The sequence below is a fragment of the Hakea prostrata genome, chromosome 7 (genome assembly GCF_041222555.1).
Source record: "Hakea prostrata isolate BN-2017 chromosome 7, UWA_Hpros_2, whole genome shotgun sequence".
NCBI classification, from domain to species: Eukaryota; Viridiplantae; Streptophyta; class Magnoliopsida; order Proteales; family Proteaceae; genus Hakea; species Hakea prostrata.
The window spans coordinates 11,090,184-11,376,315 of NC_142606.1; the positions used below are offsets into that span (position 1 = coordinate 11,090,184).

The window sequence follows — 286,132 nt, forward strand, 5'->3', positions numbered from 1 at the left end:
CTACAATTGATGATTCTATTTAGAAACCACTTATTGAAGTGGCTCCCACGGAATCCGAATTTTACACTAAAACATGGAACCAATCTATTGTCACGAATCATCTGGATTCGAAATCATGTTGCAAGCAAACGATAATTTTTGGGTGGAATCATGATTTATTGGAAACCGATGCCAGAGAATTACGAAACCAAATGTCACCTAAAAAGTATTTTGATGTGAGCCCACTTCCAGACTTCCAGTGTGTGGTTCATAGGCATCAGGAAAACATATTGTTGTCGGCAGACGTGGAGCTGATCTAGACCTTAAACCCTCATCCTCTCCATCTCCGATCGGTGATTTTCCGAGTGTCAGTTGATGTCATCGTTTCTTCCCATCTATGTCTGCGGCGCGGCATTTCTTTATCTGTCCGTCTTCTTGTTGGGAGAAGAATCGAACGGGGCTAACTCGGCCAGAATGACAAGCCGAGACTTCGTGATCAAGACCAGAATGGCGAAACCAGACTTTACCCCACAGTGTCTTGGTGACTCTGTTGATTTCCAACTCTAAAACTATCGACCAATTCCATCCCTTCAAAGGTGACTGAATCAATTGCTGATTCTGTTAACGTTGCTCTGCACTTTTAAATATTCAATTAGGGATTCAAAGGTGACTGAACCTATCGAATAGTGAATCATTGGAACAGCAGTTGCTCTTATTTCAATTTTTGTCTATTTCTGATTCATCTGGTTGCAGTTTTTACCACTAATTGTGAACCTAACAATTGTCTGGGGAATTTTTTTATTATTTTTTTAATTTGATTGTAACTGGAAGAAAGATTTGGAAGAGCTACGAGGGGAAATTCCGAATCAACTTCTCGAATCACTGAAACAGGTCTGAAGTTCCAGTTTTCTGTTCTAGCTTTACATCCTTTATGTTAAATTCATTTATCTGATTTTCTCACGCTGTCGTTGTTATGTTACTTGTGCATCTGCCATGACTTTCTGGTGTAAATAATTATAAAAAGGGATGAGAAGTAGACATTTGTTTGTAGTGGCTTCTAAGTACTTAAACTCTGTTTTTGAAAATTACTTAGGTTTCCTGTCACATATTTGTATCACTTTATGTAACAATTGTTTGTCATTATCAGTGCATTCCACATTGTTCAAGGAAACCTGATATTTGTCTTCAAATATTAATGATTTTTTCATGTCAAAGTAATACTGGACTGATGGTTCTTGCTACTGGATGTTTTCTTGATTTAGCTTACCTTTTGGTGTAATTGCACTGGTTTTTGTTAATTCATTCTTAGTTTTGGTTCCAAAATAGTTCATCTTCCATTGGAAGGAGAATAAAATTGGCCCGGGGGGGGGGGGGCCCCCCCCCCCCCCCCCTGGGAGAGGGGCCCCCCCCCCCCCCCCCCCCCCCCCCCGCCCCCCCCCCCCCCCCCCCCCCCCCCGGCCGAGGGGGGGGTGAAAATCCCCCCCCCCCCCCCTAATTTGATTAGTTTCGGATCTAATTACTTGATCCCACAAGCTCTCTGTTTTTTCGTTTTTCTTCATTCTGCTGAAGTGCGTGCGAACATTTCTTTGTTTATTTTCCCCTCTCATAATCATAGATTAATCGTTCTTTTTTTATTTTCCCCTCTAATATAAAAGAGTAACGATTCTTGCCTCGAACATTAATTGTGCAGCAGTCAAACAAAAAGCCCCTAAGAGTTCAACCAGTTAATAAATCATAAGACAACACAAGATTTACAGACTGAATTCAGAAAGAGATTCACACACATTCCAGAGCAATCAAACTTCGAAGCATCAAGATTCAAAATAACATGAATAAGGAGTAATTCGAGGAGAGAATAGACGAAAACTGAATTCAACAATAAAAAACTAACACTTCGCAAAACCAGAGCCTCCAAAACTACACCGTCCAAATTTTGATAAAGTAACTCTCAGAAAAAGTAAAACAGGTTTGTTCATAAACCAGAAAGTCACCAGAAGGAAGCAGTACAAACAAATTCAGATATCAACGAAGATTTCAAGGAAAATTTAAACTAAAAAGAAACCATATAGAGTAATTAAGGGATTGGGGGAAAATAGCTAAACGGAACATGTACGAAATAACGAAATGCAATTGAAACAAATCTGACTTCAAGAAATCAATAAAAGCAAGTACGATGAGATCGTAGAGGTTTCAGTAACTCAGAAACCAGAATCTTCTCTTTTCTTCTCGGGCGAGAGAGATTTTGAAGTATTTTAAAATATATATATATATATATATATATATATATACTGTTACTCATAAAAGATATTAATTTCTGCCCCAGAAAATTTATTTTTATATTTCAAATAATAAATGTAAATTTAATTTACCGACCAGAAAGCTGAGGAAACTAAAAACCCTAAAATTGTTGTTCGAATCTCGGCTTCGACTTCATTCGTGTTCCTATCTTCTGAATGAGCTATTTGTATTTTTCTTCTTTACGCTTCTCAATCGGTTAGAAAGACTGTTAGGGATAATAGAAAGCATTGGATTGTACATTACTTTATTAATTGATTCTGTATGAATATGATAATCTCGAATTCCTTTTTTATTTTTCTTTTCTTTCATCGCTAGTAAGATTACAACGGTGCAGAATGCACATTTGGTGCTATAGGATTTTGTTCCTTTTTTTTTCTTTCTTCACTGTAAGATTCATGTGTAGCACTTGTAGGACCACTTAAATCGTATCTTATTTTTCTTATAATTGTAATTATGAGATTAGTTTTTGATGGGTTAAGGATTATGAGACCAATGATTACTCTGAAGAGGATTATGAGATGGAGAAGGCTGTTTCAAGTGCACTCAAAACTTCGTGAGCGGGCTTACTAACTCATCAAGTCGCAATTGTATTGTGATTGATTCTAGAAAACCAAAGATACATCATTTTGTATCTATTCCCTCAGTCAATAAATATCTCAAATATACAAAAAAAAAAAAAAATTGTATGTCTGTTTCTAGAAATACATATCATGTTTTTTATTTGTCAAACTTAATATAGTTAAAATTATTATGTAATTTAAACGAAAAATAATCTAAAGGTCTATGATCAATATAATTTTATGGTTTGGAAATGAACATATACTTACTATTTTAGTTTTCTCTAATATCTCAGTCTTTGCACTAGAAAGTATATCATTGGGATTCTTTTTCGTATCATTCTCAAATTTATATTTAGAACAAAAATTTGAAGCAAATAAACGAAGAAAAAATGTGTAAGGAATATTAAACTCACTTTGTATAATAATATTCTAATCAATAATGCATGATACATGATAGTTATTCATAATTAAAATGCCTTACAATTGTTGCTTTAACGTAGACACCTAGCTTGCATTTCATGAATCATAGTAGTTACTATTTTTCATGAAAAAACTGTGAGAAATTATGAGTTTTTGGTATAGTGGATTAAGATAGAATTCTTATTTTATTAATCAGTAAAATAAAATTAATAAAAGGAATTAGTTAATAATTTATCATTAATATATACACAGGTTAGTTGTCTTTATAGATCGTGAATATCATTTATTTATATCTTCAATTCATTTGAGATTTTTCCATTTCCTATTTATTTTCCAATACGTAATAGACTCACTCAAGAGCATGTAATGATTTGTCATATTTTTGTTTTTTCTCAAAAGTTGGTGATTAATATGAAATTTTATTTTTCTTAATTTTTGTGATGGTTGTGCATAAATATTATTAGATCTTGGTATTTGTGAGTAGTAATTGTAAATAGTTTAATAAAATTAATTTCAATTTACTTCACCTTATATCTATTTGATTGTATTAAGAGGTGGGTCCTACCTCTATTATGTGGGTGACAAGCGTCGGCGGAACAAAATGAGAAGGTGATCCAAACTCTCTTAAACTCTTATCCTCTCCATCTCCCACCGCTCGATGTCTTCGTTTCTTTCAATCTATGTCTCCGCTATTTCTTTCTCTGTCCATCTTTTTGTTGGGCAAAGAACTGAAGGGGCTAACTCAGCCAGAGTGGTTAGCCAATATTTCATGTTCAAGACCAGAATGGTGAAAGCAAACTTTAGTCTTCAGTGTCTTGATGACTCAATCTATTTCCAACTCTCGAACTATTCCATCCCTTTAAAGGTGATTAAATCAATTGTCAATTTTGTTAATGTGGAACAACAGTTGGTCTCATTTCAAATTTTGACTGTTTTGACCATCACTAGTAATTAAAATGTATTTCTAATTGTTCTTAATCAATTAGGGATTCAAAGATTAGACTAAATTCATACCTAAAAAAAATCACACACTTAATGATCTAACAATTTTTATTAATTTCATTACTTTTATTATTTGTTTTTTTCTTTTGGGTTGTTTTCAACCCAGTCACAAGGACTGGAAATCTCAGGCACAAGGTATCTGAAGTGATATTAATTTGTGGTTTTCAGGTAAACTTCACTGCTTCTTGCCCCTGTGTTGTCCAAACTTGATTTAATTTGGTCTTTCAATACAAGCTTGCTTTGCAACAACATGAATAACCATTGAAGTATGAGCGCCTCTTGATGACCCTAGTCAGTTTCCGATCCCTTTCCCGTTGCTTGGAGATCCTACAAAAACATAAAAATTTCTTCAAACAGTTTATAATTTAGTATGAATTGATTCAAATGTGTGTGGAGATTTTACCTATTTAGTTTTCATCAAAATTTGAAGATGAATTAGTACTTGTGTAGTGATAATAACTTGTGAAATAAAATGACCAACACGAAATAAGGAAAGTGAAATTCATGCTAACCTAAATTGGGTACAAATTTAAGATTATCTATGGTTGCTTTACCACCTTTTTTCAATTTGTGTGTAAGCAGAGATGCCTTGTTAATCATATGTTCTATTGAATCACATAAAGAACATAATGATTTATAAAACTTTTATGATTTAAATATGAAAAATATAAGGACTTATGATTAACCTAGTTTTAGGTCTTGAAAATAGAAGGTAATCTAAAGGTTTTATGTTCAACATATACTTACCAAATTAGTTTTTTCCAATGTTTCAGTATTTGCATAAGAAAGTTAATAATTAATAATTGAAGTTTATTTTCATCTTATTCTCTAATTTACATTTAGAATGAAAGGGTGAATCGATGAAAGAAAAAAAAATGTATAAGAAAGACAATAGTATACTTAATTTATACTTATAATAATATTTCATGCCAATAATACATGCAAATTTACATGACCATTGTTCATAATTAAAATGTCTTCTTATTGTTGTTTTAAAAACACTTATGTTGCATTTCAAAAAAGCAAAATAACTATTATTTTTATTAAAAAAATTGTAAAAAATTATGATCTTTTTGATATATTGGATTATAATAAGTTGTTTTGTTAGTAAATAGAGTAAAATTAATAAAATAAATTATTTTATAAAATATTATTAATATCTACACTATTCAATTCTCTCCATTCTCCTTTCATTGGAGATTTTAAGTGCTACATCATATTTTACTTGAAAATGTCCAATGCAATAAATAAATCTAGATTTGGTTTTTTTTTTTTTTTTTTTTTTTTTTGTCAAGGGTGAATATGATTCTGCTGTCTTGTTTTTTTGCTTTTTTTTTCCTTCTCATTTTGTAACAAGGAGGCGTAAATTTTTGTCGGGTGGACCCTCCATTTGAAATCCCACCCCCAATATCAACAGTTTAGCGTATTGCTTGGTTTTGCCATAAATGGACTATATAGGCCAATTATCAAAAGTACAAAAAAAAAAGAAAAAATTTATTAAATAAGTTAATATAAATTTTTAAATTTATATTAATTTTAAAAATCAAATAACTTGATAAAATTAATTTTACTTTAATTCACAGTCTCCACTTATAACCAACAACATAAAAGGGAAAAAGAAATCCCTTCCCTTTGCTTCTATATCTTATTCTCGTTGCAATCAAACATATTTATCAGGTTTTTATTTTTTTTAAAAAGAAGATTTATATTAATTTACTAGAAATGGGAGAGGTGACGACTTTATATACCATTGGTAGGACCAAACCTGATTAGAGAGACTTCAAGTTCAGCTCACAAATGTCAGCCCATTAGAGCAGTTTTTACTTTTATCAATCATTAGGGTCTGTTGACAAAAAAAAAATCATTAGGGTCTGTTTGGTTATATGAATTTAAAGATTTGAAATTCCTGGATTCACTTTTTTATATTTAAAAACATGAATATATATATTTATGGGTAATGAGGTGAAATTTAGATATTTCACCCCTAATATAAAAGTGCTAAACATTTGAACTATGATTCCATAGATGTTTTTTCAGGATGAATTTACTGATTTCATTCCAAAGATATAAGCTAACCAAACAGTTAATTTTATAAACCATGACTCCTTATATTTTAAATCTACAGACACAATTAACCAAACAAACCCTAGAGCAATTTCTTGAATACAAGTCAATATTAATGAAAATATTAAGCGTTTGGTGGATCCAGGGCCACCTTTTTTCTTTCCCCTTTCGTTTAGAACACTTCTTTTTGTTTTTTTATTTGGCTGCTACTGTTGAAATTTTGTCACGTAATCAAAATAAAATCAAACAGGACATAATCAAGTAAGCAGGGGTTTATTCATAAATATAATTTTTTATTTTTAAATTATTAAGATTTAATAGTTTACTAATTTTACAAAATAAAACGCCTCTATTTATCCGACTCACTCTCCTCTTCCCCGCCTTCTCATATATTGAGAAGTCGTATAAGTCTACCAAAAAGAAAAATCGAACTCAACGAGGCTTATAATAACTTTTTAATTGTTGAGCAAATTTATGATAGGTTAACACTATTAAAAAAATATAAGATGGAGAACAATGTGTTCTCACACTGTTTTTAACCACATAATAAGGGTCAACACGGGTCTATTAATTTTGAGCCTCACATCCTTGTACATGGTTCAAAAAATCTATCAGGGGAGAACAATGTGCTCCGTTAATAGGGAAATCATCTAGAGATTAGAGTAGTCACAATATGAGTGAGACTGTATGACTCATTAAGCTCCCAATTTTGATCTGTTTAACCATTTGAAAAAGTAGGTCCCACCTCTATTTGATAGAACAAAATTTTTTTTTTTTAATTAATGAAGAGAACAATGCATTTTCATGGCCAATGCAGGGTTGGTTGAATGGTAAAGATCCATACTTTTCAATGGGAGGTCTTGGGTTCGATATGACATTACATTTCCAGTATTAAAAAAGCACTAGTAGCACAACAATGCAATTTCATGACACTTTTTCATCACTAATTTTATGTGGGCCCACTTCCAATTGTGGTTCATAGGGGAGGCTGATCTATGACACCCTTAAACCCTCATCCTCTCCAAACCCGATCCCATCTGCATGCAGCATTTCTTTCTATGTCGATCTTCTTGTTAGTTGTTGGGAGAAGAACGAAAGGGGCTAACTCAGCCAGGTTGACAAGCCAAGACTTCACGATCAAGACCGGAATGGCGAAAGCAAACTTCACCCCACTGTGTCTTGGTGACTGTGTCGATTTCCAACTCTCAAACTGTCGACCAATTCCATCGCTTTAAAGGTGACTGAATCAATTGCTGATTCGGTTCATGTTCCTCTGCTCTTTTAAATATTCAACTAGGGATTCAAAGGTGACTGAACCTATTGAATAGTGAATCATTGGAACAGCAGTTAAATCTTATTTCTGTTTTTGTCTGATTTGTCTATTTCTGATTCATCTGGTTGCAGTTTTTACCACTAATTCTGGACCTAACAATTGACTGGGGAATTTTTATTTATTTATTTATTTTTAATTTGATTGTAGCTGGAAGGAAGATTTGGAAGAGCTACGGAGGAAATTCCGAAGCAACTTCTCGAATCACTGAAACAGGTCTGAAGTTCCAGTTTTCTGTTCTAGCTTTACATCCTTTATGTTAAATTCATTTATCTGATTTTCTCACGCTGTTGTTGTTATGTTACTTGTGCATCTGCCTATGACTTTCTGGTGTAAAGAATTATAAAAAGGGGTGAGAAGTAGACATTTGTTTGTAGTGCTTCTTCTAGTACTAAAACTCTGTTTTTTAAAGTTACTTATGTTTCCTGTCACATATTTGTTTCACTTTATGTACTAATTGTTTGTCATTATCAGTGCATTCCACATTGTTCAGGGAAACCTGATTTTTGTCTCCAATATTACTGATTTTTTTTTCATGTCAAAGTAATACTGGACTGATGGTTATTGCTACCGGATGTTTTCTTGATTTGGCTTTCCTTTCTGTGTAACTGCACTGGTTTTTGTTAATTCATTATTACTTCTTACCCTTCTCCTGGCTCTCCTGGCTCTCCTAGTTTCTGGTATATAAATTTTTATGTTCAATCTCTTGGCTTCTTTGTTTTCTTTTATTTCTTGCTTAATTCTTTTATCAACTCCTCCTTACAACTCACTCAGTTCAGTTCTATGAGTTTGAATTGTTCCCAAGGAGTTCTTATTTGTTAATCATGAATTATGGTCATATGTTGGATTTGTAGGTACAGACCAAGCCACATTCATATTCAAAAACAATTGGAACTACCCAGTTTGACCAGGGACATTAACAGGAGCTGGCTCAACTCCACTATCAACAACAGGATTCAAGCTTGACTCTGGAGAATCATCATCAATAGTTGCACAACCCCCATGGTCTGGCCGATTCTGGGGTCGAACACTTTGCAACACAACTGACAATATCTTCAAGTGTACAACTGGATACTGTGCTTCAGGTGACATTGCCTGTAATGGTGCAGGTGCAATTCCACCAGCCACCTTAGTAGAGTTCTCTCTGGCAACCAATGGCGGCCTTGATTTCTATGATGTTAGCCTTGTCGACGGCTTTAACTTGCCTATGTCGGTAAAAAATAATAAAACATAAAAATAATATTTAACAATATTTTGGTTAATTTTGTTGATTTGCATAAAAAAAATCACGTGGATTTGTGAATTTAGTCCAAAAATTTTAATTATTTAGATATGTTTACTACTATACCTTCAATTTGTATATGGATTTTAAGCGGTTAGCATAAAAATTAATTGAATGAATTTTTGACCCAAAATTCATAACAATTTTTTTTGTCTATTATAGATTTTGAAAGATGACTGAATCTTGTTAGGAAGACCCACCTTTCAAAAAAGATAGACACAAGGAATGCGAGGAAGAGGGTGACACGAAAAGGAAAATCGCCTTCATGAAAGACAACCAACGCCACGTACGGATTTGACAATTTCAACATACAAGGACCTAGGCTGAGACCATATGGACAGATCACAAATCTCTTTGAACACGTTATATGATTTAAAGTTGACACAATACACTTCGGAAAAAAAAACAGATTAAAAAAAAAACATAAATATAACTGAACAACTAAGTAAATAAATCATACTACTAAATCTATTCAATAAAATTTGAACTTTTTATGATGGATGATCTAGATTTTTAGTCTTACCAAATTTAATGGTAAAATTTTTAGGACCATTCAGCCACCACCTTCCCTTTAAAAAATATTAAAAAATAAGAATGAAAATTGATACCAAAAAAAGCTCTTAATAAAATATGCTTCAATGAGTTATAATTCCATCCTTTTTGAGTCCTTTAGCATTAAAGTCAATTCAAACGTCAAAGTAATTAAGTAACCAAACGCACTCTACTAATTCAATGCATGATTCATTTATTTATTTGAAAATTTTATTCTGCAACATATTACATCAAACATGGATAAGTGCATGTACACTTTGCTGCAGATGAACATTGTCCAGTTGCCTTTGGGCCATAAATGGTTGAACATACGGTATTGCATTTCACCTCAAAGCAGTCTTTCATTGGGCGTTCATCACTGCAAGAAGCAGCTTCCACTGATGCCACTCCATCACCTACAATTAACCAAGAAAATAATAACCAAACTCATCAATTCCTTCAATTTATATTTCAAAATAAAACCCCTTTGTATCATAAAAAAAAATAATATAAGAATTGAAAAGAAATAGAACTTACCACTTGCAACAAAAAGAAGAACGAAAAAGACAGCGATGACACTAGCTTTCGTCATGTTGGTGTTTTCTTTGATGCACTTGAAAAGCTGGATGAGAATTGAACTGGAAGTCTATCCTTTTTATAGGCGGGCAAGGGGAAGAAATTGAAAGAGATTCAAGATATCCTAGATTTTATGAATTTGAATGTTATACTAAATATATTAAATGCTTGATATAATTAAGATCAAATCTCGATTCTGTAATTGTTAGAGTAGAGGTTTATGCTCCCCTCAGATCCCTTAATCACATATTATGAAGAGTCCCACTTTTAATTCATCTTATTAGAGATGTTAGGTGGGTCCCTTCCTAATATGAGGTGTGAGGGGAGCATAGGACCTCTACCCTAACAGATTGAGGATCCAGATTCATTAAGATTATAGAAACTTGAATGATATATTAATTAATCAATTAATTTAACCATAACTTAACATAAATTCAGGGAATTTGTCAAAAAGTGTGGACACCCCAAAAATTCCTCAAATTCCATTAAGTCATGGTTAAATTAATTGATTAATGAATATATGATTCAAGTTTCTATAATCTTAATGAATCTAAGTCATCTTCCTATTAGGGTAGAGGTCTATGTTTTCTTCACACCTCCATACCACATATTTGGAAGGAGCCCACCTCTGACTTCTGATAAGATGAATCAAAAATGGGACCCCCCTAATATGTGACGAAAAAATGTGAGGGGAGCATAAGCCTCGTCTCTAGAATTTAGAGGATCAAGACTTGATTTTAATTATATAATTCATTAATATACTTTCACATCAATTAAATGATTAATTAATATGGCATTCAATTTCTTTAAATCTAAATATCTTGAATCTCTTTTAATTTCATCCGTTTGCGAGTTTATACCCAAAAAAAAACGAAGGGGGTTAGAAGGATAGATAGGTCCAATTTTCATTAAACTATTCAAGTGTATCAAATAAATTAATATGGTAAATATTAGTGTTTTTGCCGTCTATTTCATTATTCTTTTGTTACTAATGGTAAATTTTATTTCCTCTTAATTCTTATATTCACTATGTTTTTTTATTACAATCATTTAACAATAAGCGTTTTTTTTGGTAAGAATAATAAGCGTTTGAGATCCATAAACTTTTATTATTATTATTATTTTGGAATATGAATTTAAAGTATTGATGAGTTTAGTTATTATTTTCTTCGATAATCGTTGGTGATTGACATTTAAAAAGGGAGGGGGGGGTGTTAAAATAAAAAAAAAAAAAAATAAAAAAAGAGGGTAGGGGAAGTTAAAGAGGGATTATATTTTATTTTTTTTTTTTTTAAAAAGGGTTTTAATTTGTTTTTTGTGGTTTTTTTGTTTGTTATATGTTTTATATTTTGCCGTTTCTTGCACTTGTAAGATTATCTTGATTATATGTTTCATTTTCCCTCTTTGTTTAACTTTTAATGGGTTTCAATCTATTATTCTATATGTGATTACAGATAACCAAAAACAATGGAAACTTGGATCGGACGGGCTTCAACGTTTCAGGCGATTCACCAATATTTCAGACGATATATCGCTAGTTCAGCGATAAAATGACAAGATGTTGTCGAAATCTCAGAGATGTATAGCCGGTTCAAGGTTTGCTATAAGTTTTGATTCGCCATGAACCAAAACTATTGAATTTCGACAATATTGCTACCTTGTTCCAAATGTCATCAAGAGGCACTCATACTAAAGGTAATCTGCAGGATTTATGTTCAACATATACTTACCAAATTAGCTTTCTCCAATATCTCAGTCATTTCATAAAAAAACTTATCATTAAAGTTTATTTTTATATCATTCTCTTAATTCACATTTAGAATGAAAGAAGGTGAAGGCGTGAAGCAATTAAACAAAAAATGCACAGGAATACAATATTACACTTAATTTATACTTATAACAATATTTCCTACCAATAATACATCCAAATTTACATGACCATTGCTCATAATTAAAATGCCTCTTATTCTTGTTTTAACAACACTTATGTTGTCGTGCCAAAAAAAAACAACACTTATGTTGCATTTCAATAAAGCAAGCAAAATAGATATTATTTTTTATTAAAAATTTGTAAAAATTATGAAGCTTTTTTAGATTGGATTAGGATAAGTTACTTTGTTAATAAATAGACTAAAATTATTTTAAAAAATCATTATTAATATTTACACTGATTCTACAGTTTTCATGTGGTCCCACTTCCAAATGTTTGGTCATAACTCATAAGTCGGTAAAACACATTGGCGACGGTAGAAAACCCTCATCCTCACCATACCCAATCGACTAATTTCAGATTGTCTGTCGATGTCATCGTTTCTTCCCATCTATGCCTGTGGCGGCATTTCTTTCTCTGTCCGTCTTCTTGTTGGGAGAAGAACGAAAGGGGTTAACTCGGCCAGAGTGACAAGTCGAGACTTCATGATCAGGACCAGAATGGCTAAACCAGACTTTACCCCACGGTGTCTTGGTGACTCTGTCGATTTCCAACTCTCAAGCTATCGACCAATTCCATCGCTTCAAAGGTGACTGAATCAATTGCTGATTCTGTTCATGTTGTTCTGCTCTTTTAAATATTCAATTTGGGATTGAATAGTGAATCATTGGAACACCAGTTGCTCTTATTTCAATTTTTGTCTGATGTGTCTATTTGTGATTCATCTGGTTGCAGTTTTTACCACTAATTCTCAGACCTAACAATTTACTGAGGGTTTTTTTCTTCTTTATTTTCTTTTCTAATTTGATTGTAGCTGGAAGGAAGATTTGGAAGAGCTACGAGGGGAAATTCCGAAGCAACTTCTCGAATCACTGAAACAGGTCTGAAGTTCCAGTTTTCTGTTCTAGCTTTACATCCTTTATGTTAAATTCATTTATCTGATTTTCTCACGCTGTTGTTGTTATGTTACTTGTGCATCTGCCCATGACTTTCTGGTGTAAAGAATTATAAAAAGGGATGAGAAGTAGACATTTGTTTGTAGTGCTTCTAGTACTAAAACTCTGTTTTTTAAAGTTACTTATGTTTCCTGTCACATATTTGTTTCACTTTATGTACCAATTGTTTGTCATTAACAGTCATTCCACATTGTTCAGGGAAACCTGATATTTGTATCCAATATTACTGATTTTTTTTTTATGTCAAAGTAATACTGGACTGATGGTTATTGCTACCGGATGTTTTCTTGATTTGGCTTGCCTTTCTGTGTAATTGCACTGGTTTTTGTTAATTCATTATTACTTTTGGTCCCAAAACAGTTCATCTTCTATTGGAAGCAGAATAAAATTGCCTTTTGGAATGATCATTCTGTAGATCTTGCCTCATTCATACGGCTATTGGGTAGAGAAGAAGTCCCTCACATAGCCCAGAAAATCTTTCTTGAGATGAAATCTGAAGGTTTTCAACCTGACCTTGCTACCCTATCAGCCCTGATGCTATGCTATGCAGAGAATGGCCTTTTCTCCCATGCCAAGTCTGTATGGGAAGAGATAATAGCTAGCTCACTCGTTCCTAATATTGGGTTAGTTTCAGATCTAATGGATGCATATGGGAAGATGGGTAGTTTTAATGAAGTAAGCAGAATTCTAGAGGAAGTCACTTCAAGGGATTTTGATTTGTCTCCTGAAGTTTACTCTGTGGCTATCTCTTGTTTTGGAAGGGGAGGGCAGCTTGAAATGATGGAAGCAACCATGAAGAAGATGGTTAACAGTGGTTTCTGTGTGGATTCTGCCACTGCGAATGCCTTTGTTGGGTACTATGCTGCATTTGGTTCTCTAACTGAGATGGAAATAGCCTATTGTCGCCTCAAAAGATCTAGAATTCTCATAGAAGAAGCTGCAATTAGGCCTGTGGCACTTGCCTATATCAAGGGAAAGAAATTTTACAAGTTAGGTGAGTTCTTGAGGGATGTTGGTCTTGGTAGGAGGAATATGGGAAATCTTATGTGGAACCTTCTTCTGCTATCCTATGCTGGTAGGTTTAAAATGAAAAGTCTGCAAAGAGAATTTTTAAAAATGGTGGAAGCAGGATTTTCACCAGATCTTAATACATTTAACATTCGATCTTTGGCTTTTTCAAGGATGTCATTGTTTTGGGATCTACATGTAAGCCTTGAACATATGAGACATGAAAAGGTCGTTCCTGATCTTGTGACATATGGATGTGTGGTTGATGCATACCTAGACAGAAAACTTGGAAGGAACATGAGCTTTGCTTTAAACAAAATGAACGTTGATGCTACCCCAGTTGTCTCAACAGATCCTTTAGTGTTTGAAGTTTTTGGAAAAGGAGATTTTCATTCAAGCTCAGAAGCTTTCATAGAGTACCAGAAACAGAAGAAGTGGACATACAGGGAGCTAATTGCAATGTATCTGAAGAAGGAACATCGGAGGAACCAAATCTTTTGGAATTACTGAGAAGTAAGTGCTTATCCTAACAATTTTATGTATCATTTTCTTTCCATTAATTCAATAAATTAATTTCATGGTGCTATTTGTAGTCTTCAATGTGGTGAAGTTTGAAGTCGTGACCTTCCTATGATAGTCCCTCTGCTTATTTCTTAAACACTTTTAAGATAGGGATACAGAAGAGGTCTTGAAACCATCGAGTGAACAGCTTTTTTTGTTTGGGGTAAAATTGAACTGAACAGTTTGATGGTTTGATAACCAATGATTTGGAACTGTTTATAAGCTGATTTAACTGTATAACCAAACAGTTTTGGAACCTTCCCTTTCACTTCATTCAAGATTGCAGTTCCTTAACTGGTCAACCATTTCATGAGCTTTTTGGAAATTGCACAGAGAGAAGTATTTTTCTGTAACTGACACCAGATGAGAGGTGTTTTTCCAATTCAAATTTAGTAGTCAAATAAAGAATTTAGTTTTGAATTGTTTTTTTCTGAATGTGTTGCAACCATAGATACACTCATCATCACTGGTTAAATCCATATAAAGTGGCCAGGACATTGCTTGACTACCAAAGTTCAATGGACAGAAGCTTAGGAACACAGAATTGCATTAAAAAGACATGAAGCATCTTTGGCTGTTAGGATACTCCTTTTTCACTGACAGATTGTTGTCAATTCATGCCCAACTGCTCAAAAGTACATATGGAAATCCCTGCCTTACTATTCTGGATACAGGTAATACATAAGCAACTAAAAGGTTTCAATTTCTAAATCATCTACCATAAACAGACTAAAGAAACTATTATTGATGCATGTGTCCTCTGAAGATCCATTTCAACATGGAATTAAGAGATTAATTAACTTTAGTTGAAGAAAATTACTAAATTTTGCCAATGGTGGGTTAGTAAAGTGGCTAAACGCCCAACCTCCCACGGGGAGGTCCTGGGTTTGCAGATTTGCACCCATTCGGCAGCACTAATATTCCCATGCCCGAATATAGAAAGCTCGTATTCCACCAGAATGGAAGAAAAAAAATCCCTGAATAAGTAATTCGAGGGATATTTATGATGTGGAGAAATAAATCTCACTGAATTGGAAAGTAGAAATCTTTTTTTTTTTGTAAGAAGGAAATAGAAATCTAATAAACCAAATTTAGAGAGAGAAAAAAAATCCCTGAATAGGTATTTATGATGTGGAGAAATAAATCTCATTGAATTGGAAAGTATAAATCTCTTTTTTGGTAAGAAGGAAAATAGAAATCTAATGAACCAAATGTAGAGAGAAACAAAACAAAAATAAATCCCTGAATAGGTAATTCAAGGGATATTTATGATGTGGAGAAATAAATCTCATTGAATTGGAAAGTAGAAATCTTTTTTTTGGTAAAAAGGAAAATAAAAATCTAATAAACCAAATTTTGATAACTGTATAATTAAGGAATCAAAATGTAAAAGAGGAAGGATTGCACCTATTCCCTTCAATTCTTTAACGGTTATCTGTCTCTTCTTTCTCCTCGATGAAGACCTATATGTAGTTCTCCACTTCTGCTGTTGTTTTCGTTAGGTCAGTAGGTAAATCTTTCACTTTCAAGCATAATTTTGATACGACCATGGCTTCAGGAGCAATACTTCTTACCCTTCTCCTGGTTCTCCTTGTTTCAGGTATATAAATTTTTATGTTCTCTTGGCTTCTGTTTTTTTTTCTTTTAATTTCTTGCTTCCTTAATTCTTTTATCAATTCCTCCTTACAACTCACTCAGTTCAGTTCTATAAGTTTGAATTGTTCCCAAGGAGTTCTTATTTGTTAATCATGAATGATGATCATATGTTGGATTTGTAGGTACAGAGCAAGCCACATTCATATTCAAAAACAATTGCAACTACCCAGTTTGGCCAGGGACATTAACAGGAGCTGGCTCAACTCCACTATCAACAACAGGATTCAAGCTTGACTCTGGAGAATCATTATCAATAGTTGCACAACCCCCATGGTCTGGCCGATTCTGGGGTCGAACACTATGCAACACAACTGACAATATCTTCAAGTGTACAACTGGAGACTGTGCTTCAGGTGAAATTGCTTGTAATGGTGCAGGTGCAATTCCACCAGCCACCTTAGTAGAGTTCTCTCTGGCAACCAATGGCGGCCTTGATTTCTATGATGTTAGCCTCGTCGATGGCTTTAACTTGCCTATGTCAGTGACACCGCAGGGCAGAAACAGCAGTTGCAATTCAACCGGTTGTGCAAGCAATGTGAATCTTGTTTGCCCACCAGAGTTGTCTGTTAAGGGACAGAATGGAGAAACAGTGGCATGTAAAAGTGCTTGCGATGCTCTTCATGAACCTCAGTATTGTTGCACTGGCCCTTACGGATCTCCAGATACCTGCAAACCAACTAATTATTCAATGATCTTCAAGAAAGCATGCCCTCAAGCTTACAGTTATGCTTATGATGATAAGACAAGCACATTTACTTGTACTGGTGCTGACTACCTCATTACTTTCTGTCCATGATTTTGGAACCCTAGAATGAAGATAAGTGAAAATTTAGGGCCAATGGAACAAAATGGCTGTTGTATTTAGAAAAAGGAGAAATAAAAACGTAGAATTAAGATTTTATGGTTTAATTTGTTGGAAAATGGTAAGCTAAATAAATTTTATGAAGCTTGTCTGTTAAGTGTTTCCTTTCCCTTCCGTAGTGATGAATAATTTTAAGGTAAAAGCATGTCATTATATCATACACGATTTTTTTTTGCTATATGAAATTTAATTTGATGAATACATTTCCAACAAACTTCACCTAAACAAACCCTTTACCAAGTTATGTGCTAAATTGCCAACTTCACGAAGAAGATATAGTTATATCTATATATACATTGAATGAGAAAAAAATCTTCAAATTAATGAGGAAAATATTTCTTAAGAAAATATAAAAATTTTGGGGTGTATTTTTTGCCCTGGTGACCCTTGCTCATCTTGATTCACCCTAAACATAAATGGGGTTTGGTCTTAAGATTGTCCTTAGGAACAAAATATTATGGCCCTGAATTAGAGCCAACGGTTGACCTGGGATTAGTTTTTGTCATGTTCGATACATCTTTAATTGTTTAGTTTTTATTTTAGATCTGATCCTAACCTTGATTTTAATCGTAGATGTAAAACTAATTTTAATCCTAAGCCATTTCAACCCCATGACACCAAAAAAATTTCCCCTTAATTTTTTATATCAAGTTTAGTAGCAACTTTGAAGTATAAATGCTTCTTTCAACTTTTTTATATCAAATTATTTATATTTAATATTATGTTAAATTATGAAAGTTTGATTTATTATGTTTTGACATATAACTGAAATATTATTTAAATCAAATTTAACCAAAAAAAAAATGTAGATTGTAATGTAGCTCGGAAGTTTTATTCTTTATTTATTTTACTTATAGCAAATGACTTGGATTTAACGAGTCAAATTACGGAAATGAAGTTTAACTCAATGTTAATCCAATGAAGTTTAACTCAGTGCTGATGGGGAAGGTTCTGCGGTTAGGGAAGGTATAGATTATCTCTCGATTGAAGTTGACTCGCTCGAACTAGTATCCATTCTTGAAGATCGAAAAGCTACACTGTTAGTTGTTTATGATGTGGTGGAAGATATGCAACACTTCCAAGTCATGTTCTTTGCCGTATAAGATTTCTTATGTTCCTAGATGTGTAAACAGTTTGGTTGACCATCTGGCCAGGAGGGCTCCGTCACACGTGTTGGTCTATATCTATTCCTTGGTTGAGAGATCTTTTTATCGCCCTCCATTGTGTAATGCAGTTGCTTTTCAATGAAAGTCATGTTATCGGAAGAAGAAAAAAATAGCTTAATTAAAATACCATTTAACTTCTTGTAACTTTTAGTGAAAAATTTTACGGACACTGCAAAATAATTAGCGAAAAGCATCGATACCCCAAAACTATGCCAAATTGGCAGTCACCCCTTTTTCATTATATCCGTTTAAGGCATTAATAAGTTAGATGTAATGACAAATATACCCTTAGTTATATTATTCTATAGTTTATAATATAAATGATGAATTGAGAAAGAAATAATATGAAATTTAAGATTCCATTTTACCAGATGTAATGACAAATATACTCTTATTTGTATTATTCTATATTTTATAATATAAATGATGAACGGAGAGAGAAAGAAAATGAAATTTAAGATTCCATTTTACTAGAGGTAACGTTGTAAAGTCACAAGAGATTAATAGTAATATATGAACTATGAAATTATCTAAGCATAAATTAACGGAATTTGCAAACGGAGTGTATTTGATTCCATAGATTAATCTATTGAATCATAAATATGATTTTTTAACGACAGTTTGGTTACTTTTATTGATTCGAATAATAAACAAAAATAATGTGGAATTATGAATTTTGCCTAATTATTGAAGTTATTGGATTTCATGATTTAAGGTTAAATCCATGGATTCCTCCGTATTGGTGGATCTCCTTAGTGCAATATATTACGTGTGAGTCATACTAAACTAACTTCATCAGCCGATATTAAGTATATTCAAATTTCAAACTTGAAATGAACAAAATATCCCTCTAGTTATTTAATACATTATGTTATTATTGAAATGCCCTTTAGTTATTCACAATAGATAACCAATATATATAACACAATATATTAAATAATCTGAATGGTATTTTGGTCTCTCCAGGTTTGAAATTTGAATATACTTAATGACGGCTAACAACATTAGTGTAATATATTGTACTAAGGAGACCCAACATTAGTTTATGGTCCACTAAGGGGAACCACACGTAAAAAAAAAACTCTTTAAAAATAATAGTTAAAAAAAATCGTTGATTCACATAATTACAATAATTTCCAAGATGAATCGGTTTATAGGGTTAAAGTAACTAAACAATTTCTTTTTTAGAACTAAGGTTCGCCCGGGCTAGCTTATACACAACTTGACTATACCTTAGGGAGGCAACTGTTACATATAGAATTTAAACGTAAAGAGGGCATTGACCTCGACCTCGACCCCGAGGGGATTCAAACTCTGACATCCTACATGGAAGTTGGTCTTTTTCCAACTGAGCCACCCCTTGGGGGTTAGGTAACTAAACAATTAACTTATAAGACAATCCTATGAACTATGATCCTATAGATTTGATATCAACATCAACGCAAACATTGAGGAATTAAGTAGCCAAACACACTTATCTAAGTAAAATTAGCACTGATACTTATCACTCCATTTCTTTATTTATTAAAAAGCTTGCTTTGTAACATACTAATCAACATGGATAAGTGCATGTACACCTTATTACAAATGAACATTGTCCAGTAGCATTTGCTCCATGAAGGGTTGTACATAAGGTTTTGCACAGTTCATCAATACACATTCCAATTTTCACATCAGTGCAAGTAGCAGCATTTGCTGGTATGAGCCAATCACCTACAATTATTGAAGAAAATAATAATTAAACTCATTGATACTTTAAATTTATAATCTAAAATGTAAAAAAGAATATGAAAGCTTTTTTTTTTTTTTTGTTTTTTGGTTTAAAGGGGCTTTTATTAAGTCGGGTGATGGAATATTAATATGCCTCAACGAGAGTCAAACCCACGACCTCTTCACTAAGAGGTGTTGGTTTCAACCACAATCTGAAAGCTTATCATGCAATGACTGTAACTAGGTATTTTAGAGAATAAAAGAATTGAAAGGCAATAGAACTTACCAATAGTAACAAAAAGAAGAACAAAAAAGACAACAAAAGTATTAATCTTCACCATATGGATATTTTCTTTGATACACTTGAATACTTCGATGAGAATTGGACCAGAAGTCTATTCTTTTTATAGGCTCACAATAGGAGAAAATCAAAAGAGATTCAAGATATCTAAGATTTTGGAAATTTAAATGGAGTATTAATTGATGTGGAAATATATTAAATTCACAAGATAATTAAGATTGAGTTTGGATCCTCTATCCATTCAGGTACAGGCTTGTGCTCCCCTTGCACCACTTCATCATAGATTATGAAGGGGTTTCACTTCTGATTCATCTTGTCAAAAATCAGAGGTGGACCCCGCCTAATATGTGGTATTGAGGTGTAAAAGGAGCATAGAATTGTACCCTGAAACGTAGAGGACCTGGATTCATTAAGGGCTTGTTTAGTTACATGAATCCAGAGATTTCAAATCTCTAGATTCATGAATCTGAGAATTATACCCGTTTGGTTGTAAAAATCTCTAGATTCATGAAATCTAGAGATTCACCTTTTTACACTAAAAACATGAATCTGTATATTTATGGGTAAGGGGTGAAATCCAAAGATTTCAAAAAAACTATACATTTGCACATTCACAAAAATCACGTCGATCAAAAATTTTTTTAGGATGAATCCATAGATTTCATTCCACAACCAAACATTTAATTTTATAAATTATGACTCCATAGATTTGAAATCTATAAATTTGAAATCTCTAGATATTTGAAATCTCTAGACTCATGTAACCAAATAGGCCCTAAGATTATAGGAACTTGAATGGTACATTAACTATGAATTAATCTAACTACGACTTATTTAGAGATTTCAAATCTATAGAGTCATAACTCATAAAATTGACTGTTTCAAATTGACTGTTTGGTTGTGGAATGAAATCTGTGGATTAATCCTAAAATAATATATTTCCACATCAATTATGGCCCTGAATATTTGGTCGAATGAAATCTGTGGATTAACTCATTAGTGTTTGTCTTCTCCAACCTTTGATTTTAGATATGATTCTATCCTTTATTTTAGCCTTGATTTTAATCATGAACGGAACCTAATTTGACCGTAAGCCATTTCAGCCTCATGACTCCACCTTTTTAGTTCTTTCTTAATTTATTATATCAAGCATAATAGCATTTTTGAAGTCTGAATACTTCTTTCATTTTCTTTATATCAAATTCATTTAATATAAGGTTAGAAATGAAAATTTTATTATTACCAAAAAAAAATGAAAATTTTATTTATTATTTTCTCACATCTAATTGAAATATCATTTATATTATTTTACAACAAAAACAGAAGGTAATTGTAACTTGGAACTTGGAAGTCTTATTGTCCAAAAGTGCGAAACCCCAAAAATTCCCCAACTTTTGCTAAGTCATTAAGGGCCTGCTTGGTTACATGAGTCTGGAGATTTCAAATATCTAGAGATTTCAAATATCTAGAGATTTCAAATCTATGGAGTTATAATTTATAAAATTAAGTGTTTGGTTGTGGAATGAAATCTGTGAATTCATCCTAAAAATTTATTTGATCGACATGATTTTTGTGAATGTACAATTGTATAGCTTTTTTGAAATCTCTGGATTTCACCCCTTACCCATAAATCTACAGATTCACCTTTTTACACTAAAAACGTGAATCTGTAGATTTCATGAATCTAGAGATTTTTACAACCAAACGGGTATAATTCTCACATTCATGAATCCAGAGATTTGAAATCTCTAAATTCATGTAACCAAACAGGCCCTAAATTAATTGATTAATGAATTCACCATTTAATTCAGTTTTTATAATCTAATGAATCTGAATCCTCTTCCTATTAGGGTAGAGGTCTATGCTCCACTCACACCTTTGGACCACATATTATGAAGGGGTCCACCTTTGACTTCTGACAAGATGAATCAAAAGTGGGACCCCTCCTAATATGTGACAAAGAGATGTGAGAGGAGCACAAGCCTCATCTCTAACAGTTAGAGGATCAATACTCAATCTTAATTATACAATGCATTTAACATACTTCTACATCAATTGACTGGTTAATTAATATGGCATTCAATTTCTTTAAAATTGATTAATTAATATGGCATTTAATTTCTTTAAATTTAATAATTAATTAATTAAATCAATTTCTTTAAATCTAGATATCTCAAATCTCTTTTGATTTCTTCCAAAAGGCGGGGGAGGGATAGGTGGGTCAAATTATCATTAACAATTCATGTACGAAAGGCTATTGGACAATGTTCATGATTTAAGTTATTGGATTTCATGATTTAAGGTTAAATCCATTTATTCTTTCATATTGATCCTAAGTTTTAAAAAGAGTTTTTTTATGTGTGAGTCTTCTTAGTGCAATATATTACGTGTAAGTCCTAACCAGATTCATTAACACAATTAACCGTTAATAATTAAGTATATTCCAAGTTCAAACTTGAAAGGACCAAAATACCCCTCAAATTATCTGATACATTATGTTATGACTGAAATGCCCTTTAGCTGTTAAAAATAGGTAATCAATATATAATACAATGTATTAAATAATCTGAAAGGTATTTTGGTCTCTCCAGGTTTGAAATTTGAATATACTTAACGGCGGCTAACAGCATTAGTGTGGTTGAAACCCACACATAATATATTGTACTAAGGACACCCAACATTAGTTTATGGTACAGTAAGGGGACCAGACTTGAAAATTTCTTTTAAAAAAATCATTGACTCACATAATCACAATAATTTCCAAAATGGATCAGTTCATAGGGTTAAAGTAACCAACCAATTATTTTTTGGAGCTGTGGTTCGCTCGGGCTAGCTTATACACAGCTTGACAACTCTTGAAAGGCAACCAGCGCCTCGTACGAACTTGAGCGTACAAGGACACGGGCTGAGACCATATAGATAGATCACCATAAGTCTCTTCATTTGATCACGTTATATGATTTAAAGTCGATACAAAACCCTTCAAAAAAAAATATAGATTAAAAGAAAAAGGCATAAATATAGCTGAACGGCCATGTAAATAAATCGTACGACTAAATCTATTCAATTAAATTTGAACCGTTTATGATAGAAAATCTATATTTAATCTTACCAAATTTAATGGTAAAATTTTTAGGACCATTCAGCCACCGCCTTCCCTTAAAAAAATGGGAAAAAAAAGAATAAAAACTGATACCAAAAGGGCCGTTAATAAAATTTGTTTCTTTGAGTCCTAATTCCATCGTTTTTGAGTCCTTTAGCATTAGAGTCTATGCAAACATCAAAGTAATTAAGTAACCAAACGCACTCTACTAATTCATTTATTTATTTGAAAATTTTATTTTGCAACATATATATATTACATCAACATGGAAAAGTGCAATTACACGTTGTTGCAGATGAACATTGTCCAGTAGCCTTTGGGCCATAAATGGCTGAACATACGGTATTGCATTTCACCTCAAAGCAGTCTTTCATTGGGCGTTCGTAAGTGCATGAACCAGCTTCCACTGATGCCACTCCATCACCTACAATTATCAAACAAAATAATAACCAAAACTCATCAATTCCTTTAATTTATATATCAAAATAAAACCCCTTTGAACAACCCAAAAAAAAAATAATAATAATATAAGAATTGAAACTAAATAAACTTACCAGTTGCAACAAAAAGAAGAACGAAAAAGACAGTGATGACACTAGTTTTCATCATGTCGATGTTTTCTTTGATGCACTTGAAAAGCTGGATGAGAATTGGACTAGAAGTCTATCATTTTTATAGGCGGGCAAGGAGAAGAAACCGAAAGAGATTCAAGATATCCTAGATTTTATGAACTTGAATGCTATACTAAATATATTAAATGCATGATATAATTAAGATTGAGTCTTGATCCTCTAACTGCCAAAGTAGAGGCTTATGCTCCCCTCAAATCTCTTCATCACATATTATGAAGGGTCCCACTTTTAATTCATCTTATTAGAGATATTATGTGGGCCCCTTTCTAATATGTGGTCTAGAGGTGTGAGGGGAGCATAGACCTCTACCCTAACAGGTAGAAAATTCAGATTCATTAAGATTATATAAACTTGAATGATATATTAGGTAATCAATTAATTTAATCGTAACTTAACGGAATTTCAGGAAATCTATCAAAAAGAGCAGAGCGGACACCCTAAAAATTCCCCAAATTCGTGGTTAAATTAATTGATTAATGAATACACCATTAAAGTTTCTATAATCTTTAATGAATATGGATCATCTTCCTGTTAGGGTAGAGGTCTATGTTCTCCTCACATCTCCATACCACATATTTGGAAGGGGCCCACCTCTGACTTCTAATAAGATGAATCAAAAATAGGACCACCTCTTAATATTTGAGGGAGAGATGTGAGGATAGCACAAGCCTCGTCTCTAACAATTAGAGAATCAAGACTTGGTCTTAATTATATAGTTCATTAATAAATTTCCACATCATTTAACTGATTAATTAATATGGCATTCAATTTCTTTAAATCTTGATATCTTGAATCTCTTTTGATTTCTTCCGTTTGTGAACCTATACCCAAAAACAAAAAACAAAATACCAAAAAAAAAAAGGAAAAGAGAAGAAAAGGTGGGGGGGAGATGGGTCCAATTCTCATTAAACTGTTCAAGTGTATAAGCTTTTGCGGTCTGTTTCATTATTGTTTTTGTTACTAAAGGTAAATTCTATTTCCTCTTAATTTTTATATTGTCTATGGTTTTTTATTACAGTCATTTAATAATACGCCTTTGAGATCTCTAAGCTTTTATTATTATTATTATTATTTTAGAATATGAATTTAAAGTATTGATGAGTTTGGCTATTATTTTATTTGATAATTGTTACCTATACCCAAAAACAAAAAACAAAATACCAAAAAAAAAGGAAAGAGAAGAAAAGGGGGGGGGGGGGGAAGGGATAGATAGGTCCAATTCTCATTAAACTATTCAAGTGTATCAAGCTTTTGCGGTCTGTTTCATTATTGTTTTTGTTACTAAAGGTAAATTCTATTTCCTCTTAATTTTTATATTGTCTATGGTTTTTTATTACAGTCATTTAATAATACGCCTTTGAGATCTCTAAGCTTTTATTATTATTATTATTATTTTAGAATATGAATTTAAAGTATTGATGAGTTTGGCTATTATTTTATTTGATAATTGTTGGTGATTGACTAGTATCATACATTAATCCATGTTAATGTAATATGTTGTAAAATAGGTTTTTCAATTGTCGATTTTACTAAGTGTGTTTAGTCACTTACAGGGGGTGGAACCAGGATTTAATTTTGGGGGAGCCAAAGAATGGAAATCCAAATTGGGGAAGCACTAATGTTTTTTTGCCACAAATATTGTGTGGGCCCTTATTAATACCTATTAGGGGTCCATGAATTATTTTATTATATTAATGAATAGGCCCACATATATCTTGTGGGAATCACACGTATTTGACAAAAAATAGGTAAATTATTGATAATGATATCTTTTTCCGACAAGATATAGGTAATTAAAGCATCAGTAAAAAAAACAAAAAAAACACACGACTTCAACCCAAAGAATTCAAATGCAAACCAAAATTTTCTGTGGTAAGAGATGCAAACCAATGGTAATTAGTTATTTTACTAACTATAGACATTTTATTCACAATGTTAAATCAAATAACAAAATTTTATAAATAAAAAATTATAAATAAATAAAAAATATATAAAATTAAATAAATAATAAATATTGATTGAGAAGTTAGATTCTAATTAAAAATGAAATTTTGAATATCTAATAAGATTTTTTTTCAAAAATTTCATTTAACCAACGATTTATAGAAAGAGAAGATAATAAATATGAAGAAAAGATGTGAGAGAGAGAGAGGAGAGAATAAATAGGGATTGAAGGGTTAGTTTTTGATTAGCTATAATATTTATACATATTATTTTATCTTTAAAAATTATTCTCGATATTGAATGGGGGCAAATATGATGTTTACATGTGAGAAGATAAAAAATTGAAAAAAAATGAAGGAAATTAATACATATTTTTTTTAAGGGATTATAGAATATTTTAAAAATTCAGGGGTGACCTTGGCCCCATTGTAGTTCTGCCCTTGGTCACTCAAAGTCCGGATCTGTGACTCGATGACGCTTCCTGACCACAAAAACATGTGGGGCCCACGGTGAAAAATACTTTTTGGAAGAAAAAAAAAAAACTTTTTCACTAGTGGGGCCCGCTGGTTTTTGTGGTCAGGAAGGCCGTCAGGGAGATGATCCGGATTCGGTCACTTAATTGTTTTTAGCATGATTTCAATGTCAAATCCATGGAATTAAAATTAACAGGATCATAATTTATTAAAGGCGTCTTTTGTATCAATTCTCAAATCTGATTTTTTTTATGCGCTTAGTATTAATTTGAAGGGATAATTACTATTGCCCCCTATACTATTGTTTAATTACTACTTTATCCTCTATACATTTTTAATTACTAATCCAATCTTAGACTTTTCTTGTAATTACTTGTTCCATTGGTTAAGTGATGATGTGACACTTTTTTTTATTTAAAATTAAGAAAAAAGTCTTAAAATTTATTTACTTACCGCTTAAATTAAATCATATTACTATTCTTAGTAATTACGAAAAAAATACTATAATTAAATAATCTTATTCTCTAATCAAAATAAATAGGACTTAGAAATAAAATAAAGACCTAGTTTTCAAAATATAAATAAAAAATATTAAATTTTACTTTTTATTTATTTACTTTTAATTTGACATTATCAAATCTTAGAAAATTCTTACTTCCAATGGGTTTTTATTTATTTATTTTTAATGTGACATCATCACATTTATAAAGTTCTTATTATTGATAGAATTTTTTTTGTGTCTGAATTCAAAATGATAAGAATACGAGTGTAAAATTGGTATTTCATAGTTTTTTTTTTTTTTTTTTTTTTTGATCTGAGGTTCATCGGGCTAGCTTGTGCTAGTCACGATAAAATTATTTTTTTGTTTTTTTAAATTTAGAAGGGCAAAATATATATCAAACAATTAAATATAACTGTTTATTAACACCGTTAGAATTTAGGGGGACAACAATATTTCATGATGATTATGGTCATTTTAGTAATTAAACAATAGTACAGGGGCAATAGTAATTATTCCTAATTTTAAATCTTAATTTTGTTTATTATGGATTATGGGTCACAAACTCATTCTATATATTCATTTTGATACAAGTTACTTAAAATTCAAATACCAATTGAAGGTATAATGGTAAACATACATTAATTCTATGAAGACCCTATTGTTTTTTATTTCTCTTAGGTCCAAACCCCAATGTGTTCTTAATCTTCATTATAATTTTTTATTTTGATATACAAAAATTTATTTTTCATTTCATAATCTATTATGAACTAAAATTATCAAAATATTTTGGGTAAATATCACTTATCTGGACAAATAGCACTTACACCCCTTCCTAGTTGGATGATATCACTTACCTCCCCTCTTACCTAGAAAATATATCAAACACTTCCCTCTGTTAATTTTTTCGGTTAAATTTAACTTTTACCATTAAATATATTTCTAAAATCCCAAACTACCCTTGGCTAAATTTTTTTATATATTTATTTTAAACCCTAAATTGTCGTATTATCTAACAGTTAAAATACTAAATTACCCTCAATTAAAATAATTATTAAAAACCAAAACTAAAAATTCAAATTATTTTTAATTATTAAAAGCCCAACATACCCTTTTTTTTTTCTTTTCTTTGGGCTTTTAATAACTAAAGATAATTTGAATTTTAGTTTTGGTTTTTAATAATTATTTTAATTGAGGGTAATTTAGTATTTTAGCTGTTAGGGTGATTACAACAATTTAGGATTAAAAAAAAAAAAAAAGCCAACAATAGTTCGGGATTTTAGAAAAAAATTTAATGGTAAAAGTTAAATTTAATCGAAAAACAGAGGGGAGGTGTTTGATATATTTGCTAGGTAAGAGGGGAGGTAAGTGATATTATCCAACTAAGAGGAGGTGTAAGTGCTATTTGTTCAAGTAAGATCGGAGGTAAGTGATATTTAACCAAATTTTTTTCATTTTCGATAAAAAAAATTCTTATATAAATAACCGGAGAATGAGAAAAGGGCCGTAAATGCAATTTTGAATGATTTGAATCGTTCAAAAAATTGGATTTGTTTAGCGACCGATCCGCTGCCGATTCAGGGATAAGAAGTTCCTTATAAATCCAACCGCTGATGCCACATTTGAAACTGAATCGCCACATTACATTGGCGGGAAAATGGCGTCGACCTTCTCCTTTCCACTTCTCTCTGCCAAAGAAATGGTCACGTTTCTCTCTGAGTGTCAGATCGCAAGCATCAGAGAAGAAGATCTCAGCAATCCAAACTCTGAACTCATTTGCGCTATTTACACGAACCTTCTTATCTGTCTCGATCCACTCCAGTACGTCCTAAAACCCTAAACTTCTAACCTATCTGAGTGATTTAGCGCTTCTGAACTTGTTCTAGTTTCTGATTTTGCAGGGATGATCATGGCCAAGCTGATTTCGGTGCTTTGGGGCAACTGGAGAATCCAGACCTTCATACCGATGCCGTCAAAACCATTAACTTGTACCATAAGATGAAGGAGATAGTTGCTGCAGTCAATTGCCCCATAGGGTTCACTTTGAAAGATATGGGGAAGCCAGAGGTCAAAAGGACGGGTATTATTCTCAGTGCGATACTCAATTTCTGCCTTCACCGGTAAGGATTTACGACCATTTTGTCTTTGCGTTGTGAAATTTGTGGTTTCCTGTTTAGCAAACAAATAAGTTGGGCTCTCGTTGGTTCGTACCATAATGTAACGTTTTGCGAGAACATCTGAATACCCTAGTGTACACCTAAAGTCGTACTTACTTCCATTTATTACCAAGTTTTGAATGATAAAATAAACTATCATTTCATGCAATCCAGTATAAACCTTACTTCTGGGTTTATTTTGAAGCATCAATCTGGTTAATAATCGTTGCAGGACTTCAAATCCGAGCAAATATCTTGTTGAGTGGCAACGAACGGCCTTAGTTAATGTTTTGCTTATTTTTTCTAACGCTCTAAAGTACTTAAAAATCGTGGCATGTTATGCCCTTTTGGGATGAGGGGCAACTTGCATTCTGATCAAGTTCGATTGTAATGAATCTCACTGCACCAAAAATAGGACGAAGACTTACCAATTTATCTGATTTAACTGTTGACTTATCATAATGGCAACAATTACAGGTTAGGCCCTGCACTTTGCTTTTGCAGTCAAATTTACCAATTTGAAACCAACACGAAGATAGAGTGGGGAATGGGAGTTATGCTGAGCACAGTTAATTTTTAAAAACTCCCAAAATCAGTTTGTTTATGATTTGCTGTCTTTTATGCTTACTACACAACCTAAAACTGTATCACTTTGATTTACTTGACTGGAGAAATAGTTTTTCCATATCTCTTTGATTCCAATATATTTCAACTTTTCATTTTACTCATTTAGCTAATCTAGGGATAACTCTTCCCCTTCCTTTATGCCCAAATTGTTATAGAGATTCTATTGGCAGTATATAAGGTTTTCTCAGATTACTCATTTCTTTCACTTTTTCATTTTTGCCACTTGAGCATCGCAGGGAAACAAAACTGAATTTACTACAACCAATTGTTGATGAGATGAATTTCCAAGAACAGAAAAGCTTAGAATTGGAGACAACGATTTCTCAGGTACTTTTATATGAAGAAGTACTGCAACTGAAGTTGGATACTTTCTTTGTCCCCTCTGCTTTGTGATAGCATCTTCATGTCTTTTTTGCAGATGAATGCTGAAATTTCGGAGCATAGAGAAGCAAGGGAAAGGGAGCAACCATTAGTTCAAAAGTTAGATGCTGAAGTCAATGAGCTACGCCAGACCATTCAGGGACTTAATAACCGCCAGATGTCTTTGAAGGGATCCTTTAGAACTTTAAGGGAGAAGAGTAAAGAAATGGACGAGAAGGTCGGTGCTTGATCTTTAAGCATTGTGTATGTTTAATTTTTTGGTTGAAAGGGAGTAACTTTTCCTTCCTCTTTACTTGTGTTGTCTTGGTTTTGATTGAGTTTTTGGCTCCTGGCTCTAAATATATTCTTTTCTTCTAACAATCAAATCACTATTTATCAGTAAGTATATTAGCGTTGCTGATAACCATGCTCCAGAGTATCTAAAAAGGGATAATAGCTGCAATATCTCTTGCATTTTATACTTGAAGATGCCCAGGACAGTCCTTTTATAACTTTTTGTCATTGTCAAGTGTCTGTTTGAATCGTATAAAAATGATTTTCTCCACATTTTTTTAATCCATATTTCTTTTTGTATTTGGGGTTATTACATCCCTTTTCCATGTGGAAGATTAAGCAATAGAGTACTCAGCTATACTTTTTAGATTTGGGGATATTAGAACTTGGAGAGTTCCTTAGATATGTGTGTTTTCCAATTGTATTTTTTGTTTTCCTAGTTGATCACACCTGTCATTTGTTTATTGCATATTAAAGTTCTGCTGCAGGGAATTCCTGTCCATAGCATTTATGTTTGAGGTTCCTGTCATACAGTGCTTGTTACAGGTTTCTGAATTACTGTGGTAGTATTGTAAAGCTGATTTTTCTTGTTTGTCTAAGATTGTTTCACTCAGATTATACGTATTCTCTAAATAAATCAGAGGGTTGTCCTTTTAGGAGTTTTTTTTTTTATCAGATCAATTGGCATATATATACATGTTGACCCTATATTTTTTTTTGAATAAATTAAAAAAAGGGAGGCAGAAAAACAGACACGATACAATTTGATTAACTGCTAAGCTTTTAGTTTAATGCCAGTCCTCTTTTTTTTTTTGCTCTATGCAGATTTCAAATGCTGATTTTTTATTGGTGCAAAGTGCGCAAGAAAACGCCAAGCTACGATCTAAAATTGTCCAATCACCTGACAAGCTGCAGGTATTTATGCAACTTAATTGAAAACCGTGTTTGAAGTTGTATAATCTTCTCCTTCTACTGGTTCAGCTCTTACTACTTACATGCATGGTTAAGTTAACCCCTATGAAGTCAAGTTTGTGTTATGATTGGGTAATGTAGTACAATGGTTTGACCACATAAAGAACTGCTGTTTTCCGGTCATGACGCTGCTTGAATTTATAGGATTCGCTCCACTTTCTTTTAGTCCTTTGAGCTATCAAGGCCGTGGTTGTAATTGGGAAGGATGTATCTCGGGAACACTAAGGTTGGGTAGTAGTGCTCCATGCATAGTGTTGTACTTTTGTGTTCTACTTGGCCTTCCAAGAAAACCTCTTTTTTATTTTTTCCTGAATCACCATGTACTCTTTTTGAGGATTTTATTATGGACTGCTCAATTAATATCAGAAGAACCTTACCAATCATCATGTAAATAGTGGTGGTTGACTTGCTCACAGGTTCAAACCTGGAAACAGCCTTTATGGTGTTAGGGTAAAACTGCATACATTTGACCCTTCCCGGAGCCTCTAAAAACAGGAGCTATCCACTGGCTGTGACATTTTTATTGTTCATACACTAGACCAAATCTTTTTCCTTTAGGTTTGAACCGATTGTTCTTAGTTGACGCTGTAAAGTATTGATTTCATATCTTAAATGTCCTACTATGCTGCTTTTGTGACATGTAATTTATTGTCTTTCTCGGTATTCAACACACCTAGAGGCTATTCAGCTCTGAATTCCAATGACCATTGATTTTAAAGTACAACCAAATCTTTGGATGTTAATTGGATTGCTCTTTTGTGCTGCCAGATGATCTTGATGTAATGCTCATCTAGGAATGATACCTATTAATAGCTATTTTATGCGGTGGTTCATGGTCAATGACTTTTCTGTTTGTATTCCTATCTCAGCTTTGTAATGAACCTTGCTTTGCTACCTGCCATATATATATATATATTTTTTTGCATGCCTTTCTAGTATCATGGGAAGATGCTGCAATTTTCCTTCCCTTTGTCACTTATAAATTTCCTTTCTTCGTCTGTTTTGAGTCGTTTTACATTAGCCATTTGACTGTGCTTTAACTTTGTTTTTCATATTTCATGTATTAATTCATTCCAATTCCTTGCTTTCCAAACATCCACATGCTTACTATTTCTCTATAAAGGCGGCTTTGGAGGAGAAGAGATCAATTCGGGTTGACACAAAGAATGCTGAAAGATCAGCCATGGAGTTGTTTCAGGAGAAGACTGCAGCGATTGAGGTGTATTCTAAGGTATAGTTTAAGTACTTGATTTTGACATACGTAATTTCATGGAAAGCCCTTGTCTGTATTGATCTAGGATTTGAATGTGTTCCCATTTTTGTTCTTAATCCTTCTGTGGTCATTTTATTTTGGGGGTGGGGGATGTACGGGGTCGTTCTCAATAATAGAAAACTGGGCAAGTTGACCAAGAGCATATATTGTTTAATCATGAGAAGCAAGGAAAAGAATAGAAAGAGAAAAACAAAAGAAGGAATGATCCCATGTATGAACTCTACTTTAGCCATTAAGTAGTTGTTGAATAAGATTCTAGCCTGTAAAAGCAACCCTCTCTCCTTGAATTATTTTTACTCTCAAGAGTGTGTTTCATAGCTAAAAATGGTGTGTACTTTGAACTCCACGGTTTTTCACTGGGTTTTTGGACTCCCAATGCCGCATAAGTTGACAGGAGAAAATGTCAGAAAACAGCTGTTTTCTGTGCAGAATGTTGAGGTTGCCATTCAGATAATCGAGACAGCATTCAGAAACCTTTGTTCTTTCACCATCCCTGTATTGTTCAGGATGGCAATGCCATAGCACTAAGATCTTTCCTGGTGCAGTCAAGTCCTACAAGTCGTCAATTCAAATTCTGGGTCGTTAGGTGAAGGTTGTCATATGTGGTAGTCCATGCAATAATGTCATTAAAAATTAGATTTTGAAATTTCTCACTTTGTTGCACAAAACTAGGTGGGCTTCATCATTTGAATATCATCTTTTACTTAAGTTTCAAGGTCGGCATTACTTGTGGCACTGAATTGCTAAGGCTGAAAAGAATCTCTGATATTAGGCAAGTTTGTTTCCTCCACGACAACTTCAAGGCCAACGGAGTAAATTAGTTTGTAAGTGCAGGGGTCGATTCAGATGTTAGGTAAACCCTTAGAATACTGACAATTCTTGAATAGCATATCAGCATTGTTACTATCAACTGTTTGAAATGGAGAGCTGTATATGAATCTGTACCTCTTCAGCCATGATGAGATCCTTGTTGTACAAATGAAGATCCACATGGCTTTAGTTTTACCATGCCAATGTGTGCCTTCATGAAATAGTAATTGTCTGCATTGTCTGTACTGACTAATACCTCTTCCTTTCCAGGCTGGCAAGAAGATGACCAAGCACTTCAAGCAGATGCAAGGAATACAAGAACAGGTCCAGTTTTAACTAAAGCAGGATTACTTATTTTTCCAGCCACACCCCCCATCCCCTTCTCTTCTTACTATTACTTGCATCCTGTAGCATGATTTTGATAGTCTGTGTTGGTGAATAAATGAATGTGGCTGCTGAGTACTAAGAAAGAAACTTGGTGAATTTATTTCCTCTGCTCATACAAGAGCTCTGTTTCTGTATAGAAGAAAAATGAATGTCTAAAGCCAGAAGGCTAGTTCACCATACACATGGTGCATTATTAGGATGAGACCTACCATTCAGCGGTTGCCATATGAAATGTCCTAGGCTTAAAGCATACCTTTTCCTAACATCTCAATGGTGCTTTTGAGAGATGAACTAACTTGGACTTGTAATGTTTATACTCGTTGATCAAAAAATGTTTGTAATTATTTGTATATGCACTATCAGGTCAACAAATCCAAGAGCATTGATAAAGATATCAAGATTCTGAAGGTTAAGCTGACAGAGGATGAAGTGCTAGATAAGTCCCTTGAGGCAAAATTAGTTGAACGGCAAGGAAAAGGTAGGGCCTTTTACCAAATTGACATGGTTCATTTCGCTTCATTGTTTTGGTTATGTAAAATATTTTCACCTTCTGCCCCTCCAGCGGAACAGGTGGAAGAATCAAGGAAGGCACTAGAGAAAGAAAAAAATCTGAAAAATGAGGAGATAACCAAAGAACTAAATAACATCACATTGGAGACAGAAGCAAAAAATTCTGATCTACAAGCAAGAAAAATAAAGGTTGAAGAAGTTGTAGCGGAGGTAATATCAGTGTTGGTTAGGGAACCTAACCCTATTGTTCCTGAAGGTGTATAGTTTCCAGTCTAATTTATTGTTCATATCTTTTGATGTCAGGCAGAAGACATAGCTCTGAAGATTAACTCAGTTAAAGAAGCTGCTGCAGATAAACAGCAACAACTATTTCACATTTGTCAAGAAGCCGTGAATGAGGTTTGTATGAATCTGTGTCTAAAAAGTTATTTATATTCAATATAGCTAGCAGACTCGTGAATAATTCCACAGATTTTCAAGCTGAATTCTTCTGTTTGAAAATTTCTTTTGTTGTTTCCTTGAGTTTGCAAATAATTAGGAAATAGAATAATTCAGCCTAAAGAATTCAGAAACATTATTTTGTTGTTTCCTTGAGTTTGCAAATAATTAGGAAATAGAATAATTCAGCCTAAAGAATTCAGAAACATTATTGAACTTTAAAATTTAGAACTTAGATCAATTTGTACATGAACTGATCTACTTCGAACTTGCTCCGTTGCATTCTCTTGACTGAATTTTAAACATCTTTTCCCAGATTTGCTAATCGAACTTAGCAGTAATTTTGCATTTTGAATAAAAGAACAATTCCTTTGACCTGATTGCTTATATGTACCTCATGTGATGTGAAATAACTGGGAGTTCTCTTGAGCTTAAAAAAATAAGTCTTATTTTTTGTGCGCGCATGAATGTGCATGTATGTTGGCTGTTTCATCTGAGGATTTAATGGTTTTTGGTTGCTGCAGTTTCACAATTATACAAGCGAGATGGAAACCATTCGGCAGAGCAGGTCTCACCCAAGCTAGAAAGGTCGACCCCATAAGCCACATCAAACATAGCTGCATCTTAAGTTTTAAACCATTTTCGTGCTCCAGTTGTCATACGAAAAATCACCTCCTCTTATGAAGCGGAAGAAACGTCATGGATCCTCTTTCTCTGTTAGTGGAGGCATTGCTGTGTTCGGATGTAATTCTGTGATTTCTTTCAGAATTATTATTATCTTAATGTCTTGTCTCTCAGGAAAGACATAGTTATGGTATATCATTGCCAGTTCCCTTGTAGTTTTTAAACGACTTGCAAATTGGCAATGCCTTCATTGACCATTTGGTAGATGGTGAGAATTTACACGACAATGGCATGACAAACCCTCAAATTTACTATGACAGTTAATCACTGTTGACAGATTCCATTCAACCTGGAGCAAATAGCTTTTTATATATGCATTTCAAGATCTTGAAGAAAACAAAACAGAATAGACTTTCTATGAAACGAAAAAACATGTATCATGGTGGCATGGGAATAATTATACTCTAGTTTCTCTATCAATTTCAACATTATTTTGAACCCAAAAAGAAAACGATGGGCTGGCACAGCAGACCCCTCTCTAGCTCGGCAATCTACCTCTCACAAATCCGGTAAAAACAATAATACAGTTGACCTTGAAAAAAATATTGTGAAGCCCAAATCTTGCCAAGAGCCACCATCACCCAAATTATTGATTCTCTGAGGTCCCTGGGAAGGAAAATGAGGGACGCCAAACTGTGGCCTTAGGCTGCAGACTCCTTTGCAATCTTCTCGGCCTTGGCAATTACCTCATCGATTCCTCCAACCATGTAGAAAGATTGCTCAGAAAGATCATCAAATTTCCCATCTAGGACTCCCTGCCAGAATCCAGGATAGCACAGTAAAAACTGATATGAGCATCAACCATAAGCAACATAAACTAAGAACGAAAAGATGACAAATGTTATGGCAATGGGATTCAAGATTGACAGGAAAATAAAAAACCAGAGACATTCATACAAATATATGTAAGCTATAACAATTAGATAGACTTGAATATAAAGTCCGCCTCAAAAAAATGCATCAAGCACAACAACTAACTGCATACACAGATATGAAACAGTAACTAAAATGCTGTTATGACATCAACAAACAAGCAAAAGCTTTCACCAAATGCAAAGAAGCAAAGCTAGGAAAAACAGATCACATATAGCAAAACGCAGTAGCTTGCAAATGAATGTCAACTACTGTAGTCAGACTATTTACTTAGCGGGGGGGGGACTACAACAGTCAGACTCTCAAAAGGCAAAACCCTGAAATGAGAAACATTAATAGCAAAGATGTTTTCTTACTTGGAAACTGGCAATACTCTCCTTCAATTCTACATACTTTCCGGGGGCACCAGTGAAGACTTCTGCAACATGGAATGGCTGACTCAAGAACCTCTGAATCTTACGAGCACGAGCTACAGTCAATTTGTCATCTTCACTCAGTTCATCCATTCCCAATATGGCAATAATATCTTGAAGATTCTTGTAGTTCTGCAGAACCTTCTGTACACCACGGGCAGTATTGTAGTGGTCTTCTCCCAGAATGTGTGGAGAAAGCATACGGGATGTAGAATCAAGGGGGTCGACAGCAGGGTAGATTCCAAGCTCAGAGATCTGTTTAGAAAAGGATGTGTTTAAAAAAGTAAGGTCTTAGCAACAAAGGACATTATAGTGATTAATATGGAATAACTTCATTTCAAGAAGGACATTTACCTGTCGGGACAACACAGTTGTGGCATCCAGATGGGCAAAGGTGGTTGCAGGAGCTGGATCAGTCAAGTCATCAGCAGGCACGTAAATAGCTTGAACTGATGTGATTGAACCTTTCTTTGTTGTAGTAATACGCTCTTGAAGGCCACCAAGATCCGTGGCTAAAGTTGGTTGGTATCCAACAGCAGATGGTATGCGACCAAGCAAGGCAGACACTTCTGAGTTTGCCTGCAGGACAGGAGGTAAATTAGTTAGAAATAGTTCTCTTAAGAGGAGAGGAGAGGAAAAAATGAGTGATTCTTCGAACTCCTTTTCTTCTGGTTGGGAGAGGGGGGGGGGATTAGTGGAAATAGAAGGTGCATGTTTAAGACAAGCAAGCTTACTTGTGTAAAACGGAAAATGTTGTCAATAAAAAGAAGCACATCTTGCCCCTCAGCATCTCGGAAGTGCTCAGCAACAGTAAGCCCAGTGAGCCCCACACGAGCACGAGCACCAGGAGGTTCATTCATTTGACCGTACACAAGAGCACATTTGCTTTCACTCTTAAGGGAACAAAAAAATCAATGTTCAATTACAAGAAAACACGGAAAATTGTGAAACAAATACAATGATGAACAAATATAAGAGCCACAAAATAAGAGAACCTGCTTTTCTCCTAGTTTAATAACACCACTTTCCATCATTTCCCGGTAGAGATCATTTCCCTCACGGGTACGCTCACCAACACCAGCAAAGACAGAGAAACCACCTGAAAAAAATAGTAAAATATAATATTCAACATACAAGACATCAATGAATAATACTAGGAACATTTTCAGATGCACTTCTGTGTAAGCCTACCATGAGCTTTGGCAACATTGTTAATCAGTTCCATGATAAGCACTGTCTTCCCTACACCAGCACCACCAAACAAACCAATCTTTCCTCCTCTCTGATATGGTGCAAGAAGGTCCACAACCTATATATACCCAAAATACAAGTTGGATACTTAATAGTTCAGAATTAAGAAATGCAAATACTTTCATTGAAAGCAGAAGTTAAAAAGAAATAATGTAGGAAAGAAACAGCAAAAAGTTATACCATATACATTGAAAAAGAACCAAGAAAAAACAATATTATAGGGGAAAACGTATCTACCTTAATTCCCGTGACTAGGATCTGTTGCTCAGTTGCTTGATCAACAAAAGCTGGGGCTTCACGATGGATGGGTAGGAAGTGGTCCGTTTCTATTGAAATTGGAAAGGCGGGGGAAGAGGGGAGTTCAGAAATAGAAAGGAAAAAAAAAATTACACTCAAAATTGAATACATATTAGAAATCTAAAGGGGAAGTCATAAATGGGATAAGAGTAAAATTCCTTACGTATTTCACCCCTATGATCAATAGGCTCTCCAATCACATTCATTATACGGCCCAAGGTCGCTCTCCCAACGGGCACCTAAAGGAAATTCACAAACTAGTCCCAATGAATAATGATCAACAAAAGAATAATTTCTGTTGGGAAAAAGCACTAAATCACTGATGGCATACCCAAGACAGAAAATGAAATACTTATAAAAAATTTGAGCTGATCTACAGGACAACAGAAAAAAAAGAAGGTCGACAGTTTTCTAATGAACATTAAGATTAAAAATATTCAACAAAGTTTGACATGAAAAAAGAAAAAGGAGGGAAAAGAAAAAGAAAAACTAAGATGATTGCATGGTGAACCCTGAGTCTAACTAGTAAAACCATTTGATAATCAGAGGATATGCCACACAGGTTTAGGATTTTAAAATAAAAAGACTCTTCTTTATTCAGGTTTTAAAATTATAGTTCTGAGGGGCTACCCCCTTACTGTGCATCAGGACATAACTCTTGCTGAATACCATCCCCTCCCCCCAAGAAAAAAAGAAAAGAAAAGAAAAGAAAAGCTGTTAAGACATTTAAAACATAATAAAGTCAATTCTGAATAATCGCTAATCACAACTTGATCAATCAACTTGATAAAAATTTTTATGACAAACCTTGAAATTAAAAAATCCAACCAATCACCTCATCTGCAAATTTTAGGTCAAAATTGACGGCCAAAAAAAGAGAGGTTCAAACACTAATTCAGTTAAAAAACACAAAAATCTTATCTCTCTCAGAAAACTCTCATGTGTACAGTGGAGGATACCATCACCAATCCTTAGGCCTATCCATTATAAAGAAGGGGGAAAAGCATTAGAAATTCTTCAGTTCCCAGGTAAGCTAGGTATAAAGAATGGAATCAGTAGCACAATCAGCTAGTCAGAAAATTTTAAACATTTATAAGTCTATGATCAACAACCATCAAAAGTTTTTGTTGTCCCCATTCCCTACTGATATCAACACCTACAGTGAGGTTCCAATGATAAATAAAAAAAAACCCTTCAGAGATATCCGCCCCTTACCCCAACCAACCACACACAACCCCCCCCCACCACCACCAAAAAAAAAAAGAAAAAAGAAGAAGACGAAAGAGGAGTAAAAAGTTAACCAAATGATCATTCCGGCCAGCACTACTACCTCACTATTCTTGCGTCTTGGCCTATGTCTAGCAATAACATCTCTGCCTAGCTATTACCACCTATCCATATCTCTACTGGCAAGGACCTGTAGTGCGATGAGGCAACACAAATCAATAATATTTTGCTATCATAATCCCAATCGACGCGCAACTGAAAGATGATTTTTCATATGCATCTTAAAAATAAATCATTTATAATCAAAATCCAAGAGCATATGATCTAAATAATTACCCACTAAATAATGTATGAATGCAAAGAAAAAAACGTAACGAGTAACAAAAGAAACCCTGAGCTTAAAACCAACCAACCACCATATTTGAAACATTGAGTTCAAGATCGACATGCAAAACCAAATCAATAGATTATTGGAGAAATGAATATTTTAAAAAGCAAGGAAGAAAAACAACAACAATGGAACCTTCGCAATCAGCTAAGTCAACGAAATAAAAGATTTATAAGCCGATGATCATAAAAAATCAAAACCTTTTTTTCCCCAACATCATAATTTCTGTCAACACCTGCATTGCGATGATAAATCGAAAGACTTTAAGAGATCCCAAAATAAAAAAATTGAACCAGACAACCATCATTTCAAGGTGAAAAAACTGCAATTAAAAAAAAAAATCAAAAACAACAAATACTCACAGTAATCGGGGAACCAGTGTTAAGAACCTTCTGTCCACGAACAAGCCCCTCAGTTCCGTCCATGGCAATGGTCCTCACCATGTTCTCACCCAAATGTTGAGCAACTTCAAGAACCAAACGGATCGAATTGTCCAAGACTTCAAGGGCAGTCAAGATCGGAGGCAATCCGTCCTCGAATCTGACATCAACAACGGCACCGATCACCTGGCAGACTTTTCCGATCGAGCCGGCACCGGTGAACTCATCGGTGATCTTACCACTGGTATTAGCCCCCGATGTTGGAGGAGTAGAAGGCGAAGGCGCAGTAGCTGCAGCAGAAGTAGCGTAATCTACAGCACGATTCAATAGATAACCCTTGGGAGACGCACGAGATGCAGAAGAATGTGAAGGAGTTCTAGGGTGGACAATCGATGACGATGGCTTCGACGCAGATCGTCGAACCGACGATCGGAAAAGAGACGATAACACCTTGCGAGAAGCCATGGCTATGTCTAGGTTTTGGCTTCCGCTTCTTCCTCCGAACGTTTTCTGATTTACAACGAAGAAAGCTCTGAGTTTTCACTCTGCTCTACTTGTAATGAGAGAATCGTACATTGTGAATTGTGATTGGGCAGTATGTGAAATTACTGCCTTGCCCGTCTAGTTAAGGGTACGACTTGGCAGAACTCGAAATCTGGTTTGTTGTTGGGTAGGACCGTAGGAGAAAGTAGGAGCGGTTAACGCCTTAACCTTTGTAACAACGAAGAGGGACACGTGTCACTGGTCCCACCAGAGAATTTCTCGTGGCTCGAAACTAGCAATGTGTGAAGCTTTAAGAAGTCAAATCGCTCAAAAAAAAAAAAAAAAAAGAGAAGTCAAACCCAATTTTAAGCTTTTTGTGTTAAGGCAGTTAGGATTGAAAACCTGAATTTTGAATAGAATTAGGGTTAAGAAAAAGACAGGATCGGAATCAATGGGGATACATGAGGGATAGATTAGTCAAAATAGGCTAAAAGTTATCCTAACCATAGATATAGAATCTTACACTAGGAGATACATTTATTTTGTGTATGATCATAAGGTAATACACAATGATGTTCCTACATTCGTTAAGGATATTGGGCTCTTATTTGTCGCGTGTGTGCCGTTCCCCCCCCCCGGGGCCGTTTCGGTTTCCAGTTTTGAAACTCTCTATGGTGAGCAAGACCACCACCTTCTATTATTAATCGTGCTTTCTTCTCTAGCAAAATATTTCTGATTCTTTCAATAATATTTTGTATAATATGCTCTCCATTACCCAAAAAATATCTACATACCATACTAATATAATTTATATGCTTTATAATGTTATAGTAGAGAGGGGTACTCCTGTTATAATATTTCATAAGTTATTTTCGATTTTTAGTGTTCAAACTGTCATACTATATATATATATATATATATATTTTCCGTTTGTTGTATGATAATGATTGTATTTTTGTCCATTTTTATGATACCTTATCAATGGTTTCGAAGATATCAACCAATAAACTTTTTTATTGACCATAGGAAAAAGAATACTCTTTTTTATTATTATTAATACTTTAAGTAAATGTCACTTTGAGAGACAAAGGTGCCCTGCTGCCTTTGTCTCATTTTGCCCTCTTACGTGCCTTTATCTCTCGTTGCCCTCTTATATGGTGCATTGATTACCTATCCTATGCATGTTTCACATTGTTACACCCATTAATCTAAAGGGCTGACTATTATATATTATAATTACATATGGACGTTGATATTTTATGCCCTTCAAATATTATGAATTTCTTTTTTCTTATGATCAATGTTGAACTATTATAAGTGTGCCCAATAACTAAAAGTTAAGAACAATTTGATAACTCGCAAAGTGTTTTTAAAGTTGAAAAACACTTGGAACAATTTTGAGTGCTCTTGGAAGCAAAAACATTCTTTTAGGCTTTGATAAAACTTGTTTATGGAAGTAAAAATAATACTCATAGGGGTTTGATAAAATCTATTTCCTAAGACAAAATTGAAAATTTTAATAATAATTATAAAATGTATCAATGTTATATTTAAAGAGTCAAATTACATAATTAATCATTCTAAAATTAGGTCGCTTAAACCCAATCAGTCACTTAATTTTGGCTGTAAGAAACAAACGCAATAGCAAATAATAGTTAAGCCAAAGGTGTTTATGGAAGCAAAAAAATTCGTAAATTTCAATTTACGTTGCAAAGATTCATGCGAAACAAAGCAATTTTCAACCAAATTTTTTGCTTTTTTCAAAGCAAGAAACACTTTAAATTCTTATTCGATGTGTTATCAAACGGGTCCTTAGTATAAGCTTAGTTGAGTTGTATTTGTATTAAAATGTATATAAAAGTAAAACAAATGAAATTTCTACTCCAATGACAAAAACCAAAAAAAAAAAAAAAAAAAAAAAGTGAAGTAAAAAGAGTGGGCTTGGATCCACCAATCCTGAATTTGATTATTGCTGTTGGGCTGTCTTAAGAATTTGCTCAATAGGGTTTTAACCAGCATTTGTGTCCAGCATCACATTAGAAGCCCAATTGTAACGATCTATATAAACAGCATGAGCAACAAAAATAATCTCAATTGGGTTGCAAAATTGGAAAAAATAGTCTATTGTGCATAGCTTTCGCTGCACTCACTTGTAATATACTAAATAGAGGGTATAAATTAAAAGCTGATGCTAGTGAAAACCCCGACTTTCATGATTCGTTTAGTCTATCAACCCATTTAATATTTTTGCTTCCTTCTTCTCAGTTGAGTTATTCTGTAACTTGGGTGAGTTGCTGTCTATGTTATCGGACAAATTGTTATGGACAACAGCAGAGCCTTGTACCCCATAGAAGTAATAATCAATCACCAAATAAATAGAGGGGTGAGCGAAATAATAGACCTTACCAGCCGGAGAGAAGACGATTAATGCAACCTCAGCTCCGGACAAGATACTAAGCTCGGTTGCCTCGTTGAACAACCCATTATGTATTTTTGGATAATGTAACCTGTCGGTAACCTTCTTGTTGAATCCGCTTGATGTTAATTTTCTACTTTTCCTTTCATTTTCCTTTACTCTTCTTCCTTACCATAATAATCGTACAGAATTACACAATGATACTTGAATGGAAACTCGAACGAGCACTCTCAAATAGGGAATTTTGGAAATCCTAACGCGATACTTGATTGCTTGATTCACTTACCTCAAAACTCTTCAGCTATAAACCTTTGAGTTTCAACTCGAAACCCAGTTGAAGGACTTTCCATTAAAAGGAAGAGGGTAATTTTTTGGGTTGGTTGATTTCATTTGAGACCCAGTTATAAAACGGGTGGTTAAAATATTAAAACTTTCCATGATGAGGAAGAAGGGTTTAATTTTTTTGAGGCATTGAAGTCTTTGAACGGGCTTTTAGCATCAAACATCTATAGACTAAATGGGTCCAGAAAGTGGGTTTTTTTCATTTATAAATCAAATTTAATCTGTATCTCTTATTTAATATGGTGTCATGCGTGGGGCATTGATGTGCTTAATAGACGATTTGTTGTTTTTGTAAAGCTTAATAGACGATTTTTTTCTTGTAAAATTGCGCAAAAAAAAAAAAGAAAAAGAATAGGGTTTCCAAAAGTAAAACTAAAATCATGATGGATCGTAAGAGAGGACGAATTAAATTCATAAGATACCTGTAATTCCATTTGTAGCCTTATATATTTGTATTTATGGGTCGTGTAGTATCATTTATAACCCAGAGAGTAGGGGCAGAGCTGTCATTTTACATGCTCGTAGAGTGTTCAGAGTTGATGTTCTTTAGCCTCAACGTATCAATCGGACCGCTATAAATACATTAAATTGCAAGTACAAAAACCTGTGCACCGTTTCCAAAGCGATATAAAAGGATTCTCTAAAATCTCTCCCGCCTGGCAAGAAAAGGGGAGAACTAGCTGTGACCAGAGAAGACTCTGGTTTCTGATTTACTTAAGCTAACTTCTGCGATCTCTAATCTTGTTCGATCTTCGAAATGACGAACTTGAAGACGGACTCTCCCATTTCTCGTCGCATCGTGCTTGCTTTTCTCGATTTCTTGAAGTCAGGTTTGTTTCTATTGCATTTCGTTATTTTGTGTATTTTCCGTTTTGCTATTTCCCCCAGTTGCTTTTATTGTGAACTGATCACTATATGTGGTTGTAATTCTGATTTCCTTGGGATCTCGGTCTGTATCTGAATTTGTTTGTAATGCTTCTGGTGTCTTTCTGGTTTATGAAACTGTTCAACTTTTCCGAGAGTTACTTTATCAAAATTTGGACGGTGTCGTGATTTTTGAGGTTCTTTTCACTCAGGGAATAGCTTGGTAATTTTTTGGCGATGTTGAATTCAGTTGTCGTCTGTTCTCCCTCAAATTTTAAATGAGATTATCACTTCGTATTCATACCATTTTGATGCTTTGAGTTTGATTGATCTGTCGGAATGTTGTAATACTCTCCGAATTCAGTTTGTAAAGCTTCTGGTTTATCACTTTGTTGAACACTTCAGGTTTTTTCTTTATCAAACTTCGAATCATGCTTTCGTCTTAAACTTTCTAGTGATCGGCAGCAACCCTGAATTTGGGGCTGGGGACTTTATTATTATTTATATATTTCTATTTGTGTTAGGTTTTGGTTGAATTCAAGTACTGTTCCTTTTTTCTGTCCTCCTTATGTGCAGATCACGACTTTTGAGCTTGAATTCTCTAGGGTCTCCATGTGTCGTTCAATTAAATTTTTGGTTGAGACTTGAGACAAGGTTGAGTGTTAAGCTTAATGTTCAGTTCTGTTTACAAAATGCTAGTTTGTCAAAAGGTTAGATGATATACCTTTGCTAGCTTTTCACGTTACAATGACAATATAATTTCCAAGGAGAGATGCTAATTGGGGGTCTGAGAGTTGGGATCGTGGTTCTGCCGAGAACTTGCTCTCCCTCATATAGAAATAAAGTTTTAGGTGCAGAAAAATTAAATTATTCTGTAATTGTCCTAAAAACCTATTGGAGAAATCATTTTGCATGTTGTCTTTTTTATGAATGTCCCTTAATGCTCCTTTTATCCTTTGTAAGTAGAAAGTGATTTGCTCATAGATAGTTTTTGAATGTCACTGAACTGAACTATTTTTATTTTTCATTTACTTATATTGTTTGTTGAACAAATGTGAGGGGGACTACTAATTAAGACTTCTGTAAAACAGCATTATATATCTTTATCAATTGACATTTCTCTTGGTTAAAAGGGAGCACCAATAAATAAGGCCTCTATAAATTGGCACCATTTATCTTTTGTTTGTAGATGGTGCTGCCTGTATCTGTGCATTTTGGTATGTAAGACCATATTCGTTTATCCCATCTATGTATTCCATATTAAAATTGTTAATGATTCTTCTTTTTGGTATTGGCTGCTTCCTTTTGAGCAGTTGAACCAACAGCTGGTGTTGATGTTGAAGCCCTTGAGGTTGCTAGAGAGTGTTTGGAGGAAGTTTTTAAGCCGAGTCACTCTTCTGTTGATGATCAGATAGAACCTGGTTTCTTGGTTACTTTGTTCCACTCATCGGATAAAAAGAAACGTGTAACCAACTCAGATCTGGGTCATGGAGGAATCTCACTAGACACGGACAAACCAAGCACATCGTCATCACAAAATGCTGTTGATGGAAGTACTGAAGAGGCAACGAAACCACTAGTTATTTCTTCCTGGTCCAATTTCATATGGTTTTTGTTGCCTTTAGTTTAAGATATTGGCAGGCTTTGGTATTGTTGCAATTTATTTCTGCATCATTGCTGCATTATGTGTCTTTCTGATTTTGTACCTTCTTTGGATTTAGATAATCTAGTTTAAGCTAATAGGCTGCATGATGCTATGGAACATATTATTGTTGCGACTATTGCCAATGGAGCCTGTAAGCTTTCTCTTATAACTAAAATTAAAACAAGAATAGAAGGTAAAGTAGAAGATGGTATGACTCTTCTCCATCGGGGTTACCATTTTCCTCTCATTATGTTTGAGAGTGGTCCATGACAGCTATTTTTGATACATTAGGGTTTTTGTTTTTGTTAAAAAACAATAACTGCCAGATATGTGGCTGTTGGGTGAAGAAGAACCACTTCAATTGGACATAATATTTCATGTTTTATATTTTCTTATTTTTTGAGATTTGGATCTGAATAAAAAATATAACGAAAATTAAATGGAAAAATGTGATCTCTTTGGAACTGTTCAGATCTGATACTGCAGTTGGCAAGTTCATTGTCTATATACCAGTTTCAGCTTACTGAGTGCAATCTTGTTGTAGAATTAATGAAGTATTTTTGACGATCACAAACTATATATCTACTTCTTTTTGTTGTCTTTGTTGATCTTATTATTGCTTTGAATTAGATGTTTTTGTCTTTAAACATTTTGTGATTATTTTTTTGATATGCTTGAATAACAAAAGAAAGGATTCCCTCAGTCAGTTACCAGTCTATCTTGTAGTTGCTGAGAACGTCTCGAAGCATAAGGAGTTGTTCTTCAAAACCAAGAAGCACAGGTTCCCACAACCCTGATGCCAGAAGAGCTGCAAGACGTGGTCAAACAAATTACAACCAAGCTGACCTTTACAGAAGAGGACATACCAAAGTTGTCTCAGTTTTGATAAGGTGTCAGTCTGGATTCCCTGCCCCACAGAAATAGTCCTGGGGTTAAAAGGAAAAAGTGAATACATCTTATATAGACCTTATGCTCCAAACACTGTCGATATGAAATGAGCTGCTTTATATGTAACCATAGGATATAACAGCTTCCATCAATGTTCTGCTTCAACTTAGTTTGGTCATATAAGTTTCTAACTTTCTATGGTTCTAACTTTCTATGGTTCATGGTTCTTAATTTCTCAAAGAAGTTTTAAATTTTGAGTTCTCCGCATGCCTGCTTTGGCAACTTCGACATCTTTATCTGCCACATGGCATATTTATTGAGTTTATGGGTATTTTCTTGATTAAGTCTGTAGGCTTCTAGTTCACGTGGTAAAGTTTCAATTCATGGCTTGCTTGAGCTTAACTACAAGATTTAACCGATGGCTAATCGACATGGTCTGCTAGTGGCCTTTCCCACTGTTTCATTAGTCATTACTGAAGATACGAGAAGAAAATTTATAAAATTGGTGGGCCCTATGTTTTGATGGCCCACAAAATTGGATGCATGGGTAAATCAAAGGATACTTTAGTTATCTGATAGTGGGATTGGTGTGGTAGTCTTGGACTGAGGGTTCAAGCAATGAAGCAAAGGTCAAATGCTGCAGTATCTTAATAAAACCAAAACCAAACACCTGGGAATTTGTTTCTCAAAGTAGTGGCCGTTTCAGGGTTTTGAAAGCTCAGACAGGGAAGATGCATAGGGTAATGATGTGCAGTCCCTAGGGATGGATTGATGTAAGTTTCAAGTAATTCTGGGCATTCCTAAATTTTAGGGTTGGTCGAGTTAAAAAAGGTTCCTAGGTAGGTCAAAGGGGCTAGAAGGGAATTCTAGGGTTGTAACTTGGATTGAATGGTAATGGAGACTTGAAAGCTGTTAATTTAGCCGTAGCACGGATCTTGGCTTGATTTCACCTATGCTCTTATGGAATACTTAACTCTTGGACCACGTCCAACCAAAATTGACATAAACTAGTGGATGCAGGCGCAGACACTCATAAAAGCCTTCAAGGCTTGATGTAAACCCAGGTTTTGGGTTAATCTTCAGGATCTTCTAATTTGGAGGCAGCACACAATTAGGGTTTCTAGGGGTTTTGGTTAGGGTTTTTATAGGTTCTAACACTGCCCAGGTATGCTGAATTCAGACTTGAAAATCAAATCCCATCTCAGGTAGGACTGGGATTAGGATTGTGGCCAGAGTAGAAAGGAGGGCTAGAGCTGTGGTTCTGCAGGGCAGAGAGGCAGTGATGAGTGTTTAGGATCCAGAACTGGTTCAGATAAGAAGGGATGAGGTTTAAGATGTTTCAGAAAATTTCTGGAATTCCTGAAAATTCTGCAACTTGCACTTGAAGAAGATGAAGTGCAGAAAAATTCAAAAATCTAGAAACAGGTCTGCTTTGGGTAAAATAATGTTAGGACTCTGTTCTAGGCTTTAGGGCGAGCAAAAGGAAAGGGTAAAGGGTTCAATTGGGGCTGAGAATGTGAATTTCCTATTAGGGCTAGGATGGAGGACGTGGTGAAGAAGAAGAGAGTGGGAGATGGCTTCCAGGGCTTGGGGAAGGGCTGGAAATTTCAGAGATCGAAGGGGAAGAGTGATAGGGTATTTGGCAATGGGGTTAGGGTTGCTCCTAAGGTTTGAAACTAAAAGGAATGCAGACAGAAGGAGAAGTAGGCTGGGGTTGGGGATGGGGTTTAACTTACTTGTATATTGAAGGGACTATAGAAAACTCTTTGTTGGATGCTTGACTAGGTGATTGAAGATCTTGAGATTGAAGAACAATGCACAAATCCAGCTGCAGGTCACCCTCCCAGGGATCTCATGACTTCCCAAGTCTATTTTCTCAAACTCAATTCATTCGATTCATCTAACTTGAAAATAACTTACACTAGAAAGGCTATTTATAGCCTGAAACAAAGGACTTGTACTCAAATAAGGAACTTGGTTGCTAAGCAACCCGAACTTATTAGACTTGCACCTAACAATTAGGACTCCTTATTAGGAAATAACTATTTCCTAATTTACAACTCAAAGACTCTTAATAAAGGAAACAATAATTACTTAATCACTAAGACTCCACTTTAGAAAATAAAACCGAAATAAAAAATTCAGAAATAATACTAAATAGACTCGATTTTAGGGGTTGAAAATGACCATTTTGCCCCTTGGTCAGTTTTGGCCCCCCTTTGTTTGGGCCCTGTTTCAGATGGGCTTGGGCCCCTTCTAGGCTCTTTTGGGGCTGCTTGGGGGCTGGATACATCAAGGCTTGAGACAAAATATAATCTGAATTGCAGTCTATTCCATAAATTGGGGGCTTTATATAGCCTTACATATGAAGTCCTACTAGACTTAGGGCTTAGTGTCAGACTCTAACTAAGAATTAGAAAGAGAAGCTAGGCTCAATTCGTGGGCTGCTTGACTGAATTAAAATGCTATTAATAGACTGACTTAAATCTAATGGTTGGGCAGAGTTAATAACTGGCACTGAAGTTATCAACACTGGAAAAAAAATATTTATTACTTACACTGGAAAAAAGAACTTAGGAAACTATTACTACTAATCACTTGAAATGCTGGTTGGCAGCAAGCCTAGGGACTTCATCTGGGCTTTTAGGGGCTGCATGGCTAACACCATTCACATAGCAGTAACCTAGAAGTAACCTACCTTTGCCCATGGATGATTGATCATGTTCTAGTTGATGATGGTGCCTTGTGATTGCAAGAATTTGGTTTTTCTTGATGGTTCTAAAGTTGTTTTTTCCTGTGTCTTAACTCTTATTTCTGACATGCTGTATGTTGGCCTTCTTAATTCAGACGGAGAGTAGGAACGGAGAACAATCTTCAGGTAGGATTTTATTCTTTTGTACCATCTTCTTCTAGCTTGTGCTATTTGGATTCATCTTTTATTGTTATTGTATCATGCACATTGGTTGGTATTTTTCTTGATATACAAACATTCTTGGACCCTGCCACTTAGGGGGGGGGGGGGGGAAGAAGAAAAGAAAAAGGAGGGGAAAAAAAAAGGAGAAGAAGAAGAAGAATAGAAAGGTAACTTTATGTCATGCATGAACAAAATGACTAAAGCTTGTTATGCATTTGGTAAAGTCTACCCTTGGCATAGAATTAGAACACTGTCTCCAAAGTGGAAACTTCCTTTTTCTGTATTTTCTCATTTTCAAGCTCAATAATTACATTCTCTACTTATTGCTGTTCAAGGTAATTTTTTTACTTCCCCCCCCCCTCTCCCACCTCTTTGAAGGATAAAAGTAGTATAGGTTAATATATTGGGTTGAAATAAATTGGACACGCCATTACTGGCCATGATCTAGTCGACCATCAACTGAAGTTGTAGACCCCCAAATAGTCCCAGACAATCATCTTCCTAATCGCTGCATAAAGTTACCTTCGATTATTTTATATATATATATATATATATATATATATATATATATATATATATATATATATATATATATATATATATTATATATTTGGGGGGGGGGTGATAAATGAAGGATTAGAATGTGTCATGAAGGAACTGAATAGGAGACTTCTAGAAAGGGAGAATTCTAAAGGTCAAATCCTTCTTTTGTCCTTCCATTGTTATTAAATTGGAAATTCTTCTTAACTCTTTGACATGCCCGTCTTTCTTTTTTCCTCCAAAAACTTGTACAGCAGGAAGAGTAGGGTTTCTTCCAATTAGAGGTTTGCAGAGAATCTGATGCAATCCCAGTTGGGTTACCTCTTATTGTTTAGGTAACTCAATTTATAAGCACAAGTGTTTTATTTTATTAGCATGTAATGTAATAGGACTTTAAGTTGTTTTGTGATGTAGGAGAAACCCTAGAAACTAGGGGACCTACAAAGTGGGCTACTAGACTCTTAGAATTAAACACCTATTATTGACAGATATTAAATAAAGGAATTTGCAACACTTGAAATCTGATTAATCATGCATATAAGACAGCTAAAGTAGAGAAATAAACACAATAAGTCTTATTGGTAAGCACAACTAAACAAGAATCAATAGTGAAACAAGGGGATGGGGATCTTGGCACCATAACACTAAATTGAATGCAAGAGTATTTAGAAACTTAAAGAAAAATAGAGCTGTTCTAATCAATATCAGATTTCTAACAAGGAATTCAACAATTAACAATGTAAAGGAGTCTTGGGAAGTTTTTGTTTTAAACAAAACTACTGCCAAAAAATAAATAAGAAATATTTTGGGAGAGATAATGTTACCTGCTGATCCTGGCTGCAAAACAGGGGTTGGAAAGCATCTAGGAACAGAAATAAGAGAAAATAAAAAAATATTTTGAAGTAGTGGTGAATCCTAGGAAAGGAGAAAAAAATATTTTGAAGTAATGGTGTATCTGAGGAAAGAGAGTAGGTGATGAGATAGAGGGAGGGAAAGAAAAGAAACAAAGAGAAGGGAAGGGAGACTAACAAAAGAAAACTAAACTGCCGTATAAGGGAAAGAGGGAAGAAAAAAAACAAAGGTTTTTTTCTGCAAGAAAATTATAACAACCGTGGGGTTTGGGGAAGAAGAAGAAGATTTCCAGGGAAAGAAACTAGGTCTTTTTTTGAAAAAAAAAAGAGAGTAGATCTTTGTAGAAAAGAGCAAGGGGAATTTTTCTAGTGGGAAATAAGGGTGAAAGGAGGAAAGAGAGCTTACCTGGAGAGAGGGGGAAGAACTAGTACCGCCAAGAGAGAGAGAGAGAGAGAGAGAGAGAGAGAGAGAGAGAGAGAGAGAGAGAGAGAGAGAGAGAGAGAGAGAGAGAGAGAGAGAGAGAGAGAGATAAACGAATTCCATACAAGGTTTAGATAAAAAAGTTGATCCCTCACAACCCTACATGTTTAATTCCCAAAATAACCCCAACTTAAGTTGTATATGTAACCCAAACTCAAAATAATTCAAAATTAGGCCAAAATAGACTCTAGGCCCAGCCCATAAAGACTCAAACATGAAATTAACGTATTTCAATAGTACACTACTACCCAACCAACAAAGACTAAGGAAAATAACATGACAAACTGCCTATGAGCAGTGTTTCTCATTGAACCATAGGATCTTAGCAATCCGATAACCTCTGATCTCATCATCCATCCACATAGATGCTGTCGTGGGATGATCTTTAAGTCGGCGTCGCCGGTAAACTCGGAACTGCTCACTGATGTCCTCATCATTTTGAGTTGGTTTAGTAGGTTTCTTAAAAGCTAGTAAGTTGTTAAATTGCTTGGTTCAGCTACTTAATTAGCTATTAGCTACTTAATAGACGAAGCCTAGCTTGGTTCAGCTACTTAGTTAGCTATTAGCTACTTATTAGACGAAGCCTATCTTGTAATTTGTAATCAAGAAAGACAGATGTGAAGAATGGATTGGTGGGCCTTTGTGGCTGTATTGCGCGCACTCTTCTCTATACTTCTTATGAAACAATTGCCCCTCTCCTCTACTGGCCTTCCACCAGTTAGTTCTTTTTCTGATTGGTTCAATTGAGTAGCAGTACCATCCTTGAAATCCTTTATTTATGTGAATACTTGGTTGGAGCACGTAACGAGCTACACAACCAAGAGTTTAGAAACACTTCTCCTTTTCCAAGAGTTGTTCTGTTGGTCAACTCTAATTAGCTGAATGAAGTTGATAGGAGCACGTGTTAGCCCAATAAGAAGCTGATATGCAGGTCCACTATGAATCTTAAAAAGAAAAGTTCAGGTCTATATGGCAGATCAATGTGCTGATCTCCTGTGTCTGATGTCCTAGCAATGCTAAGACCGGGATAAAAGTCAGAAAATGTAAAAGGAAAAAAGAATCACTGCACAGGTTTCTTATCATTCAGAATCCCTATGAGCTGTATGCATTTATGATCGCCTTGGGAGTAATCTATGATTGGTTTTGATTTCTATTATCATACGTTGCATATTAAATATCATCATTACCACTGTTACTGGTATTTCTTCGTATCTCGTATATTGGCAGTGTGGTACTTAACCAAAAGCAACCCACCAAAAAAATTCAAATTGCAGGGGTATCAAAAGATAATCTGTTTGGCCAATTCATTAGTGCGCTTGAGGATTTTGGCTTTTTTAAGACCAGATCTGATGGGAAGGAAGACCACGCCTGCCTGGATAAAGCATCAAATTTGTTTAATCTTGCAATTCAGGTATTATTTGTTCTGTTCTCAGTTTATTTGTCTGGTAACCCCATGTTCATATCATTGAGAAAAAAACTACATTCTTTCTTGGGGGAAAAATTGTATACACTTCCAAGTGTGTAAAATATTTGCATAGAAGGTTTGTGCTTTTCATTGAAATCACTAGAGTATTTTGTTGGTCCAGGCGCCAATATCGTGATGAATAATCAGAAAAGAGGTCATGTATGTCCTTTGACCCATCATTGATACCAAATTGATGGTAAAGCCTATCAGTGCATATCGATGAGATCTCAATGGAAGTACCTGTAGAAAGGGCTTCTCGCCTGAAACAGATAGTATAGTGAAGACTGAATTTGGGGCCTCTGATGTTGTTGCGAATGCACCTGTCTATTGCAGTGTTTTTGGGGATGGCAATGTCCTAGGACATTAGTGAGCATTTCCAGGATTCAACCTGATGAACTATAGAAGGAGAAAGGTTTATAGGGGATTCGGGAGTTAACAGAGGTTACTCAGGCAGAGATCAAAGGGCGTAGACCAGCTCGTTAATTTATGAGTCCAGTTTGCTTTCTGTTGGTCCTCTTTCAGGTTTTGTGTTTCCCTTTGATGTAGGTTTTACTTTCTTTTCAAATTTCCAGAAGATTGTTGATGCTGATCATCATATAATTGTGGTTGTGCTTTGTGTCACTATGTTGGATGTTGAGGCAGGCAAGGGATTTGGTCTGTCTTTATTGGAATGGACAGAGGTAATAGTACTATTCTGGTTGGATGGTACTTGTGGTTTTTATTATGGGGCTTTGGCATGTGGTGAAGGATTCCTCTTCTTTTTCTGTTTGCTGCTCAGTTTGAGATGCCAATTCTTTTATTTCTCTCTCTCTTTCTCTCTCTTTCTTTTTCTTTAAGAAAAGTGGCTGTATTCATGCTCAAGGCTCCCATGGTTAGCATGGTTTGGGGAGGGGAATATACACGGCCGTACCCTTGTTTCCAGGACTTGAACTCATAACCAAGTGATTAGTAAGTAAGCACTTGACCGACACCCCAAGCATAAGCTTTAATCTCTTGTGCTTCTACTCTTGCTGATTTTTTTTTGTTTTTTTAAAAAGTTTAATACGATGCTCTTATGAGTATAATATCCAATTATTGCATCTAATTTTTGTTGATCAGCTTTACTGGAGAACCTAATGTTGAGTAAACTAAATAGATTCTCTGTCTGTAATCTGGAATTTGTAATTTTTTTAAAACTTGTCCTGGAGCACCCATGCCTACCTTTCTACCAAACATCACAAATTTGATGGCTTATTGTCTGGCCCTATTTCCTTGAAGTTCTACAAAATGCAATTTTTCTAGAACTTTTTCTGTGAAGTTGATTCCTATTTGTGGGATCTATCACTTTGAATGGAGACCACAGGCTGTTTGTGTAGTTAAGGTGCTAAAAGCAAAGTTTCATCTAATCTTGACATGATATAAAGCTCTCTTAAGTCTTAATATTCTGATGCATCCTTGAAAGATTAAACTCTACTTTTCATTTTCTTACCAATGTCACTAGTTTAAACCCTATCACTGGTCATATTCCTTATCCAAGCTGAAAGCCTAATAAACAAAAGCATGAGCATTTGTCTTTGCCATATTAAAGTCAGGAAAATAACTTGTAGGTTCAGAATCACCATTTGCTTTCAGAGACTGCTTTTGCATAATTGGTACTTAAGATTATCCTTTGTTTCTGAAGAATCCAGATGTTCAAATATCATGCACTAAATACCAGTCATTAATATCAAAATCTCAACCTTCTTGTTTCTTTTTCCCATTCTTTCTATGCATCACCTACTAGCCACTGCTTCACAAGTGTCTGTTATATCCTACCAGGAAATTGAAAGCTCTGGATGCCAAACAATAAATCAGAATAACCTGGCAGAGATGCTCAAATCGCAAGGTAAATCTTATGTGTAGAACTGTAGATTATAGTAATGAGTTTTGAAGGACCTGCTTTTGTTATTTTTAAGTTTTATTTTTGGCTATCTTTACTTTCTTGGATAGAGTATATTAGTTGTTGTCCATGATTATTGACTTGGTGCTTAATATTAGTGTCACCATGTTAGAACTCTTTTTCTTTGGATCCTCTGGAATGGATCAAATGTCAGAACCATGTTTGATTTTTCCTGTTGAAACCAGAAAGGAACTAAGCTCTAGATTGAGATCTCGACGAGGCTGGTTTGTTTATTTATTTATTTTTTTAACCACTTAGGCCCTTAAGATATTGAAATATCAAAATAGGACTGGAATTTCAAGATTTCATAATATCAGTCAAAATTTTGTACGAAAATATTTCAAACTCCCACCTTGTTTTGCTGGAGGTGGAAGGGGGTGGGGAAGGAAGAGGGTTCCAAATATCTGAAATTTGTGTGTGATTCCATTCCGCGATAACAACATAAATTTTAATGATGGTTACAAAACCTGTAACCCAGGACTATGTGTAAATGTTTGCAAAATTCTGGGGGTGTATCTCCCTAAATCTCTCTTAAATAGAGTAGGGTGGGTAAACACTGTTGTCTAAAGAGTCTCAGCTGGCTCTATTTTGGAGCAACCTGCTAACGCTATTGGAAATAGCCATTGGATTTGCCCTCTTTGTATTACATGCCTGTTGGGAGCAACCAGTTGACTAATACATCAAACCACTGACAGACAGTGGGCTTTGTAGAGTCCACCAGCCTGACAGCCTGTTCTTATCACTGCTCGGTAAAGTGGACGTAACTCACTCTCTAGATCTTGGATTGACCCATTTCTTTTTCCGTATGAAACTAGACATGGAGAGATGCAACTTCCTTGTTTTAAGCTAAGTTTAGTTCCTACTACAATGCCATAAAATTTTTCTTGTGGTGGTGGAATGTATAGGAACAGCTTGCTGAACAGCACTGATCTTAGAAAGCTTCAACCAGTTGAGAAATTTGAGTATTTTTATACCTTTGACTCCCTCACATATGACCTCCTAAAGGTGTTAGAGCAATAAAAAAAGGTAACCAGTGCATCAGGCTTCCACATTGGGGTTTGGGCAAGAGTAATAATGTGTGCAGCCATACCTCTGCTTCTTAGAGAGGATGGCTGTTTTCAGACTTGAACTATAGTAAATATACTTAACATAATTGAACAATTTAAGTCCAAAATGTTCCCTATAGTCATAGGTGCATTCAGCCACATGGTGAAACCCATAGCTCATATTTGGGCTCTTTAAGTGGCTATCTCCATGGGTGTAAAACCAATGACAATCACTTACCTTAGTCTTCAATGCTGATGATAGCCACTTTTTCTAGCCACTTAAGCTATCACACTTTCCATTTGGTATTACTGAAGTGAAGCCTGGTCTTTAGGTAGTCTTCACTTCTACTTGCCCCATTGTTGTGCAAGCTTGATTTTGGTCTTCCAATATGAAGCTTGCTTTGCAACAGCATCCACTTTCTATGGCTCTTCTTCATGCAAATCTTGATGTTTGAGAGCGTACTAATTGACCTCTTGTACTTCAAACTTTTTCTTCATTAATGTAATCACCGAAACATAGTAAATACAGTGTCTCAACAGCATGATGTTCGAAAAGTACTTTTCTATGTATTTCTATTAAAGGTTTTACTGTGTAACTGTTTTTCCCCTTCAGGTAATAGGGCTATGCAGTCCAAGCTGTATTCAGATGCCATTGAGTTGTATACTTGTGCCATTGCACTTTGTCAGAATAATGCTGTGTATTATTGTAACAGGTATGCTCTTTGACTGATTCACTCTATTTTGATAGAAAAATATATTGTTCTGTTCTGATAGATTGGTAGTTTTAGACTTTAATTAAAAGATCATGAAGGACAGTAGTTGGCATGTCAGCACTTCTGATACTTGACAGGTAGTTCTTTGCCTTTTCTTCCAACTTGTTTCTAGATGCAATTTAATTCTTTAGATCAAGTTAATAAATAATAATCACTGTATATTGCTGTTATGGTATATCGAATGATTTAGTGCAAAATAATGAAAATGACCAAAGCAGTACAGTTTCTAGTTGTTTTTATATAGAATCTTTTGCAATATATGGGAATTTTAGATTTTTAGAATGAGATTTTGTTTTTGAAGCCTGTAGGCGTAGTCAACCTTCTCTACCTAATACAAACAACAACAACAATAAGCCTTGTCCCAACTAAATGGGGTCGGCTACATGGATTCTTGCCCTCCAATCAGTTCTGTTCGAGGCCATGCTAGATACAAGGCCTAAGCTATACATATCCTTTCTCACCACTTCTCCTAAGGTTATCTTAGGTCTACCCCTAGCTCTTCTAGTTCCTTCAATATGGATTATATCACTTCTCCGTACAGGAGCATTTATAGGTCTCCGTTGAACGGGGCCGTGCCACCTTAAACGACTTTCTCTAAGCTTATCACTTATGGGAGCAACTCCCAGACCAACTCTAATATGATCGTTTCTTATCTTATCCATCCTAGTTTTGCCACTCATCCATCTTAGCATCCTAATTTCTGCTACACTAAGTTTATCTATATGATTCTTTTTAACAGCCCAACACTCTGCACCGTACATCATAGCTGGTCGAACAACGATCCTATAAAATTTTCCTTTAAGCCTTAATGGAATATGCCGATCACATAAGACCCCGGACGCACCTCTCCACTTCATCCACCCTATTTTAATTCTTTGGGAAACCTCATCTTCAAAATCACCTCTTTTACTTATGATTGAACCTAGGTACCTAAAACAACCGCTCTGAGGAATCTCTTTATCGTCAAGTATCACCACCTCATCATCTGCCCGATCATGACTAAAGTTACAAACTAAATATTCTGTCTTCGATCTACTAAGTTTAAAGCCTTTTGATTCCAAAGCTAATCTCCATGATTCTAATTTGGTATTAATCCCCACTTGGGTCTCATCAATCAACACAATATCATCCGCAAAAAGCATACACCAGGGGACCTAATCTTGAATGTCTTTGGTTAATTCATCCATTACTAGTGCAAATAGATATGAGCTTAAAGTTGACCTTTGATGTAGCCCAACTGTTATCGGGAATTCATTACTTTGTCCCCCCACTGTTCTAACACTAGTCACCGAACCATCATACATATCCTTAACTATATCTATATATTTACTTGCAACACTTCTTTTCTCTAGTACTTGCCAAATTAACGCTCTAGGGACTCTATCATAAGCTTTTTCTAGGTCAATAAATACCATATGAAGATCTTTCCTACATTCTCTATACCTTTCCATAAGTCTCCTAATTAAGTAAATAGCCTCCGTTGTAGATCTTCCCGGCATAAACCCAAATTGGTTCTCCGTGAATCGTAGTTAAGTGTCTCAAACGGGTTTCAATTATTCTCTCCCATAATTTCATCGTATGGCTCATCAATTTAATGCCCCTATAGTTATTACAACTTTGAATATCTCCTTTATTTTTGTAAATTGGAACCACAACACTTCTCCTCCAATCATCTGGCATTTTCCTTGTGCTCATAATCTTATTAAACAACTTAGTCAACCAAACTAGTCCATGGGTTCCTAAGCTCTTCCATACTTCAATTGGGATTTCATCAAGACCTTGTGTCTTGCTGAGTTTCATCTTCCTTAAAGCTTCTTTTACTTCGAACATCGAAATTCTACATATATAAGTTCGGACATTGGTGCCTTGGTGAAAAGTGTAATCGTCAGAAACATAAGTGCTTGAAGAATGCTCATTTAGTAAACTAGAGAAATATGTTTCCCATCTTTTCTTAATATCCTCCTCACAAACTAATACTTTACCATCTCCATTTTTAATACATCTAACATGGTCAAGATCTCTACTCTTCCTATCCCTCATCTTACCTATCTTATAAATAGATTTTCCCCCTTCCTTTGTGCCCAACTTATTATATACCTCTTCATACTTCCTTTCCCTTGCTTTTCCTGCAATTTTCTTAGCTTCATTTCTATCCAACCTATACTTATGAAGATCCTCAACATCCTCAGTTCTTTGCCATGCCTTAAAACTAGCTTTTTTATTCCTAATGGCAGCTTGAACCTCACTATCCCACCACCACGTCTCTCTATAAGAATGGATCTTTCCTTTTGATTCACCTAGAACATCTTTAGCCACCTTCTTAATACACATAGCCATCTCATTCCACATTGCATTAGTATCCCCTTTAAAATCCCACTTTCCTTGTTTGACTACTTCATTAACGAAGGATTTAGAGTACTCTCCTTTCAAATTCCACCATCTTATTCTGGGATAGTTTACCTTGGACCTTTTATGTGTTCTTGGGACTAAGCACATATCCAAGACCACAAGTCTATCTTTGTGCGATTAAGCTTTCCCCCGGTATCACCTTGCAATCCTTGCACAACAATCTATCAGTCCTTCTAGTTAAGAAGAAATCTATTTGGCTTCTATGCTGTCCACTTTTGAAAGTAATTAAATGCCCATCTCTCTTTTTGAAGTAAGTATTTAATATAGATAGATCAAAAGCAGTAGCAAAATCCAAAATTAAAATCCCCTCCTCATTCCTTTCTCCAAAACCATATCCTCCATGAACACTCTCATATCCTCTTTGATCTTTTCCAATATGTCCATTTAAATCACCTCCTATGATAATCTTTTCTCCTTGACAAATTCCTTGCATTAATCCATCCATATTTTCCCAAAATTCTAGCTTTAGACTTTCATCTAATCCTACTTGAGGTGCATATGCACAAATTATATTTATGCATTCTTTCTCCATTACAAGCTTGATAGCAATAATCCTATCACCCACTCTTTTAACATCCACCACATCATTTTTTAAATCTTTATCCACTATTATATCCATTCCATTTTTATTTGTTTTATCCCCAGTATACCAAAGTTTAAAGTCATCCAACTCTTTGGCTTTTTTACCCCTCCATCTAGTCTCTTGGATGCAAGCTACATTAATCCTTCTTCTCCTCATAACATCTATCAATTCTAAGCTCTTACCAGTTAAAGATCCTATGTTCCAAGATGCCAATCTAATCCTATGCTTATGGACTAGCTTCTTTACCCGCACTCGTCCACGGCGCGGGAACCCTTGCCTACTTATCACCGCATCCGGGCGCCGATGCGACGCGTCGCTTACAGGGGACGCCCTAGCTAACTCTTGCCCACTTATCACTACACCCGGGCCATAGTGTAGCGCGTCGCTTCTTTTGTCGGGGAACGCCCTAGCATAGCTTTTATCATATAAGGTCGAATCCATGAAAAAATGTTTGGCTAGATTTTTTCCGGTGCTGGCTGCCGACCTGATGCACCAACCCTCCTCCTTTACCCAGGCTTGGGACCGGCAGCAAAATGCTGGCGGAGTTCTTCTCTACCTAATACATGGAGTCATATTTATGTATTATTTCAGCTGAAATCTGATAAGACACAGTCACGCTAACCTAGACACACATAAGGCAGACATGGAGGGAGAGAGATGGAAAAATCTTGAGAGTCCAAAAAGGGATTTATTAGTCGGTTGTTTCTCGAAATTAGCTCTGGAGATAAAAAGCCTTAGGGTCCTGACTCAAAAATGAACAAGGGAGGGAAAATTATGCATACCTCTCCTATAGTCTGCCTGAAACTTTGCAAACTTTAGTTGTATACCCCTTGCAATAAGGGATTTTGGGGATATATGTAGAAATTTTTATAAATAAACATTATGTGAGAATTATATTTTTATAACTTCTAAGGCTCTTTTTGGTATCAATTCTCATTGTCTATTATGACTATTTAAAAAAAATAAGTATAAGAATTCATTATTGATCAAGAATGACAAATGGTTTGGTGACATTTGTTGACAATAAATTATAGATTGAAAAACAAGTTTGGTATGTTAAAATGAAAATTTTCTAAAAATTAATAATGAAAATTAATACTCAAAAAATCCTATTAATCTTAATATTAACAAATAACTAATTACCAAAAATGTTGGCTAACTTGCATAACTGTGGGCACTCATTGGGATTCTCAAATCCAATCTGTCTAGCTACACCCACGATATGCAAATTCTTAAAATCATACACAAAAATGAGGATCGGAACCTGATATGACGATCTGATGAGATTCAGAATTTATACAATATATAAAAAAATTATTTTTACCTACAAAATCTGAGAAACGTTCGATCCTATCAAAGTGACTGGAACCTGATTTCTGCAACAGTGGAATGATCTTTTGATCGCTTGTCTGGCGCTTCCGGTGGTGGCGATAACGCACATTTGCTGCAGCTACCACGGCGAATCCGATCAATGTGGCAGAGGCGATCCGTGCCAGCAGAACCAAAGCATGGCCTCCACTATTCCCACCTGAAAGACATAAAATAAACACAAAAACACAAGTTCCTTTCCTTTCTTTCCGCTTCATCTCCGCTAACAATCCTTACGCCATGAAGTAGCAGTAGCGAGAAGCTTTGAAGGAGAGTGAATTTGAGCAGCAGCTGTTCAAACTTCAGAGCTTTGTGAAGAAGTGAGAGCTCGGGTTAGGGTTTGAGAGGGTTTGGGAGCAACTTTTATAAAATAATGCGTTTTTACCATTATACCCTCATCTTGATTTTAAAATTTCAAGTGTGCCACCGCATAAATGAAGATAATGAATTGTCCCTTATAATCCACAATGGACTTTTAGTCCATTATGGATTTTGAAGATTTTTCTATTATTTTAAATAAAAATCAAAATGATAATAGATGCCAAATCATTTAGAACAATGAAAAAATCTCATAATAGACAATGAGAATTGATACCAAAAAGAGCCTAAGTACTAATTACTAACAATTTAAGCTAGTAATCAGGTTTTTTCCCATTCAAACTAGGAAGAGGGCTTTTTTTTGGTTGATATAGTATATATGTGGGAGAATGGATTCAGATTAGAATATAGTGAATTTGTTTGAGCAAGCTGCTGCTGTCTCTTCCCCTGATCTGACTGTGGAAGCAGTTGTATGCGTGAAGAATCTTCATCTTTACAAACTGCTTCACATCAATAGTGAGGTGAACTTGCATTTTTACAAAATAAAATAAGAATAGTAAATAAATAAATAAAATTGCATTTTTACTCCTCACTACCCTTTCTTTCCCCCTACTTTTGTTTTCTTGGTCATCCAAGGACCCGCTCTAACCGACTTGCAGATCAGATTTATTAATCCATCCCTGTTAACTGTTAACTAGAAATTCCCCTTTTCTTGATTTTTCAAATTCCCCCAATGAACCCTATAGCTACCCGCCTGACACCAGTAACAGCCCTATCGAACAACTACAACCCTGTTCTTTGGTACCTCAACTTTGAACCCCCGACACCATGGTTCGTAGCCACGTGCTCTAATTCTCTGAGCTACAGACCCCACCTCGTCTCCACTGGATTTGTTCCCGTGAGTATCCTAAAAAAGGAACCTTTCCTCTCCTCAGCCATTTCGGGTTAAGAAGATGTGAACACACCATTCTTAAACTACCCTAAATCATAGCGTAGCTTTTTCAAGAAATCAGCTTTTGACCATCAATTTGTTTGACTTGCAAGAACCCAGTGTTGTCCCATTCCCTAGAGATCCTCTATTTTGAGACCAATTTTTCTTTCCTAATCCCTTCTAGAGACATGGCAGGGAAAATACCTGATCCAGAGGTCAAATTGTAGGGTAATACCTTGCCTTCCAGAGATCAAGTTTCATAAACGTACAATTTTCTACCCATTTTGCATTCATTCATTGGCAGATATTGGCTATTGGCCCTCGATAGGCATGCCACCCAACTGTAAATTATTAGGTAATCTAAACTCACTAGGATTGAGTAAAGAAAGAAACTAGCTAATCCCCTATGCAACCTAACTATCCATATTTTAGGCCACAAAGATGGTCTATTTCATAGAAAATCCTTGGGGTCAGAGGCCCTACCTGTATAGAGCCCTACTCTGGACTTATTCCTGATAAAACAAACCTATTTGGTGATGAATCTGCATCACATGAAGTAGGATAGAGAGCGTCTCAGACTCTGCTGCATAAACATTGTCAAATGTTAATGGTTGCACATACCAGATTATAGTCATGATTGCTTTACAGTAACAGTAAGTGGAAACTTTTCAATTTATGAAACCCTTACCTGTCCATTTATGCTAACATTTTATCACGTGTCGTACTCTATTGTTTGTCCACTCAATGGGCATACTATAGGGTGGAAGTTCATATGGCTAACTCCTAGATGGGAATCACCTTTTTGAGTTTGTCCATTGAGCTAGCAATTCAACTTGGTGTTTGGTAGGTCTAGATCATTACTTGTTTGTGTCAAGGCTGTTGTATTCTTTTTCAAAAATTTTACGTGTATGAGATTGAATCTATTGTTCAATTTATGAGTAAGTTTCCATGTTAGAGTTCATGAATCCTTGTATTTAATTTTCTTAAAGTTATGGCCCTTCAGTGACTCAATCATAGCACATTGTTAACAGGGCAGCTGCTTACACACAGATTAAAAAATGTGATGAAGCAATCAGAGATTGTCTGAAATCCATTGAAATTGACCCAGCTTACGTCAAGGCATACAGTCGCCTGGGCCTGGCTTACTATGCACAAGGGAACTACAATGATGCTATCAACAAAGGATTTAAGAAAGGTTAGTCTGAAATCAACAACATTGGTTGTTTTCACGTTAAATGGTGTTGATGTTTGGGTTCCAAGCTTTGGTTGTGGAAGTTGATTCTAAAATCCAGGCCAGCTCTGCATCTGCATCCAACACGCTGGTAACATAATTACATTGTCAAAGCTGGACTTCAAATTTAGTATCATGTTTGGGATAGTTTTTATGTTGACATGGATGTATGTTTGATGGGTCTCTGATCAAAGAAGAAAAAAATGAACAATTTAGAAGCCCCTTTTTTTTTTTGGAAAGAAATTGGCAAACATGAAAATGACTAAATTTGTTGATCTTGCAAGTACTTAGAAGTTAGAAGATACGGTGAAGGACAAAAACTAGTCCTGTTAGAGTGAGTGATGGGACTTAAAAACCACTGGTTGTTAGTGCTGAAATTTAAACGACGGTGAAGAGCAGAGATCGACACAAATAGGATATTTTGGTATCATATTGAATAACAAAGTTTTTGGTCCTTTGAATATTACTTTCAGCAGTGGCAGGTGAAGTAGATGCATTTTGTTTCTGTCAGGTGTTAACGCTTAAAAAAGTATATCATACATTTATATGAAAATTTTCCTTGTTTTTACGATTTCTCGTCTTTTAGTTCTAAATTGAATGTTTATCCGTGTGTATGTCTTTTAAGATTTATTTACCTGTTAACTCCATGATAGTGATGCATAAATCCTGGGAACTGATAGCTGTTTCCATGTAGTTCTATTATAATATGGTGCATCTTCCCACAAAAAGAAAAAGGTTGAATTCATTTCAATCCTATATTGAAAACTTTTAAACCAATAGCAAAGTTCTAGCATTCTCTTTGTAAAATATATTTGTTCATTGTTGCGTGAAGGGAGAGACACTTAAAGAAAAGTAAAGATGATACAACAACAACAACAACAACAACAACAACAACAATAAGCCTTGTCCCAACTAAATGGGGTCGGCTACATGGATTCTTGCCCTCCAATCAGTTCTGTTCGAGGCCATGCTAGATACAAGGCCTAAGCTATACATATCCTTTCTCACCACTTCTCCTAAGGTTATCTTAGGTCTACCCCTAGCTCTTCTAGTTCCTTCAATATGGATTATATCACTTCTCCGTACAGGAGCATTTATAGGTCTCCGTTGAACGTGGCCGTGCCACCTCAAACGACTTTCTCTAAGCTTATCACTTATGGGAGCAACTCCCAGCCCAACTCTAATATGATCGTTTCTTATCTTATCCATCCTAGTTTTGCCACTCATCCATCTTAGCATCCTCATTTCTGCTACACTGAGTTTATCTATATGATTCTTTTTAACAGCCCAACACTCTGCACCGTACATCATAGCTGGTCGAACAACGATCCTATAAAATTTTCCTTTAAGCTTTAATGGAATACGCCGATCACATAAGACCCCGGACGCACCTCTCCACTTCATCCACCCTATTTTAATTCTTTGGGAAACCTCATCTTCCAAAATCACCTCTTTTACTTATGATTGAACCTAGGTACCTAAAACAACCGCTCTGAGGAATCTCTTTATCGTCAAGTATCACCACCTCATCATCTGGCCGATCCTGACTAAAGTTACAAACTAAATATTCTGTCTTCGATCTACTAAGTTTAAAGCCTTTTGATTCCAAAGCTAATCTCCATGATTCTAATTTGGTATTAATCCCCACTTGGGTCTCATCAATCAACACAATATCATCCGCAAAAAGCATACACCAGGGGACCTAATCTTGAATGTCTTTGGTTAATTCATCCATTACTAGTGCAAATAGATATGGGCTTAAAGTTGACCCTTGATGTAGCCCAATTGTTATCGGGAATTCATTACTTTGTCCCCCCACTGTTCTAACACTAGTCAACGAACCATCATAAATATCCTTAACTATATCTATATATTTACTTGCAACACTTCTTTTCTCTAGTACTTGCCAAATTAACGCTCTAGAGACTCTATCATAAGCTTTTTCTAGGTCAATAAATACCATATGAAGATCTTTCCTACATTCTCTATACCTTTCTATAAGTCTCCTAATTAAGTAAATAGCCTCCGTTGTAGATCTTCCCGGCATAAACCCAAATTGGTTCTCCGTAACTGTAGTTAAGTGTCTCAAACGGGTTTCAATTATTCTCTCCCATAATTTCATCGTATGGCTCATCAATTTAATGCCCCTATAGTTATTACAACTTTGAATATCTCCTTTATTTTTGTAAATTGGAACCACAACACTTCTCCTCCAATCATCTGGCATTTTCCTTGTGCTCATAATCTTATTAAACAACTTAGTCAACCAAACTAGTCCATGGGTTCCTAAGCTCTTCCATACTTCAATTGGGATTTCATCAGGACCTTGTGTCTTGCTGAGTTTCATCCTCCTTAAAGCTTCTTTTACTTCGGACATCGAAATTCTAAGTATATAAGTTCGAACCTTGGTGCCTTGGTGAAAAGTGTAATCGTCCGAAACATAAGTGCTTGAAAAATGCTCATTTAGTAAACTAGAGAAATAGGGTTCCCATCTTTTCTTAATATCCTCCTCACAAACTAATACTTTACCATCTCCATTTTTAATACATCTAACATGGTCAAGATCTCTACTCTTTCCTATCCCTCATCTTAGCTATCTTATAAATAGATTTTTCCCCTTCCTTTGTGCCCAACTTATTATACAACTCTTCATACTTCCTTTCCCTTGCTTTTCCTGCAATTTTCTTAGCTTCATTTCTATCCAACCTATACTTATGAAGATCCTCAACATCTTTAGTTCTTTGCCATGCCTTAAAACAAGCTTTTTTATTCCTAATGGCAGCTTGAACCTCACTATCCCACCACCACGTCTCTCTATAAGAATGGGTCTTTCCTTTTGATTCACCTAGAACATCTTTAGCCACCTTCTTAATACACATAGCCATCTCATTCCACATTGCATTGGTATCCCCTTTAAAATCCCATTTTCCTTGTTTGACTACTTCATTAATGAAGGATTTAGAGTACTCTCCTTTCAAATTCCACCATCTTATTTTGGGATAGATGAGGAAACCAAAAATGTGTAGGCAAGCATCAGCCAATAAATTGTCTATTTAAATGTGACCTGCATCTCCAATGTGGGGTTAACCTTGTGAATCTGAAGGCTAGTCTATTTACTTAACCAACTAGAATATCATCAAACACATTAAGATAAGCCTAGTCTAATATACTAGGCAATGGATTGGTCCTTGTTCAGAGAGATGCTTTTGTGTTGATGGGTCAATTACTATACTTCTTCACGATTATCTCATAGAAAGGACATTGCGACGACCACCTTATTCCTGTTATCTATTGAGTGTGAGAGGTATGCATGGCATTTTCTCCCATACCATGTTAAACTTTGATTCCCATTAATGCTTTGTAACCAATCCACACCCCCCCCGGGGGGCGCCCAAAAAAAAAAAAAAAACAGAAAGGGGAAGAAGAGAAAGGGGGTGGTGGTGGTGTTAAATTTAACAGCTATTAAATCATTTGTCACTGGGGCTGTAACTTGTATTAGGAGGTTGAAGACCCTAGGATTCCTGACTAAATCAGCATTTCTTATGTCCTTGATTCTTTGAACATTTAGTAGTAACACAATGAAGAAAGTAATGTAAGTTAGACATGTTCAATTGTTGATGAAGTTGTATAGGTTGCATAGTGATTGTTTTCCAAGTGAAATAGTACATTACTGAGGGGAAGTGTGAAATCCAGATATCATTATGTGGTGGAATTTTTTTTTCATCATTTCCCACAACATCTGAATAGAGGTTATCTTTTGTTTGATTGGTAATTGAGAATTGCTGATTGAACAGTTGCTAATTTAAGATCTGTTTCTGCAGCCTTAGAACTGGATCCAAATAGTGATTCCATCAAAGAAAATATCCAGGTTTTGTTCTTGCCTATCAATTTACTATCATCATACCCGTGATTTATGTTTTATTACAAATACTACTCAGTTATTTGTGTTTCCAGCATCTTTCACTTCAGGGTATTACAAAAGTTGGTCTTCATTTTTGCAATTTCTTATGACAGGTGGCTGAACAAAAATTAAATGAAGAGATGCGAAGGACACATGAGCAGGTATTAGTTTTCCAATTACTTATATCCTTTTAACTTGTGGTTATCTTGTTTGATGTTATGGACAACCGCTTAATAAGAATTAGAAGGCATGGTAGATTGCTGGCCTTCCTTGTGGGTAGTCGGTAGATGCTATACCACCATACCATAGACCTGGAAGTGAATCTAATCTCAAAACTCTCCCATGTTCCCTCTGGTCTGGTGATCCCTGTAGCTTGAGAACTGGGCCCAACCACTAAACTAAGAAGAGATATCTGTTACAAGTCTTGCAGTGCTTTGCATACATTCAGTTTATCTTGTCGACAGAGGAAACCAAGTTGTTGAAATCTCCAAGTAGCATACCTGTTTACTACTGTAAATCAGATATTTTTAAACTGGGATGGAAGTCATGTCTTCTTACTATGCCATTGTACCTAATGCTCCTGTGGTTAACTGGAGGACGTACCCATGTTCCTTAGGTCCATTAAGAACTGCTGTAGATGATCAGAAGTTGCCATCTGGACTAAAGAATATTTTATTTTATGTCTAGTGCTCTACAGGATAAATATAGCTGGGAATTGTAAATTCTATCTTGTTAAGACCGCACATTAATAGCTTGGTATGATATGTCAGTCCACTTTACAATTACCAAATGTCCTTTGAAGGTGTCTTAATGCAGACCTAGGAATGGCCCACTATAGTGGGCTTTCACACAAGGAGAACTAGAAAGATAAGGAAGAATAGGAAGAAAGGAAATGGGAAATTGCATTAGAAAGGGAAAATGGAGAAGCAAGGCGCACACACAACACAGACACCAGGCTCTTGGAAAAACCTAAAGCCTCTGTTTATATTTCAAATCTGTCTCTTGTCATAGGGGATTACATCATATGCATTGAAAATCAAAGGAGTTCTAAATTAAAATTCTTTGACTGGGACACTAACTCAAATAAGGGAACTTAAGAATTAGAAACCAAATACCCTACTAACTTCTAGAATAAACTGAATAAAATGAATTGCTAAATTTGTACTAGACTGTTTTAACTAAAATGGGATCTGGCTCATCTTTGTCTGGAATTCGGGTTGGGTTTGGGTCAACCCAAGGTTGTGTTTCTACATCATGTCTTTTCCGTTCTCATTGTTTGATTATCTGGGCAATTAAACATCTTTGACAAGCTGCATTGGACCAACCATATTCTCTTCATTGCTTATGCAGGCAAATGGATCCACATGGCATTATCAACAGACTTCATGGAACCATGGCCCCTCTGGTCAACAAGAACCAATGAACCATGGGCCACCTCCAACATTTACAGCTCCTGGTATGAATCCCGCTAATTTGGCTAGCGTGCTTATGAACTTAGCTGCAAATGCATACCAGGAGCAGAACCAGCAGACTCGAAACGATCCGCATAATGCAACTGCCAGAGAGAATGAGGAAAGCACAGACGAACCAGGAATAAGAATAGACGGGAACATTACTCTGAATTTTCAAGACGAGTTACCTGAGGAGTTATCAGGGGCCTGGATGAACGTCATGGATGCATTTTCAGGAGCAACAAGGCATAATCCTACGCAAGGCAATACGAATGATGGATCTGCACCAAACTGATACATGAGAACACACGGTATTGCACTGTGCAGAACATGATAGACGATAAGTTCTACCTTCCATTTGTTGATATCCCCATCCTCTGTTCAATATTCATAACGTCAATCTTTCAGGAGGTGGACATCAAACACTCTCAGGTAGTCCATGGTTGGTGATCGACATGTTAAGTGTTGGGACGTCTGGTAGGCACTGCCACCTGAGTTATCAGTTGGCTAGCAAAATTCAGAAATGAAAATGGCATCAAGTGATTATTAACTGATACCCATCTTAATGCTTTTTCCCCAAAAAAAAAAAAAAAAATTAAAATTTAGAATCACCCATCATAATGCCAGAGTATTCCGATGGTATATTGTTGCTTTTGCATGGTTGAGTTAGGTTGATTCGAACAGAGCAGTGGGACGCGTGAGGAGAGTGTTGGGTCTTAGCCGTAAGTCTGTGACTAAAATTTGGGTCCCTTTTAAATGATGGTTGTGGTAAAGTTGCTCCATTGCAATTTTATGGTTAATTGTGGATTAGAATGTGTGGGTTCGGCGCTCATTTAAGGTTAGTATAAAACCTTTATTTATTTCCCTATTTGAAATCTATAGGGCCACAACACTGTAAAAACCGAGTGTCTGCCCTAACTGTTTTACTTTCAAGTTTTCCTTCCTGTTTTACATCGCTTGCTGGCTTTTTCCCTTTGTCTTCATCATTGCGGTACTTTTTTTATTTCCTTGGAGTGGCTGCACCTGCAGGCTCTTGAGCCCTAAGAGTAAGACGGACAGGATGGGATTTTATCAGATTTGAAGGAGTTTTTCCAGGTTTCATGGAAGATGTGTTTTAGTTACTGTTAGAAATGTGTCCTTTAGGATAACTATTAGATTGCATCTTTCACGTGACAGGATACTGTAGATTAGCATCTTTCACGTGAATGAATACCCTAAATTACTGGGTATCCATGCCTATATACCTAGGAGTTTTAATGTAATCGCAGATTTCTTAGCTAGGATGACTCTTTCAGTTTTGGGCCCAAAAGAATGGCCGATTTTCACTGTGTGGTTGGTGGAGCTATGTTCCCCCACCCCTTGCCCACTTTGAATGAGATTGTTGCTTACCAAAAAAAAAACAAATTGAAAATAATATTGGGTATTTTTCTGAAGATTTTCCAAGGAAGGAAAGGACCTGGACCCATTTTCTTGGTTTAAGGATTAATAATATTAGAGCAAATTGCATTGATACTCTAAAATAGAGGCTTTAAAACACTGACTCTCCACTTTATGTTTGAGAAATAAACACTCTAAAATTAAATTTTCATTAGACACATTAGTCCAATTTTTCATTGAAACTTGTTAAAACATTGCTTTTTTTTTCTATATTTTGATAGGGATATTTTTATAATTGAAAGAAAATAAACAATGATTTCATAGTTTTTTTGTGACAAATTAAAATAATGTGTCCAATAAAAAATCAATTTTGGGGGTATGTGTTTTTTAAATATAAAGTGGGGTGTTAATGCTTTGAGGCCTCCATTTTGGAGTGCAGGTGCAATGTGCTCATAATATTATGATTTTCTTCATATCCAACACGTGATAAGACTATAAGAGCCTCAAATAATGCAGATAAACAAATGATACTTGAGAGAAAGGTAATTTGATAAGAGTTCAAATCAACGACCCTGACGGGGAATGCTTACTGACCATGAATATAACGGAGGCCACAGGATACCCTGTGGGTCCTACATTTCTTAATTTTTTTTATTTATCAGCTTTACTTCATTTTGTGGTTTAAAAGTGTAAGGAAAGCACTGGAAATGGTCCGGACTTAAGGGGGTGTTTCTACATCCCAGATATTACCTGAGTATGCAAATTAGGTCCATGAAGGCACCGGATTGTCACGGCCTTAGTTATGACTAGCCACCGTCCACTAGCACTTTCTCCTAGTCCCTAAACCCCTAGAGAGGTAAAATGCTTAGCTCAAAACCTTGAAACTTTTTCTCCTTGTTTGATGCCTTGTCATGATCCCTCCCCTTTTTGGTGGGTTGTGGTTTGTTTGTTGTTGATTATTTGATTTTTGGTTTTTTTGGTTTTGGTCTTTTGTGTGTTTCGATCTCCCTCCCTTCTGTGGCTGTGTGCCCTCGTGTTTTTTGTTGGGCTCCCTGTGTCCCTGTTTTCTTGGGCCTTGTTTCTTTCTTTCCCCCCTTTTCCGTCTCGTTTTTTCTCTGGCCTCCTTTTGTTCTTGGGCCTCGTTCTTCCCTTGCTTCCTCTTCCCTTCCCTTCCCTCTCTCCTCCCCCGTTTGCGTTTCTCGGTCCCCTTTTTCCCTCCTTGTTGGTGTCTTCGCTCGTGTCCCTTGTGGTCCCCGCTGGTCCTCGCTCTTCTTGGTGCTTCCTCTTGTGGGCTGTGTCTTGGCTTTGGTGGGGGTCTGTTGGTGCCTTCCCTCTTCTTTGTCTTGGGCCTTCTCCGCCGGTCCTTTGTGCCCTTTCGGGCTTGTTTTGGGGTGTCTTCCCTGCCTTCCCGTTCGTTTGTGGGTCGTCTTCCTTGTCGGCCCCTTCTTCATCTTCTTTGTGGCTTTGTCTGTTGCTTGCCGTCCCCTTTTGCCTTGGTTGTGGCTTTTGGGCCTCGGGCTCCGTCCTTGCTCCTCTGTTCTCTTGCCTCCTTCGTCTGGCGCCTTGGGGCTCCTCCTTGTCTTCCGGTGCTGCCTGTGTGCTTGCCCCTCTTGGCTCCTTCTTGGTTGCTGGCCGGGCTCGGCCCTCCTTGTCCCTTGTTCGTTGGGCCTCGGTGCTCCTTCCTCCTTGCCCTTGTTTGTGGCTGGGTCCCTTGCCCGTGTCGTTCCTGCGCCGTCTCGTCCTTGTCCGCCGCGTCCCGTGCCTTTCCGCCTTGTCTCTGCTCCCTTGGCCTCCTGTGGCTGCCTTGGTTGTGCTTGCTCCCTCTTTCCTTGCTCGTTTTGGCCCGCTTGCCTCCTCCTTGGCGTTGTGTGTTGCCCGTTCCCTGGCCCTTGCCCCTTGCCGTTGTCGCGCCTCTCCGTCTCCCCCTTTGTTGTGTGGGGCTTTGTCTTCCTTGGCTTGTCCCCGCTGCTGTCCCTGTGCCCTCCTCTTCCCGTGTCTTCGGGTGCCTTGGGCCTTCCGTTTGGGCTCCCTGCCCTGTGGTCCTCCGGGCCTTGTCTTTGGGTTGGTTTCTTCTTCTTTTCTTGCTTGCCCCCTCCTTGTTCGTGGCTTGTTTGTGCCTTCCCTTGTGTGGTGGTCTTTGCCCTTCTCTCCCCCCCTTTGCTTTTGCTCTTCTTGGCCTTGCTCGTCCCTTCGCTCTTTGGCTCGCCCGCTTCGTGCGTCTTGTCCCTCGCGTTGTGCTCTTGCGGCCCTTTTGGGCCCTCCTGGTCGGTTCCTCTTCGGTCTCTCTCCTGGTGTTGAGCTCCTTCCGTGTCTCGTGCCCGTGTGCTTTGCCTCTTGTGTTCTTTCGGCCGTGCGCTTCTCCGTTTGTTTCTTGCTCTTTCTTGGTCTTCCCTGTGTCTATGGTGCACGTACCTTTTGCATGTCATTGTACCTTCGTCTCCACCATGGCTGCGGTTTCGGTGAGGTAGGTTGCACGGTCTTGATCTTGGTAGACTCGTCCTCCATCGGCGTAGCCTATACCGCTCCATGTGCCATGGAAGTTGTCAACCTCCCGAGCATCTCTCGTTCCCTCGATGCCTTAGGCTTTGGCACCTCCACCCTTGGTGCTTCACGCCACACACTCCCACCGGTGGTTCTCCTGCCGTTGCTACCTCTCTACTCAATTCCGACCGGCCCGCCGTGGCGATCCTTTCCACTGGAGGGGCGGGGCCTCAAAGTTGTTGTTGTTTGTGCTCCATGGTGTTGAGGCACCCAATAGGAACTCCTTGAGCTCGTCCATCCGCCATCGAGCTCATCGGTCCTTTGCTCCCCACGTCGGCGTTCCCTTGCCTCGGCCATCGCCAACTCCACCCGCGTTAGGCGTGGCTCCTAGTTGCACTAACTTCACGACTTCTCCTTGCCCTTGCGCCTATCCTTGGTGGTGTGGGTCTCCCTCCCCGATTTAGCTCCTCTTGTGCACCATTGAACGTCTCGGACTCGCTCGTCTCGTGTTTTCCCCACGCTGCCCCCACCGCTCGATCCCAATGTCACGGCCTTGTTATTGACGCCACCGTGGCCTAGCACTTTCTTGCACAGTCGCCTAAACCCGCAGAGGAGTGGCCAAAGAGAACCTTGGGAGACTTGTGGATGCCTGTACAATGAATCCCTCCCATTTATGGTGAGGTAGGGATGAATGGTTGTGATTTGTCAGGGTCCATGGTTAGGAATATTGGCGGCAGATATTTCGGGATATTTCAGACAAGATCTTTATGTGTGTTCCTCTCTCCCTCCCTTCAGAATGTGGGCGTGTGGCCATGAATATTACCGGGCCATGATATGGGCCGGATGCTGGCCAAAGGGAAATCTGCATTCACTAAATATCCTGAAGAAAAAAAATCCGTAAAATCCGTAAAATCCACGAAAGTTGGTCTTAGGCCCTTAGCGCATAATACGCCTTCTGAACCATTAGTACGGAATCTTCTAAAGTGACTAGATTACCCTCGGCAAGGAGACGGCAGTTGAACCACTCATTCTTCTGCAAGAGCTAACGGTCACACAGTCACTGAACTCAACACACGCGCACTCTCCCTTGCTCCATGATCACCTGCAAGGCTTCCAGCATCGCCTACTCTTCGAGCTTCCTTCAACCCAGTTGCAAGAGAAACCCCAGAACGCTATCGTTACTCTTTTCAGTTTATCCTAATCTGCGCGATGAGTTCAAAGTAAAGTATTCAGTAGATAGAGAGAGGAGGAATTGTACAATCAATGCGGGGTGGTGTGCTATACGAAGTGGAGGTGATAATGGTAAAGAAGATCAATCAGAAGAACCTGGAAAAGTGCATTGTGAAGTGGATGTAATCTCTTGGAGGGAACGGAGAATTAAGGGGACGATTTTGGTTTATGCTGAAATCGAGTCGGTTTGGAATGCCCTCACTGATTATGAAAGGCTTGCTGATTTCATTCCTAATCTTATTTGCAGGTATATTTTTCCTCTAAATTAGATAGTTCTGTAGTGTTTGGGTAGTTAAGTACCTCAACTGACGTCTCCCTTTTTCACCTCCTCATGAAGATCATTACTTGATGTATATCTATTGAAGATAAAGAAGATATTGGACACAATGGTGTTTTTAGACCTAATTATGGCTTCAAACAGTATTGAATTGTGAAGCAGTGGCGAGGAAGCTGATCCCATTTAGTTGGAAAAAATGCTTAGTTAAGTTTAAGGGGTTCTATACCTATTAAGAATCTCTTATGCACAATCTCTCATTGCTACAAATTGCTAACGCAGAATGGATCATTAAGTTGATAAACTTAGAATAATTTGGAAATGAGGTTTCTATCTGGACCACGTGAATTATTACAACAGTGTGAAATTTTGTGTTTGATTCTGTTCTAGCTATGCCAGATGAATCCGAGGGACCAAGTGGAAAACTTTGGAGGGAGGGGGGGGGTTATGAACCTTGTTTTGTGGTCAGTATTTGAAAGTTCAGATATTATCAGAAAGATGACTGCTTCATTGCTTCAGCATTGAAAGCATTTTTCAAAATTTTCCTTCCTATGATCATTAATTTCTGTTAAAGTTTATTTTCAATATAACCAATAACTAGGGAAAAGAAGAAGAAGAAGATAGTTTCTACATGTCTGATGGGAGGAAAATCATATTTTCTTTTTTTCCGTCTCTGTAAACCTGTATTTTTTTTAAAAAAGTTGTCAGGTGAATGTTAATGAAACCACTGCCTGCTCTGTCAAATTATTTCAATTTCTAATCCTGTACTGTTACCATGATACTGATATGTATTTTTATTTTTTCTTCATGTATATTTTTTATATTGCATGATCAATTGGCTATTAGTGGGAAAATACCTTGTCCTCATCCAGGGAAGATATGGTTAGAGCAGAGAGGCTTTCAGCGAGCATTATATTGGCATATCGAAGCCCGTGTTGTCTTGGATCTGCAGGAGTTCCCCAATTCAGTAAGTTTCTTCATATAGTTGCTAAGTTCCTTGTTAGTGACTGAAAGTTTTTCACCTGGTTGGGAGCTCAGATGGGGCTAGGCAGGTTCTTTGCAAAAGCTCTCACAGAATGGTGCTTTGGTATTGCCTGATGTTTATCACTTATGTTAATCCCCATGATTTACATATTTTTCTCCTCAAAAGGAATTTAACTTGGTTAACAAAATGTGGAGGGTTCTCTCTCTCTCTCTCTCTTTCTCTAACCATCTTTCTGCATTCTCTCTTAATCTTTCTCCTTGACAGGTTAGTCTGTCTCAGTTATTTATTCTTATCTGTCAAGAACATTGTATTTCCTGTGAGATCTACCTTATTGTGGATAAGTAATTGGGACTTTTCATTTATACTTTCTTATTTTAAGTTATTAAAACTTTAATTCATTGCTGCTCTAGGAAAATGGCCATGAACTCCATTTTTCAATGGTTGATGGGGACTTCAAGAAATTTGAAGGAAAATGGTCCTTGAAATCTGGAAAACGGTACTGTCTATGCTTTCTAGTTATTGAACAGATTTAGAGGATATTTATATATTTATGTTTTCTTATTCCTTTTACACAATTTGGTCTGGAGATGGTATTTTCCGTTAGTAAAATGCAGTACTTTTTCAAACTCTTTCATTTTACAATACAATTATTAGGAGAAATTGTTTTGTGCACTGTATATCAGTGTCACTGTAATATACACCAAACATTATTGGCTTAAAGAAACTAAAAGATGAAAAAAGTATAGCTCTAGAAAACTAACTTCCTTACTGATGAACAGTACTGGAGGCATCAATGCCCTAATTCTCTTGACAATTCATCGCATGAGATGAAGGCTGCCGCAGAAATTGGAGTACAATGAGAATTATAATATTCCCATCCCCCCCCCTTCTCTTATATATTAAATCCTCTTGGCCTTGTTTATATTTTAAGACATTACCTCTTTACATAGATTTGTTTCTATTTGTTTCTATTCATTTCAAGGAAGGCATTACCATTAAGAAACCTTTTCATTGTAATTGAAGGCCTTTAAATAATAAATGGTGGAATGTTAATGTTGTAGTGCTAAAAAATTATACTTTTTTCATAGGCCCCAATTGGGTATTTATAGTTATAATCTGAGTAAGTTCTACTTTGAGTAGGAAAAGAAATACAAAAACAAGTAGGAACAGAAAAACTGATCCTAGACTGATTAGGAAACTTGCCTAACAGAATATGAAACAAAAATAGATAAGAAAACAAAAACACAATTAAAATAGGAGTTATAAAGAGAAGTCCTACTCTAATTAGGAGTTTAAAAGAAGAGTTCTGCTTCAATTAGGAAACATCTCGATCTAGCTCTAGTGCTAGCTAGCGTCGGATCGAAAGGGATATTTTCCTCTCACAACGCTCCCCCTCAAGTTGGGGCATAGATATCACACATGCCCAACTTGGTCAGAATATGATGAAACATCCGGCCAGGTAAACCTTTGGTGAAGATATTTGCTAGTTGATCTTTAAGCTTCACAAATGACATAGATTTTGCCGCTTTCCAACCTCTAGTTTATAAAATGTTTGTCAATCTCTACATGCTTTCTTCTGTCATGTTGTACTGGCTTATGGGCAATGCTTATAGCAGCTTTGTTCTCATAATAGAGCATCATGGGGAAGAGGCATCAGAACATCCAGATCTTCTAGTAAACCAGATTTAAGGTTCAGAACTACAACCAATTGTAGGGTAATAATTAAAGCAAATAAGAGATTGTAAAAGGGTAGAACTACTAAGGTACATTAGAAAAAGAAAAAAAAAATCTCACATCTGCCGCTAGTTTAGGTCTCCAAGGAAGATGAAATTTGATCCAAAAAATCTTTGGGTATTGGGAGAACAGTTTCAGTGCAGAACTGGTAAGTTTATGTTTTATTTTAGATCTTGGAGAAAAAGGAAAGAAGGGCAGCAGTTTGGTACATTTAGTTCCTTTACTTCTGTCCTCAAAAGAGTAGGGTAAACAAGGCTGTGGCTAGGGTTTTCACCATAAGGAAAATCTGAAACTGATTTACTTGTATTTGAAGTAGCTTCCCATCTTTAAGTGACTTGAGGAGAGGAGCTCCACAGTTGCATGTAGAATGAACTTAGTCTTTAAATGAAAAGTTGAGACTAAAAAGGCCTTACTGCGATTCTGAGTTAGTGCTTCAAGTTGTATCATTTTGGCAAAATCCCTTCAAGAGGAGGGATCACTTTTGGCTCTGATACTATGTTGTATTTGAGAGATTATTGCTCAGAAAGAATTTATTTATAGGCCCCAGTGGGGTATTTATAGTTACAGTCTAAGTAAGTCCTACTCTGTGTAGGAAAAGAAATACAAAAACAAGTAGGAACAGAAAAACTGATCCTGGACTGATTAGGAAAGTAGTCTAACACAGAATATAAAACCAAAATAGAAAGGATAAGAAAACAAAAACATATCTTAAATAGGAGCTTTAAAGAGGAGTCCTACTCCAATTAGGAAACCTCTTGATCTAGAACTAGTGCTACCCAGTGTCAGATCGAGAGGGATATTTTTCTCTCACAACAGTTAACCACATTCTTTTTTTTGGTCAACAGTTAACCACATTCTAATAAACTTTTATCGAAGACTTTTAGGTTTTTTCCTTTTTTAACAATATTTTAGCATCTCGGTTAAGAAAAATGAAATTGATTGATTTGTTTTATTAATGCATATTTCAGTTATATATGGAAATTTGTGACTAATATTGTAGACACCTGGTGAAGTAAGATCTATTGGGTTCATTGTTGACTCCTTAAATGCACAAAAATTCCAAATTTCTTGTATATTATTTGTTCCTGTTATGAAGAGAATAAATAGTATACTGACAGGAATTGTCTTTTGTTAGAAGAGCATCAAAACCATGGAAAATAATTTTGGTAATTCCCTCCCTGCTTTAATAGCCTAGGTATCTTTTAGAAATGTAGTGTTGGCATTTGTTTTCTTATCACTTAAGTATCACATTAAAGGACTTCTATAGGACTAATTGCTTGCTAAAACAAGGAGTAAATCATCCGGTCATCAGAAAACCCTGAGCAGCACATCTTCCACTTGCTAACCTTCCTTTATTCCTTCTTCCCTTTATTGTTGTTCTGGCAGTTTCCACTGCCTAATTGAAACTTCTCTAAGTGTAATAACAAATATGGTAGGGACTTCTATTTTGGAGCATTGGCTTGACAAGTGACGACAACTTAATATAGCTCTTGAAGATTATTAGGCATATCCAATAGCAGTTGTCTGCTCTTCCTTAGAAGCTGGAAACTATAGTACTGTTTAAATTTAATTATCTGAATCTCAATTCAAATGTACAAACATATCATTCTTGAAGAATCACATTTGCCAGTTTTGAATGGTAGACAAAACCTAGTTGAAACTTGAAACACATAAAGAGACTAATTGATAGGTTTGATTACTTGATTTATTTTCAGGTCTTCAACAACAATTTTGTCTTATGAAGTGAATGTAATACCACGATTCAACTTCCCAGCTATTTTTCTGGAAAGGATTATCAGATCGGATCTTCCTGTGAACCTTCAAGCCTTGGCACGTAGGGCTGAGAGAAATTTTGAAGGGAATCAAAAAGTGCCAGTCATAGGCAATACCGCCGGTGCAACTTCCAAAGCTGTCATTACTTCAGCTGGCACAGTCTCCTCTGATGCTTTGGTTGAAAAGGATAAATTGTTTCCCGCTGTGTTGAAGGAAAATTATTCAAATTCTAATTTTGGTGCAGTGCCTCATTTTCCAAGTGAGTCAAACAGTAACTGGGGTGTGTTTGGAAAATCTTGCAGCCTGGACAGGCCTCGCGTGGTTGATGAAGTTCATCTTCGTAGATTTGATGGCCTATTGGTAAATGATTGATTCTATATCACTGCTATATCACCTGGAATTCTTGTTAAAGAAAAAAAAAATTAATATCATTTGTCTCAATAACTGTTTTGGGTTTAAGGAAAATGGAGGCGTTCACCGTTGCGTTGTTGCCAGCATCACAGTGAAGGCTCCTGTTCGTGAAGTTTGGAATGTTTTGACTGCATATGAATCTCTACCTGAGTAAGTATACCATGTTTTCAATCCCGTCGCTTATTTCATATACCATTTAATGTTAAAGACTGTGATCTGCTAAGTGTCTGAACCCTATATGTGATTGATACACGTGTACTGTAGCAAATGCGTTACCATTTTGTCAGTTCTTAATACATTTCCAGGGGTCAAGGAAGAAGGGTATACTTTTTACAAGTCGATCCTAATAACAGATTGAAAAGCCAATTATAGGAAATTATTTTACAATTTTCTTCTGATCCTCCCAAAAACCAATAACAGTTGGCTGGCATGGGTAATGATTTATCTTTTTGGTTCTTCTACAGATTAAGTGTCTAAGTCTCTAAGACATGGAGAGAAAGGGGATTTTGAAATGAAGAATATAAAAGATTCCTGCAATCTCAATAAAATTGTTAGTTTGTCAGGACTCAATTCCTAAGGAGAGTTTGTTATATGATCAATTACCTAAATATTTGTATATCAATCTTCTAGAGACTCTTTTTAGATTTACTATTAGTACGATTAGAAAGGCAAAATGGAAATGAAATGATCCATCGGGAATTAGTGCCTGGCACTAATTCTCGATGGGCAGGCACTAATTCTCGATGGGATTGGTTCATGAATTTGAGTTTTTTTGGGACTCTTGAAGTCCTCATTGTGAAGTTAGGTTTTGAGACAATAGGTTGCATGGTGTTCTTGTTAAATTCATGCCCTTGAACATTAGAAAGAAAAGCATTAAGTTTCCCGTGAGATGGCATGAATTGCCTCCCTCTTCTTCTATGTTTCAAATTTTCCAAACTGAGCAACGAATTACCCTTTAGCATTTTGCACTTCGTTACTTTTCTTTGTCATGAATGACACAATTCAAACCATTATCCTTATAGCTTTCATAGATTTCTGTCGATACCGTTGAACTGCTAGATGAAAAAAAAAAAAAAAAAATTATATGGAAATTACAAGAGCATCCAAGTAGCATCCAAGTCTCATGTGTCTGTCCTTTATGACTCTATTTCCCCTGGCTCCTTTCCATTTATTTCTTAATAAGGCAAAACTTACACTGTGAATAACATTGTCTTGTAAGTTTATTATTCTTCAAGCTACCATTCTATGATTATAGTAAACAATACCTAGTCCATTTGTGAATTTCTTCCTTTTGGTTATCTGTCTTCATGATGCTGTTTTTGTAGGATTGTTCCAAATTTAGCCATCAGTAAGATTTTATCCAGAGAAAACAACAAGGTGCGCATTGTTCAGGTAATTAGTTTATATAGTTGTAATTTCTTATGCAGATGTCTATTTACTCTTGGAAACAATTCACCAGTACTTATTCTATAAGTAACGTGTACTTAAGGTCCATTACACCCTGATATCTTATATTGAAGATCCGTGGAATTCCTGATAAATTTTGACCTGCAACCACCACACAAAAAAGATATGCTTTCAGAATAGTTTCATGAGATTGCGACTCTTATTTATAATAGACGAGGTCCAAAAACTCTTATGGTTTTTCTACATTTTTTTGCACATGAGTTGAGAAAAGTATTTTACTGTATAATTTCTTTTGCAGGAAGGTTGCAAGGGCCTATTGTATATGGTACTTCATGCACGCGTTATCCTGGATTTGCGTGAGCACCTTGAACAGGAGATAAGTTTTGAGCAGATTGAAGGGGACTTTGATTCATTTCAGGGAAAATGGCTTCTAGAGCAACTAGGGAATCAACATACATTACTAAAGTACATTGTGGAATCAAAAATGCACAAAGACTCTTTGCTTTCAGAAGCAATCATGGAGGAGGTATGACTAGCACTCTAGTTAAGAATCTTGCTATATATATATATATATGTATATGTTGATATATCTTTAAGAACCTGATTTAATGCATGTTACTTCATGCTTTTGAAATTTCTTTAGGCAATAACCATTTCAAAATAACTCAGTTATTCCCAAGGGTTTTATTCTTCACCTCTCTTTTAAGTCAAGGCGAAGAAGTTTATTGGCTTACCATTGTATTTGCCCACTTTTTACTGTACGAAATGTTGATGATTAATGACGGATCCTGGACTGTATAATTAGTATATTTGGTTCTGGAGAGAGAAGAAAAATACATCTTTTAACTTGTAAAATCCCCTTCATCCAGTTATTCAAGTATACTTTTCCTTAAATATGAACATGATCTCTAATTCTGTCCCACCAGAATAAATGCACAGAATCCCCCTGTTAAGTGGTTACATCTACCTGCTCTCTGCAAAGACACACGTTCTTGCATTCAGATCTATAATTGCTTATCCTATAGGAAACTTGTTTTTATATCTCTCACCTTTCATCTCCTTTACATAACTTTTACTTTGTCTTTTCCCCAAAATGATTTTGTTATCTGCTGACTCCAATTCTCAAAATCATCTTGCGGTGCCTTGAAGTATGGACTTTGCATGGTTTTATTGGGTGGTCATGATTAAATACAATCTAGATGGCTCAGTTGTACAACTAAAGGCTCATTTGTTACAAAGTGTTAAACTTGGGACCTATTGATTTAGGCCTCAATACCTACATCTGTAATAAGAAGCCTAAGAAGACCCCTGAAGAAGATGTTCAAGTGGTACTAGGAATAGTCTGAAATTTCTTTTTTTTTCTTCTTCTTTTGTAAGTGGTTATGTTTCATTTGATTGAACCATGGTCCAATCTGGTCCAATTATGTTAAGGCAATTAGGTAAAACCCATAACTAGACCTCCCTCCCATCTTCACACAAGGGAAAGTTTACTTTCTGTTTGAGTTGGTTAGATTAGCTAAAAGTTAGCCAAGTAGTTTGTTAAATTGTCACAAACTGCTCCCACCAAATTTTGGAGCTGTCTGTTTTTTCCTTAAGTCCATTAGAACTTCTATTTTTCAAGTCCATTAGAACTGTATTTTGGATAATAAGGCCTCTATTTAAAGACCTCATTTTGGAGATGAGAATCAGTAGAACTTGAGAAATTTTTGCTGATTGCGAAGCACAAGCTGCTGTCGTCCTCTCCATCAGGAGATCTGCTCTGGTGAGTTGTATCCAGACAGAATCTTGGAGACTCACATCCAAGTTACATGCTCCTTGGTGATTCAAACCCTAGAAAACCCCTTTCCCATTTGGTTTAGTTTACCAAAATGATCAAACTCAAAAACCAACCACCTCCGGTGTTTCCTTTCAATTCCGCGCCCCCTCGTCTCCCTTTGCCTTTGCGCCCCCCTCCTCCCTCTCTTTCCTCGCCCCAACAATCTAAAACCTGCAACTCCTTTTGTTTTTTGTACCACTCATCAGAATCCATTCAATATAAAAAAAGAAAAAGAAAGAAAGGTACTATTCTTCGATCCAAAGTTGTTAGGGAAATTACTGAAATTACTAACTACCCTCATAAGGGTTTGATTTCACAAACACATATAACAAATGATCTTACATCTACTCTTGTAATTAAGAAAGGCACAAATGCAATACTAGAGGGTAAACTCATGCGGGGAGCATACATTGCGCTAAAAGACTCATGACATGGAGGACCAAGATTAGACTAAAGCACGTGCAAGTAAATCACAACAGCTCAAGAATGAAGAAAAGGCAAGCTTGAAGACCATGCATACAGAATGGGAGAGTGGCACATTGTAAAAGCATGATTTTTCAAGTTTGCATTTTCATTAAACTAATTATTATATGGGTAAAAGGGTCTATTAGGTGAAGGGCTATAAGCAAAATTCAAAAGTTGTTTTTTGGAAAGCCCTAAAAAGCCCACGGACTGTGTGCTGGTCGACCATGAGCCAAAAGGCCTGATCAACTGTCACCTCTTCAGAAGCCTCACAGTATCATCCATGGGAGGCTCCTGGATGACTGCCAGCCCATGGTTGTTGCCACGGTCAACCCTCAAATTCTCTCCCATAACTGGTTACAGAGGACTCTCATCTTCTCTTTTTCTCTTACAACCTTTTGATCTCGACCCTAGTTTCATTTTTACCTACTCCTGAGGTAAGATGAATTAACTGGATATGTTATGGAACTGATATTCCCTAAAGTTCTGTGTTGTTAAAATTTTTTGCCCCTTCATTTTGAATTTTATCTTCAAGAGATTTTATTACTTTTAGTAATCATGAAACAGCAATGGTTGGATCTGGTTGCCATTCCGTGCTTTTGTCAATGTCAACTGCCTCAATCTTTTATCACTCAAGAATTTCACTTGAAGGCACTTGTTTGATAACAAAATTGGCTGAGTCAGTTACTCTTTGCCTATGAGTCATGATTCCACCATAAAAATTGTTACTTCTCATTTTTCCAGGTTATATATGAAGACCTCCCATCAAATCTATGTGCCATTAGAGATTTCATTGAAAACCAGGAAGAAGAAAATTATCTGGAAACAAGTGACACTAACAAATATTCTGGGGGACAAATGACTCCACCAAGCAATGACGACTATGATACTGAGTCCAATTGTAGAAACTCAATACATCAAGTTTCTAAAATCAATGATTCAAGTTCATTGAGACAAAGACCAAGGGTTCCAGGCTTGCAGAGGGATATTGAAGTCCTCAAAACTGAGCTCTTGAAATTCATTTCTGAATACGGACAGGAAGGATTTATGCCGATGAGAAAGCAACTCCGGTTACATGGTAGGGTGGATATTGAAAAGGCCATTACACGCATGGGTGGATTCAGAAAAATTGCCTCATTGATGAACCTTGCTCTTGCTTACAAGCACCGTAAGCCAAAGGGTTACTGGGACAACCTTGAGAATTTGGAGGAAGAGGTACATGTTAAGACTTTTTTAGCTGATCATGGAAGTGTTCAATGTGGTTCAGCTCCCCAACTTTCACCCTTCTCATGAAGAAGAGGTCGGAGGGGGGAGTCCAAAATGCAAAATTTAGCAGATATCTGAAGGACAGTTTCATCACTCTTCAATTATCACAGTTTTGTTTTTTTGGGATGAGTAATTATCATAGTTAGGTCTAAATAATTTACATAATCATGGTTGATTTTTCATGCTTTCCTATTTATGTTGTGCAGATTAACCGGTTCCAGAGGAGTTGGGGAATGGATCCTGCGTATATGCCCAGTAGAAAATCTTTTGAACGTGCAGGTAAGGAAAACAAAACCAAATCATTGTGAATAATCCTAGTCTTTGCTATATTAGAAAAAATAATATCCAAGGAGATTTGACCAGCTTTAAAAAGTTATTTGGATTCTCTCGGGAAAAAAGTTACGTGAATTTGGGAGACAAAATAGAAAATGGAGCTTGGCCATTAAAGTTTGAAAGCTACAACCATATCTGATTTATCCCGATAAGCTGTAGTGAAACATTCCGCTAGGATTTCTGCTTCTTTTAGGCAGTTGAAGAACTATATGCAGATTTAGGATGCTGGGGGAGGACCAGTTCCCCCTGAGGTTCTGGTATGATGGTTTCTGATTTTGCTCTTTTCTTGTTCTTCTAAGGGCGCTATGACATTGCACGTGCCTTGGAGAAATGGGGTGGTCTTCATGAAGTTTCGCGCCTCTTATCACTCAAGCCTAGGCACCCTAACAGGCAGGCAAACCTAGCAAAGGAAAATCAAGTTGATTCTATAGCTTCTACTGATACAGGAGCTGAAGAGAATATACCACACAAATCTTATGTTTCTCAGGATACACATAAGTGGCTATCGAAACTAAAACATTTGGACATAAACTGGATGGAATGAGAGCACCATCAATATTATTTGGTGCCTACTTCAATTCATTTTCAATTTTCATAATGCACTGCAATGCAATCAGTTGAAAGTATTGCAGCCATGGTTGTTGGATACTTTCAACTGACAACTTGTATATGGATGACCTATCAAGTAGTTCTTTTCAAGTATGAAGGGATGTCTCTCTATCTAATGTGCTCCTTATAATTCCATTCCCCACTGTGCGCAGGAGCAACAGAGTATGTAAGAAGTAAAGGCCAAAAAAAGAGGAATGATGTAAATCAGTATGGAGTGCCCAAATTGTGAAACAGAGAACCTGCACAAGAATTATGCTTGTATCCCTCAATTTTTTTTACTAATTCCATGTCCAAATATTTAAGTTTGTTAATTATCATTCCATTTTCCTTCATGTATGAAAAATGATTATAGAAATTGATTATTTTACAAAAATAATTCCAAAATTTGGATCAACAGATCTTTTCCGCTGTAAAGACATATACGACCAATTTTCTGTAGTCTGTACATATGTAGTGACATAAACATGAAGCAAGATGGTAGATGGCCCCACTTGCAAAGCCTTGCATTAGATAGATACAAGGGATTTCTTTGTGGACTGAGTTCCATAATCAATTCCAACCATTCATGCTAGATATGCTAGGGAAAGATTTTATCCTTTCTGAGCTCATCCTTGAGGGCTTGTTTGGTTACACGAGTTTGGAGATTTCAAATCTATAGAGTCATAATTTATAAAATTAAATGTTTGGTTGTGGAATAAAATCTGTGGGTTCATCATAAAAAACTATTTGATCGATGTGATTTTTGTGAATGTGCAAATGTATAGCTTTTTTGAAATCTTTGGATTTCACCCCTTACCCATAAATCTACAGATTCAAATTTTTAATGTAAAAATGTGAATCTCTAGATTTCATGAATCTAGAGATATTTTACAACCAAACGGTTATAATTCTCAGATTCATGAATCCAGGAGATTTCAAATCCGAAATCTCTGGATTCATGTAACCAAAATAAGCAAAGGAAATTGCTCAAACTCTTTAGCATCTGGGTAAGTTAAAAATACAAGAGTTCTCTGTGTGACAATGTGGGCACCATGTGCATGAATTATCATTCAATGCCATCCCTTGAGATACCCATTAAAATTATCCTGAGTTACTCAATTTATCAATTAGACCACCTTCGGAGAAAAATATTTTTATGTTCTTCTCCTTTGCCTTTAAAAAATATAAGGATAATATTAAAAATAGATAAATAAAAATTTATTGAAATGACTAAGGTTAGGAATTGGAGGTTCAAATGATAAATAAATTAGAGGGTGACATTAATATTAATATTCAGTATAGGTATATGGTACTGATTTTTCCCCTAAAAATATAGAATCATGCATTGTTTTAGTGTTTTGTGTTAAGGGGCAAAATTTAGGTTTTACGAAGAACCCGGTCCAACCTAACCCTATTATGGCCCAATTTGGGTTTATGTTGGTCCATTTCAGAAAGAATACGTTGTAATCCTCCCACCGGTAATCCTAGCAGCTAGCGCAACTAATAAATAAACAATAAATTGCTGCCTTTGGCTGGTGGAAAACTGGTTTTGTCTTGACTGAAATTTCTACCTCTCATTCGCATCCGTCCTTCCGCGACTCTTCTCGTTGTCTCCGCCTGCTGCCTCTCTTGTTTCATATCACATTTCTTGTTTTCTCAGTTTCTCAAAAAGCAAACTTAGAATTCTTGCACTCATTGAAATCTTTTTCTTTCACTGTTCAGATCTCTCGAGTTCGGTGTATTTAGCTGAAGACTAAAAGGTGATGGAATTGATACGACATCTTTGTTTCATTCCCGTCTTATAGTTTTCGATTCAATCGTTATTAGGTTTAACGTGTTTTCTATGAGATTCTTGTTTGCATTTGCATTTCTTTTTTCTCGGTCTTGTTTACTTGTATGCTCAGGAGTCAGGAGCTGCTTCTTTTCTGCCATTGATGAAATTCAGTACTGACTTAAGTATTTGATCTACTTACTTGATTACTGTGAATAAAATGGTGGATCCTGATATTTTATTGGTCGACCAATTTAACTACTCTGGATGGACTTAGTGATTGCCACTTAACGCTGTTTCTGCTATTTGATGCTACTGGTGGTTTGGTGATCTAGATGGTACCTTGAACAGGTTGTCTCTCATTTTAGCACCAAGAAACGACTCCAATGCCCAATTCACGTACGATATTTAATTGTTTTCTTCTTCTTTTGTTAGCTTTCTAAGTGGCTCTGAATTCGTATTTGACTATTAGAATTAGTAGATTTGGTTTCTTTTATTAGTTGTTCGGATGACGGTTTTATTAGTTCGTTGAGTTGGTGAATTGCGGACCCGAACAAATTGGCCCTGGAAAGACAGAAGTGTTTGCCAGACGTGCAGGGGGAAAAGTCTGGTTTCGAAACTTCCCGAAATATAGTTTGATTGGCATGTAAAGTGTCTTCTATTTTTTAATAATAAATACTTACTTATTTTGGCAAAGACTTTTTGTTTAAACTTAAAGATTCTGGTTTATATTTACTGATATGGCAATCAAATATGAATATTTTCAATTTTGAGGGAGATTTATTATTGACAATCTTCAAGATTTATATCTTTACCACTGAGAGTAGAGTGGAGTATTTGCTCAAAAACCTTGAAAAATATATCACGTTAGTGCCTAAGATTTTTACTTTATTATTCATGATAAAATTCATTGACTCTCTTATGTTACTCATGCTGAGTTTTGGTTCCTTTTTACCAATGTGTTCTAAAATACTCTAATGTTAGTCTAAGTTATTCAAGAAATTTACATGAGTTAGGTTAAATTGGGATTGGGTTGGGTTCTTTAGCTTGATCAAGTCTCTCTCTAATTGTTCTGAAGATACATTAGTTTTCCTGGTCCTGGAGTGGGACAAGTGGAAACACTAGAAGCAATGGTGACTGGTGAGGAGGATTGAGAAACCCTGTCTATATTTGTTTCATTGGAGTCAAGTATGTGACAGTGGGAGGTGGTGATTGAAGGAGCCCATAAACTATGCTGTTTTTCTTCGAAAATCCCTTGGTTAGTTCGTTGGGGATCCAAATCAGAGCTTACGCTAGATTTTCCGTAGCTTCTGACCCAACTCGGAAAGCATGGAGAAAGGACTTGTAGGCTGGAAAATTTTGAATGAATCAGCTGGAGGCAAGGTTATAATACGAAGTAGTTTTGCAAGTGTACCAGCATATATGGTTTATTTGTTGCTGGCTCATATGTCAGACTTTGGAACAAATAAAATGGGGAAGTTGATGCAGGATTTTTATGTGGAGGTGAGTTCAAGAGTAGAAACACATTTAGCTCGGTGAAAATGGCATTACAAGCCTGTGGGATTTGGTGGCTTAGTTCTCAGAGTGATGCCTAAAAAATCCACTGCTGCTAGGGTAGTGACTATGGAGATTCTGCTGGAATCTTCCGCACCTTTAGGATTTTTTATTCTTGGAAACCTTGAGTCTCTTATGAATGTAGTGTGCAGACCAATACAATGAACCGTTGTAAATGATTTCTAGCAAAAATGATATTTTGTGGTTGGAAAGTAATAAAAGTATAAATTGTTGGAGGACTGGTGTCTAAGAGTATATGGAATGGCACTGGTGATCCTTGTATGGTTTGGGGATGTGTTAAACCCATAAAGCGGAAAGTAGTAAGGATGGCTTTCTTTAGAAGAATGTGATGCATGCCTTTCTAATCGTCTATGTATTGAGTTGGGTGAAGAGAGGGTAGGCCCTCGGTCAATTGTATGTTTCTCTATCTTGACCAAGTGGTTGTGGGTTCAAACCTACAAAAAGCCCCTCTACAAAAAGCATGGGTAGCTGTACTTATGCGATGATCCTTCCCAGACCCTACACTGGCAGAAGCCTTATGCACTAGGTAGTCTAGGTTTATTGAGTTAGGTGAAGATGACCTGAAGGTTGAGGTGGTTCTGGAGGATGCTTTACCGTGGAATTTTATTGTGATCTCCAAAGAAAGTCGATGAGGAGGAGAAGAGTAGATTGTTCGTTAGAGAGAAGTAGAAGGAATTTCAAAGATTATCCCAATAATTCTGCTGACTTTTCTATGTATTTACTTAGTAGGTTTTAGCTTGTAAGGAATGTTCTCTGGTGGACAGGTATATTACTTTTAGGTTGCACTTTTTTTTTTTGTTGGGGTTTGATTGACGTTATTGAAGCAGTGTAGTTTTTTTTTTTTATGGTTCTATTTTCCATGTTCAGGTCAACCCTTTTGCATGATGAAATGGAATTACCTTGTTATTTATGATTAAGCTATAAATAGGAAGATACTGTCTTTAGATTACTTTATATTTCGGTTTATTAAGTTTCCTTATGTTCCCGCTTCTTGTTGCTAAAACCTTATTCCTCTTGTTAACAATCCTGCTTCTGTTGCAGATGTCATTTGGACGCTTGGATGTGAATGACCTTGTCATTGCATCATAAAGAGTTGGTAGATCCTGCTATATCATAAAGAGTTGGTAGATCCTGCTATATCTGTAGAGACCTGCTCCCAGCATTTGAATGATGAACCCCTATATTGTCGGAGTTATTGTTCCTCTTGTATTTTCAGTTATCATTCGCTGTAAAAAGAGTGAAAAGAAAAAGGGACTTCCAATTGATGTTGGTGGGGAACCTGGATATGCAATCCGAAACTATCGTTTTACCACCCCTGTTGAAACAGCTTGGGAAGGTGTTACAACACTTGCAGACTTGTTTGAGCAGTCATCAGAACAGAATGCTCGTAAGCGCTTACTTGGAACTCGGAAGTTGATTTCAAGGGAGCTAGAAGTGGGTGCAGATGGAAGATCATTTGAAAAGCTTCATTTGGGAAGTTATGAGTGGCTGAGTTATGGTGAAGCTTTTGAAGCTGTGTGCAGCTTTGCTTCTGGTCTGATGCGTTTGGGGCATGGAAAGGGTGAACGTGTTGCAATATTTGCTGATACACAGGCAGAGTGGTTTATTGCATTGCAGGTGCTTGTCACACATTGTTATTGCATTCTTGTTAAAATTACAAATTACCTCTGTCTATAAAGTGATTAATTTTTTAATTAATGTTTTATGATTGGCTTTTTAAATTTTACAGGAATTTCTTTTGAGTATTTTTTTTTTCAATTGCATCTGGGTTTTGTGGTCTATATTCTCACAAGACTTGGTCAATAGACCAATTCTTTGATTGGTCATTTTTGTGTTGACATGTTGAGTTTTTTATTTTCTTTGGGCAGGGTTGCTTCAGATGCAATCTAACAGTTGTCACTATCTATTCATCTCTTGGGGAGGAGGCTCTTTGCCACTCATTGAATGAGGTTTAATTTCTTTCTACTCTCTGTATTGATTGTCTTTTCTTTTGATTCTTCAGTTTAGGTTCTATGTTCTGCCTAGATATATTGCTCTTGCTTTCTAGCTTTGGTTATTGACTGCTGCTACTCAATTTGAAGTTGCCGATCTTCTTATTTTAATTTTATAAATTTTCTTTTGTTAATAGATGAAATCTGGTCTCTCTTGATGAATTATCATAAAGAATGACAATTTAGACCTGGATTTATTACTCAGTAACTTAGGGAGGATTTGTGAGTCTCTTATTTCATGAATTTTGGTGTGGAAAGCAACAAAACCACGTATAATGGAGATGCTTTTCCTTGTTGTACAAATATTATGGAATTTTGGGGTTTTAAATTTTCTAGGATTGCCTTATAGCTCCATAATATCCAATTGTGATGTAGCGCAACCAGAAGTTACTGTTCACTCTACAGTAACCTAGGAAATAATTCTTTATAGTTGGTAGGCCCTAAGTGCAGTTTGCAAGGAGATAAATTCATATTTGGGGTGCGTCCCGAGTCTAGATTGCAAGGAGATAAAGTAGGACTGTTTTCGTGGGAGTTTTATAGATAATGTAGGACTTTGTAATTTAACACCCGTTCAATAACCCACAAAGTGTTTCTGCTTTGAAAAACACGAGAAATAGTTTTGATTGTTTCTGGAATCCAAAATACTTTTTTAGGCATTTGATAAAACTTGCTTTTGAAAGCGAAAACGCTATCAGCGTGGTTTTAGCAGAGTTCTTATGTTTATAATTTCGAATTCCATGAATACCTCTTTCACTTAAACCTAATTTGCGCCCAACTTTTGATTCAAGAAGTAGAACGCAACAACTATAAAACTGTTTCTTGGAGCATACATTTTCATAAATTTCAATTTATGTTTCACAAATCATATGAAACAAAACAGTTTATCAAATTATTCTTGGCTTTTTTTGTTTCTTGAGGCAAGAAGCATCACAAACTAGTTTTCAGCGGGTTATCAAATAGGCCCCAAGCCCAGATTGCAAGGAGATAAATTAGGAACTCTTGTCGTGGGAGTTTTAAAGATAATATAGGATTTTTTTTTTATTGTTTATGGGGATATTACATTAACTCTTTTTGTGAGAGTTTTAGAGATAATATAGGATTTTTTTTTTGTTTATGGGGATATTTATGTAATCAGATTTTTAATTCCAGTAGGACATTTAGGAACAGTTTTAGTTAGTTTTAAATTGCTTAAAGTCTTAGTAGAATCAGTTCTTTGTTAGTTTTAAATTGCAGGTGTCCTCTATAATGGCTCTCATATTGAAGTATGTGTCATCTGTTGTTTAAACACTTGTAATCAGCTTTAGCTTTGTGCGTTTGCCCCCCCTTTTCTTCTTCTTATGATTGTTCATCTCTCTCTTCCCCTTCTTCAAGTCTAATTCTTCTCAGATTTCCCTTCTTCCACCAATCTATTATATCCTTCATTCTTCTCTATTTTGTCCCCCATTAAACTGCCATTGGATTTGTTTGAGAGGCTTTCATTCATGTTGATTCAGATTTTTTGGAATGGGTGGATGTACATACACGGTTTATTATTGGTTCAATATAACACTTCTATTCTTTACCAAATCTATACTGGATACATCTTGTCCTATGTGAAAACTACTCCACCCTATAGCCCCCTCCCTCCCTCCCTCCCTCCCTCCTTTCCCCCTAATTTCCTCGTCTTTTAGGTTCACTTGCTGCTGTTTGCTGGGGCTTACCATTTATATGTGCTGCTCAGCTTTCCTAGAAATTCTGACTGTTTGCCTTTTTTGTTATTGTCCCACCAGCTCTGAATCTAATCAACCATGGATGATTTCCATTCGGTTAACTTAATTTATCTGTTAGATAACTGTCTGGTATTATTCCATGCTTTGGAGAAAAATGGTATTGATGAGCTGGAGAGAAGGCAGTTTTCAGTAAACCTCACAATTAGATCATCATCTCATTGTGTCATTTCCCTGATCTGGCTAGCTATCATCCTGAACCAATCGACATTCTGGACCCAATGCAGCCCAGCTGGATATAAAGCTGTCAAAACCTTGTCCTATGGCTCAGGTTAAGGAAAAACTCTAGCTAATACTCGCTTGTTGGGAATCTTATCTAAACTTTTTTGATCTGGTTATGTCAATCTTGTTCCCTCAGTTTGTTTTATGCAAGGTTAAAAATTTCAGATTTTAGCCCCTGCCAAAACTGCCAACATTTTCTATGAAATTTTGAACTTGGTAAATTGTGATAGTCATTTTGTTTTGGTTTCTTGCATAACCTAAGTTTTTTTTGGCAATTTTGTTGAAAATTTAAACTTGATTTATTGCCCCCTTTATTTCTTGCATATACTTTTCTCTGTTGAGGCCATTATGTGTGTATCTATGTAGAACCTTGAGGCTGCTTTAACTCCTCTTTGCAAATATTTCTGTCACTGGTCTTTCATGAGAGTTATAACCACCTGTTAAATCTTCTTCTTTCGGCTAGCATATCTATTTCTGAGTTATTAATATATGCCTTTGTATTTTATTTTTCCTCCTTATTTTCTGAGTAATTCACATTGACAAACTCTAGGACTTTGGTAATATAGTCCTAGATTTGAATAGTCAAACTAGGATTCAAACCAGGAACCTTAACAAAAGGTGAACCTTTTTAGGGTTATTTCAGGGTAAGATTTGTAAATTGTGGTCATGGTTTAATAAAGTTTTAGGGTTAAGGTTTGGTATTAGGCTTACTAATTCCGGTGGTGAAATAAACTAAAGTAAGCAATCCAATTATGTATTGGTTGAATTAGCAGCAAGTTGAAGAGAATGGAGAAAGCTAGTGCTAAGGCTTACAGAGGAATTTTGGTTAGGGATTTGGCTTGGGCTGAATCACATCAAAGTTGGACTGAGTTCCCATTTGGGGAGTGGAGAACTTTGTCAGATCAATTATGTATTTGTAGAATTAGGTCCAAACTTTTAATATCTGAAAACTGTATTGACAGTTTCATGTTTCTATGAAGACTGCATACTGTATACACCAAGATTGTAGCCTGCTATTTACAATGAATAGAAAAAAATGGAACTCATCTATTGTCTAATTGGCAGTCCTCTGGGGACTATTGTAGAGAGAACATCCTAACAGGAGGCAAGGTAGTGTGTAGCTCTGCTGGTATGTGAATAGTGCAATGGATCTTTGGACATCTATGTTACACCTATTCATTGTGAAAAAATTTAAATTTATTTATTTTACTTGAGCTCATTTCTTATTAGTTTGTTAGACTTTTCTTTTTCTTTTTTGTGGTGATGAAATTAAGATAGTATGTTTGTTCTTTTCTGTTTGCAATTTAAAAATCGTTAGTATAGTTGTCTGTTGATCTTTGCTCATTGTAGCCATGGTAAATTACTAATTCTACGCAGATACTGTTTAACTCTATGTTTTATTTGGTCCTTCAGACAGAAGTTTCAACTCTCATTTGCGGAAATAAGGAACTGATAAAACTCTTAAACATTAGTGGACAACTTGATACAGTGAAACGTGTCATATATATGGATGACTATGGAATCCCATTTGATGTTTCAGTCATTGAGAGGAACAGTAAGTGGTCCCTCACTTCATTCTGGGAGGTGGAGAAAATTGGCAGAGAAAGTCCTGTCGATGTAGAACTTCCTGTTTCAGCGGATGTTGCGGTTATAATGTACACAAGTGGGAGTACCGGAATGCCCAAGGTGGATATGCTCTTTTCTTTCTTTGTTTTGCCTCTTTTGGTTTCAATATGCCTTCTTTTGTTGAACCATTTGAAACCTAAGCTTGGATACTATTGATATCTGTAGTCATTTGAATATGAGTGATAATCTTGCTCATTGTTTTGGTTTTATGGTCTCAAGCGGATGAATGTGATTGATGTATGTTGTTTTTGCGTGTTCCCAAGAAATTGCTTGTGTCAAGGTTATTATGTTCATCAATTGAACCCCCCCCCAAATTACTTGGTCATGAATGTGGGGAAAGGATGCAGGCAGGGAAATTCCAACTTTCGCTGAGCACATTCTGAACCTGTCGCTTCCTTTATTAGTTTAGCCATGTAAGGGAAGATGCTATACTTGGTATGGACCAAGAAATCTATGGGGAAAAATGATCCCAAATCCTAACAAGAGGCATGTAAGCAATACAAAGGAATGGTCTCGACAGTAAGATAGCAGGAGCGCGTTGTTGTGTAGTGCTATATTTATACTTTTTTTTTGTGTGTCAGACAAATCTAACACTCTGAAAGTGTTTAGTAAAAGACACTAAATTGCCTATGTAATATCACATGATTGTGTAATGATTTCTCATGTCATTGACTTGATATGTATTTGTCAGCAACAGGAACTCAGTAGCTTAAGTATTTCTCTTTTCCGGTGAAGTACAAGATTAATTGACAACATGTACTTGACATTCAGAAGGGTTTCCAGAAGACATCAAGAAAAGAAGATTCAGTCCTTTGAAAAGTTCTGGATCCATGTTCACCAATGTCCCATACAGAGAAAGTTCTTTGAATTTATGAACCTTGGACAGGACAAGTACAAGATTAATTGACAACATGTACTTGACATTCAGAAGGGTTTCCAGAGGACAACAAGAAAAGAAAATTCAAATCCTTTGAGAAGTTCTGGATCCAAGTTTACCAATGTCCCATACAAAGAAAGTTCTTTGAATTTATGGCCCTTGGACAGGTTCACTGCCTCAAATTCTGCCAATTTCTTTCAAATTTCAAACTATTCCACCTTCTAATACTAATTAAATTTTATGGTAGCTACTGATAAGAAGTACATAATTACGATAGTGAGCGAGCCTTGGGTGTGATGGTTAAGTTGCTTTATTGCAACCTTTTGGGTGTGAGTTCAAAATTTGGAAACAGTCTCTCTTGCAAAGTAGGGAGCCAGGTTGCATTGTGCCTTCCAGACCCTGCAGTGGCAGGAGCCTCATGCCCAGGGACTTCCTTTTCTGTTTTGGCGATAGCCAGAATAAGAACTACCTAAGTATGTGGTGCAGAACTTCACAAATTTGTAATTGCAAGTACTAAGACCCTCAATCTTGAAGAGTTCATGTACATAATATCTCCTATTAGGTTAGTATTTCGAGATGAAACCTGCATCACAAGTAAAAAATAGAACCAGAATAGGAGAGTTTAATATCTGAATTGATCAATCTGACGGGTTAGAGATTGGGATTGAGACTATCACAAAATTAGAAACTAAACGACCCCAGAATTAGATTCTGATTGGTATTAGCAATTAGTTGCAGAAAGTTGAAATTGATCATTATAGTAGCATTTCAGAAATTGATTTTTAGAAGCCTGAAGAATGAAACTTGAAACAAGTCCTGATATGAAATAATCCCTAGATAAATGTAATAACAGGTGAGGAGTCTAAGCAGTGAACTGAAGGTAAGTCCTGAGCCTCAGAACTTTTGATCAGCTTATGCAGGATACGTTAGACCTCTCCTAGCTGTGAAGAAGTTACCCCACAAACGTTTCGCTACTGCATTCCGCGGTAAATGAGTTCTGAAGCCCACAGAAGCATGCTCTAGCCCTTATAGATTTCAAACAAGCTCAAGGGAGTTTACCCCCTTTTCTACTGACAAATAAGAAAACCCTATTTTTGGTAGGGATAGTACCTTGCAATTTATCAATTATTCCCAACAAAGAACTCTGGGTACGAATGCAGGACACTTGTCTGAATCACTGTTAAAATAATGTTGACAAAGGTACAACCTTCCAAATAGAAACTTAGCACTGATCATGTATACGGCTTAATCCCCTAATGCTTCATTGACCCATTGCAATAGTAAAACCGAAATTACTAAGCCCATGGTCAACATAACCCATTGGATGCTCAAAATTAAACGTATTGGTCCAGTCCAATGGCCTGGTTTGCTCCTCACTTCTTGTTCCTCTGGAGAGAATAGCTTGGACTGCAAGTTCCTAATTCTTTCTTGGTGGTCCCCAGGATGGCTTCTCTTCCCCACCCTTTGACATCTAAGTATTAGCTTGATTATGTTTCTATTTTCTAACTCTGTGAAGGAGGTTGAACTTCTGATGCAGAATCCAAGTGTCTCATGTATTTTAAAATAATTATCCTGTAGGGAGTGATGATGACACATGGAAATGTTCTAGCAACAGTTTGTGCTGTGATGACAATTGTTCCTCGCTTGGGGCCTAAAGACGTTTATATGGCCTATCTACCGTTGGCACATGTTCTTGAAATAGCAGCTGAGGTATGAAATATTTCCTGAATTTATTGGATCCTGCGGTTTGAGTACTCTCATTTTTCATTTTGGAGCCAAATCACTTACCTTTCTGCTCATTTGGTAACCAGTTTTTCTCCTTGTATCTCTTTGTATTTTAGAATGTGGTAGTTGCTGTTGGAGCTTCCATCGGATATGGATCACCTTTAACTCTTACTGATACATCGAACAAGATTAAAAAGGGTACAAAAGGGGATGCCTCTATACTGGGACCAACAATAATGGCTGCTGTGCCTGCCATTCTTGATCGTGTTAGAGATGGTGTTCGGAAGCAGGTTGACGATCACCGCATGCTTGCATATCTGGAAACCCCACCTTTTGCCTGACAAACTTAGTTGGTTTCTTAATGTAGGGCTTTTTCTAAATGTTTCAGGTGGACATGAAGGGGGGGCTATCGAAGAAACTCTTTAATGTTGCATATGAGCGTAGATTGTCTGCAATAAATGGTAGTTGGTTTGGTGCTCGGGGCTTGGAAAGCTTTTTATGGAATTTGCTTGTGTTTAGAAAGGTTAGAGCAATTCTTGGGGGCCGCATTCGTTTTATTCTTTCTGGTGGAGCTCCTCTCTCTGCTGATACACAGAGATTCATCAACATATGTTTTAGGTTAGTTTTCCACCGACCATAATATTTTCCTTGGTTATGCTTGTTCTTACTGCAGTCATGCATGTATTATGTGATGGTACATCACTGCCTATGTCATGCTCCTGGTGAGTTCCTTGCAGAATGGGGTTGCTCAATGGTTTGTTGACATGGCCAGGCTGCTGAGTGAGACACAACAAAGTGTTTCAAACTATTAGGTCAAGAGAACTAACAGTAGGACCAAATGGTGAAACTGTAAGTTCTTTTGGAAAAGTGGGGAGAGAGTGTGGACTTAAACATTCTGGGTTTGACAGGTCTATTCATGATCCTTTACTGTAGTATGACCAATATAGACTACATTTTTTCAGAGCACCAATTGGGCAAGGATATGGTCTCACTGAGACTTGTGCGGGTGGTACCTTTTCTGAGTTTGATGATCCATCTGTTGGTCGTGTTGGTCCTCCACTTCCTTGCTCATTTGTTAAGGTAAGAAATGAGAGTTTTCCTCTTCTTGTTACTGTCTTTTAATTTATCTGCAGGGGGGTTGTTTTTCTTTTTTTTTGGATGAATTTTTTTTTTTTTGGATGAATGGGGGTTGTACTTTTATTTGAGATAATTTCAAAACATGTGAAAACAATGGACCTGGGGAAATTTAATTTCTATAAAGTTTAATCATAATTTAGTGTTTCCTTTTCTTTCTTTTTCCCCCTCTCTCTTGTACTGAAATCAGGTCTATTCTTTGTATTGAACTCATGTCTACTCTTTGTAGTGAGATCAGGTTATCCCTAACACTAGTCAATAATTTTTCCTCACATTGTTCACCAAGAAACGTTTTTGGTAGGTCTACATGTTAAATTTTGCTATTTGTTTTGTCTTTTCTGTTTTTTCACTCTATTCACAACTCTGGTCCTTTTCTTTGGTAATAAAATTCATTGGATATTTCAGTTTCTTAAAACAGGGTGGTGGCTTTGTTTGTGTGGCTTCTATTAGGATATGTAGATATGATCAGAAAAATGTTAATGAAAATCAAACTCTAGGTTTAAAACTTATTTTTTATTTCTTTGTCAATTTCTTTTCATTGGTGCTTGCTAATTGAGGCAGCCATAGAATGGAGTTTGCCCTCACTGGCAAATTTGTACCTTTAATTAAGAAGATGCTATCAGCTTTCTTCTAGATTTTTGTTTTGCTTTTGTTCTGGGTGGTTCGGTGGGAAGGCAATATCCAGGGTATAATTGACAGGGCGTTCCAAAAGAAGTTTCACCCTTGTCTCACAACGGGTCGGATTCCCTTTTTCTTTCAAAAAAATTGTGTAAATATTTTCAATTATTTGAAAACCTGACTTGGAACTTGGAAGATGCATTTATTATTTGTATCTTTCAGTCATGTGATTGTATATTTTGGTTGGTTGATTCTATAAAAGAAAATCAATCAAATGGAAATAACACCACTTCTTCTTCTTCCCTTTTTTTATTTATATTTATTTTTTTTATCTCTGGTTTGTCCCTATGCATTTTTGCTTTGCTTTCTAGACATTTCCTGTTCAGAGGTTTCCTTACTAACAAAGGAAGCCTCTGGAAAAGGAATTGCATAACTTGAGAATGTGGTATACAACTCTAGATGGTGGTTGATGAGTTCCTAGGTTGGGGCTAGGACATTGTGTCTGTGGATGGAACATGAAAAATAAATTTCCTCTCGCCCTATCTTTTGATCATCAGTTTTAAGTTGAGGAAACTAATTGAGGTACATTCTGTAGACCTGAAACCAGAATGTCTCCCAACAAAAAGAATACTGAGACATTCAAAAGTTTCTGAATGTTATTTGTGGTTGTCATAACATTGAGGCAACCGAAGGTGTTGGGGGTTCCTGACATCAATGGGAATCGAAGAAGGCCACCAGGTGCCTAAGTTGTCATCCATCAAGAATGGCTCTTAGACACTGCCCGCCTTTGTAACCATGATGCTTGCTATTTACTAATATTCTTTTTATTTGTAATTGAGATTGAATTATTTGTTCTACACAGACTGAAGCTTAATCATGACTTTGTTGCAGTTGGTCGATTGGCATGAAGGAGGATATTTAACTATTGATTCACCTATGCCTCGGGGAGAAATAGTTATTGGTGGTCCAAATGTAACACTTGGATACTTCAAAAATGAGGAGAAAACAAAAGAAGTATACAAGGTAGTGTGTCAAAATTTTTATTTTTATTATTTTTTTGTGTGGGGCCTTCAAAAGAAAATTTCATGTGATGTGCTAATTTGAGGCTAATTTTGGGTCGTCCTGGATTTAAAAGGTTGATGAGAGAGGAATGAAGTGGTTTTACACTGGTGATATTGGGCAATTTCATGGTGATGGCTGCCTTGAAATTATTGACCGTAAGAAGGATATAGTGAAGCTTCAGCATGGAGAATATGTGTCTCTTGGGAAGGTATGACTGTGTAGATTGTATCTAATTGTCCTCTTCTATCAGGAATTTACCTTTTCCCTTCCTTACAGGTGGAGGCTGCTCTGATAGTGAGCCCCTATGTCGACAATATTATGTTGCATGCTGATCCATTTCATAGTTACTGTGTGGCTCTTGTGGTGGTTTCTCAAAACACATTAGAAGATTGGGCTACTAAACAAGCAGTCAGCTTCACTGATTTTTCAGAGTTATGCCAGAACAAAGAAGCCATTAAGGAAGTGCATGGATCCCTCGTAAAGGTTGGCATGTCAAGTTATAAATTTATGGTGTTCATTGACCGTATCATGTTTTGATTCTTTTGAAGGACTAAAACTATAATGTATTTGTTCTTCAGAAAATAATTGTTAGATTTCAAGCAGAATTGGGATTGATGGTTAGATGTGAAGTTTACAGAGTTCGTAGTTGCACCATGAATTCCAGCAACCAGAGAAAGATGGGATTTTTATGCTAAGATTATATCTGAAACTTTTAGAGAATTGGAAACAGAAGTTCAGCAAACCAAATGAAAGAGAGATTAGAATTTCACATGCATACATAGAGTAGCACACCATCAAACCCAAAATTTCATTCCATGAAATCTATGAACCCCTTCAGGTTACCTAAGCAAAAACTAATTTAAATGGACCAAATACTTGTTTTAGAAGACTGTTTTTTCTTTTCTTTTTTTTCATGCAAAAGTTAAACGGAAATCTGGCAGCTTTTTTAAATGTTTCTCTGTTCATGCCAGCAGGGTTTCCACTTGAGCGAAAAAAGAAAAGGGTTTTTGTTGAAAGTAGAGAAAAGTCTAGCTTGCCATTCATTAATTAGTCATAACATTATATAATCTAGAGACAAGGGTTGTTGTATAATTACATTGTTTGTTGTTGGTCATTTGCTTACACATTATACTTGCCCCTGCTGTGTTTTGTATGTTCACTTGCTTAGATCTCATTGTTCATTTTAGTGCTTGCTTTTCATTTTAGGGAACCCCAAAAAAGTGGTGGTATATGTAGACATTTTGTAATAATATGTAAGGGAAACAATTAAAACTGTGCTTAGAAATAATTTTGCAGCTTCAGGTTAAGTCTAATTGCAGCACTAAGCAGAAAATCACAGCAGTTGCCCTCTTTATTATGGACTTGGTAAATTGGATAATATTATGCTTAATTTATATCTTCTTGCTAAGGAATTGTTTCATTTAGATATGTGTCATTTGATTGAACAATTTATGTACCTTTTTCAAATGTTACATTTATGATTTCTAAATCTGACTTATAAAGAACATTAGAAAAGAAGTTTATCTTTTCCTTTACAGGCTGCAAAGACTGCACGCCTGGAGAAGTTTGAGATGCCTGCCAAGATCAAATTGCTTCCTCATGCATGGACTCCTGAATCTGGCCTAGTCACTGCAGCTCTCAAGCTCAAGAGAGAAGCCGTTAAGAAGGCATTTGCAGAAGAACTCTTAAAATTATATGAATCATAAAAACAACGATTGGTTCAACGTCAAAGGTATCAGTTATTGATCTTTGGAGGCTTATATAGTTTCTTGACAGGGTGATAGAAGCCTGTCCTGGTGCGTACCTGTCCTTGCGGCGGGCTGGGTTATGCCTAAACATTTTCCCAAGTTCTAGTTTTTGTCCCAACCCCTTCTTTTAAGCTAGAAATACATGTTTACTGAATGTAGCCAATGTTATCTTGGTTCTTTAGAGTAGTGACGAAATCCTTTCAGTTTTGCATTCTTTGCCTTGGGACTAGAACAATGTTCCCATCAAAGGTCTTAATGTTTTGATGGAGAGGGGTGAAAAAGAAAGGAAAATATCATAGAATTACTTGCATGCTTATTCTGAAATTCTGTTCGTGGTGTTCTTTTTCTTTTTCTTTGTTTTGACAGAAGTTTTATTTGGGCTGCTCTTGTTTTAGACTGATATCTGATGTTAAGATTGACCTGGAGGTACCTGGGTTGCTTTCTAGCAAATGCTTCTTATACAGCTTTTATTTGAAGTTTAACCCTGTAGTTTTTGTCTTGGGTAATGGTTAATCTGCTTTCCATTTCTTGGGCATGCCTGAGCAAGAAATTAATGTTAAAAGTCGATAAAAGAGATTCTGCAGTGAGTGTTTTAACCCCCACCCCCTCCTTCCTCTAAAGAAGGAAAGGAAGAAAACTTCGAACATTATATCGTTGCCTTCTTTTTACCAATAACTTTACTTTTTCGTTACCTTCCGTGGGTTCAACTCCATAGAAGTCAAATGCCACAAATTAGGTTTAATGGGCGGAAAGAGACTGACCTAAAAAAAAAAAATTTCCAAATTTGGGTTTTTGGGGGGACGGAAAATCTATGGCAGAGCATACCGGACAGGCAGTTCCGCCGCTCGTGGAACAGTGTACATTTTGGAAGTTTGAGCAAAACAGACCGAGCTTTCGTCGCTTAAACAACACACCGACATTTTCGAGATCGGCCTTCTTTTAGCGACGGAAAAAGTGTCGGTGACGATTCCCATCGTCGTTTGCCGCAATGTTTTTCCGGTAACAGAAAATGTTACTCGGAAGGGACCGATTTCATTGTTTTTAGACGAATCCGTGCTAAAACGCACTAAAATGTTTCGAGTTGTGGCTCCAATAAGCGACGGAACCGCAGCATTTTCCGTCGCCAAAAAACATCAAATAAAGGACGCTGCTTCGTTTCTTTCTAGTACTTTCTTCTTTTGTGAGAAGAGTAAATTCATCGTTTCTTTCGTTTTTTTGGTAACGATTGTTTCTTTCCAATACATTGCCATCCATCTACTCTAATTTGTAAGAAGGAAAAAGAAAGCGTGTTTTCTTTTATGGCGTGAATTTAAGTTGGGCCCCAAATTCTTGATGAGCCATTTAAGTGGGAAATAAAAATAAATTTAATTGTCTTCTTTTCACTTTTTTGAAAATTCTAAGTTATCTATTGTTAAATTGTCAAATTTTGACCTTAGTTTCAAACTGATTCAAATATTTTTTTGTTTGTCAAAATACTAAAATGTCATCTCACTCATTTAAGTGACCCAATCCCTCGGTGACAGAAGTCACCCATCCTCTTCCTATACTTTGTCGGAAACCCCACCACCCTTTCCCTTCCGGCAACCACCGTGCCTCTTCTGACCTCCATGTTTTGATTCACAAGTTTGATGTCTCTATGAACAATTTTCTGTGAGCGAAGGAAGTTGAGAACGCTGAATAGTTGCCAAGTGATGGAGGAGAGTGAGAACTTTGATGAAGTTCCCTTTTTGTAAGGAAAGATTCAAGAGTTCATCCATCTATGTATTTCATGAGAATTACAATGTCGCCAGAGGGTTTCTAAAAATTCCATGGCAAAGAACAATGAAAGACAAAGCTGTACGGCAAAGGATCCCCATCCCACGGAAGATCTGGTAGCAAACTGTGGTGTCGCAGCGAACTTTGGACTATTTTGAGGGCATAAATCACGGAAGTTTGCTTGTGACGGACTTGATAAACTATGCCACTATTAGCATGTTCGAAGACTTTGAGTTTTTCTAGATCGGAGAGACGATCATCTCAGGTGGCGGTAGCAATAGTGGCAGAGGAAAGCGAAGTTGGGGGAAGTGGGAGGAGGAAGCAAGGGCGGCGCTCGGTGGAGTCCGGCAAAGGGAGGAGGCGATTATGATTGCAGCCCAACTAGAGCCATTCTTCTGAATTTGGGGGATTTGAGTTCGTTCTAGTGAAGGGATAGGATTGGAATGGAATGATTGCAGGGTGGTGGGGTCTTCGGCGAGGTATAGGAAAGAGATGGGTGAGGGGTTGGGTCATTCAAGTTAGTGAGACAGACAAACAAAGATATTTTAGTCATTTGACCACTTAAATTTGAAAAACTAACCGTAAAAGCTTGAAATTTTCAAAAAAAGTTAGAAGTGGGCACTTTGGAATTTTTTTTTCTACTTAAAGTGGACAATCAAGAATTTAAGTTCAACTTAAAGTGGGTCGCAATGAAAAATATTCAAAAAGAAACTAGAGCATGATTAGACGAAATTTCAAGATTACCATTTTCCTTTTTTTTTTGTTCTAAAGAAGGTTACATATCTACATTAATGGATATTTATGGCCAAATTTAATATTTAATATTCTGAAAATTTATGAACCTTCTTTACAATTATAAATTATACAAATTTCCTTTTAAGAGGAATGAGATTCGTTTGGATCAATATAAGCATACCGTGACTACATTCTTAGAGTAGTATAATTTAAACATATTACCAGTGACGGTTGAAGCCGTGACCTCTTCATCATTAAAAATGTTTTTCTCTACCATATGAACAGTTGAACATTAAGAGTATGGTTCTAAGTAGTAGTGAAGCCGTAAAGGTCCAGAGATGGTTCAGTCTCACCCACCCATCATGCATGTTAGTTAGATTGATAAATCTGGTAGGCCATGCGTAGAGAGGGTCATATAAATATTATGTATCTTCATTGCCTGCCTAAACACACGTTTGCACCAAACTTCTCTTGCTTTATTCCTGTTTCTCTCAACCTTTGTCTTGCCTTTTTCAACATGAACGATTTTGCAGAAGATAAGTGTTTCTGCTATTTTCATCCTAAGGAATTTGTTGTAGGTGTATGTGCCATTTGCTTGAAAGAAAGACTTCTCGTCTTGGCTACAAAACAAGCACGCGTCACCTCCAAAGGCACAAAGAAAACTCGCAGTGTCCACTGCAATAAGAAGCCTTCTGTCACCTTATTGCCGAGGATATTTGATCTGGGTTCCATCCTACTCCACCGCCTCGAGTTCCGGCACCGGAAATCAGATCTCTCAGACCATCATGATACCTCAACAAGCCAAGAAGGTTAGTATTCAAATCCTGTTGTTGTTCCAGTTCAGAAAAAAACTTCCATGTTGAGAACAAATCATCATAAGAGGGCTAATAGGACTTCACACTGATTGAGTTTTAGTTCTTTCTACAATTCTCTGATCTATTTTTTTTTTTTTTTGTTTGGTTCAATTCTCTGATCTGTGGAGTACTAGGAGAAATATGTTTTGATTCGTATCATATGAGACTCATGGAATGAGATTTCCTTTCTGAAGTAATTGCTTCATTAGATATCAAAAGGAACTATTTTAGCAATTCCTCTTCAGGATGAGAGGGATTTAAAATAAAAATGAAAAAAGGTACTCATCCCACCATCAACTAACCCAAGCAAAAGCCATAAGTGAGTTGTTACAGATTTGATAGCTAGCAAGAAAATGTAATTAGAGTAGTGCCAATTGAGTGAAGACTAAGCACAGTCATACTCATTACTCTTGCCGTTTCTGATTGGCTTTTATTGTTTGGAACCATCTGATGATCTTACTCCACTCATGACCTTCCGAAGAAGAAACATTTTCAGATTAATGTTAACCCGGTAATCATATGTTATTATTTTGGTATACCCTTGTTGCCAAGTTCTTCAATTAGAATAAGAACAAGAGAGAATTACTGTTTTAATAACTGATACTGTTGAGATATTAGCCCAGTTTTCTTCTTTTCTATGAGCATTTTAGCTTTCTATCTCTACATCTTGCAGATTCTTTTATATCTATCAGATTTGAAGATAATGGTGTTGGTTCATGGGACAAGGGTACAAGCTCTAAGGTCCTTGATCATCTTGGATCCTCCAAGAGCATGGATAACAGCACTAATAGATTGACGAAGGAGCCAAGGGTGGTTAAAAGTGTCATAGAACATGCAAAACCTCTGCCCGCGATGAGGTGGCGAAAGAGGATTGGCCATATGATCCAGCTTATCCGATGGAAAAGGTCCAACAAGACAAATGGAAGCAAGGTTGAAGGTGTTAAAGTCAGTAAAGGTTGGATAAAGGTTCTGACAAAGAGGAGGACCATGGAATAAAGGGACACTGAGACTTTCCACACCCATTAATTACTTTCTTGGGCCGGTTACATTTCAGTTCATGAATGGAAGAGAAGAAATAAGAAGAGTTCCAACATTTATTCCATTCTGAACTGTTCGTTTCCTGTCCTCAACTCAGCTGTTAATGATTGATTCCCTTCACCCTTCACTGGGTTTCCATAAATAGTATTTGTATACAACGGGGTGTTCATATATAAAATTTGTATTTCAATATCAAAATGGCCTAGTTTCGCAACAATAATTGTGTTTGATCTCCGACGTTTAATTTGCATGTCTTCAAAAACTGTTGGTAAGCTGGGTTCAACACTGAGCTATGTTGTGTGTATTGGGTTCTCCCAGAACCCTAGTTACATCTTTAAGTGACTGAAGAGGAGTAATACTGGAAAGTTTTGTTGAAATATTTGCAATAATTATGCAATTAGGGTTTTGTGGATAAGGTCATGGAAATTCCCAATCAATTTACAAACTAACCTCTAATAAAATAATGACACAGCAACGGAAGACTCATTTTGAATGCTACAGAACCATTATAGAGACATTTCTGCACCAATCGTGGCTCAGAAGCTGAAAAACGCTCAGGTTGATTATTTAATTTTTTTTTTGGTTAAAAAGAGGGAGGGGAAGAAGGGAGGGGGGGGGGGGGGGGGACCGGGGGGGGGGAGCAAAAAAGGCCCAGAAAGGGGGAAAGAAAGAGGAGGGGGGCAAAAATTTTTATTTTATTTTTGTTTTTTTTGGGGGGACGGAGGAGGGGGGGTTAGGGGGGCAGTTTGTCAATTCCTCACAATCGGACTCGAGAATAACTTGACAATGCCTACTTGATTATTTAATTATGTGAATCAGTTCCAACTCTTTCTTTTGAGTGGATGAACCCATCAAGCAACCTAATTGACCAGGTCTCTGATCACTTAATTTTAAGCATACTTTTTTGTATTGTTTTTCAATTTACAGATAATGGCCCCAGAAGATGTTCATGAAATGACCTTCCATTTCAAAAGCTATATCACTTTAATTGGACCAAGTTCTCGAGGAAATATAACTCTATCTCAACTCTGAGATGGTGGATGTGTGGTTGTTTGTCTTTCTTGTTGGTTCTTCTACCCATGCATACATGGATATGGGGACCGTTTCAACTACTGACCATAAATGGACAACTGATCAGAACATGTTTAGATTCCGTTGGAGGATCATAACACAACATGTCAACAAGATGAAAGACCATTCTTGCATATCTCATCTATCTCATTAGTTTGGAACTACCCAACCTTACATTAAATCATCCCTGCACCCAGACAAGAGGAAAAGAAAAAAAGTGTAATGAGAACTTAGCCAACCAAGAGAAATTCTATTTCATCATCCAACTCCATCCGAAGTTTTTTTTTCTAACCATGGACAGACAACCATATTTTTCCTAAGTCGACTCTTTTTTCCCAGTTTTTTTTCCCCTTCTCTCATAGTAGGTAATCATGTGAGAGCATTGGTAATTAAACTATCATTGTAAGATTACAACACAAAATGAGTAGAAGGAATCTGATTTTAAATTTAGCCACTAAGATGTAAGGGTCTTTTATCACATAAAATAGACCTGTGTACCAAACATTATTATACTCCCCACAAAATAGTGATGACACCTTGAAGATCAAATCAGGATCTTCTATCCCCACAAGGGTAAAGAATAGTACAGCATGGGGACACTTTTGAACACTATTAAGATAGACTTTTTCTAAATGTATGGTAGCGAAAGATGAAAATAGTGTCATCCTCTACCCTCAAAAATGTATAAGATAGAAAAATAACACTATTAGCTGGAGAGCAAGAAAAAAAAATATTGGAAAGACCATGTCAACTTGATTGATTAAAAGACAAGGTATACCTTGAAAAAAATATAATGAGACATGAAACTTGAAATGACCATGAAACTGCAAAGTCATCAAATTGTTAATGGAGACATGGAGGTAAAGCAATTAGATTGTGAGATATATGGGGTCAAAAAAACAGAGGCCTATTAGATGGACCCAATTTTTTCCATAATGGATGTGAAAAAGCTAAACATCCCATTGCTCTACAGGACATTTTAAAAGAAATGGTCTCTTTCCACAAATCAAATTCTAGAAGCTACTTTCTTTTACTCTACTTCATGCATCTCTTTCTTAATCTGCTTTCAGTGAGCTTCATATGCTGATATCTTAGCTTTTATATTATTGACATATGTTAGGTATTAAGTGATTCTATAAGCTACAAAAGAGCCTGCCATGGATATGGATGTAGGGGTCTGTCTCCCTTAATAGGCTAAAAGTTCTTGTGCATCTTATACATTTTCTCATATCAGTCTGACAGATACCAACACTATTACTTAAATCCATGCTACATTCACAAACAGACCTTGTGGAGTATGTCAGATATTCCTTTTATTGCATTCATTCTAGGAAAAGAGACTTCACCCAGAAAAGTTAATTGCATTTGGTTGGCATTGTTTTGTCAAGACTTCACATATGCAAGTAGAATGGCCCATTTAGCTTTTAAAGTGACACATGAATGATAGGTGGCTCTTGGACCCATCAAATAAGACTTGAAGGCCTTCTATAAATCTTTACCTCCTTTTCCCCCATTCCTCCTCCCTTTCCCTTTCGTTTCTTTGCTTTTCTCAATTCAATGACATTCATTCACTTCCATAGAATTTAATTGTTCTCTGTCTTTCATCACTTTCTTCTGGAAAATTTCTGTTCGTTAATGGATTCACACACAATGTCTAGTCAATGGATTATGTGGCATCCATTTTAAAGGCCGGGCGTCCCATGAGATATAGAGGGTTCAACCAAACAGGTATCATAAAAATCAAAAGGGTTATTAATTACTATTTTTATATTTCTAAATAGGTTAGGTAAAAAATTAAGAAAAAATAATTTTTTTTTTTCTTAAAAGACTGGTAAAGTAGTTAACATTCACACATGCATGATATGTGCAAGAAATGGGTAGGGGAAGGGAAAGGGAAATGGGCCCCACCCCCCTTTATAATTGATAACTCTTTCGGTGCAAGATAAACCTCAAAGGTCTAAAAGGAAGCTACATGCCTAACAGCTACAAACAGTCGACCCTATCAAGTTTGACCAACGCATCCGACCCGGGATGAGTTGTTTGGAAAAGTGGCCCATAGTCCGAATCCGATCCAATGTTAGACTGTCGGTAACGGTGACGGTCTTTATTGTTATTAATATTTTTTTTTAAACTAACAAACTAACACTAAACGGTTAACTGCCAATGAAACAGACAACACAAGTCTGGATTCTCAATCTCTTAGGGTAGAAGCATGTGCTTCCCTCAAGTTTCTTTGCCACACAAAGGTCGATAATGAATTGAAAATGGATCTCATGTGGACCCCACCCTTCTCTGTGTTGAAAAGTATGAGAGCACGTCCACACTCATTCAGCCTCAGTCAGCACAATAGGGAGAAACAAGTCTACTATTTCAGGGGAACTTCATGCTAGAGAGATTTTTCTTTTTTAAAGGAGAGACTCTAATCTGCTTTCAAGAGTACAAAAACGGCCAGGAAATGCCACGTGCAAATAAAAATCACCATACCATAAAATCCTGACCTACATTTTTATTTACAGACCATGCTACAGATAAGGTTTACCACTGAAGTTTTCATTAATCAAGCAGACCCTTCTTTTTACCCCAGTAGAATGCTACCAAATACAAAATCACCATACCTCCAATGACACCAATGTTAGTCTGCAAAAACTCTGGCATTCCAGTGTTAAAGAGAGAGATTTTGATGTTCATGCCAAATATACCCACAACAACAACACCTGCAGTCAATAGCAGAGTTAGAGTGCTCAACATGACACCCATCTGCAGCAGCTGATTCTGTTTGTCATCCAGCATGATATTGATATAATCTTCAGTGTCATCCACATACTCCCTCAACTTCAAAGAAATAGAATATGAAATTAGAACACAATGGCATTCTTTAGTACGGGGGAAAATAATGGACTTCCCCAGCAAGCAAGAGGTCAGACATAAGAAATTGCACATTCGCACTAGAACAGATGAGCAGAGTAAATAATGAGAATAGTGAGAATCTATCTGGATTCTAGAACTTCCATAAAAAGAAAAATAACAAAAGTAGAAATCGTTCCACATCACTAATCCAAAGAACCAGCATAGCAGTAAACCAGATAAAAAGCACAACTCAACTCAACCAAGTCATAGTCAATTACGCAGGCTGAGCTACACAGTTTCGATTACAGCATTCAGCCATACTGAGAGCCAGCCCTTGTTCACAAACAGCAGTATAGGTGACTCCTAAACTAATAAGACAAATGATAACTTCCAGATGTGCACACAGAAACATGTTGGAGTGCCAACAGAAGGCAACATGAGAATTGGGAAATAACTGGCTAGGACATACCAAAGTATAACTATTTTGTTCTATCAAATTATGTTTCCACTGGCTTGCAACATATTTTTGTGCCACCTTTAATCTCACAATTAAAACTCCTATACAAGATAATGTAAACAAATTCTAGGCAACACAAGCCTCAAAATCTCACTGGTGAACTACAATTCTGTTTGCTACAGTTTTCTGAGATGGCTTGTAACATCTAGAAGAGCTTTACAGTTGAAGGGAGTTAAACAGGAGCTGGCCTATGCTTGATTGGACCTCACACCTGACAAGTTTTTAAACATCAAAGCTCTCTTCCACTATCACTCATCATCCTCTAGAAATATTATCATTTGTGCATAATATCAACAAAAACTATCAGAATAGATCACAATATCAAGGTTAAGAGGTAATCATGGTAAGAAGATATTTAACATTCAACTGGGAAAGCAAGAGGGAAAAAAGAAGAAGAAGATAATCCACAGCAACAGGCAAATAACATATAAAAAAGGAAAGGATAGAATGCAAGCACAACATACAGTTGACAACTTATTCAAGGTTCCTCCTATCTGTACAAAGTAAGCTTCCAACAGCATCTCCAATTCCTGAATGTCCGGCTTAAAAACAGTAAATTCTCCAGTGCTACTTTTGTCACTTCCCGACACGTCATCACTGGAAAGAATCAATGTCACTACATCAAATCTATAATGCAAATTGAAAGAAACTTTATACACACCTATAATACATGTAAGAAAAGAAACAGTAGGTTTACCTAAAAGAAATGCCCCAGTTGGTTTGCACTGCCTTGGGGGACTAGGAACCTGATAGGCCCCTTATTAGTCCTACCTTCCTTATCAGCAATGAAAGGCATTCCCTCCCAGGAACTATTACTAATATAGGACTCTCCTACTCTCGGTAGAAAAAAACAGAAACCCAGAGAAAGTCTTGGGAATATGACTTACTTTCCTCCTGCCAGGGCAATTCCTTAAAACAGCAAAAGCATTGTACTTCCAAGGTAAACTACCCGAGCTCGAGTGCTAAGTGCACTCAGGGCAGCCATGGCCAATGGTTAGAAGTAAGTTTGGCCCTGATGCCCAAACCTGCCTTGAGCCCAAATAGGAGCCAAGCTGCATTTTTCAACACTTGGGGCAGGTTAGGGTTGAAAATTATAGGCCACAAGTCTAGGGTTCAGGCTTCAGGCCTAGCAGGCCCAGCCCAACTTGACCTTGTGTATAATAAATACTGTATATTTTATTTGGTAAGGATTATTATATCACATGTGTTCTTTGTCAGATGTCAAATATTCCTTCTCCACCGACAAGATGTCATGCACCATGAATTTTGTCTTCATTTCCCCCCCCCTTCCCAAACTCTTTAAGGCATAAAACTACTCCTCCATGTTGAGTAACAGTCAACCACGCCCCCTCCCAAAAAAAGAAACAAAAAAAAAAAAAGGAGAAGAAAATCTTCCTCCTTCACAACCCCCCTCCTCAGTTTAAGATCAACCAGGGCAGGCCGGACCGGCCCAATCACCGTCAATCAGGGGAGGCTGGTAGGGTGGACCTGAGTAGAGTTGTTTAAAACCTAAACCTGTTGAGTCAGGGTTTGGTTTAAGGGAGTGGGGCAAGGTTGCAGCCTTGGCTAAGGTAAAGTGTGCTAAGGTTTCACCCCTAGTTAGGACACTCCTAACCTGCATCAGGACATGACATGGAAGTAAGAATCTTGCATTTTTTTAAAAAAAGGTTTTGCAAGCAGTTGTAGAAGCAACGGAAAAGGCACATAAAAAAAAATCTAGTGTATTTTTCTAAGACCTAGAATTACAACATCAGATCAAAACAACTACATTTATCTTCGAGCTGAAAGAAAACTGCAAAAGAGCTGAATGCTGAATAATCGTAGAAGCGCAAACAACTTGAAAGGCTTGATAAAAAAAAATGAACTTCTTTTTGGGTAGAAGTAAAATGAACATTTACAGTATTAAAATGATAGAACTAACCATTCATCATCCGACTCAATGTCATTGTAATCTTTGCCTAATTCATCTTTTAAGCTACTTTCTTCAAATTGTAGAACAGAGAGTTTATCAGTCAAATACATCTCCGCCATGTCCATATCATCATCCAATAAATTTTCAAGCTCGTCTCTCACCTGAAAAACATGACAGAATAATATAAGAGAGCTTGGTAAACCAGTATGCCACAAAATATAATTTATTGTGAAAGGTTTCATCAAACCAATACAACACCAGAAGAGATGCAAAAAAGTTATTTATCATCACCACACAAGAAAATAAGATTCTCTGGGAACAATATGTATTAAAACATATTCTTGCCTCAAGCACAAAGCAAAGGGAAAAGAAGAAAAGTGGTCATAGGAAAACCAAAAATATATTTACTCTCTTTCCTTTTACCTTTCTCAGTTTCTCTTCTTCCACTTCAGGTGTTCTCCCCTTTTTCTAACTGCAACAGGAACCATGAGTAGCAGCAAGGGGGATGTCCACCTGTTGCAACCAAGGTCCCAGCAAAAGCAATCTCTTTCCTAGGGTGAGCGTCTGTCTGGAAAAAAGCATTTCTCGTCCTCCATTTCCACTGGCAACTTCTTTACCTCATTCAATGTTAGACATTGCATTTAACTCTTAATGTTGCAGATGGTACTCAAATCTTCAAACACCAGAAATCTTTCCATAGTGACAGTTCATAGTTCATGCTGGTTGCTCAATTGGGTTCTTCCATCCTAAGTTTCAGGCCTAGGTCTTATGGTTTAAGGGTTTTCATTAGTTAAGGTAAGCAGATCAAGGTTTCAAGCTTTACAGTTTAACATGTTAAGGTTAAACGACTATTTGCTGTAAACTCTCTGCAATTTTATCAAAGAAGATGTGATTTAAATTTTAGCAAATCAGTGGTCCAAATGGATTTACTAATTATATTGCACATGCCAAGATTAGTTTGAGAGGTCTGAAATCTCACACACTCTTATAGAAACCATCTCCCTGTACATATAGCTAAGTGCACAATTAACGCATTCTGAATATTACCAGATAAGCTTATACGCCAAACCTAAAAATCTTCCATATGGCAGCAGAAAATGCCTGGGAGCAGCACTGCTCCAAGCAGTCCACGGTACGGATTCAAAATTGGGTCTTCACTTAATTTGGACCGTTAATGTGAATGGTCCAGACTAAGTGAATGAATGATGTGGACTGTGTAAGCAGCACTGCTCCAAGCAAAATCCTATGGAGGTCATGTGGAGGCCCAATTTAGTGGAGAGATAGACCCCAAGATACATACCCACTAGACAAGTTTCTGACACATTGGAGTTCATCAAGTGGAAAAATAAGATTTGAAAAACCAAGTCTACACAAGGACTGTGGGAGGGTGCATACCAAAACATGAACAGTTTAATCCACACACAATTAATCTAAAATTCAAGGTACTTCAGTCATCAAACGTTATTCATCCTGCATGGTACACTTATTATCAACTACAAGAGGATATCATTCTCACCTTCTGAACACGCCCATATATTGCAACTAGCCGACTCTTTATGTGTCGAACACGTTGCAGATTATAAGTACTGGTTTTAGAGGTCAATTCATCTAAAGCTGGATATGCCTCTTTCTCCAATGTGGAGGTCTAATACAAATAAAGAAAAAAACAAACAAAGAGGATTATTATGAAAGAAATATTTCAAAGTCAAATAAAATAGAAGAGTTTGAAAGTTAATCCATAAAGCCTAGAAAATATTGTTACCACTCAAAGAGGAAAGGTTTAAAGAAGATGGAAACAGGAAAAGCAATAGGTTCTAGATTGTATTCCACTGGAAGTATAGAATAGCAACGGCATTTGTGGAATAATTTGGCAAAATAAGTTGTCTAACGAGACTGAGAACAAGAAAATCACCAAACGGATGGAGAAGCATCAAAGTTGTTCCGCTTTATAAGAATAAAGTTGATATTTAGAGTTGTAATAACTAAAGAGTAATAAAATCTATGAACCATTCAATGAAATTATCGGAGAGATTAGTTGAAAACCAATAACCAATTTTGTTTCTACTAGGAAGATTAACCATATAAGTTATTTATCTGCTCTGGAGGCTAAAGAAAGGATTTAGAGAATGTAAGAAGGGTCTATGTGGTCTAATTGACTTAGAACTTCTGATAGAGTCCACAGATAGTTAATTTGGAAAGTATTAGAAAGGAAAATGTTCAAGCAAATATCTGGGCATTTGCATAACTACAGAAAGATCCCTGGGGGAAAAAATAGCAAATTCCCAGTAATAATTGAGCAAGCTTTAAAGTCTATATGTTTTTTCACGCTAGTCATAGACGAACTGACTAGAGAAATTCAAGATGTCAAGCAACCAATGTCCAAATGGTGATGGAAACACATACCCAGAGCTGGTTTGGTTAAGGTGTATAGGACAAGCTGAATATGAAGTTCAGAACTGGTATCGACTGTATTAGATGGTAAATGATAATGAATTTTTTTTTCTTTTTTTACTTTTATTTTTTCCCCTTTTTTAGGTCATCATCAACCAGTCATAGAAACTGGGGGCCACAGCCCCAGGGGAGGGGGAAGGTGTGGTAGGGATGGAGGTTCAAATTCATGACCTCCTTTTGAACTTAATGCCTCACCAAGGGAGGCTGCCACCCCTGTGCAAGAAGCACACCCACAGAAGCTGAATGAATTCACTCGGTCATCTCATTTTCCATTTATTTTTTTTCCAATTTGCGGGGACATTCTACAAGAAAAGGAATTATCATCTCTTCTTCTTTTAGATGAACCATTAAAAGGAATTATCAGTATCCTTTGTCTAATAAACAAAATTTTGAGTTTCTGACCATCAAGTCATACTTCGCAGCATAATCTATTAAACCTTCTATTAGAAAACATTCAACCTGCGCAATCAAAATGAACGAAACAAACAACTAACCAAATAGAAGTACATGAAGGTGAAGTGCGTACCTCTGCTTCGAGGCTCCTGCAAGCAGATTCAAGACAAATTTCAAGAACACGAAACTCGAAAGGTAACGCCTTGGGACCTCCCGCCATTTGCTTGTCTCCTGTAGCCATTGTACTTCCACTCTTGTGCATTTCAGCCATCTCTGTTTCAGGGCTCTGAGTAAACTGACCAAGCAAAGGAGCATTCTGATCAGGCTCAGGAGATTTCGGTCCCAAGCCTCCATGAGCCTCCTTTGCAGTATCACCATCTTTTCCCTCACTTGCCTTCTCACTGAAATTGCATAGTCGAGATTCGAGATCGGCAACAAAGGGAGCAACCCATGGATCCTTGTAGTTCAACACCAAAACCTCAGAAGCGGTGATGATCGCCTTGATGTGCTCCAAGTTAACAACAATCGCCTTCTCTCTTCCAAGAATCGTCGATGGATACGACAGGCCAGGATCTAGAATCCTCATATCACGAGCAGGAAGCCCAGTTCGCCGCATGATAGAGTGCTTATCAACCTCTTCGACATGAGATTTTCCGCAACCCGAAATAACAAGCCACCCTCTGATTCCCGCGCCTTTTCGTCTCGGCGGTGGTGGTGTTGCAGTAGGCGTTGTGGGGCGTTTCAGGGACATCGTTCAGGTACAGGTTTCGAGTTTCTAGGATGTGAGCAGAGAGGGATTTCTATATCTAAATCCTCTTCTGCTTCATCTTTATCGAGAGGATTTGGAGACCTTGTAAGAGTTGTTAAGAAGATGACAACTAATAGAAAAAGAATCTTCACCAGTTGCGAACTTCCCATATTTGTATTGAATTGCATAAATTGGAACTCGAGAAGGTAATAAACTTCAAACTTTTGTATTGATTTTCATAGAATGAATTCGAAAAGGCTCTAACCTCTCTCTCTCTGGGTTCCAAAGTCAACTGATAGTGAACTCATCTGCTTTGCAGTTTGCTATAGCCGATGAGGTTGGTGACGTTGGTCCAACGATGAGGGTGGGGTCGACTGGGTGGGACCAGACAACGGTTCAGGGGATTGGTGGAGTGAAAATGCAAATGGATTTGAAATCTCTAATTTTTTTATTTTTTTTGGGGCATATGAGGTTTATCCGGGTGGCCGATGGTTTTTCATCCACTGAGAAATATGAAATGTCTAGTTCTCCGCTCTATCTTTATAGCATCCTCCTCTGCAGTTATTTCTATCAATTGTATTTTGCAGTGAGGAATACAGAAGAAAATCTGATTTTTTAATTTGTTATTTATTATTTTTTTGAGAAATTTACAAAACCATCCCATGAGTTACCCTTAAAATTAATGTCACTCCCCCAGAAAACTTCTCAGACCTCTAATAAAAAACAAACATATCAAAAGACACCCCCTACTTTTAAGAAATCACAGTTAAGCGATAATGTAAGCAAGTTAAATATTTCAAACTAATAAGCATAACTCTGAACGACAAACTCATGCTCGACTCGTTTTTTCATGTTCTTCTTCCATCCCCTAAGTCATAGATCCACACAAAGTTTAGGAGATGTGCATCATGAATATTGTTTTTAAACTTAAGATGCCGGAGTAGTACTGAAAATGAATAAGTAAAAACTAACGGAGACCAACTTGTTAGTAATAGGGGGTCTGTTGACAAATTGAATAACTCTGAGAATGGCATTAATATTAGGAGGTAACTCGAAAATGATGCTGATAATTTTGCTATGGCAGGTCACAATGTGTGGCGTTTTAAAAATCCAAGGACTGAGATTACAGGGACACCATTAGCCGTGAATCGAATTGAAAATCATCTTATTCAGATTAGATCGGCACTGATGACCAATTCATAACATCATATAAATTCAATCTATTTCCTATATGACGTTTTGATAATTCAGCAAAGATCTTTCAGTCCAAGTGATGAAAATAGCAGTAAACCAAGATCAAGAGTTGAAGCAGCAAATAATAAGAGTCATTCTTTATTTCCCTTTTTATTTACAATAGAATAGGCACTTGATCCACTGTATTAGTGATAAAAACTACTTTACATTGGACATTATATCCCAAGTTCTTTCTTTTTTCTGAAAGAAAAATACACAGTTGATAACTTCCTGTATAGAACTGAAGACGAGTAGATACAGGGCAAAGCTGCCACCTAAAGCAATATAGAATAATTTAAGTTGGAGTAACACAAAAGAAATTTACAGTATAACTTGAAAAGATGAGTCTTGCCAAAGAGGATGTTTCGTCAATCCAACAACCCATGCTTTTTACCCAGGTAGAATGCTATGATATATAAAAGCAAACAACCAGCAATAGTACCCAAAGCGGTCTCCCAAAATGCAGCAGGTCCACTTCTAAAGTGAGCAATATCGATATTCATTCCAAATACAGCAACAACAACTATGCCTGCATTTAATAACAAAGTTGCTGTGCTCAACAGAACTCCCATCTGCAGCAACTGATTCTGTTTGTCATCCAGCATAATGTTGATATAATCTTCAGTGTCATCAACATACTCCCTCAACTTTGCAGAACCAAAAGAGAACATCAAAGACACTAAGTATCCTTGTTTTTGGATGAATAAATAATTTATATAAAAAGTCCCAAAGAGGGAGGGGAATACAAGGGACCAGGAAGGGGGCCTCAGTTCAGCTCAAGAAGGCTGAGGAGAGAACAAAACAGGAAATATCTATTGCTCCTAAACTGAGGAAAAGAAATAAGAAAATAGAGTCCTCCACCAACCCAACTGCTAGAACCGCAACACAATTTGGACTCTCTATTGAATCTGGACTGATTAGATTTAAAAGTGGTCCTTCTGGCCAAGGTCCAACATGACCTAACTAATGGTCCTGGTTTGCTGTTGATTTGCTGCTGCATCACCTTTCACTCATAACAAACTCCGAAAACCTCACCATGTATCAATCTCTCACTTGGTGTAAAATATTTGGCAGGAAAGTCTCTCTTCTTCAGAATATTATTCCAAACTCCCACTGAGGAATTCTAAATTCGGGCACTTTCAAAGTCCCAGACCCCATCAGCTTTCAACATATATTTTTATATGAATATTGTATTATTTCACAATACTATTTTGCCTGGTGTATTATTTCACAATACTATTTTGCCTGGTACTCTCTCTCTCTCTCTCTCTCTCTCTCTCTCTCTCTCTCTCTCTCTCTCTCTCTCTCTCTCTCTCTCTCTCTAGCATAGAAAATAATAAATAGCAGGTATATAACTAGCATGTATCCATTCTGATATCATGCCCAAGTCAGTCAACTAGTCTCAAATAAAATAATCCGTCACCATTCAATGAAAGTCGTGCTCATTATACTTTTAAAATATTCTCCAAAGAAAAAGGCAGAAGGCATATGGACAGGATAACTTACAGCTGAAAGCTTGTTCAAGGTTCCCCCTATCTGTGCGAAATAAGCTTCTAGTAGCATTTCTAGCTCTTCAACATTTGGCTTAAATCCACTACTTCCAGTGCTATTTATGTTATTTTGCGAGTCCTCATCCCTGAATATAAACATGAATAGGATGACACAGAGTTAATACATAAGAATCCCAATTTTTCAGAAGAAAAAATTGCACAAGATCACTAACGGACAACAGTGCATCAGAAATCCATCAAGTTTTCTAGTGTTTAAGGTCATAGAGCAGCTCGGCCACAGGGAGAGAATAGATCACTAACACACAATAGTGCTCATGGATCAGCTTCACCACAGGATGGTATTAGACCAGCTCACTCACTGGGAGGGAGTGGTCTATGATGAGCTCAGCTGTTGCATTTTTGTTCGAAAGAAAAAATGTGGACTGACCTTTCATAATCCTGGTCAAATGCATCATCATCATTCTCTGTTTCTTCTTTTGATGCATCTTCTTTGTCTTGCAGATCCAAGAGCTTGTCTGTCACATACATCTCAGCCATGTCCATATCATCATCCAACAAATTTTCAAGTTCATCTCTCACCTGAAAAGATGAGATGATAAGAAGATTTGGGAATTAAGAAACCAAACCAGTACGCCTCAAGTTTTAAGGTATGTTTTGAACTATTCCTAGGTGGTGGTATCTGTATGAGAGATAGTAGTAACATCAAAGTTCAGATTGTATTTCTTTTCTGTTTATGAAGGACCACTTTACCATCACAACCTGCAACAACAGTGACATCTGTTTAATTAAGTCATCATATATGTACTGATAGTTACTGTAATGTAGAGCTAAAAACTAAGGTAACCTAGCCCCAAATACCCACAAAACAAAATTAGCAAATAAGGAATATAGGAAAACTGTTTGTTAGAACTCGACCAAACTTGAGTTGAATGTATGGTATGATGATAAAATACTGCTGAAATTTAGAATCAGTTAAGTGTTGGAATTGAGAGATATAATCTCAGACACCGAATTAAAAACCAGGTGACTGCAGACCAAATTAGGATCATGTTTTTCCTTGTAGTTGCTGAGTTGATGCTGCAATTTTGATAGAATTCTGATGGTTGGAACCCAAGTGAAGGATGGATCAAATGAAGAAGGGGAGGAATGGAATGGTAGTCCGGAAACTCAGCAGGGTTTGGTGAATGGAGTAAAGGGAAGGGAGGTGTTGATAATGCAGCAATCACCAACTTCCTGGACTGCTTCACCCTTGATCAACCATTAAAGAGTAATCCCAATGTGGGTGGATTTGGTCAGGGAGATGCAGAAATAGTACTTCAAGACCCATTACGTGTCCAAGGCCTTTTGTTCTTCCTGGCATCTGTTATTTTGGCACAAATTTTTTTGGTTCTTAAAAAGAAACAGTTTGAGAAGGTTCAATTGTCCGAAATGAATTTCTAGATCATGGATTTTTCAACATCAAGTTGGTAAAAGGAATGAAATTCTTGTTGATTGGTGCAATTGTGTATATGTATCCTCCAAAAATAAGCAATAGGCTTGCATGAAATGGAGGAGCAGCAGCAGAAACAACCAGAAATTCGATGGCCTGGATGATTCCTAGCAACATTAGAAATCCAAACCTAACCTGCCCCAGCCAATAAATTGTCACCCTAGCTATGGTACTTTGTTAGCATTCCTGTCAAAAACTCTGAAGATCATAAGACTACATTTTCTGGTATAATCTTCAAAAAAGGAAAATGATACTAAAAACATTTTTAAATGCAGAGAGGAAACAATAGAACTGAATATTGAGAGCCAGCGTACATATTGCTAATTATTCATAAACAAATTAATCTAAGATGGACAGACAAAGAAAATATTCATTTTCACCTTCTGAACACGCCCAAATAATGCAACTAGACGACTCTTTATCTGTCTAGCACGTTGAAGATTATGTGTGCTGGTTTTAGAGGTCAATTCATCTAAAGCAGGATATGCCTCTTGTTCCAATGTGGAGGTCTGTCATAATAAATAGAGTAATAAAAAGTTTAATGTGAAAGTCAATTCATCAAATTAATAAAGACGAAAATATTAGTCACTATAAAGATGCAAAATAATGAAAAACCTTCTGTTAATTCAACAGAGTATACAAGAATTTACACGTTGGTAAATCTAACATGATAGTTATGTCCATACACGATCAGATCAAACCAGAGATGAAGGGTAAGCAATTCATCTATCTTTCCATTTTAGAGATCCGGCATTCACTTATGCCACTTACATTAAATAAGTTCCAGAAAATTGAAGAAGGGATGGGTGGTTTTTCTCAGTCCCAACATGAATCCAAAACATAGCCAAAAATATAGCAAAGATTACTTGGCTTCTGTTTACTTGCAAGTTGCAAAATGGAAATTCTTCAATCCAATAAGACCTTCCATACAACTCGACCCAGATATAAAAAAATCAAGGAGAAAGGAAAATGGACAATAAAATGCCAAAGTGACAAATACTAGGTGACTACTCTAAGCTACAAGCACACAAAATACTCGACCTAGTTCCATGGTACAATTAACACTTATAGATGACTCATTGACTTCAGTTGATGACTAGTGAACACTGTTTGATATGTACTTACGAGTTACGAGTGTATCATAAAATTGAATATGGTTTAGCCATTAACTAGTTGACAACTTAACTGAAAACTTTGTGGATAGAATATTGTAAATCATTCAAAGTAACATGTGTACTCACTAGAGATATGGGTTAACAATCAGTGTGAACAAACCTGTGCCTCAGTTCATAATATCTAGAAATTGACATAGACATGGAAATGAGACACTGACTTGGTTATTGACACATCTTCACACACAAATGATGCACACTATCAGAAAGAGAGAAAGAGAAAGATATTAAAATTTCAACAAAGAGTAACACAATATGCCATGGTAAGTAATTGGAGATGATTAGAGAAGACCTGGTGCAAGTTGTACTTGGGTTTCAACTTTCATATTCAGAACCAACAGGCAGCCTCACCTACATGTTATGCTCCAAAGCCCCTCTAACTCAGGACTAATAAAAGCTACACTTGCAATACAGAATCACAAAACTCAGAAACAACTCAATACCCAACGTGATCCCAAATCACTGCACATATACAACTTCCGTAAATTCAGAGACAACACAAAACTCAGTTCTATATAATTAAAAAAATAAGAAGAACAACTGCATAGTACTTTTTAAATAATTAACAATTTCATCACAGTTGCGACATACACGTATACAATTTCACGGCTCGATACTAAAATATACTGTAAAACTTTTTAAATTTAAAATAGACTACTTCAAAACTATAAACTGCAAATACCAAATTCAGTAGCATAAAAGCATAATTAGACGAAATTTAGTGGAATTTGAAAGTGCAGACCTCAGCTTCAAGGCTGCCGCAAACAGACTCCAAGCAAACTTCAAGAACCTGGAACTCGAAAGGCAACGCCTTAGCAGTGCCCTCGACTTGCGAATTCCCACTACTATCCGATTCAAGCAACTCTGCTCCATGAGAAGAATGCCGAGAATCAAGAACTCCCGGCGATTCTTCATTCGTTGCATTTCGAATCGGTTCATTAAGATTTTTGATGCGGCATTCAAGATCATGAACAAAAGGAACAACTGAAGGATCCTTAGGATTAAGAACCCAAATCTCAACTGGAGTGATGATCGCTTTGATGTGCTCAAGATTCACAACAATCGCTTTATCGCGACCAAGAATCGTCGAAGGATACGAGAGCCCGGGATCAAGAACTCTTAAATCACGAGCTGGAAGCCCAGTTCTTCTCATGATCGATTGCTTTCCGACTTGTTCGATATGTGAATTTCCAGAGGCTGAGACAACGAGCCAAGCCCTGACTCCAGCACTTTTCGCACTTTTCCGCCTCTGCTGGGGAGGCGGAGGTGGTGGCGGAGGCGGTGGTGGTGGTGGCACCGGCGTTGGAGAAGTGAGGGGTTGTAGCGTAGTCATTTTCTTCTGTTTTTTTGGGATTTGAGAGAATGAACGAATGGTTGATTTGTTCTTTCTTCATCTAAAGAATCTGAGGAAAAGACAACAGAATTAAAGTGATATCAAGATCCAAAAATTAATAGAATCAGAGAAAGTGGAATTCCATGCAGATGCATTTGTATCTGCTCTGCTACTTGGCTTCCCTCGTTTGGTAATCTACTCCAACCAGATCTTTTGGGCGGGAAGTAGAATTATTCCTCTTCGTTTCTCCTACGGTCTTTTCTTTGCATGAAATTATAACTGTTTCGTACATGACAAAAATGGACCCGATAAAAAGCAAGAGAATTCGTAAGTGTTGTTAGTTCAGATATGGGCCACATGGCCCACATGATCGTTTCTTGATTGGACTTGAGTCCACAACATACCAACGGGTGAAGGTTTCATCATACCCAACCAAATGTCTCAATTGCCATTTTCACCATTTATAGTGAAATGGTGATTTTTTTTTATTATTATTATTTTTTAATCTGAGGTTCGTACTTACTTATATATATGCCGCAGAGTGGGTGCAAATCTACAACCTCCCCATGGGAGTGCGGGTCTTTTACCACTAGACTAACCCCTCATTGAAATGGTGATTTGATTGGCCCTTAGCTGCACGTTAGTTGTAGATGAGGCCAACTCATTGGCAACTTGAAGAATATGGATCAAAGGTACTTGTTTTGTTCAGACTATTCTCCTTTCTTTTATATGATAATATAGGATACATGATGCCAATCAATTCTTCCACCCAAGAAAAAAGAAATGCCAAGCAATTCTAAGGATGTTGTCATGTTGACATAGACCATCCATTACTAGATTTTTAGATTTTTTTTTCCTTGGTAGTCTCTTATATAGAGAAAGTCTAGATCATCTTCTTGTTAGATTAAAGGTTTATGCTCTTCTAACGTTTCCTCATCGCACATAAGAGTAGAGCCCACGTGCAATCCATTAAAAATTTCTCCTCTGGATTGTGTGGTGGAAAAAAGAAGACTCTTATGTAGAAGCCTTTAAGACTAAAAAGTCTCAAGTTTGAACCTCCCTCCATACATTATCTTCTCTCTCTCTTTTCCTCGCCCTATGAGCTTTAATTTATATTTAATTTTATGAGTAGTTAAATTATTTTAAGTACTATTAAGATAGATAAGCATTGATATTATAGTCTTTTCAATTTTAAAATTAATGGTGTAGGTGTTAAATTTCAACAATATGCTTATAAGTTATATTCTTATTGTAGATGTAACTTTTCAAAAGGGCCAAACTTTATGTGGTAAACCTCACGTCCCCAGCTGTTATGGATCTAGAGCCTCTCTTCTCTTGAGTAAAGTTGATCCATAAAGTTTGTATCATCCTGTCCTATATGATTTTACTTCAGTATTGTGCATTAAATGCGCAGTTTTGTACTACTTAAGGTCGAGATTGCTGCCCATTAAATGCGCAACATTCAAGTTCCATTCTGCCCATAATCAGGTGGGAGATCAACTCCAGTTGTTAAATGTCACTGAGAAGATTCAAATTCCCCACAATCCAATCAAACATAGAGAAATAAAGCATGCAAATCCTCCGAGACATCACAAGGATAAATCACTTGTTTCTGGACTGACCAAAAGAACCCCTTTTCCTTTTCTGTCTCCCGTTTTGGGTTAAGAAGAACAACATTATAGGCTTTTCATATATAGATCAAAGTACATTTACATGATACAACCACAGCACAAACCCTCATAGCCTTCGTTGGATTCTTTCCTGAGGCAATTCACAAACGCTTTTTCACAGTAGAACCAATCCAAAAGGCAAGATTGTAGTCTACACAAATGTATCATAGCATAGTTCCCATCCACAATCTATGAACAGAGGATGATGGTGGTTAAGGAACTCATCTCCTACAGTAGCACTACTGTAGGATGTATGATGAACCCTGAGAAGACTCATTTTCATTGTATAAATAACCTTTCTAAAATCTTCTCCAAGCCCGCTTGGTTGTTTAATGGTTCTTTAAGAAGGCCAGGACAGAAACACACAGGAATCTTGCTACTGTACATTAGATAACCAGAGGAACACCAGATTCTTCAGAGGCTGATGGCTGTAGAGAACGTATTTTGATGTCGAACTTTTTATAAACAGTGTTTCCCTTTCCTGAGCTCAATTCTGATCCTCCTGAGCTCAATTCTGATCCATCAGCTGAGAGGCTAGAAGGGATACGTTCCTCGTAAGCATGGCCAATATGATTCCCACATTTACCGCAGAGAAGTGATTTTCTCCTGCGGAACAAACCCCAGGAATACTTGGAGGTGACAAAAGGTATGCAGCTGATTTCATCAATTTCAGTGAATCTGCTCTCATCAATTGAAAAGAATGATATGATCCCTCTCTTTATGGATTTTCCATATTTAGATCCAATGGTTGAAGTGTTTCGGTTGGAGGAACACAAGTTTAGTGCATATCCACAGGAACCACAGCTGCATAATAAAGAGGAAATGGTTAAGAAATGACAGCACCGATCTGATAAATACCTCAATCATGTCATCAAATTATCGATAATCACATTATGAGAAAACCAGCAACAAATTAGTAATAGGAAGAGAAACAATGGAGTTCCACAAATGGATTGAAAAGTAGTCAAAATGATGTGGGCATGTATCAATGAGTGGAAATCTCCATTGAAACTCTCCAGAGTTGTTATTTTCACCAGAGACAGCCCACACACTGGGAACTGCAGAAAGCCACATGTAAAGTTACCAAAACAAGCACTGTAGCTCTTTTTGGCTCAAATTTCAGGGAAGCATCACATCTTGAGAGGGATACATTTGGTTAGATCAGGAGAACAAATTTTCTTTCCACCTAGCGATATAAGAGAGACAAGGAACTGAAGGAAGACAAAATCAATACACTAAATGCACTGGATACAAATGAAAATAGGAATATATCTTCTCTCTCTGTGCCTACACATTTTGGGGATGAGAATTGAGCTTCTATCAGACAAGTTAGGCATTTTTTTTCCAAAAACTTTCAAAATATCAATTGTGCTATGCTAGAATGGAGCATTCCGATGCCAGAAAATACAGAACGTTTATAGCAAACATTTCCAGACAGCCGCTATATCCCTTCAGGGTGACCAACTCAAGGAATAAATTACTATGATAATTAATGGTCAAATTACTATAATTCACTGGATTCCACAAATCAATACTATTTTCACATGAAAGCTGTAATTTGAATGCAAATAAAGAACATAATAGTTCAAATCTGTTTCAGCCCCACTTGTTGAATTAACAAGTGCAACAAGCAACCGAACGACCCAAGCAAATATCAGGTACCTCAGAATCTCCAGACTCAAAAGCAAAACCAAGTTTCACTATCAGTTTCATCAACCAACTGGTATTTGATGCTTGAATATCAAGGAAATCGAAAATAGTTGATCAATCAATCAATCATGAGAGCGAGCGAGAGAGAGAGAGAGAGTTCTGGTTGCAACTCAAGAACATAATGAATAGAAATCAAATCCGCGAGAACCCTACTACCTTGAAAACGCAACTAAAATGAAAAAATTGGGGACACAATTCCGTAATTTCCACCAAGAAATTGTAATTCTACGAATACCCAAGTGTATCGATTCAATTACCCGAAAACCCTAAAGATCCAAAAGATGACACCGGCCTACATTAGAACTATGTTATGTCAGAAATCGCGTACCCAAAAAAGAAAAGAAAAAAATCTAGTACTCCACGAAAGCAAAACATCAAATTTTTTATTATCAATCATATGGCTTCAAATCAACCAGAACGGTGAACCCCGAAATACATCGAGAACAGTAATTTGAAGTTCAAACAGTAGACGCAACAATACCTAATCCGATTAAGAAAGATCGAGAAAAGACTGTACCTGTAACACACATCTCGGTGAGAAGAGGAACAGAAGGAGGGATGATGATCATTATCTCCGCTCCCAGCATAACCGTCTTGTATAAACATCTGAATTCTCTCACCACCACCAAAGACGATGATGGTTACGCAGCTCTAGAACTTAATTGAAGTTGAAATGGCTTCAACCGAAGGCAGAAGAATAGAAGGCTTTAGGGCTTCAAGGCTTTAGGGAGACGATAATGGCGTCAAAATCCCGAGAGCTATTGTTAACAGTTCCAACTTTGCTTCCCTTAGGTCTTCAAAAAATTTTGCTGCCGTTCTCGTCTTCGCCGTTCTGAATTATGGAAACAAGTTATGTGGCCAAGGCCAACTGTTAGAAGAACAATAAGTACATAAGGGTGTTATGGTAAAAATAGCATCGACACGTGGAGGATATATCTACTTTCTAACTTCCTTCTTTTCTTTTTGGAACTGACTTTCTAATTCCTTTCGGAAAAGAAGACGCGTTGATTTTGATGGATCCCACGTTGTAAGGCCGATATTCGTTGATTCGTTCAGACGTGTCATCCCGTTGGCTTGAGGTTTACATGAAAGACGCCGACATTCGTTCCTCTTGCGTAGTACGTCGTCAATTTTGCTTCAAGATTTAGCTCAAATTTTTTATCTTGGCCATTGAAATCAAAATCTCAATCAAGATCTCGATCAAGATTTCGATCCAACAACTGCATTTTTTGTATTTTTGGCTAAACGTGTTATGTGCATTTACTGAAGCTTATGGATGTGTTTGACTTATGGTGTCCACTGTTTAGATGAATATCACGTATATTTCACTAAATCTTATTTGTTCAAAACACTATGTACACATATAATCAAACTTAGAAGAAGAAAAAAATCAATTTTTATATAAACAAATCAAATTATATTTTGAGCGGCTTGAATTTAATATAATTTACTTGGCGGTGCGTCCAATAGTGGTACTATAAACACCACCACATCAGGACGCACTATTCAAGCAAGATCCTTGGTGACTTAGAGGAATTCCAACCTTTAACCCGTATCTTGGATTAAGTTGGGCTAGTCCTCATTTTGATCATGATTTTGTATTAGGATCACCTCACCTTTAGTAACATTATTTTTCGAGCATGATTTTTTCTTGAGACGAACCATACCATGCTTTGAGCGGTTAAAATTTAATGTAGACTAGGTGACCATCTATACCAGACACCACATCAGCAGCACTAACCTAGCAAAATTCATTCTCTCCTTGGCTTCTTGAAGCTTGTAATCAGGATGTCTTGGCTTTTTCTTGTCCTCCTTCTAATTAAAGTTCAATTTACCAAAAAAAACAAAAAAGAACTTAAAGCTGCTAAAGTAAAATATAAAATTATACACTGTTCCTGATCGGAGCAAAAACAAAATCATAATTTGTGTGCTAGGGATATACTGATCCCTGAACTGGCCAAGCAGAAAAAGAAGGGATGGGTTGGCGGATTTGAGGTGGGCATGGGTTAAATGTATGAAAGAATTTGAAAAATCAAAATAAGTCAGGGTAGGATTTGGTCAGGTTGCACTAGGCTGGTTTAAAACCCTTGCCCAACCTAACTTTGATGAAGAGCTCATTATTCCTAATTTTGACTTAATACAAGTTTAGCCTTAGTAGCCAAAACCTGCCTCAATCTAAGTCTAGTTTTTTTTTTTTTTTTTTTTTGAAGCTGAGGTTCATTCGAGTCAGCTTGCGCGCACCTTGATTACATCATCAGGGAGACGCCGTCTGCAAGGGTCTAACCCACGACCTCTCCACTGAGAAGCATGGATTTCTACCACTCTACCAATGCTGCATTGGCAATCTGAGTTTAATTTACCTTGTTGTCACGAAAGAATAATATGTTTCTTAACATTATTCAACAACACAAAAGAGATGTGATCCATGTAGGACCCATTGGAGATCATATCTCTAGTTCATTTTAATAGTATTTAGAGGTAAGTCCTACTATTGTTATGTGATTAATAAGTCTTAAGAAAACACAATGCCATCCCCGACAAGGAGGTGATCCGGTTTTCTTAAACCCAAACAGGATTTAGGCTCAAAATTTTAACCCTAAAAACATAAAAAGATTAGCTTAAGTGACTCTAATTAGAATTAGGAATGTTCTTGAATTGAGTACTTGACTAGGACCAGCATATGTTTGACTAGGCATGATTTGACCTTATCCCATTGTAGATTATTTTACATAAATAAAGTAATAATATTAAATTAAGTATAATCAATTATTTTGTAATTAAAGGTCAAAGTCAGGCAACCGACTTGACCGTCTTTCAAATGCAATTATACGTCACTACATCAGTACTCATTTCGAATTTTTAAAGAAGAAAAGAAGAACAAAACTTATTTAAAACTTAAGGTTTAAGCCTAATCATTAAGAATCAATAATCAAAGGCGTTTGGTGTTATATAGATGCATGAGGATGGTTCCCAACAAGTACACATTTTATGATTGGCTCCTTAATCTGATTCCTTCTATTGTTGGATAAACATCTTGGAGAACCCTATTTGCCATCTTTTAATGCTGAACCAAATGTTAAAAGAAATATAAACCAAATCTCCTTGGACTGCAATGGAAAATAGGAGAATTCATAGCTACTGCGACAATTACAATCTGATTAATGTATTTCTTTTACAAAACAACACCAGAATTTGAATTGTCCCCTTCATCATCATGATCACAAACTTAACCCAAAATATTCTTACTCTTCATCTGCATCTGTCAAGAAAAACTTACCAGTGCCAGGATTCAATGCAGCAAAGAGGAAAAAGGCAACATTGAACAACACTAGTGGTTCAAGTTCATTGATAGGGACTCCTGTCTCAATGTTCAACTGTGCTAAAGCCCCCTTTCCTGTGATAATTTCTCCAATTAAAGAGAAAGCAAATCCCAACTGAGCTAATCTCCCGACGAAGAGCTCGTTCGCCTTTGTAAATCCGAATAGAGGACCTTATTACACAAGAGAAACAAATCTTATAATTATTTTTTGCAGAGATTATGATATAATCCAGTTCTATCAAGCAGAGGGGGAAAAAATAGTTTTGTTGTTGTTGTTGTTTATACCTTGTTCATTAAGGCCTATAGCTGATCTGAAACCTTTTCCTGGTGGAATCACAGCCTTATCAAGTCCAGTGGGAGGGTCATCAACAAATCTGCCTCGATCACCTAATGCTCCAATTGCACCAAGAAGGGTGAAAAGGATGAAGAAGAGCAGAAGTGGCTCAGCTTCATAAATAGGAACTCCAGTTTCTAGGTTCAGTTGTGCTAGAATTCCCTTCCCTGTAATTCCTTCTCCCAACAAGGATGCCTGCAAATTAATGTTGAGACATTAACAATATGAATTCCATGCATAATTAACAGAAGGAAACCCACAATGGAAAAGCTGCTCAGATCCTGTTAAAATCCTTTTATGTTTTAGTAAGGAAGTTTTCTGTTTCTAAAGCCACCATTTCTAGCAAGCAATTGGTTGTATTTAAGGAATCCCTATATATAAATATACATAAAAGCACATTGCTTTTGTATGAGATTTTACTGTTTTTGTAGAGTAGAGAGATTCTTCACGTAAATGGATACATGTGAAATGTTTGGGAAGGAGAAACAGATTCATGAGGGAGCTAGCCTCAATTGTAGAGTCCATATCATCTCCCCGTCGGGGGTGCACTCTGTGCTCCCCGACAGCTTTACAACCACACATTACGGTGTGGCCCACAAGCAAAAAACAATAAAACATTTTTAAAAAAATCTCACCACCTAATCTTGAGGGCCCACCATAGTATGTGGTTGTAAAGCCGTTGGAGAGCACAGAGTGCACCTCTGATGGGGAGATGATCCAGACTCTCAATTGTAGACTACATTGCCGGATGAAAATTTTCCAAACATTCTCGTGGAGAAAAAGAACACTAAACAATTATATGTTCCCATGTCAAAACATGATTGTGGAGAACTACTACTCCATCCCAAGGAAATTAAAAAAACTTCATAGAATCAAATGTTCTTCCTCATGAAATTGCCCTAAGCGATAGAAGGCAACAAAAACTAATGTGACACCAAGCAAGGCAATAAAGAGTCGCCTAGGTGGATGTTCTGACAACCATGGCTCCAATAAATGATTTGGAGGAAAATAAAAACCAACCAATTATAAACACATTGCCCGCCCAAGTCTAGTTTTTCTACCACGCTTGCCTCACCTCGTCACCATACATTCCTGGAGGGACTTAACTTGTAGTGTTTAGAATAAGCCGAGTCTAACTTTCGAATGTGTGGTAGAATGAAGGTTAAGATAGGGTTATCAAGATCCCACTCCCGGTCCTGTGCTTGAGCTTTACCAGAAAAACCTCAACCTGAGATAGCCAAGCACGGTGCTCTTGGATTAGAACATTACATGTTGGGGGTAGACTTCAATGCTGCGCAGCACCTACTACCAACGGCGAAGAAATTTCGATCTCAACCGTCCATCTCGTAGGTGATTGAAAGCAAGATGAAATCTCGATCGTTGGCAGCACACTGATGCACATGAAGTTGAACCGTACACATGGTTGAATCTGTCACTCATTGGGAGATTTTTTTCTTTTTTTCCTTCCCCACGAACCAAATACCTTACTCTATCCAAATTATATTATTTTATTATATTCTCACTGTCCTAACGAAGCTGAATTAAAAATCCATATTTACAGGCGTCTCCTACCTCTAACGTTCTGAGAACCCCTCAAGAAACGAATTTTCCGGTGACATTAGGGCTTCAATTAAACTAATCAGTTAACAGGCCATCTGTATGAAGAAGAAGAAGATATAAAAAGACTACTCACGGCGAAGCCGATCATGGCAACACGACCCACAAATAGCTCATTCTCTTTAGTAAACCCAATACCACCTGAGGTTCCAAATAAACCGTCTTCAACCTTTGGCGTTGGCTTTGGCTTTAGATCCTACACAAAAACCCAGAATTATATCAGTATGAAAACCATTATATAAACGCTTTTCTGAGAAATAAACCTTACCTTCTTAGCTGGTGCCTTGGTTTTTGATTTGAAGAGAGCAATAATAGTTTTTGTCGCAGAAGAAGAAGATGATGAAGATGAAGGATTAATTGAAGAGAGCAAGAGATTAGAGAACTGCTGAGAGCGAAGTCTTTGGATTTGCAACTGTAGTGAAGGCTCTCTCTTAAAATCAACTACTCGACCAGTGACACCAGACATTAACATAGTGGTTTGCGCCATGGTGGTGTTAGCTTCAGCTAAGAAGAGAAGCTTTCTGGGTTCTGTCTAATTTTCCTTCAACGTTTCTAAGAAATGCTGATGGGTAAAATGTGAGAGATGAGGATAGGGTGAGTGAGCTTCGATGGGTGAATAGAGTGACCACGTCTCTCTTGCACTTTTGTGATCTTGCTATGGATTTTTTTGTGGTCATTATGTGCCGTTTGATGTGAGATCCGAAAGCAATCAACCTGTTTGGTGTAAACCAAGGCAGCTGTGAGTCAGTTTTGTGGCTGTGAGGGGATTGGACAAAAGGACATCTTTTTGGATACATTGTTCCTTGCTTTTTGGAGGTACTGTTTCTTTCTAATGTTGTCATTTTCGGATCTTCACATCCAAATGGAATAACTAGGATCTCAACGTATGGGAAATGCACCGTCCAGGTGTTCAAGGATGAAATCGCTTGAGTACAACAACAATAAGTAATAAATCTTGTCCCAACTAAATAGGGTTAGGTACATGAATTATATAGTCTTCCAATCAGTTATATTTGAGGCTATGATAGATACAAGACCTAAGTTATGCATATCATTTCTCACTACTTCTCTAAAGGTTATAGGTCTACCCCAAGCACTTCTAGTTCTTTCAATCTGTATTATATCACTTCTCCACACCAGGGTATTTATAAGTCTCTGTTAAACATGGTCGTACCACTTCAAACAACTTTTTTTAAGCTTATCACTTATGGAAACAACTTCCAAATCAATTCTAATATGATCATTCCTTATCTTATCCTTCATAGTATTGTCACCCATCCATCTTAGCATCCTCATTTTTGCTATGCTGAATTCATCTGTATGATTCTTTTCAATAATCCAACACTCTACACCATACATGATAGCTGGTAGAGTGACAGTCTTATAGAATTTTCCTTCAAGCTTTAATGGAATACATCAATCATACAAGATCCCAAACGCATTAAATGCGCAGTATCATGTTGCGTACGATTGAGATCGAAACTAAGATCGAGATTTCACTTTCGATCATCGTTTCACAAAAGTTGCGTTGAATACTAGTGCGAAACAAGCGGTCAAGATCGAAATCTTGACCCTCGTTTCAATCTCGACAGTACACGACACCCAAGTAGAGCTCTTTCAAGGAATGGGGACGGGGCAAGAAAGCAGTTTGCATACGTATTCTTTCTTGCAGAAGCCTAACATCAACTACATTAAGGCAGTGTTTGTCGTGCATACTCGAAATCATAGTTGTCAAGGCGATAACGCAAAACAAGACAATAGAAAACCAAGGCAACACCAGAACAACTTGACCACAAGAATCGCCAGAATGCCTGGGTGATGCTCAAGAGACGCCTTGACAACCATGCTCCCATGATACAACAGCCACACATAAGCATTCGCAGTCAATAACATGTCACAAGGACAAGTATCTTGTACATTCATCACAGGTTAAAGTTCTAACTATGACATATCAAATGGAGCAAAAAAGGAACAGAAAATTTTGGGATATCTCAGGTTGAGATTTAACTAGGTCAGATGATGAGAACTTAGCTCACAACACCATGAAACTGTCATGAAGTTATCATCCTGCCAGAGCATAAACAACTACTGATGACTGAAGATCACGGTCCACCTTGAAGTGTGCATGAAAGAACCTCCTAATCTGCAAGCGCAGGAAGAAAAATCAAGAATAGTCAAAAAAGTTACCATTACTGAAATTGATGCAAACAAACTAGGCATTGTACCTCTCTAAAAGAATGTGAAATTAGAAATTCTCTCAGATTTCTTTCTTCCGGATCAAATAATACTATGTGACTGGGCAAAGTCCAATTCTTTTCCATATTAGCCATAAACTGAACCGGATCCATCATAAACTGGTCTGACTCATCTAAAACTCCCTCCTCTGCCCTGTGATAATACATGCCAACAGCAACATCAGAGATATTTTGTGTGTGTTGGTTTGCAGTTCTCCTCCGCAGCCTTACAACACGGTGTATCAATAGAACAAGCATGAATAGTACCATAGACATCAGAGCTTATAGAACCAGAGAATAATAAACTAGGATAAAATACCCTTGTCCTCACCCTGGAGAGCAATCTAAGAAACGCATGGGAAGGTTGTGATGTAGACTAGAGTAGTAAGGCGTGGCATGACAGGGCACTAAGAAAAGGACTCTCTTCACTCTCCCGTCAAGCGCCTCTTTAGATAAAAAATTCATAACATCTTCACTTCCTCTCTGTCTGGCACATTAGTAAAGTAAGAATCAACTAAAAGAAATGTATAAGAAAATCAAAAGTTGACTTCATAGTTGAGCAATTATATTGCTTAATCTCATGGGCTTGTACCTCATCTTCTTTCCAGGGCAAAAGGAAGATAGAAGATGGAAGTGCGTTAAGTCACATTGAGAAACAATAAGAAATCAGGTCTATACCAACCAAACCAAATACCCACCTGATGAACCAAACTCATGTATAAAGCCATCGGCAGATTAGTTGCAAGAAGAAAAATGACAGCCATCTGCATTCTTGAAGGGCATTTAACATGGAAATTCAATGGTCTTTTCTTTTTACCATCTGAAGAATTAGGATCTTCCATTGCAGCTAATGAATATCCAGAAAACATCAAAGCAAGCGGAAGCACAGGAAGAACAAACCTGCAATTCAGATTTAATCAGAAGAAGAAACCATGAAATAAAACCTAAAGAACTGTATCCTTGATTGAAGGATATACTTGCATAGAACTTCAAGTACACGGATAAATCACTTCTCAAAAGAAAGAAACAAAGAAGAGGGAGGAGGATGGGGGGAGGAGGTGTTAGGTTAAAGGATATATTTGCGACATAGATGAACATCACTTGATTGAAGCTCATATAAAGGTACCTGAATTCTTTGTGACCGAGCACACTATAAAGTCCCAAAACCCATGCAATCAGGCCAGAAAGCTTCCATTCTTTAGATTGAAAGATGCCAGCTAAAGTAAATGGCACAAATGAGAAGAGCATGACAGGAAAGCCCTGAGTGAAGTACCAGTGCCACTTGTGTGTCCCATAATAGTCCCCACCCGAACAGAGAAAGTTAAACTTTAGAAAATTAAGAGGAACCAAGATCCATGATCCATACATCAAGCGATCCAATACACATGTGAGGGTTAGCACCAAGAACCTGATCCAAAATTATAATGGTGTAAGATAGACAAATGACAAACTGAAATAGCCAACGCAATGATCAGCTAATGAATGAAATGACCTACCACCGCGATATCCTTTCATATGCACTTCAGCATCACAATAGTTGAAAAAATGTTCTTAAAATGTGAGCCTCCTTACATTGGGCTACACTGCTTAAAAAGGGCAGCCACCTATGTTTGCATTTTGCAACTTGGAACATTTTGTAGTTGGCTTCACTAAGCAAACAAAAGCATAATACCTGTCTTGAACCTTGTGGATCCGGTCGAACAGGACACTTTCTCTGTTATCTTGCTAATCAATTATATGTAAATTACTTGAAGATTTGTAATCTTCCCTGTTTGTAATCTACTTGTCACTAACTCCTCACCATTTTAAGGGAGTAACAAGGCTGGGCTGCTGGACCTGTACTCTGGTCTAGGGTACTAATAATATGCCATGTCTAGAACATTCAAAGGATCAGGACCTATACATGAGTTGAGCGACATTAAAATTATGTTAAAAAGAAATGATCAGAATGATCTCATCGTCTATGTTAGTGTTGCTCTCCAGAACTTTCTGAAATGATATTCAGATGATTCTAGACCATCCAAATGGAAAAATAAAAGCATACATTGGGATATCAATCATTCTGATCCATTTGTGCTTTTAGATGGGCCTCACAGGCTCACACAACAGAAGTTTTTGATCTTTTGTCGCTGAACACATGAAAAACTATAATAGCAACAGCACAGTAGAAAGGTCTGAGTACATCTAGGCCAAAAAATTTGCTTTTAACATATCTACCTAAAGACATTCAATGGGGAATGAAAAAAATATGGTGCAACCTTTCAATGTTGACATTTTCCTATTGTACATTTGTGAAGAGAGTGAAGGAAAAGAAACTTAAAAATATAAATTTAGCTGGTCTTTTGACTCTTATTTTGTATTCTGAAAATCTTACCAAAATGGAACATGCTCTACGCCCAACAACGCTCTGTTTCACACTTAGTAGTAGAAATTCTTAGTCTTCTCTTATCTCTTTATTTATTATAATTTTTTACAGTTCTCATTTTATTTTTCCTTTGTATCCTAGTCTTAGTCTATTGGACGTAATCTCAAGTGAATTACACATTATTTTCAAGCGCCTGAAACCTATCATGTATATTTCCCTGAAACTGCAATTAAGTATCGTTAGTGAAACACCTAGCCCTGTGCTTTCCATGCACCTCTTGCTTTGATAAATCTTTGTTGAAATCATATCTTTTATCACCAAGCCATTCACAAGCACCCGACAGATTGACTTTAAAAAACAGGATTTATGCTGCATCAAACAGTAGCAAATGGCTTCAATTAAGATATCATACCATGATGTTGTGACTCGATGCTAAACAATACATGACACTTTTGGTTTGGTACAGAGAAGAAAAGATTTGGAAAGTACAACAGTATAGGACCAGATTTGCATATTAAGGGGCTTCAATAGACCACGAAAGCCAGCGACTGCTAGAAGAAAAGATTTAGGTTTTAATATGGAACAAAAGATGAAAGCCTCTCAGTGAGGTGTTATTTGAATAATCTAAATTGAGGCAGGGGTGTTGTAACCAGCATGTACATTCTCCATTTTTTGGTTTCTCTTCCTATTAGTGGAAATTTTCCACTTTTCACCTCAAGTCCCTCTCCCACAACAACCCCACACCCTCAACCCCCCTCCCTCCCCCACCCTCACCCCCCGGGCTCCAAAAAGAAAAACACTGGATCAGACATACTAGAAGAATGCAACTTTTATTCATGTTGGTTATACTTTCCAACTGCAAATATAAATTCGGTGACTACTTTATGACAGCTGTTAAGCACTCAAGTATATCAATACCTAGTATGTCTAATAAATTCAAACTTTACTGTCACATCATTACATTAGTATATCTAATAAATTCTAACTTTTCTGTTCAAGAGAAAGAAGGAAGGTTTTACCCAAGTTCTAAAATTTGTGAAATAACTGCCTCTCGCACTCGAGAGTGACTTCAAGAACATACCAAAATCAAATAGTAATGCCGGAATAACTAGATGAAGTAAAAGTATGACAAGATAGTAATACAGCAGCAAACAGGTTCTGCTTCTAAAGTGCACATTCCATGATGACTTTTTACATTAAGAACCCAAAGAATCAAATTCACCGTCAACTATGCCTTAAGGATTCAATTCATGACTGTGGTTAAGTTTAAGCTTTCAAGTCACTGTTAGAAAGATGATAATTAAAATAATTCCTACTTTATTCTAAATCAGATAAGAGTCATAAACTCAACATCCAAAGAACAAACACTGACAACCACATTTGCACAATGAAGATGAAAATTTTCTCAAACTAAGTTTATGAAGATCATCAATTTTCTAACACAGCATTGTTACCTACCCAATAGGGACAACCTCCAGAAATATGAAAGACAGCTTATTGCGAGTTTCAACCAGCTCCAAAAGGCCAACATACAACCATATGATGGCACTTGTTGGTCGAAGAGCACAAGCTAGTGCTGCTATGGCCAAAGCATACTTTCTTGAAGCAACAGAAACTTGGTCAGAACTCTTGAAACAAGGCCAATAGTATAGGCTCATGATTGTAAGGACTGCTTCCAAGCTATTCGATAAGGTTCGAGTGAAACAGAAAAACATAAACCAGTTGGTGAACTGAGAAAACAGCTATTTCAGAATTAAGTACACCATTAGCTTTATCAATATATCCAACAGGAAAAAGGGGGGAGGGGCTAGAGTAAAATCTCTTCTTCAATGCAGTAATGCTCCTTGCTAAATTAACGGAGTACATAATCAAAGGATACAGTCCACCGTGCAACACGATCACCAAAAATGATACGGGAAAGCTCATACAAGTAGAGGTCACCAACCGAGGAAAATAAGGACTGCAGCATACGTGGAGCCTTCATCTGAAAACCGAAAAAATGGAAATGATACAAGACCTTAGTGATTCTTCAGAAAGAATGGCACAACAAAATCATTTGGGAAAGAGTGCGTAAAAATATGTCAGAATACCCCAATAACAGTAATGAGGATTGAAAGAAATATAAAAGCTAACTGGGGAAAGGGTTCTATATGTTTTTCAAGTAAAATCGCCCACTGACTTGGTTCTCAGTAATACCTCTTAATTCAATTCATCAGCAACATATAGAAATCAAGGTGCTACTGAGTATGCCCAAAATGACAAAAATGGAAGCCCAATCATTATGACAAACTCTTCAACATAGAAAAATAAAATGCAATTTTGTATTTGTGCAAGAACAAATTAGTAGGAACATTCTACTTTGGCATAGGATTGTCCTTCCACTCTGCAAACAGCGGCCAACTACTCAACGACAACATCATAATCTAGACTGCTCAGGAGAAACAAGTATTTAATGATGAATTAGGTCCACATCTTGGTCCAGCAACCCAAGAACGACATTATAAGGTAGCAAACATTTATATTCCTTCTTAACTATTAGAACAGTAACTTTCAACTATCAATACAGTATATTCCTTCTTTACTCTTAACAATCTGTTGGCGGGCCGGCGGAGGGTTGTGGAATACGTTGAGCTGTAAAAGTGGCAAAGACAGCATTTATCTTTCAAGTTCAACCAACAAATAGCATAAAAACTGTCAGACTTTCTTTGCAAAGAACATCAACATAAAACACCTAAAGCCACCCAAGTTTCAGCAAGTTTCAAAAAAAAAAAATTCAAATGAAATGAGATAACTACTTACCATCAACCAGGGTGTATCAAGATGAAAGAAGGCAAGAGCTTTATAGAGAGGCACAAAAATCATCGGGTGCAGATAACTACGAATTCCCTTCTTCCATTCCCACGTTAAATGGCCATATCTGAGATTGAATTCGACAAACCCAAACAAATAAATGAATTAATTAATACAAAAAGACATGACTAAGCTAACACGATAAAAAAGTAAAATAAAATAAATTACATATCTTGAGCATCCAGGTTACCCGAATACTAAGCGATGAGCGACTTCCAAAGCTTGCCAGTGCTCATCTGGGTTAAAATAGGTCTGCACCAGCAATGAATTTGCCAAACGGAAAGCCAGGCAAATCAATAAAACTCTCTTTGACGAAGAAAACAAATCAGATGTTGACGTATGATGGGCTTCTGCTTTTGTAGAACAAGAGTTTCCAGTTTGATCTTGAGTCAGCACACTATCAGTATTGAGTCTCCGCCTCATCGTCGTCTCTGAAAGCAAGCATTAAACAGAAAAACCTTCAAAACAGACTTTGCATATGAAACTGATGATTAGAAATGATAAATTTGATCGTTACCAACCAAGCATTACCCTAATATATGGAAACTGAAGTTTAAAACTCTAGTGATTAGGACCCTTCAAGGTACCCAAACCTCAAATCTTAACGACTTGATCTTTTGCAAGTCAGAAAAGAGAGAGAATTAAGTGATAAAGAGAGAGGGAGAAACAATGTGGAACAACAAAGAAGATTCGAAGTTTACCCAGCAAAGATATTTTTTCCTGAATAGTTCCACAGCGTCACAAGTATGGATCTGGCGATCTGAATAGAAAGAAAGAGGAATTCACCAAGCGGAGATGACAGCAGATGAATCCACCAGAACTTCGATTTTCCCTCCCAAATGAAATAGATTACGAACCCTAGGATGGGTGAGTGAACCGCGTGAGAGAAACCAAACGGTCTAATTGACAACTCTGATCCTCGCGCAAGTGACCCAGATGAACTCAGATCCGGACAAACATTATAAGAATTTAATAATTTAATAAAAGTTATAAAAGATAAGCGGTAAAGATCCATACTTTTCAGTGGAGAAGTCGTGGTTCGACCCGTGCAGACAGTATCAAATTTCTAATATTAAAAAAAGCACCAGTACCAAAAAAAAAAAAATCTAAAAATTAAATTTGGGTTTTCTTCATTCTCTGCTTTTTTCTTTTTCTTTTTCTTTTTAGTCTCAAAAAAAAAAAAACAATTGAAAAGTGATTAGCATCACTACAGACTATGACCATCAACGGTGAAGGAAGACCTTTGAATCAAACTGCATTTCATCATTAGAGTTTAGTAAACCAGCCAAGAAGTCTATTGCATGTTACACTCCCAATAGTAGTATGAAAAAATAGAATCAGTAAAGCTCTCTTTTTGGCAATTTATCTCTGCCACAAGACCTCTAAAATATTAGGGACATTTGTGAGCACCCAAGATAATTTTGACAGCTTCACTAGAGTTGAGGTGGATATTTATTCTTCTGGTCCCATGTCGCCTTGCCATCTCAAGGCCTTTTGAAATGACCATGAGTTTCATCATAAGATTTTGATTCCCTTCCATTGCACCTACCACTGCAAATAGGACATTGCCTTTATAATTCCGACCCAAATAGCCGTAATCATCTAAGCCTTGTTTGAGGGAACCATCACATTCGACACATAACCATCCAACATCCAACAGTTTCCACTTAATTGAGTTTAAAATAGGAAAGCATTAGTTAACAATAACCTCCACTTCTCAAAGAAAGACCAATTCTAAGGATTATCAAGAACCTAAACAGGTATATCTGAGAACCTATGTCGAATATCCATAATAATCTTTCGAGAAATTGTATCAGGGGCGCTGGATGAGTTCTTAAGTATTCAAATGTTCCTCTCAAACCAAATGCGAAAAGAGCAACATAACAAATACTAAATTTCTCAACCTAGTTTTTTAGTTTGTTGCCATGGAAATGCTCGACCAACCATTTAAGTTCATCCTTCCAAGATTGTTTTGAAAAAAAAAATTAAAATCATTCAGCCCATTTAGCCTCAACAATATATATATATATATATATATATATATATATATATATTCCAAACAAATGTTTAACGAGGCACGAAAAATGAGTAAATGAAATGACAAGATATTGAAATTCAATTATCAATCACGTGGTTTTTTTGTTTAGGAAAATTAACCATTTTCCCTATAAGGGCCTGTTTGGTTACATGAATCTGAAAATTTCAAATATCTAGACATTTCAAATCTATAGATTTCAAATCTATGGAGTTATAATTTATAAAATTAGATGTTTGGTTGTGGAATGAAATATGTAGATTTATCCTAAAAAACTATTTGATCGACGTGATTTTTGTGAATGTGCAAATGTATAGCCTTTTTGAAATCTCTAGATTTCACCCCTTACCCATAAATCTACAGATTCACGTTTTTAGTGTAAAAGGTGAATCTCTAGATTTCATGAATCTATAAATTTTTATAACCAAACGGGTATAATTCTTAGATTCATGAATCCAGAGATTTGAAATCTCTGGATTCATGTAACCAAACAGGCCCTAAAACTCTACTAGTAGAAAATCCATTTACCCTACATTTTTATTTACTTTTAATTTTTTATGATGAAAGCTAGCATTTTCTGTAGCCATGGTTACCATGTCGATGTCAACATTTCTTAATCTAAAAACATTAAATATGAACTTCAACAAACGTGAATCTGTCACGATAATTTATTTAGAATTTACTTATACTCATAAAAAAAAAATAATAATAATAAAATCAGATATTTAACATGTCCAAATATCATTAAATTATAATTTCCCAAGTTGCATTTAACCTCACAAAACATGCAAAAATCCATGCTGCTTATTATAAAATATTATTTTCATTCGTTGGATACATTCCTCCGTTTTTTAAAACACACCTTCGATTTAAAAACCATAAAAAGTAAAAACGTTATCATAAAAAAAGCAAAGATACGATACATTTGTACGAAACGCGAATTTCATCATTTTAATAGATGTAGTCAAAGTAAAAACGAGATGATTCATTACCATTCGCATTTAGTCTTAACTCTTAACACACCGCCCACGCACGATTCATCAAGCTTTTGTGCTTTAAGGTCTTTAATTAATATCACACTCCTTACATTAGATAAATTATTATTTTTTTGAGAAATTAACCAGTTCGTGTTAATCGTCATTAAAGTATATTCTTTCAGCAATTGCATATAGCAAGCCTAATCGAGCTGCAATGGCTTATCACTCCAACACCGTCTAAAAAGTACTAGGTTTTGAAACTGCCAAAGTTCGAAGGTTAGAGTGGTTGCAAAGCAATTTTCTCGCTCCTCCTTTCTTTATCATCTCAATCCATGAAGCATCAACGCTTAAACGAACAAAAGGAGCTCTCGGTGCAGTCATGTTGGAGGTTCTTCATCTGCATCTTCTACAACATCATTTGATCTGAGAAGCTGAGCGATGGTGATGGACCAAAACTCCTCAAAAAACCTTTTGCACATTCTAAGATTTCCATAGAGGACCACATTTTCTTTACAACGACTCTTTCACTGGCAATAGTTACACTGTTGTTGCATGCTCTCCACATAAAATAACAGATCTTTGGGAAGCTGTCACATTTTCATATTGAACTCCATAGATCTTCTATCGTCTCCTCCCAAGTGTGTAGCTTTGATGTAGTAGGGATTTTTTTCTGTTCATTATCCATCTTATTGAATTGAAGACAATAGACTGCTTTGACTGAGAATGTGCCATCTTTGCTTGCCCCCCAAATAAGTTAGTCATCCTGTGGAATGAGTGCCACTTTAATTTTTAGAATAGCCTCAGCCTCTTGGTATGGAAACCATCTTCTTATTAGGATTACTTTCATGTTCTATGATATTCATCAATAAGATCAACAACTTTCCAAATTGGGCAATCTGGTTCCTTGCTGGATCGCACCTTGAAGCCTTCTAGGGTAGTATCCGTTGATCCTCCCACACTTTTATGTTATGGCCATTCCCCATTCACTTAGATCAACTTACGTGAACAATGATTTATGACTATGTTCTTGAGGGTAGCTTTTACATATAATCTAAATATAAGGTAAGGCTTCACCTATGGTCTCGAGTTGACTCATAATTCTTGACCTTATATTATGAGGCGTTAGCTTTTGCAAACTAAGCAAGCCCCTAAGGTTTGCGTTATATGGATTTTCCTTTTGAATTGTGATTTTGACACAACGGTGGTAGATTTCTATACTAAGGAGGTCTTATGATTGAGCAAATGACAGAGATATAATTTAACATCAAGGGAGGTCAAGTATTAATATTTCACATAAAACACAATGGTTTTTCTCTACTCATTGTCTTTACCTTTAAAAGATTTGTCTAATCGAGGGGACCAAATAATGGTATTTCACATATGAAAAATAGGATCAGAAGCAAGATTTCAAAGAATCGAAATAAGAGGGGGAGATTTTAAAATTTTTGGGAAGATGGAGCAAAAAGTGCTAATATTTCATTAATGAAAAAGAGTTAAAAGAAATTTAAAAAATTAAGAAGGACAGGAAGAAATTTCAACCAACCAATAATAAGGGATTACGATTCTCCGAACCCAAAAATAGTCCCACCTTGAAATTAAACTTCCATTCCTCCACACTTTCTCCCTTCATTGAGAAGAAGAAAGAGAAAAAAAAATCTACATGTGGAAGATAAAATTTATCACAAAAAGTTTAACCAAATTCTGTTTGCTAATTTCTTTAAACATTTGATTTCTCCTAATTGGGGAGAGAAAAGCAATTATGAAAGCAAAAAGACAACTTGTGCGTGTGATACCTTCACATGTTGTGTTCGCGAGAAGGAATACAACGATAGCGGAGTAGTTCCAAAATCTTATTTTAAATTTGACATTAAAAGTTGACAAATCCACCAAAACAGCAATGACCAGACAATTCATATCAATCAAACGGCCGACACTAATATAATATATGTCGCAAATCACTGAATAACCAATTTAACGACAAGAAAGAAACCATCTTGGAATGTCACAGAATAAATAATCTTGCTTTGCCAACCATCAAAACGTCAAACGTCAAAACGTCATTCTCAGTGAGGTCGAGCTCATTATAACATTCTTGAAGAACACCAAAGGCCAAAACAAAGGGGCTTCCTTCTATCGTCTCTCTCTTCATAACAGCCTCGCCGAACTAAATTAATATTGACAACCCAAAACGTAAATCGATTGAAAATTTTAAATAGTCTTTACCCAAAAAAAGAAGAAATATAAATAATGCAGATATAGGCTATCTTCATTTGATGCAAAACAATTCAACTACCATTTGACTGGGCTCCCAATCACAGAGACACGCTTCTTGTGCCCTTGTGCCGGCGTGTTGATTGGAAGCGCCAGTAGAACTGTTTGTCTCCAAATTCTATTCATTTTTTTACTGTAATCATCGTATCAATTCATTTTTGTTTTTCTCCATCAATTCCTTTATTTGTTATAAGTTTCACCCTGGAATTCCTTCGGCTGACATCTTGATTGGATCATATACGATCTTGGTTTCAATGAAAACAGCAAATGATGGTGAATTTCTATATGGGTGTTAGTGATTTTTGTTTTTCTGGGAGAATTTTGATGTGCGTTGCTCTTGTTTCTGTGAGAAATTAAATGCTTTTGAATAAAAAGAGGGTGGCGTTTTGTTGGTCTCCCTGGTTTCGAGTGCTTGAGGTTGACAACGTATATAGGGTTAATCACTTATCCAATTGGACTTTTAGGTTGTAGTTCTGTTGCGGGTGGTTGTTGTTTTGGTTAAACGGTTTCTGCAGAGAGAGAGAACAGGGTTGCCTCCGTTTCTTTGAATATCCTCTCGTTACCCATCTGCAAAGCGAGGCTTTCCTCACATTGTAACCCAATTCTCTTGGATATAGTTTTGGGAATTCGGTTGTTGTTATCTGTTTTCCTGATAGTGGAGAAGACAATTATAAAGAGAGGAGCAGAGGAAAAGGGCTCTCCTTTTGGTTTTTTATGACTGTGGATTTGCTTTTGCAGTATAGGAGGCTTTGGTGTGGATTTTCTTTTTCCCCTTTTTTTTCTTTTCTTCTTTCTTTCTTTTCTTCGCGTTTCATTAGAAGGGAATTTATACAGAGAAGAGACCAGATTATTCTGTAACAGCAACAGCCTGTAACCCTGGAAGTCATGAGATTTCTGAACCTCATGGGTAATTCTTTTGGGTGCTCTGCTTCTGGGGAGCGCCTGGTTTCTGCTGCGAGAGATGGGGATCTTCAGGAAGCCAAGGCCTTATTGGAATATAATCCACGACTTGCGAGGTACTCAACTTTTGGTGTTCGGAATTCTCCCCTTCATTACTCTGCAGCTCAAGGCCACCATGAGGTAATACACATATTATCTATCTCTGTTGCATTTGTATGGAGATCAATCTTAATTATCTTGAATTTATAGGTGCTACAATTTTTTTCCTCTCATCGATGGTTGAATTGTTTTGAATTTTTAGATTGTTTCTCTCTTCCTTGAATCTGGGGTTGATATAAATCTCAGGAATTACCGTGGACAGGTAAACCAATTCAATCACCTCACTTGATTTTGTTGTCTTCATCGTTTATTCTTCTTGCAGTAGATAGGAATTTTTGTTTCAGCTTCATAATTTTCACAATGTTTAGGTCTAGACTACTTAAATTTGATTTTGGAACATTCTTATTCCTAATTGAGTTTCTCATCATGTTGAACAGACTGCTTTGATGCAAGCTTGTCAACATGGTCACTGGGAGGTTGTTCAGACTCTAATGATTTTCAAAGCCAGTGTAAGATGTTATATTTTATCTGACTATTTCCTATCATTGTCAAATTAACTTAAGAGTTTTCAGGGCAACTCTCTGAAAGATATTTGGGCAATTGAATTTTAGATTCACAGAACAGACTACCTAAATGGGGGTACAGCACTTCATTTTGCTGCCTTAAATGGGCATTCCCGATGCATTAGGCTCCTCCTTGTGGATTACATTCCCAACCTTCCTGATGTGTGGAATATCCTTAGGAATAGATCTGATAAACAAGAATCCAAAGAAGAATTCGATGAAGGGTACACACTGCATACTCCTCCTTCCGCTTTATGATATTACTGTAAACTATTGATTTATTTAACTTACTTTGTTTCATTTTCTTGTGGCCAGTGCTCTCTACAAAATAATAAATAAACCTGCTGATGGAGGTATCACTGCCCTCCATATGGCAGCATTAAATGGACATGCAGAGACTGTGCAATTGCTCTTAGACTTAGGTGCCTGCATTTCAAAAGTTACTGTGGAAGATGGTTCAACAATTGATCTAATTGGTAATGCACTGTAGTGCTTGATGTTAATTTCTGATCATTACTCATCCTCTGTTACAATGACTATTTGTTCTGTCATGTAATCATGGTTGAAGATACTAGGCAACAATTTTCCTATTATATGAGCTTCAAGATTTTCTTTTCCCTCTTAGAAAAGATTCAAGATTCAGTATCCAATGATTCTAATTTAATTTGTTTTTATCTAATTTCCAATGTTAGCATACTTTGGTAACTTCTGAATTTATGCATCACAGTTTCACAATCAATTCCGTTCATCTGATGAAATTCCTTAAGGGTTCAAGTTTTGTTCTCCCCCATATGTCTTATTAAATTGCAGTACTTGTCCCTTGGTTGTAGCCTACCTATATGATCAGTTTATATGTCGCAAAGATTCTGTGAGATTTTTAAGCTAGACTTAAGATGGGCATTACTAGTGCAAAATACTTGACAGTGCTTTTGTTCTTTTCAATCCTCCCAAATTGAGGGGGAACCTCGATCATTTTTGTGCTTTTTCTTTTCCCCCCCAATCCCATTGCTTTTGTTTTGGAGCTAGCACTATTGAGTTATCTGAGAAATTAGCTTGCCAATAATTAAGTCAGCATGAGAAATTGAAGGTATTTTTACCTTGTAGGCAATCTTGATGAGCACATGTAGCTTTCCATTGGCTAGTGTCAACCTTATCACGTATTCCCTCCCCCCCCCTTCTTCAAGTTCATTTGGATTTCTAGTATAAGCATCATAACTTCATAAGAAAAAACTGTGGCTTATGAACCATGACTTTTGATAGGGATGATAAACCATCTGGAAATGCTACTCTTCAGTTACAACTTTTAAACAACAAAAGTTGCCAACTGGCTACTGTTTTTCAGTATATGATTGCTTTCATGATTTCATTCAGTATGAAGCTTTTTGACTTTGTTCACAAACATTTCTTCTGTAAATCACCTTGTATCCACTCTGCAGGTGCCGGAAGCACGCCACTTCACTATGCAGCATGCGGTGGAAATTTGCAATGTTGCCAAGTATGTTGACATTATGTTACAACTTTATTGTAGATGGGATGATTCATTGTATCTGTCGCAATCTCATCCCAAGTGAGCTTATTCTTGATGTGTATCTTGTCATTCAGATTTTGATTGCCAGAGGTGCGAGCCTAACTGCTAAAAATGCAAATGGGTAATCTCCTTAACTTAGAATCTGTATTTTTGTCTTTCTACATAACACATAATGTTTTCTTAGTTTCAACTTTCAATCAGTCAAATATTGAGATTCTTGGTTTACCTTAATGAGAAATTACAATGGCATCTGTTTGATTAGCTCATCCATGAAAATGGATGGCCAGAATTTCATTTGAGCGACTAATTTTGAACATTATAGGGCTAGACTGCTACAGTTCCTTAAGGCTCAGATATGAAAATAGTATTGTATTTAGACTTGTTCAAACATAGTGTAATTTTGATTGTCTTGCTTCACTTTCCAAGCCTCTTGCAGTAGTGCTAAGCATTTAAGGTTCAGAATAGCTAGTCTCATTGTCCAGATAGTTGCAAAAAGGATTGCGTATATTCCTATTGAAAATTAACAAAATGTCTATAACTGTTCATGCCAGTCATCATATTCCGACTTCAAACAACATGAAAGTATGCGATTGAGATATAGATTTCAATCTTAACACCATGAAGTATTTGTTTTTCTTTTATTTTATTTTTTTATCAGTAAGGAATTAAAACTAGTTAAAGAAATGGGACAAAAAAGTAAGGCATGACTGGATGAAGACATGAAAGTTGGCCATGATAGTAGAATAAGGGAACTAGGCCGCAGATTTTGAGAACTGAAATTTGATTTTTTCTGTAAATTTATACATAGAAACACAGACTATGAAATTGTGCTTCTAATTAAGAAGAAAGCAGGAGAAGGCTCATGAGGGATTCTGTAAGGAAACGATCCTAAATATGAGGTGTTTTTGTTTTTCTGCTTCAGTGGGTGAATTTTGGTAGACTGCATGTTTAAGAAAATATATGATTCTTATTCTTGTGTCATGATTGAAGAGAATACACATTAACACAAACCTAGGATCTCTTTTAATTGATTCTTTTGTCACATTGTGATATTTCAGACCATTGAAGGTACCCATTTGAGAATGTCGTTCGAAGAACTCATCATGGTCTAAAACAAATGGCAATAATTTCCTTTTATTCTCTGTTGAATATTTGCTTTGGTTTTTACTCTCAGATTCAGTCTCATTAAGCTTTACATGAAAGTCAAGTTGCTTGACCACAGAAATATTTGGAATCTAAAAATCTAGAATATGTATACACAGTTAATATTGTAGTATATAAATTATCTCATTGAGAATTTTTTTTATAAAAAGAATACATTTCTTTTTTTTCCCCTATGGATCTCACGTGATCTTTATCAACCGGACCTTGCACTCATTCACTTTGAGTCGTACTTTCCTTGTGTGAATTGATGGGAATTCACAATAGAGGCTGACAGCATGCAACATGGAGTCTGGGAAGGAGATGAGGAAGAACTTTATCTTTACCAAATATAGTAAAGGATTTCTCATGTGATAGATTTTTGTAGTCAATTCTTGATCCTTTATGTAATGAATGATATTTATTATATTGCAAGACTTTTAAGAGAATGTTTTGTTTTGTTTTGGCTTTTTCCTTATTGAACCATCTTCTTATACCTGCTTTTATTTGTTGAAAGATTGACACCCTTAATGGTTGCTCGGTCATGGCATAGAGACTGGCTTGAGGGAATTTTAACCGAACGGCCACAAGGCCAGCCCCAAGTTCCTCCTTCTCCATTCCTCTCTCTTCCACTTATGAGCATTGTCAAGATTGCAAGGTAAATTACTCTTTTAACTTTTTTTATTCAATTATCTTATGTTGTGATATATAAATTTATTGGGGAGAGAGAGAGAGAGAGAGAGAGAGAGATATTTATCTGTAATGTTTCTCTTGCAGACTATTTCTTAAAATTCTCATTTTCATAAGAGATTTAAGTGAACATCCAACTCCTTCCCCGCTTATAATGAATTGATTCACCAAGTACCAACACCTTATAATGAAGAGCTCGTGATTTAAAGATCTAATGAATTGAATAGGCAAGGGTATTTTGAGAAAGCGAAATGTAGCCATGTCTTTTCGGTTTGTGCTTTTATAATAGTAGTATGATGTAGCACTTCCATTGATTTTTTTTTCCCCACCATCTTTAAAGAACTGAAGTTACTGAATTGTTTTGTAGCTAATGCAAAATATAGTATGATATGTTCTTGAGATGAGAGACAAGTATTGATTTCTTTAAACTGCTTATGACCTTCAATAACCTCTATCAAATCTTGGCTTTTCTTGCTCCATTATGATCTTCTGGTGGTAAAGTCAATTCTTCTTTTTTATTGGATTGAGGGATATGAATGATTGAAACTACACTGGAATCAAACTTATGAACTTTTATATTGTTTTATGTAGAGAATGTGGATGGAGGAACAATAATCCATTGATCACATGCCATGATCCATGTGCTGTTTGTTTGGAGAGGAAATGCACAGTAGCTGCAGAAGGTACACTCTCAGGACTCTTAACCATTGATGATGAAAGATTTATGTTGTTTTTCTTAAATAAATAATTAAAAAAGACTACTGTTGTAAGCAGCTACCAAAGCTTGGTATCAGATAGAATTACTGGCAGACTTATCAATCATAACAGAGTCAATCTAATAACCCTAAGACAAAAGTTAGAACACATCATCCACGGAAGAGGAATTATTACTGAGTCTTTGCATGTTGAGATGATGTGAAGATTCTGAAACTAAATTACTGAAACATACTTCTTATAGTCCCTATCCCGTCAAAGCTGCAAATCAAGCAGCAACATGTAGGATCTGTATCTCCTTACACTAAACTACAATTTGAGTTGATCATACCCCAAGCCTGCGTTATTATCTGAAGATTCAAGATATGCAGCTGCTTTCAAATATGTATGTTGTGTTTGCAGCTTGTGTTCAGTTACCCATGCAAACAAATCACCATGCCTATTGATTCATCTCTATATATTTTAAGGAATTTTCATGACTTTGTACGACGTGCATTTCATACTCTTCTTATGATATTTATAAGTTATAAGTTATAACCACCTGATCTCTCACTAACTTGTGGATCATCAAAACCATAATATATAAAGTTCAGGGTCAACATTTCATTGTATCATTGTCACGAAACTTGAATAGTTTCTGTCTTGCATAATCCAAGAGATAAGTCCAGCATCTGGCCAGCTTGTAGGCGAATTACCATTTAGCTGGATCCTCATTTCTGAATCCACAAGTCTGAATAATGTAATGATCAAAGCTGCTAGTTCATCCATTAACAGTTTGGACTAACAAATGAAGATCTTAGATCAACGATCATGTTGACATGTATGAATTTCAAATCACAACATAGCAAGTCCTAGAGCAGTCAGAGAAACCTCCCAAATCTTTAAGCTGCTATTCACATTTTGTAATCTAGTCTACTAAGAACAACTATTTCCTGAAATGGATTCTAGGTATCTGTATATCTGATTTGAGAAAAATTTCACTCTTGTTTGGCTCTTGAATTTATTTAATGTAATCAAATCAAATCTTGTCTTGTCAAATCTGATAGCAGTTACAGGACGATTTTTATAACCCACTGGATAACCTTAATAAGTTTTGTCTTTTGCATATGGTAGTTCAAATTGATCTCCATTCTGCTGCTTTTTGTTTTGATTGCTTTTGGTTGTCTAATTACATGCACCATCGTTGAGTATGATTAGAATATGGTTATTCTCATGTGGCAGGTTGTAGCCATGAGTTCTGCACTCGTTGTGCCTTGTATCTCTGTTCCACCAACAGCACTTCAACCACCCCAAATGGGCCTCCAGGTTCCATTGCATGTCCTCTCTGCCGTCATGGCATAGTTTCTTTTGTCAGGCTTCCAAGCAATTCCCCAAAAATCAAAGAAATACCTAGGACAAGCTTATCTTTGCCTTTCTGTGCCTGCTTGACTGAAGAATCAGAGCGGACTTCAATCAAAACCCCCTTGTGCAAGGCGGACTACAATTCTCCTCATATCACACCTATTAAATCCTCCTCCTTGCGGAACCTCAACTGCCAGAATTTCCCATTGATGAGGCTAAACTCAAGCTTCTGCATGGGAGCTCCAGATACTACTCCTTCCCTAGTTCCTAGTGAACGGAACCTGCGGAATCACTTGTGCAGGTGTTCAAGACCAACCTTACGAAGAACAGCTTCACACAGAGAGTAGAAGGTCTGGAACCTGCAGAATAACTTGTGCAAGTCTCCAAGACCATACTTACAAAGAACAGCTTCACAAATCACACAGATAGTAGAAGGTCTTGGTTCTCTGTACTCAACATGTAGCCACTGGTGGGGATTAACATTTTTTTTCTTCACTTTATGTTCAGAGTCGGTTGATAATGTAAATACATCAATATAAACTCCCATGTAATACAAACTGAGAGTCTCATGAGCTTTTTGCCATGCATATTCTTTGAACTCTTAGAAGCAGTACTGATTGCTACAACAAGAATCAGATTGGTGAGAGTTGTATCTTGTGATTTTCTTACTGTTACATACTGCATGATGAATAATGATAGGAGTAGCATTCATTAAACACAAACAGACTCAAAACAAAAATCATCGAATCGATAACTCGGAAACTTCGTCCATCAAATGTTTATGCATATTAGTACATTGGCAAAGGAAGATGCTGCCATGAAGGGAAAGAGACTTGTTAAATGCATGAGAGAGAGAGAGAGAGCAAGAATATTCTGAATGGTACTTGGTTGCTGAACAAGGAAAGAATGATTATAAGACTATCAAAATTGGGGTGCAAAAGCTTTAAATGAATTCCCAAAAAGGTGTCCAATTTGGAGAAGAAAGATATTTCAGGCAAGAGGCAATGTAGTTACATGATTTCATCATCAATCAAAAAGAGGGTCTCACATCATCAAAGAGTTGTTGGCAATGACCGATACTTCTTAAGTTGTCTTTGGCATGATTTTCATTTTTTATTTTTACCTATTTTTTAAAAACCAACACTGAATCTCATTTTGAATTAAAATACAAAAAACGTTTGGTACATAATTTGTAAAATATTTTTTTTTACCTAAAAATATGCTTGGCATTACTATTCTGCAATAAATTTTTTAATAAATTTTAAAACTTCTATTAGAAAAAAAATATATAAATCATCTCTTACCATTATGTCATTCATAATAGTCTTTCATAAATTTAATATCAATCAACACATTAAAAACTGAACTTTTAGGTCCATCAATCATATATCAAATCAAATAATAGTAAGAAAACATTAATGCATAACAAAAACCAACTCCTAATGCAAAGAATTCATGAAAGCGAAACTAATACAAGCAAGCTCTCAAGAATTACAAGAACAGCCCATAAAGATTAAGCGCTTTACAAATATCACCTGACTTCCTCAGATCTGAGGCAACCTTTGGCCCAAAAAAAAAGTAAAATTGAAGCAATCCATTTGAGTCACTTCAAAATTATTGTTATTATTTTAAAGTTAAAAAATAATATATCAGTGTATTTTCAACCAAGTAGCTGATATAGTTCCAGTGAACTACTAGTTTAACAAAGTGATGGAGCATGGTAATGCTTAAGGAACACAAAATACATGAAAAATGAGATATAATAGGTCCTGCTTTAAGAGTAATGTGAAAAGCATAAAGTTTGGAAATCTTAGAGATATGTTTTATCAAGATCATCAAAGTATGATGCTCCATAGCTTTTTTGGTGGAAATCTTCTTTGAGGTGTTGTACTGCAACATTTGCAAGAGAATATCTAATCCATTAGAATTTGGATTAGGAACCACTGATGGCAGATGTTTTCAGCTGCATTGAGGATACTCACGCCAATTTATTAGTTTGTTTGCTTCTGGCCAAAGACTATGTAATAGGTTAGGATTTGACTCTCCCTAATAGCATATGTAATAGCCTCCAACCCCAATATATATATAATTGCCAATTAAAGAAAAAGAATTCTCTCACATCTTTTGCTTTCTCAATCGTGCAATCTTCTGTACTAATGTTTATGGATTTCAAGTTTCAAATTTGTATTACTTTCATTTTGGAGCAAGTCTTCCATGAAAGAAATATTCCATTTTCTATCCCTCTCTCTATCTCTTAGACATTATGTATAAAATGAAATCATTGATATATTAAAAAAATACCACAAGATAAAATCCAAAATAATAATAATAATATGTAATAATTTATAAATTAGGACAATGCATTATAGTTGACTTGAAAATATTCATGATTTACTGGTGAGAGGCACGATGAATTGTACTATATAAATTTGTTTGATGAATTATATTAATTATCATATTTTTTTAAGTAAGAAATTGATATTTTTTTTAATTAACCAAAAAAAAACTATATTTTCGAAATAGCTTTTATATTACCATGGATAATTGAACCCTGACTTCGTTGGTCGATGGTTTTTTTTTTTTTTCTTCCTTTTTTTGGTTATAAGTTGATGGTATTGTCTACGTTGGTTATACCGCACATCGATTTTGAAAAATAAAACATTATTTTCCATTTTTCCTGATAAATTAAAACATTTTCATATCTAAAATTTTTTTCAAAAGAAAATTTTTAAATTTTGAATTTAATATTGCATAAAAATATAAACAAGTTAGTGGGCCCATCAGATCTAACGTGACATTAAACGGGGAGACTTTCAAGCCCCATCACCGTCCAAATCGAATATCCGTTACATTTCTGAAATCAGTTTAAAGTTTTTGACTTTCATTTCCACGTTCGCAAAATTTAAATATAAATAGAAGTAATCTTCCTATGTCCTTAAATTTTTAAATCGTGACTGCAAAGCTAAACTGGTGGGAAAGTACAGGCAAGACAGAGAGAAAGGAAAGCGAGGGAAAAGAAACAAATTGGGAAGGAATCCAAACCCAGGTTAGGAGCTTTTCAAATCCCTTCTTTCTTCTTTATCGTTCGATTGTGTTTTTATTGAATTCTATACATTTTTTTCATGTTTCAAATTTCAATCATCTTGTTTTTTCTGTTTTCTTGTTCTCAGAAAAACAGATCTATTCGTATTTATCAATTCTGTAATCTATTAGCTCCAAGATGAGCACTCAAGCAATTAAGAGGAACAATCCGACTCCAAGGTCCAGTTTGTCAACTGCAAGGAAATCGGCTCCTCCATCTGAGAACGGCAACAATAATGGAATCCAAACGAGGCCGTCATCTCCTCCCCAATTGTATATCTTAGTTTTCTCAATTCTGTTCACTTTTGTTTGGTTGGTTTCATTTTATGCGTCGTGTGTTGTTGATTAAATAAATTTGCAAAAAAATTGAATTAAAATTAACAGGCATGTTGTTGGAGAAAGGACGGTGAAGAAGTTGAGATTGTCGAAATCGCTCACAATTTCTGAGGCAACGACTGTTTCCGATGCCTCTCGTAGAATGGCGTCTCGCCATGTTGACGCAGCATTGCTTATAGATGCCAATGGTTTGCTATCCGGAATCATTACTGACAAGGTTGGTGCTCATTGCTTCTTTACTGGAATCTGCTTAAATTTCTTCTTCTTAATTTTTTTCTTTCAATTTCTTATATACTCGGTTCAGGATATTTCCACTAGAGTTATTGCGGAAAGGTTGAAACCACAACAGACGATTGTTTCAAAAGTTATGACGAGGAATCCAGTTTTTGTTCAGTCAGATTCATTAGCCATTGAGGCTTTACAGAAGATGATTTTGGGTTAGTTTCATATCCTCGATATGCTGCTCGTTTTATTGGTTTATCAAATTAAGCTTTAAAATACAATTGCATTGAGCAAATGCTTCCAAATGGAACAAAATACTTTTCTTTTGTTTGCGAGAGTCTCTCTCAATGTCTATTTCTTTAACATGAAAACAACATGAGAAGAAAGAGAATTTGGACAGATGATGAAATAATGACAGTTTTTGCAAGAGAAGCATTCATACCAACGGGGGAATGGCATGTAAGGTATTAAGCCCACTTCCAAAGTTTTAGTTTGCCACTGGAACTTTTGACGTGGATGCCAAAGAGATGCGCAATTTTTGCGTGCTTTCTTGTGATGAATGTCAAGAAAAACATCTGCAAATTGAGGCATAGAGACCTTGAAATTTTACAAGATCTTTTTTTGTGTCTGTTACCCCAAGATTAAGTGGAAAAGCTAGTGTCTGTCTAGAACCTTAACCCTTTTCAGTGCCTTCCTATTTTTGCTACTGAAGATTTTCCACCTAGTGTTGGTTTACAGGTGAATGGTTGATCATCAGGTTGTGCCAATGCATGCACATATGTGTGCTTGTGTTTGTCTTTCTTGATGAATATTAGTTGCTTGCACATCCTGAACTGTATTAGTCCTTCTGATGCGTTTTATAACCAATTTTACATTTGTATTACTGGATGTTGTGCATGAGAACATTGACTTCTAAATAAGTTCTCCTGGGTGAAACATTAACCAATGAAATTTAAATTATTAATATTTGGCTGGCCCCACCTCCAAGCTGACTACACCTACGGATGACACTGTCATTTGCCATATTGCCAGTGATTATAATTGCTCAAACTAGTGACTGTTGGATGATCTGTTTTGTAGTTCACTAAAGCTTTTGTTGCTTTTCAATTTTTTTTTTCTTTTTTCTGAAAATCTATTTCTGTTATTCCTTTTCTATTTCCTTTATTGATGGCCATAATATCCTCACATTTGCACCAAAAATGTTTGTGTATATAACATCTTTCCTTCTTTCTTCTTCAGGGAAGTTTAGGCACCTCCCTGTTGTTGAGAATGGTGATGTTATTGCTGTGTTGGATATTACAAAGTGCCTCTATGATGCTATATCTAGAATGGAAAAGGCTGCAGAACAAGGAAGTGCCATTGCTGCTGCTGTGGAAGGGGTGGAGCATGAGTGGGGAGACAGTTTTTCAGGTTAGTTATCTCAGGAGGAAATTTCTTGTTTATGGTTAAAGGTTTGTTGTGGGTTTGTTTTCAATTCTGTTGAATCTTTTGTATCTGGAGAGTGGAGATTAAGAAAGTGTTGTTTTATCTAAAAAAACTGAAGTCAATCACTCTCTTGTGTTGAAATCTCTACTGCTAAAATTCATGGGGCTTCAGTAAATAATAAAATGATGATGCAATGAGAAGACCTTAACACCTTATCCATTTTAGTTTCCCTTCTTTTCCTTCTGGGTTAAAGACAATGTATATTATGTGTTAAATTATATGGGAAATGGTTTGCAGGTATGTCAGACGATCACTGAACAAGGAAATCTAATTGACCTTAGAATCATCCACTTAGTGGCTTAGTTGACTGTCAAAAAGGGCTTGGCATATTCCCATGCCATTTTTCCTGGTTGTTTCTACCATCTGTGCCATATCTGATGGAAGAACGGAACTTTCTTTGTTCATATGCCATTTTGAATTGGAAGACAAAAAATTTTGATAGCCTAAACTGCAAGCTGAAAAGTCATTCATCATTGGCTGTTCGACAGTGGGGACAGTTAAACCATTCCCTATTTCATCTGTCTTTTTTTCCTTCTTTTTTTTTGGGGTGGTGGTTTGAATTCTTCATGGACAGTCTGCTTCAGCCATATAATCTTTGAAATCTCATCTAGTAAAAGTATATATATGACCCACTTGGATGGCTGTAAATTTATTTACTCCTAACCACTCGTTTTCATTTCAATTTTATGTTTTTGAATGCAGCTCCATCTGCCTTCACAGAAATTCTCAGGGAGCGGATGTTTAAGCCTTCATTGTCAACAATCATTTCAGAAAATTCCAAGTACCATTTAACTTGCTTATGAGTTGGTTGTTGGCATTCCATTGTCAAAATTTTTTCATTAGCTTGTTGCTGTTTTGGAAATGTTTTCTTATTGCCAATTAGTACACTCTGTTACTTTCAGGGTTGCAATAGTAGCTCCATCAGATACAGTCTATTTTGCAACAAGAAAGATGCGGGAGTTGAATGTTACTTCAGTGATTGTTGCAAATGGAAACAGACCTCTGGGCATACTTACGTATGAGTCTTTTCTCAACACCTGTGTGTGTGTTTGTCCCCTAGAACACCTGATTTGCAAGATGCACATTGTGTGGCAACCAATGCCTTGTATTTTGCTGCACACTTACATAGTTGTCTGTTGCTGTGAAATGCAGTTCAAGAGATGTCCTTAGGCGAATGGTGGCTCGAAATCTTTCTCCCGATCTGACTCTTGTTGAAAAGGTTCCTACATGCTCTTGTGCTTTACTTGACTCCCTCATTTTTGTAATTTACCTTCACAAGTGTGCATTCTCCCTGTTTTTCTTCTGCTTCCATGATGAGCTATATGAAAAATTTTTAGCAAGCTGTTATGATTCTAATTGGGATCAGAATCATATGCTATAAGAATCAGCATATGTTATGTTTTGAATGTCACATTAGTTAAGTAGGTCTTTCTTTTCTTTTTTATTTGATGTGGTGAAGTAGGTTTTATGTGGTTGCTCGGTCATGGAGAGTAATGTTACTACTGTCCACTTAACCCCCCAAAAAAATGTTACTACTGTCCTGGCTCTGGTTTGAAGTGTGAAAAGAAAACTCAGACCTTGACCTCTACCTGAACTGTACGGTGGCTTTTCGTCTGGCCGGATTAATATTCCAAAAGATGGGTCTGGTGATGTTATGCTTCTCTTCCTAGACTATGCCAGTTCCTACTGACTATTCAAATTTTACACAACTTGGTTGGCTTAATGTGATGGATGCTTTTTTTTTTCAATATTATAAGTGTGATCACACTGATCTCAGACAAATCTCATAAACTCAATGTGATGCTTAAATCTTTGATACTAAACCCCCAGAGTAGTTGACATTAAATATTGCCCTTTACCAATAAAAGACTATATGATTTTTTGTTGCTTAATATATTTTATTTCTGAATAAACATTATACCTGGCTGCACTGACGATGACTCCCCCAGTATCATGCAATTTGAATGAAAGGATGCTTTCGTTACCTTCATTTGGTGGCATAACTGACTTCTGTGGTTTCTTTTGTAGGTAATGACGTCCAACCCAGAATATGCCAAATTGGAGACAACACTCCTTGAAGCATTGCATATAATGCATGAAGGGAACTTTTTACATCTTCCTGTTTTAGATAAATGTAAGCACATAAACATCTTAGATTGATGAGTAGATTATATAATCCTGGGTTTGATTATATTCATTCACAGATGGATCCATTGCTGCTTGCATGGACGTCCTCCAGATAACTCATGCAGCAATTTCTACGGTAAATTATCATTTGAATGTGTACTTTCTTGTTATCTTGAACTTGTATGCTCATATCTGATATTCATCTCTTCAGAAATGGAAATCGTAGCCTATTAAATTGATGAGAGAAGTTTATCTGGTTCAGTATCTATTGTGCTGATTTGTGATTTACTTGTATAGTTTTTTCGGGTTAGCATTCTCTGTGGGGAGCATGCACAGAAACCAGTGCGAGCATTCATGTTGGTACCATGAGGGGGGAGGATCTCGACCTTTCATAGGGTGACGAGGATCAGGTGTCATTTTGCTCGCTTTATGGGTGTGGGCTGTCCATTCCCCCCCCGCCTCCAAGTGAACCTTCTCTTTTTTATTTTAGTGGGGGAATCAGAGCTTCCATGCTAGCAAGTAGCAAGTAAAACCTGTTGAATACATGCAAAGTTAATATCCAACACATAGCAATGATGAATGATCAAATCTACCTAGATTTATGGTCAAGGTCACAAACACAATCAAGACAATTATGAATCAAAATCACCTCTATGGAATCGGAATAGATAACGTAAGTGAATCAACATGATCATGTATCTATACAGCGGATGCTAAAATTCTACTTCAACAACACTTTTGTTGTGGTATACTGGTTTGAGTCCAAAGTATGATGTTCACCGTGAGTTTCCACCTGTAAGGATTCTAAAGTGTTACACAATTGCAAGCAATGAAATATGACATCCTATTGCTTCACGACAATGAGTTTTTGCTTTACTCAGCCATGGACTGTTTTTTTCTGTGGAGCATTTACTGTACCAATTTTTATTATTAATAATTGCTTTATTCAGTCATGGACTCTATTGGTTCTGTTGTCGTCTGTGGAGTATGTTCTATTACATTTTTTTTATTTTTAATGAAGTATATGTGAGTTATCCCATAGGAAGAAAAAATCATTCAGTCAAATGAGTTGGTGATATATTAACCTTCTCTTTGGTCCTTAGCTGAAGCAATACCAAATCTAGTTTTTTTTTTTGCTGCGACTACACGAAATGTGACATTTTTTCCCCTAGAAAAGAGAAACATATAAGAAAATGAAATTAGGGAAATTAAGTGCAAAATGAGTACTTGCTGATTAGATCTGGAAATTAAGTGCAAAATGAGTACTTGCTGATTAGATCACCACGATGAGAGACCTGAAAGATATGTAAGTAGCATTTTGTTAAAATTTCTAGGAGGAATGTATGCCTCCTTGGTTCATTTTTAGGAGACAAAAGTTTGTTAACAGGCTAAGAGGTCAACATATGTCCTGAAAAAGCTATGCTGATATTACCAAAATGAAGAGTCCTGAATTCAGCTCTTACTGGGGCCTAATTATCTGAAAAAATACAACAAAGCTGGTCACTGAAGAGATATTATTAGCTAGTTTATGTTGGTCATAATTGGACACAAACAGATAGCTTCTAGCATTGTGCACTGAGCTGCCAGTTTGCAGGTTGAGGGTAGCTCTGGAACTCTCGATGATATGGCTAGCTCAATGATGCAAAAGTTTTTGAGTTCTGCCATCGCCTCAGGCTCGGAGCCACCAGATGAGTGTGACACTTACAGGTAGTTTTGTCTTGCATCATTTATAAATTTGTGTTGTGCCTTGATGTCTTATGACTGGAGGTTATCTTCTGTCAATAATGGGTCTGCATGTGCATTGTAGCGAATTTTCCGTGCCACCAATGCCATCAGAGGGTACTGAAGCTAGCAATTTTATTAATCCAACTCTTAGACATGGGGTTGGACATGGGGATTATTTTGCCTTCAAGTTCCAAGATCATAAGGGCCATGCACATAGATTTAATTGTGGTATGTGCTTCTGCGATATCATTTTCTAAACCTGGGTCGTGGAGGTTAGTGTGGTTGTTTCTACTAGCCTGAATAACGGTTCTACTTTTCTTGATGTCCCACAGGTACTGAACATTTGGATGAGCTTGTGTCTGCTGTCATGCAGAGGATAGGGACTGTCGATGTTCAAAATCATCCTATATTCTTTGTATGTTTTTCTTATCAAGCTCTGCTTGTCTTTGCTAACACGTTGCTTTAGGACAATTCAGCTCAATCTTCTTGTTTCATCCTATAGTATGTAGATGACGAAGGGGACAAAGTGCTACTTCTGAATGATAGCGACCTTGTTGGGGCTGTCAGTCAAGCCAGACAAGCTGGATTGAAGGTAAACAAGTTTGATTTTGCATTTAGTGAGAGAGCAGTATCACTAACAAATACTTCAATCACTTCAAATTTTCTTTCAGGCCAAAGTTATCTCTACGAGTCTTTTATGTTCGATAAAGTCGTGCTTGCATTTCCAGTGTGCTGCATCATGTTTAGTATTTTGGCTTACTTTTTGTCCTTTCCAGGTCCTAAGGTTGCATCTCGAGTATTATGAATCAAGTGAGCAGCCGGGACCTTCTACAGTGGACATGAAAACCGTTCAGAAAACTGAAGGGCTCACCAACCTCCAGTCAGGTCTTTTAGCTGGTTCAGCTGCATTAGCTAGCATTGGTTTACTGGCATATTTGAACCGCTCAAACCAGTAATATTAGTATATGGAAGAAATCATGTAGCTTTTCAATAGAATAACTATTAGATCTGTTTGAGTTAAATATAGTGCTTTGTAAGTGTTGCTCTTCTGTTTATCATTGTCCTTGCGAATGAAGCAAGGTGTCAAGATATGTAAAGAAATAATCATGATAATTCAATGAGAAGATCCAACAGTGCATCATGAAACAGAATCTCAGTCCATATCTTTACAACCTTCATGTAATACTGTAGATTACAATTTAGGATGACAACCTCCATTGAAATTTTTTTCCAACATCGTTCTTTACAGGTAAAACAAATGACAACCTACATTGAGAATACCAAAGTACCCTTGCAGGTTCAGTAACACTGACATCCTTCACCATCTTACCATGAAACACAGATTAGGTTCTTCCTAAGATGAACATATTAAGAAAAGGGCTGCAACATCATAAAATTCACTGTACTTGTCCACTTATTTAGAAGAGTGATTTCCACAGCTCCTCTTAATGTTACAGTACCCACTTTCTGTTGAACTTGTGGTCCTGCCCATCAAAATATGGTGAAGCAACAGCACAAGAAAATTTGAAGTGTGAACTCCCAATCTATTAAATGCTATCCAAAAAATTGTTTATAGTTTCAAAAAGACTAGATGCCAAAGTTTCATCAGCTGTACTTATAACAGTCTGTGTTGGAGTGACTTCTATCAAAGCATCCTTGGGCTCATAGATGCGTAGAGAACATGTATTATGCTCTCCAACATTTCTGTCTTCATCCACCGACCCAGCAATGCCCTTTTCCTGCAAGGCTTGCAATAAGAGATCCGGATCAAGCAGACCCCATTGCAAAGGTGTTCTTTTCTCTGAAGCAGGGCAATATTTCAGGAGCATTTGACTTTGTGAAAAATCAATCGCCTCCCTTTTAGAGACCAAGAAATATTTCCCGTGATATATATGTAGCTGTCCCTCCAATCTTGCAATCGCCATGTTTTCCTGTTTCATTCTTCTTGGCTGAAGCTGGAATGCCAGGTCTGTAGCCAATTCAACTTCAAAATCATCCATCAGAGTTGGAAGACGTACAACTTCATTTTCCAAGTAGTGAATGAATGAACATGAATTCAGCTTGATGACAAGGTTTTGTTTCAAATACTCAGGGATCTGTGAGAAGGATTTAAAAGAAAAAGCATTTGTATTACTGAACTGAAAGACAAAAGGAAAAGCAAAACAAGATAGCTTCAATTAGGCCTTCACAACAAGGTAACATCAAATCTCCAAAGTAAATAGAGATGTAAGATATGATTACCAGGACAAGTTTTGGCTGTAAAATCTCTAGCAAAGGCTGAATTTTCTGCATCCTGCAAACAAGCAACATATTTGTACTTGAAGAATGCTTATGAGTTACGAGGACCAACCCCAATAGCAGCACTGCGTATGCCAGTTCATTGTTCAAATATAGGAGACATATAAGATACTTGAATTATAAGATCTTCTATCACAGGCTAACAGCCTGTAAAAATCTATATGAACATGCTGCCGGGCTCATCATTCTCAGAGAGACCAGGACCTAATTCTGATGGGTAACACCTTCAAGAATGTTATGCAAGGCTAGGACAGAAAGATTGCTTTGCTACCACCAGCACACTGTCCACACCTCCATGTGGCAGAAACTGTGGTGAAAAGATGGTACATGCATGGTTGTTCAGGATTCAATTAGCAATCTCACTATCTCAGATTAAAATGTTGAAATACTACAAAGATGGATTCATATGAGAAGGTTTGGCTTCATTTGGCTAGTGACCCCTACTTTCTTGACATAGAATACTTTATTTAGCTTTTGTATATCATCTGCGCATTCAAGTTTTCTGAACTTTGATGGACAATGTATGGTATCAGATGGCAATAGTGCAGTTCTCTGCATAACCTCAGCAAGTGTCAAGAAACCAAACATACTGACAAGCAAACTGACTGAAAAGATTCTTTATGTTTCTCTTGACTTTGTATTCAAACTATATTGTTGATGCAGCCTTACTTGAATAAGGCTTAGTCTTCCAGGATCTCTTAAGACGAGGCTAGTTTACAGGCCTAAACCTAGATTTCGAGTATGGGTATGAGATGGTTCCTGAATGGGTTCCCCACTTGGATTTGAACTAGTGGCCTCTGAATTCCCTGGTTAGGTTAATTGGGATGAAATAGTACCAAAGATGGAGTGTTAGTTCTGGAGAGATTTAGAATGACGGAATGTATGGTAGGACGAGGCAGGTTGTTGAGATAGGGGACGAAAAGTTATAACAATTGGGTGAAACTTGGGTCGAGGTCTAGCTCTTACTGCCTAGGATAATCTCCCCCAATTTCAATAATTTGGATGGTGGAATGTGGAGGTATTAGGTTTCTCTAGTTTGGAGGGAAATTGAGGATAAAAACAAGAATAACCAGATCTGGAGATTGGCTGGCCTGTTGGGTGAGGTTTGGATTGAAGGTAAGGGGGATGTTGGTGGATTGATGGGTGGAGTTTACATGGAAGTGATGGCTTGGTTGTGGGGATAGGAGGTGCTTGATATGAGGTGGAGAGAAGGGATTGAATGAGGGAATGATAGTGTAAAACAGAAAACACAGAGAGAATGGAAGTGGGATTAATGTTCCCAGCCACAGGTATCTAGCCTTGGCTTTAAATTTAGAACCTTGGATCTTCAATTCTCTATTGACAGAACCAGAACTCACTAACAAACACAAGAGGAATTACTCGAAGAGAAGGTTCCTTATTCAATATACAGTCTGATCTCTCCCATCGAGTGGAGAGGTCTTTATAGGAACGAGGGGGTGGAAGTCTCAAGTCCTAAATAGGACTTAAATTTCCAACCTGAATACCTGATTCTAACTTGACTTTATCTGCTTGAGATCTTTATAGTTAAATTTGTACAAGAACTGAACTGAAATAATAATAAGCACATGTCTAAAAGGAATGACACTCAACTGAACAGAGTTATAATTCTCCATTGGTTCTATCAATACATTGTAATTCTCCATTGGTTCTATCAATACACTAAAAAACTGAAATATAAAATGCAAATAAGCTGTACTCGGCAGCAGCCCTAGGTGCTGGTTAGCTAGCCTAGGGTGCTCTCTTAGCCCTCCACTTGGTTTTCGACTTCGAGGATTCGGATACTGTATCAATCCTGCTTCTCTGTTTCCAAATAGGTACACTAAATACATAAAATTCTCCATAAACACACAAACTCTTGGGGCAAAATAGGTTGCCAATCACATTCAATTTAGAATATATTTGTTTCCTTTCAGTTTGACCTTCCTGGCTTAAAATATTCCCACCAAAACAGGCAAAAAGATCATCTCCTTGAAGAGCACTGCCCCGTGAGGCATCTAACAGCTGGGCTGTGGACATGCATCTCCATGCATGCAATGGATGTTGTGCACCAGCACAGCTGTTGAATGCCTCACTGGGCAGGCGTGCTCCAAGGAGAAGATCTGGACCCTCAAAATAGACCAATAACCATTAAGTCTCCTTTTTACCCTTTTCCCCCCACTATTTCAAATGACTGATTAATGAAGTATAGGTATATGAGTTGTTCCCATGTCTATATTGCATCATTCCTAGATTAAATTTTGCATTTTCATGCTTCCTTATCTTCCCACATCCATATATTTCCAGCACTTCATTTCAATGGGGCAGAAATTACGAAAGTCATGACTCTTGTTAACAAACCAACATAATTTCTTGCTTGATCAGGCTGAAAAACCTAATATGACATTTAGGTGAACTGGGGCTGGAGTGAGTCCCTGGCATCAATTCAAACCTATTCACCCTTGGTATTGCATAAGGGTTGAGTGATTAGGTTGATCTTTAAGCACCTCAGAAGGCTAAACAACATCAAAATTGAGAGTGACAGATTCTGGCAGTCACTACAGGTAAGCTTATTGACACACCAAAGTCACTTCAGTTCAGGATCAGCTTGAAAATTGTGTTGGTTGTGTTTAACAGAAACTACAGATTTTCATTAGCTTAACCAACAAAGAAACACATTTACGTGTCTTTTTTTTTTGGGGGGGGGAAAAAGCAACAGGAATCCTTACTTCATCCCAGAAAGAAACGAGCACTTGAGGACCTTCATCTTTACTGGCTTGAAAGGTGAAAGAGCAAGAGTGGTATCTACATCTTGCTGCAGTGGATCACCAGCTTTAGAATCTAAAGCATGTTTGTGTACTGAAAAAGAATCTTACAATAGAAGAAGAAATTACAGAATCAAGAATACCTCCAGCACAAGTAAACATCGTTGATCCCTACACCACCGATGAAGCAAGTGAACAACAGGACCAAGACGCAGAGACCAATGAGGAGAAAACACTATACAAGGTTCCTGCCACATTTTCCTGTTTAGAAAAACACCACCTGGTTTAAAATGAATAGATCCAAGAAGAGGAAGCACAGCAATATATCTTCCAAAAGAGGTTTGTGAACTGACAATAAGAAATCAGATAAATAGATCTTTGAACGAGTGCAAAGTCTTACAGTAAATGGGGTGAATAAACTGCAGGAAACAAATGAAGCTTCTTTTCTTTCAGTAGTTCCACGTGGCCAAACAATGCATCTCCAGAAAACAGCTGCAAAGTTAAATTTGAGGAAAGTAATATTTTCATTTTCACTTTCATCACAATAGCCAATTGTCGTGAAATTAATATGTTTATGGATTAGGAACAAAAATCCTAAAGAAAGTATGCCTTTTGTTGACGCAGCTCACATAACCATTCAGGCACAATATTGGTGAAAGCTAACAATTCTTCTGCCACAGTAGATATAAGAAATATGGGAACCTACAACAGAGATAAACCAAACGGGTTACTGAAAAGAGTGAGCTGTAGCAACCAGAAATATGACCTACTCAAAGTTGGGGAAAAAACAATCATTAAGCAATGTATAAAGTACTGCAGGGGCATTACAGTCAAACCCTCCAGTATCCTGTTCAGTTTAGTTGGTGTCAGTTTATAACTTTTAGTCTTTTTCCTGTAATCTAATTAATTTGCCATAAATGCCAGGACTGATAAGTATTCTATTCTTGCAGTATTTGTATTTGTTTACTTACGTTTTACAAAAGGTAGACGAGAAGAACACCACGCATATGGATTGTTGCTTTTCCTCGGAAGTCTCCACTCTTTTCTTCTGTACTTATTCTACAACATTATTTATATTTTCTATTTCCAATATTTTTACAGAATCCAAAGGAAGTGAGGTGGGAAGAGTGACGGTCAGAACCTAGACAATTGCTTCCATATTTATAATTTTTAACCACTTCAAATCTAAAAAGGTCCAGGGAAGTTCCATTAAATAATTTGGAACTACAAAGCAGGTGTGCTACAACCTAGTTGATTCTACATCAGGAGAGAACTTCTAGGCAAGAACCCAAAGATCCTCTAAAAGGAAGCCTTTGGTACCACAATTCCGTGACATCAGAGTCAGTGTTATCATGATTCTGCATTTAAAACATTTTGGTAGCCACCGAAACCCACATTTCACACTAAATGTTGACTCACCAGTGAGATCACCTCAATAGGTGGTCTCAGAACCCCATCCACATAATAGGGCTAAACCTGAGTGAAAAATCTAAGTTCTTATTTTGTAAATCAGAGAGCAGATAAAATAGAAAAGAAGAAAAGGAGTAGGTGATGCCGCGATGGACAGAGGAAGAAAAGAAGTAAAAGGAGCCAAGGAGGCTGCACAGTATTGTGTCTTCCTCCACTGGTGTTAGACTTTATTTATAGAACTTAACATGCAATTACAGATCTGGAAAAGTTAGGAAACAAAATGCCAATCAAATAGGGAAACCCAGCATTTTCAAGCTAGCCCTAGAATCCTCCTTTCTTTTTTCCTTTTTCTTTCCAAAACTGCCCCGCAACATATATTACTAATTACATTCCACCAAACATCATCCTATGGCACCAAGGTTCCAAATCAAAACATCGCAGAATTGCAGAACCAAATGCTTCCTAAGAGATCTTTCCCCAGCTACCAAAAGGGCCTCCTAAGCAACCATCAAATTCCCACGCCACATCCCTTTTTATTTCGTGCATGGGAGTGTCATTGTGAAAGTTCCAAATTTCCAATGTCATGTTCACCAGATGGCATATTAGTCTTACTACCATGGGCTAGTAATTCTTTTCCTTCTAATACTCTTAGATGAATTATCTAAATTTTAAAGATATCAGTAAGCAGGATTAGTTCCAAATTTTGAATCGTAAAGTAACATTTGTCAACAGAAGAAAAAGGTTACCTTATAATGTTAAACCATCAAAAGTGCTGCCACAACAACCTACATTTGGATACACAAGCATTTCTTAACAAAAATCAATCAAAATTGATGGATTATAAAGAAGACAATCCTAATACAACTGGGAGCCCTGCTTAGGATACAAGAACAAAAGAATACTAACAAGAGAGAGTGAGGGAGGGAGGGAGGGAGGGAGGGAGGGAGGGAGCAATATTGAATTAACTAAAAATTCAGAGAGTAAGATCAAATCAGAATATGACTTCAGCAGAAATACCAGAAACTAAGGTGGAAATAAGCATAGATCAAGAACTTGCCAGCAAAATCTCAATAATATCTCATTTCTCTGAGATTCTGAAACAGATGGCATACGAGCTAATATCTCAGTAAGATCTCAGTATATCTAAGAATTTGACTCTAATTGTATGTTTCCCTCCCAAACCTGGCTTCAATTTCAACAAATAAAAGGTGCACCAAATCGCTGAGACCTTGGTCCTACTCAGACTTTTGGTTGGCTGAGATGGGCTCCAAAACCAAGTTTTTGAACTATGTTTTGGAAAAGCAGCACAACTTGAAAAGTAAGACACCAATAGCTCTGAAGCTTCCATCAACGGTCTAGTGTCCTACTGTTCCAGGTGATATTGGAGGAGATTTTTTTCTTCCTCTCTTTTTGATACATAATAACCTTAATTAACAAAAGGAAAAGAGAAACTAGAAAGCAAATACAAGACAGTGGAAAGCCTCCCAAGACATAACCATAAAGCAAAGAACAAATTAATGTGCAACTAAAAGAGCAAAGGAAGTGCCATGGATGCCAGCTCTAGCCTAGCTAACCAGTCCACTTTATTTAGTATATGCCTTATAAATGAATTAGCAGTCCAGTTAGAAAATTTTCTCCTTAATCCAAAAGGAAGTGACCAAAGCTGGTCTGATTTCTGGTTTGACTTCAAGGTTTTGAGAAAACGGTCAACTGTAGAATGGAAATTCAATTTGAAAGAAGGTTAATGGATTGAAATAGGATACATAACCTAAAATGTACATCAAATAAAGATCTAAAGAACAGTAACAGAGAAGAAATCCTGATTTGAGGGGAGAAAATTAAAGAGCTACTTATTAGTGAACTTACTAATAGAAATCCACCCAGAATAACTAAGAAGGAATCTGCATTAGGATTTTCAGAAATCCATCCTGACTAACGAATAATGATAAATCCAAAGCCCTGTAAGAGAACTTCAAAGGTTTATAATTAAAATCCCCCGTTAGAGAACTTCAAAGGCTTATAATTAAAATCATGACTTCCTTAGTGCAGGCTATATGGCTTTCCTATCCTAGTTAGATGGGGGCCAGGAAGTCCTAATGCCATCAGAACTTCGTAACGAGTCACAACCCCTAATACAAAACAACTTCTACAAAATAGGTTGTATGGAATAGGAGTCAAGACACTAAAGAGCCCACAGCTAGGCCAACTAGGGCCTGCTGTGAACCACCCCCACCCCACCCCCCACCCCCTAAAAAAAAAAAACATGGACAATATCTTTTCTTAATCTCAAAAGCAATAAAGTAATAATTCATCAATTTGGTAAAGCAGAAGCAGTTTACGTTTAGGCTTGCAGATTCTAGAGATTGTGATATCTGTTCCACAAGCTGCAGCACAATTCCAAGTCGACCAATGGGTATGAGAACAGAACCCCCTTGTATAACAGAGTCTATAACACAGGAGCAGATGAAAGAAAGCTTGTCCATCTCCTCTGAAAATTCTTCAGTACCCATGAGTGATTGGATGAGAGTGTTACTATCCTTATCAGCATTCCTGCAACATGTCAAGCATTGAAAGTGAAGCTCAACCTGCAGCTGTAAAAAGGGGCTTGGGAAAAGGAAAAATGCTAAAGCTAGCAGAACATTGAGTTCTAAATGAACTTTTCTGAGTAAAAGATCTGCATCCAGCAAAACAATAAGCAACCTTTTCTGAGTACATTTATATTCATAAGGTTATACCTTAAGGCTGAGATACTACAGGCAGTTGGATGATTGACCTCCAGCTCTATCTGATTCGCATGGGCAAGGGAGTCTTTATTGACATCAATCTCATCATGCAACAATGAGAAATCAGAAAATAGGATGAGATCATTTCCTTGAAGAGAAGTGTAATCAAATTTCATTGCATGAGCAGATTCAAATATAGAGCTAGACAAACAGGTAACTTTCTGTCTTGGACCATGGATTGTCCAGTTAGCCGTTCCTATTTCCAGGCCAGAACTCAAAGCTTTTATGATCAATGTTCCATTATAGCAGACTTCTTCGGCAAATTTGACAGACTGTACCTTCTGCATACAATCCTTGACATCTGTTACACTGACATATCATTCATTACTATACAATAAATTAGAAATAACAGAAAACACTATAGTTTGCAATTATGTATTACCATCCTTAATGTTGAACCACAAACCATGTACAACCTGTTGACCCATTGCCAACCTAGAATATGGTTTGAAGTGAGAAAAATAGCTAGTTTGAACTTTTTACTTTGGAATCTGATAAGCCCCTAATCACCAAGGTGAACAAGAGAAAGAAGAAGAGGGACTACATGATGCAACCTACAGATACTACAGGGGATACAACTGAAAAGAAGACAGCTGGCAACACTCAATTGGACAGCAGCCACTAACTTGCTGCAGACAGAGGAGCAGAAGAGATCATCCAGTTGGCATCATTTGAATGGCTGAGGGTGGAAGAATTGGTTATGCGTAGGGAGTTTGTTAGGATTCTCAAAAGTATGTAAGGGAGGGGAGGGGAGAGGAAGAAAGAGGGGGGGGGGAAGAAAGATTGAAAGAGAGCAGCCTGAGAGTTTGCTGGGGAGAGGGTCACCTCTCTGGTTGGGGAAATGGATATGTATGGAGGCCATTGACTCGTAATGGGAGTAGAGGTCATGGTTTACTTACTGTCTTTTAATTCCAAGAATTAATTTCATCTAGAGATAGCTGTATTGTATCCTTGATGAATGGTTATCAGTGACATCGAATGAACAGAGTAAATTCAGGTTGCCGTATTTGCTGTTTCTGTGATAATGAATGAAACATTATATTGCTGTTAGTGAGGCTCTTGGTAGGATTCAGGGCTGTGTAGATCGAGTCCTATCAGAATCAACCTAGGTTAATAGATATAGGTGTTGGGCCATTGATCCCATAGGCTTAGGTTGTGATGAAACTCTTTAAAGGACACAAAGTATGGGTGAACAAGTGCTACACCAACTTACATTTCTTTAGTTAGTTTAATGTACAAAAGAGCCTTAACCTCAAGAGTTTGGCAACCACATATCACATGTGTAGTGAAAGATCCAACCTGCTCTTGAGACCAGCAACAGTATCAGTGACCTGATCTGACTTTGGAGCATCAATCCCAACTACTTGGTGGAAGACTTGACACTTAGTGAGCTGGATTCTTCTATTCATTTTACAAGGTGATTGGGTTTTCATGGGAAAACTCTAGCACCCATACACAAGCAAACCCTCAACTCATTCCGATTTCACAAAGGAAGGAGGGTTCTTCATGGTATTTACTCTTTTTCTTTTATATTGCCAAGATGGCAAGATGATACACTATGCTAAAATGCCATACCCAATGCACAAGGCCCCCACATTTAGCAGGGTCTTTTGAGGGTCGGATGTATGCAGCCTTACCCCTGTTCCCAAATAGGTTTTTTTCCAGTACTTGAACCTCTTACCTAGCATTCAGCAAGTGAGCACTTGACCAGTACGCCAAACATGACTCATACACCGAGTTAATTTATTCAAGAGCTTTATCGTTATTAGCTTCAGAAGTACCGGTTATCTTAGGAACTAATTCCCAACTTCTACCCCTTCAATTGCTTTATCCTTGAGGGTTTTGCTTGCTTTGGGAATTACATATTAAAGATTAGTTTGCATTTTGAGCCTTTACTAGCTAGGGTGGGCCCCTACCAACCCCAAACAGGACTTTGAACTCAGGACGGCACCAACTGCAGATTCTAGGTGCTGGTAGTTCACATCAAAGTTAACAACACAATCCAATGCTAGTCTCCTACGACTAGAAACACTCTTATTCACTAAAATGCAAGGTTTAAAGTATCGGTATCGAGTATCGTATCGGTTAAGTGATTTTAAGAGACGTATCGTCCTGTATCAAGTATTGTATCGCTCTGGCTAATGTATTTTAGTGTAATTCAATGGAGAGACGTATCGAGATGTATCGTATCGGTTGGGTAAAATATGGATACGTATCGGTTGGGTAAAATATGGATACGTATCGGCTAGTATCGTATGGTATCGTGGGATACTTTAAACCTTGCTAAAATGTACTCTGGTGCTACATTAGCATTAGCTTATTGAGGTAGCAGCTAGGAAATGAAGATCAAGCAAGAAGAACAAAAAATAAATGCATAATAAAGTCTATGGAGCCACAAATTCAGGAGAATTCATGCAAATGTATTACAACCACTTAATGGAAGAAAAATACTCCAATAAGTAGCAAGCATTAGCAATTTCAAGCATCATTTATTTATTATAAACATTTTAGACAACCAAAGCACAAAAATATAGAATTGTTACAAGACATTAGATTTAGCAAACCAAGACTAAGCAACAAAAAGGTCAAAGAAACAAATATTAAGAAGAATAGCTAATTGTTTCGTGAATTAACATGTATAAAAGAACTTACTTATACAAGGGTTGCCAACTACCCAAATCCTCCCCATCTTCTCCCATTATGATCTTCCTCAATTCATATGGAAGTGTTTCAAGCTCCTCCCATTTCAACCAATGAGGGAACACGTCCTCAGGCCCATAAAATTGCCTATATTCCATATGCATTGAAACAAGATCTTCCATCATAAGTTGTCCAATCCTTACAGCTGCCTCAGTTGCATAAATCTGAAAGTCATCCAAAGCCAATCAATTTAATATACATTAAATCAAGAATACAACAACAAATTTAGTTTCAAACCTCATTTACCTTAGCGGAGAGATTCTTATTTCGAGTGAGAAATGGCAGCCCAAGGAATCCCATTGGACTGGAGATTAGTATAACATTAATGAACGAAATATCCACCAAGTGCATTGTACTAACAGTCTTATACCAAGGCACTGCTTTAATCAGACTGTTTGCTTCAAGGGCTTCATTGACTCTACGCCTTTTCTGATCCCCAGAATCAGAAGGTGGATTCTCTGAGAATTGGGTGTTTGGGGGTAGACAAGAATAAGTGGGAACAGGAAAAAAGATGCCCAGGGCTGATAGGTCAACTGGGCAATCAATTAAAATTTGAAACCCATGGATATTGATCATCTGACATGATGGAAAATAGAAGCCCTTCCCTTCACTCAAGCAAGTCTGCAAAAGATTTCAACAGAAGTAAATGGAGAACAAAGCCAGCACACACACGAAGAAACATGTAGGTATATGTAGAGAGCAAGAGAGGGGGTGGAAGAAACTTACAAACTTCATTGGCACATGAAAACAAATAGTGTTGTTACACTAGCACTTCCTCAACAACCCTACATAGATTCAGAAAATGATGAGAAATCCACTAAAGGATTCAGGACATAACAGAGGAGATGAAGACGTACACGGCCAAATATCACTTCAGTGTGTCTGAATGTCCCATGTTAACCTGGCTGATGCACATCACTGATTACTTATGTGTAGTTTGGTTTATTTTGTTTGGTGTCAAAATTATCATGCACTAGTATTGTAATGTTAAGTGGGTAGGAAGCTATCACTAGCAAAGTAGCAAGTAGGGACTAGGGAGTAATGGCTGGAAAACTAGGAGTTATTTCTTATTTTATTTTGTGTTAAAAAAGACTTAATTTTGGGATGAAAGACACAAAATATACTGGAACTTGTGCAATTTTTTCTGTCATGCTCTGCAGCATGAGCGATTCCATACAAACCTGAGAATGAAGCAAAATTATGTGAAGCCAAGCTGCCTGTCTCTTCTCCAATTCTTCTCCCGTAGGCTACCACCCTCTCCGTCTCCCCAGATCTTTTCTGCCGGTCACAGTTTTCCCACTTTTGGTTTAAAAAAATATGACCTCAAACACTGTAGGGATTTGTCAATTAACAAAAAGGAGGCATGGAAGAGTTCGGTAGTGACCAAGCATTTGGTAATGAGTCAGCACTTGATCATAGCACTACAACTAACGATACAGAAAATGTAGGTTTTGGGCTATGATGCATCCTTGATTATATTTCAAAAACTGATCTTAGAATAAACTTTTAGCACTTGTACCCAAAAATTTCCATCATCTGTGGCTGTTTCTAAATCTGATTTCTGCATATATGACCTTCCCCACCCAAATTCAGTTAATCCTTGTACATGTTGTTCGAATTCCCAAGCCTTCCTGCTCAAAATTTAGTATCAACTTCAGTTACAAGTGCAGGGCTAAGTATAATATGCATGTTTTTGTATTCTTGAGCTTGATAAATAAGCAATCATGAGCATTTTCCACCATGTAGCGCTTCCAACTTAACTGATTTGGAGAGGCCTATTTTTTCAAACATTGCTGTCAGCTCTAGAATTGATAGTCATGCCATCAGGTATCCAGCTGACAACAGGTATCCAGTTGATTTCTGCATATATGACCTTCCCCACCCAAATTCAGTTAATCCTTGTACATGTTGTTCGAATTCCCAAGCCTTCCTGCTCAAAATTTAGTATCAATTTCAGTTACAAGTGAAGGGCTAAGTATAATATGCATGTTTTTGTATTCTTGAGCTTGATAAATAAGCAATCATGAGCATTTTCCACCATGTAGCGCTTCCAACTTAACTGATTTGGAGAGGCCTATTTTTTCAAACATTGCTGTCAGCTCTAGAATTGATAGTCATGCCATCAGGTATCCAGCTGACAACAGAGTATTGCAAGTTCTGTCTTGCCTGAATGGAAACTTTCTGTGATTTCCACCTCTAAACATTCATAACTGGTGAATCCAGTTTGGAGGGAATTCCAAGGGCTCCTACTACATCTTGAATGCAGGTAACAAGTGACAAAGTATGTGGTTGAGGGCTATGCAAAACGTTGGTCAGGGTAGTATGAGGAAATACAAAAAGGTATAGTCGGGTAAGGTGTCGTGAAGACAAAAGGAGGCGAGATCAACAATTAAACCATGAGAGCAAGAAGATGAGAGAACGACAAGTGAAAAAAGATTAGAGAGCAGGGTTACCTGAAGCAGTGATCTGCACCAACACTTTTCCTTCTCTTTGGGCTTCCGCTACCCTTTTAAAAAAATAAAAAAAAAAAAGAGAGAGAGAGAGGGAGACAGGGGCTTCCAGTAACTAAAATCAGGCATAATAGGGTTTCAGAGATGCAGCATAGAAGAGAAAATGGATTCCTTTTATCTCTGATTTCTTTTGTCTAATGGGAAAAGTGAGAATTTCAGTTAGGACTTCTTATCGGGCACACTTTTTTTTTAAGTTGTTTCTGGAACACCAAAACATGTCTGAGATGAGAGTGAGATTCTTATCAAACACTTTCATGCTGTTTTCTGTTCTCGCGGCACAGGAAAACAAGGAAAAAAGGTTCTCGATAGCATTATAAAACACAAACTAAGCCTCAAGTGTCCCTGAAAATTTCTCAAATAAAACAATCAAATCTGACAAAGGAACTAAGGAAGTATTGACATTTTGAAGAACTAAGAACGTAACCCATAACAATATTAATAGCAATATCATCGGAATCCAATTATAGGAAATGCAACCACCAAACCCCAACACCCCCTCCCCACAAATAGAAAAAAAGGACAATAGGATAGAAATGCAGTACCACTAAGCAAGAAACTCAAGAAAGAATAGCTTGTCAGAGTTTGTGGGCCTGGTTGCTGCTTCTTCCCCTGAATTTGAACTCGAAAATCGCAGGACTTCTCAGGCAGTTCATTAGTCAAGCTCAAAGACACCAACGGATTCAAAAGAAACGTTTCACCGTCATCTCAAATAACACCCATTCTGCATTTGTTGCCATTGTCGGCGACTCGGCGCTCTACTGTCTCTCTCCCATTTGTCCAATGTATTTCACCTCTGATGTGTTTTTCCCCCTACCACTACTCACCACAACGCCGGGGTTGTATGGCAATGATTCTATGCCAATTTGCCCACTTCTGCACATAATCAACTTTTTATGCTTCTATGCCACTTTGCCAGTTCGGCACAAAATAGGTATTAAAATCTTGTATGGTTGGCCACATTCTCGGGTAAAATGGGCACAGAATCTTGAATGGCATGTACAAAATGGGCATGCCTTTTTTAATTTAAAAAAAAGGTCAAGGTAGATACAAATACTTAATACACAGTTGCTCACATGAAACCCTACTAAGCTCAGGGTGGGGCAAGGAAGGTTCAGACCATCAAGGCCAAACTTGAACCCCCTAGCATTGACCCTTGACCTAACCAAATTTTACAATTCAAATCACTGCAAAACTCTCAATTACAGCGAGTGAGACATCAACCACTGATGCACTAAAATTCACAATATTTGACTATATCATTATAGACTCTTCAGGTGAAAGCGTAGAATTTGGGTTTAAACAAACCGATAGAGAAATACCTACAAATTTCTTGCACGATTGGATTCAATGTCAACATTACATGCACACTTCCAATTAACAACAACCATCATTATCATGTAAGAAGCAGTAAGGGATTATAATTACATTCTGGAGATTGATAGACTACACTAATTTCTCAAAATTCTCAACAAAGTAACCCAAAGCCAAAATATTACAACTATCTCTGCCCCTACTTTTTACAGTTTAAAAAAATGGTTACATGTATTTGTGGAGATCTTAAATTCTCCAATTTATGCTAAAGCATTTTCATGAATTCATGCAAGCCAGTTCAGTTAAATAATAAAAAAGACATACTAGACCACTTAAACAACAAATGAACTCCTTCCATTTACTTGAATCCCACAAGCGATATCTTCGAATTGTTCCAACAGATGAAACTGCTACCTTGCAAGGTTATATGATTAGCATATCATGTTGGGAGATCATTTCAGAAGAGAATCCAGCAGCACTTTTAATCATCTCCGATCCCTATAAGCCTGACAAAAGAAGTATTTTATTGTTTGTTATTCCAAGGCAGAACATAATTAATGTCAAAAATCTGTATATAACAAATGATGATACTTGTTTCCATCCTAAGAGATCTAGCAAGGTAGGACTCATTGGCAGGTGTACACCCAATTTGCAGAAAAATATTTTGGTTTAGATTACAATTTACACACTAACCATACAGAACTCAGTTTAGTTGAGCCTTTTCCCAACTGAATGAGTTTATTTTAAATGGTTTGACAGGAAATTAGGCTCGAAAAAACTGAATTTATAAATGCAAAAGATATGAAAATGAAATGCTATTCAAAAGAAATGTGCTTTCCCTTCATGGATCAGTTCTATTTTAAATGAATCAAGAAAACTAACAGCTAATGTGTATTAACTGAGGCTGCTGTGTGGTAGTGTTCAACTATGCAAGAGGCAGTCACAATGTAATGCAAGTAAACAGTTCTGGGTTGAAGACTAGGTATATAGCACCACATTTCTGCATGTGTTACAACTGAAATTATTCCATCTATATTGAGGATAAGATGGGCTTTGAGAAAATGGCTAATAAAGTAGAAAATCGGGTTCAACCTGATGACTACACAATCAAAAACTGGAGGTTATCTTTGATATGCCTACTACCGCGAAGGTTATTAGACAGTCAAACTACTGTTGAAGAGTATAACGTCCACTTTGGAATAGTACTCCAAAATTACTCCTCAACCAAGCAGGAGAAGGAGGAATCATCTTTATGAATAATAAAACTGATAATGCAGTTCTCTTAATTTTTCTCTTCAAACAAACACCAAATACATGTTTTCCATTCCCATGATTTGGGCCTGTAGGGTCATTAATGAGCATATACACAAATCAGAATGTTATGTCATCAAACAGCTTGTATTTTCTAGACAAAACATAAAAAGATGTTAGACCGAGAAGGAATACAATAAATTTCTTGCAGGACCAAAGATCAACATCGGTTTTGAGTCCCTTGCCTAGTCTGACGTACTTAAACCTTGGACAGCAATCAGCTGGTTGGGAACTGACCAGAATGGCTCAGAGAGCTCCATAATCTAATGGAACTTGTGTTGAGTAACAACTTGCTTCAAGCCCAATTTCTGTCTTTCTGGAGAGATTGTCAATCTTGACAGAGATGGAACAATGTGAATAAAAAGCCTTACCTAATTTATATAGGAAGCAGCAAGAGAAGAGAATACTCATGCAAAAGCAACAATTGAACAAATCTGGTTCAACTCTTGGAGGAACAATTGATCAAATTAGATGAAAAGTAGCAACAACAAACAAACAAACAAAACTCCCTGTAATGAACTGTTTAGCCAAAAAAAAGTGAATAATAGAAGATTCATTGAAGTTTCAACCCTCAACAATAGTGGAGAAGTACTTACCAAAGAAAGGGGGGAAATATGTAGAATGGACAAACGAAATCAGATTCACAACATCCACTCTGCAATCTAAAAAAAAGAAATGGCAAGTTCACGTCGAAATATACCCACAATCTTTCCTTTTCAATTTAATGGTTACGGTAGTTACACGAATGATTTAAGATATATAAAATCTTCAAACTCTGGGTAACATTCCAAGGTGACTCTGCAACTCTGTTTACTTGATTATTGAAATCAATGAAATGATAAAGAGAGATGAAAATAAAATTTATTCCTGCGACTCTATAACTCTGTTACTTGTATTTTCTTCTTCCTCTAAAAGAAAATACAAACAGATTGCAAAACCCTAGATATAAGAGAAAGCCATATAAATCTGAAGTTAACATAGTAAAAAGAATATTCAAAATCCTACCTTCGATAGAGGGTTCCTGTGTGATCGATTAGGAGTATGACAGATTGCTGAACTCGTTGGTTGGACGAAGGCGGCAATCGGGAATATAGTTTTTCGGGATCGATTGGGATTCGGAAAGAATGGAGTAACGGTATCGACTGCTGAACTCGCTGGTTGGACGATGAAGAAGACGGTAAGGCTTGCGGCGGAACTCGAGAGAGTGGAGTCGTCCGTGGTTTTAATCCATCTCATATTCTCATATTTATATGGTGAAAATACGCCGATGCCCTTCATCAACGCCTTCAAGTCGTTTGAATCCAAATGTACCCCGCAAGAAATGTGCCTTGAGCACTTGGTTCCGCACACGTTTTTAGATAGACCGTCGTCATACAAGATTTTTAGGACTTCTATGCCAAACTAGGCAAATGGCACACAACTTCACTATCTTCCATCGCCACAATCTCTTGCTCTTTTATTAATTTTTTTCATAAATTTGAGCTTTTTAAACGCAACTAATTTGTGGGGCAAACACTCTATTTATTACACTTTTTGCTGAACCAGACCAGCATACCTTTTTATACTAGTTTACCATATAAGATTTCGACGACTTTTTTGTCAAACTTGACAAATGATACAAAACAAGTGTGCCAGGAGCGGTGCCATACAACCCCAGAGTCTCATAACTTCACCATCTTCCATGACCACAATCTCCTGCCTTTTTATTAAATTTCCTCATAAACCCGATTTTATCTTCTTTTTTTCTTTTTCCTCGGATAAGTTATTTTTTCTAGCAGTTCCAGCGGGAATGTTTGAAAATTGGTGGAAATGTTATACATGGATCCAAGCCCAAATTCAAATTTGTGTTAATAATCTTTTTCCCTTCATAAAGATTCCAAACTCCCCTAACATTTTCCATCGTCATTATTTTTTTATTTTTTTATTTTATGAAAATAATATAGTTGTAGGGGTGCCCTTCTTTCTTTTTTCTTTGTGGAACTGGTAGTTTTATATTAAGGGCTATGACTATTACATATACCACATATAAGGCTAACTTGTGACCTCTTCACTAAGAATTGTCAGTCATTACCGACTAAGCTACCTTTGATGCTTAGGCGTAAAGTGATTTGCTTGTTGGTCCATTATTTGTCCAATGACAATTAACTTTAGCAGTTTTTAACATTTTAGTTCATCAAATAAAAATAAAACTATTTATTTCCGTGTGTGAGGGGGGGGTTCATATGCAACAATGCCCACAACCATTATTCTCTCTCTAAGAGTTTTCTCTTTATTATTATCTATAGCAAAAGAGTACTACATGTACGCACCTATAAACTAACACAAGCATGTGTCAGCTAATTATAAACAAATGACAACCAGGGAAGGAATCGGGTCGAGAAAGAACAACATCTTAACAACCCACCATTTATGTCAATATATCTACTCCAGCCCCATAAAGAGAAGAGGAAACTCCCCTAAATATTGAATTCGCCCTCTCCCTTCTATGCGAGCAAGGTACGCTCTCGAAACTAGATTTATACAAAAATCGTGGTGATAAAAGGCTTTCACTAGTTTACTGGAGGTTGGGGATCATTTTGCATTGCCAAGTCTCTCAGCATAGACCACACAACTTGATAGCACCCATCTTTTTTTTTTTCATTCTTTTAATAAGCAGATTGTCCTAAATGGATTGCTTGTCATTGTCAATGTTTGACATGTGAGTAGGCAAACGTGACCTTATCTTGCAAAAAGGGCAAAAATGTTAGGCCACTTTTAATTTTTATAGGCCAATATGTAATATATAGATAATACCTGCAATTAGACGAACCAATAGTTGGACCACGATCACCGTCCACAAAATGTTTGATTTGCATTCCTTATTTTATGTTTGTAACAATACCATTGTCATAGTCTTGAAACTTAGGGCCCTCTACCATGTGGGTCTTATAATATAAATTGTCTATCTAGATGTATTTTTGGCCAACCGCCAAAACAAGCATCACCTATTTAGTTGACAATATTTACCAAAAAAAAAAAAAAAATTTTAGTTGACAATATAAACCACGACATGTATTCAAATATCTTCCAAAACTCAAACGATAAATCCAAATTGCTCAGGGCATCCCCTTTAAAAAATAGCAATATTGAGTTCCACATATGCTCGATTGGTCAATTAATAAATTGATTAAAATAATTTAAATGGCAATGCATCCAAAATATGTTCAGTCTTGAGATCCTTGCGGAATGACATGCAAAACAAAGTTAGACATGGCCCAACCCTGGAGTCGGGAGCCACCTCCGAAGGCTAAGTCATTAATGGAACTGCTCATAAAGTTCTAACGAGTTGCAGAGCTTAATTGAGAGATAGATCGAAGAAGAACGATTCAGTTACCTCCATTTTGTAGCGATTGTTACATTATATAGGGTTGACCTTTCATTATCAACCGTCAAATTAATCATTGAGTATTGTCATTGTTTGTGTGTTGTATAAATTTAGGGTTTAACTTTCATAATCTGTGTTATCCACGTTACTTTATCAGCACGATCACTTAACCCTATTTTGATGGGATCATTTCTTACCATAGCAGTTAGGTATTCCATAATGGTTAGGTTTCTTCATGCTCAAGTCATTTTTGGATTAGCTGCTCGCTCCGGTCATGATCAGGACAAATCGACCAACCATGGTTTGACTCAGCTGGGTTTCTGTAATTATTTTTACTCATCATTTCCTTTAGGTTTCGCAAATGTGTATGTTTATGTGGCTAGAGAAGTTAACTCTAGTGTTGATTTTTCTGGCAATCTTTTTGGATTCTTTTGGGAAAGCTGAATTAGACTATACCAACCTTCCTTCCTAATGCTCCCCGAGACATTGTGCTGGATGATGCTAATGGAAGATGGTACTAGTAATTGTAATCTCCGTAAGGTCATTGTATATTATTTTTCTATTAACAATAAAAGATTAAAAGGTCCCAGTTTGAAAAAAAAAAAGGGTTGCTAATTTTTATTATATTTTAATTTTTGTTTTCTTCTCTCTAATGTTTCGATTCTCACGGCTCCCCACGTCACGAGACTCACGATAAGAAGTTATATTGCATCTCTCTCACAGACACGCTTCAGTGGAACTCCTCCAGTAACTTCCGCGCGTGACAATTGCTATTCCCTTCAGCCAAACATGCCGATAGAATATAATTGAAATTCTCGATAATAACCATTAGCCAGCTCGGCTTGCTTCCCCGACTTGACTTGTACAAAATGAATTCCCATTTTCTACTTCCATCCTGCTATTAGCCTCTTAGCCATCGGTCTGGGTCATGTGAAACAGCCGTTTTGATCGATCTGTATTAACTAATCGGATCGTATCGACCGAAACAGATACCGCGCAAGCGTAAATGGGCCAGCAACAGAGTTTCATATTCGAAAAAGCAAGGGCAAATGCGTCATATCAGGTCTGATTCAGACCGGAACTGATGTGTGAACCATAGACCAAACCGGAAAAGTCAAACGAGTTCAGCCCAATTAAGTCGATATTAACGCCCAGCTAAGCCGAGCTTTTATGAGATATATGTTCGGGGTAAAACAAAGGAAACTAAACCCTACTCTTCCCATCCGCGTGATTGCGTCTCTCTCTCTCTACTTCCCCGATTTCCCGCTCAATCGTCTGGCCAGGTGACTTGTCTGCAACAATTGAAGCCCAGAAGTCTCTTTCTACCCTTAAGTTATTAATCGTCTCTTTTGAGGCGGTGATAAGCCTATCAGAGCTCCATTTCGCTTGCGAGCTCAAACGGGTGATTCAGTTGGTGTTGGTGTCGTCAACTGAAAAAGGGTGCAATAGAGAAACAATCACAGGCATTTTTGAGGGGTTTGACTGTGTTTTTTTGGACTCCGTTGTTCGTTTCGTTCAAAGTAAATGGAAGATAGAAGATGGAGATGTAGCGGGAGACTAAAAACGACTGTATTTTTGGTTTCTGCGAACTTGCCTTCCTGCTGCCCATTTGGATTTTTGTTTTTTTAACGTGTATTTATATGGCACCAGATTCTGGAGATCGGAACAGACTCTATTTCACCAGGTCAGCCCGACGCTTTTCTTACTTTTAATTTACTTTTTCTTCCAATTCGTGAACCATCAGAGCCAAAAAATGTGTTGTTTTATTATCTCATATAAAATTGGCATATTAGCTATTTCGTAAGCTTTGTTGATGTTTATTAGATCTTTATCTTAAAGGATTTCCCTTCTGCTGTGGTTCCCAACCGTTAGCTGATGTTTTTTTTTTTTGCTAGCAAAACCTGCTGGCTAGAAAGCAGAGTTGCTTACTGTCTGCAAATCTACCGCTTATGTTTGAAGAGAATAATATCACATTTAACTAGATTTGGATGTAAGCCTAGTACTTGTGTCAACTTGTCGGCATTTTTATAAGAAACCAGAAGGATACTATCATCCGATGACAGCACAAAGGAGTTGCAAGTAAGTTAGAGTTTGGCGGTTCAGTTTCATAAGGATAGATGGGTTTGTGCAATTTAGGAGGGGCAGGCCCCTAAAGGAGCAGGATGTGTATCGCGTGGTGCTAATTTTTTATTTTATTTTAATTTGATTCGATTGAGTACACTTGGAATCAAGATTTTAACTGGAGCCAGAATGTTGAATTGGTCCATTCTGCCGGTTCTTTTCGACGTTTTAGAACCATGAGTATTATCATTTAGTAGATTCAAAATAATTTGATGCGACCAAAAGATCAGCTAGTGAAATATCCACTCCTGAGAAACACAGACATGCACAGGCGTCCAAAGGGACCAACAGGAGCATTTTTTGAGAGAGGGATTTGCCCTCATCTGGAATAAAGATAACATCTCAATCTGCCTTGTACTCAGGAAGCACACTCGTAGCAAGGCTTTTTATATACATGGAGGTTAACTACTTAAAATAGTGTTTTGTGTCTATAGAAGATAACTCACATGAACAAGCCTCTTTATTGGCTAATTGGATGCTGGATTTGGGAGCGGGAATTTCTTGCTTTAGGAGAACCTGGTTGCAGAAAAATATGTGTTGACTATCAGAAAACTAAGATGCCTTTTATTTTTTTTATTTTTTTATATATATTTTATTTTCTGGAAAAGCTTAATGGGAAAAATGTAGGGTTGGTAGTTGGTGTGGTTGAAAAAGATTGAACCGTCAGCTCGAATATGAGTATTGAGTTTCAAAGTATCATGTAAACAAATCACAAATGTTATGACCATCTCCAACTCACAATTGTTGTTATGAGAAAGTGCGGCTTCCATATCTCTCCCTCCACCACACAACAAAAAATGAGAAGTTTTTGAAAGGCATAATCTACAGGTGGTGAATGTGATGAATGATCCCTTGATTTATTTTACTTACTTGGAAAGCTAGAAATGAATTCTTGTTTATGAGGTTGAATAACTAAGAGTTAAAGTTACTGCTGGGTCATTCTTTGACTTGTAGGACACAGACTAAAATGACTGGGATATAATGCAACCAGCTGCCCTCTTGAAAATCTTGCATCATGGGGATTTACCTGGGAAGAGGAAGACAAAGGATGGTTGAATCATTGCCTTAGTACTAACTAAGAAGACAATCAAGGTTCTTGATGCAATTATAATCCAAAATTCTTAGACAATGCTTGCAAATAAAGTTGGTGGAAATTAGAAGAATAAATAAGGATGTTGTAGTGTGCGAAGTTGTCTTTGTGAATGTTTATGACAGCATCAACTGTGAATTATTATACTGTGCTTTGGAAGAAACTTTGAGGGGTGAATTAGAGGATAAACTAGCATGTTAATTATTCCATCTTGCTTGCCCCATTTTCTAAGTATATGTCTCAAAGTGGATATTCAAAACTGTAATAACTATAGAGGCATTAAATTGATGAGTTATACTGTGAAATAATGGGAGAGAGTAATTAAAACCCGTTTGAGACACTTAACCACAATTATGGAGAACAAATTTGGGTTTATGCTGGGAAGATCTACTACATAGGCTATTTACCTAATTAAGAGGCTTATGAAAAGGTATAGAGAGTGTAGGAAAGATCTTTATATGGTATTTATTGACCTAGAAACACTTATGATTCCTAGATCGTTAATTTGGCAAGTACTAGAGAAAAGAAGTGTTGCAAGTCAATACGTGGACATAGTTAAGGATATGTATGATGGTTCAGTGACAAGTGTAAGAATAGTGAGGGGATAAAGTAATGAATTCCTAAATATAATTGGGGTACATTAAAGATAAACTTTAAGCCCATATCTATTTGCATTTGTAACGGATGAATTAACCAAAGACATTCAAGACAAGGTTCCTTGGTATATGCTTTTTTTGATGATAAAATAGGGATGAATACCATGTTGTAATCATGAAGAGTAGCTTTGGAATCAAGAGGCTTTAAGCTAAGTAGAACGAAGACAAAATATCTGGTTTGTAACTTTAGTCATGATCGGGCAGACGATGAGGTGGTGAAACTTTACGATTAGGAGATTCCTCAGAGTGATTGTTTTAGGTACCTTGGTTCAATCATAAATAAAAGACGTGATATAGAGGATGGTGTTTCCCAAGAATAAAAATAGGGTGGATGAAGTGGAGAGGTGCGTTCAGGGTTTTGTGTGATTGATGTATCCCTTTAAAGCTTAAAGGAAAATTCTATAAGATTGTCGTTCGATTAGCTATGATTTATGGTGCAGAGTGTTGAGTTGTTAAAAGAATCATATAGATAAACTTAGTGTAGCAGAAATGAGGATGCTAAAATTGATGTGAGTCGCAAAACGAAGGATAAGGTAATGAATGATCATATTAGAGTTGGTTTGCGAGTTGCTCTGATAAGTGATAAGTTGCGAGAAAGTCGTTTGAGGTGGCACAACCATGTTCAATGGAGGCCTATAAAAGCCTCTGTACGGAAAAGTGATATAATCTAGATTGAAGGAACTAGAAGAGCTAGGGGCAGACCTAAGATAACATTAAGAGAAGTGGTGAGAAAGGATATGCATAGCTTAGACCTTGTACCTAGCATGACCTCAAACAGAACTGATTGGAAGGCAAAAATCCATGTGGCAGACCCCATTTAGTTGGGACAAGGCTTGTTGTTGTTGTATTATGTCTCAAAGTGGAAAAGGATATTAGACTAGGGGACTGATTTCCCCCAGATGTTTTAATGTTTATAATTATCTTATATTTTAGGTTGACAAGAGGCAGCTCATTAGGAGATCTATCAATTGGAGGATCATGTTGATCTCATGAATTTGGATTACAGCAGGATTGCATTGCTTTACTTGGAACACCCTTGGATGTGGGATTGAATCACCATCGACTTGGCTAATGGTGTCAGCTTTATAGATCTAAACAAAACAAAGTAGGGAAAACTGAGTTTCTTAAAAAGGAAGAGGGAATGATGAGATGGGTGGAGGGCATGAGAAATGAAGACCTACAAATTCATTTTTCTGTTTTACCTTTGTTTTTCATTTGACTTCTCTAATTGACACAATGTGATGCATCCATTTCTTTGTGAAGTTCTGTTTCTTGCATGAATCTTTTTCATTGTCAATTGCTTTACAAAGTATGGTCTTCGTAGAACTTATTGATTAGTAATGATCTTGATTGGGGGGGGGGTGGTTGAATGTTTCACTTTATTTAAGTCCGCCGTATGTCTTATGACATACTACGGTGGGCGTTTTGATCGCCATTCTCCCCTTCCGTTTCCCCTTGTCTTTGACATGTTCCGGACTTCCCGATGCATTCCCGCCTTTCATCATAAGATGATTTCACGCAAGGATGAAAAGGCCGACCGTCTCGTAAAGTTTTTTCTTTCGAAATTGAGTTTATTCCGTTTAATATTAGTTTATAAGAAGACTAATTTACTTTTTAAGATTTTCAATACCCATGTTTCCCGAAGCGACACTTCGCCCCCAGTTCCAATGGTTTACCCGGAGGATAGATGATTGGTTCCCGGTCTGGGTTTGTTCTGATCCACAGGTAAGAAGGAAGAGGGAATGATGAGATGGGTGGAGGGCATGAGAAATGAAGACCTACAAATTCAGTTTTCTGTTTTACCTTTGTTTTTCATTTGACTTCTTTAACTGACACAATGTGATGCATCCATTTCTCTGTGAAGTTCTTGAATGAATCTTTTTCATTGTCAATTGCTTTACAAAGAATGGTCTTCGTAGAACTTATTGATTAGTAATGATCTCGATTGTATTTCTCTTATATGCAGACTATTTTCGGTGGAATAGGTACTTACAGGATCACCATGGCTGCAAAAGGTCCTCGGTACAAGGTTGATAATGAGACAAGAACTAGGCGCCAGAAGGTTAGTTTGTGAAATTTGTGCAACATTTAAGCCTATATTCGTCTGGGTTTTTGTTGTGCATGTTCAATTGTTGTAATCTCATTTTAGATATGACTCTTTCAATGTTTTGAGTTTTGGCAAGGTTGATTCCACCTCTAGCAGACCAAAATATTTTACCAAAACCTGAACTTGCATGTTGATATATTTACTCCATGAATTCGGTGCTGTGTAACTGTCACTGTCCTTTCAGAATAAAAAATTTCCTTATGCATCTTTTACCAATGATAGTAGGCGTGCATGGGTGGTATTTTTTACTATTGTTGCATCCTCACCTATTTGCTGTTATCTCTCTCTCTCTCTCTCATATTCCCATTATGGTTCAAGTTTAGAAGTTACTGTTTACCTGTCGTTATCTTATGGGCATGGAATGGATATCTAATGTTGATTGTTTTGTCCTATTTTTTTTAAGGGACAGATAAAATTTCCACACAAATGGAGATATAATATTGTGAATGATTACAACAGATTTTACACTTTTAACTGCTCCATATATTTGCTTAGTAAAAATTAATAATCAAAACCTGCAAAGTTTTACTGTCTTGAACTTTAGGCAGCAATTGACCAGCTAATTCTGTATGACACCCTCAAGCCAGTCTACTGTTTGATCACAAGCACCTAACCAGAAAAAGAAAGCAAGAAAAGGAAGGAAAGAAAAACCTGCAGACAACCACTTAAGGTATGCTAGTACTCTCAGAGGAGCTACATTGGGGAAAAAAACCCAATAGAAAATCTAACTGAAACTAGATTTGTGGAAAAGAAATCTTCCTGTTCAGACACTGCTACCTGACTCTGTGCTGCTGCTACTTTGAGTCTTCACTCTTCACTCTTTACTGGCTTGCTGCAAACACTGAGTTTGGGGATGGTCCATTCATTACGGTGAGACGGTGAGTGGACTATTAAGTCAAAGTCTGAAGAGATCTGAGCGCTTGAGTTGATTTTAGAATTCTCAGTGATTTGGGTTGAGATTGTGAAACTCAGGTTAAGGGTTTTGTGAAAGTAAAGGAAATCTAAAATCAATTCTTTTATGGTTTTTCAGAAGGATTACAACGGTAATTTTAAGAAAGACATCACAGCTTTTGGGAAAGAAAACTGTTATGTACCCACTGGTATCTGTTGATCTTTTAGACAAATATAAACCCACTTATCTAGATGGTTTTATAGGTTCAGTTCATTCCCAGTTAGTTAAGTCTGTTTCGGATGTGGTTAATGTAATTGGTTGAATGCCTGTTGGTTTTTCTAAGGAACTATGCAGCTATTAAATAAGGGACGGGCCTTGGCGCAATGGTTGGTGGACCACAGTTGTAGCTTGAGGTCAAGGTATTGGAACAGCCTCTCAGCAAAAATGCTGAGGTAAGGCTGCATAGGAAAAATGCTCCCTGGACTCTGCGTGTGTGGGCACTTTTGGCACCGGGCTCGTTCTTTTTTTGAACAGCTATTAACTAAGCAGGGTTCAATTTCTGTTTTACTTTGGGTGGTTTCAGTTGTGCCTGTTGGTGCGTGTCTAGAAGGCATTAGGGTGATAAACCTCTAATGATGTGATAGTGGTCAATATGCTCCTCAGCATTTGCCTACGAGCAACTTTTGGCCATGCCATGCTTACATGAAAATTGGGTTGTTCTCTCTCTTTGTCTCTCTTTTTTCCCCTCCTCTTGATAAAAAAATTCTTTGAACGAAAGAGTTATTACAAGCAATGGCTTGTGTTGCAACAATTCAGAAGCCAAGGATTGGACATATGCCAAACTTTCGATAGCTCCATCGAAAGGGTAAACTTGGACAAGGAATCTGCTAAAGAGTTGGTGTCCCTTGGAATAAAATTAAAGAGAAGTGATATAAAGGCATTCTTGAGGTAAAAAATATCCAAGAAAATTGGCTCAAATGCAAACTTATGGAACATGGAGTAATTAATGTGCTGAATAACCTCATTGCAATCAGATTAAACAATAAGAAATTGAGCCCCTATTCTTTTGGCTTGAAGAAGACTTGCACGTATAACATCAGCTTAGGCTGCAATAGCTGTATCATAAACTTGGGCAATTCTGTTCATTTAAAGAATGTTTAATCAAGGCTTTGCCATGGGCTGTCCTGATTTTGTTTTCCTACTTAACATTGTCCCTTGTCTTCCTCTTGGTTCCTAAGTGAACCAGTTGATAGAATGCCTTGCAGTTTGAATGTATTTGTATATTCATGTATTGGGGAGTTCACTATGTTCCAATTTCAAGCTGGTATTTCTTTGAAACTCCCAAAGAAGTGTTGATTATATTGGCTTCGATTTTGCCACTACTCTACAATGGAAGATATTTACCTTAATAGGAAACTTGTGGAAAGGCATAGAGAGTGTAGGAAGGATCTTCATATGGTGTTTTATTGACCTAGGAAAAACTTATAATGGAGTCCTTGGAGCGTTAATTCGGCAAGTACTAGAGCTAGAAATGTTGTAAAAATATATGTGGACGTAGTTAAAGACATGTATGATGGTTCAATGACAAGTGTAAGAACGATGAGGGTCACAGTGGTGAATTCTTGATTATAGTTGTGTTATATCAAGGATCAGCTTTAAACTCATATTTATTTGTAGTTATAATGGATGATTTAACCAAAGGCATTTAAGATGAGGTCCCTTATTGTATGCTTTTTGTTGATGATATTGCTTTGATAGATGAGACAATAGTAGAGATTAATGCCAAGTTAGAATCATAGAGATCAAATTTCGGATCAAGTATAACTTTGGTTGTGAATGGACAAATGTTTTTGAGGTGGTGAAACTTGATGACAAGGAGATTACACAAAGCAATTATTTTAGGTACCTTGGCTTAATCATAAATAAAAAAGGTGATACAGAGGATGATATTGTTCAAATAATTATAGTAGGATGGATGAAATGGAGAGGTGTATCTAGGGTCTTGTGTGATTGATGCATTTCTTTAAAGCTCAAAGGAAAATTCTATAGGACCATTGTACGAGCAACTATGATGTATGGTGTAGAGTATTGGGCTGTTAAGAAGTGGCTAAAGAACGGCAAAGTGTCTGCTTAAGAGTTGTTATACCAGGTAGCATGCATTACAAAGTTTGAGGGTGTTGAGAGGATGAGTGGAAAAACTAGAAAGGATAAGGAATGATCATGTTAGAGGTGGTTTGAGAGTAGCTCCAATAAATGATAAATTACGAGAAAGTCAATTGAGGTTGCAAGGCCACATTTACCTGAGGCCTTTAAATGCCCATGTATGTAGAAACAATTTAATCCAAATTGAATTAGAAGAACTAGGGGCAAACCTAAGATTACCTTAAGAGAAATGGTGGAAAAGTATATGCATAACTTTGATCTTATATTTAGTGTGGCTCAAATAGAGTTGATTGGGAGGCAAGAATCCATGTAGCTGACCCCATTTAGTTGGGACAAAGGCTTATTGGTTGTTATTCTTGTTGTTTTGTATTTTGCCATTGCTTGCTTATGAGTGAGATGTTAAGATGCACATAATGTGGGGCCTTGGCATTTGAAGTCCACTTGCTTGTAATTAAAATCAAGGACAAATTACTCTATGTTCTTGCTTATGCATCTTTGAGGGGTTTTTCCCCCCTCCCTCCAGCAGGGTTTCACTTTTTGATGGTAAGTTTGGCTGTTCGCAGGCGCTTGAAGCTCCTAGAGAACCACAACGCCGCAAAACACATTGGGATCATGTTCTGGAGGAGATGGCTTGGTTGTCAAAGGTAAGTTTCACATTTACTCTGTGATATCTATTTTATTCGTATGAAGTTTCTGACTACACTTGCTTGTGCATTGTCATCCTATAATGTCTATGCTCTTTGTCTAACTCTAAATGATTTGTCTGCAGGATTTCGAGTCAGAGAGAAAATGGAAATTAGCTCAGGCAAAGAAGGTAGCAATTAGAGCTAGCAAAAATATACTGGATCCAGCAACGAGAGGTGAAAAGAAAGTGAAGGTTTGGCATTTCCTTTAAATCACTATTTTCAAAAGAAGTTGTAATTGATTGGAATTTTATCCAGAGTCCTTTTTCATGCTCAATGAGTCAGGTTCTTTAAAAGCGGGTAAACAAGATAAGATAAAATCTCATTGTTTGTTCTTATTGATTTTCTGTTGACATGTAGGAAGAAGAGCAGCGACTAAAAAAGGTTGCACTCAATATTTCAAAGGATGTGAAGAAATTTTGGATGAAGATAGAGAAGTTGGCAAGTTCATATACATAACAAAGTTCACTTTGTGTTGGCCTCGTTCATTTGTATTCTGAAAACTATGTTGTTCCATAAATTGCTGCAGGTGCTTTACAAGCATCAACTGGAGCTCGAGGAGAAAAAGAAAAAAGCACTTGATAAGCAGCTAGATTTTTTATTAGGTCAGACTGAGAGGTAGAATGTTGTTAACCAAGATAAACCATTTTATTGTTTGCGGAGCATATGGTTCATAGACTAGTCTCCTCTTTAGACTTCTTTTGGTTATGTATTCTTGTACTCTTGCTAAAGAAAAGCATGATATTTTTCTTGAATTTGTCTCAGGTACTCAACAATGCTTGCAGAAAATCTTGTTGACTTGCCATTTCCCCGTAAACCAGAGCAACCAGGTTCAACCGTGGAAGGTTATCAAAATAAGGAAGGGGATGAAACTAAAGCGGAAACAACTAAATTCCCCGGTAATGATTAGACTGTACAAGTTTTTATTTACTTAAACTGTGTCAACTTGAATAACTTATTTGATTTATTTATTTATTTTTGGGTACAGAGCCTCATCCAGATCATATGGATGTTGATGGTGATTATGATGTACAAACTGAAGATGAATTGGTAGGGCTATCTCATCTTTAAAAGTGTTGCATGATGCTTTGTTCTTTTTGGACTCCGACACAATCATTTACATTGTATATGGTATATTGGTATATGCTGTGTACAGACTTCAATTGTATCAGAGCTGGTTTTGGAACAGGTGCGATTACTTGATGAGGTATACAGAAGTTGTTTAGGATGGCCTGGCCATGTTGAATCAAGGCCTTTCTATTATGTAGTATGGAGGTTTGGTTTGATTCAGATTGAGGGAATTGTAAAAAAGAGCTATGGCAGGCCTAATAGAGCTGATTGGAGTGCGAGGATCTATGTAGCTGGTGGCTCCATTTAGTTGGGATAAGGCTGAGTTCGTATTGTTGTCTACAAAATTATAGATGTTCAACAATGCTTCGATTTTAAAATATGTTAGGTGCCCAATGGTGCTTCCATTTTAGAATATGTAACCTGTCACCGTATAATAACAAGAGGTGGCAATGGATAATTGGGTTGTTTCGTGGCCACTTGAAGGTCCCTTGACTTAATGAGCTTGTAATTTGGATTAGAGTTCTACTTTGTGTCAACTTAGTGATCTGGTTTTAAGTTAGGAGTTTGCTTTGGTAGCTACTTGGTTAGCTAGCAGTTAGGAGTTCCATTCCAACAAGGAATTGAGTTGTTTTGTTAGCTTAAATCAGTTCGTTCGCAAGGGGATCTGGCTAATTAGCCCCCTATTAATGCCACCATTTTGGGAAAATGAAAATAGACTAGAATATTGAGATTTAATTTGCTCGTGAAGCTCTTATTTTTGGCTGTTTCCTTCTTCTCTTGGTAAGATTGAGCATTGGTGTTGAGGACACCATTGGTGCTTTGGTTGTGGAACAGCCTCCATTGCTGGTTCACCAATCAAGTCGCTGACTTAGGAATTAGGCATTAAATCAGGTTCCCCTTTTGGAGATAAGAACTCCAGTTACCTGTTCTTGTGTAAGGAAGAATCAGAACACTAGATCCTCATTTTAACTGTTGGAAAGTCTTCTTCAAGGGTCTGGCCTACAGGTAAAGCTTGGGAAGCTTGATCCAGGTAGGGAATCAGGTTTAAGCTATTCATTCATATTTCCCCCCTTCCTTTTCCCATTCCACTATTGGAAATTGGAATTCATCCAAAATTTACCAAAGTCTCCAGACTTCATCCCCTTATTCAATACTAGTTGGTGATCAAGAACCCCATTAAACTAACACCCACATATTCAGTTTTTTTTTTTGAAGTTTAAGTTTAAACAAGCTGCTATTTAAGAATCTAAGACTACTTTATAGAAGAGCATACCTATTTGTGAGACAATTATGCACTAAACCTAATCGGTAAAACCTGTTGAAATTTCAATTGAATCTTTGTCTCAACCCAGGAGAAATGCGATTTAAATTTCAGGCCCATCTGCCCAGCTGATTCCCTGAAATTACCCATTTATCTTTGAGTCCTCTTGCCATTAGGAATCCTCCATAAATCCAGACTAAACAAGCTGATTCAGTTGTAACTTGTAAGTTTGTAACTTTCATACTGTGCTGTACATCAACATAACCCTAATATCGTCCCTAACTCTCAAGTGGGCTCTGCACGCAGTTTTGGCCTACTTGAAATTTGCTTTGTTAGAGATCTTGGTTAATTAGCCCCTGATCCCTTTCAATATTGGTTCTGTAGTGAGCTCAACTCAGCTTTAACCGAACTAAAATATCTCAACCATAATAATCCTGTCAATGAAATGGTTTTATTCAGGGCACCTGCTAACGATGTTAACAGGTCTTGTCGGTTCAGAGAAATAACAGCGATTTCTTTTGGGGTGGGGGTGGGGGGGGGTGGACTGGCTGAGGAAAGTTGCCAAAAACATATGCTAAAAGGTATTGATTATTGGGACAAATCTATAAATCTATGCTTTCGTAACTCTTTTGCATGTGGATTGGTGCAGCTTAGTTAGTTAAAAAGCTCCCCTTTATATTAGGTTGATTAGATTCTGTTCTGGTGATTCCTGGAAGATCGTTGCTTTCTCCATATGTTGAGAGATCTGGAACAGAAAGTCATTCTCTTTGGACCATTACATTTCCAGCATACTGCTGTTGGACTTGATCTCTACAAACCCATCATCAGGGGGGAGGGAAGACCTAAATCCATTCGAAATTCTAGAAGGCCGGGCCATTATTTTCTAGATGCTCCTCCAGATGCTGTAATACAACTTCTTGGAGAAAGGACAAGCTTGAAGAAGAAGACAAACAACCTTGACTCATTTTATTTGCGACTTGGATTGGATTAACCATCCCCTGGAGACAAGATGGTAGGTAGCAAGGATTTATGCTTGCAAGTACCAAGTAGTCCATGAAGCCATGCAGCTTATTATCATGTGAATATAGTGTACTTGATTATTTATTTCGTACAAATGGGTAGAGAAACAGGTTACACTATCAAGAATCAATCGTTCATGCTGTGGCACCTTGTTTCAGACTCTCTCTTGCTGACTTTCCCTCATTTTAACCCTGCTAATTTCTTGTTAAATTTGTATTGGATTGGTGGGGTTTGTTAAAAATATCTCCTCTTACTAAATGCCTTTGTGCAATTAGGGTTGGGTTTTGTTTGTCACCTCTTTTTTTTTGTGGTTGGGTGAAGGCCATGGTTATGGAAGAAACAATTAGGAGTTGTTAGGTGGATCTTTGTCTTCCAATCAGCTCTATTTGAGGCCGTACTCGATACAAGGCCTAAGCCTTGCATATCCTTTCTCGCCACTTCGCCTAAAGTTATCTTAGGTCTGTCCCTAGCTTGTATAGTTCCTTCGTTCACTCCCGTACAGGGCATTTAAAGGCCTCTGTTGAGTGTGGTTGTCACTTCAATATACTTTCTTTTAGCTTATTGTTTACCGGAGCTACTTATAGACAAGCTCTAATATGATCATTTCTTACCTTGTTGTTCCTAGTTAATAGTAATGCCACTCACCCATCTTAGCATCTTCTTTTCTTCTACACTGAATTTGTTTATATGCTGCTTCTTAACACCCAACATTCTGCACCATACATCATAGTTGGTTGTACTCCTATAGAAATTTCCTTTGATTTTTAAAGGAGTAAGTTGATCAAACAACACTCCTGGTACCTCTCCTTTGGTCTGTTTAATATTTTGGATCTGAAAATATACACCTCCAATTGAACTGGATGGTTGAATCAATTAGAGAAAAGAAAGTTTGATTGGCTGGTCATAAAATTACCTTTTATCAATGATTTATCAGCGTGTTAATGCTGGTTGCTGAATCTTTTTAATGATGATTGGTATTCTGTTCAAGAGAATTTTAGTTCACTTGATTGTTGCTTCTTTGTAGTTGATGATGTTCTACTTGTATTAATTTGCATTCTTATTATTGATCTCTATTTAGATTCATGGAGTTCATTCTTTGTGCTAATAAGTTAAAATAATTCCAGTAGACTCCTTCCCAGTTCCTACATGCTACACATCCTTACTGGATCTGTTGAAAGCAAGTAAAGCAATTTTGTTGATTGTTCACTTATTTTATGATTGGAAAAAAATTGCTTGCCCAGGTAATCTATTAATTTTCAATAGCTGTTATTTGCTTACCTGTGTTTGCACTGTCTGAATAATTCTTTAACTTCTGTTTCCTTTCTTCCATAAATAGCTCAGGTCCTTGTACTTCAGTGTCATAGCTAAGCATTAAAATAAGAAGTTTCCATTTTATAATGATGGTGTTGTAGGAAGATGATGAGCGTACCATTGTTGAAGATGAGGCTCTTATTACCGAGGAGGAGAGGCGAGAGGAACTAGCAGCATTGCAAGATGAAAAGGATCAGCCCATCGAGGAACTACTCAAACGTTACAATATGACCAAAGGTGAACTTGCATACTTTTGGGCAGTTTTGTATGATACCTGAAAAATGTTTTGAGTCTTACTCTATTAGGGCTTCCAGATAGCAGAGAAGGAAGCTCACTAGCTCAGCAGGTCCTGGTGGGCCAGATTGACATTAGGGTTGTGCTGCAAAAACTGGGGCTTTCTGCTAGGATTTTCATTTCTTTCTCTCTGATGTTCATTTCTTGTGAACCTAGTTGTTCATTTTATCATGTATGATGATAAGAGGTCTGAACTTTTCAGGCGAGGAAGACTCTCCTCCAACTGGCAGTGAGATTGGCTCAGGAAGCTTTCTTGCTATCACTGGAAATCATTTTGTATGTCTTAACAAATTTTATTTCGCTTTGGCTAGTTGCTGATTGTTTTCTTGTATAATCTAGTTATTTTTCTTTGCACAACAGGATGAAAGTAATGGCAATGTTTCTATTCTGAAAAACCAAGCATCAGGAAGTGAGATTGATGAAGGTGATATTGAACCAAAAGATCATAGGAAATCAAAGAATGGGCATTTACTGTCTTATTCAACCGAGGAACAGGTAGCAAGTCGAATTCATTCTTTTCGTTTCTTGTAGCTTTTGTTTGTTGTGTTGTGAACTACCCAAATTGTCCTCCAATGTCATTGGAAAGCTGTGATGCTTTGAGTGTGTTTTTAGGTTGATTGTACAATTCTTAGATGCTCACCATTTCATGAATGAAGTTTGAGCTTTCTCTCTTGGGTGTTCGAAAGTTTTACACCGGACTGGAGAAATTTGGTGGCTAGCCAGTTTGATGTCATCTTGTGACGTTGCCCTTGATACATAGTTTGACCAATTTTATATGCTGTTTTTAGAAATGCATTGCTGGAAATTTTTTTGTTGGTAATCGATCTGTCATTTGGGAAATCTCAATCCCCTATGAACAAAAAGGAGACTTCTCTTTTTTCGTTTGTACATGCCTAAGGATTTCCCTTGTACTTGGATTCCCACCTCTTTGTTTTGATAAGTATCCACTTCTTTGTTTTGATAAGTATCTATATGGCTGCCAATGAAGGAGTAGTAGGATGGTTAGGAACCTGCTTCTCAGTGGAGAGGTCATGGGTTCAACTCCTACCGGCGGCATATGTAATATCCCTATCCCTATATATATAAAAAAAGCGCCTTTGTACCCAAAAAAAAAAGTATCTATATGGCCAGGTATTCTTGCTTCCTGTCTCCTATGTAGTTAATCTCTTGTGAGTTGTGGTTTTTCACTAGTCTTTAAGGTGCATGGTTGTGGATGCATGTGCATTCAAGGCAAGGAGGACGTTATTGTGTTGTTGGGCCCATACAGCCCTGGTTTATTTATAATTAGAGAAAGAGTATAATTGCAACTAGACCCTTATATCTACATGAAGTTACAGATGTTACTCAAAATGCCTTAAAACTTACATCGTCATTTACAATAGTCCCCCTCAAGTTGGTACATGGGTGTCACACATGCCTGACTTGCACAAAATAGATTGAGAAACCTTACTATAAGCCTTTTCAGAAATAAAAAATGTGAATACAAAACAAAAAAAGTAATACCTTATATTAAAGTAAGGCTAATGGCAAGCATGCTTTTTTCAATTACAAGGTATTGATTTTGTAGTTTGCACCCACCATTCCTGACTTGAGGAAGGAATGATATAAGGGACAGACGGCCTTCTTGGATTGAAGGAAGAAAGATGAGATGAAGTTCCTCATGGGAGAGGGAGCTAGCTAACATCTTGGAAGGTCAGTTTTGAATTGGTTAGACTCATCCTGAAGAATATAGAATCTGCTCATGTCCCTACAGCCTCAAAGTAAGCCAACGAACCACTTGACTGAACAGATGGAATATAGACAACTCTTTGGTCAAGCTTCTTCTCCTTGACTAAATGATAGTACATTTCAACATGCGTTGTCCAGTCTGGTTGACCTTGGTTATGGATAATACTAGAGCAGATTTTCTATCACCATACACCATCATAGGAGAATTGGAGTTAAAAGATGTCTTGGAGGAGATCTTTGAGCCATAACAACTCACATATACCTATGCCATAGCACAAAACTTCTACCTTGGTGTTGAAACAAGCCTTCATCATTTGTTTCTTGCAATTCTACGTTTCAAGGTTTCCTTCAATATTGAAGCTAGATGTAGACCTGCTCCGGAGAGCTTGACAAATAAGCACCTGTGGATGTCCTTGTATGCAGGTGATTGTGAGGAGAGATATGACTAAGTATCTTTGAACATGGTACACATCATGTAAATGAGTGGATTACTGGTTATGCATGTATTGATTCACCGGACTTGCATCACAAGAAATGTTTGGTCGAGTTGGGGAAAGATATATAATTCTTCTTTAGGACATTGATAGCTACCTCAATTCATTTGTTCCCCCATCTTAGCCTCTTAAGAGTTGTGTTTGCCTCAAGTGGATTATTGATAGGCGACGCCCAAGCATCTTGGTATCTAATCTCCTTACTTTTGAGAGGAGAAGATTTCTTTGGAAGACCATGCAACTTCGAGTTTGAAAAGTACCACGGCCGCCCGAATCTTTGAACTGAAATTCTTGGCATCAATAAGGACAATGTCAACAACATAGACATTGAGAACAATAATGTGACACCTGGTTGTTTACTGATTAGGGGGTGATCAGCATTACTGAAGGCCCTTTTCTTTAGAGAACAACCTCGGTTGAGAGGTCTATGGGTTGGGTTCCCCTTGTATTCAGCCACCCTAATGGACCTCAAACATGGGTCCTTTTTTTTTTTTTTTTTGCTGCTTTTAATTGAACCCCGACTCAATGGGTTCGTTTTGTTAAGTTGGGTTTAGTTTAAGTGATCATGTGACATTGTGACCCACTTGAGTAACCACATATTTAGGGTTGAGAATCAAATTAGGCTTCAGGCTTGGGGGGTAGGATAGCTAATTGTTTTATAATTCTTTCTAAGAGCTCGTCTGTTCTGGTCAACTAGGTTGTTAGGATGGTTAGAGTCTTTTTAGGACTTGTCATTCCTCATGGGAAGGTCCCTTTTCTTTTATTACTTTTGTCCAAAAGGGACATTGATTGTTATGGCGTTTAGACATTATAAATGCCCTATCATGGGAAGAATAAGGAAGATTAGATTTTATTACTAATACTAAGGCACCGTTTGTTTGCTGAATCTGAAGTGGGGTTTGAAAAACTTTGAAAAAGTCAAATTTTTCATGAAATCCCAAAGTATGGCTTGTTTTGTTCAATGAGGTGGACAAGTTGGCAAAAATTGGCCGACAAGCAGTGGCGGAGCCACGTTGGGACCGGAGGGGGCCATGGCCCCCCCCCCCCCCGGATTTTTTGAAATTATAAGTATCCTTGTTTTTCTCCTTATTTCTCTATCTTTAAATGTGAAATACCACTATTTGTCCCCCCTCCAAAAATAAAAAATAAAAAATTTAAGATAAAGATGATGGGTACAAATGTCATTCATAATCTTTATCTAATGGTTATCATTAAATCCCTAATTTTAAGAAATAAAATGTTAAATTCTAATTAAAAACTAACTCACCATCCATAAATTTCTCCTTATATATTCTCTCCTATTTTCATTTCTATTTATTCTCTCATGAATCTCCTCTTTTATTCCTTTTTTTCTCTTTTTTTTTTTTCTCACACGTCTCACAAAATATTGAAGTAGTTAGCAAACTTTGGAATTTTCCTAAATCTTCTCCACATCAGGTATTCACTCTCTCTTTCTCAAATTATTCCTTTCTCTCTCTCACATTCATGAAATTTCTATTAATTTACCTAATTTTTAATGTAGACTCCACATTAAAATATAATAATATATTCTGAAATGGGACCTACAGTGGGTCCCACATTGGCCCACATACATTCGGTCCCCCCAATGTTCAATCCTGGCTCCGCCCCTGCCGACAAGCTTCCTTAAATTAACAAAGCTTGTCTGCTGAGGTGGCATGCTAGTTTTCCCACCCAATCCCTTTTCAAAGTCCCACATATATAGTGGGACTTTGTGGAAAAACGAGGGAAACAACAAAAGTGGCACCCACATTTGAAGTTTTTCCACAAATTCCTTTCCTTTCTTTTTCTTTACCCCCATACATATGGGTCCCACATGTTTAATTTTCCCACCGCTTTTTTTCCACCCCACCTCTGCAAACAAATGGTGCCTAATAAAAAAAGGAGAACAGATCTGAGTCGACTCTAAGTTATTTGAATGCTGAAGAAGTGTTGACCCCCCCAAAAAAAAGCTGAAGAAGCTACGTTGTTCCTCTAGCAGAGACAACTTGGCTGATGTTGGACTCCATTATCAACCTGGTTGGGGACTTTTTGCAGCTGCTGGGCAGCAGCTACTGTTGGCCATGCAAGTCTCCACTGGGTAGTACTCAGGCAGGCAGCAATTTCTCCCCTTTGTTTCCGCGTTAAACTTGCAGTTCATCTTCCCCAGATTTCCTCTCTCTTTTTTAACTTAAAAAAAGAATCGTAGTTTACCCCTTTCAAGTGGCTAATGATAGTTGATGTTTTTAACGTTCAAAAAAAGTTTGCATTCAGAGCAATTCGTGAATGCCACATTAAGTTTGACCATAACATTAACTCCTTTAATACAAATCAAATCTAGGCAATCTTGGATTTGTTGGGGAGATTGTTATAAAGTCTTTGCAGCAAACCCCAGATTGCCTTAAGTTGATCTATATTGAAGGAATATGCTCTAGTCAAATTTAATTTGGTGTATGCGAAGATGTGTATGTGTAAAATCTTCATGAATGATATTTTTTTTGGGTACATGAAAACAAATGAATATTTTGCCTTAGTTTTGGTTTTGAGTGATGTCTTATCATATTGAAGTTTATAGAAATTTTAGATTTGATTGAAATCTTAGCATTGAAAGGTTGAAATTGCACTTTGCTGACAAAAATCCAGTTTTTGTTCTTGAACTGAGGGTCAACTCCCCCCCCCCCCCCAAAAAAAAAAAAAAAAAAAAGATTTTATTTTTGACTTTTTTTTGAAGGATTCAAATGGAAAGGTAGGCGTTTGCTTATTTATGAATTAAATACCTTAGGTACATGAAATACAAATTCAAAAGCATATACTTAAACGTTACTAGGCAAAAAACGTCTATTAGCTGACACATTGTGCTACTTGCTGCCCATCATTTAGATGGTGCCCCCATACATGGTAAAATACCTGGTTGTCAAGGGAACAAGGCGATAGAGGCAACGAAAACCAAGGCAACACCAGGTCGCCTTGATCCAAAAATGGGCCGAGGTACCTAGGCGGAAGCTTTGACAACCATGGTAAAATATGATGGCTGACATTTTGAAATTCAAAATTATATTGTTAAGGCATTTGACTTAGGGGTGTCAATGGCCTGGGTTGGATTGGGCCAGTTTGTAGCCAACCCTTCCTGACCCTGGGGGGCCTAAACTCTAAACTCAAACACTATCCAACTCTACCAGGCTTGAGAACCCCAAACACAAACCCTACTCTGCTAGGGTTCTTCAAGCCTAACCTGACGTGATTTACCCTGATAGGGTTGGGTTGGTCCTGACCAAGCACTGATTTTTTAACCCATTGAAAACAAAATAAGCATGTGTTAGTGGTGCTAATGAATTTGAATTCTTGACCTCTTATGAAGTGTCAATCTTTGCTAACTAAGCTAATCCCTTAGTTGGATGTAAACTTCTAGTTTAACTAAATTAACAAAGGATCGGGTAGGGTCTGGCTGGTTTAGCCCCTGCTACCCAACCGTGGGCTAGTTATTTTGTAACCCAAACCTGCCTTTGGGTTTAAAAGTTGGGGTAGGCTTGGGTTGGTCTCATGGTGTGTTTGGACCAGTTTAGGCCGACAGGATTTTATTGATGCCCCTAATTTGACTTAATGAAACCCTTGGATCAGTAGCAGTATTTTAAACCTTTTACTGGGCCTTATCTCTCGCCATCTGATACAAGCCATGAAGCCGTCTATACCTCCGTTGTCGGAGATGCAATGTGACCTCTCCATGGTGTCACTGCACTCCTTTGGGTTGTTGGGACTAATTGAATCATCAATCCCATCTTGAAATGCAATTGAATTCAATTCACTGTTTTGGCTACAGGTTCTACATTTGAAGTAATGGATCAGTCATTGGCTGAAACCAACTCTTAGGTTTTGACTGTAGTTGATGTTGGTTTGGGGGATTGAAGCTATCCTATATATTTCTTGTTGTACCCAATATTTTTCAGCGATAATCCACTATTTTTACTTTTCAGTCCATCTTATTTTTTTCAGTCAGTCTCTTGTTTAAGCTATGCTTCTCATGGTTTCATCTTGCAATCTAACTCTGCAAGATTGTTATTGTGGTATTCAATTGTTAGTTGCTTATAGTGTATCAGGCAGTAGAGGATCAGAATGTGTTATCTATCCTTGACTGCTGACACTTCCAGTGAGGTTTCCACAAGTTTCCATGGGGGTCAGTCATACATGCGCGGGTTTATAGAGTTGAAACCATCGAAATATGGTCAGAACTTGTGATAAAAGGTCGTAACCAAGCAAAATTTGTTTTTTAAAGTACATCCTTAACTTGGCTCAATGTTCTCAAAAACTAAGATATCTCAGTTCCATGACTAGGAGTTAAAAGGAGTGAAGCTTTGTACAATCAGTTGGATTATTTAGGACATATTCTCCAGGAAGGGAACTTTTTGAGAATTTGGAGTCTCTGAATTTGCTATGCATTTTGATTTCTCTGTTGCTTCACAATAGCTTCTATGTTATCTTTTTACGTGCACTGTTTTTCTTTAGATTGGTAACATTGGTTACTATAATCTAGTTACAAAAAAAGATTGTTTCATTGGTCCTTCATTTGCAGTAGAAGCTATCTTCTTTACCCCCACTGTCTATAGTTTCTTATTGCAATTTCTTGGCTTTTGGGATACTGGGATTCATTATTAATTTTTAAGAATGTGATGTTCAATAGTATGTGTTTATCTTGACTTCTGTTTCTCGAATTCCTGCAGGATGATAGGGATTATGTTGTTGCTTCTGGTGGAGAGGAAAAGGTAGTACATTGAAATTTGCCACTTTCATAGCCCTTAGTTGCTGCCTGGATGTTTATTATTTTGATTATACAAAACCATTTTATCAACCTTGTTACCTTGTTGATTCTTGAATACTTGAAGTATTTATGTAATTGCTGGGAATGGTGAAGTTTGTGTGGAATCAAGGAAAGGGAAAATGACAATCTAGCTCATTATTTGTCCCTAAACTGATTTCTTTAAATACACAGGATGATGAGGCTACCTTGTCTGAGGAGGAGGAATTGGCAAAAGCAGAAGCAACTGAACCTTTAAATGAGGTAATTTTTAAATGCTACATTCTTGAAACCCCCCCCCCCCTACAAACTTGTTCTCATGTTGTAGTAACATGATTGAGAGATAGAATTTGCTTCCTTAATATTGATACAGTTCATTGGCGCTTTTCTGGAGTTCTTTACTTATTTATCATTTTGGGTTGGCGGAGGGATGCAAATTGGGTTGGTTGGGTGGTTGAACGGATTTTACTCGATTCTTCTGAACGGTGTTTATACTTAACAGATTGAATTACTAAAGAAGGAGAGCGAAATGTCTGTTGAAGAATTGCTTGCGAGGTATAAAAAGGTAGGTAGGATTGTTGCTTTCTGAATGGTGTACTTGTGCAGTCAATAACCTGTTGTGATTTTTGTCCTCTATTCAATCTCTTAGCAGGATTTTGACATTGATGAGGATGTAGGGGATGAATCATATTACTCTTGTAGTTCGGAGGATCTGGCAGATCCTCTTTCCCCTCAAGATTCGGAGTTGAGGAGACAGGCTGTTTCTACGGATGAAGATGCAAATGAACAGGATGGTCCTGGTGATTTCAATGAAGTTTTGCATCCTGTTTCAGAAGAGATAAAAACAGGGCCTCAAGGGGAAAATGAAGAAGCGGAAAATGAAATTAGGATTGCTGATGCAGCAGCTGCAGCTAGATCAGCACAACCAACAGGAAACACTTTTTCAACAACTACAGTGCGTACAAAGTTCCCTTTCCTTCTTAAGTTTCCTCTTCGTGAATATCAACATATTGGCTTGGATTGGCTTGTCACAATGTATGAGAAGAGACTTAATGGGATTCTAGCTGATGAGATGGGCCTTGGGAAGACGATAATGACAATTGCTCTTCTTGCACACCTGGCTTGTGAGAAGGGGATTTGGGGTCCCCATCTCATAGTTGTCCCGACAAGTGTCATGCTCAATTGGGAAACTGAGTTTCTTAAATGGTGCCCTGCTTTTAAAATTTTGACTTACTTCGGAAGTGCAAAAGAACGCAAGATCAAGAGGCAAGGTTGGCTGAAGCCAAACTCCTTCCATGTTTGTATCACGACATACAGACTTGTTATTCAGGATTCAAAGGTTTTCAAGCGTAAGAAGTGGAAGTATTTGATTTTGGATGAAGCACATCTCATTAAAAATTGGAAGTCCCAAAGATGGCAAACCCTTCTAAACTTTAACTCAAAGCGGCGCATTTTGTTGACTGGGACACCTCTGCAGAATGATCTCATGGAGCTCTGGTCTCTCATGCATTTCTTGATGCCTCACATATTTCAGTCTCATCAGGAGTTCAAGGATTGGTTCGGCAATCCAATTTCAGGAATGGTAGAGGGGCAAGAAAAAATAAACAAAGAAGTTATTGACCGTTTACATAATGTGCTTCGTCCATTCATACTGAGGCGGTTGAAGAGGGATGTAGAGAAGCAGCTCCCACAGAAATGTGAGCATGTAATATACTGTAGACTCTCAAAGAGGCAGAGGAACTTGTATGAGGATTTCATTGCCAGTTCGGAGACCCAAGCGACACTGGCTAGTGCCAATTTCTTTGGGATGATTAGTATTATAATGCAACTCAGGAAGGTGTGTAACCATCCAGATCTATTTGAGGGCCGTCCTATCATAAGTTCTTTTGACATGGTTGGCATTGATCAGCAGTTAAGTTCTGCTGTTTGTACAATTTTTTCTTCTGGTCCATTCTCTGCTGTAGATCTGAAGGGCTTGGGGTTTCTGTTTACCCATCTGGATTTCAGCATGATGTCATGGGAGCAAGATGAAGTTGAAACTATTGCCACCCCGTCAAGTTCAATCCTGGAGCGTACTACCTCGATGCAGATGGAAGATATTGATTCCCGATCCAGGTTTCATGAAAACAGAAGAAAATCCCAGGGAATTAATATTTTTGAGGAGATTCGTAAGGCCCTGTGGGAGGATAGGATGAAGGAACTGAAAGATAAGGCTGTATCAATTGCATGGTGGAATTCCTTACAGTGCAGGAAGAAGCCCATGTATGGAACAAATCTAAGGGAGCTTGTTACAGTGAAGCATCCAGTTTTTGATATCCGTGGTCAAAAGAATAACCCTAGGTGCTACTTAGGCTTCTCTTCAAAGCTTGCTGATATCATTTTGTCACCTGTAGAACATTTTCAAAAGGTGATGGACCTGGTTGAATCTTTCATGTTTGCAATTCCAGCAGCTCGGGCGCCCTCACCTGTATGTTGGTGCAGTAAAACTGGGTCCCCTGTCTTTTTGCATTCGACTTATAAGGAGCAATGCGCAGAAATCTTATCTCCATTTCTCTCACCCATTCGACCTGCCATTGTCCGCCAGCAAGTATATTTTCCTGACAGGCGACTCATACAATTTGATTGTGGGAAGTTGCAAGAGCTTGCAATCCTGCTCAGGCGATTGAGATCGGAAGGGCACCGAGCGTTGATATTCACCCAGATGACAAAGATGCTTGATATCTTGGAGGCTTTCATAAACTTGTATGGCTACACTTACATGCGTTTAGATGGATCCACTCAACCAGAAGAGAGGCAAACACTGATGCAGAGGTTCAATACAAACCCAAAGATTTTTCTTTTCATTTTGTCAACCCGTAGTGGAGGTGTTGGAATTAACTTAGTTGGGGCAGATACAGTCATTTTCTATGACAGTGATTGGAATCCTGCTATGGATCAACAGGCTCAAGATCGATGCCACAGAATAGGGCAGACACGTGAAGTTCATATTTATCGCCTTATTAGCGAGAGCACTATTGAAGAGAACATACTAAAGAAAGCCAATCAAAAACGTGCACTTGATGATTTGGTTATACAGAGTGGGGGCTACAATACTGAATTTTTCAAGAAACTTGACCCAATGGAATTATTTTCAGGTCATAGAGCGCTTCCAATCAAGAGTATCCAGAAAGATAAAAGTTCCAACACTGGAATGGAGGAAATTTTTTCAAATGTAGATGTTGATGCTGCTTTAAAATTAGCAGAAGATGAAGCAGATTACATGGCATTGAAGAAAGTTGAACAGGAAGAGGCTGTAGATAACCAAGAGTTCACAGAGGAGACCATGGGGAGATTGGAGGAGGATGATTTTGTAAATGAGGACGATATGAAGCCTGATGAGAAGATTGTTGGAGATCTAAATACAGATGGTGGGGATTCCTTGAATAGGTGTACTCCAAATGAAGAGAAATCTCTCTCTTTGTCTGTTAGAGAAGAAGATGTTGATGTGATAGCGGACGCCAAGCAGTTGGCAGCAGCAGCAGCAGCTGCTGGACAGGCAAGCTCATCTTTTGAGAATCAGCTCCGACCAATTGATCAATATGCAATGCGCTTTCTGTCCCTTTATGACCCGATAATAGATACGTCAGCTATAGAATCTCAAGTTATGTTTGAGGAGGCGGAATGGGAACTGGATCGAATTGAGAAGTTCAAAGAAGACATGGAAGCAGAGAATGATGATGATGAGGAGCCTCTACTATATGAAAGTAAGTTTCTAGAAACTAATAGCTTTTCTCTGAATAATTAAGTACTCATTGGAATTTAGAAATTGATCAGCTTCTAATGTTTCCTTCCTGTGATGAGATTTTAATGGGGTAGAATGACCGAGCAGCAACAATAAACACAGGCTTGTACCAACTTAATGGTGTGGGACTGTGGGCTACATGGAAGCAGAATAAAATAGGAAGGAAAATTTTTGATAGGATATAAACACTATAGGGGAATTCAAGAGGCTTTGCCTAATATTCTTTTTTGTCCTTTTCTGGTTCGATCAATGATTTCTTTTTGGTGATTGAGAGTTCATTTCGGTTAACACTGTGGTAAATCAAGGGGCTGACAATTTACATAGTATGTTTCATGAACTTTCTACTGTTTATATAATTACAGCAATGTGAATGCTTTTGAAATAGTGTTTTTCATTTTGGCCCATATTTTGACATCACCAGATGCAAGGTATGTGTTTTTGGTAACCCTGAGGTGGGAACCATGGGATATGTTGACCTATTTCTAGTTGCAGACTTGGATTTTTAAGTCGTTTGTGTACTACTAATGGCAGGATGGGATGCGGATTTTGCAACTGAGGCATACCGGCAGCAAGTTGAGGCCTTGGCTCAGCAGCAGGTATGTGATTTAAGTTTACAAGGCTTATTCTTGGGACCCCTTGGCCAGTTGCATTCATCTGCATTTGTTGATATTATTCTGCTGTGCTTTCCAGTTGATGGAAGAATTGGAGGAAGCTAAAGAGTCAGAGAATGCAGAGGATGAAAATTGTGAATATGTGAAGTAAGACTAGCCTAAAATCTTTTCCTTTGAGTTTCTTTTTACTGGGAATTTATTAGGAATTTATTGCTCTCTCTCTCTCTCTCTCCTCTCCCCTCACAGGGTTGAGGGAGCAAATGATTTGAACTTATGAATTTGTATCGTTTTTGGCAAAACTACTTTTTATTTACTGATAATTTAAAGTTAATAGAAAGGAGAATGAGATGTACAAAGCACAGAAAAGGGTCTTGTTTGAGCCTCAGGAGACCGAGTCAGCAGGGTTTCTAGATCCCTGCCAACATCATGCTCAATCATCATTATACCCTTCCACCATCAGTACTATATTAAAGCAAGTTATAACAAATACCTTTCACTAAAATTCTATTCTATGTAACAGCTTCCTTGCTGATGGTTTTGAGTTCCTGTCATAACCTCCCTCATGTTCAAGTCTCTCATTTTTCTATTGTGGGCCAACTAGATCAGCTTGCAGGTATGGACCCAAATGCTAAACAAAATCTTTCAAGGTAGGGGGAGATTTGGTGGACATGGAAAACAGTTTTTTTTTTCCCGGGCTCAAGACATGGAAAACAGTTCAGATACAAAGGAGCTTATTGTAGGCTAATTTATTAAAAAAAATGCCATATTTGATTAAAAGATTTAGGGAAAATCAGTAGTTTGAAGTGGATAGGTGAAAAGGGACGGGCCTTGGTGCAGTGGTCTGTGGACCACATTTGTAGCCTGAAGTCATGGTGTCGAAACAGCCTCTCAGCAGATCAGATCCTGCCGTAACCTAAAGAACAGTTCCTTAGGTCCCTTTAAGAATGCTACCATGTATAACTGGTTTTGTAGCCAAGGAAATCAGGTCCTGCACTACCCCGGGAAAAGTTCAACGGTCTGATGTACGTGTATCTGACTGTTGTAGTGGCACCTAAGACCTAACTAATGAAATGTTTTTCTTTCAAAAAGAAAAATAAACAGCCTCTCAGCAAAAAATTGCTGAGGTAAGGCTGCGTTGGAAGTTGCCCCCCGTACTCTGTTTGTGCGGAAGCCTTCGGCACCAGGTTTGCCCTTTGAAGTGGATGGGTGAAAGAAGTTGTGAATGGGTGATAGAAGGAGCTTCGAGTTTATTTTAGATCTATGAAGTAGAATCCATAAAAATTATGCTACTGTTGATTTTAAAGAAAGCAAGGAAAGCTAAAGATTTCACAAACAAACAACAACAAATAACAACAATAAGCCTTGTCCCAACTAAATGGGGTTGGCTACATGGATTCATGCCCTTCCTCCAATCAGTTCTGTTCAAGGTCTAAGCTATATATATCCTTTCTCACCACTTCTCCTAAGGTTATCTTAGGCATGGTGGGAGATCTTGCTCGAGAGCGAGATCTCGCCACTCAGAAATACCGAGATCTCGGTCGAGATATGCTAGAAAATTGGCGGTAGTCTCGGTAGCCCATCTCGGTGAGTTTTAGGGCTCTAGTTGGGCTGAAACTTGGTATTTAGCCTATTTAAGGCCTTTTGAACACATTGGTGGCCTTAGATTTGTGAGAAAATAACCCTAACTATGTCTCCTACGTCGACCCTATGTGTAAAACCGAAATTCTGTGAAATGCAAAGTTAGAGTCTTAGAGAATAGAGATTATAGATATAGAGTTAGAGTCTTAGAGAGTTAGAGACAACATGTAATGTAATTATGTAAAGATATCAAGTAATTCAAGACTTTAAGTTAATGAGTTATCATTTATCAACCATCAAGTATCAAATACAAATATACAATAACATTACACATCAAGTATTCAAGAATCAAGTCAACAAGTGATCAAAGTTCAAACTTCAAACTATCAAAGATTCAAAGTAATAAATTGTTAAACACTTAAATGTCTTCAAAATTTTACAACCATAACTCCATAAGAAATTAAGAAGATTACAACTTACAACTTACAACTTACAAGACTAAGAGTATCACTCAACATTCCGCATCAGTTGATTCTGAACGGTGGCCACATATGACTCCCAAGTCAATTGATCACTGAAGTATGTCACATATCGGTTTATATGATCATTATATGTTTGCATGTCGAATCTTGGAGGAATAGCAATGCAGGATAACCGTCAATCGTGGGTGGGTGAAAGAGCCATTGTTGTTGTTGTTGTTCATATAGTTGTTGAGTATTTGGGTACGGGTTTCTAAACCACTCATTTAACAACCCACCTTCACTCCCATATGCATACTCTCTAGGTGAAGGGTCTTGAGGAATAGTATGACCTCCATAAGAAGAATACCCACTATAATCGACCCGGTCTTGTGGATCCCCGTATTGGTACCCCGATGACAGGCTCTGCTGTTGTGAATCACTCTAATCTAGGCTCATGCTTCCCATGTTCAATTCAAGATCATGCATGCTTGGCATCATCATTCGGTTGCCCCCGCCCTTGCTTTGATCTCGCTCTTCCGACTCCTACTATAAGTCCGAGAGATAGGGAACTGTGGCTCACATGTGTCGGATGACTCGGACTTGGTGGAGGTGAGTCGGGTGACTCCCTTTGTTGACGCCGACTTCCACCGTAAACACGACCAGCCTGACTGCCTCCATGACTCGAACTCGATGTCTGATTTGGGCCACTTGGCTATCTGGTATGAGTGGTATCATCGGCATCATCATCTGAATCCCCACTACTAGTTGTCACCTCAGTTGTTTGAAGTCAACCAGGTGGCTCCACAAATGGTACAGCTGATCCTTCTGATGCCGCTACAAGCAGCCGACCCTCATCGAAGATAGGTGCTCAGCCACAAGCATCTGGGCCCACAAGAGCAGCAGCAATGGTAGGATCGGGCTGCCCTTCCGGCCCATCCAAGACCTTTGGGCCACCTCGATCCCTAACCCACTGATATATGACATCATCTTCCTCATCTTCTGTGGGGGGCTCGTGGAATATATCAGTCAACTCAATCGGTTCACGATTGTTGTCATCTATATTATCTTGTATGTGCCCTACTCTCAATCTCATGTTGTAATGCACATACACCAAGTTCTCGAGCCTCTTACTCCCCAATCTGCTCCGTACCTTACTATGGATGAGCGAGAAGGTGCTCCAGCTTCCTCTCGCAACCGGAGGATGAGCAAGTCTCAGGAGAGTACTTTAATTGCTATGTCCCCGAGATTTGGCGCACTAATTCCATATAGAAACCACCAATCAGCTGCATAACCAAAAATAAGAATGCATTAGGCAAGCAAATCTTTATATTTATATAACTTATCAGTTATCATTTATAAAGTTATAGACTTATAGTCTATAGACTTATAGACTTATAGTCTATAGACTTATAGACTTAATGACTTATAGAGTAGTGAACTATTTACCAGGATCAGTTTTTTTCCTAGTTGCAACTGCAGAAGGCTTTCCAAAACTCCCGAGAGGCATCCCCGAACTCCCCGATCTCCGTACACCAATTCTTCAATTATTGTATTATGTATATGCTTAATGGCTAATGCACTAATGCAAGAAGTTGAAGAAACAATTGAATAAGTTCTCACCTCTCCATTAATTGTCCCTTGCATGATGGGATTTGACACAAGCTTCTCCACCACCTCTTGCACCGCAGTCATCAACTTTACATCAAGCCCCGGATCATTCTTGTAATGGTACTTTGGGTTGAGGTAGTAAGCTTGCATTGTGGAAATAAAAAATTTGGTTAGTGACTTAGTGATTTGGTTGTTTACTAACTTACTTGTTTATAAATTATAAGTTATAAGTTATAACAAATAAAGAATTTAAATTAAAGTATACAACAAAAACTTAAAGACTTAAAAATGACTCACCAGCCAAGTGCAAAGGATGCATCAAGTGCATCTCCCATCTATTATCGATGATCCTCTCGTAGGATTTGAAGGTGCTAGGGGCAGCAGCTCTAACCAACTCTTTCATTTGCTTGGAGGGCAGCATGTATGTGGGGCATTGTGGGCTTCTTCTCCGAATCCACCATCCTTAAAACAAACACAATAGGCTCTATAATGCCTAGTGTCCTATTCAGCTGCCTCCAAAAGGAATCATCAGCAATGGTTTGTTGGGTTAGTACTGCATCAGGATGGCTAGATCCACGCCAACCAAACCACTCCTCACTTGCAAACATGTGCCGAAGACCCACCACTTTCTTCCGGAAGCTTTTCGTAGCTACATAGTTGGTGGCGAATCTAGTCAATCCAGTCCGACTAGATCACCCTTACAAGTGGTTCCTCATCATCTTCAGCACATAACCATGGTTATAAATAAAATTACTTACCCTTCTAGCCCTCTCAACCACAGTACTGATTGACTTTCTTTTCCCCAAGTCCTTCAACATAAGATCAATCGAATGAGCAGCACATGGTGTCTAAAAGAGGTGGATCCTGCTGCTCTTCTTCCTCATCAACATTTCACCAGCTTTTTTGAAGTTTGCACCATTATCTGTGACAATTTGGACAACATTCTTTGGCCCTACCTCGAGTACCACCTCCCTAAGAAGCTTGTTAAGGTAGTCAACATCTTTGATCTTATCTGAGGCATCCACTGACATGAGGAAGGATGTCTTTCCATTGCAGCTCACCATGAAATTAATAATGGACTGTCTAGTAGGACCAGTCCATCCATCAGCCATCACAGTAACACCATATGCACTCCATTGTTCTTTTAATGATTCAATGTATTCATCCACCTCCTGCTTTACCTTGGGTAAATATTTATTCATTACTTCCCAAGCTGTTGGGCCTTTAACCCCTACACCTGCCCTAGCAACTGCATTGATCATCCCCTGATAGTATGGTGTTTTGGCTACATTGGGTGCAATGTTGTTATAGAGCATGAATTTGCTGATTGATAACCTAGCTTCCTCCTCCCTACTACCTTCTCTACCTCCAACAAACATATAGGGAATGCTTCTTTGATAGATGTCTTGTTGGTTGAAGAGGGAGGGGTCTTGGTCAAATGTGGAATCATAATGTGTAGTCTTCCTCCTCCTCCTTTCGGTCCTCTCAGTCTCAGTTCCCTGAAAACTATGTCTAGGTGGCATGGATGCCCCTGACCCCGAACCACCTGCTCCCCTTGTTTGTTCATATTGCCTCACACTATCAGCATGTAAGGACTATCTGCTAGCTTCCATTGCAGCCTTCATCTGTCTCCATTCGGCTCGTGACTCAACACCCATAACCCTCCTCCTCTCTTCATCATCGCTTGATTCCTCATCAACATCAAGAGTAGGTCTAGATAGCACTATATCCTCAAATTCCCTTTGCTTTTGTGCCATCTCTTCCTTTTTTTGTTTCCCTCCCCTTAAAGTTGCTGCAATTGTTTTTTGGACTTCATAAGGAACCCTGGGACACTTGGCAACGTCTTTATAACCACCAGCCAAATGTTGCTTTAATCTGGTTGAACCACCAGAATTCAAAGTCTTGAGGCAATACTTGCATCGGGATTTCTTCTTGTCAGCAATCGGTGGATCCCCATGTTGCCAAGCAATGTCCTGAGTCCCACTACCAGTGCTGCCACTCCCACTAGTTGCCATTTAAGATTCAAATGTACAGCACTGAAAGTCTGAAATACATACATGAATCATGAATATTCCCAAATAATCATTAGAATAATTTTTAGATACATAAAAACATGTAAAAACAATTTGTAAAACAACAAAACACACACTTTGTTCTAAGATAACATATATACACTGCTCAAACAAACATGTTAGTATTTTTAAAATAAACTACATAATATGAGCGTCATTTTAAAAAAAAAACAGATAAATTTTTAATAACATATTATTTTTTATAATTATTTTATGTAAAAATAATTTATAAAACAACAAAACACACACTTTGTTCGAAGATAACATATATACAATGCTCAATAAGACATGTTTGTATTTTTAAAATAAACTACATAATATAAGCATCATTTAAAAAAAAAAACAGATAATTTTTTAATAAAATATTATTTTTCTAATTATTTTATTTAATTATTTAAATTAAAAAAAATACAGCAAGCATGATAATCAAAATATTAATACATGAGATTGTAGCCCTCTAAATGTAGTTTAACATAAATAATAATCACATTCATATCATAAGTATTTATTTATAATCTTTAATTTTAATTTTTTAGATAATATATTTTTTAAATACGAAAATTCAAAAAAAAAATTAATAACAGAAAATTAAATTTTTTTCCATGAAAGTGTAGATCTAAGCTTGAACATCAACATATATTTATATCACACTCATACAATCATTGTAGAACCTTGTATTTGAAAAAAATCAAATTTGGGGGAAAATCTTACATTTCTTGAAGATCCCTTGAAATATGCTTGAATCACTACAAATATGCTTCAATTTGTTGTTGTAGATGAGTTGATGATGTTGCTATGTTGAATCCCCAACAAATTCCGGCCAAATTCCAGCCAAAAATGAAGTTTTCCGTCCAAATATAGGCTTCCAGCGAGATAGAGGAGAGAGAGAGGCGAGAGATGCCTCTCTCGAGCGAGACAGGGGCTTTAAAAAGCCCCTAAAGCAGCCAAAATCCTACCGTTAGCGAGATCTCGCGAGATGGGCGAGATCTCGAGCGAGATCTGCGAGCGAGAGATCTCGCCGGAGATCTCATCTCGCCTTTCTAAAAAGGCGAGATATCTCGCGAGATCTCGTGAGATCTCCCACCATGATCTTTGGTTCTGCCCCTAGCTCTACTAGTTCCTTCAATATGGAGTATCTCACTTCTCCGTACAGGGGCATTTATGGGTCTCCGTTGAACGTGGTTGTGCCACCTTAGACGACTTTCTCGAAGCTTATCCCATATGGGAGCAACTCCCAAACCAACTCTAATATGATCATTTGTTATCTTATCCATCCTAGTTTTGCCACTCATCTATCTTAGCATCCTCATTTCTGCTACACTGAGTTTATCTATATGATTCTTTTTAACAGCCCAACACTCTGCACCATACATCATAGCTGGTCGAACAACGGTCCTATAAAATTTTCCTTTAAGCTTTGATGGAATACGCCAATCACATAAGACTCCGGACGCACCTCTCCACTTCATCCACCCTATTTTAATTCTTTGGGAAACCTCATCCTCTAAATCACCTCTTTTACTTATGATTGAACCTAGGTACCTAAAACAATCACTCTGAGGAATCTCTTTATCGTCAAATATCACCACCTCATCATCTGCCCGATCATGACTAAAGTTACAAACTAGATATTATGTGTTCGATCTACTAAGTTTAAAGCCTTTTGATTCCAAAGCTACTCTCCATGATTCTAAATTTGGTATTAATCCCCACTTGGCTCTCATCAATCAACACAATATCATCCGCCAAAAAGCATACACCAGGGGACCTCATCTTGAATGTCTTTGGTTAGTTCATCCATTACCAAAGCTAAAGATTTCAATAAAGAGAAAATGATGGCAAGAAGAGAAGAGGTTGCCAGAGGTATGAGAGGATGGGGTGAGCTAGGTGGTGAGCATGAAAGGCGAAAAGAGTAAGTTTTCTATATGTTTTAGATTGTATTGATAAAATTGCAATCTTGCATTTGATGATGTGCAAGAATTTTTATTTTTAGTAATTGACCCTGTGCAAAGATTATTTCACTGATTAGCTTTCCTTCCCCTAAGACCCTTAACTGAGTCACTGTCAGCCCAAGGAACAGGCACATTGATATTATCTGAGGCACTAGTAGCTCTTAGTTAGCTTCTCCTTGGCTACAGTTAGCCAGGTCCCCCCCCCCTTTCCCACCTATAGTTCCTTCCCCTTAAAATTTGAGCACAGAGACAGACCAGCTTTGGAAACCTCTGTTTTGGCATTTTGAGAAGCATGGCTTTTTCTGTTTTAGAGAAAGGGGATTCTTGAACAAATGGTTTTTCAAGGCAGTTGTCTTATTAAACAGGTTTCTTGGCGATGTTTGATGTCAGAAGAATCCCTCACGATCTTTTTTCTTGTGGTTTTTTTTAGGGGGTAGGGGGTGTTAAAAGTTCTAGTGTTTAAAGTAGATTGTTTTATGGACCTGATATGGAAAAACACACGCACACAAGGAGACAAAAATATAAAATAAGAAAATTGCCAATATACCCCTTGATGATGTCATTGGAACAATTCCATGGCATCTAATCTGGAACTTTAGGGCGCGGCGCGTTTGATAACGTTCTTAAAAAACGTTTTTGTCGTTCTTCTGATCTTTGGGAACGGAAGAACGGGTTAGAGGCGTTTGATAAAACGGTTTGTTCTTCTGTTCTTAAGAACGAACCGGTCAGAAAAGTGTTCTAAAGAATGCTTTTTGCAGAACATCAAAAAGATGTTTTTACCAAAGAACAGAAACGAAAGTGATAAAATTGGTTCAAATTGAAGCTTTAAAACGAGTTTATCAAACACCAACTTTATTTTTCAACCCAAAAAAGAAAGAAAAAAGAAGAAAAAAAAAACACCAACTTATTCTATTATTAGTGTTTTGAAAATATTTTCAGAATGGAATTATGATTTATCAAATGCCATTTTCAAGCAAAGAACGGTCTTTTAGCACAGAAACATTAAAAAACGGTTTTGCATAAGAACTGGTTTCTCAGAACAGAAACGTTACCAAACGCATACTTGGGTGCCACTATGTTATTTCCTTCTTTCTGTGTGCGTGTGTTTTTTATATCAGGTCCATAAAACAACCTATACCCCTTGACTGATGTCATTGGAACAATTCAATGGCATCTAATCTGGAACTTTAGGTGCCACTATGTTATTTCCTTCATTCTGAACCGTGCAAAAGCAAATAGGTTCCAACCATAAAAAGTCATGCCCTTCAGGTTTTTCATTAACCTAAACAATGTCGTCGGCCTTCTGTGAAACATGTTTTGTTTCCTAAAAATCCTTCTCCCGAAGCACTTTCTTCTCTAAAATGGACATTAAAGGTGTCTGATGTTACCCTGGAATACAGGGCCAGTAAGAGGATCTATTCTAAAAAATCAGCAGGTAAACTAGGGTTCAATTCCTTGCTTTTGGGTCAAAATCTTAGAGGACAGCTGCAATTGAGGGCTTTTAACCCTGCGGTTCAAGTCTTGAATTCAAGGACAGCTGCTAGTTTGCTCTCAAAGCACTCTAGGATCCCTGCAACTAGGCCTGAATTGGTTCCCAACTCTTATATCTAGGTGTACAATAGGTTTAGGGTTCGGCCAGGTCAGATTCCAGTCTAAAATTAATGAAAAGTATTCTCTTAGTGTTTTGTAATTCCAGAAGTAATCCTAATATTTTAGGGTTTAGAAAATGGGTTTCCTAGATGATTTAGGACTCTTAAGGTGTAGGGTTAGGGTTTAGAGGGGGAGTAGAGAAGGTGTAGCAGAAAAGGCTTTAGTGTTAGGTTGTGGTGCTTGGGAGTTATGAGACTTTCAGTGGAAATAGGGTTTAGGGTTTCTAGAGGGAGAAGATGAAGTGGAGGAAAATTTCTGCAACTAAGAGGGATGGGGCTGCGTTGGGATTTAGTAGGGAAAGAGAGAGGAGAAAAGTGCGATCTAGGGGAGGATTAATAGGGGGAAAGGGGCGGAGGATTTAGGGTTTATTAAAGGGGACAGGGTAAGAAATGGAAGGGGGGAGGGAGGTCCGCGATGGGGGTAGGAAGGGGAATTGGGTTGTGTATGGTGTAGGGGATTGTACTTGTAGGGGAGTGGACTGGTTCACTCTAGGCTGCTGGGGGGTGTGGTCACAAGGCTGCCGTAGGCTTTAGAAGAAGAATAAGAGAAATCATAGAAGCTTCAAACGGTAATTTGTGAAGCTCCTCTATGTAACCACGACTTCATATCTCCTGAAATCAGTCTGCAAATCTTATTAATCCAGTCTGAATTGTTTACAAGGTATGAGGGGCTTTTTGTAGCCTTATTACATTTAAGGAAAAAAACTAGGACTCAATAAAGAAAGCTAACTTGAACTCAACTTGGGAAACCTACTTAGACTCAAGGGAATCCAATTTAGATTAGACTTTCCTATTACAACCAGACTTAACTTTCAAACTAGAAAGTGACTCTTAAGTAAGAGTTCCTAAACAAATAAACTTGCAAAATAAAAAATCAACTCTAGCAAGGAGTCGTGCTTGAAGTTAGATTCCAATAAGACTCCTAATTACATCAGAACTCTCACAACTATTAGATTCCAATAAGACTCCTAATTACATAAGAACTCTCACAAGTAACTCAATTAAGAAAATAAAAGTAGATTCTAACGCTTAGCAGCATGGGGAAACTAACTGGATCAGTGTGACCCATGGAGAGGTATAAAATGATCAAAAAACCCTTAGGGTATTTGGCAAGCCCTAGGTACCACATGGTCTGGGGCTGTTTTGGGCCCGAAATATGAAGTGCCCCATGCTCACTGACCCTGGTTACATCAGTGTTATTAGGGGAGGGCTACTTCAGTGGACCAGATAACAAAAGAAAGAAAAGAATGAATAGTGTAAAAAGATAAACAATCATTTAAAGGTTGCTCCAATTCAGTTGAGACCCTTCTTTTTCTTCTCTAAACCTTGCCAAATGTTGGGGGGAAAAGGGGGTCAAAATCAAGTGTTCTGTGCCATGTGAAACTGCATAGAAAAGTGTTGGTGGTCCCACTTAATTCTCTCTCTAAATTTCCTTGTGAAATGAACAATGCTTATGTGACCCCAAAAGCTACTGGCAGCACAACTTTCTCTGGGAGTAAAAAAGAAGGATTTTTATGATTTCTTCCAATAAAGAACTTTAAATGAAGGTAAACAATGTAGACCTGACCTTCCTGCTAGATAAAATTTGTGGAAAATAAATGTTGTTTACTTTCTGCAAAACTCTTACCTTTGAATGCAGTGTATATAAGTTGCTGAACTTATATGGAATTCTTCATATATCCTTTTAGACTTCGTGATGGTGGTTGTCAGAAAATTGGTTATAGGTTATAGCCTGAATGTATAGTGATTTATGACTTCAAAACTAGCATTACTTCAAAAGTTGACGACACATTATCAGCATGTACGGTTTGCCTTCTGCATGGTTTTCTTAGTCTACCTAGAAAGGGACTTGCTCTGATTTGATTATCTTTTTATTGTTCCCATACTGAATATTATCTTCTTATTGGGAGCAGGAATGAGCTATCTGAGCCTAGATCCAACTCAAAAAAGAAAACAAAGAAAAAGTTCAAGTCTCTGAAGAGAGGAGCTCTAGCTGCAGAATCAGAAGCATTGCATGAGGAACCTCCAGTGGAACCCATGACCATTGATGGTGACGGTAATCATTCAGGGATGTTCACCTCCTCAGAATCAGGGCCACCACATTTACCTGTTCAGAAAAAACGTAAGAAGGTGCCTGAGGGAGCAGAAGAAAAATATACAAAGAAAAACTCCAAAAAACTTAAAACTGCTCCTGTTGGAGTCAAACTTGTAGTTGATTCCAATGCATTGGATAAACAACATGATGAAGCTAAAGAGTCAAAAGCAAGTGATGGTTTGGTTGTTGATCCTGATCTCAAATCAACAAGCAGGAGCAAGACAGGAGGAAAAATCTCAATTACTGCCATGCCAGTTAAACGGGTGATGGTGATCAAACCTGAAAAGCCGAAGAAAAAGGGTAATATTTGGTCAAGAGATTATGTTCCTTCACCAGACTCTTGGTCACCACAGGAAGATGCAATATTGTGTGCCATTGTGCATGAATATAGTACACACTGGAGTTTAGCCAGTGATGCATTATATGGGATGGCTGCAGGTGGGTTTTACAGGGGTAGGTTCCGGCATCCTATACATTGTTGTGAGAGGTTCAGAGAACTTTTCCAAAGATATGTTTTGTTGCCAAGCGATAATATTAATAGCGAGAAGGCTGGCAGTGTTGGCTCTGGGAAGGCCCTTCTCAAAGTAACAGAGGTAATGATAAACTCAAGTTACTATCAATGATGAAATAATGTTCTTTTTGGTCTGATCGTATACCTATAACTACATAGCTATCATGTCTGTTGCCTGCCTTCATACTTTGTTTCTGAAGGCCATCTACTAATACTGAATTATGCACACTCACATGCATTTTGATTGGTCCCTCGTACCAATTCCATTGTTTTGCATCTCTTTATGGTATCACTTTTGAGCATGATGGTACTAGTATGCTCTATAATTCATTGGTACTTGTAAGATGGTATATATCAATCTCAGTTATGTGCATTTGTGCCATGGTTGTCAAGGCGACAAGGTGAGGCTAGGTGATAGAGGGCAATGAAAACCAAGGCAATGGCAAGCAAGGTGACAAGCGCCTAGGCGACACCAGGTCGCCTTGAGGCGGCCACCTAGGCGGACGCTTTGACAATTATTTTGTGCACTGAAGTTGGTAGTGATAATAATTTATCTTGTCTGTTTCCTTAACGTTTTCAGGACAAGGCTGTAACCCCACCCCTAGATATTTATAGGATTACTGTTCAATTTCCAGTGCTTTTAAGTAGCCTGCCAATATTTATTCTAACCACAGGTGACAAGATGGTCTCCTTGTTAAGGAAATCTGTCATACTCTGTTTCTAATACATATAAGAACCATGATAAGATAAACCCTACCTTATCTAACAAATATAAGGTAGTAGTAGATCTAACAAATATTTCAGCAATCTTCTAGATTAATCTCCTCTTAACTCAAAATCTTTGTTTAAATTTTCTTCTAAAATATGTCCATGAAATCTCCTCCAAATCTTCCAAAACCTATAATAAACACCATAATCGAAACTAGTTACTTAATCCTCTGTAGGACTCAAATCCCGGACATTTGGGCTCATATGATTGGCCCATTACAACTGCCCATAACCCATTGGGCTCAAGCTTTACTTTAACAAAACTTAACCATAAGTTTAGTTGGAATGAATAGATAAACCAAACCCAAAACAATAGGTACGATAACTCTTGTGGCAGGAACTTTGCATCACAAAAGCTCATTTATGCTGTTTGTGTGTCTCTGAAGGGGAAAGAATAATTTTCAGAATGTCTCCAAGGGTCTATGGAATGGATCTTCTACTGTACTTGTAATTGCTGCTGAACTTTATAAGAAGGAAAAAACCATGGAGAAAAACTTTAAAATAAATCCCCTAAATTTGTTAACAAGCATAAATAAAACTATGATTAAGGCTGTTTTATTTTTCCCTTCCCCCCACCCCCTCCCCTCTCTTTTTTTTTTGGGTGCAAGATATAAGGCCTACTCTACGCATGCCATAATGAACGTATTGACATATGGAACACTAATGTCATCAGCTAGTGACCTCATATGAAGCATACGCCAACTCAAGGTGGAACATTTTGGTGGCCTTTGAACAAACCTAGTGTATTTGTGCCAACTCACAAGTTACAACAACCTATGTGTAAGTGAATTACATCTAGATTTATCGGTAAACCTTCCTACCAAATAAGCAAGTCATCATTAGGGATGGTGAATAAATTTCTACAAAAGAAGTGATGGAAAAGCCACAAGGACCTCTGGAGATGAAATCGAAACCCTAGTTGAGCGGTGATGTAGATATGGAGGTAGAAGTCCAAAGCAAGGAAGAAAATTTGACCGAAACAAGAATGTCGACCTTGTGAAAGGCTGAAATTTCAATGTTTCGGTTGAAACTGGACACTTTTTTCTGGAAATTGGAACTTCAATTTCGAGCCTCATATGGACTCAAAATGATTTGGATTCTTGCATACTCCCTATTTCAAGCATAGTAAACACAATGGAATTAGTATTTTGCCAAAAAAAACCATTGAAAATTTATCATTCAAGTATACTAACAAATGATTGGTGCCGACAAGTGCAAACTCTATTGCATATAGGCATAGAATCATCAGCATACACAAATTGTTTACTAGAATGGTTACATATACATCAAGTCAATAAAATAAAATGAGCGAATCATCAACATACATGAATTGTTTACTAGAATGGTTACATATACATCAAGTCAACAAAATAAAATGACCGACTCGATCAAGTGATGGTGTCTCACATATATTAATTTGAAGCCTACATAAAATAAAAATACATAATTTTAGAAAATAATTACTAAAAAAATGAAAAAAAAAATGAAAAAATGGTAGCAAATAATAAAAAGATAAGTTTAACAAAACACAATCATAGATCATAGTCTTAGGCTAAACATATATTAATTTCAAGGCAATACAAGATCATTTAAGGCATGAACAAAACAAAAATTAAAAAAGGGGAAGTTTGGAACTGTTGGGTATGGCTCATGCTTCACATTCTATTGTTGCCGGAGTTTTCTTTGTAGTTGTTGTGGCTTGGGAGGTGTTTGGAGGCAAAAAATGAGCAAAAGATGTGTTTGAAGGCAAAGGAGTTGTGGAAATTAGGTGAAAATGGGAAAAACAAGTTGGATTGTTGAAATGGTCGAAACCTCCGAAGTGATCGAAATCTGACACTTTTCTGAAATAATTGGAATATCGTTTCATTTTTTAAAAATGCAGACATTTCGACCGAAATTTCAACAATTTTGGTCAATTTTTCTTCTACGGTCCAAAATGAGAAAACCAGTCTATCTCTAGTAGTTGCTTTTTTTGTGTGTGCGTGTGTGTGTGTGCTTTGTTTTCTCTACTTAATTTTATTTTTTTCTATTTCATTTCTTTGTTGAGTTTTTTAAGTCATTAGTTAGGATCAAATCTCTCCACGTATGAGAGGTTGTGCAACGTTAGGTTACTTGGCATGGGGATGCCCTCCTCCAAGTCAAAGTTTGAGTTCTGTCCTTGCAAATAAACCCTTCTTATTTTTGGGGCTGGGGGCATTGCTTTTCAAACGTTTAAATTCAGAAGTTGCTGCTCTGCAACTTGTCATCTCCTTTGAAGACTGCTTTGTGTTTGATCAACATTGAAGGAATCAGAGTGTAATCTGATTGACAACATCTTGTAGAGCATACCCCAGGTGGACTGGTTGTTATTCTATTCTTTACTGCTGTTCTGTCAGTTGGAAATCCAGTTACCAAGTTACCACATGAATTAGTAAGCATAATACGTTCAAACTTGGAACTATAGCAAACCTCCTCCTAAAAGATATGTTTAAACCTGGAACTATAGAACCTCCTCCTAATTGATTGCATACTGGGTACTTTTCTAAATTAAGCAAACCAGCCATTCGATAGCCCTTGTCATAGCTCCGTCAACACTAAAAAGGAGATCAATTCACTGTTAACGTAATTTCTGTGGTCAGATTTCAAGATATCTCCCTTCTTCCCATTCTTCTCCTACCCACAATGACACAGTTTCAGTGCATTAAAGCTTAACCAATTTCGGTTTCACCCTCTAATGAGATACTATGATTCTCAATATCAGTATGTTAATGTCTCCTTCAGAACCTTAATTTCAGAACCATAGATTAGTATATTACCCTACGTCTATCGACGCTAAATTGGCTTTGGTAATTGTTCTTTTATCCATTCTTCACACTTTCAGCTGGCCACTCCGTTAATACCTACCCCACTTGATTTTCCATTACAGCCCCATCATGTTATGTTTTTTTATTGCTATCATTGTTTACCCTAACCTGAACCTATCATTTGAAGGAAGGTCTTGACTTTAGCTTTCAACCTATTTTACTACATTCAGTTGTGGAATACATGAAGAGGAAGATTTGCAGATTCAGATGCACGATGCTCACCCAACCAACTCGCTCTCATAAAGTTGATTGATTTGCAGTTACCCATCATTCGTCTACTACTATGGGTGATCAGAGACCCTTACATACAGTGAAGAACAGCATCTTGCCTTCTGGAGCTTTAGTACGCTCCTCAGCATATCTGATCAAGTTTTTCTGGGATTCTATGACACCTGACAGAAAATAGAGAATGGTATGAAGGTGCAAACCCTGAGACACAAATCCTTTGAACCTCCACCACCATATCAGCCTTGTCCCAAGTAAATGGGATTGGCTACATGTTGCCTTTCGACCAGCTCTATTCGGGCTCATATTGGACAAAGGCCTAAGCCATGCATGCTTTTTCTCACAACTTCTCTTAAGGTTACTTTAGGTCTGCGCCTAGCTCTGTTAGTTCCTTCAAGCTAAATCAAATCACTTCTGCATATTGGAGCATTTAAAGCCCTCCATTGGACATGGCCATGCACCTTAAACAACTTTATGATAGTTTATCATGCATCAGAACTACCCCCAAACCAACTCTAATATGATCATTTCGAACATTATCTTCTCCCTAGTTTTGCCTCTCATTTATCTCAACGTCCTCATTTCTGCTACATAAAGTTTATCTTTATGATGCTTCTTAACTATCCAACAGTCTACAGAGTACATCGTAGCTGGTTGTACAGCAGTCCTATACTTTTTCCATGAAGATCTAAAATAGTATGTCAATCGCACAATACTTTGGATGCACCTCTTCAATTCATCCACCCTATTTAATTCTCCTAACCGCCAAACATGTGAAAAATCTGAAAAGTTTGGAAGTAATTACTCCCGCTTGTAGTGGTGGAGATTTCCTAGGGGCCACTGATTTTTCAAAATTTCTGGAGCCACCCTTCTGGCCTCTTTCCATGTGTGGAGTACCAGCACAACACCCCCCCCCCCCAGGGGCCCCTCCTGGTTGGAGAAATTTTTTACTACAATGGTAGAAAGGTCAGTGTCAATAATTTGTTTTTATGGTATTGGACAAATTTGTAGAAACCAAGGCGCACATTTCACCACTACCAAGGCCGAAGAATGGAAGAAGGATTTGGAGATTGATATAGATTTTGAATTAATGCCTCTTTATTTTTTAAATATTATTGGTGGAAATTTTGTATCATTATTCGCCCCCCTTCCTCCTGATGTTATATCCTGGCTCTGCCCCTGTCTGCTTGTCCACTTACTCTCACATTTTCAACAATTAAGCAGTCTTGCTGATCTCGAAATAGTCAACCAGTGGCCCTTCAGTTAGAAATCCCCCTCTACTCCCAGAATATTAACTTCGATCTTTTTTGCCTAGGTAGGCTTCTAGTCATGATGTGCAATCTTCAAAGTGGGATGTGGTTGAGCCACCAATCCTGATGTCAAGGCATGACATAATTTGAAGTCTTATTCTGATCCATGGTGGTCTGGTTGGGCTGAAAATCAGACTTTGTTTGATGCTGACATAGTTTACATATCCAGTTATTGAAGTAAAACAAACTCTGCCATTTCACTAAAGAAGCCTACACTTAGGAAATTAACCACCTGCCCATCCCTCTCTCCCTCCAAAACACACACATATACACAAAAAAACTCCATGCTGGCATAGCTTATCCATTTCCAGTGTGAGAAGAAGTGTTCTTGTTTTATCCATTAGCTTCATAATGATATCCATTCATGCGAGAGAGAGTGTGTGTGAATATTACTCTTGTCAGAAATCTTCATTCTCTCTTGTCTCATCCTGCATGTTGAACTCCTGTCTGCCTTGCATATTGCTTATCAACTTCCTCCTTGCTGCATACCATTTTGACGGGACTTGCTTAGTGGCCTTTTCCTTTCTCTTGCAGGATAATGTCCGCATGCTATTAGATGTGGCCAGTGAGATGGCAGATAATGAATTAATCGTTCAAAAGCATTTTACAGCTGTGCTTTCGTCTGTATGGCGAGCAAGAACCCGCTCCAACCACGGGCAAAACTTTTCGTCATCTTCCAGGAATGGCCTATATTTTGGTGGTAAGTTTTTTACCTCCACTGCAAGTCGGGTTACTGGGATATCCTCAAGGGAACCATTAGTAAAAATGAACCTGGCTAGTTTGAGGGAGAGTGGTAAGTTAGTAGCGGCAGCCCTTCAAGATGCTGATGTGGAAGGACAAGAAGAGTCAGTCTTACCATCACGTGATCGGGGCAAAGAGGCTTCAGCCACAACAGAGCAGTTAGAATTAACTGTGGAGTTTCAGAATAACAGTGAGGATCCTGGGTTACCGTTACCTTCAGTCACAACTCTCTTTATACATGGAACAGATCCGATTTCTTTAGCAGATGAGCGAGCAGAAGGGAACTTGCTTCGAGCATCTTCTTGCAACCTTGCTGAGCACCGGTACAGGTACGTTGATGAGTATTTATATTTTCTATTTATTTTACAACCTGATATTATGTGGTTACCAATCTTTGGGATTCCAGCTGCTAAACAGTTCTTTCCATTTACTCTTCAGATGAGCTTGAACCTAAGATTGCAGAGTCACGCATTTGAACCTTTTTATTTATACCACTAAATGGAACATATAATTTTACAGCATTAAATAAAATTTGTTGATCCTAGTCCTTGTTCGATCAGTTTTTACCTAGCACATCTTTCCAGAACTACCTGTAGATCCCGATTTCTGAGTATTTTAAATCATCCCTTGTCAAGATTACACATATAATTTAAAAAGTTGCATGTATTAGGACATTTAATGGTTGAACTGCCTAACTATTTCTGGATAAACTCTTCAAGGGAAGTTGGGGAAAACCCGTGATTCACTACGACAGCAGCTTAGTTTTGGTTTTTGATTTTGTTTCCTGGCCTCCATCCTATTCCTGACTATTTGGGGGAAAGATTCTACCTGATTCTCATATTCTATCGTAGTTTTCTCAACATGGGTCCTTTTGCAGTATGGGTCAAGCTGTATTAGATCCGAATTCTTCTTAGGTTCCAGACTAAAGCTTTTGTGCTTAGGATTAGTATTATTTTGACTGTCATTTGCATGGAGCTTCATTTTGACGGATCTCACAGAATTTACTAAAACAGTAAGATTTTTGACATTACAGGGTAGCGTCAAAATCTTGCTTTGAAGGTGAAGGGCAGGGTTGGGCTTTGTCAGCTTTTCCTACTAGTGATCTCAGATCTCGGTCAACTTCAAAACCACAATCTTTGGGGAAACACAAAGTTCCACTCCCTGACTTGATCAAGTCTCCAAAGTCCAAGCTTCAAAGAACTGCAGTGGAGCCTGCTGATGAGGATCAGCACCTTATGAGTATACCAACACTCTCGTCACCTCAGTTGGTGGTTTCACCTTACCCTTGCAGAACTTTTGATCTGCCAGCTCCTGCCTCTGAGTCTGTTGGCAACAATGACGAAAGTGACATGACTTGCAGAATGGAGGTTGACACATCTCCAGCAGCACAGATCGAAAGAGTCCCACATTACTATGACCCAGATTTCATCACAGGCCTTGATGATTGCATACCATCTTGGGAAATTTTGGATGTTGGGTAGATCGAATGATGAAATTGTCTTGACCTTTTACACAACTTGTACTAGCACCTAATTTGACCTGGAGCAGTTTCAATACTTGACTAAGCTCCACAAGTTTGATGTGCAACTGAGCTGCAGATTCTCTCGGAGGCAGATGAAGGTGCAAGCATTGCACGTTTGGTGCCTATTTACACGTCAAGAGTATGCATCAAGGGACTAGGATGGGGAAGATGTACAGTATGGTTATGGTAGCATGTGGGAATTGGGATTTGTATAAAATTCCTGTAATCTTATAATTTTATTACCATAGGGGGAAATGTTCATTTTTTGTGTCTAATTTGGAAAAATTTTGTAGGCTCATTGCGGGGGAATGGATAAAAAGAAGAAAAAAAGGTAGTACTTGGAGAAAGAATGAAGATGGGATTTTTTTCTTTTCTCCCCCTTCATTTGTTTACTTTGGAGTGGCTACTATTAGAATCAATGAGTACAGTAAATTTATTTTAGAGGTAAAATTGCAGGGCAGGTCTGTGATGATGATGGAGTGGATGTTGAAAGTCCCCCCATCCCAATTGCCATTCCAACAGATGTAAGGATTTATGTTTTAACACAATTTCTTTGGCCTTCTACAGCATATCATCTGCAGGGTACGATGCATGGCAAGAAACATTCTTGTTCATAGATTGGATACTCAATATCCCAGCTCTCAATAACTAAAACACGGGTTATAGAGGAAGGGCAGAACTGGCAAGGCTCTTTAATGGATGAGCAGTAAAACCATTTTATAAACCCGTGGGTTGAGAAGATTGGGAATGTTGGAATCAACTCATTAGGTGAAGGATGGATTAATTCACGGTTAGCGTTTGAAGTATTGGTATTGAGTATTGTATCATATTGGCCAATGTACTTATTTGTATTATTTTGGTTGTATTTAGTATGGATTAAGGTTATATTGATGCATCTCTCATGTATTAGATGGTAAGATACAATACTTGATAAGGGATGATATGTCTATTAAAATTACATGATAGATATGACGCTGGATACCGATACTTTAAACCTTGCCATGGATACGTATTGGCTAATATGTATTGTAGCGTGAGATTCTTCAAAACTTGCTCCCGGCTTCTGAATCCAATTGTGGAAAGTTTTGAGTGGATGTTTGGGGTAGCTCCGGACAAAATGTGGACACCACCTAGGGCTAAAGCTTTTGTGGGCCGTTTTAGAAACCTGTGGCCACAAGCTTTACATGTGATTGTTTCTTGAATCACACAGTTCCCTTTCAGAAGTGTTTTACTTATTCAAGAAAGCTGAATGCCTCAACATGCTAGTGGAATCTATGTGTGTAAAGATAAGAAACCTTGACAAGGAATTGAGTCTGCATTGAGTGAATAGGCCGTTTGGTAGGACATGTACATCTCTTTCTGTCTTCTGGCACACATTTAGACTGTGTAGGGTTACACTACCAAACACCAAAAATAAGTTTGAAAAACAATTAAATCGATGGAGACCTCACAGAAACAAGCTTGGAATTATTGGATAACAAGGGTGAGATGAGAAAATCCCTCTTGTTGTTTTCCCCACCTATCAGCCCATTTGTCTCCTTCAAACTATTTAATCAATTACGGGTAGAGGATCTTTGCATGTTCTGCATTCTTTGCACAGGTGTAAAGTCAATACAAATATATGTGGAGACATCAATATGGATGAGCTTTTCTATGTTGAGAGAATAAATTTACATGTGAACACAAAATGTTCATTTTCACTTTTTTTTTCTGCTCATAGATTCCTTGTGGGCCTATGTGTGAAAGTGAGATTGAATATAAGGTTTCGCAAAAACCCTAATGTTATTGGGGATGATTTTGATTTGGTAGACCATGATGAAAGAACCAAGTCATTATAGAGAGCTTTTAAGATCTAGTGGAAGATCAGAAATTGTGAATATGCGATGGATCTCCAAGTTGTTTAAAGAACACCAAATCACTTCCCGTGATTGACTAGGATTGGATTTTTGTTTCTAGCACAGGATTAGAGACTCGAAGCTGAATAATTTCCAGATCACAATTTCAAGTGCTACCCTATATGTAGCATTTAGACTTAGTTATGTGCACGCCTCTCATGAAATTTGCCAAAATTTTTGCCGTGAATCCTCTTGGAGTTGACAATGGGAATCTTCACATCATAAATGTACAACATTTTCTGTTTGACAAGTTTCGTTTTGCGTATCAAGTCATGTTTCTAGTCACATCTATAGACCCTACACCAACTAGAGACAAGCAGCGGGTTTCCTGGGTTTCCTGGGTTTCCCTTTGAACATTCAGGCATTTGTATATTATTCTCACCTGAGAAAGTTAACAACCAAGAATTTTGCTAATCATCTTACCTCATCTCACACTATTTCACAAAAGAAAAAAATAATAAAAATAAATCTCACACTATCCATGAGGATTTTTCTCGTGCAATAATTGAGGCCTTGGAAGAGATAGAGTGATATTTCATGTTCCGTCGAAGAATAATTCAATAAATAAAATAAAATATTAATAATAATAAATTTTTATAGTGTACGTTTTAGTGGAATTTAAACTCTAGATTATATACTTTAGTACACTATATTACAGATTGTACACTCTCAAAATCACAAATTGCACACTTTTAATATTTCATCCAATATTTTATTAAATCATACTGTATTACCTTCAATAGAGTCAAATGACATAATTAATCATATTTAAACCCTCCCATACCCAATCCTTAGGCCAGCCATCTTTTATCTATACCTCTCCAGAAACCACCCCCAATCCCTTCCTCTGCCGGCAATCACCGCCCCAATCATCCCCTGCCAGAAATCACCCCTTCTCGGTGAGAATACCCAAAGGGCATTGAAGCCAATGAACTTGTTGAAGTGCCCAAAGTAAACTTCTTGTAGGCAAAAAAATAAGATTCATTAAGTTCAGAGAGGAAAGCCACCGATAAGTACTCTTGTTTTCCTGGGTGAAAGACAAGAACAAAGTGGTGATTGGTATAGTCACTACCAGTTCATGGACGAGGAAGAGCTAGGGTTTCTTGTATAAAAGGATTACATAGGTAAATATCAGAATGGTTGTTAACAACCGATCAAACCACCATCATTATTACTGAAAGTGAGCTTTGAAGCATCCCTATTAACAGATGCTTGGACATGATTCTTGAGAACGTAGATAATTTTTCCTCTCTTTCCATGACTAAAAGCATTAGAGAGAAAGCGAAATTTAGAAACTGTAGTAACATGTTTTCTTCGGACTGACTATCTTTTTTTTGTCTTTTTTAAGGAAACTCCCAAACCCTTCAACAAGCTCACTGGCTGAGTGATTTCCCATAGGGGAAAGTAGGGTCGGCGGTCCAACAGAAGGAGGGATCGGCAATGGGCATTTAAACTATCTCATATCCACCTAAAGGTTGGGTATGAGAGGGTTTAAATGAGATTAGTTATATCATTTGACTTTAATAAGAGTAATATAATTATTTACTCATAACTTAACAAGTCTTAGAAAGAATGTTAGGACTTAGGAGTATGTAATTTGTATTTTTTTATTTATTTTTAGAATGTAACTTGTATTTATGACCCTAAAACATGCAACCTATAGTTTAAATCCCACTAAAATATACAATCTATAAAGAAAAGCTCAAATACTAATAATAATTGAGACACCTATTATAGAAAAAATGTTATTCCATGGTGTCCAATTTCCCAGAAATATCATTTAAATACAATTTTGTGAGAATAACCTTGGAGAGTTTGGTGCCAGCCACTACCTTTTAAGTTTTTTTTGTCCGTTCTTTCTTTCAAACTTTTGTTTTTCTTTAAATTTAATGTTTGAGGTGATAGGTTTACTGCATTCACTAGGGTTACCATCACCCACTTAATAAATATTTCTTACACGAAAAAAAGAAGACATCACTGATTCACTATTGACTTGAATGAAAAGATTTAACCTAAGAATTTCACATTTTTGGCATAATCAATTAGTTCAAATACTTGGTAGAAAAAAGTTGAAATAAAAATGTAAAGATTCATTTGGCTATCCAAATTGACAAGTTACTAACCCTGATGGTTCTTCTCCCATTTCAGATTTGAATGGAGTTGATGGCTAAGATTATAGGATAAAAATCACATCAGTTGGTGCAACTTATACATAGTGAGATCAAGTCAGATTTTGACAATTAAACCATGTCAGGGTTATTCAATCTATTCACATGACAAAAACATTTTCACTCTTTCAATTTATATTATAACAATATTTTCAAACTTTTCCATTTATATTACTTAAACGACAAGAAATTTTTGCTAAAATGTCATTTGTTTCTAGAAAGCTTTTGCTATTTTCAAGCATCCAATTTATCATCTCGTATGATTTCTCTCTTGTAATGAAGGAAGGAGACTTGTTAATATTTCATATGCTTTGGAAGAGTATTACTAACATTGTATGGCAACTAGTCCTATCAATAGAAGGCTGTTACCCCATTGTGTCCTTTTTTTTGAAATATCACGTCCATATGTAGAGATGCCCCACAGGAATTGGTGTCAATGACAAGTGACAACCCTTTTGTTCTATTGTCTCTAACCCATATAATCTTTTTTTTTTTTTATACCTATTTGATGTTTGATGTGATAGGTTATCTTGTCGTAGTTTTGTACAATTTAATTAACATATCTTCTTAGATTCGGCTTTCTCCGACTCTTTTTAAGAAAATTGAAATTTCCTTCAATGGTGCTTGTGAAAGTCATTAATTTAGTTATTTAGTTCTAGACATACTCTTAATTACTTGTATTCTTAATGAACTTACCTAATTGTGTATTACGTCAATGCTATCACATTAAGATGATCTAATAGCATGCTTAGATAATTTTCACGTCCCATAATTTTGACGAAAGCTATTTCAAGGTCATGATGAAATGCATCTCTCTATCCTCACATGGCATTTTTTAATGATATCGTTGCGAGTATTATTACCTTTAAAATTTATAGATTTATCTTCCAACTATATTTTTAATGCTATATTAACTATCTATATAATGCTCACATTTGTTGCATGTACCACTACTCTTCAATTTTGGCATACAAGTCACTTTTCATCGGTTCTTTGATGTTAAATCTTCACTCCGCCCTATTTGTATGTGTTCACCCCCAAAGTGTATTTCAACATTAAGTCGAAGTGTCCAACTGTGACCAACATTAATAATTTATTTTGAAAAATAAATACTAATCACTATACTGTTCACAACTGGGTCCCATTGCCTTGCAACAAATACTTGTACTGATTAGCATCATGGTAGCATACTAGCATTCCCTGTTACTTACCAACTGTTTGGTTAATTATGAATTTATTACGAAAATACCCCTTAATTTCTTTCTCTTCCTGTGTCTCCTCCTTCAGACCCTTTTCAGCATGAGGTTCACAAGGATTTGCTCAATTATGTAATTATAGTCGAAAATGAAGGGTATATAACAGTATGGTGGGAAATCAAAAACTAGATTTTTCTCGTTCATTTTCTCTCTCAACTACATCAGCTGTCACAGGAGCAAACAGACAGCAGCAGAAAAGCTGAGACAAACACAGAGAGGGATACTAGAGAGAGAGACTACTCATGCTGGAGCCTTTTACAGAGGGCTCTTCTCTGCAACAGTGTAAACGTACTTGTATATCTTTTTCCACAATTTTTGGTAACTTAATTAATTAAGCGCAGAAGAGAGATCATCTTCCATGGGCGGGAACATAAGCAGCACAATTTGAAAAAGAAAGCAAAAGCTGACACTGTAATTGTAAGACTTTTTGTTCTCCACTTCTTCACATGCTCTTCCCACTTATTGTTTGAAAATTAATACTCCAGAAACAAAGGTCATTGAGACAATTTTTTTTTTTTAAACAATGTCATTTTTAATTTTCCTTCGTCTTCTTTTTGACTGACATTCTGCAGATCTTGCGGATTTTTTTTTCCTTTGCATCTTCTGTTTCCACTATTATACTGGGTTTCCTTCTGATCTTTGGCTTGGTTTGGTCCCCTGTCAAGTGGTTCTTGATTTGGTAGCTCTTTTTCATACCATGTTTATACCTTTTGGTTTTCATCTTTTAATTAATGATCTTTCTTCTTTTAGATTTTGAGAGAGAACTTACGTATGGGTTTATTTTTTGGTGGGTATTCGCAATCCTGAGCTTTCGACAAGGTATTCATCATTGTTTTTCTGGAGGTTTGGTAGCTACGATTTGATGGGTTGTTTTCATTTTGCATTTCAAGTAATGGGTTGCCAATAATTTTACAGGTACAAACAAATTGTGTTGCTGTTTTTTTGAAATGGGTGTTTGAGCGGTACAAGCAATCCTTCTCTTCTGTAGTCTATTGTTATTTAACTTTTTATCAGCGTTTGAAATTTATACCTTTTTTGGAGGTCGGATGGTTTTGTGGAGTAGATTTGAAGCAAAGCTGGAGGAACGATATGCAGTGTCCCTTTTTTCTCTTCAACCACTGAGACTGCGATTTCTTGGCTTTAGGGTTTAGTTTTTTATTTTTTTAGACTTCGGAGCTACGGTAGTCTATACATTCCGTTGTCCTGTGTCATTCAATTCTGAAGTGAGTTTGGTGATTAGGATCTGAGCTTTCGTAGCTTGGCTGTTCTTGGTTTGGGTTATTCTTTTATTCAAGAATGGTGGAAATGCATTTGCAGATGATGCTTATATGAACCTTTCGCAGGGTTTTATTGCATTTTTAGCTTGAGAGATGGATCGCCGGAGTTGGTTGTGGAGAAGAAAGTCTTCTGAGAAGAGCCCAGGTGAAACTGAAAGCTCAGGATCAATGTCTTCTCATTCAGAAAGATTCTCGGATGATCAGGTTGGTGGCTACTCGTTCACAGGATTTAGATTCGATTACCTGTTCTCCCGATCGTCGTGGGGTTCCACTAATCTAAAAACTATAGTTTCTTCGTCTTTTTAACTCAATTTGAACTATGTTTGGGACATCACCCACCTTCCTTCTTTTTTTCCTTAAAAAAGTTATTTATATATTGATTTCAAGATAGACATGGCCGCCTCGATTATTTGTTAGTTATTCTATCTGGAGTCATATTCTTAGTCAACTTGCAAAATGGGTAAGTTAAATTGCAAAGTCCTCTGTGAACGTGGGATTCAGGTCTATGTGTTTTAGTTTTGTATTCCAATTTTTACCATCATTCAAGAATGCCCATAAGTATTTCTTTGAAGTTCACTCCGAGAAATGCATTCCATTTGAAAAAGCCAGTTGTTTCACCTAAGGCTTCTGCCTCAAAAAGTTCTCTTCCCGAAGTAGAGCTTGCTGATACATAACTTCAGTATCACTGAGCTTCCTGAGATTTTCATCACACTGATTCATTCCTAAGTGGTGCTCTCTAGCCAAGATTTCGTGTTCTGCATTTGTGACATTCTCGACAACCTTACCTAAGAAATTATGGTTCCAGACTTTTGAGTTTTCTTTATGTCCACCCTTTGGCCTCTACATAATGTGGCATCGGCTGTGGAAAAGGATTACCCATCAACTTGTAAGCCTCTTACTCTGTATTTCCTGATGTTGCTACCTGAATCAACATGTTCCACAAGAGGAGTTTTCTTTTCTTTTGTGTGTGGTTTTTGGGGAAGGGGGTGGGTATTTCAGGCTCCCATTTCTTTGTGAAGCATAAATCCATGTGTTATTTGGCAAAAGCATAGTTGGAGTAATTTGGCCAAATTTTTACCAGCTTCAGACCCAAATTGTACTCTTTGGTGGAGTTGCTTATGTAGTGATCTCTTTGCTAAATTTAGCCTCTCAAATTAAGCTACATTTTGTGGAGCCAGTACTGGCATGGATGAGAAGTGTGTGGAAGTGTGCTAGATGCATCTGATTTCTGATGACCACTATCTTGAAGATCACTTGCTGGTACAGGAACACAATTTGGGTATGGGGCATGTTTTCTGGCACTAGCTGCTAAGCCTTGGTGTCAATGAACCTTTACAGTTTTAAAAATAGGCAGGTTATTGTCATTTTTTATATTCTTATATGTGATTGCAAAGCAAACAGAGATTGAAAGAGTCCCCTCCCACCACCTGTGAATGACTGTGCCTTGTCTAGATGGATGACGGAACTAGGAGAATGGACCCTGCCAGATCTTCTGATCACTAGGGCAGAGCATCTGTCCATGCTGTACGTGTGTACGGATCGGGGTGAGTGTGAGCTAGGAGTATGAGCTTCAGTCTGTGATGAGTTTTCCCCAAAGCAAAGGTCTTCTTTCATGTGCCACTGAACCGAGCTCCAGGATTTAGCCTTAATGGTGGGTGGACCAGTCTTCTTAATGACATTAACCTAGCAGGGCCAGCTAGTAAAGGCATTAAGGCCTATGAGCTTCAGTGGAGCAGCTTACTCAACCACTCCCACTTCCACTAAGAAAGAGACTTAATAGAAACCAAAGAAGAAAAAATATGCCTAGATACTAGATTCTATGGATTAAGATCCATGTATTGTCAACATTTCAAACTATGCTTAATCAACTATTAACTGATGTATGTGTAAACTTAACTACCCTCTTCACTTAATTCACTTGCTTGCTATTTATTTTACAATCTAGAAAAAATGCTTTTGAAATAACATCTTTTGATCATTGAACAATAATCTATTTTTGACTTGAGATTTGATTCATTCCTTCCAGCATCATGTAGCATCTACCATCACAAGTTAAATTAGTTAAGAATGTGTGCATTACACATTGATTTGAAACTACAGATTTGACTTAAAAAGTTTACTTGGAAAGTATGCCGATGAAGTAAGATAGTAATGTAATGAGAGACAAAATAGAAAAGAAAGAAGGATAAAGAAGATAGGGGGACTAAGGCGAAATCTTAGAAGAAGGAGAAGAACACTCATAAGAAGAAAAATAGGAGAGGAGAGAGAGAGGGGGGGGGGGCTGCAAAGCCACACTGCTAAAGCTTTGATTCATCTTTCTTTTTTTTCTTCTTTTTTTGGGTTCCATAATCCCTGTTTTATTGCAATGTAAGGGCCTATTTGTAGCTTGAGTAAAGCTTTACAAAAAAAATTAGGAACTAATATCCTAGTAACTAGTGACAATAGAATCTTATGAAGAATAGAAACTAACTAAAATTAGGTACTACCTAAACAATAACTAAACTAAGGTCCTAAATTTGCCAAGAATAAATTATTCAAAAAAAAAAAAAATCTGATCTTGAGCCCCTCAAAATCCTCTGTGAATATTTGCAATATACAAAAAAAGGGTTGTAACACTATTCATGTGAACAGTGTTTTGGCCTCCCTTTTCATGTTTTGAGGTGATCTTTAATGCTGGTTCGAATTGGATCCTGGAAGGTTGTCCTGCATCAACTCTCCCTCTCTTAATAAAAACTCGTCCTTGAGTTTAGTAAAATAAGAACTGATTGACATTGTATGGAAAGCACTTGTTCAAAGTATGTTGTTCTTTTTATTTATTGATTTATTGTTATTATTTTTTTGAAGGTGTGGGAATGAAAAAAGATAAGGTTTGTAATAATGATATAAGAATAGGGAGGAAGATCACAAAAAGAAGAAGAAATAGAGAGGACAAATAAGAGGGAAGAAGAACTAGTAGGGAAGACAGATCATAAGAAGAAGGAACTTAGCAATGAAGAAAAAATGAGTGCAAGCTTGAGAGAGTGAAGAATCCAATGGATAGAGTCAGAAAGATTCGGGGAGGAGAAGAAATGTAGGGAAGAGAAACAAGAAGGCTTAACAAACCGCAAGATAGAGAAGAGATTTACCCAGGTTTGAGCTCTGATACCAAATTAATGAGGGACAAAATAGAGAAGAAAGAAGGATAGAGAAGGTAGGGGGACTAAGGGGCTATCTTAGATGAATCAATCTTGAAGAAAGGGAAGAAGGAGAAGAACGCTCGTAAGAAGAAAAAGAGAAGAAGATAGAGATAGAAGATTGGCCGGGGGGGGGGGGGGCTACAAAGCCACACTGCTAAAACTTCAAGTCATCATTTTTTTCTATTCCATCAGTCCTTGTCTTTTTTCATAATGTAAGGGCCTATTTATAGCTTGGCTAAAGCTTTACGAAAAAATAGAAACTTAGTAGCCTAAAAATAGAAAATAATATCCTATTAACTAGTGACAATAGAATCTTAAGGATTACAAAAAATAGATAATAGAAACTACCTAAACAGAAACTAAACAAAGGTCCTAAATCTGCCAAGAACAAATTTAAAAAAAAAAATCTGATCTTGGGCCCCACAAAATCCTCTATGAATATTTGCAATATGCAAAAAAAAAGGGGTATGACACTGTTCACGTGAACAGTGTTTTGGCCTCCCTTTTCCATGTTTTGAGGTGGTCTTCAATGCTGGTTCGAATTAGATCCTGGCTGGTTGTCTTACATCACAATGCTTAATCAGGTTACTGCTTAATGACTGGTCTGGTCATCGCAAAATTTGATACCTGCATTTTGAACAACCAAGTAAGCTTGTGGGCTTCTAGAAGTCTGATGTTTGGAAGTAAACAGGAGGATCTTATTGGTATGGTCAGTTTGGACAATTTTTGTCTCCTAGAGAATGAGAAATTGATAGAGAAACAAACCATCTCCAACCAACCCTCTCCCTCCCCCGCCCACACACACACACACACACACACACAAAAAAACCACCAAAAAAAGAGAGAGAGAGAGAGAGAGACCTTAGTTTCTTATGTTGTTGATTATAAATTCCAAAGTGATTTCTCCGTTGCACCCACATTTTTGGTCCTCTGAAAGGCGGAAGCTGCCTTCTTGAGCCCCCAGGATGCTTACCAAGCAGGCAGTAAGATTGTAAAACTATCTGTCTAGTCCTGGATGTTCTTACTTTGTGAATGTTCATCAATAAGATAAGAGAATGTATAGAAAATATCACATTCTTTGAGTGGGAGATTTTGGTTATTCATTGGATGTACATGTTTTGAGGCAGGACTTTTTGGAGGTGGGATTTTTGGTCTTCGAAAACTAAAATCCCTTAAATCTCTTGAAACAGGTGTGGGAAAACCCAAACTAAGTAACTAGTTTAAGGAGGGATAGGAAATAAGAGTGGTTCGAAACAGACTCAACTTCTTCTTAAGAAGAAAATTTTGAACTGATAAAATTTTTCAAGGGAAAAAAACTAAATACTTCACTCACTTGGTTCACAAGATTGGAGACTACAAAATAAATTTATTCTGGACCTGAACATGAATACACTGATAAGGAACTGGCTTGTGCTACTACAATAATTAATAGATTGTTTAAAAATGACTGCAATGCCTGAACAACCTTTTGGGTTCCTCCAGGTCCAAAATTAATACAGCAAATGGCTAATTAGATCAAATGAATAATCCAGAGAAATACCAAATTAAACCGTGGATGTTTGTGAGTCAAGGAAATTGGAATTGAATTGAGAAGAAGAATGACTGAGGAAACCACATACTAGGAGGAACGCACTTTTCAAATTGTTCAGCAGACTATGCTTTGGAAATTGTCTTTATTCTTCCCTCTCTTTTTGGTTTCTATGTTTATTTTTGCATCAGTCTTTTTTGTGATGGTGATGCTGTATTGACACTCCAAATTTTCTGTCTTTTTCCGATGATGACATTTACTTGTGTCCAATTTATCCTGTTGCATGTTAATGATGTGGTTAGTGCAAACCTAATGGTTACTGTTGTCAATGAGCCAGGACACATCAAGGGCATCGCCAAATCACCGCAGTCAATCACCAGAGGTCACATCCAAAGTCTCAGTTAGTGTTGAAGATATTACTGATGATGTTAAGAGTCTGAAAGAGAAGCTATCAGCTGCAGTTTTGAACATCAGTGCCAAAGAAGACTTGGTGAAGCAGCATGCTAAAGTCGCAGAGGAGGCTGTTTCAGGTAGTAATTGTTGCTTTTCTCCTTAGCATTACATATCTTAAGAATGTCTGGTACAAAAATTGAGCTCTATAATGTGCTTTGAAGGGTTGGGGGAATGCTTTATTATAAACTTCACTTTCCATGCATGTACCTGAATCATATCGGCTGATCCATGATCCACATAATCTTTATTTGATATGGAGTGACCCAGTGCATGCATCTTACCACTTGGTTCAACCAATTTATGATCTTTCTGATTAAGATTACAAACTCGTAAATCATTGAAGGTTGCTTCTGGAATCAATTCATCCCCAAGGAACACAAGAAATTCCAACCCAACAGACAAAATCACAGGGAAAGAATAAAGGCCAGGTTATTAAAATAAAATCTTTAAAAAAAGAACATTCGCAGGTATGGTTGCAGGAGAGGTTCTGATTCCAACTTAAAGGCTCTAACCAACAACAGCAGTGGTCTTCAAAACAATCCTCAAACAGTAATCAATCAACTGAAAAATAACATTCATCAATTGCTTAATTCTGCAGGTTTAGACGAAGGAGAAGAATAAAGAGCGCAAAAGAATATGTTTTTTTATACTAACTCTGGGGAGAAAAGCCTCTCACCGGTCCCTTTCCTAGATTTCCACCAGATCTGTCTCTCACGGCAGCTGATTGCCACAACCAGAACATTGCGCATGTATGTAATAATGTGGGACTTTCTTTATTTATAAAGTGAACCATCTTTACAAAATCAGAAATGCTTCATAGCTAAGGAGGAGTGAATAAAATAGAATTTACCTACTAATACTTACAATGAATAGGAACTAGGACAATTAAAGACAGTACATGATGACCAAGAAGTTAAAATAAAAGAAGTCATCCTGGAAGGAGACTAGTATTTGGGATAATCGATGTGGTTATAAACCAGGTAGATCCATGAGAGAAGCTATTTATTTAGGGGCTCATGGAAACATTTGGAGTCTTCGAGAGGGATGTCCATATGGTCCTTATTGATCTAGAAAAGGTGTATGGTAGGTCCCTTGATAGCTACCCATCACATGCATAATTTCACTCTCTTTATCTCTTACTCTTGAAAAAGGTTACTAGCAAAGAGGGAATATGCTCTCTTTTGACCTTGTTCTGCTTCTCTCAGCCTTGTCTTGGGAGGTAAAAATCTCCTGGTCAAACCAGCCTGCATGGATCCTTGTTCTCTTGGAAGCTGCTGGGATCCTCATCTAAAACCTAATGGCCTAAACAAAACAAAGAATAGATGTATGAGAAGAAGATTATTCTCGAGATTTTGGTCATTCAGTGTGCTCAATGGTGTAGAATTTATAGGCCCTTTATACTTGTTCTGCTTATCCTCCAAATACCATAAGTTTCTTTTTCTCCATAAATCATTAATATAATTTGTAAGTTTCTCAGTTATTCGCCTGAAATCCCTTCATTTCAGCAGATAATGACTCCACTGAAGTGATGGCCCAAATGGGGCACACATGATTAGTGCAAGTAGAGCAGGAAAATGCAACCTGTGACAAGTCTCTGCTTTAATAATCAGGTGATTGATTATAAATGTTTTCTGTAAGGTAGCAATCCAGACAAAGAACATAACCTTCAAATGAACTTCCCTAGCCCATATCACATGTCACTGCAGGCTTCCGGTGCTGGTGCTGGGAACCTGAGTCATTACAGGAAACTTACTTGATCATTGCCACTCCACAAACTATCAATCCTTCCTACTTTTTATCACCATATATATTTTTTTTCAGTTAGTATTCTTGTATGGTGATGTGTTTTCAGAAGGGATGAACAATTTCTTGAATGAAATTAGTCAACATGTAGACACCAAGTAAAGGAAAGTTTATTTCTCTTTGTCTGGTGTAACATACAATAAATGCATTGTATGGGAGTATGTCAGAAACCTGTATCTGTTTCTATTGTCTTCAAATTAACCATGTAGTAACCTTGATTTTTAACTTCTTTCAAATTAGAATCCACTCCACTTCTTTCTGACTAAAAATAGGATGCTCAGGTCCACATGTTTTCTTTTGATCATACTTTTGCCTGATGATAATTTGGTTCTTCCACTTGAACTTCAATGCCAGGCTGGGAGAAGGCTGAAACTGAAGTGGTAGCTTTAAAGCAACAACTAGAATCTTCTGCACTGAAGAACTCAGCGCTTGAGGATCGGGTAAGCCACCTTGATGGTGCCCTCAAGGAGTGTGTACGACAGCTCCGTCAGAGCAGAGAAGAGCAAGAACAGAAGATCCATGAAGCAGTTGCCAAGAAATCCCGTGAATGGGAATCTGCAAAGTCTGAGCTCGAGAGGCAACTTGTTGAGCTCCGGACTCAAGTTGAAGATGCAAAAGCCAAAGCTGTTATAAATCCTGACCTCCGGCTGAGGCTTGAGGCTGCACTTAAAGAAAATGCAGCCCTCAAGCAGGAGCTTGTTACTATAGTTGAGGATCTAAAAGTTAGGACTCTAGAAAGGGACCTAAGTACCCAAGCTGCGGAAACTGCTAGTAAGCAACATTTGGAGAGCATAAAGAAGGTGGCTAAGCTCGAGGCTGAGTGCCGCAAACTAAAAGCTACATGTCGGAAGGCATCCTCTGTTAGTGATCAAAGGTCCATTGCTGCCTCTTCAATGTACGTTGAATCACTAACAGATAGCCAGTCAGACTGTGGGGAGCGGTTAGCAGCAGTGCAGGCTGATAGTCACAAAATAACATTGGACCTTAATGAATGTGAGCCAAGCTGTTCTGGTTCATGGACATCAGCTTTAAAATTAGGGGTTGATCAGTTCAAGAATGACAAGGCTATTGGTAGAAACCTTGTGGCCTCTTCTGCAGAAATTGATCTCATGGATGATTTCCTTGAGATGGAGAGGCTTGTTGCCCTGCCAGACAGGGAGACTAGAGGCCGTGGCCTCAAGTCTGGAGGTGTTTCAGACCAACAATATGGTGGAAATAGCTCATTAAAGGCTGAGCTTGAGGCAATGATTCAACGAACAGCTGATTTGGAAGAGAAGCTAGAGAGAATGGAAGCAGAGAAAGATGAGCTCAATGCAGCTTTTGGTGAGAGTCAAAGTCAACTTGAGACATCGCGGGGTATGCTGAAGGTAGTTGAGGAGAAATTAACAGAGCTGCAAAGGCAGCTAGATCTGGCCAATGAATTGAAGAAAGCTTCTGAAATGGAAGCCAATGCTGCCGTTGCAAAGAGAGAAGAAGTGGAGACGCAACTTGCAAAAATAGATGTAGAGGTTTCCACTTTATATGCAAGCGTCAATTCATTAGAAGCAGAGCTCGAGAAGGAGCATGCTTTGTCATCTGAACTTAAGGTTAAATGTCAGAAATTGGAGGATGAGCTATCAAGAAAGAGAAGGGAAGCTGAGGTATGCCAAACAACAAGTTTGAATGGCGAGTTGAAGATAAAGCAGGTCAGTCTTCAATGATGTTTTATATTTTACCTTATAAATTATATGTGACTCATGAAATGTAGTTTGTGTCACTCCCAGCATCAGTTCAACTACTTTGATCAAGCATTGATGATTCTTTGGATGAGGCACATTTGCTTCCACGTTTTTTTTTTTTTTTTTTTTTTTTTTTGATGATGATGATTGCAATTGGTGTATGCAGGAGAAGGAATTTGAGGTAGCTGCAGGAAGGCTAGCAGAATGTCAGAAGACCATTGCCTCTCTTGGACAGCAGTTGAAATCACTAGCTACACTTGAAGATTTCTTAATTGATTTTGAGAAGCCACCAGAGCTTAGCTTAGGAGGATCACCCTTGCCTCGAGGTGGAGAGTCATGGAAATTACATGCTAACGATGCTTATCTAGCCAGAACTGAAGCTGATTCTTCAAAAGTGGTTGGTGATAGCTTCAGTTGTGTGAATGGAAAAGTTGGGGGATCTCCACCATCTGCTGGATCATCTTCATCATCTTCATCGGTAAACAATGCAGCTGCCCCTGAGAAAAGCCGAAATGGGTTCGGGAAATTGTTCTCGCGGAGTAAAAGCAGTACACGTGTGGAAAACCAGTGAAAATAATAGACTGAAATAGATTCAGGATACCTTATGATTGGAGCTTATAAAGAGGAGGGCTTGTTGTTGTTTTATTTAATGAATTTGTCAATTAATTATTTGTTAATTGAAAGTTATTTTTTTGCATACTTGCTGCAGCTTTGGGTAATTGAGATCTTCTGTACCTCTTTAGGTAATAGAAATATTGTTACTCCATCAGGGAAAGAAGGAAAAATAAGGAGACTTGAGGAATGGGAGGATAACATAGCAGCCTTCGATTTTGATTGTATAACCAGTTGAACGTTGACTCAGTCTCACACTACCACTCTTCTCAAACTCAGGCTTGAAAAAGGACCATCTCTTTTGGTTTTAGCTTCTAAGAGACAGAAAGAGCTCATGACTTGAAGTTGCAAATGTTCCACGAGAAAGCCTTTCTGAGACGACTGCAATGAAGGTCCTCTTCCTGTTCTTTCGAATTTTCAAAAAACAATGGGGTGAGAGAGGCTCGAACTCTCGACCTCAGGATAACTCAGATAGCTATGAGACCTACGCGCTAGCCAACTGCGCCACCACCCCTTGATGTTATTCCCTTGAGATTTTGGGATAACAATAATGTTCATCTGGAGAATAAACAATAATTAAAGTGAAAGTAGTCAGAGTTGGGATTTTCTATCAACTCCTCTCTCACCTTTTTAGTACACATTTAAGAAGCTTCATCTCTGGCATTCGGCTCCTCTCCGGGATTGTCCGCCATTTGTCGTATATTGATCTAACAACAAAAATAAAAAGACCAATTTTTGTTTCGTTCAAACTAACTGTTTCTCTCTCTTCTGTCTTCCGGATTTGATTTTTCTATGAAATATTTTTCTTTTCTTTTTCCTCGTTTCTTCATTTATCAAATGCAAAAGAATTGCGTCCAATTGATTGATGAGTTTACCATCTACAAGTTACCGTAAGTGCAGGGTGTGGCTTCGTTTACAACAATTCATTTTATTCTGTAATCAGAGAACAGATCAAAAACTTCTACAAGTTAGATACTATAATCCAATTTTTTCAAAATGTACTAGCAATCCAAAACCTTTTCAAGACCATTGAGATTTCTTTTTCTTTTTCCTTCCACTTTTTGGTTGCAATGGGTGATTTTGCGTTAGGTATGTTGGTTTTTAAACCCCAGTTTGCAGACCTGAAAATGGAGAAATCTCACATTTGTTCTCTAAAAAAAGCTTGATCTGAAGAAGAAAAAAATAATATGATCAAGTCGAAACAAGGAATAGAGAAATCAACTCTATAAAGATAGAAGATCCAGAGAGAGAGATAATATAACTCTTCTAAAGTTTCAGGAAATGAGTATTTTGTTATAGATGTTAGATCAGTATATGGCTCACTTTTTGAGCATTAATAAAAAAGACCATAAATGTTTAGAGGTGGATTCTCTTTTTAAATGTAAGATAAATAGTGAAAAAAATCTAGACACTCTGTCTCCGGCTCTCTGGGCTCTGGCTGGATACGGTCGCTTTTTGACGATTCCTCTACCAGATTTAAAACCCCTCCCCCCTTTCCTATTCAGGTGGATGCTGTGCGTGTGATTGAGGACATTCGGAGGATGCTCTCTTCTGAACCTTTATGGTCGGTTCAGTTTGTTTCTAGGTGGGCTAATTTTGTAGCCGATACCCTAGCTAGGAAGGCCCGGTCCATGGCTGTCGACTGCCTTCTTGACTGAGCTTGTAATCAGGATGTCTTGGGTTTTGCTGGCCCTTCTTCTAATTAAAACTCAGTTTACCAAAAAAAAAATCTAGACAGAAGATTTAAAATTAAATTCAGACGGCTGCCTATAGGAAACGATCGAGCTTAAAAAAAGTATATTAAAACAAAATCTCTAAATCAAAAACGGGTTCCATGGTGTAGTGGTTAGCACTCTGGACTTTGAATCCAGCGACCTGGGTTCGAATCCCGGTGGGACCTAAATTTTGTTCTTCATTTTTTCATCGTTAAAGTGTCATTTAGAAGTAGGGTTAGTTTGCACGTAGTTGGGGCTCTTGGGCTCTTCACTATTTTCATTATTGAACGCTCCTGTGACATTAATTAAATTAAGAAGCAATTCAAACGAGATAAACATGTAAATGTCAAGCTTTGTCGTGATTCCAGCTGGTTCCATGGTGTAGTGGTTATCTGGTTCGACTCCCGGTGGGACCTATATTTCGTTCTCCCGAAATCCAAACAAGATTCCATTTTCCATTTTTTTTTTTACCATAAACGTGAGTAAAATTCATTTTGTAGTCTCAAGAACTGGGTACCGTACAAGTTACCACTAAACGTAGGATGAAATCTCGAACATTCATTTGGTCGATAAGCTTTACCTATTAAGTTCACTTAAGTGTCGATTTCAACCATAAGTTTTATGTGCATTGCGTAGCACTGAAGCAATGTGCATGGAAAAACAATTCCTGAAATTCGATCTTTTCATAGTTAGTAATTTTTTTTACCAAAACCGAGACATACCATATTATTACCAATTTACCTTATATGAACCAATTTCTCGATTTCTTGCAATATTTTGGCAATTTCTCTCGATTTTTAGGTGATTTCTCTCACAATTTTATAACATAATCTTCAAGGTGAATGGATAATTTTACCAATTTATTCTCAATGATTCAAGCCTCAAAAGACTTTGTGCCAAATGTGGTTAGAGAGAACAATCTACATAGAATAATTTTTAGAAATTCAAATTATGAAACGTTTTCAAGATCAATAGACAATCCTATCAATTATATCCTTGTGATTTATGTCTCAAAAGGCCATGTGCCAAATGTAATTAAGGAGGAGTATATACATTAAGAATTTATTGAAACAATTTAGGGCCTGTTTGGTTACGCGAATCCAGAGATTTCAAATCTCTGGATTCACAAATGGGAGATTTTTACCTGTTTGGTTGTGTGAATCTCTAGATTCATGAAATCTAGAAATTCACATTTTTACACTAAAAACGTGAATCTGTAGATTTATGGGTATGAGGTGAAATCCAGAGATTTCACCCATACTATCAAAGCGTTAAAGATTTGAACCATAATTCAATAAATATTTTTTTAGGATAAATCTAGAAATTTCATTCCAAAAATTCAAACTAACCAAACAGTTAATTTTACGAACCATGACTCTAGAGATTTGAAGTCTGTAGATTTGAAATCTCTAAATTTTTGAAATCTATAGACTCAAGTAACCAAACAGGCCCTTAAATTATGAAGGGATTCTCTAGTGAAATCTTCAAAAATCTATCCAAGTGGCTGCCTAGTTATGTAGTTGTTGAACTTATACATGAAGTGAAAATGAATATCAAACTGACTCTTATTTGCTTTCCTTTCTCCGTTTGATCTACCATGTTGAAGAAGATAAAAGGGGTTAATTACTACGGGTTGAGATTTTTTACTTGGAGTAGCCATATCATATTTAGAGGGAATTAAATTGGGATGTAATGCAACTCTCAAGTTTAAGGTTTAATTAAAAGTTTTTTACATGTGGATCTCCATAATATACCACAAACTAATGTTTGGATCCTTTGAGTGCAATATATTACATGTGAGTCCTAACTAGACTAACATAGTTAATAGCCGTTAAGTATATCCAAATTGCAAACGTGTAGGGATCAAAATGCCCATTAAATTGTTTCATACATTATGTTATTATATATATACATATATTTTGGACATATATATTTTAATCATATAATTAACATTTAATGATCAATTATCTCCTTTTAAAACCATATATTAACAAAATGTATTAAAAATCTATAAGGGCATTTTGGACCCTTCACCTTTGAAATTTGAATATACTTAACAACGACTAACAGTGTTAGCCTACTTAGTAATATATTGCATTAAAGGGATCTAACATTAGTTTATAGTTCACTAAAGGGACTCACACGTAAAAAAAATTAATGTTTTTATGTTGATTTTTTTTCTTACTTGATTGCAGATGTAGGAGCCAGTGAATTTGGATATATTTGGGGCAACGGGGTTGAGTGTGTAATTCTTTTGCTAATTATTTATAAACTTTGACCATTTTGTTGAAAATTACTATAGATTAAAATCGGTTGAATATCCAGGTTTGGTTTAGATATGTTGGAAAAATAGCTTGCTTTATTATGCTGTGATGTAAAGAGGTGTGGATGATGATTGTTTTATTATATATACTTCGAAGCAGTGAAGATGGAGAATATGCTGAAGAACAATTTGGTTGAAAAAACAAAAAATGTTTATTTTGGCGTTTTTCTTTCCATCTAATTTTTAGAATAAGAAAAAAAACGTCAACAAAATATCCACAGCTATTACCATCACCCCAATAGCTTCCTATTATATTCATGGCAACTATCATCATGCATCAACTAGTTAGCAAATCTCCCTCATTGCTTTCTTTCATCCTTATCTCAAAATTTTGGTACAAACGGAGGGATTGAGATATTTCATGTTTCGCTCAAAATACGGTAAACATAAATTGGATGCCCTTTAATGGGATGATTTCACGTGAATAGGGATGTCAAAGAAATTAACAAGAATAAATTCAATAGACAAAAATATTTTTGTTAGTGAGATTAAGGCTCTTTTTGGTATCAATTCACATTCTCTATTATGAAGTTTTTTCATTATTTTAAGTTGTTTGGCATTAATTATCGGTTTTATTTTTATTTAAAATAATAGAAAATTTTCCAAAATCAATAATGAACTTTTTGTCTATTATGAATTATGGTGAGAATTTCATTCTCTTCATTTATGCACATGTTTACTTAAAATTTATTACCAAAAATAAATTTGCTTAAAATTTTATGGTTAAGATGAGGGTAAAATAGTCAATACACATTTTTTTATAAAAATCATCATTTTCCCCTCTTTTATACTTGCTCACTATTATTTAATAATAATTTTTTATTTTGACACCAAACTTATTTTTCACTCTATAACTTATTTTTAACAAAATTCACCAAACCATTTTTCATTTTTTACCAATAATGAATTATTGTAATTATTTATTTTAAATAGATATAATAGAGAATGAAAATTGATACCAAAAAGAGCCTAAGAAGCCCAATAAATTATTTTTGAACCCCAATAAGAGAATATATTATAAATAATAGAGTTTTTTACATTAGCCCCACCATTAAAATAAATAAAATATTTATATAAAGTTTTAAACATATTTACAACAAGCTCCCCTCCACATTTAACACCTCAAGTTTCCTTTTGTTTCAAATTTACTTTTATAATTTTATCTTTACTTTATAAAATTATTTGCAATCTTAAATAATATTTGTAAATTTTTTTCTACATGAGTCTTCTTCATTTCCATTGGAAACATTGCACACCCCTTCCGAAATCAAAACTTTACAAGGCACCTTCACACTTACACACCATTGATGAAGGTACTTAGTAAACTAATTAAAGTCAAATTAAATTGTTTATATGACCAAATTGGCCATAGAGTGATAAAATGATCATGCAATAGTTTTTTTAATTTGAGGAAAATTCGGTCATATAATTTGGGGTAATATGGTGACATAAAAATATTGTTTAGGATTCTAAAGTGAATATTAAAAATATTATTCATGATTTTACATAAATTTATTTAGTGCGGGTGAAAAAGTAAAATCATATCACGGTTAAAAGAATACAGATTGTGTGAAGTCTGTACGGGGGCTTTGTAAAATTTTGATTTTGAAGAGGTGTTGAGTATTTCCAATTGAAATTGAGGGGACTCGTATAAAAACTTGTTAGGATTTTAAATAAATTTATTCAAATGAGGGTAAGATTGTCAGATTAAAGTTAAAACTAACGAAAACCTAACAATATCAAATATGGAGGGGGCTTTGTAAGATTTCAATTTTGATGATGGTGTACTAAGTTTCCAATGGAAACGAAAGGGGCTCATGTAAAAAATTATAAATAATGGTGCTGGACACAGTTCCAAGGTGAGGTTGTGGGAAATGGGAAGATGATGCTGTGGGGAAGGAGAGGGGAGAGCCATTTGGATGAAGTTAAAAAGATAGAAATTATACATGATGGTTAGTAGTTATGTAGGAGTTAGCCAACATAGAGCTGATCTAGTGGTGAAACTAACACCTCATAGTAAAGAGGTTGTGGGTTCAACTCTTGTTGAGACATATTAATATCCCCATCGTCCGGCTTAATAAAGCCCCTTTGCACAAAAAAAAAAAAAGTCATGTAGAAGTTATGTTTTTACTTTATTATTATTATTATTATTATTAATTTTTGTAAGAATGTTGAAGCTAAGTAACTCTAAGAGGAGGTTATGATAGTTTTATAACTCTAAGACGAGATTATGTGACATCAAAAGGAAATTACAGTAGTAATTAATTACCCCGATATTTATTTAAGGAGCATTAGAGAATGATGATACGAAACAACACAATACCCAAATCGTTCTTTTTTTTCTTCTTCTTTCAATTAGTTTATCTGGGATGTTAATCAAAATTTTCAATTAGTTAAAAATAAGTTCAAGCCCACTTCAATCAATAGGCTCTTCCAATTTCTATTCACTTTTTCTCAAAAAGCATCAAAATCCTCAATGTATCTGGACAATAAATGAATATTGTATTCTTACAAGGTTTACATTGAGTCCTTGGAACTCTTAACACACCTTCGCACCATCAAACAAGCCGGGCGTATGGTTTGGAAAAATGCTCACTCCAGATCTAGGGAGGGGCCTTTATCTCCCCTTTATTATCACTTATCACTTTTAACAAGCTAGTTGCATAGCAACAACTCCCATTGGGTTACTATTACATACATAGAAGGTGAAACTAAGAGTACACATAAGCATCATATATAAGTTACAAGTTAGGACCACACACAGCAGCAGAGGAGATTCTCTATAGGGTTTGTTGAGCTCATCAATCAGCCAAGGATTTTTCGAGCCCTAATCCAAGTAGCAGTGAAGGAGTGGGGACAATATTGTTTGAACCTATAAGCGAGAGACTCACAGGATGGCTTGGCTGATTCAGGTGCAACCATGGAGCAGATGCATTTGCTGCAGGTAGAAGCATCTCTACAGTCACAGTAGGGAGGAAATGACATTGTGCAATTGCAGGTGGCACACCACCTTTCTTTTGGAATTTTTTTGTTTTTGTGTGCAGAGAAAGGGATACTTTATATTAAAATTAAAAATATGGTACATGTAATAAAATACAATTAGGACCTGCAAATTTTGCGACCTCTCCTCTCCTCAGCAACATACGGAGAATGTTGGTCCATAAAGGCACAAGGGTCAAACAGGACTTCTTCCCCCACTGCCGCTCCTTTCTCTCAGGTAATAGTGCATAGGCGGGCTTGACATATAGTTCTCAACTCTTGCTTTTACCCCATACTAATGCGTCCTATCATGTGAATAATTCTAGAGGAATTTTGTATGTAACCCTTGCTACAAGGGAGTGAAAAAGCATTCAATCAGCAGTCATACTAGTTCAAAAATCCGGCTCACGGGGGGCATATATGCATAATAGATGCCCTTCTTTATACACAAAGCTATCCCTTGAGGGTGTAGTCAAGGGCGTCTAAATTGGTGGTCTGACCTATGTAAAACTCAATTTCGAAAAGGGAAAGTATCAAGATGTATTAAGGGCCTATTTGGTTACATGAATATGGAGATTTCAAATATCAAGATATTTCAAATCCATGGAGTCATAATTCATAAAATTTAACATGAATATGTGGATTCATTTGTGATTTTTGTAAATATACAAATATTTAGCACTTTTATAGTAGGGGTGAAATCTCTAGATTTCACTTCAGACCCATAAATCTAAAGATTCACGTTTTTAGTGTAAAAAAATGAATATCTAAATTTCATGAATCTAGGTTTTCACAACCAAATGGGTATAAGTCTAGCATTCACCAGAGAATTCAAAACTTTGGATTCATGTAAAGAAACAAACCCTAAAATGATTTTGTGGCAAATTGGATAAAACAAGGGATAGAAAAGGTCATTGTGTTTTTGTGGCTTTCCACTTGTTATTCTTTTGTTATAAATTAATATTGGTTTTGAATTGATATATTGTATTCTTTAAATATTAATATTAGTGGTAAAAATATATCAATGACACCCATTATGAGAATTACAATTAAGTGATGATGTAGCCAACTAACTTTTTGAAAAATATAATAATATCCTTGAACAAAAAACATTACGTTAAGCTTGTTCCTTCATCTTCCTCTACCGTCTACGACTTCTTTCTTTCTAAATCATAGATTCTCACAATGTATGAGAGATATGGTTTAGGGATAGTCATTTTAATCTTAGGAAGTAGGGGTCATATTAGAAATGAATAAAAAAAACATAGTGACAATAATAGTAATAGAGAGTCCATCAAACAAATTAGATAACTTAAGGAAATATCATTAATATTAGGGGTAACTAAGGAGAAAGTTCTGAAGTTTTTTCTAAAAGAATTTAACGAAATGGGTGTTCATCGCAAAGACGATGAAGCACATTAATCGATATCGAAATCCCAACCATCTCTGGATTCAAATCTCGACCGGCACATGTTGCGCATTAAATGCGCAGCATGCAAGTATTTAATGCGCAACATGTAAATCACACTAGGAAGAGGTACTTCCTTTCTTCTTCTTCTTTTTTTTTGATAATATAGGCCTGTTAAACTTCTCATCCACTTTCGTTAATCTTAGCATTTAACATGAAATTCTAACGGCTTGGTTTCCCGCTCAAAATGACTCGTAAATCGTAATGCTATTTAATTTATCAAAATTATATATATGTTTATATATATATATATATATATATATATATATATATATATATTATATATATATATATATATATATATATATATATATATATATATATATACTAGTAAAAAAACGTGGTGCAAATGCACGTAGTGATATACGGGGATAAAATTGAAAGAAAAAATTGAAGCAACTATAAATTTGAAAAAACAAATGAGAAAATAATTATATTAAACATCATTTTATTTTATGACTTTCGAAGTCATTAATTTATGTCTATAACATTATTTATTCAATTCTTAAGGTTATTGCTTAATTTAAATAATAGTAACTCATTAGTGTCATTATAATGCTTAGATATTCTTTTTCTTATTTCAATGTATTAATTTTTTTGACTTTGATATCTAAGAGGTACTCCAAGTGCAGAATGATTTACCTTAAGGGGCTTTACACCAAATAGTAAACAAGATATATAAAGCAAGCATCATTGAAATTCTTTTGATATTTATATATGACCGAAAATTTTTGATGTTTATGTATTCTTTTGGATATGTTTTTGTTTTTTATTTTATTTTATTTGTTATTCATTTTTAACATAAATCCTTTTAAAATATGAAATAGTTCGACTATAAAATCTAAGAGGTGCTAATAGAGCCTAGTATGCTTTACTATACATTATAGAGTCTTGTACCAATAGAAAATAAAATATATAACATGAGCAATCAATTCCTAATGATGGCAATTCGTTGGTTTGTTAAGATTGAATCTCAATTTAAAAAATAGAAAATGAAGAATAACATTACTAAAGCAATAAAATTTACCAATTTTAGAAAGGGTGATAGGATTTCTTAAATTGCATGACAATTTATTAAATTTCTTCTTCGAAAATTCCAGGTTCACTAATCAAATTCCACTTCCATATAAATAATTTATAATTTAAGTGACACATTTATAGATGTTTGGTTTTGAACTTGTAAAGAAGCTTTTCTTCTTCAAGAAAGTGTTGTCAAGTGACTGTTACCTTTTCAAACTTGTTAATTTTTTCTTTTTTTTTTAAGCCAAAGATTATGCGTACCTCGATTAAATCCTCCTGTGGTAGCTTTATACATATACAGCAAGGTTTCACTCTTAACCCTAAGAATGGTCAAACTCTTGACCTTGTAGTATGAGTTTTTAAATCTTGGAGATCACTTGTACATCAATGAGCATTTTCTTCCTTCTTTTTTGCGCATAAAGTTTAATTGAGAATAGTGCTAGGAGATCATGTGAGACAAATTATTGATAATGTTGGATAGCTTGAGGTAAGTTCCATATATATGCATAGATGCTTTCTAACAGGATACATGGTTATATTGAGTCCCTGAAAAAGGAATTGAGTAATGCAATTTAATAAGACATATGTAAAAAATAAAACACTTCAATAGATTCATTAATCTAAATGGAATTATTTTGTGGAATTGTTATGCATAAATTCAGAAGTTATCAATTTATGCAAATACAAGAAATTATATAAACCAAATTAAAATAAAATCACTGGATATTGAATCTTGAATCTTCTCTAAGAGGGAAACGGAAATCATTAAGTCTATCGAACAGGAAAATTGTTGCCTTGTATCTTCAACCATGATTAGAATAAGTTGTTATTGTAACAAAGGATGACTAATTATTAGATAATATCAAGCACTAAAATGCATTACCAATCAGATCAATTGTTGTACCATCTTCTACAATAATTTTTAAAATGTAGGCACCTAATAAGTCTAAGAGCAACTAATTATTTAATTTTGTATTTTTCTTTTTCATGGAACCTCTTTTTCAAGAAGGTGAAAAAAGTACCTAAATGGTTACCAAAAAAAAAAACCTAAACATTGGAGCTTTAGTTGTGGAATTCTAACTAAAATTGAATAGTTGGAGTAAAAGCGTTAACTCTAGCTTGAGATCTCTACCTCACCAACCCTCTCTTTATCCGATATGGGAAGATTCGACAAAATTACAAATGAAGTCACAAAATAAAACAAAACAAGCTTTTCAAGCAATCAGAGCTCTAGTTCATAATTAAATTAAAAAGTTCAAAATATAGAAACCATGGTAAGCGATTTCCGGATTTAGAAAGAGACCATTGCCAAGTGGAGTTTTACCAAAAAGAAATCGTTGCTTTCTTTATGTCTTCGCTACCTTGCCGCCTTGGAATGCGCGCCTAAACGAAGGCAAGCAAAGTATCCAAAAAAGAGGGATTCGAGTTTCGGGTCCATAATGGAAAAACAACCAATATGGTGTCCGATTCAAAGAGAAATTACCGGCAAATCAACGCTTTGCACCACCTCCAAACAAAATCCGCGGGATACGATGTATTAGGATTAGTTTAAATTGTGCAAGGAAATCAAGAGAGGGAAAAATACAAGAGAAATAATCACCAAGAAGGAAGAACATATATAGAACTCATCTTTCATCGTATGAAGGAGAGTAGCCCGATTATCAGCCCTAGAAACAAGATATTCACCGGCGAGCAATGCAAGGACTCCCGTCGTCGAATCAATCAAGAAGAAACATGATTGTTCACGAGCGTTAAGAACCACGAACGACAATCCCTCTGCAATCCACTAAAGAACCTACCAAAATCCAAGTTCAAAATTACGATTTCTCATACTTAATTGGCGTTAATTCGTTAATACCCATCCAAATATGTAATTTTGCTAGGCTCCACATCTACAATGAGCGGATGTAACTAAAATAAGCATCACGTAATCAAGTAATTAGACTTACACTTATTTCAAATTTTAAATTTCGGATCGAGGAAGATTGATTACCAAAAAAACAGCGAGATAGATAAACCATAAAGAGGAATCACACATGATCCGATATTAATATTAAAAGTATATATATAGAGAGAGAGAGGTGTGTGCTAATTTATAGAGAGATTCAAGAGAGTTCAGAGGGAGAGGGATATAGAGAGCGTAGAGTTTGAGAGAGATTGAAAGAGGTCTGAGAGAAATTGGGATTAAAATTAAGAATAAATTCATAATAATTCATGATACAATGTCCAAATTATCCTTGCAAAAATAACTAAAGAAATAACAAATAGTACAACATTATTGGTATTTAGAAAAATTCTAAGGACAACAAAGGACAGAAAAAGATTTGCGGAAAAGGTAGAGTACATGCTTTTATTATAGTAGTATGATATATATATATATAAATATAAATTTTTTTTTTTGGGTTTTTAAAAATGTTGTGTGGGGGGTAAAAAAAAAGGCGGGTGAAATAATATTTTTTTTTTTTTTTTGGGAAAAAGAAAAAGGGGGGAGGGGAAAGGGGGGTGGTAATTTTGAATTATTTTTCGTTTTAGGTAAAATTTATTTAGCGTTAAAAAAAGCTACGCGTTAACTTTTTTCTAATTTCCTCTATTTTGAGTAAAACTATATTTAGCGGCGTTAATAAAAAGCTAAGTTAGAACGCCTCATCCCGCGCAAGCCAATTATAAATACGACTCCATTTGCAGGATGTTTACTGTTCGACGCTTCAGTCGACCTTGATTCCGGTATTCCACAACTGCTTCCCTCACTTTCACCCCATCTACCTGAACCTTTTTCTAGGGACTGAGGACCAAGTTGGCCTCCAGTGCGAATTCTTTAGGTAAGATGGAATCTATCTCTCAAACAAAGGGGCTGCGTACTCCTTGTAGAGCTCACCGAGCCCTTCGAGCAGTTCGTCGACTTCTACCCGTCGAGCTATCCCTTTCAAAGGATACCTGGCCCGGACCAACAATATCAACTTAGAAATGGAGAAGAACGACAGGTCGAGTTGGACAAGGCGGTCAGCCTTGCAGTCTCGCATCCTGATCATCCTACGATGGAACTCCGGGATGCAGCGAGGAATACCATCTCGAGAAAGTGAGATTGAGACACACTCTGCCTATCTATTGAATGATCCAAGTGTTTCACTACGAAACTTTTCCTTTCTAGACCTAAAAGTCTGGGAAGAAGAAGTTTCGTAGTTCCGTTCTATCTTTCCAGAGAAATTAATTGTTCGAATGTAGATGAGTTTCGAGACTGAGGAGATTCCGGCATAGAGGGGCCCAGATGTGGATCTTATGGAAAATTCGGATGGGAGAGTTGGTGGAGAAGACGTTGCAAGAAGGATTAAACAGAATTTTGAAGGCAGTAGTGAGAGATCTCCTGTCTGGGTGGCGGTAGGTCTTGTAGCTAAGTTGGGTAACCTATTCCATTAAAACTATTAGGTCGTTAAAAATGAAACTGACCCGTTGAACAAATGAGAAAATGTTTTAGTTTTAACCAATGCACAAGAAATGCCCTTTTGGTGGGAGAGGCATTTTTGCAAAGGTTAAGTCGCGGCATTGCAATCATCAAGTTGGGGGGTGTTTGAAACATGAAAACAGCCTCCCGTGAAGCAGGTGTGTGGCTACGTAGACACATGCTGCAGTTGAAGGGAAGACTTGTTCATTTGATGGTACTATATGATTCACTCAGAACATGTGAAGACATTGAAAATTTCTTTAAGGGGACTAATGAAGGAAGCCATGAAACAAGAGTTCTTTGAAACAATTACTTTCAAGCACCTTATTAGTTACTCAAGGATGTGGATAGGTTCCTTTTGTATGTGCTGAAGATGATAATGTGGGTCCTGATGTTATTTCCTTTGATCATAAATTCTTAGTTGGTTTTAATTGTCAACTTTTAATTATAGGTATACATAGCTTGGAAATTCCTTTTGTGGTTTTTGGAAGCCATTAAAAATTATGATTCATGAAATTTTTGTGTTCACTACTGCTTTGATTTTCTATGGTGCTCAGTGAAAGCTCATTGGAGGAGTTTTGAAGTTTGTCTGATGATTAGAAATTCCAGGGAATAATATTGTGGAAGCACAAGACAAGTTGTCGTTACTCCATGCAGAACTAGAAGTACTAGAAGGAAAGATGGCCCTGGTGATAAGTTCTGCATACCTACAGTTTGAGGTGCTTTATCTTTATCCTTTCTTTTTCCACTTGTAATGACAAGTTCCCATTTGTCTGTTTTTTGTGCAGCACAAAAGAATTAGACAAGAAACCAAGGAGGATTGATGGTGCTCTATGGGTTCTACCCCTTCTCTAGACTGCTTGCACAATCTGGCATTTTCCTGCCTTTGTGGTTATCTTATCTGGAGATCATTTGATAGTTGGTCAAGTTTGGTTCATTTGGGATTTAAAGTAACAAGTTACTTTGATATTCTAGGTATCCTAATTTCTACTACTGTAACTTCATAAAATCTGTTGATGAACTGTACAATGGAGTGTGGACATTATACATTTGGGGCCTTAATGCTGTAAAGTTATGTGAACTATTCCATTAAAACTAATAGACCAATACAGGTGAAACTGACCTAGTAAACAAGTGTGGACAATCTTGTTCCCAAATATATATAAAATGTTGTCTTAGGTTGGTGCAATGGTTGTGCTATTGCTATCATCTGGTTGCTGGGTTTGAACATGGACAGCCTCTCCAAGAAGCCGGTGCATGGCTGTGTATACACCTGCTACAATGGGTGGGAGGACTAACACAATATCCGAGATCTTGTAAGGGGACTATAGAAGGCTACCATGAACAAGAGATATATTAATCCATAATTTCACACACCTTATTTGTTACTCAAGGATGTCCAGAGAATGTAAATTGATTTCTATTTGGGCTGAAGATGATGATATGAAATTTAATGTCCTTTCCTTTGATCAGGAATCCTTAGTATGTTGCAAACTTGCAATAAATCCACATTTGGTTATAGGGATAAAACCTTGGAGGCTTGAAAGATTATAGGGTTTTAAAATTTAAGTTTTCCACAAATTATTGGTGAATATATACTGCTGAATTTGCTTGTGATTCTTTACAGATGTTTAGTTTCGAAATTCATGAATTTTTGTTGACCCTTAAGGTTATGTTCCATCAGGTTCATGAAAGCTCATTGGAGGAGGAAGGTTACTGTTGACACAGCATAGGTAATATATTTCTTTTGGATGAATGAAAAAATTTATTAACCTGAGTGCAAGAAGGGGAGAGGAAATAAGGGGTGGGGGGTGGGAACCCCCGTACTAGTTGACAAAAAAGAAGAGATAAGACCCAGGAAACAACAATGGTCCAGTTACTTTGAGACATTGGTAATATCTTTTAATTGTGTAGAATAAACAGCTGCCATTGTGCATCTTTGCTTGCTATGAGAGACTTTCCATTTCTTTTTTTCTTCTTTTGATCTTTGAGAAAATATACTGATGACTTTTGCAATGATTCTTTTAAACCCATTTAAGATTCTGATTTCATGAACTTCTGTTAATTACTGTTTTGCAATTTCCAATGGAGTCATGAAAGTTCAATGTAGGAATAAGAAAGGTTGTCTGATGGTTGGGAGTTTCTGAAACTACGATCATTCAAATGTCAACCTGTTCAAAATTAGCAGCAGCCCTAGAAAGGAAAGATGACACCAGCAACAAAGTATGTTTATCTGTATATCGATGTGTCGTATCTTTATCCTTTGTTTCTCGACTTCTCATACATATTCCAATGTTTCATTTCTAGCCAAGCACAAAATATGGTAGAAGAGAAACAAAGGGATTGAAGTTGCTCAAAGGGCTTTACCTTCTCTGTAATGCTTTGCATACTCTGGGCTTTGCAGACTATGAGGTTAGGTTATCGTTATTTGATGGTTGAGCGAGTCAGGTTCATTTTATTTTTGGAATGATCAGTTAATTAGATATTTTACTGTTCGCATTTCTACTAATATAAACTTCAGAAGTTGTAATGGAAGGTACAATGCTAAGGTATGCAAGTATGTCTAACTATATAAAAGATTGCTTTCATGAGGGGTTGGTCTTGTAGCTAAGTTGCGTGACCTACTCCATTAAAATTAAGTCATTACAAATGAAACTGACCCATTGAACAAGTGAGGAAAATGTTTTAACCAGTGCACAAGAAATGTCCTTTTGGTCGGTGAGCATTTGTGCAACAATTAAGTTGTGGTATTGTGATCATCAAGTTGGGGGTATGAAATGTGGAAACAACCTCCATGAAGCAGGTGTGTGGCTACGTAGACATGTGCTGCAGTTGATGGGAGGACTTGTTCATTTGATGATACCATATTAATCGCTCAGAACATGTGAGGGTATTGAAAATTTCTTAAGGGGACTAATGAAGAAATCCAGAATCAAAGGATCTCTGAAAACATTACTTTCAAGAACCTTACTAATTATTCAAGATGTGGAACTGTTCTTTTTGTATATGCTGAAGATGATGATGTGGGTTTACCAAAAAAAAAAAAAAAGATGATGATGTGGGTGCGTCCTTTGACTATGACTATTTTTTTTTTTTTGGGATAAATGGACCAGGAATTCTTAGTAGGCCACTTTTAATTATAGGTACACATAGCTTGGAAATGCCTTGTAGATGGTAGTTTGTAAAATTAAAAAAATTCCATGTATTATAAGTGAATGGATACCATTAAATTTGTTGTCATTTTGTAAAACCATTTAAGATTCTGATTCATGATTTTTTTGTGTTCACTGTTACGCTGCATTTTCCAGCATGTTCATGAAGGCTCACTAAAAGAGTTTTGAAGTTTGTCTGATGATAAAAAATTCCAGGAAACTGATATCACGGAAGCACATGACAAGGTGTGGTTAATCCATGCAAAATTAGTAGTACTAGAAAGAAAGATGGCTCAGGTGATAAGTTATGCATACCTACATTTTGAGGTGCTTTATCTTTACTTCTTTCTCCACTTTTAATGACAAGTTCCTATCTGTCTTTTTCTAGTGAAGCACAAAAAATTTTAGACAAGAAACCAAGGACAATTGACTATGGTCTATGGGTTCTAACTTCTACCCCTTGTCTAGACTGCTTGCATTATCTGGCCTTTTCCTGCTTTTGAAGTTATGTTTTCTGGATCATTTGATAGTTTGTTAAGTTGGTTCATTTGAAATTTAAAATAATTAGTTACTTTGATCTCCTGAGGTTTCCTAATTTCTAATATTGTTAACTTCATAATCTGTAGATGGAAAGTATAATGCTAGGGTTTTGCAAGTAAGTCTAACTGTACAATGGATGGTATACAATTGTGCTCGATGTTGTAAAGTTATGTGGCCTACTCCATCAAAACTAATAGGTCAATATGGGTGAAACTGACCCACTAAACCAGTGTGGAAGGAAAATCTTTTTACTAAATACACGTAATATGTCGACTTAGCTTGGTGCAACAGTTAAGTTGTGCTATTGCAATCATCTGGTTGTTGAGTTGAAAGATGGATACAGTCTCTCAAAGAAGCAGGTGCATGGTTGTGTATGCACTTGCTACAATGGGAGGGAGGACTTGTGTTGATGTCATGTGATTCACTATTGAACAAATGAAGTGTATGCTAACACAATAATCCAAAATCTCGTAAGGGGATTAGAGAGGACGACCATGAACAAGATATATTTTAATCCTTAAATTTGAACACCTTGTTTGTTACTCAAGGATGTGCAGAGAATGGTTCATCGATTTCTATTTGGGCTGAATGATAATATGGGATTTGAGGGGAATCCTTAGTAGGTTGCAAACTTGCAATAAATCTACGTTTGATTATAGGGACAAAACCTTGTAGGCTTGGAAAGATTATAGGGTTTTAATGTTATAAGTTTTCCACAAATTATCAATATATTCTGCTGAATTTTCTTGTGATTCTTTACAGCTGTTTAGTTTCAAATTTCATGAATTTCTATGGACCAATTAAGGTTATTTTTCAGCAGGGTCATGAAAGCTCATTGGGGGAGTTACAAAGGTTGCATGATGATTGGAAATTCCAGGATACTGCTATCATGCAAGCACATGACAAATTGCAGCCAACATATGCCAAATTAGCATATCTAGAAGGAAGTCAATAAGATAAGCAAAGGTGTGGCTTTTTTTTTTTGGGGGGGGGGGAATGAATAGATAAATTCATTACCGATGCCTCGAAGGGGGGAAAGAAAGTACCGGGGGGGGGGTAGGTTACAACTGACTAGAAGGCAAGAGAGGGGAGCCTAGACCCTAGGAAGCCATAAATAGAAGCAAAACTGTGTTTGATGTGCCTTATCCTTTTTTTTTCTTCCGTCCACTTGTCATGATAGAATAGGATTAATGGTGTTCAGAGGGCTCTACACCTTCTCTGGATTGTTGGCTTAATGTTTCCTTCTTCAGCCTCAGAGGTTATATTATCTTAATATCTGATGGTTTGGTGAACTAGGTTCACTTGTGATTTGAAATAATTTAATTTGCTTTGATATTCTGCTGTCCTATTTTTAGTACTGCAACTTCATAATTTGTAAAAAGCAATGTAGAATGGTGGGGTTATAAAGTAAGTCTAACCATATAAAGGATGTTTTATATTTGGGATAGATCTTGTAGCTAAATTGGGTAACCTATTCAATTGAAAACTAATAGGTCATTAATAGTGAAACTGACACACTGAACAAGTGGGGAAAGTGTTTTTACCAACTATACATGAATCACCTTTCTGGTCGACTTAAGTTGTGCAATGGTTAAGTTGTGCTATTGCAATCATCAGGTTGGGGGGTTTGAAACATAGAAACAGCCTCTCCATTAAGCAGGTGCAAGGCTTTGTAAACATTGCTGTGGTGGATGAGAGGACTAGTATCATTTTCTGATGCCATGTGAATGGTAATAAACATATGAAATGTATGGTCAAACTGATATCAAAAATTTCAAAAGGGAACTAGGGCTGGCTAGCAGGAGGAAAAAAAATTTTGCTTGAAGGTATTATAGGATGTTAAATTTTAAACATTTCACAAATTATCGATGACTCATGTTCGCATGGATGGTTCATATTGTTTGTGATGCTTTTGGGGTGCTGAAGTCCTTAAGAAAAATGATTGAAGCTGTCTTATTTGCAGCTGCTATTGTTTCAATGGATGATTTGATGTTCACGAAAGCAAAGGTTGCAAATGGTACAAGTTATGTAACAAAGTAGCCAGTTTCTGGTGATTAAAAGAATGTAACCAGTTATAACCTGCATGCAGAGCTTTTTTCGTACTTCATTTATTGAGTTCTAGAATGGTTGCATCGTTTTGCATAAGGTGGGTGTTGTAGTTCATTATTTTACTTTCAAATGCCATATTCATTTCCTAACATTTACGTAAGCTCCAATTCCCTTGTCAATTATTACCTTTCCTTCCATTTGTAATTTGGCTTAGAAATTATGTTACTGATGTTCCAAACTTGCTGGATGATATGTATGCTCCAAGGAGTTCCTTCAACCTCTCATTGTTTCTGACTTGAAGCAGCTAATAGAACATGCAAATGAGAAAAAGATGTCCTTCAAATGCTTAATTAAATATCTATTGGGAGCCTATGTTCTTAGGGTTTATTTTGCAGCCTAAGACCTTACTATTTATTTTTATAAATCTTCCGTGGCCAATGCAGAGAATTCTGAGGTTCGACAGTCCCAATGTCGAATTTCTTGAATGATTAGCAGAATACAGGTGAAATGACTGATTTATCCCCCCTCCCCCTTCCTGTCAATGCTTAATAGTTATCACAGAGGTGTCTTGTTGTACTAGTTGTTGCTTCTGGGCTACATTTGGGACTTCTGTTGCTGATTCTGTTTCTTCCTGTTATTGTGTGGTTTTGTATGTGACTAGCTTTATGTTGTTCTTTGGGGAGCTTGTGCAGTCACTTTTGTTGATTCCTCTGGAGAGTGGGAGGGTTTTCTATTTCGTGCAAGGTCACGTGAGGCAAGTAAATTATTTTCTTATCCAGCTTCACCTATTGATGGATCACTGTGAAAGCTTCTATTATCCCATAAGCTTCTTTGTTTCTTTATTCTTATCCAGAATTATGATTTTCTTTCTAGGGTAATCAACTTAGAGCATACTTTTATTTCATCTTTAGGAAAGGGGAGGCTTCGTGTGGATTCAGGGTCTCTGGGTGTATCTTGTGTTGCCTAGACAAAGAGAGAAGTATTTTATTTGATGTTTGCTCTAGAAGAAAAGATACTAGCTCTTTTGAATGAGGAACAAAGAAGATGACTTTGGCTGAAATTCCTAGCTGAAGTGGGTAGGTTGGACCTATGAGTCACAAGGACCTAGGGTTGTGTTTTCATACCAGAATAAATGACAGAAAGTCCTTTAATGGTGGATATACTTCTTGTTTATATTTTGGCCAAGTATGAGAAGTATTTTTTAAAGTGTGTTCGAAGGCAATACATTTAGCATCCATAGGGGTTGTTTTCCAATATGTATTGCTTCAAAATGTTACCATTTTTAAAAGATATTTTTGGTCATCATTGTGTAATCTTCTTAAGGGAGTGTGCATTGTCAACGGTTGGTGGACCATAGTTGGAGCCCTGATGTCAAGGCATTGAAATAGCGTCCCGACAAAAATTGTTGGGGTAGAAGTGTGTAGGAAAACTGCCCCCCACCCAGGGCTCTGTTTGTATGAAAGCCTTTGTTCGCCCTTTTGCTGTGTAATCTTCTTAAAGGTTGCTACTACTATACTGAGTTTTGAATTGGTACACCCATAAATAGTGGTTTTTAAGTATGCTTCATAAATGTGCATGTAAACTTGTCATTCTGATGTATTAATACTTAATAGATGGAGTATTCAAATGGGCGGAGATGTGAAATGATAATTCCGTAAGTATCCTATTCCAAGCTTCTGAAATCTTTCTCAGCTGTTTGAATTAATTATTTTTATTTGGATTCATTACTTGGAGCTGTTTATATCATTTCCATGCCCAATATGATGCTCAAAAAGAAAAGGATGCGATGCAAGTTATGTAACAAAAGAGCCAGTTTTAGTTAGTAAAAATGAATGAACCCAGAACCTGGATGCAGAGCATCTTTAAGTACTTCACTTATGTGTTAAACTACATATGCATTTTCATTGCGTAGTTTCCTAGTTCATTGTTGCACCTTCTATGGATTTTTCCTTTATTAGTGTAAGCTTCATTTGCTGCTCAAATATTACCTTCCCTTCTGTAATAGTTTGGCATATAAATGATGTTAATCATGCTCGAGTTAATGCTGGATGATATGTCCCAATAAAGTTTATCACTTGTCCCTCTTTTTATCTGGAAGCAGCTAATGGGAAAATTTAAAAGAGAAAAACAAGTCCTTTGGTTCCTAAATTAAATATGTATTTGGATGTCTAAAAGAGCTCTCTTTCTCTCTATATAACCTTCCATGGCTTTTGCAGAGAATTTCAGAGCATCAACGGTTTAGTAGTGAAATCTCTCTAGTGATCAAAAGGATACATGTGTAATGCTGGTGATTTCTTTCCCTCCATCCTTTATGGCTATCACAGTCACAGAGTTGTTTGCTGTAATGCTTGTTGGTTCTGGGCCGCACTTAGATCATTTGTTGCTGATTTGGGCTCCTCTCTACTTTAGGCAAGCATTATTGGCTGGGCTCTATGCCGGTTTTTAGAGAGCTTGTAACTCTTGTTGAGGTACCTTGGGAGGGCAAGAGGGTTTTCCATTTCCTGTGAAGTCAGTCAGAGCAAGTAACTGGTTTTTCTCATTTGACTTAACCTTCTAATGGATCCTCAAGAGGCATTCCATTTTTGGCATTTCCTTCTCTGTTTAGTCTTTTCAAGAATACTGATGTTCTTTATGGAGCAGATGGCTCAAGTCTACTCTTTTCCCCCTCTCCTCAGGCATTTGAGTTGTCTGGAAAAAGAGAGAAGTTTGAAATCTAGTTTGAGTGTGGAACAAAAGCAAGTATCTCCTTTGACATGAAGAGTAAAGAGGAGATGATTGTCAGCTGAAAGTCCTAGCAGAAATGGGCAAGTTGGATCTACAAGGCCTCTATTTACTGGGTAATGTTCTTTGCAAAATAATAAATGACTGAAAATCGATGGATATATACTTTTTGTTCCTTTTTTGGCTTAGAATTGAAGTGTTTTAAAAGTAAATTTCATGGTAATACTCTTAGGAACATCACCGATTGACATTCAATATGTATTGGTTTGAACATGTAACCATACCATTATTTATTATTTCAACTGTATTTGTAGTCATCATTGTTTGCCTCTTTTATTGATTACTGAATTGAAATGCCCCATAAAGAGAGGTTGGTAAGTGTATGTACTATGTACACACACATTCAAGCCCATTATTATAGTATCTTTACTTATTTCATTTGTGATTATTAAGTAAATGAACATTCTGGTAATGACAGTTGTGGCATTGGAAAAATCAGTGGGTATATACGTATTTGATTGGCAATAGGTATTTAATTATTCATTTTTTTGGGGTTTTGATGGTTTGGAAGCTCACTCAAAATGTAGCGTTTTGAAATGATAGTTTGATGGTATTCTATTATTAAGTTTTTGAAATCTTTGTTTGTGCTATTTCATTCAAGTGATCTTGTAGTTTGTTTTATATTTTTATTATATATCATTTTAAGTTGTAATTGACCTGATTAAGTTCGGACAAGGTTTAGTTTGTTGTCGCAGCTGTTGATTAATCATGGTATTCTTCATGATGCATCAATCTTGTCCCTTCTACTTTTTCTTGACGATATGCATCATCCACTTATAGATATGTGGAAAGTCAGATTGGCCATGGATGAAATACTCAAGGGCTATTGTCTTGTCATCATTCATTGGAAGGTAATTGAATACCCCTATGATTGAAGAAAAGAAAGAATATAGGTAAATGGGGAATTTCTTCACTCACCTTTATGGGGGATTACAACCTTTTAGGCGGCAAGATAGGGGAGACTAGACCCTAGGAGGCCACAAAAGCAAAGCTGTGTTTTGTGTGCCTGATCCTTTCTTTCTCCACTTGTGATGATATATTCATTTCTTTCTTTATTGGTGAAGCCCAAAAAACATTGGAAGGAAAATGCTGGAGGATTATATTGTGCTCAAAAGGCTCTATGCCTTCTTTTGTTACGGCTTTATATTTCCTTCAGCCCTTGGAGTTATATTACCTTGATCTTTGACGATTGGGTGAGCTTGGTTCATTTGTGATTTGGAATAATTTTGTTTGCTTGGATATTCTGCTGTCCTAGCCTCTAGTAGCAACTTCATAATTTGTAAAATGTAAGGTAGAATGGTAGGGTCATAAAGTAAGTCTAACTGTGAAGGATGTTTTACATTTGGTATTGATCTTGTAATTAAAATGGGTAATCTATCCAATTGAAACTGGCCCAGTGAACTAGTGGAGAAAATGTTTTAACCAACTTCACATGAAATGCCCTTTTGGTGGGTGATCCTTTTGTGCAGTGGTTAAGTTTTGCAATTGCAATCATCAGGTTGGGGCGGGTAAAACCTGGGAACGGCCTCTCCATGAAGCAGGTGCAAGGCTGTGTGGACAGTGCTACGGTGGATAAGAGGACTTGTATCATTTGGTGATTACCGTATGAATGCTAGAAACATGTGAAATCATGGTCGAACTAATATCAAAAGTTTCATAAGGCGACTAGGGCTAGCTAGCAGGAGAAAAGAAGAACCATTGAAGAATATAGGATGTTAAATTTTAAACATTTCACAAACTATTGATGACTCAAGTTGGCATGGATGATCATATACTTTGTGATGCTTTTGGATGCTGAAATCCTTAAGAAAAATCCTTGAAACAGTCTTATTTGCAGCTGCTGACGTTGTTTCCATGGATGATTTAATGTTCGCAAAAGCAAAGGATGCAAAGGGTAAAAGTTGTGTAACAAAATAGCCAGTTTCTGGTTATTAAAAGAATGTTACCTGTGTTTTAAGATCTTTTCTTCAGTACCTGCATGCAGAGCTATTTTCGTACTTCATTTATTGCGTTCTAGAATGGTTGTGTTGTTTTGCATAAGGTGGGTATTCTAGTTCAGTATTTTTTACATTCAAATGACTTATACATTGTCTAATATTTTCGTAGGCTCCAATTCACTTATCAATAGTTTTTTCCTTTTGTTTGTAACTTGTCTTAGACATTATGTTGCTGATGTCGAGGTCTTGCTGAATGATATATGTATTCCGAAAAGTGCCATCAACCTTTCCTTTTTTTTTTTTTTAACTTCAAGCAGCTAATAGAACATGCAAATGAGATTATGAGAAGAAGAAAATGTCTTTCAAATGCTTAATTAAATATCTATTTGGGAATCTAAGATCTTACTGTATATTTGGAAGCCTAAGACCTTACTATTTATTTTTATAAATTTCTTCCTAGGCCAATATAGAGAATTCTGAGGTTCGATAGCCTCATAGCCGAATTTCTTGAATGATTAGCGTGGTGGATGACTTTTTCACCCCCCTTTTCTGTCAATGGTTAATAGTTATCACAAAGGTATCTTGTTGTGCTAGTTGTTGCTTCTGAGCTACATTTGGGTCTTTTGTTGCTGATTTTGGTTCCTTCATGTTATTGAGTGGTTTTGTAGGTGAAGCTCTATGTTGCTCTTTGGAAAGCTTGTGCAACCACTCTTGTTGATTCCTCTAAAGGGTGGGATGATTTTCTATTTCACACGAGGTCACATGGAGCAAATACTTGCCAGCTTCACCTATTGCGATTGATCATTGTGAGGGCTTCTATTTTCCTGTATCCTTCTTTGTTTCCTTGTTCTTATCTATAATCCTGATTTTCTTTCTAGGATAATCGACTTAGTGCATACTTTTGTTTCATCTTGAGGAAAGGGTGGGCTTGGAGTGGATTGAGGGGGTCCGAGGGTATCTTGTGTCGCCTAGACAAAGAGAGAAGTATTTTATTTGATGTTTGCTTTGGAAGAAAAGATACTAGCTCTTTTGAATAAGGAAAAAGAGATGGCTTTGACTGAAATTTCGAGCTGAAGTGGGTAGGTTGGATCTATGAGTCACAATGACCTGGGGTAGTGCATCACAATAAATGATAGATATACTCCTTATTTGTATTTTGGCTAAGTAGGAGAAATGTTTTTATTTTTATTTTGTTATTATTATTATTTTTAAAGTGAATTTGAAGGAAATACATTCAGCTACTGTTGGGATTATTTTCCAATATGTATTGACTTCAAATGTAACCATCTTTAAATTATATTATTGGCCATCATTGTATAGCCTTCTTACAGGTTGCTACTTCTCTATCGAGTTTTGAATCGGTTTGCGCATAAAAGAGAGGTTGTTAAGTATACATGCTTCATAAATATGCATGTATGGTTGTCATTATACTGTCTTAATAGATGGAGTACTCAAACGGGCAGAGCTGTGAAATGGTAATTTTGTGAGTGTCCTCTTTCCGAGCTTCTGAAATCTTCTCAGCCATTTGAATTAATTATTTTATATTACTTGGAGCTGTTATATCATTTCCATGGGCAATATGATGTTCAACAAGCAAAGGATGTGACACAAGGTATGTAGCAAAAGAGCCAGTTTTTGGTTATAAAATGAATGAACCCAATGCTAGATGATTCTGTTGCAGCACTACTAAGTTACGGTTCACGCTACAGTAACATGAACAGTAACCTAGGAGATCATTCTTTGTATTTGGTGGGCCCCAGGTCCAGCTTGCAAGGAGATTTAGTAGGAACTGTTTTTGTATGAGTTTTTGAGATAGCTTAGTATTTTGTTATTTATTATTGGGATAATTAAGTAATTAGATTTTTAATTCCGGTAGATATCTATGATCAGTTTTTTAGTTAATTTTAAATTACTAAGAGTCTTAGTACAATCAGTGTTTTTGCTAGTTTTAAATTACCAAGAGTCCTCTTATAGTTGTTTTCGTATTGAAGAATGTCTCTTTTACTATTTAAACACTTGTAATCAGCTTATTGAGAATGGAATGGAAATATATGAATTGAAACTTTAGGTTTGTGCATTGGCAGCAGCTGTCCTCCTCCTCCTCCTCTTCTTATGAATTTTCTTCTCCCTCTTCCCCTTCTTCAAGACTACTTCTTCTAAGATTTCCCCTTTTTTCCCCCTAACTTATTTATCCTTCTTTTTCCTTGTTAGATTCACCTCCAGAACGTGGATGCAGAGCTTCTTCACGTACTTCACTATGAGTTAAAATAGGGATGCATTTGCTTTGCATATTGTCTTAGTTCGTTGTTGTATATTCTAGTGCAATGGATTTTTCCTTTATTTATTTAAGCTCCATTCGCTACTTGAATATAACCTTCCCTTTTGTTGTAGTTTGGCATATGTAAGATGTTAATCATGTGCAAGTTAGTGGATGATTGTATGTCCCAATTAGGTTTGTCAACCTGGCCCTTTTTCTGGAAGCACCTAATGGAACATTTAAAAGATAAAAAGAAGTCCTTCAGATGGTAAATTGATGTCTTTTGGAAGTCTGCAAACTATATATAGATATGATCTCCCATGGCTTATGCAGTGAATTTCAAAGCATCAATGGTTTAGTAGTGAAATCTCTCTAGGGATCAACAAGATTCGTGTGTAATGACTGGTGATTTCTTCCCACCATCCTTTATGGGTATCACATACAAAGAGTTATTTGGTGTAATGCTTGTTTGTTCTGTCGTACACTTGGTTCATTTGTTGCTGATTTAAGTTTCTCTCTACTTTTAGCAAGCTTTATTGCTGATGGGTTCTATGCTGGTTTTTGGAGAGCTTGTGCAGTCACTCTTGCTGATGTACCTTGGAGGGGCGAGAGGGTTGTCCATTTCCTAGGAAGTCACTCAGAGCAAGTAAGTGGTTTTTCTTATCTGGCTTAAGTTTCTAATGGATCATCATGAGGCCTTTCATTTTTGGCATTTCCTTTGCTGTTTAGTTGTTTTATGAATACTGATGTTCTTTATGGAACAGGTGGGCTCAAGACTACTCTCTTTTTTTCGCCTATCTTTGGCACTGGGGGGCTTTGTTGGATTCAGGGATCGAGGCTTTCTTGAGTTGACTGGAAAAAGGGAAGTTTTCCATTTAGTGTTTGACCATGGAACAAAAGCATCTCCTCTAACGTGAAGAGCGTAGTGGAAATGATTGTCGGCTGAAAGTCCTAGCGGAAACGGGCAAGTTGGATCTGCAAGGCCACTATTTACTGGGTAGTGTTCTTTGCACCATAATGAATGACTCATAGTCGATGGATATATACTACCTGTTCCTTTTTTGGCTTAGAATTGAATTGTTTTAAAAGTGAATTTGATGGTAATACATATAGGATCCTCACCGATTGGCATCCAATAAATATTTGCTTCAAAATGTAACCATGCCGTTATACATTATTTTGACAGTATTTCTAGTCATCATCGTTTAACTCTTTTTTTGACTACTGAATTGAAATGCCCCATAAAGAGAGGTTACATATGTAGACATGCATTCACACCCATTATTATAATACCTTTAATTATTCCAATTGTGAGTATTAAGGAAATGGACATTCTGGTAAGACAGTTATGGCATTGGAAGAATCAATAGGTATACATCTATTTGATTGGCAATAGGTATTTAATTATTTCATTTTATTTTCAGGCTTTGATGGCTTTGGAAGTTTACTCAAGTCAGCATTGTGGTGGAGCTCTTAAGGGTTTTCAAATGTTAATTTGATGGCTTTCTATATTCTATTAGCAAGTTTTTGAAATTTTGTTTGTGCTTTTTCAGTTTTTTTGACATCTATGTTATAAATAATTTTGAGTTGTAACTGGCCTGATTAAGTTTGGACAAGGTTGAGTTTAAATTTTGGCCAAACAAAGAAATACTGTTAAGCATATTGAAAATGACACCTGTAGCGTGCATCATTCATTTGTATTGTTTAAAGATAGAAGTCTAATTAATGCAATGTAAAATTTCATTATGCTTTCCGTTGTTTTTAGTTTTGGTGACTCAATCACTCAAAATTATGCTGTCCATGATATGAAGATGCTATTACATGGAAATATTAAAATGTGGTGTTGACATAGTCATTTCCTTTCAGGCATTGCTTCTTTTTTATTTTTTTGTTGTCACATGCTGATAAAATTGCCTTGACTGATGGGGATCTCTGTGATTGTATTGTGCTTAAACTTATTGTGTATAATAAACAACTGCCATTGTGCATCTTTGATTTCTGAGAAAATGTACTACTGGATGTTCCAATGATTAATTTATCTCATTTAAAATTCTGATTTTATGACCTTCTGTTAATTACTATTCTGCAATTTCCATTGGAGTCATGAAAGCTCATCATAGGATTAAGAAAGCCTGTCTTATAATTGGGAATTTCAGAAACTACTATTGTGAAAGCACATGCAGATCATCAACCTGTGCAAAGTTAGCAGCCCTAGAAAGGAAAGATGACACCAACAAGAAGTTACATACCTGTGTGTTGATGAGCCTTCTTTATCCCTTGTTTCTTGACTTTTCATGCATATTCATTTCTTCCATTTCCAGTGAAGCAGAAAATATGGTTGAAGAGAACCAAAGGGATTGATGGCACCCAAAGGGCTGTACCGTACCTTCTCCGTACTGCTTTGCGTACTCCGGCCTTTTCGAGACCTTGAGGTTAGATTATCTTTATTTGATGGTTGACTGAGTCAGGTTGTTTTTATGTTTGTAATAGTCACTTGATTGGATATTTTACTCTTTGAAGTTCTACTAATATAAACTTCAGATGAGTGCAAGGTACAATTCTAACATATGCAAGTATGTCTAACTGTGTAAAGGATGTTTTTCATGTGGGATTGGTTGTGTAGCTAAGTTGGGTTACCTATTCCATTAAAACTAATGGGTCATTACAAAATAAACTAACCCAACAAATGTGGAAAATGTTTTAACCAATGCACAAGAATTGTCCTCTTGGTGGGCATGCATTTGTGCAACAGTTAAGTTGCGGTTTTACAGTCACCAAGTTGGGGTTTTGAAACATGGAAACAGCCTCCTGTAAAGCAGGTGTGTGGCTACGTAGACATGTGCTGTAGTGGGAGGAATTGTTCATTTGATGATACCATATGAATTGTTCGGAACATGTGAAGATATTGAAAATTTCTTAAGGGGACTAATGAAGTAAAACATAAGATTTTTAAACCATCACTTTCAAACACCCTATTAGTTACTCTAGGATGTGGAAAGGTTCTTTTTGTATGTGCTGATGTGGGTTCTGATGTCCTTTCCTCCTTTCCTTTGATCAGGAATTCTTAGTAGGTTTTTATTATCAATTTTTAATTATAGGTATACCTACTTCTCTGGTTTCTTGCTTACTATTTCCTCGTTCAGCCGCTGAGGTTATATTATATTGATATTTTATGGTTGGGTGAGCCTGGTTCATTTTTTATTTGAAATAATTTCATTTTCTTGGATATTCTGCTGTTCTAGTTTCTAGTATTGCAACTTCATAATTTGTGAAAAGCAAGGTAGAATGGTAGAGTTATAAAGTGAGTTTAACTGTACACACTATACTAGTGGGGAAGATGTTTTAACCAACTACATATGGAATGCCCTTCTGGTGGATGAAGCTTTTGTGCAGTGGTTAAGTTGTGCTATTGCAATCATCTGGTTGGGGTTTTGATTCAAGGGAACAACCTCTCCATGAAGCAGGTGCAAGGCTGTGTAGACATTTCTAGGGTGGATAAGAGTACTCGTGCCATTTGGTGACCATGTGAAATGGCTTGAAACATGTGAAATGTAAGGTCAAACCAGTATCAAAAGTTTTAAAAGGGGACTAAGGCTAGCCTGCAGGAGGGGAAAAAATCCTTGAAAATTATCGGATGTTAAATATTTAATCATTTCACAAGCTATTGATGACTCAAGTTGGCATAGACGGTTCATATTTTTTGTGATGCTTTTGGATGCTGAAGTCCTTAAGCAAAATCCTTGAAGCTGTCTTATTTGCAGCTGCTGATATTGTTTCTATGGATGATTTGATGTTCACAAATGCAAAGGATGCAAAAGCTACAAGTTATGTAACAAAATAGCCAGTTTCTGGTGATTAAAAGAATGTAACCAGAGATTTATGATCTTGTCTTCAGAACCAGCATGTAGTGCGTTTTTTATACTTCATGGTTGTGCTTTTCTGCATAAGATGAATTAACGCAATGATATATGGTTTACCTCCATAACCTGGACGCAGAGCTTCTTTATGTACATCACTTAGGAGTTAAAATACTGATGCATTTGCTTTGCATAGTATCCTAGTTCATTGTTGTACATTCTAATGCTATGGATTTTTCCTTTATTTATGTAAGCTCCATTCACTAATTGATTATTATGTTCTCTTCTATAGTAGTTTGGCATATAGATGATGTTAATCATGTTTAAGCTAATGCTGGATGATATGTATGTTCCAATGAATTTTGTCAACCTCTCCCTTTTTTATCTGGAAGTAGCTAGTGGAATATCTAAAAGAGAAAAGGAATCCTTTGAGTTTTATCATGCCTTAACTTTAGCATGTATATATAATGTCCTGTTTTATGTGTGTATCTTGGGTTTCCATAATTGTTACCATCTGTGGCTAATGAAATAGCTCTTTTTTTGGGGTGAATTATTGAATAGCTTTTTGGTACTTAGGATGTGTGACTATGAAGTGTTTATGGTTGGTTAGAAACTTCACTGGGTGCTTAATTATCCTTGGAAGATGAGCCAAGGAAAGCTTTCTACCATTCAGGGTACTTCATACCTCTCTCCAGTTGGTAAGCATACATATTTGTCTGGTTCTACTTAGATATCCATATAATTGTTAAGAATTACGCAAGATTCAAGGCTGCTGCCTTTGTGCGCATGACCTAGCCAGCAGAGTTGGTGCTCAAGTTATTGAGTTTCTAATTTTAGAGAAGTATCTTTGGTGCAGAAGTTTTAACGAGTTTGAGTTGCGTAGTTTCTGTTCTTCTATTTTCATACTTTCCTTTTTTATGCTTTTTATTTTGGACAGATTTTTGAGTTGGTGAATTCTGTCCATGAATATTATTTTATTTCCTTTTTTAGAGGATAAGTATTTTTGTCTCTCAAGCTGTAACATGGACCTTTGAATCTATAAGTAGAGACGGCCTGCGATTGTAGAAGTTCTATCTAGAATTGCAGGCTCTTGCTGCTTGTTCTTCTCCTCTTTTCTCCTTCTCTATTTTCCTTTCAGTTCAGCTACGTTTTTTTATTGTTTAAAGCTTGATTTCTAACAATTGTAATTCAGTTTCTTTATCTGATTGCATCGTGCGTAAACTTAGTACCAGTCCCTTTGGATGAATGAAAAACATTATTAACCAAAGCCTCAAAAGGGGAGAGAAAAGAATGTGCATGGGGGGGGGGGACGGGAATTACGGATTTTTATTTGCAGCAGCAGCTGCCTGCTGGTGCCAATGGTTAGGATTTAGCCACATAATCAAAAATAAATCAGACGGTTGTAAAATAAAGTGCGGAGGTATATATGTTAATATAAAAATTTATTTTTACATCTAAAGGTTTAAAAGTTTTGAAATTTACAATATCATGTCCCTGACTCTACCCGACCTAATCCCCAAATTTCCAAACCCTCTGTGCTCCTCCGCTCCGGCTCCTCGTCGTTCCACCACCATTGCCACCAAAAGACCTTTGCCGGATGAGACTGGGACTTCTAATCAGAAAAATCGCTGGGTAAACCAGGATGAAAAGTAACTTCCGATGAAAGTTTGGCGAGTACTCTAATCAAAGAGAGAAAAAACCCTATAGGGTCATTCCGTTCTGACTTGGGACCTGGTCTTCCACCAAAGCAATTATTATAGAGACAATATGACCATTTGCAGATCCAAAATTGAAGTAATTGAATTAGACCTGCCATCCAATTTGGGATCACATCATCTCAATCTGTATATATTATATTAAAAACATTTCGGACTTGGGTTTCCTCTTTGACCTAAAATCCAATCGTTATGATTCTTTGGTAGGTGCTCTTTCAAATCCAATTATCCACCCTAATTATGAAGAATATGCTCGAAAACTTTCCAAAGGATTCAAGAAAATATATTGGATATGATGTTGTTCATCTTGGATTATCCAAATACGATGCTTGTAGAACTGTTGATTAGAAGTCCCGTTCAATTTCAAAGTCAAGGTAGCTTCAAGAAAAGGGAAAAGAAAAGCTGGTTAGAACTGGCGAAGTTCTTTTGGTGGTGGTAGTGGTGGAACGACGAGGAGGTGGAGCGGAGGAGCACAAAGGGTTTGGGACTTTGAGGATTGGGTTAGGTAGAGTCAGGGACTTGATTTTGTAAATTCCAAAACTTTTAAACCTTTAAATGTAAAATAAAATTTTGTATTTACATATATATCCCCGCACTTTCTTTTACAATCATCTGATTTATTGTTGACTATGTGGCCAAATCCTAACCATTGGCGGCAGCAGCTGCCGCAAATAAAAACACAGGAATTACAACCTACTAGTCGGCGAAAAAGAAGAGCCAAGATCCCAGAAAAAACAATGGTCCTTTTCCTTGGGGACATGGGTAATATTTTTAACTTTTTAGATTAAACAACTGCTGCTGTGCAACTTTTCTTGTTATGAGAGACGTCCCAGACAACTTTTATCTTTCCATTCCTTTCTTTCACTTTTGATGTTTGAGAATATATACCGCTGGTTTTTGCACTGATTCCATTAAACCGGTTTAGGATTCTGATTTTTTGAACTTGTGTTGATAACTGTTCTATGATTTCGTACAGCGTCATGAAAGCTCATTGTAGGAATAAGAGAGGTTGTTTGATGGTTAGGAATTTCAGAAACTACTATCATAAAAGCACATGCAAATTGTCAACCTATGCAGAATTAGCAGTCCTAGAAAGGAAAGATGACACTAGCAATAAGGTATGTATGCCTAACTGTATAGAGGATGGTTTATGTTGAAATACAATGTTTGGCAGAATGGCTTATTAGATCAATGATCTCAAGCGCTCTATTTATAAATAAGTGGAAAGTAGAATATTACAAGGAATAGAAGTTTACATGAATGTAAACTCTAATTTAACTCCTATACAAACTCTTATTAGACTCCTAATAGAATCCAACACTCCCCCTCAAGTTGAGGCATAGATATTAGTCATGCCCAACTTGCCTACAATAGGAAGGAAATCTCTTTCTTCCAAACCCTTAGTGAAAACATCTGCTACTTGGTCTCTAGATCTTACAAAAGGCATGCAGATAAGCCCTTGTTCCAACTTTCCTTTGACAAAAAACTTGTCAATTTCAATGTGCTTAGTTCGATCATGTTGCACATAATTATTAACAATACTAATAGCAGACTTGTTGTCACAATATAACATCATAGGGTTTGGAATTTGAACTCCAATATCTTGCAGCAAGCCTTTCAACCATAGTAGCTCACAAACTCCACGAACCATAGCTCTATATTCAGCTTCGGTACTAGATAAAGCTACCATATTCTGTTTCTTACTTCTCCAAGTAACTAGATTACCTCCAACAAAGGTACAATAACCTGAAATTGACTTCCTGTCTGGAGATCCAGCCCGATCCGCATCGGTGTATGCTTCTACTTTTAGATTATCGGTGGGTGATAGAAGTACTCCTTTTCCAGGAGTTCCCTTCAAATACTGTAGTATTCTAGTAACAGCCTTCATATGAGCTAAATATGGATCATGCATGAATTGGCTCACTATCCCTACAGCATAAGCGATGTCTGGCCTGGTGTGGGACAAGTAAATAAGCTTCCCTACCAGCCTTTGGTATCTTCCTTTGTCCACTGGTTCTCCCTCTTTTTCTTTAAGTTTAGCTCCGGTTTCAATAGGGGTATCAAACGCTTTGCACCCCAACATTCCCACTTCGATAATAGATCTAGGACATACTTTCTTTGGGATAGGAATATACCTTTATTTGATCGAGCCACCTCAATCCCTAAGAAATACCAGAACTTCCTAGATCTTTAATTTCAAATTCTCTCGCCAAGAAAGTCTTTCAGCTTTTGAATTTCTTCACCATCATTCCCTCGTGATGACAATATCGTCTACATAAACAATGAGAAGTGTGATGTTAGTACCGACTTCTTGACAAATAGTGTATGATCGCATTGCTTTGCTTGTACCCAATAGAAGTCATTGCCTTGGTATAGCGCCCAAACCAAAGCATCTAGAGAGACTGTTTTAACCCATATATAGACCTCTTCAATCGACGCACTTTCCCCGCAGTATTGTCATCGGAAAAACCATGTGGGATTTCCATATAGACCTCTTCCGCTAACTCCCCATGTAAGAAGGCATTCTTTACGTCTAGTTGGTGCAAGTTCCAAGTGTTTGTTCACAACTACGCACAACGTAACTCGACAAGTATTTAGTTTCACAACAAGGGGCAAAGGTCTCCCGATAATCAATCCCATAGGTCCGAGTAAACCCCTTTGCAACTAATCTAGCTTTCAACTTGTTAACTGATCCATCCAAATTTTGTTTAACTACAAATACCCATTTGCAGCCCACTGGTTTTTTTCCTGGAGGAAGTGTAATCAGTTCCCAAGTGTCATTTTTCTTCATTGCCTGCATTTCCTCTACCATAGCTTCCTTCCATCTCTTATCAGCATAGGCTTCCTGTCAACTTTTAGGAACAGATACAGATGACAGAGAGGATATAAAAGCACGGTAGGAGTCAAACAGAGTTATAAGAAACATATTTAGCTATGGGATGTTGAGTACAAAGATCCGACCCCTTTTCTAACAAAGAATAGGAAGATTGGAAGAAGATACCTCGGTAGAATCGATTCGCGGGAGCAGGAGAATGAAGTGGTAACGTATCACCTTTCTCCACCTGCTTTAGCCGGTTGTATCTCTTCCTCTGATAAGCCTTCACCTCCTTATTCTGGTCAATCTGGTTTTGAAAGACCCCAACAGTGTGTCTCACAGGAGTGGTCTCCCCCTGGCTAGGTTTTTCACATGGTTCGGAAATCGAAGGGGGAGGATTAGAGTCCTCAGTATATCGGCCGAAGTCTCCCCACAGGCGAGGAAACTCTTCCGGGGACTCTTAAGTCGTGTTGGTGTGTGATAGGAAGATCTAGAGTTGGAAAGAACACCTCTCCTCTAGGACTCTCCCCCTAGAGAGGTGTATAGTAAGGGCAAGACTCATTAAAATTTACATCCATGGATACAGTGGTTTTCCTGGAAGGAGGATGATAACATTTGTACCCTTTCTGAGTAGCAGAATACCCCAAAAATATGCAGCGTAGGCCGCGGGGAGCTAGCTTACTCTGGTGGGCTGTGATTCTGGCATAACACACATCCAAAAATCTTTGGGGGAATAACAAAAGAAGAGGCTCCCTGAAGAATCTCATTAGGACATTTAAAACCAAGTATCCTACTGGGCATCCTATTCATAAGGTAAGTAGCAGGTGAGAATAGCGTCACTCCGGTATTGGTCGTGGGACATTCATAAAAATCATAATGGAACGGGCTATCTCTAAGAGATGCCGATTCTTCCTTTCGGCAACCCCATTTTGGGCAACCGTATCAACGCAACTGGTCTGATGTATTATGCCAGAATCAGAGAGATATCTTTGAAATTCACCATCAATATACTCTGTGCCATTGTCACTGCGAAGGATCTTCACAGTGGCATTGAACTGAGTTTTAATCATATTATGAAAGTCACGAAAACATCAGAAAACCTCATTTTTTTGTTTTAAAAGATAAATGCATGTAGAACGAGAGTGACAATCAATAAAAGTAACAAAGTACCTATGGCCGTAATGTACACACGTCGGCAGGGGACCCCACACATCGGTATGAATTAGCATAAAAGGAATAGGTTTTCTATTATGAAGAGAAGGTAGATAAGTAGAACGAGTCCTGCTTTGCAAAAATGCAAGCTTCACAAAAAAAATTATTTTCATTATAAGAAGAAACCAAATCAGAAATATTTTCTTAAGAGTTCCTGTGAGGGGGTGACCTAGCCTACAAGTGCCACTGATGAAGGTCTGATATTACCGAATGGACCAGATTAGAAGATGTAGTCAAAGCAGATGTAGATTCTCCAATCGGCTCAAGCAAATAAAGTCCATTGTCTAGTTTACCACGTCCAATCTCCTTCCCCGTGACCAGATCCTGGAAGACACAGTAAGATGGGAAAAAAGTTACTTTACAATTCAAGTCATGTGTAAGACTACTGATAGAGAGTAAGTTAGTAGAGAAAGAGGGAACATGTAAAACTTTAGACAAAGAAAGTGATGGAGAATGCTGAATGGTCCCTTTTCCAGCAATGGAAGAATAGGATCCATCAACAATTCAAACTTTATCCTTTCCAGAAGTTGGAGAATATTGTGAGAAAGAGGAGGATAAACCTGTCATATGATCTGTAGCTCCCGTATCAATGATCCAAGGAGTAGAAACTAAAGAAGCTTGAAAGCTTGTAAAGGTTTTACCTGAAGTAGCAAGGTAGGTGTTGGTATGGGTAGTAGAGGAAGCAGTGGTTAAGGCTGTACCTTCAATAGTTGTCATGTTGACAAAATTATCTGCAGTTCTTCAGTCTTCACCCTTTCGAAGTAACATAAATGTCGCAGAATGCAATAGCCAAACAACCCAAACAGATCTACCTCTCTTTTTTTTTTTTTTTTTTTTTTTTCAATAATGACAAATATGTCCTTGAAAAAACGGAATTTGCAAATAAATCTTAGAACTTATACAAATTTACATATAAGTCCCTGTAAAGCAAATTTACCAAAATAACCCTCAAATATGTATTTTATTTGGGCTAATCAAATTACCTCAGATGAAGAGTCGATTTCTCAATCGCAGGCTTAAGGAGAACAGCCCCAGTCGAAGAACCTTAATAGCAGAACCCCAATCGAAGGTTTCAGATGACTAACCAAGCTTCAGAATCGCAGGCTTCAGATGAAGAATCGTACAAAAAATTGCAGAGGAGCTGAAGTCAAGTGGTCAGTGTTGCGAAACGGAAGTTGCTGATTTCTTCTTCTCTTCTTCTTTCCTCTGTTTTCTGTTCTTATTCATTGAATCGAGACGGAACAGAATCGTCGTCTTCTTCTTTCTTTTTTTCTTTTTTTCTCGTTTCTGGCATTTAACCGAATCGTTGTTTTCTTCTTTCTTTTTTTTTTCTTTCTGTTTCAGTTGGCGACCAAGATGGTACTGAAAAACTGCCTAGAACTGAAGATTGGCGATGGGTTTGAAAAAAAATCAGAAGAAGAAGAAGGTAGGTCGCTTCCCAAATCGAATTTAGGCTCTGATGCCATGTTGAAATACAATGTTTGGCAGAATGGCTTATTAGATCAATGATCTCAAGCCCTCTATTTATAAATAAGTGGAAAGTAGAATATTACAAGGAATAGAAGTTTACATGAATGCAAACTTTAATTTAACTCCTATACAAACTCTTATTAGACTCCTAATAGAATCCAACAGTTTAAATGTGGGACTGGTCTTGTAGCTTAGATAGGTGGCCCATTGCTTCAAAATTAATATGTCATTACAAATGAAACTGACCTGTTGAACAATTGGGAAAATGTTTTAGACAGTGCACAAGAAATTTCTTGGTGGGCAAGCATTTGTGCAACGGTTAAGTTGTGGTATTGCCATCATCAAGATGGGGGTTTGAAACAGGTGTGTGGCTAGGTAGAAATGTGCTGGAGTTGATGGGAGGACTTTTTCATTTGATGATACCATACATATGAAGATATAGAAAATTTCTTTAGGGGACTAATGAAGGAAGACATGAGACCGATGATATTTGAAAACGTTACTTTCAAGCACCTTATTAGTCACTCAAGGATGTGGAAAGGTTCTTTTTTTATATGCTGAAGATGGTGTAGGTTGTGATATCCTTCCTTTGACCAGGAATTCTTAGTAGGTTTTGATTGTCAACTTTTAATTATAGGTATACATAGCTTGGAAATTCCTTGTACATTGTAGGGTTTAAAATTCCAAACTTTCCATGTAACATAAGTGAATGGATACCATTAGATTTGTTGTGATTTGTAAAGCTGTTTAAGACTTTGATTCATGAAATTTTTGTGTTCACTACTGCACTGCATTTTGCATCATTTTCATGAAAGCTCATTGGAGGAGTTTTGAAGTTTGTCTGATGATTATAAATTCCAGGGATCTAATATCATGGAAGCACAGGACATGTCGTGGTTAGTCGATGAAAGACTAGAAGTACTAGAGGGAAAGATGAACCTGGTGATAAGTTATGCGTACCTACAGTTTGAGGTGCTCTATCTTTGTCCATTCTTTCTCCACTTGTAATGACAAGTTCCTGTCTTTTTCTAGTGAAGCACAAGATATTTAGACAAGAAACTCAGGAGGATTAATGGTGCTCTATGCTTTCTACCCCTTGTTTAGACTGATTGCATATTCTGGCCTTTTCCTGCCACTGAGGTTATGTTATCTGGATCATCTGATAGTTGGTCAATTTTGGTTCATTTGAGATTTAAACTGATTAGTTACTTCATATTCTGGGGTGTCCTAATTTCTATTACTGTAACTTCATAATCTGGAGATGTGAGGTATAATGCTAGGATTTTGCTAGTAATTCTAACTGTACAATGGATCAAAATACCTTTGTGCTTGATGTTGTGAAGTTATGACCTATTCCATTAAAACTAATAGGTCAATATGGGTGAAACTGACCTGCTAAATAAGTGGGGAAAATCTTTCCACCAAATACATGTAACTCGGCTTAGCTTGGTGGAACAGTCAACTTGTGCTACCTAAAATTGTTATTGATCAATTCCCATTAAAAAATGAAAAATCATTCCACATTGTAAAAATTACACCCACTTTATAGAAATCAAGAATTCAGATAGTAAGTAGTAAAATAAGTATTTTTAGCGACGGTTCATAAAAACTATCGCCAAATATAATATTCACCGACGATTGTAATTAGACTGTCGGAAAATAAGTATTTTTAGCGACAGTTCATAAAAACCGTCGCCAAATATACTATTATTAGAAAATTCTATTTTTCGCAACACCCAAGTTTATAACCGTCGTCATATAGCATTTTCCCCAACGGTTTAAAAAAGAGTGTCTCCTAATGTAATGTAAGTGTTATTATATAACATTTTGTAAATAGGTTATTATAATATTTTTTACGACGGTTTTTTGGTAACTGTCGCCATATACAATATTTTCGGCGATGGTTTATTGGCAACCGTCGCCAAATACTCTATTTTCGGTGACTCTTTCTTGGAAATTGTCGTCGAATAACATTTTTTGCAACGGTTCGCAGGGAAGCGTCGTCAAATACAATATTTCCGGCGACGATTAATTTAGAAGCATCGCCGAATATCCAATAGAATACCCCGCGCCCAATTTTTTCATTCTCCTGCTTACATTTTCCGATCGCTCTCTCTCTCTCTCTCTCTCTCTCTCTCTGTGCCTCTCACTCACGCACGCTTTCTGCCTTCAGCTCTGTCGCTCTGGTTCGCTGCCTTCAGCTGTCTCTCTCTTTCTCTCTGCCTCCAGCTCTCTTGCTCTCTCCCTCTGGTTTGCTGCCTTCAGCTCTCTCTCTCTCTGCCTCCAGCTCTCTCGCTCTCTCCCTCTGCTGCTGCTGCTGTTTCTTCTTCTTCTTCTTTTTTCTTTTTTTTTTGTTCCCCCCTTCCCATCCCTCTCTTTGGCACAACCATCTTCAGTAGTAAACTTTTATACGAAGCATCTAAAATTTCAAATTTTCTTTTGTCAATTACTCATTAAATTTCTAGCAGGATAGTTTATGCATCGAGTTTTATCTTTGTTGTTGAATTAGTTTATTTACTGGTCTCCAAATTTGGATGGTCCAGTGCAACACATAGCTGCAACAGGGGAGAGTTTTGATGAACCTGAGATGAGTGTGCCTCCTGGGAATTCACGCCCTCAACCAAAACGAGGGCATGATGATGATTTGGGAGTTTCTGGTGGCGAAAAGAGGTGGCCTGGATGGCCAGGGGAGAGTGTATTCCGTTTATTGGTTCCTTCACCAAAAGTTGGTGGCATCATTGGCCGTAAAGGGGAGTTTATCAAAAGAATGTGTGAGGAGACGAGAGCTCGTATAAAAATTCTTGATGGTCCTCCAGGCACTTCAGAAAGGGCTGTAAGTTCTTCTTAGAAGACAATCTAATTTTACTGAAATTTGAACATGAAGATCCAATCGATGCATTTCAGAACCTTGTGCGGTAGCCCAGTTATATTTTGTGGTGAAGTCATACATTATTCATCTGGTGTTAGTATTTAGCTTCCAAGCTAACTGAAAATTTTGGCATTTTATATGAGATTCTTGCATGTGTAGGACTGCATTATGAAGGTGTTTTTATTTTCAGGTTGCATGTTTTACTAATTAACCAGTAAATCTAGTTTGGTGCTCTTTTGGTTGAACATGCTTTTAGTTGCATGCAGATGTTTTGTTAATTGATATAATAGACACTTGGTCATATGATGGATACCTATTTAACTCCCCTGCTTGGGACATGACAAATCCATTACTGTAAAGTCCTTACCTTCCACCCGCTAACAGCAGACATCTTAGAATGCCTCTGAAACTATTTCTGTATACTTAGGAAACCTAACTAGCAATCTGATAGTGATAAAAGATTGAAAGATCTCCTACTTTTAATCTAAAAATGTATTTTAGTTTTCAGAGACGATGGAATATCATCAATGGCAAATCCCATGATAAGATTCTAAATGCATGTCTTACTATAAAATGCTAAGAAAATAAAAAAGAAGTATCACATTAAACAGGGCATTAATCCGAATATGGTGCCTTTCATCACAATAACTGAGATGAATCTGTGCAGGTTCTGCCCACCAACCTAAGGCAACAAATCAGTCACCAAAGTGACTCCATATTAGAAGAACCACTGGTCCAGATTGCAGTGATCAGCATTGAGCATTACAAGTGCTGAAAAGTAGATCTGATAAGGATTCAGAGATACCTTGTAAGAACATCTGAACCAAGAGCTCTGCATATTAGTCTTTTAATTGTTTCAGCTTTCCTACATCAGAGTGACATTTTGGTTTGAACTTTGCTTTTAGTTTCATATTTCAACTAGAATTTGTGTTTTGTTTTAAGTACATGCTTGTAACACCCAGTTAAGATTAGAATGAACTGAGGAAAATTTAGTGTAATCGAACAAGATTATGAATTCTTCCCCCTTTTCCTTGTGGAGTTCTGTTCTTCCTATTTGTCAAGTTTTCCTTCTGTCCAAGCCACCATAGCATAGCAGCATATTCCTGAGGTCTGCACCAACAATATGCATCCACCAAATAAAAAAACATTAACAATGTGTATTCACCAAATAAAAAAAAGCATTAACAATATGCTGGAATACTACACACAGAGCATAAGATACATCTGAGGAAACAATCTAGAAACAGAACAGCTTCACTTAACTCCCAAGGATTCTCACATTGGAAAGAACTTTGTATCTTGAGTTACACAATCACGTGCTCAATAAAACTGGGGCTATAGGAAAGGGTAAATAAGGTGCACTTGATGCCTTGTTGGGCCAATATCTTAGTACTTCCCCTCAAGTTGGAGCATACAAATCCCCCAGGTCCAGAAAGGGAGAGAGGAAGAGTTGCTGGGGCTATAGGAAAGGCTTCAGTTGCGGTACACACATAATAACCTACGATGAATGACCAACATCTTAACAGAAACATTGTGATGGTTTTCTTTTCTAAGCATCCGCTTTAATTGGAAGGCAAGCTAGGGGTTTGGGTTCGTCATTCCAACCGAAACTAGGTATTATATCTAGTTTATATGATATCATGTGCATGTCTAATTATTTGGTGCACTATATTATTTTTGCATTTGCTGATTTTTATTTTATTTGATTTCTCTTGTTTTGTGGTAGCATTTTATTTTTTGAGGTTGAAATTTTGTTTGTGGTTGGATACGGGCCTACCTGTGTAGTCTTGTTTTGGTGAGTCTTGGGTTATCATTTTTAATTCTTTTTTAAGAATATTCTGGTTTCAGTTCTCTGGGTTTATTGTTTAGAAGTTGAGGTTGATTTTGGGTACTAACCTCATCACTTTTACTTGGATTTGTATTTTTGGGGCCTAATGCAATAATTATGCTTGATTGGTGTCATCTGGAGTCCATTATCATATTTTCCAGCATATCATATCCTATAAAAAGTGTCGCAAAATGTTGGGATTGGGATTTTAAGATGTCTTAGGAAATGAGAGAGGTCGTAGAGGAGGAGTTGACTGAAATAGAATTTGATGGGGGTAGAATTTATAATAATGGTGTAAAGATTGAGTGCTTTTCAGCTCAAGCATGAAACAACTTAAGGATGTTGAGGTAGGGGAGGAAAAATTGGACAGGAGAAGTGAAGGTGGATGGAAGAAGGAGTTCAGTAGGGGGACAGAGTGAGCACATCATTGTTTATTTTTTATGCTGTAGTTTTCAGTAGGAGTCCCTTTTTTTTAATCTTTTTGAGCAGCTGCATTATGAACTCATTTTTGCTCTAGAGCTGCATTTCATAAATTTCTTATTATGTAATAGTTACCTGAGATCAGTTTTGAAGAGAGATTTTTCAAGTTCATTCCTCTTCAAAGCTGGCTTTTTGTGGCATGTTCTACAGGGATTTACTTGGGCTCCAAAAAGCTTATCTCGGGGCATTGCTCTCATCCCAGAAATCACAATATGGAATGCCTTTCCTAGGTAAATCTGGCAGTCTCAGTCCTGGTTATTATGGAAGTCCTTCTTTTGGTCTTGGTATGTCATATCCTGGAAGCCCATTGGCAAGTCCCGTTCTTCCCAATTCCCCTGTTGGACCTGGTAGTCCTATTAGGCATGAGCGGAACATGTGTTTTCCTCCTGGGCTGAGAAACTTAAGTGTTGGTGTCATGGGATTTTGGCACTCGGAAGGTGCTGGGAACATGGATGAGAGCTTCGCATCATCACTTCTGGAGGAATTTAAGTGCAACAAAACCAAATGTTTTGAACTTTCAGAAATTGCAGGTCACGTTGTTGAATTCAGGTATATGTTGCTTTTCCTTTCTGGTCTTCATATTACGAACAAAAACATATCTAATTTAAAATCAAGAACTGAACTGTTTTAACCAACAATATTTGTGAACAGTGCCGATCAGTATGGGAGCCGATTTATACAGCAAAAACTTGAAACAGCTACAACAGAAGAGAAAAACATGGTTTTCCAGGAAGTCATTCCCCCAGCTCTTTCTTTGATGACTGATGTTTTCGGTAACTATGTTATTCAAAAGGTATCTTATTTGTCTAATCCCTTTTTAAACTCTTATTGGTAATCTGACATGTGCTTCCATATTTGTTTCATTTGATTTTTTTATCTTTTATCTTTTTCGTTCTTTGTCTTCCTTTGGAAGTTCTATAGATGTCTTACAACTGTAGTTTTTTTCACTTTTTTTTGAGCATGGAACTGCAACCCAGAGAAGAGAACTTGCAAACCAGCTAACTGGTCATGTTTTGACTCTTAGTCTCCAAATGTATGGCTGTCGAGTGATACAAAATGTATCTTGTTCACACACTAAGGGTTTTGTTGATCTAACATTAAATTTCTTCACAGGATGGGATCTGAATGTAAGAGTAGCAAAAGCTTTTCCTTAGCTTATTTTGGTATACCATGCTGCCTTCCTCCTCCTCCCTCCTCCTTTTTCAACTTCACAGAGAAAATTCAACAATAGACTCAACCACTAAAAAGAAAAAAGCATAACTCAATCCTTAACTAATTAAATAGTCAACATAGTGACTAGGAAACTAAAACAAGAAAAGAAACTGATGTGAAACAGTGTTGGGCTTATAGAACCCTAATCCAATCTACTAAATCACTTATTAGCAATTAAAAGGAAGAACTAAAAACTCCTAACCAAGTAATCCTGTATGGCTAAACCCATATTATAGGCCCAATAAAGTTGATGGTACGGATAAAAACATTGAATTAAAGGTCTGAGATATATAACGCAAATAAGCCTAGTTAGGTGACTTAATTGTGTCAGGTCAACTGCCTAGCAAGTAAATAGGCGCAGTTTTCAACAAGGTCTCTCCACACATATATTGTGCTGACCTTCTCAAGTAAGAATTACATGGACGTTTAATTTTGCATTTGTAAACTATTAGAAAAGGGCAATTTAGGAAGGGATTGATCCATCGAGAGTTAGTACTTTGCGCTAACTCTTGATAGGAAAGAGTGGTAGAAATTAAGAGTTTTATACCAATTGAAATAGGTTTATACTTTCCTATATAATATAGACTTGTAAATTAGCCTATAAATAGAAAAGTTACTTTGAGGAGTGCTCACAAGAAAGGAGAGCCTCCACAACTAAGTCGTGGCTTCCATCCTCTCCTCTCCCTCATTCCTCACCTTATTCTTTCTCAAAATAGCATGGTATCAGGGCTGTAGGTCCTCTTATTCCTTTCGATTCTATAGAAAGGAAAGAAACTGTACCTGGAGAAGAAGCAATCGTCGCTGGTTCCTTTCGGTTCTGCTTCTTAGGAGTTGAAGCAATCGTCGTTGGTGTGGCTGCTGTCGGTTCTGCTTCATAGGAGAAGAAGCAATCGATTTTGTTGAGACTTCGAGACTTCGACTTCGAGAAAGAGTGAGAGAGATCGATTGTCTTAAAGAGTGAGAGAGATCGATCGTGTTGAAAGACCTGCGATCAGTTTTCAGGTTTGGTCTTGAGTTTCGGTGGTTTTAAGGAGAGATCAATCGTGTTGAAAGACCTGAGATAAGTTTTCTGGTTTGGTTTGGTTTTAAGTTGGTTCAAGTGGTCCAAGTTGGTTTATTTATGTTTATAAGATTAATTTGAATCTGGGATTAATCTGGGAATAATTCTGATTCTGGTTTCTGATTTTGGTTTCTGATTTCTGATTTCTAATTTCTGGGATTTGATTTTAAAATTGTTTGATATGGGAGAAACTTCAAGTAAAAATACTATGACTGAAATTATTTCTTCATCCTCTCATCGGTTAACTGAGAAGAAATTGGAGGGTGGATCAAATTTCCACCAATGGAGGGCTATAGTTAAAATTGTTCTTACTGGATGGGGACAGATAGATCATTTGACTAAGACTGTACCCATAGATGATGATACTTGGGCAATTGTTGATGCACGAATACTTGGGCAGATGTTTAATTCCTTGGCTGATAATATTATAGATTTGGTGACTCGCTTACAAACTGTGAAGGAATTATGGGAGTATTTGAATGTGTTGTATTCTGGTCAGAATAATCTGGCTAGAATCTACGAATTGTCCCAGGAATTTTATCGAGTAGATAGAAAAGGTAGAGATATTACACA

At 36.9% G+C, this 286,132-nt stretch overlaps 18 protein-coding genes, 2 long non-coding RNA genes, 2 other non-coding genes and 1 pseudogene across 40 annotated transcripts; 14 read left to right on the forward strand and 9 right to left on the reverse strand.

Annotated features, from left to right (window-relative positions):
• Positions 1-12,309: 12,309 nt before the first annotated feature.
• Positions 12,310-16,364, forward strand: LOC149009735 (Pentatricopeptide repeat (PPR) superfamily protein). Its single transcript, XM_089162924.1, has 4 exons — positions 12,310-12,561; positions 12,787-12,853; positions 13,289-14,449; positions 16,276-16,364. The coding sequence occupies exons 1-3, from the start codon at positions 12,344-12,346 to the stop codon at positions 14,444-14,446; spliced, it is 1,443 nt and encodes a 480-aa protein (XP_089019050.1). The 5' UTR covers positions 12,310-12,343; the 3' UTR covers positions 14,447-14,449; positions 16,276-16,364.
• Positions 16,046-16,949, forward strand: LOC149009736 (thaumatin-like protein 1). The gene is made up of 2 exons (XM_089162374.1): positions 16,046-16,097; positions 16,276-16,949. Exons 1-2 carry the CDS (start codon positions 16,046-16,048, stop codon positions 16,947-16,949), a joined length of 726 nt encoding a protein of 241 aa, XP_089018500.1.
• An 11,535-nt stretch (positions 16,950-28,484) lies between these two features.
• On the forward strand, positions 28,485-35,588 carry LOC149009737 (kinetochore protein). Its single transcript, XM_089161422.1, has 11 exons — positions 28,485-28,664; positions 28,745-28,963; positions 29,863-29,953; positions 30,045-30,224; positions 31,106-31,195; positions 32,376-32,483; positions 33,606-33,659; positions 34,086-34,200; positions 34,285-34,442; positions 34,536-34,631; positions 35,195-35,588. The coding sequence occupies exons 1-11, from the start codon at positions 28,501-28,503 to the stop codon at positions 35,252-35,254; spliced, it is 1,335 nt and encodes a 444-aa protein (XP_089017548.1). The 5' UTR covers positions 28,485-28,500; the 3' UTR covers positions 35,255-35,588.
• A 93-nt stretch (positions 35,589-35,681) lies between these two features.
• Positions 35,682-40,743, reverse strand: LOC149009738 (ATP synthase subunit beta, mitochondrial-like). The gene is made up of 9 exons (XM_089161421.1): positions 40,166-40,743; positions 38,352-38,427; positions 38,129-38,217; positions 37,832-37,949; positions 37,636-37,739; positions 37,375-37,533; positions 36,995-37,219; positions 36,584-36,895; positions 35,682-36,109 (listed from the first exon to the last, which is right to left on the reverse strand). The coding sequence occupies exons 1-9, from the start codon at positions 40,646-40,648 to the stop codon at positions 35,996-35,998; spliced, it is 1,680 nt and encodes a 559-aa protein (XP_089017547.1). The 5' UTR covers positions 40,649-40,743; the 3' UTR covers positions 35,682-35,995.
• A 3,286-nt stretch (positions 40,744-44,029) lies between these two features.
• On the forward strand, positions 44,030-70,311 carry TPR8 (Tetratricopeptide repeat (TPR)-like superfamily protein). 3 transcript variants are annotated; one of them, XM_089164238.1, is made up of 11 exons: positions 44,030-44,254; positions 45,602-45,867; positions 49,669-49,699; positions 52,882-53,018; positions 54,870-54,936; positions 56,650-56,749; positions 63,450-63,613; positions 67,471-67,517; positions 67,664-67,711; positions 68,901-69,312; positions 69,410-70,311. In XM_089164238.1, the coding sequence occupies exons 1-10, from the start codon at positions 44,182-44,184 to the stop codon at positions 69,294-69,296; spliced, it is 1,329 nt and encodes a 442-aa protein (XP_089020364.1). In that variant the 5' UTR covers positions 44,030-44,181; the 3' UTR covers positions 69,297-69,312; positions 69,410-70,311. The 3 variants fall into 3 exon arrangements, with proteins under 3 accessions (XP_089020364.1, XP_089020363.1, XP_089020365.1); XM_089164237.1 differs by having other exon boundaries at positions 68,901-70,311; XM_089164239.1 differs by having other exon boundaries at positions 45,602-45,852; positions 68,901-70,311.
• A 3,515-nt stretch (positions 70,312-73,826) lies between these two features.
• Positions 73,827-85,402, forward strand: LOC149009740 (polyketide cyclase/dehydrase/lipid transporter). Its single transcript, XM_089163063.1, has 10 exons — positions 73,827-74,336; positions 75,210-75,330; positions 75,759-75,844; positions 78,798-79,215; positions 79,316-79,416; positions 80,592-80,658; positions 80,972-81,199; positions 83,696-84,166; positions 84,424-84,496; positions 84,850-85,402. The coding sequence occupies exons 1-10, from the start codon at positions 73,954-73,956 to the stop codon at positions 85,092-85,094; spliced, it is 2,193 nt and encodes a 730-aa protein (XP_089019189.1). The 5' UTR covers positions 73,827-73,953; the 3' UTR covers positions 85,095-85,402.
• Positions 85,403-86,662: 1,260 nt separating this feature from the next.
• Positions 86,663-101,840, forward strand: LOC149009741 (long chain acyl-CoA synthetase 9, chloroplastic-like). 2 transcript variants are annotated; one of them, XM_089163065.1, is made up of 13 exons: positions 86,700-86,744; positions 86,861-86,898; positions 89,526-90,101; positions 90,353-90,433; positions 93,877-94,149; positions 96,545-96,676; positions 96,808-96,981; positions 97,080-97,309; positions 97,654-97,771; positions 99,335-99,466; positions 99,579-99,713; positions 99,782-99,988; positions 101,044-101,840. In XM_089163065.1, the coding sequence occupies exons 3-13, from the start codon at positions 89,652-89,654 to the stop codon at positions 101,209-101,211; spliced, it is 2,100 nt and encodes a 699-aa protein (XP_089019191.1). In that variant the 5' UTR covers positions 86,700-86,744; positions 86,861-86,898; positions 89,526-89,651; the 3' UTR covers positions 101,212-101,840. The 2 variants fall into 2 exon arrangements, with proteins under 2 accessions (XP_089019190.1, XP_089019191.1); XM_089163064.1 differs by having other exon boundaries at positions 86,663-86,898.
• Positions 101,841-102,745: 905 nt separating this feature from the next.
• On the reverse strand, positions 102,746-104,020 carry LOC149009742 (mitogen-activated protein kinase kinase 9-like; annotated as a pseudogene).
• Positions 104,021-104,208: 188 nt separating this feature from the next.
• On the forward strand, positions 104,209-105,955 carry LOC149009743 (uncharacterized). Its single transcript, XM_089163447.1, has 2 exons — positions 104,209-104,552; positions 105,271-105,955. The coding sequence occupies exons 1-2, from the start codon at positions 104,261-104,263 to the stop codon at positions 105,591-105,593; spliced, it is 615 nt and encodes a 204-aa protein (XP_089019573.1). The 5' UTR covers positions 104,209-104,260; the 3' UTR covers positions 105,594-105,955.
• A 2,300-nt stretch (positions 105,956-108,255) lies between these two features.
• Positions 108,256-115,872, reverse strand: LOC149009744 (magnesium transporter MRS2-F-like). Of its 2 annotated transcripts, XM_089161880.1 has the most exons (5): positions 114,960-115,872; positions 113,499-113,627; positions 111,992-112,143; positions 110,535-110,667; positions 108,257-109,538 (listed from the first exon to the last, which is right to left on the reverse strand). In XM_089161880.1, the coding sequence occupies exons 1-5, from the start codon at positions 115,575-115,577 to the stop codon at positions 109,260-109,262; spliced, it is 1,311 nt and encodes a 436-aa protein (XP_089018006.1). In that variant the 5' UTR covers positions 115,578-115,872; the 3' UTR covers positions 108,257-109,259. The 2 variants fall into 2 exon arrangements, with proteins under 2 accessions (XP_089018007.1, XP_089018006.1); XM_089161881.1 differs by lacking the exon at positions 113,499-113,627 and having other exon boundaries at positions 108,256-109,538.
• Positions 115,873-116,921: 1,049 nt separating this feature from the next.
• Positions 116,922-122,477, reverse strand: LOC149009745 (magnesium transporter MRS2-F-like). Its single transcript, XM_089162106.1, has 5 exons — positions 121,722-122,477; positions 120,188-120,316; positions 118,746-118,897; positions 118,314-118,443; positions 116,922-117,454 (listed from the first exon to the last, which is right to left on the reverse strand). The coding sequence occupies exons 1-5, from the start codon at positions 122,310-122,312 to the stop codon at positions 117,176-117,178; spliced, it is 1,281 nt and encodes a 426-aa protein (XP_089018232.1). The 5' UTR covers positions 122,313-122,477; the 3' UTR covers positions 116,922-117,175.
• Positions 122,478-123,770: 1,293 nt separating this feature from the next.
• LOC149009746 (uncharacterized protein At4g08330, chloroplastic-like) lies at positions 123,771-126,561 on the reverse strand. The gene is made up of 2 exons (XM_089164410.1): positions 126,210-126,561; positions 123,771-124,786 (listed from the first exon to the last, which is right to left on the reverse strand). The coding sequence occupies exons 1-2, from the start codon at positions 126,296-126,298 to the stop codon at positions 124,369-124,371; spliced, it is 507 nt and encodes a 168-aa protein (XP_089020536.1). The 5' UTR covers positions 126,299-126,561; the 3' UTR covers positions 123,771-124,368.
• Positions 126,562-128,800: 2,239 nt separating this feature from the next.
• NPQ4 (Chlorophyll A-B binding family protein) lies at positions 128,801-131,542 on the reverse strand. The gene is made up of 4 exons (XM_089161117.1): positions 131,231-131,542; positions 131,039-131,158; positions 129,297-129,540; positions 128,801-129,182 (listed from the first exon to the last, which is right to left on the reverse strand). The coding sequence occupies exons 1-4, from the start codon at positions 131,447-131,449 to the stop codon at positions 128,935-128,937; spliced, it is 831 nt and encodes a 276-aa protein (XP_089017243.1). The 5' UTR covers positions 131,450-131,542; the 3' UTR covers positions 128,801-128,934.
• A 1,236-nt stretch (positions 131,543-132,778) lies between these two features.
• Positions 132,779-139,313, reverse strand: LOC149009748 (Alg9-like mannosyltransferase family). 3 transcript variants are annotated; one of them, XM_089161114.1, is made up of 10 exons: positions 139,113-139,313; positions 138,602-138,842; positions 138,361-138,478; positions 137,441-137,545; positions 137,020-137,303; positions 134,323-134,604; positions 133,895-134,096; positions 133,528-133,679; positions 133,188-133,350; positions 132,779-133,105 (listed from the first exon to the last, which is right to left on the reverse strand). In XM_089161114.1, exons 2-10 carry the CDS (start codon positions 138,832-138,834, stop codon positions 133,025-133,027), a joined length of 1,620 nt encoding a protein of 539 aa, XP_089017240.1. In that variant the 5' UTR covers positions 138,835-138,842; positions 139,113-139,313; the 3' UTR covers positions 132,779-133,024. The 3 variants fall into 3 exon arrangements, with proteins under 3 accessions (XP_089017240.1, XP_089017239.1, XP_089017241.1); XM_089161113.1 differs by lacking the exon at positions 139,113-139,313 and adding an exon at positions 138,943-139,105; XM_089161115.1 differs by lacking the exons at positions 132,779-133,105; positions 133,188-133,350; positions 139,113-139,313 and adding an exon at positions 138,943-139,105 and having other exon boundaries at positions 133,587-133,683.
• Positions 139,314-143,512: 4,199 nt separating this feature from the next.
• LOC149009749 (putative E3 ubiquitin-protein ligase XBOS32) lies at positions 143,513-151,607 on the forward strand. Its single transcript, XM_089162856.1, has 10 exons — positions 143,513-144,774; positions 144,896-144,955; positions 145,131-145,202; positions 145,305-145,480; positions 145,572-145,732; positions 146,693-146,751; positions 146,859-146,905; positions 148,442-148,582; positions 149,206-149,297; positions 150,550-151,607. Exons 1-10 carry the CDS (start codon positions 144,580-144,582, stop codon positions 151,014-151,016), a joined length of 1,470 nt encoding a protein of 489 aa, XP_089018982.1. The 5' UTR covers positions 143,513-144,579; the 3' UTR covers positions 151,017-151,607.
• A 2,023-nt stretch (positions 151,608-153,630) lies between these two features.
• LOC149009750 (CBS domain-containing protein CBSCBSPB3-like) lies at positions 153,631-160,621 on the forward strand. The gene is made up of 15 exons (XM_089164375.1): positions 153,631-153,715; positions 153,840-154,023; positions 154,135-154,303; positions 154,391-154,523; positions 155,548-155,718; positions 156,496-156,574; positions 156,696-156,809; positions 156,946-157,012; positions 157,822-157,927; positions 157,998-158,056; positions 159,515-159,627; positions 159,728-159,873; positions 159,978-160,060; positions 160,148-160,237; positions 160,422-160,621. Exons 2-15 carry the CDS (start codon positions 153,890-153,892, stop codon positions 160,599-160,601), a joined length of 1,644 nt encoding a protein of 547 aa, XP_089020501.1. The 5' UTR covers positions 153,631-153,715; positions 153,840-153,889; the 3' UTR covers positions 160,602-160,621.
• Positions 160,622-160,903: 282 nt separating this feature from the next.
• Positions 160,904-178,165, reverse strand: LOC149009751 (uncharacterized). Of its 9 annotated transcripts, none has more exons than XM_089164374.1 (13): positions 177,736-178,165; positions 175,834-175,925; positions 172,325-172,383; positions 171,845-172,219; positions 171,551-171,762; positions 168,851-169,207; positions 168,455-168,665; positions 165,315-165,407; positions 165,106-165,197; positions 164,849-164,966; positions 164,670-164,755; positions 161,887-161,938; positions 160,904-161,741 (listed from the first exon to the last, which is right to left on the reverse strand). In XM_089164374.1, the coding sequence occupies exons 3-13, from the start codon at positions 172,331-172,333 to the stop codon at positions 161,193-161,195; spliced, it is 2,154 nt and encodes a 717-aa protein (XP_089020500.1). In that variant the 5' UTR covers positions 172,334-172,383; positions 175,834-175,925; positions 177,736-178,165; the 3' UTR covers positions 160,904-161,192. The 9 variants fall into 9 exon arrangements, with proteins under 9 accessions (XP_089020500.1, XP_089020494.1, XP_089020499.1 ...); XM_089164368.1 differs by having other exon boundaries at positions 172,325-174,981; XM_089164373.1 differs by having other exon boundaries at positions 174,651-175,925.
• A 3,122-nt stretch (positions 178,166-181,287) lies between these two features.
• Positions 181,288-227,049, forward strand: PIE1 (SNF2 domain-containing protein / helicase domain-containing protein). Of its 2 annotated transcripts, none has more exons than XM_089162143.1 (20): positions 181,288-181,778; positions 185,928-186,023; positions 189,687-189,767; positions 189,893-190,000; positions 190,167-190,247; positions 190,336-190,424; positions 190,572-190,705; positions 190,795-190,856; positions 194,571-194,706; positions 194,966-195,039; positions 195,124-195,258; positions 201,695-201,736; positions 201,964-202,032; positions 202,271-202,333; positions 202,418-205,511; positions 206,081-206,145; positions 206,240-206,307; positions 217,394-218,168; positions 223,767-224,302; positions 225,007-227,049. In XM_089162143.1, exons 2-20 carry the CDS (start codon positions 185,964-185,966, stop codon positions 225,452-225,454), a joined length of 6,120 nt encoding a protein of 2,039 aa, XP_089018269.1. In that variant the 5' UTR covers positions 181,288-181,778; positions 185,928-185,963; the 3' UTR covers positions 225,455-227,049. The 2 variants fall into 2 exon arrangements, with proteins under 2 accessions (XP_089018269.1, XP_089018270.1); XM_089162144.1 differs by having other exon boundaries at positions 202,421-205,511.
• A 4,207-nt stretch (positions 227,050-231,256) lies between these two features.
• On the forward strand, positions 231,257-241,661 carry LOC149009753 (filament-like plant protein). The gene is made up of 6 exons (XM_089161558.1): positions 231,257-231,633; positions 231,730-231,776; positions 232,158-232,295; positions 237,133-237,325; positions 239,406-240,736; positions 240,936-241,661. The coding sequence occupies exons 3-6, from the start codon at positions 232,185-232,187 to the stop codon at positions 241,338-241,340; spliced, it is 2,040 nt and encodes a 679-aa protein (XP_089017684.1). The 5' UTR covers positions 231,257-231,633; positions 231,730-231,776; positions 232,158-232,184; the 3' UTR covers positions 241,341-241,661.
• A 148-nt stretch (positions 241,662-241,809) lies between these two features.
• On the reverse strand, positions 241,810-241,895 carry TRNAM-CAU (transfer RNA methionine (anticodon CAU)). The gene is given in 2 exon segments: positions 241,810-241,845; positions 241,858-241,895. It is a non-coding gene; the product is annotated as a tRNA-Met (tRNA).
• A 1,314-nt stretch (positions 241,896-243,209) lies between these two features.
• Positions 243,210-243,281, forward strand: TRNAQ-UUG (transfer RNA glutamine (anticodon UUG)). Its single transcript has one exon. It is a non-coding gene; the product is annotated as a tRNA-Gln (tRNA).
• A 10,314-nt stretch (positions 243,282-253,595) lies between these two features.
• Positions 253,596-258,982, forward strand: LOC149009756 (uncharacterized). 4 transcript variants are annotated; one of them, XR_016174741.1, is made up of 5 exons: positions 253,596-254,706; positions 254,935-255,014; positions 255,114-256,548; positions 256,633-256,737; positions 257,694-258,982. It is a non-coding gene; the product is annotated as an uncharacterized LOC149009756 (long non-coding RNA). The 4 variants fall into 4 exon arrangements; XR_016174740.1 differs by lacking the exon at positions 257,694-258,982 and having other exon boundaries at positions 255,114-255,300; positions 256,010-256,548; positions 256,633-257,382; XR_016174739.1 differs by lacking the exon at positions 257,694-258,982 and having other exon boundaries at positions 256,633-257,382.
• Positions 258,983-281,701: 22,719 nt separating this feature from the next.
• On the forward strand, positions 281,702-284,017 carry LOC149009757 (uncharacterized). The gene is made up of 3 exons (XR_016174354.1): positions 281,702-281,787; positions 283,438-283,836; positions 283,939-284,017. It is a non-coding gene; the product is annotated as an uncharacterized LOC149009757 (long non-coding RNA).
• Positions 284,018-286,132: the final 2,115 nt, after the last annotated feature.

Bases quoted from the DNA above. Each gene is read 5' to 3' on its own strand.
- LOC149009735 (XM_089162924.1), top strand. From the start codon at position 12,344: ATGTCATCGTTTCTTCCCATCTATGCCTGTGGCGGCATTTCTTTCTCT. The intron at 12,562-12,786 runs GTGACTGAATCA...ATTTGATTGTAG, and splicing joins CCAATTCCATCGCTTCAAAG to CTGGAAGGAAGATTTGGAAG. The intron at 12,854-13,288 runs GTCTGAAGTTCC...GTCCCAAAACAG, and splicing joins TTCTCGAATCACTGAAACAG to TTCATCTTCTATTGGAAGCA.
- LOC149009736 (XM_089162374.1), top strand. From the start codon at position 16,046: ATGGCTTCAGGAGCAATACTTCTTACCCTTCTCCTGGTTCTCCTTGTT. The intron at 16,098-16,275 runs GTATATAAATTT...TTGGATTTGTAG, and splicing joins CCTGGTTCTCCTTGTTTCAG to GTACAGAGCAAGCCACATTC.
- LOC149009737 (XM_089161422.1), top strand. From the start codon at position 28,501: ATGGCGTCGACCTTCTCCTTTCCACTTCTCTCTGCCAAAGAAATGGTC. The intron at 30,225-31,105 runs GTCGGTGCTTGA...TGCTCTATGCAG, and splicing joins GTAAAGAAATGGACGAGAAG to ATTTCAAATGCTGATTTTTT. The intron at 34,443-34,535 runs GTAATATCAGTG...TTTTGATGTCAG, and splicing joins TTGAAGAAGTTGTAGCGGAG to GCAGAAGACATAGCTCTGAA.
- LOC149009738 (XM_089161421.1), bottom strand. From the start codon at position 40,648: ATGGCTTCTCGCAAGGTGTTATCGTCTCTTTTCCGATCGTCGGTTCGA. The intron at 37,220-37,374 runs GTAAGCTTGCTT...CCTGTCCTGCAG, and splicing joins ACATTTTCCGTTTTACACAA to GCAAACTCAGAAGTGTCTGC. The intron at 36,110-36,583 runs GTAAGAAAACAT...GGATTCTGGCAG, and splicing joins AGAGTATTGCCAGTTTCCAA to GGAGTCCTAGATGGGAAATT.
- TPR8 (XM_089164237.1), top strand. From the start codon at position 44,182: ATGACGAACTTGAAGACGGACTCTCCCATTTCTCGTCGCATCGTGCTT. The intron at 54,937-56,649 runs GTAAATCTTATG...TTTCCCCTTCAG, and splicing joins AGAGATGCTCAAATCGCAAG to GTAATAGGGCTATGCAGTCC. The intron at 67,712-68,900 runs GTATTAGTTTTC...TTGCTTATGCAG, and splicing joins TGCGAAGGACACATGAGCAG to GCAAATGGATCCACATGGCA.
- LOC149009740 (XM_089163063.1), top strand. From the start codon at position 73,954: ATGATCACCTGCAAGGCTTCCAGCATCGCCTACTCTTCGAGCTTCCTT. The intron at 81,200-83,695 runs GTATGACTAGCA...TCATTTTTCCAG, and splicing joins CAGAAGCAATCATGGAGGAG to GTTATATATGAAGACCTCCC. The intron at 84,167-84,423 runs GTACATGTTAAG...TATGTTGTGCAG, and splicing joins TTGAGAATTTGGAGGAAGAG to ATTAACCGGTTCCAGAGGAG.
- LOC149009741 (XM_089163064.1), top strand. From the start codon at position 89,652: ATGATGAACCCCTATATTGTCGGAGTTATTGTTCCTCTTGTATTTTCA. The intron at 97,772-99,334 runs GTAAGAAATGAG...ACTTTGTTGCAG, and splicing joins TTCCTTGCTCATTTGTTAAG to TTGGTCGATTGGCATGAAGG. The intron at 99,467-99,578 runs GTAGTGTGTCAA...TGGATTTAAAAG, and splicing joins AAACAAAAGAAGTATACAAG to GTTGATGAGAGAGGAATGAA.
- LOC149009743 (XM_089163447.1), top strand. From the start codon at position 104,261: ATGAACGATTTTGCAGAAGATAAGTGTTTCTGCTATTTTCATCCTAAG. The intron at 104,553-105,270 runs GTTAGTATTCAA...TACATCTTGCAG, and splicing joins TACCTCAACAAGCCAAGAAG to ATTCTTTTATATCTATCAGA.
- LOC149009744 (XM_089161880.1), bottom strand. From the start codon at position 115,577: ATGTCCCTGAAACGCCCCACAACGCCTACTGCAACACCACCACCGCCG. The intron at 112,144-113,498 runs GTGAGAATGATA...CATGTTTTTCAG, and splicing joins TATATGGGCGTGTTCAGAAG to GTGAGAGACGAGCTTGAAAA. The intron at 109,539-110,534 runs GTATGTTGTGCT...ATTTCTTTGAAG, and splicing joins CCTTGAATAAGTTGTCAACT to TTGAGGGAGTATGTGGATGA.
- LOC149009745 (XM_089162106.1), bottom strand. From the start codon at position 122,312: ATGACTACGCTACAACCCCTCACTTCTCCAACGCCGGTGCCACCACCA. The intron at 118,898-120,187 runs GTGAAAATGAAT...TCATCTTTTCAG, and splicing joins TATTTGGGCGTGTTCAGAAG to GTGAGAGATGAACTTGAAAA. The intron at 118,444-118,745 runs GTCAGTCCACAT...GTTTATATTCAG, and splicing joins TTTGACCAGGATTATGAAAG to GGATGAGGACTCGCAAAATA.
- LOC149009746 (XM_089164410.1), bottom strand. From the start codon at position 126,298: ATGTTTATACAAGACGGTTATGCTGGGAGCGGAGATAATGATCATCAT. The intron at 124,787-126,209 runs GTACAGTCTTTT...TTTATTATGCAG, and splicing joins CACCGAGATGTGTGTTACAG to CTGTGGTTCCTGTGGATATG.
- NPQ4 (XM_089161117.1), bottom strand. From the start codon at position 131,449: ATGGCGCAAACCACTATGTTAATGTCTGGTGTCACTGGTCGAGTAGTT. The intron at 131,159-131,230 runs GTAAGGTTTATT...GTTTTTGTGTAG, and splicing joins CCAAGGCACCAGCTAAGAAG to GATCTAAAGCCAAAGCCAAC. The intron at 129,183-129,296 runs GTATAAACAACA...TTGTGTAATAAG, and splicing joins TATAGGCCTTAATGAACAAG to GTCCTCTATTCGGATTTACA.
- LOC149009748 (XM_089161114.1), bottom strand. From the start codon at position 138,834: ATGAGGCGGAGACTCAATACTGATAGTGTGCTGACTCAAGATCAAACT. The intron at 137,546-138,360 runs GTAAGTAGTTAT...TTCGGTTTTCAG, and splicing joins TTGATACACCCTGGTTGATG to ATGAAGGCTCCACGTATGCT. The intron at 133,106-133,187 runs GTACAATGCCTA...CTGCGCTTGCAG, and splicing joins TTTCACATTCTTTTAGAGAG to ATTAGGAGGTTCTTTCATGC.
- LOC149009749 (XM_089162856.1), top strand. From the start codon at position 144,580: ATGAGATTTCTGAACCTCATGGGTAATTCTTTTGGGTGCTCTGCTTCT. The intron at 145,733-146,692 runs GTAATGCACTGT...TCCACTCTGCAG, and splicing joins TTCAACAATTGATCTAATTG to GTGCCGGAAGCACGCCACTT. The intron at 146,906-148,441 runs GTAATCTCCTTA...ATTTGTTGAAAG, and splicing joins ACTGCTAAAAATGCAAATGG to ATTGACACCCTTAATGGTTG.
- LOC149009750 (XM_089164375.1), top strand. From the start codon at position 153,890: ATGAGCACTCAAGCAATTAAGAGGAACAATCCGACTCCAAGGTCCAGT. The intron at 157,928-157,997 runs GTAAGCACATAA...ATTCATTCACAG, and splicing joins TCTTCCTGTTTTAGATAAAT to ATGGATCCATTGCTGCTTGC. The intron at 158,057-159,514 runs GTAAATTATCAT...GCCAGTTTGCAG, and splicing joins CTCATGCAGCAATTTCTACG to GTTGAGGGTAGCTCTGGAAC.
- LOC149009751 (XM_089164374.1), bottom strand. The intron at 164,967-165,105 runs GTAAGACTTTGC...TTTTCTAAACAG, and splicing joins GTTTATTCACCCCATTTACT to GAAAATGTGGCAGGAACCTT. The intron at 161,939-164,669 runs GTAAGGATTCCT...GCTTGTTTGCAG, and splicing joins TCGTTTCTTTCTGGGATGAA to GATGCAGAAAATTCAGCCTT.
- PIE1 (XM_089162143.1), top strand. From the start codon at position 185,964: ATGGCTGCAAAAGGTCCTCGGTACAAGGTTGATAATGAGACAAGAACT. The intron at 189,768-189,892 runs GTAAGTTTCACA...ATTTGTCTGCAG, and splicing joins AGATGGCTTGGTTGTCAAAG to GATTTCGAGTCAGAGAGAAA. The intron at 190,425-190,571 runs GTAGAATGTTGT...AATTTGTCTCAG, and splicing joins TTATTAGGTCAGACTGAGAG to GTACTCAACAATGCTTGCAG.
- LOC149009753 (XM_089161558.1), top strand. From the start codon at position 232,185: ATGGATCGCCGGAGTTGGTTGTGGAGAAGAAAGTCTTCTGAGAAGAGC. The intron at 232,296-237,132 runs GTTGGTGGCTAC...TCAATGAGCCAG, and splicing joins AAAGATTCTCGGATGATCAG to GACACATCAAGGGCATCGCC. The intron at 240,737-240,935 runs GTCAGTCTTCAA...TGGTGTATGCAG, and splicing joins GCGAGTTGAAGATAAAGCAG to GAGAAGGAATTTGAGGTAGC.